The sequence below is a fragment of the Numenius arquata genome, chromosome 8 (genome assembly GCF_964106895.1).
Source record: "Numenius arquata chromosome 8, bNumArq3.hap1.1, whole genome shotgun sequence".
NCBI lineage: Eukaryota > Metazoa > Chordata > Aves > Charadriiformes > Scolopacidae > Numenius > Numenius arquata.
Genome location: NC_133583.1, coordinates 33,480,631 through 33,752,534, shown reverse-complemented (window position 1 = coordinate 33,752,534; position 271,904 = coordinate 33,480,631). Strand labels below are relative to the sequence as shown.

Below are 271,904 nucleotides of genomic sequence, written 5' to 3'. Positions count from 1 at the left end.
GGACGCTGAAGGGGGCACATCCCGGGAGCTCCTGAGAGTGTAATGCCATAAAGAGCTCGGTGAGTCCCAGCTGAAGAATCCCAGCTAATTAGGTGTAAATGAAGACGAGGAGCCGGTCCCAAATCAAGCAGGCTTCAAGGATCATCATCACGACCCCCGGGTCATTTATCATTTGTAATTAGGTAGTTAAAAGAGCAGGTGAGATGCTTGTTCCATTGCATCTAGAACTACATTTGCAAGGTGTATAGAGCACGTCTTTGGGGACCTGTATAGTAAGGCAGCTATGAGGCAGGGAGACTGCTAGGTGCTGATGTGCTTTAGTAAGTTATACTGACGCCACTGAGGAAATCAGCAAGGAAAAGTATTATTTTGCCCATACTGATGTTTCTGAAGGTGCGCTTTGACCATTGTGCACAAGGATGCACACACATTTCTATCCTTAGGTATAAACTGAAAAGACCCTGCAACATACAGTGATATTCTCTCAGCCACGAAAACAACCATTTTTTTCCCATCCAGCACAAACTCTTGTGGCCGCTTTAAGCCTGTTGGAGGTGTTGCAGATGAGTTTACCTCCCACCCGGAGAAAGCTTGCTGGAACACAAGGGCACGGGCCCCAGGCTTAGGTGAAGCAGTCCAGGATACTGGAGGCTTAAATAATACATCATTGGCAATAAAACAGGGACGTTTTCAGTGCCTAACCACATCCCTCCTCATTTCCAACCTGTAAGAGATTAGTCAAGCTCTGAAGTATTACTATCTCCCAGAGCAAACTCATAACTCGATGACCATGTATGACTTTGCAATTTAGCGCAGCAGCACTTTTAACAGCTCCTGCGTGACTAACGCATGCCATAAATACCAGCCCTGGTCAGAGGAGAAGCGGTCTTGAGCTGCCACTCGCCGGCAGGCATTAAGTGTTTCTGATTGGATTTGGCTGAGCGCCTTTGGGGAACAGAAGTGCCACCATTTTCCACCCATGGCTTAGCTGTAGGCCTTGATAGGAGTGGAGGCGTCACAGGCATGCAGCAGAGGACAAGCAGAGCATGGCTATCTGTCTCAACTCTCTTGGTGCTGACCAGGATATCCTTCCCTGGGCCTGGGGCTGAGGGACGCCAAGTGGCCCGTCAGATGGGATTATGACTTCCTCCAGGAAACCTGACCAAGCACAGAAGAGATCTGAACGAGAACCATAATCCAACCTTGACTCAAATGCTCTCAAACTCGAGGGAGTCCAGACGGCAGAACCAGGCGTCAGCTTGAATTTTACAATGAATCAGTGTTGGTCAACCCCACAACAAGGTGTAGGCACCTAATTCCTTTTCAGATGCCGGTATAGGAATTGGGAATCAATCTGCCCTAATATCTAAATCACTGTAATGGGCTGTACCAAATTCACAAATATCAACCGAATGTGCTTCATGCAGTACAAACGCCAGATCTCATTCTTGAACCTTAGCTCTTTCTTCTCTTCCAAGTTTTAATGCTACAAACAAAAATGAAGCACCATATTCACTTTATTGCCCCAGATATTCCAGGCATAAAACTCCCACGTGTTTTATAGAAAAAGTATAAAGACTTTTGAGTTGTTAACTATAACACTATAGGCAAAAGCAGCAATCCATTTTAACAGTTTCCATCAGCCAAAGGTTTAATTACCAGCCGTTGGGCCCGCTTTCTCAGGAACAATTATAACGCAGTGAAGTCATTTTGCAGGGCATTTACCAACAGCAGATTTAGAAAACGGAGGCTGGCCCTGTTCTCCGGCCGATTGAAGTCCTGTGAGCGTAACATGGCACTGAACATTTGCCACCTTGGAATAAAGTATTTTTCAAGCAAACGTTGCTGCAACACAGGCGGAACAAGGCCAGATGAAAAGAAAATAGAAACATACTTTTCCATCCCCTAGAACAACGCAAACCTTTCTTTTACATCTGGGGCTGGATTTGACTCCCATATCTTTTTGTGCTTCCAGAGCTGGAGACATCTGTGACTGCTGCATCCATTTTCTGTTGGTCTACTTGGCCTGGAGTCTGCTGGCTCTAGAAGCACCAAGCGCCAACAGATGACAAAACCCATCCTTTCTTGTGCACTTCCCAAATCAGTGTGGAAATGTCATCAATAGCTGGCAAATTGGACTCTCCAGGTCAGACCTCAGGGTCAGACCTCAGATGACATTTCAACCCAGGACAGATACAATTTGTACCAGGACATAACTTCAATTTGCATCGGTCTAGTTCATACTGAAAACTTTGGGGGTTTTTAAGAGCCAAAGAAGCTCTTCCAGCAAGGGGCTCCCTGACTTTGATGTATATTTTTAAGCTGATTCTACTCGCCACTCACCGCACTGTTGCAGTAACAAACAAAGCAACCATTTTCCCAGTAAAAGACTGAGCCCTAATGTGAGACAGGGAGAGACATGTATAGGGGAGGAGAGTTTCCTTTCTGCTTGTGTTTCAGACCCTGTCGTGAGCTCCTGAGGGAGGACTTTGACATATAATTCAAGAGGCCGGGGGAAAAAAAACCCTCCTGAAAGAAACCAAATATTCCTAAACCTGTTTATTTCTCTTTCTAATGAAAAATCTGTCGAACTGTATCCATGTCAATACTATCCCATCTTTTACCAGAGCATAATGCAGGCTGGCTGAGGAAGAATCACCGTGTCCAGCCAAGCCATGGTACTGTGTGAGCAAGGAGCAAGTCCCGTCTTTTGAGAGTAACTCATTAATTTGTCCTTTAAAGGATGCTTTTGACATCCACGCTATGAAAGTTTCTTTTGCTGATTCTCTGCTGAAGCGTCCAGGCAGCTTCCAAGCCTGAGATGAGTTATTTAATTTCTTAACATGGCACTGAAAGCATGAGGGCACTTCAGGCATTGAGGCTGCAAACACCCGTGCACGGAGCTGTAACTTCTCTGCAGCTTTTGAAGGCAATCTGGTTTTGCCCATGTTTCAGTGGGCTGTGGATTAGAGTCTGCCTCAAGCCTTGTATCAATACTGGTCTCTGTGTGCTGTGGCGTTTTACACTGGTTAAACACCCTGAGGGCTGAGAGCTCTCCATTAGCAAACACCAGACACAGGAACCACGGTGGAAATTAGCCTGGCTGAGACCGGCCCCCAGGCCCAGATCCAAAGAAGCATGTGAGCCGGTCTTTAACCTCAGCCGCGTGCTAACGTCCCGTTCTTTAATTGGGCTTTACTGGGTGGATCCAGGGAAGTGCCAGGATACTTGGCACAGCACCAGCCTGCTCCTAACCAGACGCTCGAGGCCATAGATGCATCAGGAGCCCAGAGCTCAGCCCGTGGCAGGCTGGGGCTGTGAGTGCAATGAGATAATACAACGGTGGTACAGCACCTCAGCTCTGGAGGAGGCAAAGAGGGGGTGCTGCGTGTTTTACTCTGTCTCCTGGCTGCTTTATTCTGCATATAAAACCATAGCCAGTGATTCAAACTCCTGTAACACTGCGAGAACACAGTCCTAGCGCTGGCCTGCAGTTATCCTCCATACTGCAATGGGCTGGCTTGAGGATTTATGCAAAAATGCAGGCATATCTAATGGAAATAGCGTTTCCACTGTAAAATGAATTATTCGTATTCTGGAGCGAGGTGAGAAAACAATTAAAAAATACAGCATTACTCTGTCTCTCCAGTTTCTGTTCCCTTTAACTGCCTGGTAAGTAGGATTAAGTCAGCACTGTCATTTCTTGGACTAAGGCAGTCTTTTGGTTTGTAAGAACTTCTTAGAGGGAAACAAAAATCCACTTATCAAAAGAGCTAGAGTGAAAAAAATAACATTGGAAACCTGCTTTTTAAACCATATAAACCAATGGTTTCAACATCTTTTGGTTTGTGGATGTCTTTACATTTTCTAGTGAAGAGGCAGACTCTTATGCAGCAAGTTCAAGCCTGTGACCTTGCTTCTTCTGAGTTACCTTTCAAAGAGACCTTAGAGGTCATCTCTTGACCTCTGGACAACGCCATGGTTTGAAACCAGAGCAGTTTGACTTTAAACAGTCCAAATTTTGCTTCTTGCATCCCAGTGCTGATGGGGCATGTCCCAGCAGGGCTCCTGGAAGATCTCTGTTCTCTCCTTGGAGAACGCTGCAGGGTTGTCTGCAGCACCAGTGGGGCTGGACCAAAGGAAAAAGTCCCAATACAGCTGGGGACGTGGCATATGAAGACACAGTGCAGGGCTACAGAAATCGGTATGATTTTTGCTGTGGACCACAGCAGGCTGCAAATTCCCCAGCCAGAGCTGCAGACACCACATTTTCCTTTCTGAGGGTGCCCGGGGCAATCAGCAGCCAAACCAGGGGGACAGATGGTCCCAGAAGCTCCACGCTGGGACTGAACCCGCTCCTCTGCGCATCCTGAGCGGTGCTGGTGAAAAGTGGAGCTGGGTGGGGAGAGAAGCCTGTTTTTCCAGGACACTTCTCATTACAGCGATGTGTTTGCCTTGAAACTGAACTTCAAAACTTTTAAGCCCCTCCTCCCCCATGTTTTCTTGTTTTGACTTTTGAGCTTTTTCCTTAAGTTCAGCTTCCAGAAAATAAAATCTGAACTGAAAGGAAGCTCAGCATACAATATGAATGTTTTCTTTTAAAAAAAATATTAAAATCCTTACTGACATTTTTGGGGTCTTTCTTTCCTCACTGAGACTATTGAAGCTACATTTTCCATACAGACAAAAATATTCCTTAGCAATTCCTCATCTTGAAATATTTCCATGAAAAAAACCCTAAACAGGATTAAAAACTGGCTAAATAAAAGCACATTAAGAAAAAAGCTGGTAAAATAAAATAAAATAAAATTCATCCTGATCAGAAATATCCTGAAGATTATAAATTTACCAGTTTGGATGGCAAAATCAGAGTTGAGCAGTAAAACAAGTGGAAATGAGCGATTATTGACATATATTTTCATAGAGCTTAAGAAATTCTTTTGCAGCTAAGGACTTTAAACAGATGCTTTCTAAATAATTTTAAATATCTTCAAAAGAATTCTTTTTAAAACCCCAGTTAAATATTTCATTACATTCTATAATGCTTTTAATTGCACTGCTAAATGTAAAAGTTGTAATTGAAACATTTATATAGGAAAAATTAGAAAGCAATTGCTTTAATTCTAACCATTTGTGCAAAAATTATAATCTAAGTGTCAAAACAGTTGATAAAACTAGAGATTTGAAGAGAAATTTGCTAAATGTTTGTTATCTTTGGCATAACATGAGTGATTAGAACCACTGTGCTAAACAAATTGAATTTTCATTAAACAAACCTATTGTTGTTATATGCTCAAGTGAATGAACTGCGGTTGTTGAGTCTGGGTGGGAGAGAAGCGTAAGGGAGAAGAAATGATAATAGTCTTTAAGTCTATAAAATGCGGCTGTAAACAGACAGGAGTAATCTGTTTTCAGTGTCCGTGGTGGATAGGTGAAGAAGAAAGCAAGACCCGGGCTAGAGATGAGGAGGGGCTCCCAGCAGAAAAAAAAAAAAAAACAAGGCAAAAAAAAAAAGGGGGGAAAGGGGTCAGCAAAACATGGAGAGAATTGACTTAAGACCACCAAAGAGTCTCCATCACCGGATATTTTTAACAATAAACATCTGTTGGGCAAGGCAGAAGAAAAGTCAGTGCAACCCTGGGACAACAAGATGTGATTTTCGGTGATTTTGGGTGTGTGAATCCCCACACAGGTCCTAGAGGAGATAGGGACTCACAGACACCCCATGAGTGCAGGCCACTCTGCAACATTTTTAGCCTTGCTTTGCTGAATCATTTTTGTTGGCCCATTCAAGATAACCCTTACCCCATCAGGGTGTGCTGGCTGCCTGCTGAGAACTGACCAGCTCCTGACACCTCTCCCAGCCTTGTTCCTGTGACTGCGATGCTCCCCACACCATTCCCACCTCTTCCCACTGCTGTCACAGCCCCATCACCCTTCTCATGGGCACACGCATCTGCACCACCAGCTGTACCACTTTTGGTGCCAGCCAACTTGTGTAGCTCCTGCCACCCCTGCAAAAGCCCGCATGGGAAATCATTGTCTTTTTATGGCGAGACAGAAGGACAGATGGTTGCCAAACCCAAGAGCCAGCAGTGCTTGTAATATGTATTTGCAGTAGAGTATTATATGATGTGAAAATCACTTACCATGAAGTGCCAAATATCCCCAATATGACAGCCGAGTCCAATGTGTGCTAGGGCCAGTTCATGTACCTCCTTCCAGCTACGCAAGCCACGTGGCTGGAGGATGCTGTCCTTTCCCCTCTCCCAGCTCAATGCCACTGCAACTCAGCCAAGTTGGGATGAGACAACTCCCTTCTCTAAGTGAAATGCTGGTGACCCTCGGGGAGTGACGCAGAACCCTTCTCCCTTCCTGTTGTGTCCCTACAAGGTACCCCAGAAATGCTGCCGCTCGTGTGATGAAGGCATAGTGCTGAGTCAGTTTACACTGTTTTGGCTCATTTCAGCCCAGGTGGCTGAGGGGCCACCAGGTCAGGTCATGTATTCAGTGCCAAAGGAGGATGTGTGACAACACCTATCTATTTGCAAAACAAGCCATCCCCTCACCTTTCCTGTACCGTTGCAGTTAGATATTGGATATTTCTCCATGGAGTCTTGTCCAGAGCACAACCATCTACTCCTCGTTCAGGGTCTCTGGAGGTGTCTGCAACACAAATATTAAGGAAGAACAACCAAGCATCTTCCATGGCAGAGGAACCCATTTGGGGACCAGCAAGTTGCAGCCTTTTCAGGACACACACTAGCTTGCTTCACCTCCCCATCCTGCAAACACTTAAGCTACAACAGACAGACGTGCAGGGTTAGGACCCCAGTGTCCCCTCAACTGCCTGTAGTGCCCTGAAGCCACAACGAGAGGTCAAGGAAGCCCTAGTCAGCCAGGTTATCCTCAGCACCGTAAAACCGCTCTGAGATAGCATGGCCAATTTTGTCTGCAGCACTCCAGCATCACCTTAAACGAACGCTACCTGTGGTGCAACACCTCAGGAGGACCTACACCTAGCCAGCTTACGAGCGCTTACCACGCTCCAAGGGATGGTCTTCACCTTCCACCTGCAGCCTTGGCCATTAGCCACTCCACAGATAACACGCACTACAGTTTGGAAGTCTTTAAGATGAAACGTTATGTCTTTCCTGCAATAAAGCTCACAAAATGTTGATGCCTTCTCTCTGTAGCAAGCACAGAAAAAAATGTAAAACCTCACATGTTTATGGGTGTTCTTAGCAAAGTGTTACTCGCTGAGGCTGGATCTCGGAGGGGGTTTTCAAAGGATCGGTGAGTCACAGAGTATTTGGCTCTCACAAGGCTTTAGTAGGTAACTTCCTTTCATGGCTTTGGAAAGTCATCCCCATCAGTCAGTGGCTGCCTTTCACAGTGTTTGTGTAGAAGATGTTTTTCAGCAGTTTCTTTAGGAGGAGAGTGTTTTCTTTAGTTTTAGAATCCCGTCATGACTGCACCCCCAACTGACACCCACAAGGCTTACCACAGCCACGTACTAATGAAGATTTCCAAGTGTCGGTGTCACTCGCAGCGTTTGAACTGTAGCTATAAAGAGTGTAAATAAGCAGGCTGATGGCCAAAGAGGCTTAGCAGCTCTTTGATGAGGTATCCGAGATAGTTGGAGAGTGAAGCTGTACCACACCCTGTCTACAAACACTGATACCACACAGATCCCAGCCTGCAATAAATGGATAGTTTCATAAAGCAAGCTCTGATTAAAATAGGGGCAATCAAAATTAGACTCTTTATTGCTGCAGCAGTAAGGTGAAAACAAGGATGCCTGGTTTCTTCTAGTGGTGGAAACTCTGGTTTTGGAGCTGAGCTGAAGAGGAATGAAAAAAACTTGTTTCCTTTTGGGTCAACCATAAATGTTTTGCTTGACCAATAACAAAATGTTCTGGTTTTCTTGGAGACTATTTAATCTTTTTAAAAAAAAGTCAAACTGAAAACCATAACTCTTTTCCTTTTAAATTTAGGTCCATTTGAAAATCAAAAGAAAAAAAAAGAAAGCTTCAAACTAAACGACTAAATGATCTTCAAGAAAACAAACTGTTTCAGCCTGAAAATGCTGAAGTGAAACATTTCAATGTTTAAGGAAGGAGAGAAGGACTTCTATTGTTTTGCCTTGTCATTGACTGACTTCAGCCCAGATTTGTGAGTTATTTTGGTTGCCTTCATTTTCACATGGGACTTCATTTTTATAAACTAATTTAATACTCTCTTCCAGTTGAGTTTGAGGTACAAATGGTCAGGTTCAGCAAAGGTTCATATGAACATGACTGAGCTGACAATTTGCACAAATATCAGGCAAACACTTGAGTGGTTTTTTTTTCCTTTGCATTTCAGGTTTTCTTTGAAATTGTACCTGAATTTCAGAGCAGCTGTGGGGTCCTCAGGACCAGCCACCCCCAAAACATGCACAGAGCAAAACTGTCAAATTCAGTGTGCTCTGCTGTGTAACCTGTGCACTGCAAAAATTCAGATGCCATCTTCAGCCCTGCAAAATATTAAGACAGGCATTTAAGATTTACCCGAGTGATTAAGCATGAGCAGCTTGTAATTGTTTCCAGATTCCTCTCCTAGCAGGAAAAAAGGCTCTGCAGTCCCTGTCCACGTGCTCAGTGTAGCAATGCTCTCACCAACAGAGAAACCAAAGATGAGCCGAAGAGGACACACAGATATCCTGAGTGCTGCAGCAGAGAACAAGCCGGCGCTACCCTTTAATGCAATATGGATTGTCCAGGTCAGAAAAGCAGGATTATTTAGCCAGCATATATCAGGGTATGTCTGCATCCTCCCTGTAGCAACACCTGTGCACCAGCAACCAGAAAACCCTCTTAAGTACACATGGTCGGATTCAGTCTGCAATTTTTCATCTGGCTTGGGAGTGTTAAATGAAGATCAACTGTTGAAATCGGCCTCATTTGGGGGAATCTGCCTGTGCCTCTGCTTACAGAGAGGACCTTTGTCCTCCAGGTTTTATATAAAGCTCCAAAGATTGCAGACTTTCTGCATAAGCCACAAAACAATCCAGCAAACATCTGGAGAGACTTGCCTCACATCCCAAACTGTTCCCTTCATGCAAATCTACCAATATATTTTTCCCACAGACTGCTTGGTCACGAAAAAGAGATCTTCCTCTTGCTCAGGGCTTCAAAAACCTTAGCAACCCCAGTCCAAGTTTGAAAGCAAATTCAAGGGTTCGCCATTGCCTTTGAACACAGCGGGGATCTGCTCCAACAGGTTAGATCTCGGGGCCACATTGCTCCCAGGATTTAAAACAGACCACATGTGAAATGGCAACTACCTCTTACTTTTTAATGTTATTTTATTTTTAAATAGGATAATTTAGGGAATATGTTTTTTTTTATTATTATTATTTTAATGGCAAATTCAGGGTGCTGCTTTCCCTCTTTAATGAAGGTGACCAGGGACTGGTGCTCAATTTCTCCTGCTTTCTAGAAAAAGTCCCTACAAATCCTTTGTAAAAGTATAACCACAGTCTCTCTTTCCCATTCTCTCTCCCCCCAGAGAGAGAGAGAGGCGGGGGCTTTCATCAGCTCAGATCATTTTTCTTCTGCTACCTCTTTATCTTAACCTTTTCTCCAAGGTTACATTTATTTTCCAAGGTCCACGGCTAGGACAAGGATACAGAGGTGCAGCTGACTGTCTTTTGAGGATCACTGTCACAGCTGCAAGAGGTGCAATGGGGGGGGAGGTCTCTGAAAATGTCCCCTGCCCTCATCCAGCCCAGTATGCTGGCCAGTTCACCCAGTCAGGCCTCTCCACGGCAACTGTCATTGCTGCCCATCAGAGTGTGTCTTTGTAGCCAGAGCTGGTTCCTGCACTTGGATTGTGCAAACCCATTTTCTATCCCTTCTGCGGTCCTGGCTATTGTGTGCACATCTGGCCATTTCTCTGAACCCCTCTGCAATCATTGCTTCATCTGCATTCAGCTCTGGGCTGGAAACATAGCTGTTCTCCCTCCCCTAGGACCTCATCTGACACCTCCTCCTCTCTTAGCCAAATTCACTGTGCGACGGCTCGTGCCATTCCCCCTTCTTGTGCAAAACCCTTTGAGAAGGGTCTTTTTCCAGTATGGAAATCTTGGCGCACTGCTTGAGGAGATGATCTCAGATAAGTCCACTGCTGGGGAGAGAAGTTCACCACCCTCTGTGGAAACTCTGCAAGGTCTGGTCTTCATCCAGATGGGATTTTTTTTTTTTTTTTTCAAATTTGAGCAAAAATGCTTCAGCCTTTACAATGTGAGAGAGGAGTGAAAAAATATATTGCTGCCATTATAGTAGAGGGAAAAAAAGGTGTTCAGGCTCTCTTTGAAGAGCCCTGGTGCTGAAACAAATGGGCTTCTCTTGCTTAAATTAGACAAGAATGGATCTTCTAAGGAGAAATGGCCTTTGTTTGCTTCAGCGATCCCAGGCTCGGGTGAGGGGCAACATTCGCCATCTGCCTGAGCCCGTCTCTCTGCAGTCAGGGTGGTGGGCACCACATCTGGCACAGACCGCATGGGGTTCAGTGGTGGAGCTGGAGAGGTGGGACATGTCTGCTATTTGAAACGGGAGGAGAAATGTCTGCAGCAAGGGACAGAGCTGAGCCTGCACAGGAGCCTATGTAGGTGGCAGCTCCTGCCTGCAGGGGCTTTTAACCACATTTACATGCCAGTGTGCAACGGGGAGCTCTTCTGCTGAAATACATGCATGCACAGCCTCGAGATTGTGTTCTACTCAGCAGAAGTAGATTTGTTGCTTGTATGGATGGAGGAAGGTTTTAACTCACTATGGATAGAGGAAGATGCACTCACCTACCCACACGTGGCCATGGCCAACTTGATTCCAGTTTGTTGTACTGAATCCTGGCCATGCTGTTCTTTGGCTCCCAGTCTGCCCTGGTGTGCACTGGTGACCTCCGACAGCTTGTGGTGCCGACAGTGCTCCTGGGCAGTGCAGTGGGCCCATCTGCACCATGACCCAGAGCACAGAGGTGCATGATGGCAGTGGCAATCACCTGCAGGGAAGATCTTGAGAAAGAAATGACCAAAAACTACATCCCACCCTGGCCAAAAACCAACTAGCTCTCCCACACACCTACCAAACACTGGGTTTGTGGCAAAACTAAACCTAAAAACTAAACCTAAAAAAAATGCCACTCAGCCCCCGTGGCATCTTTAACTATGCTTTTCTAGGTCATCACAAAACAGCCCTGACTGTGCTAGGAGAAAAAAGATTTACCACAAAACCCCGCAAAGCATCACCTGCATTTCTCCTGTTGGCTGGGCTGCGGGTTGCTGTCTCCAACAAAGCATCGCCCACAGGAAAACACCACCAGCTCAGCCCCAGCCTTGGAAAGCCATCAGGGAAAATACGAGGCAGGGTCTCAAGGTTAGCACAGCCCCAACGAGGCGCCGGGGATACCTGAACCGCTAATTTGCTGGACGCCCCCAGAGCCCGGCTTGGCAGCCCCCCACCAGCTGTCACGGCGTGGAAGCCATTAGTGTTTAAAAATACTTGCAGGAATGGGAGGGTGGGGGGAAAAAAATAAATGGTATTTGCGGAGGCCCATTCCTCAGCACACTTTCATGTGTGCCAAAGTTTGTTGGCATGGCTCTGAGTTTGATAGGGAACATCTGGGCTGCTGTTGCTGCCTGTATATTGGCTGAGGGCAGCGAACAAAAGGGGTTTGTGCAGGAATGTGCGGGGAGGGGTGTGGGGTATGCGCGCCTCGAGAGACGGCTCCGAGAGGCAAAATGCAGAAATACTCTCCGGAGAAGAAAGCCTAATGCACATCCCATGTCCCTGCTTTTTAAGAGGGGATAAAAGCCTACCCCCCTCACTTCTCCTCTTCCCTCCCCAAAAAGCACGCCAGGGTACTGACGGCGAGTGGGGCTCAGACACAGATCCGTGCCCCGCTACCTCTGCACATTCGATTATCACCACAGCCTGGAAAAACAATTGGGGTGGAGGGAGCAGGTTAGCCGGAGAGTGGGGAAGTCCGAACCCAACCACCCAGCACAGCACCAGCACATACTCAAGATATGCCTGGCGAGCTCTTCACAAGCAGCCCACTTCCCCACATCCCGATGCTGCTGCAGGGGAAGCACCCAGCAACAAACCCCTTTTGAGCACACCGAGACCAGTGACACGGACCTACCAAGAACAGCACTGGTTGAAGTTTCCTCCGCTTCTGTTGGGAATTTGGGGTAAGAAGCTGAGAATTAACCCCCACAGACTCTTTCCTACAGACACAGGGTCCCATTGTATCTGACACCAGACGATGGTGTGGAGGGATGAAGGAGGAATGGACTCACACTCGAGGAAGGCTGATTTTTTGAGAACTATCTGAAAATTACAGGCCAGGTGCAATCCTTGGCTCTAGAGAGCCGATCCTTGGGAGCACATACACAGGAGAGATCACACCTTGCTTGCTCCATCCCATATGCTTCATCTCCAAGGAGTTGCTGCTGCCTGAGGGCACCAGAAACCTTTTCGCACCTAATGTGACATTTCTGACATTCTTCCTTTTGCAGCTCCTCCTTTCCACCATCCCACATCTGCAGTATTTTTACCCAATACTTCTGCATTTGTCTTTTCAAAATCTCTCGCCATGGACTAAACCTCTTGCCCAGCAGGAAGAGCCCTGGCATCATTTCCTGCCTGCTGACCCCTCTTTGCTCATCCCATTTTTGTCCAACTCAATATCCATTCATGGGCATTTCCAAGATTTTCTGTCAGTGGAGCATTTTTCTCTTTCCTTCTTTGTTGGATTGCATTTAATCTGAATCCTACCTAGCAGCTTACACACCCTCTTGACTCTGGTCCTTAGGAAGGACACAGGTTGTGTCTGCCACCCAGAGGAAGATTTCCATTGCCTCTGTCTTTGGGGCTCCTTGAAGTCGCTGGAGCCACCCCAGAGAGGATATTTGGGTAGCACTTGGGGCACCTGTCTCTCTTGCTGCCCCTTGACAAGGGCAGCCCTCTGGGAAAGCCCCAGGGAGCAAAACCTAAAGACAAAGGGTCCAGGTCAGTGAAGACCCTTGGGTCTGACGGCCAAAGCAAATTTCTTCAGCCTCAATCTCCTTTCTAGGTCTCAGTGGCATGCCCGTGAGCCATTGTTTTCAGCCGACTTGTTCAACACTACCCATGCAACCCTCCTGGTGCTGCCTCGGGCAGCAGGCTTGCACTGGGGATGCTGGCTCCAGAGCTGGGCATGTTTGGAGATAAGCTTCCTTCAGCGATATTTGGATTTTAGTTACATCAGTGTCAAGACAGCTTTTTGCCAGAGCCAAGAGAGCTTCTGCTATGCCAAAGAAAGCAGCCGCGCCTGCCAGGGATTGTGCATAGCACGTCAGGGAGGGCACTGGTCCCTCTGCACCCCCAGCACAGGGACACAGTGGAGGGGAAAGCCAGCTGCAGGGTGGCACAGGCTGCAGACCCACATCTGGCTGCCGTGTAGACATTTATAACCGGTCACCTCTTCTGCAGTGGGTTAGGAAAGGAACTGCAGAAACCCAAGCTGATCTTTGGAAACTCCCTGCAGCCAACACTGGGGAACGTGAAGCCCTATACAAGCATGCGACTGAGTTTAGCAGACAATGCCCTGTTTTACAAAGGAGGAAAAGAATAATGTGTAACTGCCATGTGTTTACAGTCTAGATGTTTCCTTGATCCACTTCTAAAAACAGGGGGCTGAGAGTGCCTGATCTACTTCATCTTTATCACTTATTAGCATTTGCCATCTCTCGGGGATAAACCTCTTCTCTTGGGCATCCCCCACATCCTTCTCCAGGACACCTCTTCTTTTAGCTCTGCCTGAAAAACAGCCCAGCGCACCAGGTGACATGATGCTGCAAGGGCATCGCTCTCCAGCCATACTCCTGGCCAGCCCTGTTCCCACATGTCCTTCCTTGATGCTGCTGCTGACTGAGAAGCCTCTATGAGGGCTACAAGTATTTTTCAAAAGCATGGAAACAATTTAAGAGCCTATTGTCCGGTGTGGTTAAAGGCCCCATCAGGAGGTAGATTGTTAATCATCCTAGATGCTTTTAAGGGTTGCAGTAGATATTCATCTGTATCTTCATCTTCAGGGAACCCACGTGCCCTTGAAGTTCCTCCTGAGGGATCCCAACGGTGGTGGCTGGGAAGGAGGAAAAATCTGAGACCCATGAAGGGCTTTTGCCCTGGGACAATTAAAACCAAGAGTCCAGTGAGGTTTCAGAGTGGTTCAAGTTGCTGCTGCTGCCAATGTGGTTCCATCACATTTGCCCCATTGCTACATCTTATCCACCATCTAACATGGGCCAGCTGGGAAACTCCCAGTGTGAGGGGCTCAGAAAGGGGAGGGGGCCTGGTGGGAAAATGCCCATTTAACTTTTCGCAGGCAAGGGTGGTTCGAACAGTTGTTTCAACTTGAAAAAAAATTGACACGTGTTTCCAAATTGTCCAAATGTTTGGCTTTTACATTTCCTTCAGTGACACATCCCAGGGTTTCAGTTGAAAAGGTCTTTTCTCTTCAGAATTAGGCTGCTTGTAGAAAAAAAAAAAAACAAAACACACTATCAAAACAGGAAGCTTGAAATTATCAAAGAAAAATATTTTCATTGACCTAAAAGGATATTACCCTTTGGTTTTTTTAGTTCACAAAATTTTTCAGGACTGACTCTTCATCCCCACGAGAGATGAGAAATACTGTCAGTACCTCAAAAATGCTGCCAGAAGGAAAAAGTTATTAATTACCAACCTCTATTTTTAACCTGCAACCAAGAGCCACTTCTCATGGGTGACAACCAAATTCTCTCAGGGCTCTGCCATTGGCTTCTTCAAGACTTTTAAGTCAGAGATAGGACTTTTTTTGGATGGGACATGCCCCGGGCACTCTGCAAAGCCTACCCTATTGATTTCCATAGCAAGCATTAGGTATCACATGCTTTTTCTATCCATATATTTAGAAAAATTATGTAATTAACTTTTTTCCCCACCTATCTTCCCACTGAAAAAAAATGTTCATTCCCCACCGCTATTCCATAACTCAAAAAAGAATAGATGGATTTTTCTCAGAGTTTCAAAAAAAAAAAAAGAAAAATCCCCACTGGGTAAGGGTCAGGCATGCAAAAATTTCAACCTGAAAAGTGAATGTTTTCAAAAGTTATTAGCTTATGAAAAGAAGGGCTATAGTGGAAACTGTTTTACTGCCATAATTATAACACCACGAACAGAGCCTGCTGCAGTATATAACATTATCAAGCGCCTGTCAGCATTTAATAGAAGTCTTAATTAAGTGCTGGGGAGGAACATGGCAAAAATTTATTCTCAGGAAAACTTTTGGGAGCTGCGTAATTATGGACTTGCCTTTTTTTTTTAAAAAAAAAGGTCTGTCTTGATGGGAGCGTTAGTAGAGTTCATAGGACAGACTAAATACAAGACACAAGTGTGTATCTTGTTGGCATTACTTAATGATAGGATTTTCTTTTCTGCTAAACTACATAATCCAGAAACAACAATAATGTTTGTGTTGGGTTGGAGCCAGGCACTTCAGAGCTGGATTTTAATATTCCCCAAGTTTGGGGTTTTTCTAAATCAGGGGCTTGATTTGGCTTGTCGGGGAGGCAGGGGGCTCACGTGTAACCCGTGGGGCTGACCTGCCTCTGCCATTTACTCTCCTCCCCCCTTCCACCACCTCAAAGATGCTCAGGATTAGAGGGGATCCGCATCTTGTGGTAGTGTTTTACTGCTCAGCAGTGCCTGAGCTCCCAGGCTGGAGACCCAGGGACAGAGAGCTGTGGGGCGGGCCAAGCACAACATCTATTGGATTGTTGTAATTAATTTCTTGCTGTCAGCTTCACAGGAGATAACCAGATCAAAACCAGCCTGACCACTGCGTGTTTCCTCTCCCTTGCAAATTTGGGGAGGGGTGCACAGGGAGATTCCTCCTGCTGCAGCCCGGTCTCCACATGCATGTCCAAGAGCTTCTCCCATCTCCCCAGCATACCTTTGGGATCCAGCCCCTCCAGCCCTCAGTGATGCCCTGCCAGTGAGACCCTGTCTGGAGCCCCCAGACCAGGCTGAAGAGGTAGGAGTGGGGTTGGGAAGGAGGTCAAGCCCAGCCCTGGGATGGACAAGCACCCCGTGACTCAGTTGAGGTCAGCAGTGGGTTTTGGGGTCCTGGGGCACAGACCAAGACTTGTATGAAGCATATTAAGAGGAAGCTCTGCAAACCCACTGCCTAACTAGATGAGGAGCACAGAGGAGAGACATCAGGGCAGATGGTGAAAAGCCATGGTTAAACCTGGCTCTCGCTGAGCCAGTAAGTACGTTAAACCCAGTTCTCCCCATTCCCATGCCTGATCCACCAGTCCATGTTTGACAAACTTTCTGTCAAGCAAAGGGCTTCCTGGAAAAGCAGGACAGGTAACGTTGGGCAGGTCACACCGTAACAAACACTCCTTCAGTCCCGTCTGGCAGCCCGAACTTATTTTTATTCCCTTTCTGCCCCCTACACCCCCTGCCTGGCCCCGGCAGCAAAGCAGCCCTGTGCTGTGAGCTGGCAGGCCTCATGCATTTCCCCCGATAGCCCAACAGCTGCTCTCTGTCCCTTCGGAGATTAGTTTGTTTTCCTAACACAATTACTGCCACGTGGCCCTGCTTTCTGCCAGGATCAAGCCTGGATAGAGATAAAGCAGCGATAAGATCGCACACTGTTCCAAACCCCTTTGCAGCCTTGCCGTCTGCGGTTTGTTCTCATCGGCACGCGAACACCCTGGCTGCAAGTTACCTGCTCCCATCAGTGCCAGGCCAGGGAGCTTTAAGGCACTAAAACCCAGGGATTTGGCTCCCGGCTTTCCGTGCAATACCAAGAAGTTGTTTTAGGATATATCCACGTGGCGTGGAGATGTTGCATGGGTGCACCCACACCAGTGAGCTCGCACGATGAGATACAAAGCCGCTTATCAGATGCAGCACCCTGCTAGCTCAGCACTTTGGGCAAACACAGCTGTCCAACAGCTGGCTCCAAGCTGACCTGCCTGCATCCAGGTCAGCTGTCTCTGCCCAGTCTCCTCCTCCTCCTCGCCTGGGGTTAGCCCAAGCTCAGCTCTGCCTGCACATCACATTATCTGATGAATGAAGCGGTTCTACCCCGCTGCAACGGCTCTGCTGAGCACAAGCATCCTGGCAGGGCTCACACCAGTACCTGCAGTGCCAGCGAGGGGCTGGTGAGCTCTAGAAACATCAACAGAGGAGTCACAGGGGCAGGTCTGGCACAACCGCTCTCCATCACATCCAGCAAAGGTCCTCACTATCTCCCAGACCCGCCTGCGGGAATTCTTGTGTGGGGAACCGCTCCTGAAAGCCTCCGCTGGGGCAGACGCAGTGCACGCCGGGAGAGGACACTCGGGGAGCCTTGCTGCCTTCAGAGAGACAAGCATCCTTGCCAGATGTCTCCCATAAAGCTGCAAGTACTTTATTTTAATAATAAGCCTTAATGTATTCATTAAAGGCTCCCAGTGACCTGGGATGAATTTCCCTGCTATTGTAAAGGGCTGTGGGAATCTGGAAACCACTGCATTACAGTTAATAACTTTAATTTTACAAGGCCCAAAATAGACAACTGAAAAAATACACAAACTCACTGTTTCCAATTAAGAAGGGATTTCTTCTAATTCCTCTGCCACCGGCGCTCTTGTTTAGCAAACAACATCAACAGATATTCAACCATAGACAAGGGGAAAAGCAAACCGAGAGAGTTGCCTTCTGCATCTCAGTTACATCAGAGCCATGGAAGAAGCCAGGACCCTTCCTCCTCACCTGATATCAGTCCATGGAAAAGCCAGAGCCTGGTCAGCAGCAGCAAACCTGTACTGGAAGAGCCATGGATAAAACTTCAACGCCTGCTTCTTAAGCCTGATGGAAGCCAGAGTGCTTTGATCTAAGGGAGATGTTTTCCAACCTCTCTTCTCCCTGTTCCCTACTGGGGGTCTTCACTAGGTGCTAAAGGGAATTCCTGGGAGTCCTGGGGTGCTGGGAAAGCCGCTTGGTGGTTGGGTGAGCATCCTGGTAGTGCTTGGGGCTACCAGAACTCTGATTTTAGGGTCAGGAAGGAATATTCCCCCCAGATCAGCTTGGCAGAGATCACCATGGATTTATTTTGTCTGTCTGTCTCTCCCTGTGTCGAATGAGGGGTAGTTCATTTCCCAGGGAAAAAAAAAGGTGGGAACCGAAACCAAAACAATTCAGCCTGATTTTTTTTTTTTTTTAAATTTCTGGGAATCTAATGTTTCCCAGCCTGAATCTTTTCATTTCCAGTTTGGTTCTTTTTTGCTTTCCAGTTAAAACTGGAGTTCTTCAAAGAGAGGACTGACGTTTTACGGGGAAACATTCATTTTGCCACAAGCCAAGCCTTCTGGGGAGGAAAAAGGAATTTCAGAGGCCAAGTTTTTACCAGCATACCATTCTGGCTGTGTTGGCAACCAGCATCTGCCTCCTCACACATCTCTGGAGCCATCTCCACCAGGTTCATGCTAAAGAGCTGCCATCCTCCATCCATTCGTGGCAGGGACACACATACCCTCCTTACCATCACCATGGCATCAATCAACACTAATTAAAGTGTCCCAGGTGAGAACAGCTCCATGCCTCAAAGCAAATCTCAAAAGCTTCCTCTGCAGATTTGCTGTAACACAGGAAAACATGTTGCTTATAAAACACGGGTGATCTCAGCCTGTGTAGATCCCAAAACACTCTCCAGACCACCTGAAAAACAAAGCCAAGGTCCCAGCCAGCAGGATGGAGCACATGCACCCATCCAGCCCCAAGACCCTCATATCCCTGTTGTCCTCTTGACCGAGAGCTGCCTATGAGCAGAACTGAATTTGCATCAGCCCTTGCGTAGGAGCAGATTGAGTTTTCCAGCCAAACTGATAAAAATGAAAAATTATTTTCATATGCCCGGACTCCGTATTTCCCCATAAATAAGGCAATGATGGAAACTGGGGGAAGGGGGTTGTCAGAGTGGTAGGTCATCCGTCAAAGCCACACTGAGAACATTGATCTAGCCCTTGTCCAGCAAAGCATCTCTATTTAGGAAAGGAGGCAGGCACATCTCTAGTCTCCTTTGAAGCTATTGGGAACTGAGGGCCAGGGACTTTAAAGATCTCTCAATGCCTAAAGGAACAGATAAGACTTAGATACCAGCTGGTAAAACCCAGACCCTCAGAAGTTATTTAGGCACACAAGGTTTTTAATGGAAACTAAGAGCTTACATACTTTTGTGAATAGGGTCTTGAAGTGCACACGTGCCTTAAAAAAAACCACCCCACTTCTAGTAGCTTCCCTGAAAAGAAGAGATTTAGGCACACGTGCTGTGCATCAGGGCTTGTAAACCTTCATGTTATAATAGAAAACCACCTGCAAGGGAAAACCCAACCTGCAGCTCAGCTGTGGCACAAGCCCTGCAACATCATTTTATTAATCATGGAATCACAGAATGGTTAGAGTTGGAAGGGACCTTAAAGATCATCCAGTTCCAACCCCCCTGCCACGGGCAGGGACACCTCCCATTAGACCAGGTTGCTCAAAGCCCCATCCAGCCTGGCTTTGAACACCTCCAGGGATGGGGCATCCACAACTTCTCTGCACAATCTGTTCCAGCAGCTCACCACTCTGGCACTAAAGAATGTCTTCCTGATATCTAATCTAAATCTCCCCTCTTTCACTTTAAAACCGTTACCCCTCGTCCTATGTAATAATAATGTCTCTGCTCCGGACAACCCCAAACCCAGGGAGCCCAGTTTCCTCACAGCCACAAAGCTCTGCCATTTCAGGACAGCTGTGGACCCACATTTGTCGAGCATCACCCCCAGCCTCCCTCCTCTCCCTCCCTTCATCTTAACGCTGCCCAGAGCTATCTGACCAGACGCGCCTAAAAACACAGAGAAGCTGAACCACCGTGCTCCACCTATAACACTGGCAAAACCACAAGCAGCGCGGAGCTTCCCCGACCCTCCAAGCATACATTTCCTATTCCTGCCTGCAGCTCTACTACTGCCTCTTTCACATCAATGCCCTGACTACAGCTGCTGGAAAAATTTCCATCTAAACAGTTTTTAGCAGGTCATTTTTCAGTGAAAGGCAACTTTTTTTGGGGAAAAAAGAAAAAAAAAAATCACAGAAAAACTCTTTTCATGGAAATTTGCCTGGCTTGTCTGAAACAACAACAACAAAAAATCTAGAAAAAAGACCAAGTTTTGGCCTTGAGCTGTAAAAAATCTTGGTTTTAACCAAAAAATGCAATTTTCAAGTTTTTTACTGAAAATTAAAGAAAACTTCCAGGGAGAATAAATTCTCTTGCTTTCATTAAAAACATTCATGGTATGATGGCTACACTCATGTTTTCGAAAAAGCCCACCTCAAGAGACTATCAAGGAAATTAAATAGTCACTGTGTGAAAGGGAAGGAACTGGTCTGGATTGTAACCTGGCGAAGGAGCAAAGATAAATGCCTCATTCTCAGCCTGACATTAAGTTAACAGCCAGGCATCCCACAGCTCTGCTCCGGGGTTTAATATATTTATCAGTGATGAAAAATGAGGTGGTAATGCCCACAGATGATGCTAACCCACGGGGGCTCAAGTTCCCATCGCCCCGACGACAGGCTGTCCCATCCGATGGCTGTGGGTGCCATCGGAAGGAGACAGCTCCAGCCCTGCCGCTGACTCCTGGAAGCAGTTTGTGCATCACCCAATGGAGATGCCCAACCTGGTCTTTGCTTTGGTCCCATGGAATAGCTGTAGCTCCATCACCCCATGGCGCTGGGAAACCTTCAGCATCACGAGCTTTTAAGAGGTGGAAAGACCTCACCCCCCCCACCAGATGGGCACCACAGGTATGGGAGTGTCACGATACAACCCTGCCATGCCAAATGCAAACACCCAGTGCTGAACGCAGAGCCGGAGCCTATTTGGGAGGTTCACTGCTATCCCCCCGCGTGGGACCAGGGGAGCCGCATGCTGTGGTGGCTCCACTCAGAGCCGCCAGCACCCAGATGGGTTACAAGTGAACATGAACTCTCCTTCCCCATCTGGAGCCCATGTACAGCAAGTGGCAAGATTTATATTGTGCTGAAGCATTCCACAGTTTTGAGCACAGAAATGATTGAACTCCAGATGTTAACAAGATGCAGGACCCTTTTTTATTATTAAAAACGTGATTTCTTGTTTTGCTCATGACAAAATCCATCAGATTAACTTATTAGGAGCGGAACTGCCATCAGGCCGGTGGAAGCAAAGACTGCTTCGGCTGCCCGAGAGCTCAAGAGGATACACAGGGAGACCAGGGCTCCTTCAGAGCAGAGCCATGTCCAGTCACTCCTCGTGTAGGCCAAGGCAGGACATGGTTGACCTTGCTATGTGCCTGCTGGCAGCGCAGGGACATCAGTCAGTCCCTGTGCCTCAGTTTCCCCATCCCTTAGGGGGAAGGGGAGTCAGAGCTGGAAGGAGAAGCACTGAGCAAACACACACTCTGCAGCCTCATCCAAATCAAACCTCCTTGCTGAAGTAGCAGAGCCTTTGCTAAAAAGCCGCATGGAAATCTGTCTGCTCTCTCCTGGCTCCTCTGCCGGTTCCCTGGAAAGATAAGGGGGACCCAGGGCCCATGGCTGCCGTGCTGGGGCAACTCCACACGCAGCTCTGATGCTCTGCTTCCCTTCAGAGAGTGCCCTAAGGCATCATAAACTTCACTTCCCATCAGAAAGGAAACAAATTTCCAAATACCTCTGTGCAAGTCTGAAATGCTCTTCTCAGCACAGCTCTGCTGGGAACATCCCTCAGCAGCGCACAGAGTGGCACAGCCAACATCTGTATCCCAGAGCATGGGATGGGGTGGGGGCCTGTCTGGAGCTGTCACATCTTCACTGCTTTATCACAGGAACTTTATCACAAGCTCATAACACACACGTCTTTGCACCATGAGATCAAACAGGTACGGGATGGCATTGCAGCCTGCTGTCACAGGACAGCCTCCAGCAGCTAGCACTGCTCCATGCTGTGAAGAGGAAAACATGTTGAAGCTGCATGACAGAGAGGACCCATGTGTACTTGTCCTGATGTTGTACAGCCAGACCAACTCAGGGAACCCATCAGCACAAAGCCAGCCTCTCCTGCTAATCCCTGGGAGACATAGCATCCTTCAGGACCTACACATTTCCATTCACCCACAGCACATGTCAGCTATAAGGACAGTCACATCTGTCTGCTTAGAGGGAGAGAAACATTTCTGGGGAGTGCAAGTGTCCTGCTTGGCCAGGCTGAGCTGGGGACAAGCCAGAGCAATGCAGCTTCTCCATACCCAGCACACACAACCATCCTTGAAGAGAGGGGCCAGAGGGTAGAATAGCAGGAGCTGCTAAGTGTCAGGACTGCTTCTGCTTTGAAACTTTTTGTATTTACCCTGCAGCCCCAGGGGACTGATCTGCTGCATAAAGTGGGCACCCTCAAAGCTCTCCTTGCTCCAGCAAGCCCATGTGCTAGCCAGCAGGAGCAAAGGTGCCTCTAGTTTAAGTGTGGGTTCACTGTGTTACAGCTGCCCCAGGGCTTGAGCCTTCTTTGCTTCCCACCATCCTGGAGGTGAGTGCTTGCCTGCTCAACATGACCAAGAACAGTCACTGCCCTGTTCCTCTCCCACCCTGAGATCCCATTTCTCTCCTGACCAAGTGCAGGGGACACAGCTGCTCTTCTGCCAGCCATGCCCACCGCCAAGCCAGGCACAGGACAGCAGGCACCAAGCACACACTGCAGCATGCACCTAAGAGCAGGATGATGGTGGGTTCACAGGATAGCCCTCCCAGGACACCTGCTTTGAAGTCAGGGCCACCAAAGCTGGAGCTCTCTGCCAGCATCTCAGGCAAACCCACCAGCCCAGCACCAAGAGCCACCTTCCTCCACAGCCAAGTTTTGGAAAAAGCTTCTGCAGAGCAAAGCAGTATTTATTCTCCCAAAGGGACCCCATAAACAGAGCTGAGAGCCTTGTCACTCTGCCTGATCTTGTTTTATTCCTTCCTTGCACATTTTGGAGGAAGCTTCTTTCAACCCAAACCTCTCCCTGGCTAGCTGGGCAAACTGAGCTGTGCCATGGCACATGATGGTGCTCCCTTGGCTCTGAGCTCTGACACTTGGTGTTGGGTATCCCCCAGCCTCACAGAGCCACCCTTGTAGGAGCCAGGCAACAGGGCACTTCCCCAGTTGAAAATCTTTCTGTCCATTACCTTAGTGGTGCTGGACACTGGCAACCTGCCTCCATCACCTTTTCCTTCACTTCTTCCTCATGGCCTCCAATTTAATACCACATTCCTGGGCAGGGCCCTGGGGGTGTCCCATTCTCTCTTTAGTTTCCCCCAAATTGACTGAATATGAAAATTTTCATTCCAAGAACAAGAGCATCAGGTGGAAGGAAAAGTCATGCTTTTATGCTTTTTGGAGAAAGATCCTACAAACCTTTAATCCTCTCCCCTTCCCCCTCCTCAAAACATTTATCACTGAGTGGCAGGGGGGAAGTACAAGTGTAAACATAATCACAGTGGTGCTAGCGAGCACAGACCATTAGCACCATGCTTAGGGACTAACATCTCTGGAAAGCCCCATATTCACCATCTCACCTGGGCACAGCCAGTGGATTTGTCTGCAGAGGATGGGTCCTGCCAGACCGTCATCCCCTCTACCCCTCCCTGGCAGGGATGAGTGGCCCAGCGTGCTGGGGCTCTGCAGCATCTGGGACATGCGAGCTCCCAGCTCTGCTGACACGAATAATTTCTTCCCCTGTTCTTGGCACGGTGTGTTCTGCTCAAACACACTTCAAAGAGGCGGCTCTGCAGCAAGAATGTTTCAAAAAATATAATATTTCCATCTGTTATTCCAATAGTATATGCTATGGGACTCTCCTCATGGATCATTTGCCTTTCTTTGCTCCTATTAAATGTAAATATATTTGATTAGCAAACCCTCAGGGCTGACAGGTGATACCCTAACCCTGCAGCATCCCTCAGCCCAACCAGCAGGTCCTCTTCTCCTTCAGGTCTGCCCCATACACATTAATGCTTGTCCAGAGAGGAAGGTGCAGGCAGGGAAGCAGCTTTTCCTTAAAAGCAGTAAAGTCCCCTTGGTTCAGCAACTTTATTTTCACCTTGAGAGCAAATAGCATCTGCAGAACCCTGTGGCTTACATGGATGTCCCAGACTGCGTTTTGCTTGAGACAGAGCAGCCCAACATCACTTCCCAGCCCCAAGAGCCAGCAGCACCCAGGGCTTGAAATCACAGGGCACAAACTCCCAAGCTTTGGTGTTTGATGAACTCCCACACTAGCCTTTCCTTGGTGGGGACATCCCCAGCATCACTCCGCTCACCACCTCCCATTTCTCACAAGGCTCATAGAAACCTTAAACTTCTGCATCACCGTCAGGCAGATCAAATCTGGAAGCAAATTATAAGGTGGAAAAGGGTAAAATAGGCAGAAAGCTGTTTGCAAAAGACTCGTTTTCTTGGGAAAGCAGAAATGCAGGATAAGCAGAGCGAGCTACAAGTCTACAGCACTAGCACGCACACAACAAGCTGTGGGTCTTAACGCATCTTGGGTTGGTCAAACCTCAGAGGTAGCAGAAGCTGGATGCTGCTTCCCTGGGCTGGGGGACATCCTAAGGATGCTGCTGTGCTGGACCGTTTTCCCTTTGTGGTGCATTTGGTCCAAGAGGATTTGCTAAACCTGCAGGTGAAGCAGAGATGCCTTCCCATGACAGTAAGGGCTGCTGCTCCTCCATTACCCCCTCGCCACCCTGAGCTGCTTCTACACACAGCCCTTGCCCCCTGTGGCTGGCCAAGGACATCCAAAGCTGGTTATCACTGCCACCTAAAGAAGCCAACCTTACAGGCAAGGTCTCTACTAGACAAGCAAAACTTTAGTACTCCTTGCCTTTCAGGCAAGGTGTCCTAATGGATGGAATGCTTGGATGGATGGTGCTTGTCTCAATCATCTGCTCTATCCCACAGCCAGGAAAACCATGGGGAGAAGCAGTTTTCCCAAGCTCCCCAGCAGAGCAGCCCCGTACAGCTGCTGAAAGTGTGACCAAGTTACCTGCAATGGCTGTCCCATCACAGGTCCCTGCCAGGTGACTTCAGCACAGCATTCAGGAGACTGTTCCTCAAGACCCATTTCCCCCAAGAGAGGCAGCAAGGAAGAAAGTTTTTCAAAACAGAGATTCAAGGCTTTGCAGCCCCAGCATACAAGACCTGAGCCCCCCTTGTTTCCTGTCCTGTGACCCAAGGTTTCATACTGCTAAGACAGCAAAGGCTTCCCAGCCCCTTTGGGGAGCCAGAGAGATGATAACTTCCATTCGTGAGCCACAGCCAGAACAAAATGAGTCTTTATTTTTATATGGCCCATTATAAGTCATTATTTAGTGCTCCCAGGTGCCCTATATCATCAAAGGCACATTCCTTATAAGCAGCCATTGGAGGCTGTGCTGCTGCCATCCCGCACACGGATGGGGCAGGAGAGATCCCAAGACCAGCTCCAGCCCCCAGATCTCATCTCCCTCTAAGCCATCATGAGCCCAGGAGAAGGTCATACCCCATCCCTGCACAGACATCCCAGCACACACATCCAAATGAGGCAAACAGGATTATTTCCCCCCCGCCCCCAGCTCCACAACCCAAAGTGTAACCCAATCTACTCTGCTGGAAACAGAGCTTTTATTGCATCCTGAGTCATTTAGAGTTCCTCTTTATAAAACCAATATTCTTCCCTCCTTCCCCAATTTAACAAGCTCCCAAATGTCTGCTCTCCTGACATACCAAACCCTTCCAGCTTCCCTGACCTCCTTCCCCATCAGACCAGATGGAAGGCACCATCTTATCAGGGCTGCTCCAAGGGTATGGCTACAGAGAAGAGCCACACCACGGCAATCCCTGCTTTCACACATTTCACCTCAAGGATGATCCTAACCTTAAAACAGTCTCATGGCGATGGCAGGATGAGCTCATCATGCTCCATGGCAATATCCCCTTGTCCATGGCAGATCTCTCTCTGCCCTTGCTGTGCAGTGGAAAGCACTTCAGGCAGTGTCTGCAGACTTGGGCAAAAGAAACCCCCCCTCCCCCCCCGAAAACCGCACAATATTGGTGGGATTCCGGCACTGTGAAAGGTGTGTTAGCTATTGGGGGGGGGTGTGTGTGTGTGTGTCTCAATGCTCAAGGTAAGGAGGAAAGAGGGTACTGAGCAGAGCTGGCAGCCTGGAGAGCCCAGTTATTATTTTAAAATGAGAGCTCAGATTTTGCAACAGATGAAATTCATCATACCTTTAGCTACATAAATACATCAAGGAGTCTGGATACTTGAAGTCCCTTTGCTCAGTTCAGTAATAGAGAGAAGTATTGCACAGTGGCATATATAGGGAGTTTGCAACTTAAAATGGCCCTCATTCAATAATTATGTCATCATTTGTTGTAATAGTAATCAGTAACAGTTAATATAACTTACAGTAAATACCAGATTGCCATTTAATAGTGTTAATACGCAACCTATAAAACATATGTTTGTGTAATTATACTGATAAGTTTCCAATCAGCAATGAACAGAGATAAAATCTGTCCACAGATCCTTACACAAAATTGAAAAGATCCCAGCAGCTGAAAGCAAAATTTGCAGAGGGTCTTTGGGAGCAGACTGCAGCACAACTCAGAAGGGAAGATGGTCACTGGCTGTAGAACATGAGAGATAAAGATCTGACCTTCATCCTGCCAGACCATCCTTTGCCAGCCCTTGCCTCTGCTCGGCATGCCTTATGCAGACCTCTTGAATCCACGCTCACCCACACAAGCAAACACAGGTGCAATGCTGGGATGGGGAGAGCATCCCAACAGCCCATGGGAGCTATTCCCACCCTCACCCTGCAACCTCAATGCGCCTTTGATCTGAGAACACTTGCTCCACTGGGACATACAGGCATCCAGACGGATATCCCATAGAGCTGGGAAACTCCCCAGTGTAAGGATTGAGAAAGCCATCTTACACCAAGACACATTTCCCCCAACTTAGTATTTAAATAAAATCACTGAAGTACTGAAAATGCCCCACCGGCACTATTTGCAAGCCTAGGATGAGTTTGGTTGAATACTCAAGGCCCAAAAATGAACAAAAACATTTTCCTCAAGGATTTTTTTTTTTTTAATTGGTGTATTTTAAAGGGTAAGTGTTATTCAGAACTGCCAGCTCTCTCCCTGGCAAGAGCTGAGGTTGCCTCCTTCAATTGCAAGTTCACTAGTCTACGTTAGCTGCGCTGAGACAGTGGCAGATTCTGGACAGTCCCTTCCTGGGGCAAAGAAGGTAGTTAAGGAAGAACAAACACTGAAAGCATCCTGCAGGACCACTGCAGCTTGGCAAGGCTGGCACATCTCAGCATCTTCTCTCTTTTCCAAACAAACTTTTTAACTTTCTTCCCAACCATGGCAGACTTGCATGGAGTAGCCAGTAAACAAATGGGGCAGAAACCAGCTAGCACTTACAATCCAATACCCAGCTGCACACTGACACAATTGGAGTCATCTGTGAGTAATTAGAAAATATAAACACTCACAACAGAACTTGGGTTCCTATACTCAGCAAGACCTTAATGGGCTTTTCTTCAGCCAGAAAATCCTTATTACAGTGATAAATTATTAGCGTTTTCTCCTACACCAGCATGAAATGTTACAATGGAAAAATGACAAAAGGAGAAACATGCCCATTTTTGGCAGCACTGGCAGAGAGGACGATGGGGAAGCAAGAGCCAGCACAGCATGGCAGGGGGACAGGATGGATCCCACCCCAGCCCCACTCTTCCCCAGTGCGCCCTCACCCCTGGGTCCTCAGCCCCAGGCAGCTCACATCACCCACAGGCACAGCAGCCAGCACAGGCCAGTGCGTGTCCGAGCCTATAGCCACCCATGCCACAGCTCAAGCAGAGCCCAGCACAGCTGTGCAGCTTCTCCTTTGGCTAATATAGCTGAGCCAGGTTCAGGAGCCCCCTTGGCCTGCATGAAGGCAGCCTCCCAACACCCCAGAGACTTGCTTGCTCCCACATCTCTGCAAACTGCAACCCTCTGCTATAGTCACCTGAAATAAGCCTCTGAAAGCATACAGCAATCACACAGTCCTTAGGAAACCAGGTTAACGAAACTGAAGGCTGTTTTAGGACAAAAATGGCCCCACTTCAACATGGGACAGAGTGGAAGAGAGTGCAGGTGGGTCTTGGAGCTGCCACAGCCTGGACAAATGCAACCAGGAGGTGCTGGAAGCTGTTGATGCCTCCATGCACATCCCTACCTAGGCAAACTGGTGCCCGCCTTGGCATCACCCCACACATTTGTGTAAGTTTGCATATGCATGAGATCGATGGAAATTCAGAAGGAGCCGCTGTGGTTTGGCTCCCAGAGGCATCCAAAGAAGCGTGATCTTCCCTCACCCCAAAACAAGTCAGGGAAATTCATGAGAACAGCCTTTCTTGTGGGTTATTTTGGCAGTTGTGGAGCTGGACAGGACCAGGAGTAAGATGACACAGGGCTATAAAACATGTCAGAGCAGCAGCCGCACGATGCGAGTCTCTGCAATGGGCGCTCAAGCCTGACCACAGCCTGAGTCAGCCCATCACCACCGACCTGCCTCCAGCAGGCTCCCAGCTTCAGCCCAGGCAACCCAGCGCCATTAACCATCTCCAGCCTGAAGGATGGCTCAGCGTCTTCCAAGACCAAGTTCTTGTACTTGTGCTGTTTTGGGGGTCAACTCCCTGGTTTCAGGTGCAGGCACCAGCCCTCCTGCAGAGTCAGCCTCAGGCCAGCAGCCAACCCCAAAGCCCACCCCAGCACCCAAAGCAACAGAGATACAAGAAATCCCGTGAAGCCCAGCCAAACACCAGCCATCCCCAAAAAAGCACTCAGTGAGCCAAACCTACCCCCTGCCTCGTTCCTTTCGGCCTGAGCCCATCCTACAAACCACTCTCCCAAAGAGGCAAGTCTCACCCGGGGTCCGCAATTATCACTGGTCCCATGTGTTAAATGACAGAGCATTTAATGCCTCGTCTTATGGGCTTCACACAAATGAAGAGAACAAATGACTGCCGGGGGAGATATGGTTTGCATCATTTAATCACCATTTCCAATAAAATGGTACAGCGGCTCTGCGGAGGGTAAGACAGCAGAGTTCAGCAGATTTTATCAATAACATCGCAGGATCCCTACTGCGCGGCTAAGAGAGTTGCCATGGTTATTATGACAGATTTACTATCATTGTAACTTAATGCACCATAATAAGTATCTGCATAGTTATTATTGTTTTACAATGATAACTATAATTCAACCGCAGCTTTATGACTAAATTTGTAACATTACTACGATGTTCTGGGAAGAATTGGAAGCAGGATAATTCACATGCTTTCTCAGAATATAGAAAGAAAGAGATCCTGCTCGGTGTCTTTTTCTTTCCTTTTTGATTGCTTCTTTGAGAACAACTTTTGTGGTTTGGTTACTGTTGGTTTGGGAGAGGGTGCTCTGTCAGAGCCAATGCACAGAGGTAGATGAAAAATGGGATTTTTCCACTGCAAAATTGATCCTGGAAAAGAAATCCCCATAGCCTTTCAACATGAAGTTGCTAAAAAATTCCCAAGTGTTGCCAATCGGGAAACAGATACAAAGCTCTGGCAAGATGAACAAAAATGGTCAGGTTTTGTTCAAAAAGAATGACCAGATCATCAAAAAATGTTGCTGGAAGTGACCCTGGTAATCAGGGGAAACAAAGCTCTGCTGGAAAAAAAGTCTCCGGCACCCCTAGGACAGAGCCAGCCTCATCTCAGCCACACACCCTCTGCTCCAGCAGCGTAGAGAAGGCTCTCCACCACCTTGGAGCTGGCATGGGCAAATGACACAGAGCAAAGCCAAGCACTTTCTCACAGCTCTGTGGATGCAGTCCCATAACCTCCCCCATTGCATAGCCCAGCCCACCCCAAGCTCCTGGCAGCCCCATGCCGAGACAGTCCCTGTGCAACAACTTAGCGAGCACAATATACTGCCAAAAAACTTGAACTGCATTTGCCAGTGGATTAGCCTGCTCAGACATGGAGTGATTTGAGGAATCAAAGCTTCAGACAAGGACTTTTTGGCAGTTCCCAGGGCACAGGACCCACATCGGGGTCCCCACACCTGCATCCCCAGCTGCTCCTCCCCAGGAGCGGGGAACAAGTCCCACCTGGGCTGGAGCCACACAAGCAGCTGCTCCCCAAGGGAAAGCAAAGGAGAACCTGAGCCTGAAATACAACCAGGGTTTCCAACAGTCTCCCTTGCACCCTCCTCCTAAAGCACTCCCCTGTGCTTGGGTTTAGCTCCTTCTTGGGTTTCATAGCAAGTGCAATGCTGCCAATTACCCTACAAGTTTATAGGGAAGTCTGGGGGTTTATGTCCCTCTTTCATTCTGCCCGTGCAGCCCATTTCCCCGAGGGGCTCTGGGGATGGTTAACACTCCCTGTATACAAGGTACCTCCACTACCTAGGCTGGGCAAATTAAAGCAGAAAAGGGGCATTTTTCCAACCCCTTCTCATTATCCCCATTATTCTGCCCACTGGAGCTTTAACCTTAACACATCAAATGCGTTTTCTGGATGGCCACCCCATTCCCTCCACCCTGCTTGCAGCAATGGTGACACTGTACTCAGGGCTGTCCCCAGACACCCCGAGCCATGCCTGCCTGCTCAGCTTGTTCCAGCCTTTTCCCTCCCTAGCCTTCGGGTTGGTAACAGCATACCCCCTCCTCAGGAAGGTTCTATGAACCCTTGCTCACCCCAGCACCATCATGGCTGGTAACCCGCATTGGTCACAGGGAGAGCCTCAGCCATCTTCAAGCCTCTGGGGAAAGCTCCTGAGTTTTTCCAAGGATGGCAAACCAGGCTCCGACACCCATGTGGCTCCTGAGGGTCCCCAGCTCACACCTCCTGCAGGCACCCCAGACCCAGTTCATCATCCCAGCTTCCTCATACCTCAGTCTTCTTAAAGCAGCACTAACACAGGGTGGACAAGTCACACCACTTCGTTGGCCAGAAGCTGGCCCTGCTCAGAGTAGGCTTAGCTCAGCTATCTGTGCTCTGGGAACTTTTGGGTTCCCAACTCTATTACTTTCCTGAGTGATTTATGGTCTTTTCCCATTTCTCATCCTGATTTGACCAGGGATGGAGGTTTCCACATTCCCCCATCCTGCAGGATGGGACACCAGACTGAACAACCCTCACCCTATAGCATCAAGTGCCCCTTCCCAGACAACAAGCTGTTCTTCCTCCACAGGGACTTCAGAAGTGTCCCCCTCTTCATGGGGAGCCCTGAAGCTTCCCTGCATCAGTGGGAGAAGGTGGGAAGACTGGTGGAGGCAGGACTGATGCTCACATGAATGCTAGGCACTCATGCCCTCCCTTCCAGCAGTGATGTGTGTCAGACCAAGCTTACATCATGCTCCCCCGCTACCACCACCTCTTGCTCCCATGGCTGATATATGAGAGTAGATATAGGAAAATCTACTCATAAAATTAATGGAGGCTGCATGAACTCACAGATCATAAACTCAGAGGGGTTTGCAGCTTGCCTTTCGGGGAGGGGGAGGGCTCAGAGGCAATTTAGCAGAGGGGACTAATTCACAGCAGCTGTCCCATCACATCCTGCACCCCCTCCCAACGATCAGGAGGATTTAAGGGAACACGGCACTAAAGTCTCAGAAACACAGCACTGGAGCTGGCATCTGTCAGCTTGAGGTCAGACTCGGCATGGCTGAGATGCTCGGTCTGCTCCCAGCCAAGGGATCATGGCCAAGCTGTGCTCTCAGTGACAGGCCTCCTGCCCAGAGCATAAATCACATATACTGAAGGCCAAAGCATGAGCAGATTCATCCCATGCTCTGGGGGCTGCAGATGACATGACACATCTCTTGGGTGGCGGGGTGCAGGGAGGTAGGCAGAGGAGGACTCCCTAGGGTGGTGAAGAGGACTGTGCCATGGTCCACCGAGATAGATCCAAGTTTCCCAACACACTAAGCAGTGGGTTCCACAGTGGGGGTGAAGCTGATGATGCTCCTCTCCAGTCTAGCTTGGGAACCTCCATTCGAAACCTCTTTGATATAATCAGGGATATTTGGGACCAACCCTCCACGAAGTACTTTCCAACATATCCTTAAAGCCCATTCAGGGACCCCAGTTCTGGGAGCCATCAGCTCTTCCAGGGCAAACACCAGCCGTGGGGCTGGATTTTGCCTTCATCCCATCCACAACCCAATCTCAGCACTGAAGACTGTTGCCCACTGCTTGGTCCTGAACCACCTCTATGCAGACCTTCATACTTCTCCACAGCCCTGGCACCATCAAGACCAGTCCCTACTTTCAGGCACTGTTGCTCTCTGCTGGGTTATTCAGTACATATAGTGTCTTGTGGGGTTACCTGGGCTTCCCGTGGCACAGCAAAGAGCTTCAGGCAAAGGTGAGAAAATAACCAGTATTGCTGGAAAACCTTCCCCTACATCTCATTTCTCTCCAAAACGTTGGCTTACCCTGCCTAGGGAAGGGCCAGTCCCATGGATGAAGCAGGTCCCCGTGCATCCACCTGTCCAAGGCAGCAGCTCAATGGGGAGGAAGAGGAGGAGGAAGCTCTTTCCCACACCAACACAGCCCAGGACTGTCCAGGCACTGAGACCTCCCTCAGCCACCAGCCTTTAGGGGGAAACACAACTGTCCCCTCCCATGCCCTAAGCAGCCTTTTAGCCTAGCCCTGTTCAGGTTCTCTCTGTGCCACATGCAGTTTTTTGCTCTTTTCAGTCAAAAAGCATCTTGGCATCCAGCTGCTGCCCCAGTGGCTCCAGCAGCTGTGACTCACAGGCTTTGCCCTAACCTCAAGGCTCCTGCTTGCCTCCTCCACTGACTCAGAGGCAGAAACAACCAACAGCCCCAGCACCTTTCAAGTGGTTTGGGGATCCAGCCAAGGCACCAAAGCAAAGGGAGTCAGGCACCACGCTCACCAGAGCACCCAGTCAGCTCCTGGCATCAGGCTCACCCTGCAGGGCTCACCAGGCTCAGCTCCAGGGCACCATCTAGTCATCAGGTTCTGCCACTGCTGCCGGCATGGGGGGCAATCACCAAACAGTAGTGGGGTCCAGGTCCTCACACATCACCCTATACGCTTTCTGCCTCTAATGCAGCCAGTGGTCCCCTTCAGTGCACCCCCACTTCACATACCTGCATCCTCAAGTTACCACCCGACCACCCCTGCCACAAGGTGCCCTTTCTGCATCCTTCTTAGTTGGCAGAGAGGGCTTTCCAGTGAGAGCATCCCTAAACACTGTAGCCTCTACCATAAGAGCAAAGCCCATGAACTGACACTGGAAATAACTCACATACTCTGTAAATGGGACACTTTCCTCCCCAGGGAGGCCAGCTGCAGCCCTCCTCACCCGCTCGTCACCCAGCTCCCACCACTGCTGTACCTAAGGGAGGGCAAGTTCTGCTCCCTCGCCTTTTCTATCAACCCTCAGGTGGCTCCATCAGCCTCTCCTGGTGCCTGGCCCAGGGACTATCCTGCTGCCAACCCCCACCTGCTTTGCAGGGAGTTGATTTACTCTCCAGGTGGACTTGATTCTCCAGTGAAGCCCCTAAGGCAAGGGCCTGCTGTGCTGCCGATAGACTGCAGTCCCAAAAAAACATAGGTGAAAAGGAGCAGGACAGCAGGGCTAGCTGTGAACCAGAGCTGGTGCTTGGACAGACACACTTGCCCCCTCCTCAGACAGGATCCATAAGGCTCTGAGACACGTCTCCTGAAGCCCCACCATTTCTGCTCACAGGCAGTCCATGGGAAGGGGAGCCGTGCTGCCTCCCAGCTCCGGACAGTGGTGAAGCTGGTGGGGAGACATCTGTTCCCCATCCAGCAAGCAGTGTCTTCCTGATCTGCCTCTTAAAAATTACAAGGCAATTTGGAGTTTCTATTTTGTACTTTTGATTTGCCCAAACACCTGAAACATGAGCTCTCAATCCAGGATCAAAGACTCTCTCTGGAGCAACACAGACGGCTATATCCACTGCCGTATTTATGCATGATTAGGAACGCCTGCATTGGAGAGGGGATTTGGCACGGGTGCCTGTACTGCAAAGCCTGAAACTCCATCTCCTCCAGAGCAGGAGAAGGGAGTGAGGCGGGGGCAATGTCCTGGCAGGTCAGGGTTAGCACAAGCCCCTTCAGCATGGGGCAGTGATGGGGCGATGTCTTGCCTGTGTCACTTGTCCCCAGTCCTCCTGCCCAGGTCCCATGCCTGCTTGTAGGACTGAGACCTCTCTGCTGAGAGGGATCTTCTTTTCTTTGCCCCGTCTCCGGGGACAGCTGGGTGGACACAAAAGCTGCAGTCCTGGATGCGAAGGGACACTGCAACGTGGATGCAATCCTGGTGTAGTGGGATGAAAGGCACTGGGGATGATGCCAGGCCAAGCAAAGGCTTAATAGTAATTAACAAAAGTCATTAATGAGCTGGAGGGGAGGGTCTTCCCAGGCTCTTTCAGTCCAACTTGTCCTACTTTGAAAAATCCCAGACCCTGGACTCCCGTGGGCTAGGATTTTGCATCATCTAAACTGGAAGAGGTTCAGGCTGGTGAACTGATGTGGCCAAACCCCCACTCCTGTAATGAGTGTGGCTGTGTTCCTGTCAATAAACAATTTTAACAGCAGAGGATCTGCCCCCTCGTCCGATACCGCTGGGGTGAGTGCAAACCTGGTCCCTGGAGGGACCCTGGCTTTGGATCTGTGGCTCCGATGGGTTTCTGCTTCTCACCACCATAAACTGCTTCAGATGAGCAAGATGGGGTTCTCAGGGTAAGGGGATAGTAGGCAGGGCATGTTGTTTATGGGAAAGCAGCAGTAAAATCAGGAGGAAGTAAAGAAACCTGCCTTTACACAGGTAGCGGGCCAGAAAACATCCACACATGTCAGACAGAGGAGTGCCTTCCCCTTCTTCTGCTTTCAAATCAATTCAAAACATAGGGAAATGCAATAAAATGCCAGATGCCTGTGCCTTATGGACATATTCATTTTTAGAGAACGTGTAATGAATCAGCTTAAGTCAAAGTTACCTTAGCCTAAGGCTAAGATACCCTTAACTCTTCCCTTTCAGGTGAAAGCCTCCCTCTGGGGCACTCGCTGTTTGTAATGAGTGTACGGTCAACTTTTGTTGTGCCAAGGTATGAATCAGTGCTAACGAAGGGTACATTAGGGGGTAATGTGTGACAGGGCTGTCCTAAAGGTGTATCCCCAAAAATCAGCCACCCCGTGGGGGTTCACTCCCTGCTGCCATAGGAGAGAGCAGCAAGTCACTTTATCGCACCTAAACGTGAACCCCAGGACAAGCAGGGGCAGCTGAGACAGCAATGTCTCTATGAAGTCTTTAACTTTTAAGGAAGTCAAGCTGATGGAGATGTTGCACCTTCCCATTATACCACATCTCCATTTACAATCAATAAACTTTCATTAAGACAGTCTGAAAGTACATGTGATGCAACCACGGCGCTCCTTTTTTGGGAAATTTGTTGTTCTGGGGGTTTTTTTTGCCAGTTCCTTCACATGTTGAGGTACCTTCAGTGAAGTGCTGGGAAAAGGCACCCAAGAGCTCTGCAAATCACGCGTGCTCATGCCCTGCCAGTTCACAGGCATTTTGCACTGGGAACAAGCTGGAAAGAAATTTTGCCACAAATATTTTCAGCAAATTATAAAGTCTTGGAAAAAGCAGATTTCGGTTCTACTGAGAAGTTGCTGTTTTGACAGATGTTTTAAATATTTTTTTAAGAATTTTATTTTTTTATTGAAACTGAAGGAGGTCCTGAAACCAAAGACTGGGCCAAGAAAAAAACCCTCAGAAACATTCTGCTTTGAAAACGTCTAAGTAAAACGTTTCCCTTTTTCCCCTCTTCCCCAATTCAACAATTTGGGGAATGGAGATGAATTCACAGAATTTCACCTTCTCTGAATCTGTTCTTTTCGCCTGGAAAATGTTTTGACCAAGAAATACCTTTCGTGCCCCATTGAGTCCTAAGTCCTTTGAAGACTCTAGAGCGAGCGGGTCTTCCACCTCCAGCATCCTGGTGTGGTTTCCATGTAAATCATCTGAAACCAGAGATTTCCGGAAGGTCAGAGGTTTCATTAAACCTGCGGGTTACCAGCTTATCACATGCAGACCAGCACCCTGGACAATGGGCGCACCCATGCCCACCATCTCTGGGGCAAGGAACCAATGACACAATCCCCCATGGCCCATCTCAGCCCTGACTCTGGACAGGGCAGCTCACGGGCCGTATCCTGCACCCCCAGCTTGTTGCCACAGTTTCTCATGTACCAGTTTGGGGATTCAGGGCCCAACAAAAAATAAGAGGTGTCAGGGCAAACCCTGACAGAGCATCCCGCGGTGCTGTGGCACCTCCTGTGCTCGCCGCCTGCTCGGCAGCGCGGCACACGTGCTCAGAAAAGGAAGCCTTTACAATCTGCCACTGGAAACTCCACGGTGTTATTCAGTGGGTAGCTGCTTTCCTTCAACGGGCCATAAAAATCCCATTTGGAAATGCAATTGCCTTGCTCCCCTCCTGCATCACACTGCTATTTAAAGTGGGCGCGTCTGACACATTAAAACACACGCACACACACAAAAAGAACCAGGATCTACTGAACCTTAAAACAATTATTATTCTTTGCAACCCGTACGCTTTCCAACACTAACATTATTCTAAGATGCAGGTAACATGTGACACGTTTTCTTTTTCTCTCCAAAGTACAACACCCTTCCCTTCTTCTATCCCTCCTTCCCAAATATCAATCATCAGCAAAGACAAGGCAAACGAACTTTTAATCAATAACAGCTACTGTTTCTTGTACCAGGACTGTTTATGATTTAAAATGGGAAAAAAAAATTAAATCAATCCTGATGTGAACATTTTCCCACTTGGAAAAACAGCCCAATCCTATATCAAAAGGTTTGGGTTTTTATATGTTTTTAAAAGGTTTAAAAGCTAAATTAATTTTAAATTGTTTTTACATATCTTGCCTATAGACAGAACCACATCATATGATGAGGAAGGGTGGTCCATGGTTTATTAATGTTCCCAGTAAGTACTTTAGCACCAGTCTGTCTGCTTTACACACATTTAATACCATTGCCATCTAAAAATCAAGACTATTCTAACCACAGTGTGTCTGTCCAGGCACTCTAGCTGGCAGTCTGTCCCCTTTCCATCCAGACCAGGTAAAATAGACTGCTTCTGGTATGTCTGCAGTTAAACTTCACTGTCTTCATACCAGCGGGGAGCGTCCGGGGAATACCTGAGACTAGGCGATGTTTTGATCAAGAAAGCACAAAGAAAGGTCCCAGTCCTTCTGGCTGGATATTCACTGGTCAGGACAATGCTGAATAAATGTCCTAAACAAACAAAAGAGAAGCAGGAGCTAGTTCCAGGATCAAGGGAGTCCATAAAGGCTCCCACAGCAGATGGACTTCTAACATATCTTTTGGAGCTGGACCTTGGTACCTAAAAAAAGGCAAGACTGCAAGTAAGACTCCTAACTTCTTTTTTGTTTTGCTTTGTTTTGTTTTTTGCCATAAGCTTGCTATTCCCAGGGCCTGAACAGCCAGGAGACTGCTAGTTCATTTTCATCTTCATATGCCACAGCATTTGGAGTAGCTCAAATGGCAATATGTGCTGGCTCCAATCCAGATTTTTCTGAATGCAAGACATGAACCCAAATGGCATATGAAATGGCATCCACCAAGTTTTAGATGAACCCCCGCAGGGTTCATGTTGGCCCCTTGCAGTGATAGACTTCCCTGCCAGCCAATTCTTCTGACCTATTTGTGCATCCATCAACAGAAGCCATGTTCTCTCTGTGGCCCTATCCTCCCCGGTCCAAGCAGTTTTGGGGGTCCCATGGCTTCTTGTCTTTACGTGTTGAGATATCCTGTGGCCACGAGCAGCTTGCTGGTTCTCACTAGTCTTTTTCTGTGAGTGACACATCACTGTGACTGATCACCTCAGGCCCAGGTTTGGGACAGAAAGAGAAGTCTCATTTCAGCAGGGTGATGGAGCAGCCCAGCCATGACTTGGTCTGTGCAGGACAAGCCAGGAGCTCCAGACACAGCCAAGGGGACATCAAGCAGAGGGATGCCATGTGGGAACATGCCTGAAGCAGAGCTGCTGATGTCCACTGATGGTGGAAGGGGCAGTCTTCAGCCTCGCAAGGATGACTCGTGGGGAGAAGATGCTCCCCAGATGGCTGAGGGGAAGCGGCTCAGACACGCATTCCTGAGGGCCTCTGAGTCACTGCCCAGGGATGTCCCAGATGGAGAAAGCAGGCAGTGGCCAGGCTGGCCTGGGGCACCCGGGCGGTCCTGCTGGTGCCAGTACTGCACAACTTGCAGCCCTCCCTGCTCATCATGAGCACACAACAGAGACCCCATCAGTGAAAGTGGTTTGGTCTCTCCATCTCTCTATAAATATAAAACACATTTCCTCCACCTTTACCAAGTACATCCCCTCTGCCACCACCCTTACACAGTATTTTGCCTCTACCCTCCCTTCTTGACGTGCCAGGGCTTGGGTGCATAGTTTGCATGGGGACACTGAGGCATATGGAGTTGTGGCCACTCTTGAAGCCCTCTCTCACCCCACCTGCGCCCTGGCCCTGCAAGGCAGCCCCAGGAAGGTAGGAAGGTCCTTTTTTCAGTTCATGACCAAAGGACAGTCGTAAGGGAAGACAGAAAGGTGAATTCTGACATTTCCTGTGGTACCATGGGATCAGTCGCTGAACCAGAGCTGGGACTTTGTGTTTCTTCATTTCCCGCTTCTTCCATGAGGCCTCCAACCCCTGGGGTACATCTCATGCTCTTCTGTCCTCTAGGGGTCTTGTATCATCAGCCCCATGATGAATACAAACACTTTCCAGTTGCACACCGAGGTGAGTACTCACAATGTACCTACCCTCTCCTCTCAGCAGAGAGGAGGCACCAGGCAGCTTTTTAGGATCAGAATAGAAGAGAAGAGAATAGAAATTTCTCCACTTACAATTCTGCCAGACTTTATCCGGGCTCCAATTTTCCATGCTGGGTTTCTGCCTCAGGCTGTGTTTTGCTTTGTATTTTTCAAAAAATTCCATGACTCCATTTCCACCAGCCCTTTGAACAAGGTTTAGGGAGGTCTTTTCTTTTTTTATTTTTTCTTTTGCCCATGTTAAAACATTATTACAACCATTTTACTGAGAAGCAGCAGTGCCTCTAGGCTTGGCAAGAAGTGTCCCTTGAGTGAGAATACAGGCCTTTCTCCATCCCCGTGACAACACCCGAAGTCGGTCAGATCACGAGCCTCCGAAATAGCAGAGGCTGTTGGAGTTTGGCCGATGGATGAAGCACAAAGTCCATCTGCGCTGAGCGCTCTCCATCTTCTGACGGGCCTCAATCAACGATTTCACAACAATGCGTTGGCCAACTGCATAAACACAGGGTACAGCTTAAATATAGTCTTTGCCTTGACGAACAATCAGCGCTGAAAGAGAAGAGCATCTTATGCAAATAAACAAAGGTCCTGCAGAGCTCAAGTATTTGGACCAAGGTCAAAGGAAAGAATTTGTGATAGGGGTAATACTGAACCTAAAAGCACACACGTTTTCAGATACGGATTTTGTCTGCTGGGAAGTACTAATTCAAGTGGACTGGACCCCTCTGTGGCTTTGGGTTGAATCCAGCAGATCCTAAATCCAAACAGTCGCAACTGGAGAATGGAGGAGGAGACGGGGAAGTGAGGAAGGCCAAACCAAAACGCTTCGTTTGGGGCAGATCGATTAACCTGAAACCCTTTTTTGGGGTTCACCGGGAAGATGGATGTGTTCTGCTGACTTGGCAGGACCTTTTCTTCTTCAGGGCTTTGGCTCTGCCAGTAAAACAAAAAAACCCTGCGGTTATTCCGGCGGCTGCAGCTGAAGTGTGATCCAGGTAGCCTTTGTGCCCGCAGTAAGTGTAGGCCCCATGGGACCATCAGCCAGATCCTGTGCCCACAGGTTCATAAGCATCATATGGACCCCCAGCAAGAGCCCCCTGGAGCTGTGGAGATCAGACCCCTTGGTGCGACTCCAAGCAGATTGAGAGCCCAGTTTTGGCTGCAGGAGCCAGAGTCTGAAATTAGAATTGCCTGATGATGTGAAACAAAGAGGGAGTAAAAGGCAAAAGCAGCGACAGCAGCCAAACCAACCCCAAAACGCCAACTTGGGGCTCCAGGAAAATCAAATGGGAAGCAATGTGCCTGCTTTGAGAAAGGCTGGGTAAGGGTGAGAGGGAGGGGCTTTGATTAAGCCCAGCTCAGTTAGACCTCTTCCGAAGGCCTTAGTGGTGAATGGAGGGGCTTGGGCATACCTCCGTGATTGCCAGGCAGGAAAGCCTCAGCACTGGAGAGATGCTCCAGCTCAGCAGAGAGCAGCAAGGTCCCAAGAAGGGACAGCATCCTCTGGCAGCTCCTGTTGGCTGGGTTTTGGTCCGGATGGTCCAAGCTGAAGTCCATGTTGGTGCACACACAGGAATATTTGACCACTCCACTGTAGAGGTTGCGAGGTGGCCAGAGAATAGGAAAAGCCAATGGGTAAAACAGCTGCAGCCTTACAGCACGCAGGAACAGGGTCACATCCTGCCTTTAGAGCAGATTAAATTTAAAACCTGTCAACCTCAACAGCGTCTAGGTCAGTTTTCTTCCTCTGCCTTGATGGGGAACAAATTCGAAGCCCTGAGGTGTCATTTCTGCACTTCATGCTTTGAGTTGTTCCCTTCCTTTAGCATGATAGACCTGTTCCCTTCCTGAGGGTGATCATTTTTCAGCCAAACATGTGGTCGTTCACATTCCTGAGTTACGGAGCACACAGCTCACCAAGGGAAAGGGAATTTGGTTTTGTGTCCTGCTGACCCCACAAATGCACCGCAGAGCCACCGACCCCACAAATGACACCACTTCAGGCCAGGCCATTCCCCAGGGGAAGGGGGTCACCCCCACGGAGATGCTGTGCTGAGTTAGTTACCTTCTGTCTACCCAACTTTTCAGTTGTGTTTGCTCCTCAGCATGGGTAGATGTGCCTGAGCCATGCATGGAGTGGTGTTTCTACAACATCAAATCTCTGGAAGCTCCCAGGTTCAAAGGCAGAGTGTAAAACCTGAGCTGTTTCCTAGACTGACCTTCTCCATGCCCTGCAGGGTTCAGCAATTCCCTTTTTTAAACCAGGGTTTATGGCCCGTGCCCCACCACCAAGTTGAGATACTGCAAGCTACTCCTACAATGAATGAGGAATGAAAGTTCATATGTGCTAGGAAATTATACACAGAGAAGAAATTTCTAAAGGAGGTCTTTAAGACTCAAGAAAAAGACTTTGGACTCCAAAAAACATAGTAGGTTAAAAACAACATAGCTGGAATAATTGGGCTCTCAGCTTCCATGAGTGTTCATCCTGGCAGTTCAATATGTACTTCTGGGTGCAAGCATTTGATTGTAAATACCGCTGTTGTGGAAACTTGGCTGAAGGGAATAGACAGACTATCACACGCACTGAAATGGAGATGATCATTATCACGACTTGAAAGAATAAAGGGGCATGACTGGGAACAGCTGGTTTTGAACTGATACGCATGTGGGGCAGCTCTGGGAAAGATGCACAGCTCTTGCTATCACAGGCACCTTTGCTCTGGCTGATATATCCCATTGCTCACAAGCCCGAGATGGTTGCAGGGAGCTGCATTGCTCTGAGGATCTGAACTGACTTGCTGTGGTGCCAGGTGGTCAAACCTTCAAGCTACAGAAGACCCCGCATGCAGCTGGGTTAAGACACGTACTGTTGAGGGGAGTTCTCCTGGCCAAGGAACCCAAGCTGTGTCTAGATGAGGTTATCCCACAATGCTTCCCAAATCTTAGATCTGGAGGCATGCTTTGGCTGCGTCACAACTCCAGATTGGGTATGTACCAGCAACCCCAGAGCCTTAGTTTGCAGACAGAGGAAGCCCAGATGGAAATGCTGGCGCATTGCAATAGCTCCCTACTCTGCAGGGGCTGGAGACCAAGACACAAGGACTGGTTAGCATAGACAGAGCTCAAGTGACCCGTCTGGGCACGTAGAGCTTTACCCCTCTCCTGTCTGCCCGCCCGTTTCTCCAGCAATGATCAATCCCACTCTTATTAATCAGACCCCTGCAAGGTACCGTAAGGAACAACACCACCAGGCAACATCTCCAAATTTCCAACTGACTCAATTATAGAGCTGTGAAACCAATCTCAACTGCACTGGTTTTGTACAGGGATGATTTCTTTTCTTTTTTTACTGGGGTGCCATGCAGACAAGTCAAGTGCCATGCAAAAAATTGAGTGGATGATGCCACCTTGTCAGTTAAGGTCGTTATCTCATCACAAACAGTAAGAAGGATCTATTTTCTCCAAACTGCAGCAGATTGACAGTAATTACACAACATACTGTGAATCTGTATGGACTGTGTTCCATAAAGATTTTTCTTACGATCATTCTTTCTGGATCCACATCCTGCCAAAGATTGCTTGCTTTCATGGGCCATCTTATTTACTGCCTTATTAGTCTGGTGTTAGATTTCCCCCCCAGTCCTCTGGAACTTCCCCAGAGTTCCCAGATTTGTTTAAAAATCGACACTAATGGTTCAGAGAGCTCATGGGCCAATTTGTTTATCCTTTGATGCAAGTTATCTGATCCTGCAGAATGTCTAACTTTAATCACTGCTGTTTAACATTCAGCTTTGTCACTGGTAAAATACAAAGTGTTTCATTATCTCTGTAAAGTATGAATGTGTCATCCCATTTCTTTCCAAGGAGAAAAATAAATGTTGAACAAATAACTTTGTCTCTTCTACACACAGCCTGAATATTTTCCCATTATTGTCTGGGATGTCATTATAGGATTTGGCTTTTCTTGGTACATTTAAACCATTTCTTATTATCATTAACCCTAGTGGCCAGAGATTTTTCACTCTTGCCTTTAGCTTCTCTTCCCAGGTGTCTGCTGGGAAGACACACCACTTCAGATCACACCGCTTCAGATTCCTCCTTTTCTATTTACCATTAACATCAACCATTGACATGCATACACATTGGTGCTACATATTTATGCCCATAATGCTATTTATCCAAGTATTTATATATGCTAAACCTATAATACCACTGCTTCCACCTTCTCTCTTAGCTGGGCTTGCTTATGCAAAACAGCATTCACACTTCCAGATTAGCAGTTATCTTACAGCATCTCACAAAACAGCCTTAAATACTTCTCAATTATCATCCATTCAATTTTGTTGAAATAATTCCTTCTACTCCTTAATTTTACTCCTAATTATTTTCAGCACAGGCAAGTCATTCCTTTTCCAGAACGAGCGGCTAGAGTTGGGCATCTCTGTGCTTTTAAAAATCTGGTCCCTCATCACATATAAATAGCACTGGTCAGAGCTTTTCTGGGTTTGCACATAGTGTCATGCTCGCTGGCAAGGAGACAGCCTGGGAATAGGTTATGGAGTCCCTGCCTATCATGAGATCGGAGAGTTGCATACCTAAAAGGCAGAGGAAGCTGGTTTAGGTTTTTTTGCGGGGGATGAGGGGGGAAATATCCCTCCTCTGCTCCCAGGCTCAAGGAGAGGGGGAAAAGCCACTGGGGACCGAAGACAGCTTTCATCAATTGAGATGTTTTATTTTGTGTTGGCTTTTTTTCTTAAACATCCTTTGTTTTCTAACAATAAATCATATCCTGAGGCAAAAAGCCTTTAAAAGGACCGGGCATGGAGTCTGCTTCCCTTCCCTGGCTGGCGAGGCAGGCCACCAGCTGACAGCAGTCATCAATCTGCAACTCAGCGATCAATCCATCTTTATCTGTCAGCACTGGACCGGCACAGGAGGACCCCGGCTGTGCCAGCCTGCCATCCCCCGCTGGCTCCGGCAGTGCCCAGGGGGTTCACCAGCGCCGAACCCAATCTCCCTCTCCTCCCACTGCCCCAGAGCAGGCTTCCACCATCCCGGGCACCGTCCCCTCCTGCTCCCCAGCATGTTTTGCAGTCGGCAGGCTGAACACACACTGGCTGAGCCGAGTCGCCCTCAGAGTCCCCTCCCGTGATCCATCAGAGAGCAGCACCCCATCTCCTGCCCTTCCAAAAAGCCAGCAACACTAAAGAAAGCAATAGCATCTTTTCCAAACAGAGGATATGACCAACAGCCTACTTGTGGGTAAATCCTCCCATGACGTTTCAGAAATCCCAAGCCATTCTTTTTTTTTCCATCGGTGGCTATTTCTACCTCCTGTTGTTTACTGCCCAGGCTTCTAGGTTTGCTTTTTAACATTTGTGCTGCCAGGAGTCAGCAGTTTATGGTGGCGCCTACGTCTTCTGTTTACCCTCTTAATATTGTTCCCCAAAGATGTTCCATTAAAGCCTTCTTAACTGCTCTACCTCATTTGTTATCCAGAATATTGGTTGCTCTCCCAGGGAGATGGAGGTGGTCCAGCTCATATGCTCCCTTAAAAAGTGGATCCGATGCTCCATGAACTAAAATACCTCCATTTTACCTCCCCTTTACACCTTCTGCCCCTCAGTGGTCTCCCTTCCCTGTCTGCTTTTGCTTCCAAGATGTGAGGAGGGATCTTGCCGCCGATCGTCTGAACTTTACTCTCCTTCAATTCCCTCCTGAGATCCCTCAAGTTCTCGCTGATCTGAGAAGTATTTTATGAGGCAATTTCATTCATGCCAAATGTGTCATAACCAATGGATCCCTGCCTACAGTCATCAGAGCCCCGTTCAGCCTCTCGGTGATGTGTGTTGTGCTGGAGCCAAGGAGACCGCACACAGGCCCGTCGCCTTTATGTCCCCTCTTCTGCATCTGGCTGGGCAGAAGATTTGTGTCTGCCTGCATGCGTTTGCTTCATCAGCCATTACTCGCACTCATATTCCCCTTGAGTCTTCAGGCATCACACTCAAAATGGGCCTTCAGAGGCTGTTTGTGTCTTTCTGATGCTCCTTCAGGGTCAAGAGCTGCTGGTCAAGAGCCACGCTTCAGTACCTCATGTCTTCTCCACTAGCACAGGCAGCGTCTTGACCTCTGCCCACTGGCTTCCACGCAGCAAGGAGAATGCGGTGCTTTTTCCCTGCATTGGAGTCCCTGCCTGGCCCCCATCCTGGGGAAATGGTATCAAAGCTTTGGGGCATGTTCCCCTGTGGCCTTGCACTGCTGTCTGACAACATCTACACAGCCACAGCAACCAGACCCATCCGTTGAGATGGGTTGTCCCCCATCTTGTTGCAGTGAGACTGCAAACATGGCATTTGCATCTCGAGGTGATGTGGGAGTAGGCTGGAGAGATTTACTGGCCCAACGGGGTTGGCCAACCCAGCCATCCCTACTTCGTGGCAGGTCTCTGCCCTTATCCTTCCTTGGCCAGGAGAAGGCACAGCCTGTGGACTGCATTGGTTGTTTTGGGAACCAAACATTGTAGCTGCTGCCCTTTCCCTGGGCTTTGTGACTCTGCAGGTCCCTTACACAACCAGAAGGCTGGTGTCCTCCATCACAAGATGGGGTTGTGTCTTGTGGGATGGGCACAGACCTTCGTTCTGGAGCTGGAGGCCACCTCTGCAGAGCACTGACAGGGCAGGCATCACCCAACAAATAGATATGACATGAAACCCCACCCTGAGCATCCCCAACCAGGACTGCATGTCCTGGCATGTCATGGATGACCAAGGGCTAATGCTGCCCCCGGGCAGAGTTACAGCACAGGGCCCGCAGTGACCCTGGTGGTCAAGATCTGCCCTTGCAGTCCTCTAGCTTTTCGTCCTCATTGGTGCAGGACTGTGTCCCAGGAGAGGTCTGTCCTGCTTAGAGCAGATAGAGCAAAGAGGTCTGCCCCATCTCACAGCCCCAGGAGAGGGACGGGACCGCGACAAGGTTTCCTCCAGTGCTTGCTCCATGCAGGGGTTGAAGATGATTTCAGTGTTGTGAAAACCCAGTCAGGATGGGCATTTCAGGGCTAGGGAGGGCAGAGTGGCGCATAGGGATGGGAGAAGGTAGGGGTTCCTTGAGGAAAGGGAGAAATGTCCAGCCTATAAAACTTTTTGTTCCTCCTGGCACAGTTCAGGGCAGGCAGCAGAGCAGGGGGGAAGGTGGGGTGGGGTCTTGACATGGAGCCGCCTGGAGCTGATGTCCTGGCCTCTCTTAAAATGTCCTCGAGCACTTGGATTTGCCTCAGATTAAGTCCAGTTGCCCGGGCTGGCGCGTACCCCTACATGGGCTAAATGAGAACCACCCGTCACACCTCCCGTCCTCCCTCCTCCTCTCCCGCGCAGGTTCATTAAGGCCTTCCCCAGCGAAAACAGGCTGCATTTCGGGGGGAACGCCGAACCGTTTGATATTTTCCACTCTGCGTGTCAAGGGCATTTACAGTCGGCGTCAGGCTGTTCCGTCAGTCTGAGGGAAGCACTTTGAAGTGTTTGTGGTAGAGGCCACATGTGCAGTCAAGATGTGCCGCAGCCGCTGGGCTCCCCAGCCTCTCGATCCCTTTGCATTCCCAGCACCATGTGACAATCAACAACACGGCTTAACCCTTTCGTGCCGCCAGCTCGTCCAGATTGGAGATGGGGGACAGAGTCCCCATCTCCTGGTGCGTCTTGGTGGCCATGCCGAGGAAGACTATGGCCACCCTCCTTCATTTCAGAGAAGCGGTGGCACAGCCCAGGCAAACATGCTCGGTGAAGGTGATGGGATGGAGATAGGAGGCCTTGAAGCTTCTGGTCCAAGGGAAGGATCTGACACTAATCCCCACACATGCTGCCAGAGGTCCCGCTTTGATGATGAAAGTAGCATCGCTTGCCATGAGCAGCTGCAGAGCCAGCTCCCACCCTCACCCGTCCTGCAGCGGGACCCAAGAAGCCACATGGAAGGAGTCCCAGTGGCTGTGACACACCAGGGATGTCCACGACGACATTACTGCCTGTCCCTCCGGCTTGATGAATGGCATGTGACAAAATGGGCAGCAGCTGGGCTGCGCGGCCACTGCCCGGGGACCTCCAGGCACAGGATGAACGATTGTAGTTGCTTCACCTCAGAGGCACTGGTGCGAGCCCAGCAGTGTTTCAAGGAGCTCTCTGCAGGGGCAGTGGTCAGGGATAAATCTAATTTCTTTGTGTTAGCCTTGCACAGTAGTCATGTAGCGCTTTGCCATAGCTACAGGCTTTAAGTTATTTTCATGTGAGAGAAGGTTGCTTAAAAAGAAACACAGGGATCAGCAAGCACAGCTGCTCTTTGAGGGAAGGAGAGTAGCAGTTTCCCAGGCCATACACCTCTCCTCGGCTCCCTAAAAAGGACAGACTGGAGAAATTCAAGACATGTGGTGTCACCAAGTGATGCTTCCCCGGTGCCTGAGAAGCACCTTCTCCCCTGGCTCTCCGCAGCCCCCCCAGGCAGGAGGAGAGTGGGCTTTGGTCCTTGCAGTTGGATTTCCATCTTCTGTCAGGAGCCACTGGCTGCTTATTGGGAGCTGGGGTTGGCTCGCACCTTTGGAAGTCCTATAAGGCAGAAACTCAAACTTCACCACCCCATAAGCCGGTCTCTGCCAGGGGCTGAGCTGCAACCTCCATGGGGTGGTTTTAATTCTGAGCAGATTCCCAGTCTGATCCACACAGCCCAGACCCACTGCAGTGATAAAAAGGACATGGAAGGCAACAGGGGAGGAAAGCACAGTGAAAAAGGCAGAGGCCTTTCTATGCAAGCTCAGCGCTCAACAGCTATGAGCTAAGGGGACAGGGATGTGAGCTGCGGAGAAGCGGCTCCCACCCTTTACTGCTGCCTCCAGCACAGCAGTGGTTTTTGGGAGCCAACACAGCACTGCCCCATTCACTCGACCCTGCATCCCCAGAGCAGGGAGCAGAGCCAAGGCTGCAGGCGTGTTCCTCTACGGCACCGCCGGTCTGCCGTGGCAGCGTGGACCCAGCATGGGAATGCCTCTCCAGCAGCTGCAGTGTTAATGCGTGGCACAGAAAAAAATAATCTTCCTTTTCAATTATTGCATTACAGAGGGTGGAGGCCCGGGGGAAGGGTGTCATTGTACTGGCTCTTGCTTGGCAGGGAAAAGAAGTCTTCTGGGCTGCAGCTTCCTAGAAAAGTTGAAGCCAAGGTATTATCCAGCATAAGTGACCTCTCCTCCCTCCATGAAAGCCCCCTCCCTGCAACTAATTCAAGTCCTGGAAACCCCTGCCTTCCACCCTGATTTCCCAGCCCCCGGCAAAGCGTCTGACTCAACCCACATCCCTCTCTCCACGGCTCTTCTTTACTGAGATGATTGACTTCATCACCCAGGGAGGACTGCGCTTTCCTGTTATCAAGAGGGTCGATCAGACAGCCTTGTCCTTGCATCCGTGTGTGTGTTTTCATGTGCTTTTGTGCTTAACTGGCTCCCGGAGGAGAGGTGGCCTGAAGTTACAGTCTGTTCTCATTCATCAGACCACTTCTAAATCCAAAATCCTTGAAATCTGAAACCTCAAAATTAAACAACTGGTGCTGCCCCTGGCATACCACCTGTACAACCTGATAAAAGTAGGACCTTTCCATAAAACTTCAGCCATCAAAACATCACCTGTTTAGCCCAAGTTCATCATCGGTGCAGTGGCAAGAAGGAGATGCAGGATGGTTATATCAGGTGGGAATGGCTGCCCCAAACAGCCTTCCAAATGCTAGACAACTGGTGCAAACACAAGGCTCACTGGAGCTCACAGCCCCATGCTGGGCTGCCTTGCAGCTTGTGATGGCTGTACACGGTAGAGCTGGTCTCTGCCACTCCCGAAAGCTGTTGCTCACCAAGGAACTCCAATGCTGAGCCAAAACAAAGCCAAAATGGGGCAGGTAGAAGGGGGCTGGATGGGTTCTCAGGCCAGTTTCCTAAGGAAACAATACTGATGGGCTAACCCTCGACCTGGGTTTCCTTATCAGTTTTGAACTGGTTGGCAAGTTTTGAAACACATTTGGTCAAAGGGGCAAACATCTCAGAAGCAGTAAATTAATGACAATAAAATACCCTTACAGGGCCCAAGTGAAGGGAAGGCGAATAACATCACTTTTATTAGGCACCAGGAGGTGAAAGTAGGAAACCAGTAGGAAAGCTGATTTCATCAATTTCACAGACCCACTGGCCTTTATAGCTCTGCTTCAGTGCGAAGGGGAAGCCGAGTTTCAACACTTAACCAAATCAGTAGGTGTGGATTAGGCCTGCTGTGTCATTCTTATTCCGATCCTAAGCTTGTCAAGGCACAATCAGAGCTTCCTACAAGTCTGCCAAGAGTTACCTGAGTCACATAGACATGGGGACGGATTCCCTTCTGGGCTGTGGCTGCCCTCCTGACAGCAACCCCAGAGCAATCCGGGAGCAGATCCACAAGCCCAAGGAGCAACTCCATACTCAGGGCAGCTCTTGGGGCCAGAAGCCAGCAGTCCCCCTGATCTTACTCCTGCCCAGGGGTCTACACTGCTTTCCAAGTTGATGGAACAAGCCTGATGAACTAAACCCAAGAAAAGGGGGAGACGCCATGCAAGCAGGAGCTCCTAAGTTTTTCGGTTTGAGGGATCTTTCTGATTAGGCTTGTTTTCCATTTCCACTGGAATTGATACCTGGGGTAGAAATCAGTTTCTTGAGAGTTCTTCTCTTTCCTCCCCCATTCCCCTCCCCTGCTCTGCAGAGCACCAAAGGCGGGTGGATTTCCTTCCACCTTGCAAACCCCAGGGAGACTGGTTTCCTAAGACCTTAATGTGTCACAGACCCCAGCTGTCCATCACCCATCCTGAGATTCATCCCTGTCGGCACGCCAAGCTTCTATGCCAAGGATATGTGAGATAATTCTGGTTTGGCTCATGGTTGGGGAATGAAAACAGCTTCCCCTTTCTGTGCTCACGACACATCGTACTCGCTTGCAGCCCAAAAGGTGCATACAGCTGCAGTCTGACCTTCTGTTTGCCAGCACAAGGTGTATTAGGGGCAACATTTCACCCCTGAATAAACCCTTTACTCAGAGGATCACAAAGCGCTTTGCAAATGCTTGCTTATTAATCCTCACCACGGTCCTGGGAAAAAATAAGAGACACAGGGGAATCATCTCATTTGCTATGGAGAGGGGGCACTTTCTGGGGTGAAACAGAGGCATTTAACAGATGAGAACAGTGCTGGTCAACATAACACACCAGCCAGAAAAGAAATGAAAGGAATTAAAATCATGGTGAACGAGGGGAAGCTTAGGCAGGAATCATGTCATTAATCACACTGAAACTTGGCTAAGACAATAGCGAAAGGCGCCATGTGATTTTTATCAGGCTCTGTTAGTGCTCCGTTTGTACCCCGGCGTGACAGGTAATACAGCATCCCATGAGGACAGGCTGGGACAGCAGGATCAGTTACTCAGCTTGGGAGGGAAAGGGCTAGACAGAACTTCCACAAGCGACAGTGTGATTGGGGTTGTTGGGCACGACCCACAGCTGCCCATCAGGCCTTGGGCAGATGTTCGAGGCAGCACCTCTACTGATTCACCAGATGTGAATTTCTTGCTCCTTGTGACTGCAGGGACATGGAGCTCCCAGCCCATAACCCATGACAACGTTGTCACCTGCTGTTTGTGACACACACACACCTACCCCTTGCACTGAGGTGCTTTTTGTCATTCCTGCTGCTGGATTTGTGTTGTTTCAGGCAGACAAGGCAAAGGCATGCCTGGTCTTTACCTGCAGCTTTATTTTTCACGTAATCTCTGCTCCTTGGTCTCCCTACTTCTCTTCAAACCTACCATTCATTTAGAAGGGTCCTCAGCCCAGCCATACCCTCCAGTAAGCTGCACTTGTAGATCATTTGCACAAACTCAGAGGCAGGCACAGCTACATAATCCTCACTACTGATGAATATCAAGGTGGTTTACAAATAACCCAGAAACTATACTCTGTGAAGTGGGATTCTCTGAAAAGCCAACTCTACACAGTTGCAAGATGTACACTGCCTGGTCCCCAAAACAGAAACATCCCAGATGACAATACTGGCAAGGAAGAAAAGGTCAGTTAGAGCTAGTTTTCTCTCCAAGATTTCATGAGACATGAATTTGCCAATCCTTCCATTCTAACAACTCATTTCAGAGTAGATTGTACAAGACTGAAGGATACCAACAGGGACTGGGCATACTGTGTAAATGCTAACATTTTGTAAATGCTACCAAAACAACTCTAGATGATGAGAGAAGGTGGAGGAAGAGACTGTATAACTTGAACAAAGCAAGAGCTCCCAGTCTTTTTTTCTGGGCAGTGATAGCTCTAGTAATTATCAGTGCCAGCTCTGCGCCTTCGTCCAGGCCACGTACCACTCTGAGGTGGCTTTTGTATCCTCATTGCAATGAAGTATTTTATCCCACTAGGGTTTATTATTCTTTTATAGACTGAAGGGCCTCAGCCTAATCTTTCAACAAACAAAAAGAATCTTTCAACATTTCAATGCTGTTGTAATTGGCTCCAAAAATAGCACCCTCAAAGCCACATTTCTTAAACTTCTCAAGTCCAAGGATTAACCTTTTTTCAGAAAAAAATAATAATCCGAAGACCAACTTGTATATTTTTCATATATCAAATCAAATAAACAAAAGACTAAAATTTGGAAGTTAATCTATAGTAGCTTTTAATTTTCTCCCATTTTGTTTGCGTGCTTGCTTCTGTGGCTGTTGGAGGGGAGGAGAGAGGGTTTACTATTGTTTCATGAGCCACCACTGGATGTTTTATAGACCACCAAAGGCCCATGGATCACAGTCTGAGAAACACTGCTTTAGAGATAAATAGGCTCGTTATGGGAGGCCCTTGCTCTCTGCTCTACTTTATGGCTCATGCTGCAGCAGACTGCCACACTTTGCATTTAACTCCTTTCTGTTGCCCACCGAAGGGCACTGGTTGTCTCCCCTGGGGACCAGGTGCTCTGCACTGCTTGGTTCATGCCGTCCTGTCCTTGTAATTGCTGTGTATTCAGTTTATACCCCTGGATCCATGCCATACTCCATGTACTCCACCCAGTTCAGCTCCGTGGCAAAGTACCCTTGCCCAAGGGATGCAGAATAATGCCAGCTTGTTCTGTATCTTCAAAAAGACAGTACGTGTCCTCTTGGAGAAGATGAGTTGTCTCCACTGCTCCTCTGCTATCGTAAGTGGCTTTTCCTGCCAGGAAAACTGGCCTTGGTGGAGCCCTCTCTACGACACCCACAGCTCGCTCCAAATTTTGCAAGCAGACACCTTGGCACCTCCAGTTGCCTTCAGACACTGTTAGTGTTGGCTGGCCGGGACTGATAGCTTCCCTCTTCTTTCTCCCTGTTTCATTAACTGTCACTTTGGGGGGTTTGATCTTCCCTGGAACCAAGCCCTGCCAAAAGATTTACTCTACTGCAGTGCTCCGTTTCACATAATTGCCAGAGAAAGCTGTACAGTTGGTAATGACCAAGGTAAGGAAACACACTAGATGCACTCAGGATATAGCGTTCACATATTGTACTTTCATAAAGGTATAGCAATGGAAACATTCCCTATTTTGATTGTCCCAAAGCCACAGGAAAAAGGGAATTAAGGGAATTGATATGTCTGGGATAGATGCCAGCTCTGATTTACTCACATTTTTACCCTGATCTGAAATACCTTGGTCAGAGATGGAAAATTTTTATAGAAGACATGAACCAAATCAGGCCCTGCAACTGCTAGTATCCAGCTAAGAGCTATCTCAGCTGGCACAGTCTGAGAAACATAAAAACAAAGGAACTGGGAATCCAATGGCCAACAGAAGCTCTGTAAGAAATTTCTTCTCTTCCTGCAGAGCGTTTGGACATTCCAGCATCACCACAGCTAATACCCACATTTGCAGTCTGCCTTCTGACCACAAAGTGCCTAAGGTACCAGAACACCAGTGAGTTAGGATGTAGGGGTTGGCTTGGCTCCTGGAAAGAGGATGTGCTTTATCATCAAATCCCAGCATGATTTGGTATGGAGAGGCACAGAGCGGTCAAGCCAGAGTGGTGAGCCCAAAACAGGGTTGCCTTTGGAAGCAGTATAAAAAGAAAATATCCTTGCTAATATAACCTCGCCTTCTAGTTTAACCTCCATGTTCCCTCAGAGAGTGCAAACATGCCTGCACATATTTTAGGCACAGCAACTCACTTAGGAAGACTCAGATGTAGTGTAAGTCCAATTAAAGCAAAATGGAATGAAAGTCCCAAATTATTTCAATGTGTCAGAGTGAGGAGTTTGCAAATCCACTGGTTATTGCAAAGTTGTTCTGGGAAAAATAATTTCTGTATAGATTCCATCCCACTGTGCTGAAGTCCATGGGAGTTTTGCCATCAACTTCAATGGGAGAAGGACCAACACATATAAGCAAGCTTTAGCCACACATTAATTAATTATGCTTCAGGCCAAATGCATTTGCTCTTATGCCTCAGTTCTGCAATGAGTTTTCTACAGAAAGATCTCTGTCCCTGCAGTGGTGTGTCTGTCCATTGAACTTGCACCAGCAAGGTCTAATTCAAGATCCCATTTGACTGTCCAGAAACCCATAAGAACATACATCTGCATTAATCTTGCTGAGATTAATATGAGTTCAATCAAGAGCAGAGTCTGATGAAACAATTTCATTACATATCAACCTGGAGAGTAGATCAAAGCTTTTTTTTAGCTCACTAATAAAACAAAACAGAAATAGCACTGCAGAGGAAGTAGCTTGCTTGTTTGTGATGGCTCCTTTCTTTGGGAAGGTGAGTACAGAAACCACAAAATTATTACTGCTAAAATAACCAAACCAAAACACAAAATTAGACAAATCTTTAATGCAGGATATCATCCATAATTCCTTCTCTCATTAAAATTCCCAAACATCAGACAGTGTGGATGAAGCGTTCTGCCCACTTGACTCAGCTCCAACCTCTGTTTAGAACAACGGAAAATAATCAAGGTCTTTTCTTGATTTATGAAGCAAGGGATTTTATTTTTGCATGTATCTGAATATTAACAGGACCCCAAATTTCTCAGTGTGCCACCTCAAAGATGTGCCTATGGTTCCCCTAAGGCTGTGCTCTGGAGTTTAGCTCTCTGCTCTCTAAGGCTTTCCAACACAGAGTTACCGAAGGGCAGATGCTGGCATGTTTTTTTAAACTTGCTAGAAAGCCATTTGCTCCCTTAAATGTGATTTATGTCATTCAGCTAGAAAGTTTGTTTTCAGTACAAAATACTTTTTAATCACCTCTGTTAAGTCTTTCTACTTCATCTCATCTGGTTCCTATGGAAATCGTAAGTCTTCCAGAACTGCAAATTCTGTTTCCCAGCCAATGTTAGTAAAAACTGATTTTTTCCACTACCTTCTGAGATAGTATTTGCATATAAATACTGTTCAGATCTCAGAAAATATATTTGAAATTATTCTTATTAGTCATTATACTGGAGACCTTCCATGTTTCCACAAGCAGCCGTTTTATTTTTTCTCCCTTTCCACGTAAGCAAAAATAGACCTCCTGCTTGCTTCTTCATTAATCCTCAACTCCTTTTTACATGCAGTTCTTCTTCACTGGAATTCTTGTTATATTTAAAAAATCAAAGAGAAACTGATAAAAATTGGAATCTTTTTGGCCAAAACAGAACTTCCCACCCTTGATCCATGGGTGGCTGGCGAGGTTATAAAAGTTTGTAGTTGGTCTGGAGAACCAAATATTCTTAAAGACTCTCTATTCAAAGTTTAACAATGAAAGTGTAAGTGCTCCAAAAGACATAAAGAAGGTTGACAGGGATCCTTGCCATAGTTTGGGAAACTCTGTGCTAAGAAAGAGAGAAAGAGCATAGAGCTGTATGTCTTTTCTATGTATGACAAGCTCCAGTGAGCTGAACAAAAAGTGAGATATTTCCTTGATTTCCTTGCTGGGGTGAACATCTCACATATTAATGACAGGTAAAACAGACCTACTGCTCCAGTCAGCCAGAACCAGTAAGACTGCTCTCTGCTACCTATTACACATTTCACAAGCACACACATGATGCATTCATTGAACTTCCTGGGCTCGTTGCTGGTGCTTTTTTCCACCTCTCCCTTCTCTCTGCTGTCCTTCTCTCCTGTTCCAGGGCTCCACCTCACTGCTGTGTATGCAATTCGGATAGCAATTTCAGGTGTAAAACGAGGATGAAACACAGGAAGGGACAACACTATCCTCTAGGCAGTACAACAGCAGGGCATGACTACAGGTGGATAACAACTGTCCACAGTGATGTGCAAGCTTCTGCTTTCAAGTCTTGTGAAGAATCTTCCTTCACCTGTGCTTAGGAGGAGGACCCAGAAGGAAAGGTGCAGTTGGAGCAATCTCTTTAGCCTAGGCAGGGGGGGAAACAGGAACACGCCCGCTCTCCCCCATACAGATCACTTTTGAAATCCCACTTGCTCTGAACACTGTCCCAGGCAAGAAGCAGGCAGAACACAGCACCATATGAGAGCCACATGCTGAGATCAAGTGGTGAAAATCTTTTCTGTGTCTCTGCATCTCTCCTGCAGGGCACCTGAATACCAGAGATTCATAAGCATTTGCGAAGGATTTACTTTCTCAGCATGATCATTCTTGAGATTAGCACAGAAATTTAACAGTAACATAAATTTCAGCTGTCCCCTTGTTAGTGCCTCATGCACCTCAGGATTATTCAGGTTCTTCTCAGTTGTTGACAAATAAGTTCTTCTCCTTTAAAAGAGCAGAAAAATATGGTTTGTTCCTGTCTTCACCAGGATATAAAGAATTCTTGAGAAGATCATCCCCTCTATCCCTATAAAGCAGCTATAACACTAGCCAACATCCTGTGTCTTTTCAGCTGCTTCATTAGCCACATTTTGGAAATTTTCAGGGGTTGTGCAGCTGGGGGTGGCTAAAACAGTGCTAAGAAGGGCCATGGATTTCTGGGTTTTGCAGCTGCAGCACCCATGGAAAGAAGACCTGACATAGATGCTGGCAGTCATGGGTGAACCCTCTTTCAGAGGAAATGGAGACGCTCTGGGAACCTCCCAAGAGAGCAAAAGAATGCTTCCAGACAGTCAGGTGGAGCGGCCTGCTGGCTCCATCAACCTGACGGACTTGGCAGCCTCTCCTGCTCGAGCTGGCCAGGATCCTGGAGTCTGCAAAGCCAAAGGCAGAATTACTGAATTATTGGGAGAACATAGATAGCTGCATAAGCTTATACACAGTGATACACACACACACACGTATATAACTCTATACCTATGCACATACATTTATACACATCATAGAGTAAGCAGCATCTCCTTTAGTAAGCTTGCAGGATATATGAACTCCTCGTAGAACTTAAACCCCTATGCCTTATCCTACAATAACTAAGCTGGTTTCTGTGTTGGGCATGTTAACTCTGCAGGAGAGCTCTGACATCTCTCTGGAGGAGACTTGAAGATGTATTTTTACTAGCTTTTGCAGAAGAAACACTGCCTAAAAGCTCCTATCTGAAGCTTGCCCAACAACCTCACATTCCCTGGGTTCCTCTAAGTCTGAATCCTCAAAGTCCTTCTGTAGCAGAGGCCAAATCCCACTTCCAGATCCAGTCTGGGCGCCAGCCTTGCTTGCTAGGCTCTCGACTTCTTCAGCCCAGAGCAGAGTTCCTGCTTACGTCAGCAGTGGTTGGCCAAGAGAAAAAGAGAACAATACAGCCTTTATAGATTGACAATATTTCAATTTACTATAAATTATGCAGTATATAACATGGCTCAGAGGAGTAATTTATCATTCAAGATCCCTGCATCTTCTATCCTTTCTTTCTCTTCCTTCTCCACGTTCCCCTTTTGACTTTCCTTCCTTCCACTTCTATCCTTTTATCTCCTTTTCTCTCTTCTTTCTGCATTTCCTCCCTTCCAACAGATCCAATGGCTCACTCCAATCCCTACCTCTATCTTATCTGCTAAAATCACTGACAACAGAACATCTTAGTGGAGATGCATTCCAGTGTCCTGGAAATGGATGCATGGAGCAAAGACAGTAGGACTTGAGGGGCAGGAGGACTGGGATATGCAAGAAAAGTTACAGGCAGGAAAGGCCTGGGGTACATACGCTGATACAGGCAAAGGAGAGAGCTCACCCTTAGCAGTGGCTGAAAGAATTCTCTACAGTATTTCTGTCTGGAACTGTCACTCCAAGGATAATTATATTTCATAGTCAGAAGGAGACAAATAAATAGAAAAGTGTTTAATCTTTGGAGTGTTCGATATTTGATCTTATCTGGAATGAGTGTGTGTGTACATGTGTGCATACGTCACTGTTGTTATTTTATTACAAAGTGCTGCATAAATCTTCCTTTTCAGACATGTGGTCACTGGTTTAGAGAATATTTACTGTTAAATGCCTCACTTTTTGCAGACCCAACTTTTTTTGGTTTCATTCTCAGGACTACTTGGCATAACCAGAGCCTTTGCCACAGATGTCCCAGACGCTGCTCTTAAAAAAATTATCCTGACCAAAATTGGTGCTTTGGCCTATGTGAACTGCTAAACAACATTACAAAGCAGCAGTTAGGCTGTAAATTACTTACAATCTTTGCCTCTTCAAATCATAATATTTAGGTCACGTGAAAGAGTAGTTATGGACACAAAAACAGCACTCAGGTTTCGCCATATTTGTTCAAACTCGTCTTTGATTCTCTTCCAAAAGCCAACCTCCCAGCTGACATTTGATGTGCTGCTCACCTTACCTGGATGCCAGCTCAAGGAAGGAGAAATCCCTTCTCCACAGCAAGTACAGGCCTTGCTCAATTCACTCCAGAACTTGAGCCTCCACCATTCAGGAGTCAAATGACTCCAGTGCTGAAAAGGCGCAAGTTCCCTGTGGACTGGCTGCCTGTGACACCAAGGAGCTGCTTGTCCCAAGCCAGGACCAAGAAGATGCTGTGCAACCTAACAAAACTTGACTGACCCAGCTACACTCCTGTCTAGCTACCACAAGTAGCTCTTGTCTTAAGTTCTTGTCCTGACAAACAAAAGGTCACCTGACAAACAAAAACACTTTCAGAAAAGAAAACGCCCCTGAGCTCATCCATTCTGTTCTTGTGGTCAATGCCAGCCCATGTTCCCCTTCACTCTTTCCCAGTCACCCAGGACAATAGTTCTACACCCCTCATTATGCATAAGGACATGCTTGCAGGTCCCAGAGGAAAGCACAAACACACACAGGGTCCCTAGTACTAAAGATATTCTGCAAAGCATGGAAAACCTTCAGGATAGTCAGAAGAGATTAAGGTTCAAGCGATTAAACCCACAGACAAGATTAAACCCACAGTCTCCATGCCCAAGGCCCTGACCACACCGAAAAGCTCTGCAGTCTTTCCCCTTTCCCTGGAGTTTGGCTGCCTGCACTACAGGCCAGCTCTGATACAGTCCAACTGCAACCTGGGATCAGACTGCTGTGAAAAACAATGTGAAATAACTGTGAACAGCCTCTACAGGGCCCTTTCCCACTTCATGTGGAAGCTGCCTTTAAAATCAGGCCCTTGCCCTTGGTTTTTGCCTCAGCTACCTTGTAGGTCTGCCTGTGCTCATACACCTTATTGATCCTGATCCTGGATGTGGGGGGAGAGGTGCTTCCTATTGTCCTTGGAAGTAATCAGATCCAGGAGCTGGTGCCCAGGTCCTGGCTGCAGTGCACTTACCTTGCTTGCTGAACATCAGGATGAGCAATTTCAGCAGCCACACTGGTCCCCATCACAAGTGGGTGATGATCTTGTCCTTCAGGCTATCTTCTCAGACTGGAATTGACCCCAGGCAGAACTGTTCATGACAGAAGCCACCTTACATCTTCTCCAGGACAGGAGCAAGCTGAAGATCAGACCACTGCCTTTTGGAAGACATGAACAGGGAACCGTGTTAAAGTAAAATCACAGGGAACTTAATTTCACCCTCATTCTTCCTAGAATCACGGGCTCTTTGTGCTAACATTATATTTTGACATCATGTTTCCTTTCTTTACAATTTTCTGTTCAGCATAAAGTGATATGAGAACACAGAAACTCACTATGAGGATTGGAGATAGTGAAAGCCCTTCTGGATCATCTGTTTCAGAGCAGGTCTCTATCTATCCCCCAGTTTTCACTCGCTGGAAAGTTACCCAGCCATATGTTTGCAATTAAAGTCTCAGTTCCTCACAGGTTCATGGCAAATAGTCTGCTTCACCTGGGTCACATCTCTAAAGGGAATTCCCCCAGACTGGATTTGCAGGCCATATTCGGTGGCAGCTCTGACACAGGTATTAGCCATAATGGAATCCATGTCAATTATGAGTTCATCCATTCATTTTTCTATCCAGGCCTCCCACTCAAATTTCAGAGATCTCCTTCTAAAACGCAATTTGACCCATTTTGGAATGGAGAGAGTTCCTTAGTCACTCCATTTGAGACCAATTAGGCTGTTTGATTTGGGATCTTTTATCCCTCAGTGCTCTTAGCCTGTCTGTTCCAATAAATGCTGCAAAAAATCCCAATGTCTGAAATCCCTGCATGTTTCATGGACCCTATTGCCTACCCAGTAACTGCACTCCCTTTACTCCTCTTTCACTGACCTGAGTCAATCATAGACTCAGGGGTTACTTTGTGCATACCAGCTCCATCTCCTTGAACCGCCCTTCAACTTCGTGCCCATGGAGGCCATGAAGATGAGGAGATGTGATTGACTTGCAATGCTTTCTCCTGGCTTAAGAGCTCGAAGCAATCTCTTTTGCGGCTAAGCCACAATGCAGACATGCTCTCAGAGTTCACTTTTAATCGACCTCACTGATTTCCTTGAAATATTGATCAAATCATAACTGCTTCTTTCGCAACCATCCAATGGACAGTCCAGTCCATGAGTTTGGGGAGAATTCCAGCTTTCAAACCACGGAGCAATCACAGATTTGCAGTGATTATTTGAGCTCAAGGTTTTTGTTTTATGTGTCATTCCCAGATGTTTCCAGCCTCTCACGTCCCTGTAGAACAAGTCAGTGGTGTGGATTCAAGGCTGATAATGGAAACAAGGTCGCAGGTTGTGAGAATACATCTACCTGCTTTAATTCAACAGTCTTTAGAAGTTCTTCACATGCTCCAAACCAGAATAGCCTGCAAGGTTTGTGAAATCAGGGTGCACCCACAGTACAGAAATAATTTAAACCTAATATAATGTAAACCTTTGATTGAGGAATGAGCCTGAGCACATATTTAACTGTCATCACAAAGAAGACGGCTTTCCTCATTAGGGGCCCAGATGAATTGTTACAGTAAGTCCAAGACCTGTTAGAGGAGAAGGGCTTGAATCAGCTCTTCCCTCCTGAGCCTTTGGGAACGACCCTGAACTTTCGGTGAGGGAGGTTTGTGTCAGAATCCAAACCTGAACCTGACTCTGAAGTTGGCCGCTCGCCCCCTCTTCCACACGGCAAACCTAGCCCAGCTGAAGGCCTCCACGGCCTTGTGCTATACAGGGAGTTCAAAATCCAGATCTGGATTTTGCAGCCTGGGATCATCTCTGACTTTCCCGGCTTCAGAACCACAATTCCATTTGCTTTACGTCACTTGCCTGTTTGCTTTGGGGGAAGAAAAAAATATTAAAAAACCCCCAACCAGTAACAATCCAAAAGACAGCAATGCTGTCCCAGCAACATTCCTCCTCGCAGAGCAAGGAAGAAGACAATTAAGCCCAGCAGTACCCACATCCTTAGCCCTTTGGGCCTCACAGCATTTTCTCCTTCTTTCCTCTGTCTTTGTTTTGGGGGTTTTATTTCAATTTTTATCACTTTGGCTTGTGCTGCCTGAGAGGCAGGGGACCTCGGTGGTGTCCTTGAAGTGTTTACTCAAGATTGGAGCACACCCAAGAGGTGGTTTTCAAGGCCCCTGCAAGCCTCTGAAACCCCACACTGCGCGTGTGTTTTGCAGAGAGGGATGGCTGCAGCTGGCTCTGCAGAATTTGCCCTTGGGGACAGGTTTGCCTGCCAGTGACAGAGAGGTGCTGGGAGTAAAGCGCGTCATCTTCATCCTGCTTCTTTGTCAGCCCTGCTCTGGTATTTGGCCGTGGAGAAGTCGTCGTGTTTGAAGCTAGGCTCTGCCCCTATTCTGGAGGATCTCCAGGCTCCCAGCAGCGCACAGGAACAGTGCTCCTTAGGTTTCCTGAGCCTACAGCGCTGCCTCCTTCGGGGGGCCTCCCTGCACATCCTGAACCCAGGAGCTCTGATATCACCCCACAGAAACCAGACCTCCAGGCCTCTGTGTCTTGCTCACACTACTAATCAAAGCACACATATCCCCACCCCTGCAGCCTTGTAGGAGCTCTAAGTTAGGGATCATCTCTTCAGTGACACAACAGTCAAAACCCATGACATGCAGGCTTTGCAAATTTTTTTTAGCACTGTTACTGGTAGGTTGCATAAAACTTACAGATAGATCCAAACAAAGCAATAGAGTGTTCATCACATCCCCGTCCTCCTTGCCATCACCATTCTTGCACAACCTCTTGAACTTGGGTCAAGGCCTGTGGACTATCCAGAGCTGTCCTCCTATGCAGCACTTCTCCACACCAGGGAATCTATCCTGCAAGCAGCTTCATCCTGCTTTTGTCCGTTTTTAACCTTGGTGGCTCTTCACTGAATGCCCTTCGTTTCCTTCCTAAAGCCTTCTCCTCTGTTTCTCTTCAATGCCACCTGCCTTAGTCTTCTTTCTGGTCCCCCATCTTATGAGCTTCTTCCATTATTTTAAATTCCTTTGCTCTTCCAAAGTGAGTAAAAACACTTTATATTGATGATAAGGAATTATTTTGAAAATAAACTTCTCACAGTCAAACTACCTTGATAGATATATGAGCACGTGTTCCACTTTGATGCTGCTTTTCTGAAACATTCAAAAATATAACCAAATACATTTCATATTGGAAAATACGAAATTTCAGAATGCTCAAAAACTGTGGAAACAGAACTTTCTCGCATTATAAAAATGTTTCATTTTGGAAAAGACTAGGTTTTCTTTGCTTTGCTTTTCTGTAGAAAAAATACTCAAAACAGGTACTTTTTAATGTTTGCACAAAAAATAACATGTCTTGTTTTAAAATCTTCTAATGAAAAATGTCCAGTAGGTCCCAGAGCTGGGTTCATTCCATGGTCACAATCCCAATTGATGGTGGTGAGGTTAGTTACGCTTGGGAAGAGATACAATGAAGAACTAACAAACATCCTTGCTGTTCTGTGCTTGTCCCAGCTTTCCTCCGCTGCAGGCACCCCCCTGCGCTCTGATCTCTTGGTAGGAAGGCACGCAGTATTTGTTATTGGTTTCGCGCTGACCATGGAGCCTCATTTCTTATGCAGCCTCCCAGGACAATCCTGGGTTCTTATGTGCAAATGAAATATGGCTCTGTTGGTGCATGCTGACGGGCCCTCTCCATGGGCAGCTTGCAAGGAAACTCACCCGTGGCATTCTGGCACCATTCTGAGCCCATTACCTCTGCTCCTGCTGCTTCTGCTTCCTCTGGCATTTTCAATGTTACCGTGGAATGAGGAGTGAGCCCCAGAAGAGGCACATACCTAGAAACACAGCACTTGTTCCGCTGCTGCTAATAACTACCGACACTTGGTTTTCCACACCTCCACATAGGTGAATTAAGCTTTCTTTGTTGTGCAGAAGAGCTCAAGCCCAACCACCAGAGCAAACGGAAACTGAATTCTGGTGATACTTGGATCCGAGGCTGGAGCTGCACCTTTGATACCGCAGCTTAAACCCGTCTGCACAAACAATCTTTGGCTGTCTTCCCACTGCAGTTTTCTATGCTGCTAAACTCAGTATTGAATCAAGAGGCAGGCACGTAAAGGAAGAGAGGAAAGAAAAACAGAGAAAAGAACAAGAAATGTGACATGTTTTTATTGGTTTTCTACGTTTTGTTAGGTTTTCAGGAGCAGATGTCTCACTGTGCTAGAAATTTTTTCTGGAATCAGAAGGGCTAGGAATATAATCTTGAAAAACAGAAAACCTGAGAGGTTTGAATAATCACACACTACCAATGACTAGTGCCTCATGAGTAGCTCCAAACCTGATAATGCATCTCTAGTTAGCAACATCAGGATCTGTAAAATTTCCCCATCACATCAGTAAAAAACGTTTTGTTTGCAGAGAAAACTTGCATCCTTGAGGTAGGAAGCTCATCATAACACAAGGGTTGTGAAACATTTGTCAGCAACCTCTTTTAAAGAGAAGTCAGCATGTTGCAGCAAAGGCCACAAACATTTTGCCGAAAAATGAAGTGATTAATGACATTAATATGTAAAAATTAAAAAACACTCATTAAAGGGAATCGTGAGCTGGTTTTGACTTGGGTAGGGTGTTTCCTAGTTGGATCAAAAATCTCTGGGATATTCTTCAGGGATGCAGCAAGATACAGGGGAGCTCTGGCCTTTGAACAAGGCTCTATGACTCTATTGTAACAACGAAACACAACAGAAGCAATCACATCTCAGCAAGAGCTCCAGTCTTCTGGTCAGAAGCACTAAAAATCCTGAGCACCAAGGGTTGAATTTCCACAGTCACCTTGCATCAGCCTGATTCTGCTCTCACTGCAAGGTTAGTCACTGGCAGCAGGAAGAACAGCCTGTGCTTCTGAAAATCCCCTCTCGGATTTATTTCAGACTGTTATAAAATGCTTCTTCAACTTGCACATCAGCCTACACATCCATTTTTCAGAAATGGCTTTGTTCTTCATTCAAACTTTGCTTTCCAGCCATCAGAGACAGAGGAGCAAAGTGGTCTTTGGCCATCCAAGCCAGGAGTTTCGTTCAGAGCAGATCCCTTACTCCACCATGAGGCCCAAGCAATGTCAGCTAATGCACCATGCCTGAGTTCCTGATACCACTTGCTGGTGGCAGTCATTGGGAGTCCACTGGTCAGGATTTCAGATATTGTATTTAAGCTACCACTGAGTTCAAAGCCCATTCCTCTCAATGTCGGAACTAAGTCCTCCTAAAGAAGCCATGAGCAGCACTGAGGAAACTCAGAAACCCCAGCCTTTGCAAAACTAGTGCAGGAATTTCCCCTTAGTAACAAACCCCTTAGCATCCTTTGTTTTGGAAAATGTGAAAATGTTTCCATATAATTTTTTCCAAAATGCATCCCTCAAGACTCTCACGTTGCCCCAATGCTGAGAAATCCCTCTGCTCGGCCCAGAAAAAGAAAAAGAAAAAAAAAAAAAGGGATGGCCCATGGAGTATCTGAAAGATGGCAGCATCCTCAAGCATCCCTAGCCTTGGGGTAGAAAGCTAAGCCTTGTTATCCCTGTTTTGATCCCAGGTTCCCAGGGCTTCTTGCCAGGTTGTTGGGGGTCTGGCATCTCCGGGGGGTTTGTCTGGATTCTGGGGCAGCGCTCCGGGTGTCTGTGGGCTTCCCGTCCCACAGCAGGATTGAACGCAGCACAGGGGCCCCAAGCCCTGGAAAACAACGCAGTTGGCTGGCAGGAGAGCAAGCTGTGCTCCTGCAGACTCGTGGCTGGGGCTGGGCTCACCAAAACAGAACCACTCTTGAGAAGGTTTTCAGCAATGACGAAGGATGATTTCTTGGCCATGAGGAAAGCTTTCCATTAGAAATGTCCCAGACAGTCCCAACCCGGAGGCAGGATGTTGCTCTGGCAAGGTGGAAAAGTCCCCTGTGCAGCCCAGCAGCTACACCGTGAAAGCACAAGGCTCCGGGCTGCTGCTGGGCAGACTGGGACCCTTTCCAATCAGCTTACTGCCTACCAAAGCTCTGGGGTTAGCTATTGAGTTATTCCAGCTCCCTCCATACCTCTCTGCAGAGATGCTCCCTCCGAGGAAATGAGTCACACCTTACAGAGAGGCTGAGAAACCCTCTTGAGGTGCCTGTCTGCGTGTTGACTCAGAAGGAAGGAGATTGCATTTGTCTGCCAACAGTAAAAGTCTTAACCAGGGGCTGTGTTGGGGCAGTGGGTTCACACTGTGCCGACCCCAGGGAAGCACAGGGTGCCCAGCCCATCCAGCCCACAGCGTAACAGCTTTTTCCCCTCCAGCTTTTTCACACCTCCCCGTTTGCCTGCACCTCAGCATGTGCTCGCACATAAACAGCACGGACGGCGGGTGGGTCCCCCGATTACGAACAGGGCCAGACTCGCAGTTTGAGCTCATCACAGATGGCCTCCATGCTCTCTGAACAACAAGGAGAGCACGTGGGCAGCAGCCACCACGTAGGGAAGGGAGCTTGCTTCACAAAACCCGTAACTATCCAACAACAAAAAATGACAGGCCAGGAACCTCTCCAGGCATCTCGGGTGGGTTTTTAATGCAACATTCAGGCAAAATCTTTGTTCCAGGTTTTGCTTTGAGTTGATTTCTTAAGCACACACACATTCAAGCCTGGGCCTCCAGCCCCCCAGCTTGTGCAAAAGCTCTTTTGTATGTAAAGTCCTAATGTCCATGTTGCAGAGCTCTTCTGCACTGTACGGTGGGATCTGCACAACGCCTGGCAGAAAGAAATGGCACAAAATCCGTTGATAGATCATCTGTGGAAGGCCTGAACTCCAGCCAAGACAGATAAAAATAAAAGAAATTAAAATAGTGTTGTGTGTGTGTGTGTGCGTGTGTGTGTTTTATGAAGGGAACATTTATATTTTTAAACTAGAAGTAATTGTATTCTGTATCTGAAATGGCATCTGAAAGTGATTTAGTGGAACAATGTGGTTTCTGATTGGTGCTTGAACTAGTTCCAGAACATTTTTTATAATAAGCATCATAAAGATCCCAATTATCTGATCCTTTTTCCTAACATGGTCAGAGAGGATGTTTCCAAAGAAACGGCTTTTGGGTTGGTTTTTTTTTTCCTTTGTGGCACTGATCCTGCAAACATTTACATACACGCTTAATCTTGTGAGTAGCCCCAGAGAAGTGAACCAAGGCAGCCCTCAGCAGCAAAGCTAATCGGAGAGTAAACTACTAATGTTCAGATTTGCTAATCAGGGCAATCCTTAGACTTTCAGGGAAAGGTCTGCTTGTTATTCCGAGAGCTGTTCAGGATGCATTTACGATTCAATAAAGGAGGCCCCAGCATTACCAAAATAATTACTTACTCAAACAAGCCTGTAAAACTCAAGGACTGCCCCAAATAAAAGGAGGCTTCCCCCCCTTCAGTTTAATAACATAAATCTAGTGAAATGCATCTTGCTGCCATAAAATCAGTTCTACATGCCTTAGAAACCATTGATTTACTAAGTGGCCAAGGAGGTCAGATCCTGCTAGGGACTCAGAGGGCTAAACATATGGAGAGAAGTTTTAAATCTGAAAGTTTTGTCCACCCACAGAAATGGAAAGCAGTTCATATCTTACGCTGTAACTTCACTCTCCAAAATAAGACACATAACAGCAACAGGCAATGCTACAGATTAAAATGGAGCCATTTTGATGATCACTCAGTAAAAAGGATAAATAACGACCCTAAACCCCACTGTCTGTCCCAGGGGGGGCTTGTCCCCGCCTGCAAAACTGGCTTTACATTGGCAGCATCCCCCTTGCGCTGTGACCCTGCAGGGGGGCTGGCTGTCACATCCTGGGCAATGCCTTTCCCAAGCAGCCCTCACCAGGCTGCAGGCACAACTCCAGCACCGCGCAGCACACCAGACCTCCTGCCATGAGCAATGCAGGGCAAGGCCAGGCATGGATCAGGATGGCAGCAGTTTCATAAGGCAGCAGGCTGGTAGGAGCAGCAACAGGGCCTGCTACAGGACAGATGATTTCTTCCTGTCAGACACAAGAGTCCCTGCCATCTTAGAGATATCTCTTCCACTTTTCACCCCACAAAAAACCCCTTCTTTACTGAACTAACTGACTTTGGCTAGGTCCTTCCTGCCACACACCACAACAGGGGAATCACAGGTCATCCTGGACACCAGGTGTCTGTTCTCCTTTCAAGCACCACCTCAATTTCCCTCTGTTTTCAGCAACATGGGGTTTAATGTGCTGCAGAGGACAGTTGGTTGCCACCCCAATACCCACACATGGTAACGAAGAACCTGCAGAGGTTCTTGTGTTAAAAAGGGCTGTGTGTGATATCACCGTCAGGGTCCTTTTTCTCCACCTTGTTCTTGTCTGGAAGAAGAAAACTCTCCTCTATATAGCAAAGAAGAAATATCCAAGAAAAGAGCAAGGGAAACTTCCAGGCAGTTGTCCTCATTCAGACTAGCTAGAGTTATGGGAAGGTGTGAGGGATTAAGCAGCCTGCTTAGCCTCACACAGCAGGGCAGCCAGAGCTCCAGCAGCGGGTTTGCATTTGTAGTCAAGAGGAATAGGAAAACAGCTTTAAAAAATGCCAACTGACTGCTTGTGGGTATGAGTTGATAGAGACCATAAACCATTCCTCACAACACTGTTCCATGCTCTCCGCAAACTCACACTGAAGCCTACTGTGGTTTTGCAGTACTTCACCCCTATCCCGCATCCACCTCACCTATAAAGTGTTGTTAGACCAAACCTGGAAGGTGCTCAACCCATGCAGCCCCCAACACTATGCAAGGGAAATTAGCCTGAGTGTTTGGGTGGACCTGGAAGTGTCACCTAACTGCAGCAGCCACCTCGCTATCAGGCTGCCCCTGGTCGCTTGGATCATGTTCTGATGATGTGTGAACGCAGAGGTGGCCAAAAATAAATAATAGAAGACGCCTTACTCCCCTGAGCACAGAGGCTCTCATGCCAAGAAATATTCTCGCTTCTTGCTGCCTCTTTTTGTGGTGGTTTTCCTGAGACTGAAAACGCTCCTCCACTACAGAAGATGCAAAAAAATTCCTGCTGACCTCAGCATTGAGTTTCATCTTTTTGAAGCTTTGTTGCGCCTCTAAGATAATTTATGAGGTGTCAGGATTTTCCGACCACAAATGTCTTGGACGAAAACTGTTTTTACACTACAGATGCCATGAAAAAGAAGCAATTTCAGTCTGTTTTTTCTATGGCACTGTCTGTGTCCACAATGAAGCACGGGTTCAGAGCTCCCGGAGATTATTTGTGTAAGAGTTGTCCGGGCCAGCGCTCCACTGAGACTCAGGCTGGGTCTGATTCCCCACCTTTGCCTCATTGCCCTGATCTTCTCTGTTGGGAGGGGAACTCCCATTTCCTGGTGCTGTGCCATGAAAACATGAGCTTGCCAAGTTATTCGCTGTATGTGTGTATGTGCGCGTATGTGTTGAACAAGCCAGAAGTACCAGAAGTAAAAAAATCCATTAACAAACCACATTTTGCAACATCCACAAGGATCCCCAGATTTCTCATCTGTGGATTTCTCTTCCCCGTGCTTTAGATTTTCAAGGGGAAAAAGGAAACCAACAAAAAAACCCAAGAACCCAGCTTAGCCACCTCTAATCCAGTATGCACCTCAGTCTCCATGAAAGTGTTCTTGGGACGACAGCAGTATTTCCCTTGGCTGGAATGCCCAGCCTCCTGGCTCCTCCAGAGCTGCAGAGCTGTAGACATTCCGCTGAGTAGTTTGCAACCGTGCCTGCCAGGAAAACCCAATGTCTCCATGGAGAAATCTCAGCGGAGGAGTTTGATACTCAATCAGGGATGGAAAAGAAGGGAGTTTATGCCTCCCTGAGACCAATCCCTTCCCTAAAAAGAATTTAAAAGCAAGAGGAAAAAAAAAGAAAAGGGATCATATTCTTACAGACGTGGGCCCAGACACCCTAGTAGTATTGGTGTACGGTGTATTGCTTTGTGTCAGGATGGGAGGCTCGGTCCAAAAGTCTGTTTAGGTCAGTGGGAGTCTATCGACTTTGGATCAGGCCTAATGTTTGGATCCGGAGCTGGACTTCCAAAAGTCTGGGCATGCTTGCATCTTCTGGTGAGGGGGAGCTTGGTTTGGCCTAGCTTTGAGATAGGAACCAGCTGCAAATGTAGGCCTCCAAACATGTTCTAGGAAAGAGGTTATAAAAGAGCCCCTTCTTGCTCAACGCATTTATTCCCCGTGGGCCAGATTCTGACATCTTCATTAACACTGAGCAGAACCTCACTCCAAGAGCAGTTACATTGATTTCAATGGGGCTATTCAAGGAGTCAGCAAGTACCTAATGACAGCAAGGGCAGAACTATCTAAGGGTCACATCTGTTTGCTTCATTAACATAAATGAGTTTTTTCTTCTTCCTGCTATTAGCACACACTGCTACAGAAAAGGCACATTGGGTTCCCTTCTTCCTGGCACCTCTTCAGCAAAATGCTGGTTGCAGATTCCTCCTTACTGGTAACGTGGTAAGAAGCAACAAGGGCAGGAGCTCAGCTTATAGTTCAAACAGCTAGAAAAATCCTCCTATGCTAAAAGGAAGCTGTGATGAGAAGGTCAGAGTTCCTTCCTGAGCATTGCTCTCATCACCTTTTGTCTGCTTTCCCTCCCAGACTGAAAAATAGTGCCCGCATATAAAGGCAGAAGAAGGATGCTACTGCCTACCTACACCTTTTTGTAGCCATCCCTTCCTAGAGGTCATTCTCCTGTGAGCCCCAGTCATACTTAGTCACTTTGAATACTTTAAAGTCTGCTGTTTTGGATCACTTTGACAGAACCGGGTAAGGGACTACTCCTGTGACTGCTCATAGAGGTAACTAGCCTTCTCGCATAGTGCTTGTGATGGGCAGGATGTATCAGCCTCATGAACTGCCTGTGTTGCCACCCTCAGTTCTGAGAGATCTCTGAAAACTAGCTTTGAACTGGGCACTTAGACTGTTAGACAGCTGAATTAATCCCATATTTAGACAACTTGGTGTACCTGATTCACACGACTTGGAATTTGTGCTCCTAACTCATATTCACGCTTGGGAAATCTCACTCACAACACCCAACACTTGCACATTTGATTTTCTTCCTTCCAGGATAGTGACCAGCTCTTGGCCCTACCTGTTTGAGTGATGACTAATTGCAGAAGAGCAACACGAAGCAAAATCCACCCCCTCTGGAATCTTACAGCATTTTCTCTATAGCCACATCAGGTCACCTCCCAGTCACTTAACTAAGGTTTGTCACAGGTAGATTTTCTTTTCCTTCTCCTTTCTCCAAGGAGGTAAGAGGATTTGCACTGTGATGTTAATATGAATCATCATAACTATTTGCATTGCACTTCCTAAGAAACAAGCTGCTTAAACAGAGTGGCTGTGTCTGTAAGGACAGGCTAGCCAGTGTTAGAGTCTCTTTCCAGTTATGAAGAATGCTAAATGTGCCGCTCCAGCAGGCTAGCATTTTCAGAATAAATGCAAATGATTTTGCTAGTGTCAGCAATGATCTGGTACCTGATAGTTGTGTGCAGTGCGCTGCAGTGAGCCCAAGCAATCCCTAGTTCCTCTTACTGAAAAGGAGGGAAAAAGTCTCCACACTTATAGTAGCCAGCTTTCCTCACCACTTCCAGCAGTTTGTGTGATTTTTTAACTCATTTTGCATAAAACTTCTGTCCTGCCATTCTTCTTGGAATTATTCTACACAGCATTCCCATATATTACAAACAGGTATCCAAGAGTCTGCTGCTTTTCCAGCAGGCACTTCAGGATTTCATGTGGGCAGCAAATTCTCTGTTTCCCTGGTCTCCCTCAGAAGACTAACTTGACAGTGTAACGAGAGTAAGTGATAGACTGTTGTTTGTCAAGAAAGACCTTCTGGGAGAGGTTAAGAAGAGGATAACCAATGCTCTTTTAGGTTCTACTCTGAAAGGACAGATGAGCAGAAAACAATTGCCAGTCCATGGAAGTACAAGGTCTGAAAGGGAAGAGTTGAGTTCTGGAAAACTGCTGGCAGCAAAACTGGGATTATTGGTCATTTATAGGTTGGGAGGGAACATAGTGGCAGGACACAGAAGTTGGTGAATACTTCGTTTGCATATATTTCACATGCAGGAATGATTTTTATTTGATCCAGATCTCCTCAGGAGATGGTTCCTGCTTAAGACTTGAGATCTGTCCCAGCTTCAGGGAATGTGGAGGGATGGGATTCTAGTGTTAAGTCCTGGCTTGATGCTCCCAGAGCCCAAAGGCTTTGCACCGCAAGTTCCAAGTGACCTGGAGACTAATGTATGTAAACACAGGGACAACTGAAACACTTTTCGGAAATGGAGAGCAGGTTAAGCTGTTTTGTAAGATACAGCTAATGAAAGGCCATTGCTGCCCTGAGGAGAAAGGAAGGGAATTGTATTATTTATGTATTACAAATGCAGCCACTAAGGCATAAACAAAGCAACTTGCACAAAACCAGACAAAGGAGTTTGCCACGAGTCAGCAGTTTCAACTCAGGTTTCCTGTGTCCCAAACTAGCACTTTAATCATCTTCCTTCTCTGTGAGAGAGAAACAAGTATCAGAGAACAGAGTAAGTCTCCACATTCTTCGAGCCCAAGACAGAACTGTGTCCATTGTTGGGACTAGCCCCCTAGGAGGAATTACTTCTATTCAATTTGTGTGTGTCACAGCCAGATAATGCACTGGGTGGTATTTCCCTCTCTTCCCCCAATCTTTCTCTTTTATGACCACATGACTTCACCCCCTCGTGTGAGTGACAGTACCCATTAGACTAGACTCTGATGCAAAACAGCTGTGGGGAGAGAAGGAGAGGAAGGGAGTGGGGAACAGCAATTTAGAAAACAATTAAGAACATCAATTCCAATTCATTTGCTTGGCCAGGATAAGTAATTTCTAAGAGGTAACTTGATCTGTAGCGGACTGAGATTAAAGGCGAACTCCATTATCTCCAGTTTACAGTCTGGAGGAATTTGTTTTAACTGGTTACCAAGGAGTCTGCATGAAAAAAAAAAAAAAAAAAAGAAAAAAGGAAAAAAAAAGAACCTTTGCTGAAAAATGTCTGAAAAATCCTCCTGATTTCTTCTTTTAAAGGGCACGCATGGATTTATTAACTCTCTGAGAGTATGGTTGCATTGCGTTGCACGAGGAACAGTTCAGCTTTTGAAAACAGAATCCCTGTCTGCAGGATCTTAGAGATGCATTTTATCAAAACCAATTATGCCAGTTTCAAACTGCAGTTAAGATTTTGGTGTAAAGATAGACTAGAAACATGAGACATGGGGTTCAGAAGCAGATTCAGCATTTTGCAGAGGAAGCAGCAGGGTCTGGAGGAGAATACACTGAGCCGAACACCAGGCAGCCTCAAGTTTTCTCCTTCTAGCTTTGACACTGCCACACTCTCTGGCGGTGAAAGGTGATTCCCCGCGCTGTTTTAGCAGTTCTGTGAGCGAAACGATTGTAGAGGACTCAGATACCTCTCAGAGGTGCTGTGAGACTCCATGAGTAAATACCCCAACGTCCCCTTCAATACCGAGAGTCTGAACCCAGGCACAACATAGCAAGGGGTTGTGACCCAGCAAGCACCAAGTTTTCTCCTGTATTCATGCTAGCATGTGGGATGACACCAAAAAGCAAGTATGTGAGTGGGAGAGCCACCAATTCTTTACTGTGGAAATCCCACATCCTAGGGCTCTTCCCTTCTACCTTGTTCAGCTCTCAGCACTTTGCCATAACCCTGTGTCTCAGTCTTTGCCCTGACTCCTGCAGGCCTTGATCCCTCACCTTGTTTTGCAAAATACAGTGCTGTCAAGAATCCAAGATGCCCTGCAACTCCAGAAAATCAAAATGCTTCTCAGACCATTGGAGTTATCACTTGGAAAGCCCTAGTACTTGTCCTGGGCATTTCTCCTGGGAACCCAGAAACAGCAGCCATTGTGCTTACAGGAACATAGAAGCCACATGTGTCTCTGGATCTGATGTGAGGAGCTCGAGGGTGGGGTAAAAGCAGACATGGAAAAAACCATCCGTGAGCTGGCTCGAAGTTCAGAGTTGGCCTTGGATCTGCATTTCCCTGGCTGGGCCCAGACTTCTACCTCTCCTGTGCAATTTTGTTTGTCTTAGGGACAAACCGCATCACTGCCATCATGAAACGTCCAGCCTGCGCTTTATACAGCTGCGTCCCTGTTAGCTAGCTAAGACTCCGGGGTGATGTAATTGCCTCAGTGGAAATAGGAGCTGAAGAATGTGATGTGACGAATTTTCCCGGACCACCAAATAAATTAAAAAGTAGGCTCCCAGCCCAGAAGGGTTACCCTCCCAAATAAACATGTCCCAGCCTCCCTTCCTCACACACACTTACCTTCTTCCATACCAGGAAGCTGAGCTCCTCACAGACTCCATTACAGACCCAGAATGAACAGGTTCTTCCAGCCAGTCGGCATCTCCTGTACAGTAATTGCTTTGGTATGGGCATCTGAGAACAAGACAGAACTGTATATACTAGAAATATTCTCTTTGCATAAACTTCTCAGTAGAGTTACTTTTGTCTTGTTGCCAGGAAACGTATTTGGGGCCTCTTGCTAACTTCACATTTCTTTGATTAGAGGGACATGGGCAGTTTGTTTCGACAGTTACAGGGAAAACAGCGGTGAGAGGAACTGAGAAACTGGAAAGCCCTCTTTAAGCACATCAGCTCTTCAACAGCACATGAGACCACCCTACTCCACCATCCTTCTTGGGACAGCCACACTTCCAAGGGTTGGAAAGGAATGGGTGGGAACTCATCTTGCAAACATGCTTCTCCAGCACAGGGAACGTCACGTCACAGTAGATAACCTTACAACCTGAGCTCATTTAAGCAACACAATGCAGTGAGCTCCAGGATAAAAGAGAAGCCATTCCACAACCAAGAGCAACAAGTGACTGGGGGAATCAGCAAACAGTCAAAACTGGTTGGTTGGGTTGGGCAGGAATTTAAGAAAGCAAGAATATAGTCAACCAAATTGGAGTGCAGCCAGGAAACGTGAGTTAACACCTTTCCTCTGCCAAAGAACACCACTAGGTCTGTAGTGACAGTGAATGGCCAGGGCCTTGGCCTCACAATCTGCTCAAAAACCTGTAAGGTGGGACATGCCCAGTTCAGATTATGATTACTTTGTGGCATGAGACAAGGCACTTAGCTTCTCTCAACCCCAACTCATCTGTGTGCACAGGTCCCTGGGTTAATACTCACCTCCCTGCTGAGGCTCAGCAACAGTTTGTTAAATGCCTGGTTCTCTAAGAGGCAAGGTGATCCAGACAGTGCAAAGCACTTTATTTTTTGTCCTGGAGAAACTAGCCTCCTTCAGAGTCTCACTCATTAAGACAGCAGCCGTTGTAATCCAAGCTCCTTTGATGGAAGGGGTAAGCGGGGAGATTGCCAAAGGGAGGATTAGCTGATGGATGTCTTGAGCTGCAAGGGTGTCTCATATGGATTTGTGCAGGATTTTCACCTCAGCCGTCCTGGCTGGAACTCCTGTCCTACCATACCAAGACATGTTCCTTGTGGGCCCTGCTCTGCCTCTAGCAGCAGTGAAGCCCTGGCTGAGGGCTGGTTGCTAGCTGTCATTCTCAGCTCCCTTGTGAAGGAAAGGTACACAGCATGCCAAAGAAAACCTAGCCTCAGCCTGTGAAAAACTTACCTTCATACGGAAGTGGCAGCTTTGTCCACAGACAAGATTGATTCAGGTGGGATTCCCAACTCGGCTACTCAATGATACGATGCTCTGGGCCATTGTTTTCCCTTCTACAGTTCTACAGTAGGGATTATCATATGCTCCTCTCTGCACTGCACCCTTTGAGACCTATGAATGAAAGTGCTGTAAGCTGCCTTGTGCTTTTAGGCCTAACCTTAAGTAAAGACATTTAGAAGGCACGGTTCCAACACATATTCCTAGACTATGTGATAGGCAGCAAATTTCTCTGTATTCCTCAGTCAAAAGAAGTAGCACAATCCCTTGTTTTTTTCCTGTTCATGACTCTGCCTCCTCCTTACTTGTCACATTTGTCTTGATCTTTGATTTCTGCCACTGTGCTTTTATGGATAGATCAGGGTATTTGTTAGCACTCATTGTTTCGGGACAGGAAGGAAGGACAATCTGCAAAGGGAGGTTAAACCCACTTCTACATTCTCTAGCTACATGACAATCTTAATTTTGAAATAACAACTTTCTAACCTTCACAGTGCAGTTAAACCTTAAAGGGTGTTAACTACAAACACAAGATTATTATTTTTTAAAATGTCACTATTTGAAAGCCATTCTCACAATGGGGTGTTTGAGGATGAAAATATTCCAGCCTGTCAAGTCTTCTGCTTTCTATGTCAAGCATCCCGCTCCTTTCCCGTTACCACTTTTGCAACTCACACATGCCCAGCATGAGGCCACAACTTCTTCTTTCTGGCTCCTGATCCCAAATGCGAGATGCTGCTCTGTCCACTCTTGTCTGACAAGCCTGCCACAAAGCTGGAGTAGAGCGAGGTGCTCTATGCCGCTCTGTGTGCTGCCAGCTTCCCTGGCACTTCTTTATCACACAGGATTACAAGCCCGTCCATGGGTGGTTGTCCACTCTTCTGTCACAGGACACAGTGGAGCAGGGTATAAGACTGCTTGTAATGTTATTGTTAAGAGGTTCCCTTGGGTTGTTTTCAGCAGAAATTTGAGTTGCTTGTTTTCCGGCAGAGGATCAGTTACAAAACCAGCACCAAGCAGAAAGCCTTTTTTGAGAGCAAGGGCTCTGTTTACCATGTTAATTTCAGGGAAAGTTATTTGGGAGGAGGGAGGAAGTAGTTAAAACCTTGTTTACTATGCTGGAAACCCAAATCCCCTCAGTTTACACAAACAAGAGAGAAAATGGCTCAGTGGTATGAGCATATGGCTGTGACTAAGGAGTGCCAGGTTCTGTTCCCTGTTCTATTGCGTACAACTCTTTAAGGCCCTCTTCCCTCAAGGTGAGTTTCAACTCATTTAACATTAGGTATATCATCCCGGCTGCAGACCAAGTCACTAATCAGCAGAGAGAGACAGGATATTCCTAATGTCAGTTTGTCCACTAGCATCGGATGGACTGAAAAGGCTTGAAGAGGCCTTGCTTCCCTGATTATTAGGCAGTTGTAACAGCCAGTTGGACTGAACAGCTGAAGTAAAACAAGATGAATGTAACTTTTGCTTTCTGGGGGTTCCCATACATGCAATGAGGCTAACGAGTCCTTCCCCACCTGATAGTGGGGTAGAAAGGATCGATATGATAATCAATCAATATTATAACGTCTTCTGATAATGAAACGCTGGAGGCCATAAAAGCCTGACTATAAGTAGATGTGTCTACCTGAGAAGGCAGTGATAGAAAGTAGTCCACTGGTTCCTAAGCCCTTTCTGTTTGGTATGTGCTCGTGTCCTGGCTGTTGCATGGTTGGTTTGGATCACCGCAATGATGTGCTCAGCCATCTTTTGTGAGGTGGTATTTCTCTCCTTGCTGTAGAGAATGCAGACTGCTGGGGGAGACAGGACAAAGCCACTTGTGCTGAAAGAGCCCAGAAAAAGAGAGAATTAGTTACAGATCTCAGCTACATTAGGACAAAGGCAGGGTTTTCTCTGCCCATTGAAATCACAATTACTGCATGCTGCAAACTGAAGGCACTATCAGACATCCGTCTGGGGATCTGCAAGATCTAGAACAGAAAGGCAGAGGCTGAATCCTACCTGAACAATGAAATGACTTAGTGTAGGGTGAGAAAGTACTAACCTGTTCAGGGTCCCTTTGCCTTGACATCTAGGCAGCTAGGGATGATACATAGTCTAATCACAGGCAGGGAGCAATCAGAGAGCAGAGTGGCTCTACGGACACTATCCAAACAGGAACCTCTTCAACAGCCTATGTTTTGCCTTTGGTAAGTGGTCAGGGTTGCCTCTCTCACCAAATCAAGGCAGTCCAAATATGGTTCCTCTGGGAATGTTAATGTTTTACTGAATCACTTAGTTTCTCTTGATGATTGTTGCTTCAGAGACTCATTTGCTGGATCCCAGTGGGGATTTTGCTGATGGGGGTTTATTGACTTCTTGTTACCTTGAAGTTACTGCAGTAGTGGAAGTCACAGGTAACTCCTGAGGTCTGTTTATTTTATGGGTTGGATTTTTAAGAGTTTGCCAATGGTACCCTGATTTTAGGACAAGCAACTTGTTTATTTAGCAGTGCACACATGTACTGATCCATAAATAAAACTAGTGTGTTATTTAATAAGACCCAATAGAGGGTCAGCCCTGGCTTATTGGTAAACCGATCAATCCAGAGTGCAAAAAGTACCCCTCAGGAAACTCGTCATGTGTATCTGGGGGAGGTATAATCCAAACATCAGTATAGTTTTGTACTCCGCTGAGTTTTCAGGAGCATCTGCGCTCATACCTTCTGAAAGGAAAATGCTAAAAGGTCCAAGATGGAGTAATTTCTGACAGCCTTCACTTTGGTCTTCAGTAGAGGCTTTCAGAGTTGTAAGAGTTTTTACAGCTGGGGCTACAGATCTGTGTTCCCTGTCTGTGGGAGAAAGAACAGACTTGAATGCACTGAAAACTGGTCTCACAGCAGGGTCCGTGAATTCTCATACATTTGAGATGGAATTCATCTCACCTCACTTGAACACCTAAGAAAGACTTGTATAAACCTAAGACAGTCCTGTAGGCTCCTTCTATAGTTGAGTATACAGGATAACCATCGCAGGAGGGAAGCAGCTTTCTGGGAGGAGTTGATCTCTCCCCAGTGACAATCATGGGAAGTCTTGACAATCACCTTAACCTCAAGCAAGTGTCTCTTAGATGACCAAATTAGGTGAGATGCATCTCACACCTGGTGTGTCCTGTGATTATGTGCAGCCATAAAGAAGGGAGCCACAAGGTCATGATGTCATCTTAGCTGACCCTATGTACCACATTACAAAACCCTCACATGACTGAGAGGCTTAAGATACAAGCAACTTAATTCAAAGAGCGTAGTGCAGATCTGAGTGGGTTTTACAAGTGAGACATGCCAGTTGTCACCCAAGAGATCCTGCCATGGAGTACTGGGATAGAGCCAGGTTGAGCAGGTGACATCCAGTGCTGATCCAGCAACAGTTGGCCTGGCAAACGGTGTCTGACCATTTCTTTGTGTGGCTGGGGATTCACATTACATAGCAGCCCCTGTTCCACTGCAGCAGAAGCCTTGTGAAAAGCAGGCAAGCCACACATAAGGACCACAGGTCACCTTGGCTAATACAAACTGCATATATACTACATGTACGTGTATACATCTGTAGAACTGTTAACTGTGTGTGTATACACACAGAGAAATCTTCCAAACAACGATTTTGAAGCTAGATTTGTGATTTTTGACTTTCTGGAGTTGATGATGCTGTATGTTTGTTATTCTGTTATTGGAGGAGTGTGGGAGGGTTTCCACACTGGAGTATGGTCCCAGCAGCAGTGACAGCAGGAAACTCCCAGCAGCATCAGGCTGCACGTGCACACAGAGGGCTGCTCAGAAAGTGTTGTGTACCACTTTGTAGAGGCTTGACAGCACTTGTGGCATGTGTGCCACTGTTTGGGAATCCCTGCTACAGGTTTGGAAGAGACAGCCTCTGAATCAGGATTTTACATTCATAGGGCACTGTCAGAGGTTAGGGAGAGGGGAACAATCAGACATAATGTACCCACAAATCAGCTCAAGTCACTCTAAAGTGGTACAGTTAAACGGAGCTTTCAGAAGGACTACGCTACTGCTTCAATCTGTAATACTTCTATCCAGAATGGGATGAATGCACGGGCCTGCCATGACTGTCTCCTGTATGGGCCAGTTTTTCTCCACTGACTGCAAAGAGAGCCTAGACAATTATCTTAGATGAGATATCTATATTTAGGTGTCTCAAATCAAGTGAGATTATTAGTACCTAAGATGCCCACATCTCCCCGAGTTGTTTTCAAAGACATGGTGATGCTAAACTTTGACTGAATTGGCCAAACGCTTTCAAGATCCCTCTAGATGCCTACCTCCGCTCACAGGCACTTAAATGCATTCAGACTTGGTCTCCTAGATAATTCTGGAAATGTAGTTTTGTGTGAAGCTGAGGCTTCTACAAGCCAAATCTTCAGAGACTTACAGGCATCCAAAGACACCAAGAGGTATATGCTAAGCTACAGTGCACTTACAGGTCTTTTGCATCTTCAAATGCCTCTGAAAACTTTAGTCTCAGAGCCTGAAAATACCACAACAGTTTGAAATGCCTGCAAATTCAACATTTTTGGAAGAGAGATACAGGGAAGAGAGACTTTCCAAGAATTTTCTGTCTTTATTTTTGCTGCAGACATACACCAGGTTGTTCTTCCAATGCTTTGAGAGGAAAAGAAGTTGTTTATGTTCATGAGCACAATGTTCAGCCTGAGCCCTCTCTTTGCATGACGTATCAGTTTGGCCTAATAAGCAGGCTAACCACAACCATGCTGTTTCAATCTGCTCCAAGCATAATCAGAGTAAGTTTATGTCTGCCTGCAAAACATTCTGTAGTTCTTGTAGTGGCCTGATTTGTGGAGGTGTTGATCACTCACAGCTACCACTTAGGTAAAGCTGTAATGCGGCCCAGATCACCCTTCTGTGCCTCAGTTTCCTGAACCCAAACGCAATGATAACACATGCTTCAAGGTCTAGGGATGTATAGTGTCATAAAAATATTGTTATTTATGGTGATGATGAGAACGTGAGCTTTGTTTGGTACAAAGGTCTGGAAGTGCCTACTTGACATCAATTGAAAGAGACAGGTATTAACCTGCATGTTTGAAATACAGCGTGTTGTTATTGCTCTCAGATAAACAGAATTACCTCCTCTTAAAATCAAAGGTAATCTGTTTTACTTCAGTGAGATGTGGTGATGTCCACAGAGAACAAATCATTTTTGGCAAGTGGAGGAGGGATTTTCTTGGCAAGTTGGAAGAAGCATCAAAGGAAGAGAAGAGGGATGGGATGCAACACAACTGGTTTTAATCACACATAACAGTCCAGTTCCTCTGGACAGGCCTATGGTCTGATATGCCATTGTAAACGCTCTGGGGAGCCTGGATTAAGAGAATGGAAAAAACAACTGGATGGCATAAAGGTACTCAAGGCACTCAGTGGAATAACTGGCAAAGCTTTTGTCAGTTGGTATGACACAGTGACATATTGCTCCCATTAAGGTAGTGCCCCAGTACCCTGACTTTGATTTTTAATGGGAGTTTGGTTATCAAAGTACATGCCTTTTCCTGGTTTTGAGAGTCACAGCTCCTCAGATCACACTGCACTTCTGTTTGACATTAACAATGAAGATGCTGGACTGGTTGTAACAAGGATGCACTTTCATTCCCACTGCACAACCACCAGGGAGAGGGTAGACTCTCTGAAATACCAAGCCAGTTCAGCTCTGAGCTGGTCTGAATTGCTCTGGAGGTGCCAGCTTCTTCTTCTTGCCTGTCAAAGAGCCTAAGGTGGCTGCTGCCTAGACCAGGCCCACTGCAAGCTGCCCGAATGGATGGGATACGTCTGGAGAGCTTGGGCAAATACTTCTTGACAGGACTGTTCCTCTTGAAATGACTGTTTCCTCTGGAAATTGCTGATTTGTTTCACTAAATTTGGGGGCAGGGAATGTACTGTATTCTGTAGGAAACTAATGTTTCACTTCACTTATTACAGTATGATATAATGTATTATATTATTATCTCACATAACATGTTAGTTTAGACTAAATTATATAAACATCCAAACAAGAAAGTCAAACTAAAAATATTTTATATGGTCATTTCACTATTTCTGAAAAAAAATATTTTAGAACATCCGTTCAATGGTATGTTTCAAAATGATGGCTCTCTCTTCCAATTAGGAATAAAAGGACATTTGTCATGCGTAAGTTGCCTTCAGAACACGAATAGTTTGACCTTTGATGATTGGTGGAGCTGCACAGTTGGGATTGCTGTTCAGACTGCTGTAATAATTGCTTCCTTACATTTTGTTTGGGTTACAGTAGCTTTTTGGGGCTACTGCCAGGGCTTGAGGATCTCTTTCGCAAGGAACCACACATTCATATAATAAAGATAATACTTGGCCTCCAGTCACACAGAATAGAACCACTGGACCTGATTTGGGGAAACCAAGCATTACCAAGAGCTTTGCTGGTGACATGGCAGAAGTGGGCTTTACTGCACTTCGGCTAAGCGTTTACATGAGTAGTGGTTGCCCAGGAGAAACATCTGATTGACGGACTAATTGGGAATTTCAGTAATTACCTGCCATTGATGAATGAGGGCTTGCACTTGAAGGACCCTAAATGTTCCGTGAACCTTGCCTCAGCCAGGGTCTTGGTCTTGGATTAAATTTCTGGTAATGTCGGGTTTGGGAACAAGTCTTAAATGAGCACCAAACAAACGGGATTCAAACTCCCACTGCAATCTGATGAGCTAAAGACTTCTTTAAATGCATGGTTTAAATAACCTGAAAGTTGAGGCAGAGCATCTGAGTTGATTAACCAGTCTTTGAACACCAAAGAGCAACTGATACACAGATTTCTAAGCAAGATCTTCTGTTTTAAATTTGTGATTCATTACTATTACTACATACTATGGCAAAGTCCAGAGAGCCCTGAACTTTTAAGCCAAGGATGGCCCTTACCCAAATTCATGAACACGTAAGGGTGGCCTACACTGGTTGACCCAGAGTTCTTGAATTAAAATATACCTTGGAAAAGGAGGAAACCAAAATATTATTCAGTCTGCAGAAATCTCATGCATTTAAGCCCTTGGAGGGCTTGTGTTTCTTTACTCTTGTGGTTCATTATGTCACCAGAAAAGCTTTAATATTTTACTGTGGAAGCAACACAGCCATGAAACATTAATTTCCAGGAATGTGGGAACCATGAAATATGGGGTTTCCTATTAAATTAAGATTTTACTTGACTCTGTTCTCACATAGTTAAGGGACCAATTTTCATTATATGTTTATGTATATGTATTCTGGAGATTCGAATAGGAAAGATGTACAAAACATGGGAAGAATATTTTTACTTTGAAAAATGTATTTCACTGATAACAATACCAGTCATTTATATTCTGCCTTTCATCCTAAACTACATTATGTTCTATATCCATCTTGGAACCACATCTTTCATTACTGAACTGCACCTACTCTGGTGTGTAAGTGAACAGCTGATATATTCTGCCCTGTGAGATGTGGCAGCTGTTTAGATTTGTATTAAATTGTCTACTTCCCTATTTCTACAATGCCGTTCTCTCACCATTGTAGGGACCAACACCATTCAGATATGCCTGGCAGAGACATGATTGTACTAGGATCTCCAGTGGTCCCCAAGTATTCTGCACCATGGCAGATGTCTCTGGCTGGATGAAAAAAATGGCAAAGGACAAATTAATTTGTAATTCATATAAAGGCCTTTTAAATATTCTCCTGTTATTGCTAACCAGTGTTACTAACTATAGGGCAGATGCCTCTTTTCTGTAAAACAAGTGACTGGGTTTCCTTCAGATATCTGCAGATACTCCCATGCACGCAAAGACCACATCAGCTTTTAGCAGCCTCGGCAGAATGAAAGCATTGTAGTGGCTTAAAGGGGGGACAGTTCTGTAGGGGATTAGTTCTGGCGACAATTCCAGAATGTAAGTGTTCACCTAGGGTTTTTAATTATGTTACATACTAAATTTATTTCCATTACCAGTTGATTACAATGGAAGAATTAGCCAAAAAATTCCAGAAGCATCTGTGTCATGGGAACCATAGGTTTCTAGGTTATATGACACACCAGAATATTCACCAAATCACCAGGGTTGTTTTCCTTAATGCTACAATTAGCAATGGCATATTAAGAGAACAATTACTGAATAAGACTTGACAGCAGGAAGCCCTCTGCCATAAATTGGAAATTCTCAACATATGCAACCATATTGCTAGAGAAGTTGGGTTATGCAATTAAAATCAAAACTGGAGATTTGTTATCAAAGGATGGCACAGCGTACTAAAATCCAGCTGAGAGGTTCCCTGATCTTGTTATCTTCAGGCCTCTATGTGAGTTAATCCAACACAGATGACAGTATTTGACACAGACAATTGTGCCTACAGTCATGTGGAGGACGTTTTATAGAACCTCTTTCCATCAGAACATGGAGGTTTGTCATAATGCAACTCTTTGAAAGGTCTGACAAGTTTTGCTAGAAGTGCATTTCAGGGGAATAAAACACGATAAAAATTCTGACAGAGTCAGAACAGTCCATTCTAATGTTACCATTAATTTCTAAAATTTTGAACAAGCCATATTTATTTTTCTTTTTACTGCATTTAATAATATTTTAAATGCAAATTATTTTAAAAGTCCAATTCAAAAGAAACATTTGATTTTTTCTGAATGAAAAATTTTAATCAACTTGGAAAACTCTGTGGTTGTGTGGTTTTCCCTCATAAAGAATTTCAAAATTCTCCCTTCCTGTCCTCATTCAGAAGGAAGCAGAATTTCAAATTCTGAATTTTTTTGCAAAATGAACTTCTGTCCTCCCGCAGCACTTTCTGTGCCTATATGAAGAATACAGGAAGATTAATGTGTCATTTCTGTGAGCCTTAAGGAGATGGTATGTGTGTTAGTATTTTCAAATCCAGGCTTATACAGCTGCTGTTTGAATATAAATCATAGATGCTTTTGGGTTCCACTAACACCCTCTGCAGTTTAGTACAGTTGTTAATTAATACAATACTGTATTAGTTCTTCTTACAGTCTTACTATTAACACCCCATGAAATCCCATTAGCTCTGCATATGGTGCCAGACTTGTTCTGAATGTGGGAAAGAAAGAAATTTACAGTGGTATGAATAATAAAGAGAAGCTTTCAAGTGGTTTCCACTGTGAACATTTTGAAAAAATATTCTCCAGAATGTAATTTGTGGGGCAATCTTTTCACAAAATTTCAATGCAAACATGCATATATTTGTCATCTGAGTTTTCCCCTGGAGTGTGAAAATCCTTATGCACCACTATTGTTTGACAGAAACATCAGGAAGACAGACAGAGTAGTTCCTAAAAATATCAAATTAACCAGGTTGTCTTACTGTCCAAACTGACACAAATGGAAAAAAAAAATATAGCTGATGCCAACAGATGGCTAAAACCTTCCTTACATTTTTGGTTTAAATAGTTTAAAGTACAGATAGTGATGACACTCAAACTTTGGGTTAGGTTTTCCACAAGTTATTTGAATTCCCTGCTTCAGTGATCTGAGAGATCCTTCTTGAATTCCAAAAAGATTTAAGCGCCATAGTAAAAAACAGGCTTATTTGTTAACACCTCATACAGAACACCCTAGAATGCATTAGCCACTACAGAAACTTCAGACCTAATTATTTTCTATTAGTTGAGTTTTGTCCAGTATCGACTCCTTAATGAAAGAGAGATCTGACAAGGAGCTGGTAGAAAGACTTTTTAAAATGGAGAGAACGATGAAGCAGGCAGGATTCAGAAGCAGACTATTTCCTGGAGAAGCTGGCTCAATCATAATTCTCTCCTGATCCTTTAGGAGTTGCTGCCCTAAACTTGCAGTCATAGCAGTGCATGGTTAGGAGGATTCTAGTAGATGATTTTCTCCTTCCCAGTCCTGCGGTTCATCCATAGTCCAATCTCTGCAGGCTCACTATGCAATCAGGAATGGCCAGGGCCTTTCTGCATGGCCAACATCCAGACAGGGACACACTGCTCAGGGAATCCCTCCTGCCTCTCCTCTTGTAGGATCGTGAGTCCACTCATTTCAATGAGGCTGTGGAGGATGTTCAGGTCTCGAATCACACTACTATCCAGACAATCCAGGATACAGCCCTCCCTGGCTACATTGTCCTTGAGAATGATAACACCATTATCCTTCAAGCCATTCTGGCACCGGATGAGAAACTCCAGGAGATCTTTATCTGTCAGATATCCTACAGATGAAAAGACGGAAAATAGATCACTATTAACCATTCAAACAGACTCCCCCTGTACACATCAGAATGGTGCCTTGATCCAAGTCTCTACACCCTATTCATTGCAGGAAAAGTTCTAGTCCTAACAGATTGAATCATGAAACCTTGCGCAAATCAACGAGATCAGCAGTTACAAACTCAAATCAATATTTAGGATACATATTAGTAGTAGGAACAGATGTGGACAGAAGTCAATGGGAATAGTGGAGAAAATACTGGGTGCTGAAGGGTTCTTTAATCTGGTGGTTAAAGTCATAATAAGAATCAGTGGCAGGAAGCTGGAGCCAAACAAATTCATATTGGAAATAAGTGACAACTGTTTTAACAGTGTAAGTAATTACCCATTTGAAACTACCAACAGAAGTGGTGTTCACCACCTCTTGAAGTCCTCAAACCAAGCACGGTTGAATTTCTCAAGATACATTTTAATTGAACACAAACTACTGGCTCAGTACAAGGGTAAAGGAATGAATGTAACAGCTTGTGATCTACAGTAGGTCAAACTAGATACTTTAACAGTCCCTTCTGAATTTTAATGCTACAAATCTCTATAACTTTGTGTAACATAATGTACCCATCAAAGGAGTTCTGGATCAATGATGCAGTGAGGAATGCAAAACCTTTCAAACTGCCAAATAAACTCTTTATATTACCCCATACTGTTGTGATTTCTGCATATACCATATATATTTAAAAATACTATTTTTTCCAATATGTTACTGAGATTGTGTTTTTTATCCTTCCTTCTCAAAGATCAGTACTTCTGTTATGGTGAGATCAGTAGTGCAGGGCTCAGAGAAGAGCAAAATGAGAAGCCTCACACGTGAAACATGTAAAATGAATGAACAAGGACAGGTGGTCAGAAACTGAATGAAAAACTTGAAAAAACAATAATCATTTGCATTTTCTAGTCAAAATATTTAGTTTTCTTGATGGAAGATTTAAACTTTTATAAAGGGAAGTTGTTATTTCAAAACCCACATTTTGACATACAGTGTCAGGTTTCTTTAACCACCCCGCCCCCAAGAAGAAAAAACTCCCTAAGCCTAAAGCTGAATACCTTTCAAGTTGAAGGAAAACGGTAATTTCTACGTGAGATGTAAATTTGCTTTTTTATTTTTTCATAAAATAACAGCCTGGGCTCATATGCACACATAAGAGAAATCAAGATTGCATCGGCAAGATTCATTGAAGCTTCTGAACACCTAATTTGGAACTATATGGTCTCTTAACTCAGGTTTTAGCTTAGTTTCCTAAGAAAATGAGATCTTCATGGTGTTGCCCTCTATCAGGTAGTCCTGCCCTTGCTCCACCAGAAAAGCATTGAGCTTGTGGCATATTTCAGCCAAATTCAAGAAGTTTGATCAGTACTTAAGATTGCAACATATTTCATTGAAATTGATGGAGGAAAGAGATTCAGATCTGTGTCTATGCTAAAGAAAAGGCATATGCTCCCTTTGCTAGCAGCCACATAGCTGATCAGCACAGCCTCAGAGAAGCCTTCGCTCATTCAGTCTCATGTGGACTCGGATTTTTTCAAAAGATGAGGCAGGAGCTACATTTACCACAATGACTGATTATTCAAGAAAAGCAAAAATACAAAGGAAAATTATACTCTTCTGAAGCAATTTGCTTCTACAGCTATAAAGACCTATTCTAAGCAGCTCAGTTTCATTAGTTTTTAAGACTACGTGTAGAGGACAAATAAGTGTTCCTGAATAAAACCATCTCTACCTTTATCTTTCCTTTTGCCTAGCAAGAAACTGTTTCTGGGGTTTTGGAGAGAAGGAGTTGTTCAGGCCTCTTCTTGTGCTTTAAAATAATGACTTCTGCCAGTTGAAACTGCACCACGGACACTTAGGTTCACAGATTAGGAGAAAACCTTCTTTCTGGAAGGACAGTTAGGCACTGCAGCAGGTTTTCTAGAAAAAATTAAGAATTTTTTTTTTTTTGGTGAAGAACATAGCCCACATTATCTGATCACCAGTCTGCTGCTCTTAACGCTGCAGGGCACTCAGTGGGGTGGCTGCAGGAGAAGAAGCTGATATTTCTTATACGAGGGGGTACTGTGGGACATAGCTAAGGGAACCTGTTTGATAAGCACCAGTGCATGTGTAAGACATGATCTGCTTTATAGGTACAGGTGATTTCACTATGGCTTTTTTTCAGATTGTTTCCTGAAATACCCCCAAATCTCAGTAATCATCAGATTCAGATATCCCTGCTCACAGGTGAGGCCAACCACATGTACCTGTCTGCAGCACTGTCAACTAAGGAGGATCCCTGCTCAAGAAAACCCATATATAAGGCCTACTCCTCAGCTGCACATTAGCATGCAGGCTACTGCCCAAGAACATGTAACTTCCTCCAGTACGCGACCTGAAAAAAAACAACTTGATTTGTACCCAGTGTGCATGTGGCTGAGAAGAACTCTTAGAAGTTTCTTGTGAGATTTTAGGAAGCAGTCCCAAAGTTTTGAGAACTTTCTGAAAACCTATGTTTTTAACATAAACTTTAGCACAGGCTGTATGATTCTCTGAGATGCTGGGCTGGATGAATCATGCTGAACTAACCTGAAACCCACTGAATCCAGATGACATCATATCTTCGTGGGGCTGGAGTGAATTCCTGGAGGCTTTTGCAATAATACATCTCTACTCTGTCCTCATTGCCCTGCAGGTAGTTCGGGACCTCAGCCAGGAAATTCTCCATCATATCCACCAGTTCCACGCTCTTGAAAACTGGTAATAGGACATGCTTGCTGATCCGACCTATCCCAGAGCCACAGTCCAAGGCGCGGTTGGTGCCAGCTTTCCCCACCCCCTGTGGGATACAAGAAAATAAGTTGAAATTTGAAAAATACCACCTGAAAGATCACAGCAACTGTGTCACCCGCTATAGCCTTTAGTCCACCAAGCCTAGTGTCTTGTCTCCTTACTTGTGCAGGGCTGTTGCAAGATTAACAAGAATCTAGGACAGTATCAATACAGCTTTGGGTACCTATGTGTGAGCTGAACTGGGCTGCTGTGTTCCCAGGTTGCTCTTGATGGGACTTCCTCATTGCAGCCCTGCATTTATTCCATACAGTAAGTTTTTGCTTGATATAAGAAGAGACATTATCTTTCACAAGCTCCTAGCTTTCTCAGAAGATCCACTGGTCTTTGTAAAGTCCTTGCAACTTCACCTGTCAAATATTCATACCTTGCAGCCAACTACGTGGCTAGATAAGCCTAATTCTGAGCCCTGTAAGGGCCTAACAAAAAAGTAAGTGTATACCAATACTGCATGCAAAACGTAACTTCTGCAGCACGGAACTCCCGAGGCGACCATGGACATCTCTGCAGACACACAGCATCCTTGGGATCAGAGTGCAGTTTTCAAAACAAGCTGTGTTTCAGAAAAGATCTTGGAGTTGTGGGTAACTTACAACAACTGGAAGAGTTCGGACTGGAGTATATACAGAATTTCTTTTTTAGGCACAGAGACAAGAAAGATGATTGAGTAGATTTTGTTTAACTGGTCGTTTTTTTCTTCATAAATATCATCTCTGGACAGAGATCAGACATGAAAAAATGTGGAACAAAGGCTATGTCCATAAGAAAATAATGACTCACTGTAAAAGGAGCTTTATAATGAAAGCTGTATTTCACCCCTAAAGCTTCCATTCTAGCTATAAAAAGGCTCTTAAGAGCCTACTGCTGTTCTGTAAAACAGAAATTTTAAGTCTGTACATGCACTGACTGTGGGATTGGAGCTCGCCTGGCCAAAGTTATCTGTTAAACAAACATATTAAAAGCAAATGTAAACACCTTTTCCCTGTCCCTGGAACTGAGTGTTGAAGCGAAAGCTATGGGCCAAAGTCCCTGCTGCAACTTCACTGCTCTTAAAGGAAATAAACCCAGGAAGAGTCTTGCTCTTCCTGCTTATTGGGAGACCACCTCTGTAATGACCAAGCATAAATCACGTAACTCACCGCTTTTTTTGGCCTTGCTTCAGTGGGTAATTCAGTGGGTAATAGATTATTAAGGTCAAAGGACAGTACTGTCAATGACATGACTATGAATAGCCTGGCTGAGCATCTGGTTACACAGAGTAACTGTAGAAAGAGCACAAGGACCTCAAAGGCTCTCACCAGTCTCCAGGGCTGCTGGTCCCAGTTTGTATACCTAGGAAGATTAATCTCCTGATGTGTGCAGGAGTCCACAGGCCTTCAACCCTATTGGACTCTGGAGACTACCTGTTTGTAGTTAGCCAGAAAATGTGAGACATTTCTCATTCACAGGCTGCCACTTAGGAGCGTGTGGCTTTTACTGAGGACCAGACTAAGCTGTAACAAGGAGTTCATGAAAGGAGAAAGAACTGTGTCTTGGATCTTTACAAGTTGGATTTCCATATTGTTTGCTGGCAGATACAAACAGGCCTACCGTGATGTGATTAAGTAAAAATCTTTGAGAAAGCTGGTGAGAAAATCAGGATGATTTATCAAAGCAACTAATGGAATTCAACAGAAAGTCATATAACTTCTTTGACATTTGTGTTTCAAAGAACGTATAGTCATAGAATCACAGAATCATAGAATGGTTTGAGTTGGAAGGGACCTTAAAGATGATTGATTTCCAACCCTCCTGCCATGGGCAGGGACACCTCCCACCAGGTTGCTCAAAGCCCCATCCAGCCTGGCCTTGAACACCTCCAGGGATGGGGCATCCCCAACTTCTCTGGGCAACCTGTTCCAGTGTCTCACCACCCTCACAGTAATGAATTTCTTCCTGATATCTAATCTAAATCTCCCCTCTTCAGTTTAAAACCGTTACCCCTTGTCCTATCACTACACTCCCTGATAAAGAGTCCCTCCCCACCTCTCCTGTAGACCCCCTTTAGGTATTGGAGGGCTGCTATAAGGTTTCCCCGGAGCCTTCTCTTCTCCAGACTGAACAACCCCAACTCTCTCAGCCTTTCCTCATAGGAGAGGTGCTCCAGGCCGCTGATCATCTTTGTGGCGCTCCACGGGACTCGTTCCAACAGGTCCATGTCCTTCCTGTGCTGAGGACTCCAAAGCTGAACACAGTATTCCAGGTGGGGTCTCATGAGAGCGGAGAAGAGGGGCAGAATCACCTCCCTCGACCTGCTGGCCACACTTCTTTACAGTCACAGTACTTCACTTGAAACAGGGAGTTCATCTCCCACGATGTGTCACAGCAAGGACCTCTGATGACACATCTCCATTTGCTATCGACAAGAAGGAAAGGAAACAATCATGGGAGACAAAGCTTGATCCCACATTTCACTGAAAAGGAGCAAGAGTATCAGGCAGTCAGCTGAGAAGCCCTGTGAAGCACCACGGCTCCATTTGTAATGAAAATGTTGACATAATTCCATGTTCAGCTAATATATTTTCAGTTTGGAAGTGCTCAGAGCTTTGACAGGGTATTAACATTTTCTTTGGAAGGCAATCATTTTCCCAAAAGCCTAATTGAGTTGAAAATCAGACTCTTTAAAAAAATAGTATAAGTGAAAATTTTAAGCCAGAACAGGCTTCAGAATTTGACTGCTCCTCTGATTACCTGCTTCCCACTACTCAGAATCACTATCATTTAGGACACATACACACAGAGAAATTCTTCTGTAAAGCTGAATAGGGCACTCACAAATTTCTTTAGGGATAAAAGAACTGTGGAATATGTTCCTGATTCTACTTCAGGTCTTGGAAGGACAGGAAGGCAGTGTAGATATGTAGGATAAAAAAGAAACCAGAGTTCAAGAAATAGAAAAAAATCACAGTGGTTTTATTTCTAAATTAAAAACAAACCACAAAAATCTTTTCAGCAATGTCTCTTCCATCTCCCTGATCAAACAGGAGAAAACTCACTTTTGAGAAGCTTTTCATTCTGCAAGTAACCAATCAGGCAGGTGAACTGAGGGCAAGAAAGGGAAAAAGGGTTTAGGGCAGAAAGGGAGCTATAAAGTTAATATAATCTCTGTCTCTATTATTTCACACACCTATAGCTCACAACTGTTTCTGAATTAATGGTTTCTTTGTTTTCTTTATTTCCTTTTTTTACACATCACCTCCGGATTAGGCACTTGAAAACACAGTGTCTATGTGGACATCAAAGCTTTAACTGGCGTTAATACATTGCCATAAATATGCAGTGTTATAGCTCTGCTGATAACCCTTCAAGTACGACTGTGCCTAAGACAGACTGTAGCTTGTCTGTACAGCACTGTTGGCTCAAGTAATGTTGCTCTTGGTTTGAGTTCTGCCCACACACACATAAAACCTCTTAACTTGAGCACAGTGGCACTTTTAACTCAGTTTGACTCGCCTGGGAAGGAGACAGGCTAAAATACAAGTGAAGTTCTTAGTCCTTTCTGTAATTCCTTCCATGTGCCCAGGCAAGATAAATTCTCCAACGGTAAAGAAATCTGTAGCTCAGTTTACAGCGGTGCTAAGAATCATGCTAAGAAATGCCATACATGAAGGTATGCAACATCAGTCATGTAAGGGAAATGTCACTGTGTGGCATTTCCACACCAGCCAAACTAACTCAGGAGGGGTAATTTGAGTGGAACTGGGCAACTGTTTTTTAAGGAGCACTAGTTTTTGCCAGAAAATAAAGTTTTGGAAGAATAAAACTCTGTGAAATTGATATTTCAAATCTAGAGAATAGTTATAGCCAAAAAACATGGGAAAGAATGTTGAAAATGTCAAGATACTTCTTTTTCACAACTTTCAAGGAAAAAAAAATAACTTGTCAACTTTTCATTTCTAAACAGCATTTTTCATTCTGGAACTGACTTGAACTCTTGAAAACAAAGGGAAAAGTTTTTCAGAGGGTAAAACGATAAAGAAATTAAGTGGATATGTTCAGTTGATCTGAAACTAATTTTCCTATTTTCTGATTTTGTTAAACTTTTCTTTAAAAATGAAATTATAGTTTATATTAGGGTGAAGCAAATTGCTTTTTTCTATCTTGATCACCTTATTGGAAAAAAAAAATTACTCATAGAGCCATAAACTTGGGAAGCCATAACAATTAGCTTTACAATAAAGGCACTACTACAGAAAGCCAGTAAATATCTGTATCTGGTTGAGTAGGATTCAAATTGCAGTAGTAAGAAAGGAAAATAAACCATAAGTAACATAACAAATTGACTGTATCTCAACAGAGGACAGGCTTTAATAAACTAAATCAGAATTAGCAAAACGTGGAGATTCCTTTCTGTTCCCCTTCTCCCCCCACCCTGTTTGATCTTGGCCATTCAGAGTATCCTTTCTATCCCTGGCTAATAATAGGAGTAGGAACACTGCTCTGGAGTATTTATATCTGTCATCACACCTGATGCATTGGGTATGATTTCTCTTTGGCATGTGAAACTCTGCTACAGACTGTACTTCTTTCCTTTTCGGGTCTTGGAGACGAGAAAGTGTAACTGTGTGATATAAAAAAGTTCAGGAAACTGAATCTATGATGTCTAGGAAGCGTGAAATCTTTCCCTGAGTACACGCTTATGCACCACTTGAATTCTACAAATGTCCTTAAAACAAGATTTGAGTAAAATTTACAGAATATGCCTTGAGCTGGCTCTAGACTTGTAAGTTGCATTTAATTTTTTCTGAAAATGCCATTCTACCATCAGGTTCAGCTGCCTTGCTGAACTTTCTCTGTATTTTCTTACTTTGTGTTTGTAGAAAGCCTGATATAGAGAGGCTTTGAAATCTTGTGAAGCTTTTTTGCATTAGCATTAATACAAATGATGGTTAATAAAAAAAAAATACAGCTGTTCACTTGTGTTTTGCCGTCTCACTGCCCCAAAAGCCTCCCTCTGTCAGGTACAGCAAGCTTTGCCATCAGTTGCCCTTCACTGCTGTAAGGATTTCTGTCTGTTGTTAAGCCACACTCATTTTCCACTCCAATCCATTTAAACTGCCCTTTTTTATACACAACATCTAATTAACCTATTGAGCTTTTTTTCCACAGTAGATCATTAAGACCATAAAAAGGTCAGCTGACTATTCCAAATTTGTACATTTGAGCAGAAAATGAAAGATCTCTGGCAGCATTATATAGAACTAGTCATTTTGTGAGAAGAATAACTTAAGAAATTTGTTTTCCTCTAGTTTTGTGGGCTCTTTAGCATCTAATACTGTTGTTGAGCTAATTTAGTGGGCTTTTCCACTGGGAAAAGGGAAGGGCAGTCAGAAAAACATCAGGCCACACTTTTAAAGATCTGCAGATTCCCACAGACACATTTAGGCATCAACACGATTTTCTGAAACCTAAGTGCCAAAGTGATATTGCTACTGTAGGTGCTTTTAAAACCCCACTTGGCATCTCTTTGCCTCTCAGGTCAAAGCAGACCTTTGAAGATGTTCACAGACCTTTAGAAATCTGCCTGCAAAGGTCCTCAGTGACACTTGAATGTTCAAGAAGATATTTTCCTAATGGGTAGCTTATTCTACATACTCCTAATGTTTGGGGGAAGGAGGATGAGGGCTGGGTTTTGTTGCAGCATTCTCAGAAATATCCATAAATAAGCAAAACAGAAACTTGGCATTTAGTCTGAGCTGCTTTCCCAAATGGACTGCAGGAATTTGCACACACAAATCTCCCACTGAAGCCAGCAAGGATTTTATCATGAAAGGTCCCAGACCTGCGCTGAGAATTAATCTCCCACCCAAACACAGCTACAAGAATTCCTTGCACAATCCTCTTTGCAGCTTTGGAGTGTAATAAAAAGGATGCAAAACAGGTAAATAATGACATAAGGCCAGGCAAAATGTGTATTCGTGATGATGCATGACCTGGCAGAATACATTACTAGACCTAATGACAGTCAGTTATGACATGTGGTGGCATTTAAAATATATGTGACTGGGCACAGTGCACGTCATTTATGACACACCACCACTCTTTCTTGCAGAAGATGGGATTAAATGACTCACCCCAACAAACTTCCTGAGAAACTCCCTGGAGGATTCAATGTCTGTATTGGAGAGCTCAATGTAGTCTCCCATCATGCCCTCTTCTGTGGCTGGCACCTCCCGGTAGAAGTGTTTGGCCCTGGCGTAGAACTGCATCTCCCCATTGATAACTTGACTTGTCAAAGCGTAAAGTTTCACTGCAAGCAGATAAATCACTATTTTATTGTTAATGATAGATATTCCTGGTTTAGTTTATTGCTCTGGAGGAGTGATGGCCAAGATCTATAAACTTAAGCTGAGCCTTCAAATCACCAAACCTCTGTTTCTTAAAGCAAAGATGGAAGAAAAGGTGTTGGATTTAATCCTGCAAGACCTTAAAGTGACACAGCCCCCTTGGGCAAACTCAGTGCCTCCCAGGCTCGGACATCGTTTTTGTCATCACACTATGTTTTCACATCAGTAAAATTAATTTCAAGTTTGAAGTGAACATGCATGCCAAAGAGAACAAGGGGTTTGATTTGCTCCCAGAAAACCTATGGGAGGCATTTATTGCTATGCAGGGTCATAATTTCTGCTATCACAAACCTATCTGTTCTGCAGATTTCCATATATGCTTTCTAGCCATTGACAGCTGCATGGAGTGTGCACCAAGAAGAGAGTGGATGAATGAGGCGCTTGCTCTGGTTTATTTTTAGAGATACTGTACAGTCCGTGGCACTGCAAGTAAGCTGAACCACAGAGCAGATGGTAGTCTCAGGTCTAAATGAGTATACAGGGGAGGGAGACAATTTAGAAGAAACAGGCCTAAACTGTCATCTGTCACAGATCAAGGAGCAAGATAATCAGTGGGTGATATACTGGAAAGTTCCTGGGTGCCAGCGGCTTGGATGTTTCTTTTCCTTGCTTTGCTATTTTGCTGGTAATATACAGCAATCATAAGTTTGAAGGTGTTTTATTAATACTTGTGAGCTTTGCTGTGTAAAGGGCTATTTTCCTCTATTCTTTAAAAAACTGAGGTCTATCTTCTGCATCCTGGGTTTTTCTATACTCGATGTGCATCAGCATATCAAAAGTAGTTAGGTTTTGCAGCTCCAAAGTTTGGATTGAGGCAGGCCATAAACAGTTTGCTTGGAAACCAGAACCTCTTACTATCTCATGCACACATGCAGGTGTCCAGGCACTTTTGTGTGTGTATGACATGCAGCTATTCCCAGACAGACCTTCCAAGGAAAACACAACTACAAGCCCATCTATGATAGCTAAGCAATGAGGAGGGACGGAGTCACACTGGGAATAAATCTTTGCGAGCACCACCTTGCAGTGCGAGACCGGCTCTGCTGCAGATTCCCAGCGTGCTCAAGGAACTGGAAACGAGCAGGCAGCAAACATCTTTTGGGTTAACAACAATGGAAAGGGAGAGCTCCCTGCCAGCTGCGTACACAGAAGGACCAGGGAGCAGTGCTTTGTCTTTGCATCTTTAAACATCCACGGGAGCACTGCCGCTCGCTCTAGGAAGGGTATGAACAGGCCATGCCTTGCTTATACCGGCTGGGGAACAGGCCCTCCACACAGAGGATGAGAGCTAGGCCAGAGGCCCTGAATATAAGCCTGGAATGTATTTATTGAGGGCAAGCAAGCTCAGCAGGGAATGATAAGTGTGTGCCTGCCCATCCTCAGCAGGAGAATGACATTTTGGAGGCAAATGAGGGGGGGACAAAGGAAGTAGGATGAGGAATAATTACCACCAAGGACCACTCGGAATAGAATAGTGCTATTGGGTTACACATAAGCAGCATGCCCGGCATATCCTTCATCCAACAAAAGCAGCATTACCAGCCCCTCTTGTCATCACCTGCTTAAGTCAACTGCCGAACGGATACTATTAAAGCTTTAATCCATTACACATTTATGTTATGCCTGAGAAATTTATACCACAAGAAGCACTGAGCCCAGCAAGGGTCAAACCTGGGAGTTTTACACACTCCACTGATTATATTCACATACTCGGAAGAAAACATTTAGCTGAAGAAATTAATACAAAGGGGGCAGCAGCCAATCCCCAGCATAACTTGGCCAGGGTGGCTTCCAGAGCTTGGGAAAAAGACTCCATCAGTGGCTGTGATTCTTCCAGTAAACAATCTCCATCCTTCCCCAGGAGTGGCACCATCTTGTTTATTCTGTGTCTCTTTTTTCTCCATTTCAGATGCCAGCCTGTCTGGTGAACAGAACTGAATCCCTGCATGTTGGCTTTGCAAGATCTTCCATGTAAGAGTCCAGTGATGATTTCTAGGGCTTGTTTAATGGACCTATCAAGGGACAGTGATTTATCCCATTCTGCTAGACTGACAAGACATTTACAGGCTGTCTGCACACTAGGGCAGGGTGCTGCGGGCAGCTGGCAGCATGAACAACAAATATTCAGAGTCCTTCTACTCAAAACATGAGCCTGACCCGAGGCAACATATGGGGATGATATGCTGTTCAGGATATCAGATCTGTAGCGTGTGCTCTCAGATTTCTCACTCAGAACCAGACCAGTATCAGGCTTGCAGAATGCCTGCCGGGACTTGCATGCATACAACAGCTGACTGGTCTCCTCCTTGGCCAGCTAGGGCCCCAGAGCCCTGCCTTACGTGTTGGCATCTGAAACCAGCTCTGGTCTCAGCATCCATAGGATTTTCTCTACCCATCAAACTCTGCAAAGATCTTTTCATGCAAGTCCCCCACCTGAGGGCATGCAAGGATACGGGCTGAAGTACAGGGTGGCACTGTACCCAAAGTCTTCTCCTGCCGACCCACAGAGCCTCACTCATGCAGTGTGCGATCTATGCAGATGATTTCCAACCTCTTGCTCCCTCAGTATTAATCCTCCCTCTCATATATTTGCAGCACTGCCAACTCTCCCAGTGCACAACCCAATTTTCCTGACACAGCCAATCAGCCCCAATTCTGATCTGCCGCGCAGCTGTGCCTGGCATGCAGGCTCCAGCAGCAGGACCAGAGGGAGAGGCAGGTTTGCCAGCTTGCACGAATTTACCCCAAAAGAGAAGCGTGAGGAGGTACCTATGTCCTTGGAGGCAGTTAGTATTGCAGCTCTGCTCCAGCATGCCTCCGCCTCATCATAGGACTTGTCTAGCCAGAGGCATCTCCCTTTCCATGACCCATGTGGGACTATCATCTTGTGCATCAGGAAATGAAATACTTGTTAGAGATACACAGCCTGATTTCAATGAACTTTGTAAAGTAGGGCATAGGCAGGACAGGATGATGGAGGCTGCAAGTCTCTCAGAGACTGGGGACGGGGGGAGCAGCTGTCTTTCATAGACAAGGTTTTCAGTGTTAAGGCAGGTGACTTGTAAGGTTTAAGGTTAGAAATGTGTTTCTAGTAAAGAAGAAACTTTTTTCATGGCACACTTGGTCTCTCAGCTGAATTTGCTGGCAAGTCCCCCAAGTGGAGATGGCTAAAAAAACCCGTTGCAAAAGCAGGCTGAGGGCAGGAACTGGCTCCCTAAAGGTCACTCCACAGTCATGAGATGTTAATAATTTTCAGTCACTGCAAACACAGTCTGGATGCAGAGTGGTGATCAACAGCTGAATGCTAACCCCTGGACTAGACAGAGAGTATCTACCTAAGCCCTTTTGCCCTGCAAAGTCCAAAATATTATCTCTAATATTTTCTTATGGATCAGTTCAAAATTTTTTTCCCTAGTGCATCAGATCTAAAACTCTAGATAAATAGACCACTTAATATGTACAACAGAAAGCAATCCCAACCTGCAGTAGACTGTCTTACAGTTCTTGGTTGCAGGGTTTACTCAGCTAAATTTCCCTGGCAGAAGTAAATGTTGCAAATAATTTTTTTGAAGTTTTTATTTGTGAACATTATTTTGTGGCTGCAACTGCTTTCTGCAAGATATTGAACTAATTCCAGTTTGGCCGAGTATTCCCTTTTAAATGCAACATCTGCTTTGTGCATCAGTTGAAAAATAGTTATCTGGGTGCAGGGTAGAATTCACCTCTCCACTGTGGTCCAAGAACCATTTAAATTCTGTTTTATAGAAGATGAACATCAGCCCACCCCCATAGCAAATTTTACTTACAGACACATGCCTCACACATGGGAATATTTGTCTCTATGGACCGATCATCTTAAGTTTTCCACTGCAGATCTCACTCCACTGGCACCAAGTCCCACAGCCCATGTAAACACACGCATAATTTCCAGCATGTGAGTAGCTCCATTAAAGTCCACTGGGCTTAAGGGCATTCACACACATTTAAGTACATTGTTGGATCAGGGCCTAAAGTTACTCATGTCTTTTATTTATAAATGTTACCCTGGTCTGTAAAAGTGACATGTTTCTCTTAACAGGCTGTGATACCAGATATGCTCAGCTCCTAAGTAAACATGCCTAAAAGTGTTCCACCACTGAACCTAGCAATGGAGTGGGGAGAGCATGGAGTTAGCATAGCTTGAAGCAAGCTTTCTACCTTGCTGACCTTGCTGACCCTGGGCAGCACTCCAAGTTTCAATGTGAGGCTTGACTTCAGTGTTATTATTCATGTATAGGGTTAAGCACATGCTTAACTACCCTGCTAGGTCACAGTCTTAGTGTTGCTTTAGTCGTTTAATACTGCTTACACAGAGATATCTGAATCTAGTCTCGAAGCTTGAGAAGTTCAGTTCATTTCTGTTCAGTTGCACTCTGAACTGAACTGGAAAATGTCACTCTGCAGAGATGTTCAGACACGCCACATTCTGTGCTCTCCATCACAGAAAGCACTGGATCACAGGATGATCCAGGTTGGAAGGGACCTAAGGAGGTCTCTAGTCCAAACTTCTGCTCAAAGCAGGAATAGACATGAGGTCAGATGAGGTTCATCAGGACTTTATTCAGCTCAGTTTTGAAAGCCTCTAGTGATGGAGAATTGTAGACCTCCCCGGGTAACCTGTTGCAATGCTTGACTGTCCTCAAGGGGAAAGAGTTTTTCATTATAGTCAGTCTGAACTTTTGTTTCCATTTACAGCCACTGTCTCCTGTCCTCCTGCCTCACATCACTGTGCAGAGCTCAGCTCCATCTTCTTGTAGGTACTGGCAGGCTGATACTTGGTCTCCCTGAAGCTGTCTCTTCTGGATGAACATGTCCCATTCCCTTAGTCTATAGGGTATGTGCTGCAGTTCCCTCACCACCTTGGAGGTCATCCAACTCATTCCATGTCATTTCCTGCACCGGGAGTTCAAGACTCCATGCATATGGTCTAATGACTGTTGCATAAAAGGTGATAATCACTCCCCTCGATCAACTAGCTATGCTTTTGTTAATACAGCCCGGGATACTGCTGGCCTTTGCTGACAGGACACACTGCTGGTTCATGTTCAGTTGCTGTGTATCAAAGCCCTATCAGCAGGGCTGCTCCCGAGCCAGCTACTGCCCAGCCCATGTTGCTGTTGCCAAAGGTTCTTCTTTTCTAGGTGCAGGACTTGGCATTTGCCTTTGAATTTCAGTGAATTTGAATTTCACTAGGTTCCCACTGTCTCTTTCCTCCGGCCTATTTAGGTGCCTCTGGATGGCAGTCCTGACCTAGAAATTGTGGACAAGTCCTGCCAGCTGGCTGCAATTTGCAAATGTGATGAGCAAGTAGTCCTTCACCTCCTCCAGGTTATTGATAAAGCTGTTAAACAGGACAGATCCCAGGACAGACCCTTGTGGTACCTCTACTGACCTCAAGATTTGACCACGACTTTATGAGCCCAATCACTTTTAACCCATCTGATTGCCCTCCAGTGCAGACCATGACATCCTAGCACGCTGTGAAGTTTCTTGGACATGTATTCACAGCTCATGAGCTACCCCACAGTACCTGTCCTTATGTACACTTTTACTGCATGACAATAACCATGGAGTAACAGCCATACTGCATGTTCACATGAAAGCTGGACTCACAGTACCTTTTCCACGGAGTCAAATTAATTTGGATACGCTGGCAATTAGCTGTAAAATTCTTTAGTGACGTTTTAATGATTCAGGGCATGAAAAACCTAGCAGAGGGGTTCTATAGTCTGATAGGAACAATTTATGAAGCTTGTTGGCTGGGAATGAAAATTCAAATAAAATTCAGACAAAAAATATAGTTTTACAAGAGTGAACCAATTAGGCCTGGAAACAGCTTAATGATGGACTGATGGATTCTAAGTCATTTGCAGACCTTAAACCAAGATATTTTTGTCTTCATAAATATATACTGTGACCCAGTCATGTTACAAGCATGATGCAGAAACTTTGATGTGAAATTCTAAGTTAGATGTTCATCATGGTACCCTCTAGCCTTAAAATAATCTATTAGCACTTACACTAATAGTTACGTTGTAGGAAATCCTGCTCAGTTTCTAATATGTTTATTTTCAAAACAAATGAAAGAATAACATTTTCATAGACTTCTTCAGATTACAGGGACCCATAATTGACTTTCCTTCCTTTCCATCTTTCCTTCCTTTCCATCGTTCACAGCTAGGGATAGGGATATTCACTAGGGATAGTAATATTTATCTTTCATGTTTCATTTTAAATAGCTGCAGATATTGCTGTATGTTAAAAGCCACTAAGATAACATGGAAATGCTTTTTCTCTTTTCAGGACTCATGAATTCTACTATCTTGAGCAGAGTTCTCACTGGGGTCTGTATAGTTTCACACAATCAGGTAAAATAATCTACTCCTCTAAATGGATCTTTCAATTAGGAAGAAGCTCTCAAGAATTCACTATGGAGAGCACATCCTTTCCATCTTACAGTCCTATAATTCTAACATTGAGTGGAGGCTGAATAATTCTCCTTAAAAACTGACATGCTAATGTAATACAAACTCAAGTCAAATCTACCTTTTAGCTAGAGCGGCCTGGGGAAATTTTCATTCTTATTCAGAGTCAAATTTCCATAAGAAATGAATATTCATTTTCTGTATCTTAAAAAAAGTGCCTTGGCTTCCTCTACCAGAGGCTTTTGCTGAAATTTACCTATAAACAAACATTTTAGATGCATTTTCCTCCCAGTTAACAAACAGTAGGCTAGACAGCCTGCTGCAGAGATCTGGATTACAGGGCCTCTTTAAAAAAAAAATTTATAAATCATTACCTTTCAAGCACTTGTCCAAAACAATACATATGACAAGGCTAAGGACACACCGAATGACAACAAAACAGGTATCAGGCAACAGAAAGTAAGGCCTGTCAGCTCTACTAGTTTTGCATTTGTCCTTCCAAGTTCCCACCAGGTCAATTCATGTTTTACTTAAACTGTGACAAAAAAAGGTACCATCAGTTCCAAACCAAAATTCTTTCACTCTTGTGGTGTCTCCCTTGACCCCCTCTAACAATCTGTGAAGTATCTAGGTAAAACAACAGGGTACTGAGTTAGAGGGAGCTGAGTGAGAGAGTACGAAAAGGTTTAGCTAGCACTATATTCTCTATAGCCGGGCTTCTCAAAACTACTACTTCTTGTCATTAATGTGTCTGCATTCTACCATCTAACATGATACATCTCTCCAGAGCACAGTCACACATGCACACAAACGCTCCTCCCCACCAGTTACTCACCCAGGGGAAGCTTTTCCAGCAGATAAAGGTAACTCTGAAAGAAGTCATTTCGGATTGCCCTATGCAAGATGAAGGACATACTGTGCCGGCAGAGTTCCTCGTCTGTCTTGTGCCAGCGCGACTTAAAAGCCAAATGTGCTGCTTTATACGCCATGATAAAGAAGTATTTTGCAAGGGCGGACAGTTTCCGTGGCTGATGCTCTCTGGAGGATCTGTCCTTCCGAAGAGGCAGCGACAGCGTCATTTAAATTGTGGCAACGTGCTGTCATTCTATATTGGGGTGTGTGTCTAGAGCAGTGCAGGGGGTGGAGGCGGGCAAGAGGGGAGTGAGAAATGCTGGCTGTTGGCACTGGCTCAGAGTAATCTCTGGAGTGTTGCCCTCTGAAACGAGCAGGTGCTGGAAAGTGATAAAAAACTCAACCAAGAAATTGCTTAGCCAGGATAAAAGTGTATCTACTCAAAAAAACAGTGGCTTTAATTCAATTACACATTTCCTAATCTATTTAGCCTTCACTTCAAAGGAAGTCAGATATAATCCAGGATCTCCCATCTCCCTCTTTTATATCTCACAAGGCAATTTTGTTTCTCTGTCTCCCTTGCTTTTTCAGTCCAGGGCACCCAAGAGGAAAGCCAGAAGGCAGAACATGGCCATGCCTCTACACAAACTGTGTGTCCTAATAAACTCCATGCCTTGCCACTGTGTATGGCAGAGCAGGGCACTCTCTGTGCGCTACATTCTGCCTGGGCTTATTTAATCTGTTTTAATGGTACAGACCATCTCATCAGCAGAGGCTAGCTGTCTGGGAACACAGGAATGGTAAAGCCAGGGAAGAGGAAGAGCTTTTTTGCGTTAGCTAACAAAATACACAGAAGATCAAAAGGAGATACCCTGCCCATTAACAAACAGATACATTAGCTGGAGAAGAGAAGGAGGTTCAGGCCACTACAGCGGGCAAAATTCTATAAGGGGAGTAGGGTGAGAAGCTGAAGTGTTTCTAGGATGGAAAATGCCAAGCTGCTGAAGGGGGCTGTACATCATAAGTATGTCCCATCCCAGAGAAGGACCAGGCCCTCAAGGGACAAGGAGACACAGGTACTGCTTCAAAATCTTGTTTGCCCCTTGGTATTTCAGGCACCCGACAGTACAGCTTCAAGCCTCCTGAGTTGCAAAGATTCCTGGCAAAGGGATGGGGGCTCTGTACTGACTGCATGGACCTCCACACATTGTGCTCATGAGGCTTTCCTATTTTGAAGCTGTTTATTCCAGCTGTCTGCAGTGTAGGCACACTATAACACAGCAACAAGCGATCAGAAAGTTGGATGCTTTCAACACAAAAGGGCTGCCATATGTCCTGAGCAGTACTGCAATTCCCAACAAATATCTGATCAAGCTTCTGAGAACAGAACAAAGATGACCTATTCTCCACCAAGGAAAATAACGAGTAATTTGACTGCACCAGTGCATTCTTTAAAGGGAATCTCTGTCTACATTGCATGATGCTAAATAGAATTAGCAATGCATCAATTAAAACATATTTTCCAACAGGACTTGCTTCCTTGGAACAATCTCTGTATCTCTGCTTTGATATTACTTATTAAAATTATTTGGGTATTATCCCTGGTATTACCACCTTTTTTGTTTCCCCAGCTACCATCCTGTACTATTCATTCTCACCTAACTTCATTGGCATGCTGCTCCCCGAGTTGTTCCACTTTACATGATCATGCAAACGTTTTGGTGAACAGGTCAGTGAATAAGATAATTCAGAAAAATATACTTATTTTTCTTTCAAGTTGGATCAGTTCTCCAATCCAGCCCACAGCTGACACAAAGGAATTTGTGATGTGCTACAACATGGGGGCTGGAACAGCCACCTGGGATTGCAGTGTGGAGGAGGTAGCTATACAGCCACAATACACAACAGCCTTACCTCTTCCCTGTACCCTGTCAGAGAGGTGTGCTGCAGGTGGTTCAATGACAGCCAAAGGTAATCTAAGTACTAGAAGATACATCTCTACACTCACACCTCTCCTTGCTCACACATTCTTCTATTGGGGTCTCTGCTGAGCCATTTCAGCTTGCTACATCGATTGGCTTTTTCTGTCAGGTCAGCACTGTGAACCAGCTCACTGCAGAGCTTACAATTGCCATAAAAGTGCAGGAAGGGAGGCAGAAACACGCCTTTCAGTATGGGGTGGGGAAAGCGGGATCATGGCAGTGGTTATATCAGCTCTGGAGCCACTGCACCAAAGTCTGAGCCCTTCCTTGAACAGAGGGAAGGGCCAGCTTTAGAAACTTCAGCTATCCCTTTAATTATTCAGTCTCAAATTTCTTCCTGGTTATATATCTATCAGACAAGCATAAGGCTCTCTCCAACTAATTTTGAAATATCTGGGCCCAGACACAATCCTGGTGTATCTTTTGGTTTTCTCACAAATCTGGCCCTTTCACTTTGCTTATCTATTTTCAGCCACTCGCCAGTTAGTGTGCCAGGAACGGATGCGTCAAGACAGCATGTTAATGCTTTGGAAAGACATTGCACAAGCTCACTTTATCACTGACAAAAGACACCCGGAGGAACTCAGAGCCCACCTGTTCCACATTTGACACCACGTTTCACATTTGTCATGGCTGTAGTTTTGGCAATGCCCATTGTGTAACAAAGTGACCCTGTGCTTGGAGATAGCAGTGACTCCAAGCATGAAACCTAAGCCCTGACGTGTCCTAGTGGAGTCAAACGCTGGGACAGCACTGTGGAGGGTGCTGGGACCACAGCCCCAGGGCTCCCCATAGCTTTGACGCTTATGAGGTCCACAGGCGCCCAGGCCTTTGCATTCACGAGGAAGGCACGAAGTGCAAAAGCAGAAAAGGGTACAGTTTCTCCTGCCTTCTGTGCTTGTGCACAAGTGGGGCTTAACTCTCTCTTTGGGTTCCCTGGTGCCTACCAAGTGCCCCAGCTCTCGATTTACACCCTCTAAGAACCTGGCCAATTATGACAGTGAATACATGCACATGGGAAACAGGGCGTATTTCAGGGTCGCTCCCTATCTTTTTAATGCCCTGCTAGTGATCTTCTCATAACATTCTGCTAGCCCACTTTCCTTAGGAAAAAAGATATGTGCAATCATGTGTAGGTTTCTGTATGACTTTTATTACCCCATCACCAAACAACATTTAAATCGATCTAACTCAAACAAATCCCAGAACTACTACAAAGCTTCCATCAAAACAGTACATGGGGTAGAGAGATAGGTCTCATCCTGGTGTCAGAAGAGCAAAGTGAGTTTTGCTCTTCTGAAATACCATAAAACCCATAAGGAGGGATGGGCAGGAGTACATCTGCATCTCTCTTTCCAAGGTACAATTCTCAGCCATCCAACACAAATGTGTCAGAAAATAGAGTTCACAGGATTAGTTTTTCAGGCTGAGTATCGTTATAACTATTTTTGAGAAATTAGTGCTGAGTCTGACTCACAGTAGTCCCACCCCACACAAAAAGAGTGAAGATCTACAGATGGATGCATAAACACTAATTCTGTTTTTTCTGTTCGCATGTGATCAAGACTAAACCCCTGTTCCAAACAGTTCTATAATCTAAGAGTTACTGTGAACATGCACTCAGTCCTCAGATACTAGTGGAGCTAAGTAGGTGAATCACAACAGCATCAAGCCTTTTAAAGCACTTCCAAAGCACTTCCTATTGCTGTCAAAGGTTAGGCAGAAACATAGATTTGTGCCCCTAAGTGCCTGAAAAACACCACAGAAATAGCAGGGGTTTTTTTTCAAAAAGTGGATGCTATATTCTCTTACTTTTCAACAGCAGCATCTTAATGTCTTCTGCTAAGAACAACTCACAACTGCTTCATGTTGTCTCCGAACCCCATATTCTGAACAGAAGCTGCAAACAATTCAAGCACTATTATATACCTTACATATCCATTAACAAGAAGTGTGGGGCTTTAGTATGGGCATAATGGTACCCATACTGCTTGTAGGATCGCTGCTAAAATGTGAGTAAACCCACTTCTTAACTTTAGTTTCCTTTTCCAAAAGGCCATTTGACTCTTTCTGAAATTGAAGCCAGCTAGCCAGCTTTTTTGTTGGTAGTAGGGATGCTGGAGAATCTGGACCTCTGGATAAACTGAAGCTCTACACTAAAATAATAGTACACACAGCCATAACGCATGACAGTCATTGCCTGGAACAGCTTCTGGTTTAAAATAAGAATGTGTGTGTATTTATGTGTGCAAACAAGTAGTTCCTCCATGTGTCTTCTTCCTCCCCATGAGATCAGGCAGTTCTAGTTTTATCACAGATTAAAATGAAGGATCAGCTAGAGCAGCTTCTTGTTAAAATACTTGCAGCTGATCTCTGCCTTAGGGTAGCAGGTTTAAAATAAGGTATCAGATGGCTTATGATGAATCACTGCAAGATCCAAGGCAGATCTGTTTGTTGGAGCATCAGGGTATTGAAAGAGAAGTTGCACTTACTTTTATATTAGTAGGTAACTACCTGTCTCTGCAGATCTGAGATAAATACGCTACTTCTGAAACACATCAGCTGCACAGAAGAGAAAAACGTGCACTAGTTCCACATATCATGTGGGTCACAAAGGGTCAATTTTGCCTTTAAATTACTGTGTTCTGCTTACAAAACACCTGGTATGCAATCTGATTTCCACACGGACAAGCCATCAGGACTGCTGTAAGACGTCTCTTTATCTTAAAAAGGCCTCTATATTAATTCTTCTCCCACACGCTCATGCCTGGCATATGCTGTCAGGAATAATGTGGTTAAAGCAAGTAATTTTTGTTTTATCTTTGACAACAGGTTTTTAGAAGTTCCTGAAAACCACAGGATCATGTTGATAGAAGCGGCACAGGCAGAGAGCACACATGCAGTTATGAGGGCAGTGAAGAACAGCTGCAGGTTGGATGGCAGGTGGTAACCTTTACAACCAACTTTGCTGCAGCCAGAAAAGCAACTGCCTGTATTGTTCTGACTGCAGCTTCAGTGGCTTATTCAGAGCAACAGTGCACGCCAGTGCCTGGGTGTCAAGCTGGGAAATAGTAATATGACAATGGACACACTAATTGTCTGACTTGCTGAAGTCCAGAACTCTTAGTCACAGTCCTCACCCACCTAAACTCCACTCATGGGTCCAATTAGACTCAGCAGTCTTCAGAAGCATTACTGTGAAAATAATTTGGTTTTGAGTTGAGTGTGGAATTAAGAAAAAATAGTGTTTTGGGTTGACGAGAAACTGAAATATTTCTCTCTTCTCACCCAAAAAAAAAATTCTGTGTCAGGCCAAACAAAATGTTTTGTTTTGTTTGCAGGGTTATTTCCCTTCTTCCACTTCTTTATTTGTTCATTTGTAATTAAATTTAGGTAAATTTGGTTTCAGTGTATCATTTACAAGTGCAAACAACAATAATGTTGTTGTCACCAGCAGACTTGTCAGTCTTGCAAATTCACTCTGTGGCAAAAGGACCCAAGGAAATGCAGAGCAAAACAGGTCCTTAGGCAAAGACCCAACCTTGGGATAGGGCTTCTGATCTCTCATGAGAAACCCTTGCTTTGAACCACTTTTCCAAAACTGAGTTCACTGCCTGTAGGTCAGGATGACTCACGCCCTTCAGGGCATATCCTGCACAATTCCTGTGTGCTTTCACGGGTGCAGTCACAGCAGCAATCTGCTATCATTTATACAATTGGAATTTAGCAATCTGGAATTCCATCTAAAGCAACAAAACACAGCATGTGAGCCCTATGGGTAAATACATTATAATTCATGTAAATGAAATTGGCCAGAGCTTTATCCCTACGGAGGGAATACATGGTTCTTTCCCTCTAATCCTCCTAGCTCTGGAGCCAACATTAAATTACATTTTTAAGGGACTGAGTGAAGGCACTCTTAGGTAGGAGTGGGAGCCTGTCTCATCATGTCTCAAGCACGGCGACAGTCACAGCGGGACCCTGATTTGGAGATCCATAAACAGTATGCTAACGTAAATAGCGATATTTGGGGAGGACTCCTGCATGCTTTGGCTGTGAGGATTTTATTTGGTTCTGGTTAGGGACTCTCTGTAGTGCTGGGGCTGAAGGGAAGGAAGGGCAGGGTTCCTGATGAAACTGCAGCAGGGGCTGCTCTGTTGTTCTTGATAAGAAGCATGACAGCTGTGCCCACAACATCTGGTTTTCATTGAACCCTAGTGAGAGTTCCTTGCTGAGTCTCTTCCACCCCATATGTGGTGGTTTAATTGATGGAGCCTGAGAAGGTTTTAGGTCCAGCGTGGAATGCCGCCTTTCACTGTGATATGTGACTCCAGATACAGTAAGGGCTGGGCTGCTTAGAGTCATCTTTTAAAAGCATTTCTTCTCAATATTGAATTTTGCGTATATTGCCCTCTGTTGGCTCAAGCACATGATAAAGCTCCTTTTCTAGGTGAAAGCTAACAAAAATCTCCTTCTGGCTGAATGGCAGGGTTTGTGGGTTTTGGGAAATGCAGGATCAAGTTAGCTGTAGCCTTCTGCATGCTTTATGCATAGTTCATATGCCCCCATAGCTCTGTGTTTAAGAACGCAGGCACAGCTCCCTAACGAAGGAGGAAGGGGGCCTGGAGACTGGCTGTCTCAGCCGTTGTGGACTGCACATAGGAAGAGAGTTTTAAGGAGTGACCAGAGGGGATAGTGGTTTGGTGAGCCAGCATAAAGAGGACGTTGCACGCTCAGGAAACAGCATAAGAAGCTCAGAAATGCCTGTGGGATAACTGGGCAAACGGGAGTTAAGTTCAAGTCTTTCAGCTCTGGCACGCAACTGCCAGAAATGCTTTGTTAAAAAGTCTCTCAAGGCTTTATTTTCAATTCCAAAGCAAAAGAAAGATGGCAACCAACACCATCAAAGCTCCTTCTACACACAACACTGACAGAAAAACATACCTTTCCACTTGCTCTCAGCTGGATCCTTACAACCTAAGGCTGGGACTGACCCATCTGCTCAGACTGAAAAGCATCCTGCCCAGCTATCTTGTCTCTGACAGCAAACGGCAGCAATGCCTAGGGAAACAGTTTAAACCCATTAGCTAGGAAATGTGCTTTGGCTGGTTCTTAGTACTTACATGCTGCTCCTGCACAGAGACAGACTAGGTATTTTCCTGAACTCTTAGAAGGCCCAGGCATGAAAGCCCCCATCCTGGGCATACCAGGGCACATGGTAGTGATGTGACATGAGAGTGGTGATGCCAGGAGGGTATGGCCTTTCTCTGGAGTGTAAACATCATTGACAAAACAGAAACTCCAACCTGAGGTAGAAAGTGCAAGGGATAACAACAAATGTATAGAAAGAAGTGATGTGGGCAGACCATGGGTTAGAGAGGTCATTTAACCATGTGCAACTCTTATTACAGAGTCTGAGATGTAATGATCCAGGCCTTCAGATCTGGAGCTCTGCGGACCCCTCCCTGCTGTTGGCTAGGATGGCAAACATCAGACTGGCAGTTCCCTGATCCGGTACAGCAACATATTTCATAGCAGTGATGGAGAACATCCTTTTTGTTAGGACAGTTAAAACTAGACTGGAAAATGTGTTGTTCTGTAAGCCATAGAGCAACATGACACTTCATTTCTTTCAGATTTGTGTCTTACTACTTCTACCTGAAATAAGTCACATACCTCCTCTCACTTGCCATCTATCGTGAAAGATCCACCCCGGACAAGAAACTGCCTGTGCTGCAGCCAGTCTGGAGCTGCTCCAGAACACCTTGGCCAGCCTGTTCATCTGTGCTGTCTGTCTGGCTAGCATGCACAGAGTAACTGACTCCTTGCAGCTGCCAAAGAGCTGAACTCCGCTTAACTCTCCCTCAGCGCAGTCCCTATTGTGGATCTCTCTCATTTACCTGGCAGCCAGAGCACACAAACCTCTAGGAACTTAATTAACTTTCAAACTCTGTGCACATCTTTCAATGGTGATTGCACTTGGCCAACATGTCATGAATTTATGAGAGGGAGGAAGAAGAGATGTGATGAATGCATGGATAGGTAAGGCAAAATAAAACTAATTTCCTGAGGAAGGCAAAGGAAAATAAGCTGAAAGGAAAAAAGAAAAGTTGGCTGTAGGGAACAAATCTGACAAGTGACCTTGTAAGGTCTCTTCCACCTTTAGCTCCTGAGAAGGAATGGTCTGGCAGAAGCCACGTGTGTGTGTCTGGGCACACCAGGGAAATTAAAGGAGGTCAGCAGCTCTCAGCAGCATTTTTAGCGTATGGGTAAAAGTATCACAGTATACTACTCCCTGCATTTCAGATACAGTGTATCTGTGACATTGCTGTCTTGGACAGCCTTCATCCCCAACTTGTCTCTGCATTGTGTGGAGTTTCACAATACCAGGAACTATGCAGTTAAATCCTGTGCATGCCTTGGAACATTAAACTCAATTTCTGGAAAACTAAGTGATAAGTATCAAGGGACAACAAAACTAGATTAAGCCCAACTCCTGGACAGCATAAACACACAGGAACATGGATTGCACAGACTATAAACACACCTCTTCTTGTGAAATATTGCTCTTACACAAAGGAATGGCTCAAGATTTGCAAAAAACACCTTTGTTCAGAACTGAAAGTAGAAACCTAAATGATCAAGACTGGAAACTATTTGCTTTGCAAGAACACTTTCTATCTGAGCTCTCAGACTGGAACTGTTCAAAAGCCAAATATATGTATGTTGTCCTTTGGAACAAAAAATAATCAAGACATGAAAAGTTCGAGATGGTTAAATGTTTCCTCCAGAGGCTGGGGATTAGAAGTCTGGGCAAGTAGCAGAGGAGGGAAAAAAAAAAGAGTAAAATAAAAGAAGAAACTCTTAAGTGACCTGACAAGGGAAACTTAAATCTTATTTTTAAGGGGTTAGGTTGTACTAAAGCTTGAAAAATTAAATCCACAGCTGTCTCCAGAGGACTATATCTCACTAAGAAAGCTTCAAGTAAGTTTATCATGTATCCAACACCTAGACATTGGACCTTAGGGACCACTAGGATAATATTTCCTCTGGATTAGCAAGAAAGCTAGCAAGTGACATTTGTATGAAACTAACTTTAAGTTTAAGGGGTTTTCTTATTATAAAATGATAAATGAAGAATGACCATACTGGGGAGGAAAGTTCTTGCAGTTTGTAAATCTAACACATCCCCACTATTTCTTTAAAAATGCACTGTTATCTCCTAAATTAGTTTTATTTGGTGACATCAGTAATTTGATGTTTTTACATCTATGATCCTCCCAGTGAGGATCAACGTGTTCTTTATGAGCAATATTTTTAATCTCATAATCCCCTTTATGAGGAATGCTTTTAATTTTAGGGACCATGAGCATTGGCATTGAGACAATATAATATATATGGAAAAAATTCAAGAATGAAACTTTAGGAAACACAGGATGGATCTGGCACAATTACAGTGCTTTCCTTCTTCTGGGATTCTTCACTATTAGCCAATAAAGCCCAGGATATGTTGGAATGCTATTAATTAGCTCACCTCACTGTGCCTTGCTATGACAACTGATATGCCCCTGGGTTCCAGGGAAATCTTACGAATCACATGAGATGCAATACTTAGCTGGAGCTGGGTGAACTAAGGACAACTTTAAAATGTTGACTTTGAAATCCAAAAACCAACAGCAAATTGAGTTTTGTACAGAAGACACAAAATAAAACTCAGATATCTACATAAAAGCCAATGTTGGAGCTTTGTAGGATAAAGCACTTTTTATTTATGTATTTTGCACTTTCCGTGTCTGTCTAAAATGCACTGGTGTGAGGAACAGACCACAGGTCCCCACAGAAAAATGCCTACTATCTGTGGATGGGCTATAGTAATCTATTATTATCCAGTTCTGCCCACAAAGCACATCAGTGACAATTGTGTTTTCCAGTTCTATAGAAAATCCTGAGTTACACACCTATGTGCTACTCTGTGCCTGTACAGATGCATATGTAGGAGGTGTAATGAAGAAAAGGCATACATAGCAAAATTAAATGGGGAAAGTGAAATGAGGGGAATTACCTAAACAGCTTACAGATGGTAACTAAATTAGTTGAAAGCTGAAGGATTGTTTTTTCAACACACAGTTCAACAGCATTGTAAAACTTCCATTATTGTAACCCAGAAGCTCATGAGAAATAGTAATTACCAGAGCTGAACTCCTGGGCTCTCATATTTTCTTACCCACGGGCCTGCCAGACCAGCCTCCGGATCCTTCCTTCCCACAGTACTTTCCAGACTCATGGAAAGAACAGCTGGCAGGGTGAAGAAATATTCTTCAACCCATGTTCCCTTCCACCTCTCAAGTCTCCTGTTGTCCCCCATACACCTTGTTTTGAACACCATCACCTTCCTCTTCTGACACAGCCTCTTCCGGGCACCCCATACACTTTCCTGCTGTTACTTCACTGTGTTTCACAGCCAGCAATCCCTCTGGCCGTCTCTGTGCTGAGCCAGCTCGGACAGCACCCAGAACGTAAGCTGCTCCAGAGCTCGGGCTGCCTGCAAGTCACATCCACTCTAGTCAGAGGCAGTTTGGAAAACTCCTCAGGTAGAGGTTTCCTGCCCGTTATCATTCCACCCAGAACTGATGGCCTAGGTGAAGTACGAGGTGAGGTCTAAGCAGCAAGCAAGGGTAGCCTTAAGGCTGTCCTAACTGTGAGGCAAATGCAGCTACAGCCCCCAACGATGAGCCTTCGCTCTCTGCATCCTGCTTGTCATCAGCTCCCAGCTGCCACATAAGTTAACATTTTTTCTTACAACTGTTTCTGTTGTATACATTCTTCCAGTTTCCACCCCATCCATGTTGCCACAGATAGCTCTGGGAAGACCAAGTGAGGTGAAGGGGCAAGTGCACTAAATCAAACAGAAGTACAGCATATGCTTGGGCTCCTGATGAGTCTAGAACTGACTCATCATTCCCCCACTCAGTGGACTACTTCCTCCATTAATATCAACCATGATGTAGATAAAACAAATCAGTATAAGAACAGAACCCATGAAAGAATTTACTGTACACTCATCATCCACATTCTCTTTCTTTGACTTAAACGAGGAGGGACTTCCATGAGCATCTAGCTGGCTCTTCAGTATCATCACACCAAAGACCCCTACCCATTGATCCCTGCATCAAGACCAGCGTTTTCACTACCGAGCTGAGAAGCTTTGATAGAAAAAGGGAATGGTTTTCTTGCAATAACAGTAATTCAGTCCTGGAATAGATTCTCCAGGAGGACTATAATGCACATTACTGGAGATGATATCAGTGATAGGAACAATAGGGGTTCAAATGATTTGGCTTGGGGCAGGGGGATAGACTGGAAGAGGTTGCTTCAGCACAATTTGCTATGAACCTACGAGGCTGTTGAAGCTGGAGCATCTGTTTCACAAAGGCATCTTCTGACGTAAAGACTGGCAATAATGGGGAAGCATCCAGTCATAAATCCTAAGGTAAGTTATTCCACTGGTTAAGTGCTATCCCACTAACATTTTATGCTTGATTTCAGATCTGAATTCATCTAGCCCAAATGCCTCTCCTTGTGCTTCCACTCTGCTATGCTTCCCATGTGCTTTGGTTAAAATTAATGGAAACAAATATAGAATGCTGCTATTTGCAAAAGGAGCTGGATTTGCCCTGATACTAAGAACAAGGCTAGAGTTGTCCAGGATAGTGGAAAAACTTAATGAAAAAGATTTTGGCTGTAAAGTGTTGTGCAAAATCTTCACTTTTTCTGAGGAAATATCCACTGAGATATTTATAATAAATTGTAGGAAATTAAAATTTCCCTTTTGATTCTGTTTGAAATTAGTAACTTGCTTTAAGTCAAATGTCACCTGAGCAACACCACTTCAGCTGAGGAACTTATTCCTTACTCTCTCTCTGCTTTTTTTGACAAAAACTGAAAAAAAAAGGCAATTATTTTTCAGCAAAGTAGAAAGAATTTGATGATCACATTCAGAATCCTTTTCTTCTGGAGGGGAGGGATGAGGAAGAGGGGGAATTCCTGATTTATGATCAAATATAGACTTGTTCAAGTGTAAAGGAGACCCCTTCTTGAAAACACTTAAGCTGGCGCTTAACTTTATTACTGTGGCAAAATTAAGCATGTGCTTGAGTGGTTGCAGAGTCAGAACCATAAAATGTCATAGCCTTTATAGCTATGAGTCTGCTTTCTGCCTGCTGCATCTAATAAACATTAAGAGGTGAAATTCTGTCCCCATTGGGGTCAATGGTAAAACCCTCATTGACTTCAGCAGAACCAGGATTTTGCACAAGAAATTTCCGTCATTGTCACTGGGGCCCACAAGATGATATCGGCAGAGAGAAGCCATCTGCTCACTCTTGTATGGACACTTTTCTATTTAATCTCTCTATTTCTTCATTAGTTCAATTAAAATTAACCCGAAGTGAAAGCACATGATTGGCTCTTTGGATAGGGATATCGCACTTCAGGTTGTTTGTTAGAAAATAGGCAGAAATGAAATACACAAATTCTAGTGCACCATACATACTAAACATACACATAGAGAACATGACATGTAGATGTGGCACTTAGGGACATGGTTTAGTGGTGGACTTTGCAGTGGTAGGTTTATGGTTGAACTCTATGATCTTAAAGGTCTTTTCCAACCTAAATGATTCTATGATTCTATAGAATATAGACAACATGCCGTTCCGTGTTCCTCACAGCAAAATTCCCTCTTAAAGGATTGATCCCTTAAGGGAAAAAAAAGTGATGTAGCACCATTACGGTACATTTTATATCTTCCAACACTTCTTAGATCAGCCTTGCTTAGGACATGAGTAAACTGGTATTTTTCCCAAAAGTAGCAACCCTCAAGCCTTAAGACAGGCACTGAAAGTCTATGTTAGATGGTTGCTTTGCCACATCAGCACCTGCAGCTGAGCTTGGGTACTGTATTGCTGCCTCGCGGGCTTGTGCGGGTCTGCACACGCAAAGTTTATACCACTCCAGCTGCTGAGAAGCACTGAGGCACAAGATAGCAGAGGTCAGTTTACCACCAGCTGGATATACTCACTCAGCCAAGTGAACGAGCGTACAAGGCCATCAAACAAGATCACTTTCATGGAAGTGAGTAATTCTGATTTGAATAAGCCAAGGGAGAAAACAGCATACCCTTTGCTCTATTATGCCTAGTTAAAAGAAAGCTCTGCTTCTCTACAAAGAGGTCTGCTTCTTTTCACATCTTTAAATTTTTCTTTCTACATCTGAAACAATGAAAACCTACAGCTAATTTTCTTCACTGGTTTAAATGAGCCACAAATTGATGCATTTACTTAGGTCAGTGTTGAATTAGATATATTATAAAATACAAATCAAGTTCTCCATAGAGACTCCTGTTTTCATTTTTGTGAAAAATTTCATTTTTGTTCAAGGATAACAAGAGCACCCAGTATTTACCAGCACGATCGTGTGTCATATTGAAAACACCCTTCTCTTGCCCAGATGTCCCTGTCACTGCTGATCTAAAAGGCATTCAAGAATCACCTTGATCTGTGTCCCAAGATTAATTTACTCCAGAAGAGTTAAGCCAGACTTTCACTTTGCATATCAGATTTTGCTTTGCTTCGTCTCACTTCTTCCTTCCAATATAAACTTCTAAGCCCAGGGTTTATTACCTCCATACCTCAATCACTTATTATGTGACAGCACATCAGAACAACATCACCTCCATCCCCCACCGAGTGGCATAGTCTAATCACCTAAAATGTTTCTCTGAAAGTCATCCTTTCAGATTGCTGTACTTTGTTTTAGCTAATAAAAGGCCTTAAAGAGTTTTATACATAGTTCATTATTACAAGGTCTAGGAAAACATCCTGTATTCAATATTTTTCCCCTGAAATCCACCCATATTCTTTTTTTTTTTAAAGCAAGATGCAATCTTTGATGGAGAGATTACAATTCTCAGGGTTACTTTGGTTTCTTAATTCCACGAGACAGAAATTAATCTATTACATTTTAACAATTCCATTTGCTATAGAAAAGCAATGTTGGTTGTTTTGTTGGAGGTTTTTTTTCACAATGATGAAAAAAATTGTGTAGAATTCAATGAAACTTTGAAGAAATCAGACCCCAAGGCATTTTCAACACACAGTCTCATGGTTATATACCAAAGGCCCATTGAAAGCTCACTGAAGACAATGGAAGCATCTTTTTTGACTTCAACATCAGGCTCAGCATGGTACTTTGCAGTCATAATGTATTTGTTTTATACTAAGACAACAAATAGGAAAAAATAGAACTAAGTTACCATGAGATACGGTGGGTGTTGCTCTGATGTCAAAGTGTGTGTATCTGGTTAAGAACATCTGGCCACAGCTTGAGAAAAAAAAAAGACATCTCAATTTATTTTCATAAAAGTGTACCTTCTCAATGACATTAAAAAGTTTTCGCTTTTTTAATGCAAACAAAGAAAAAAACGTTCATTTCTTCATCTGTACTTACTCTACAAAAACGTTGCTGTCCATTTCTTCTACGCTTATTCTACAATACATTTAACTTGAGAAGACTCCACAGTTCTTTCCTCTTGTTCTAACTACCTACTCACTCCTCTCTCACACAGCTTCTCTTCATGCAACTTCCTCTACCATTCTCACCCTTATTTGTATTCCTTCACTAAAAAAAATCTTTTCTTCTACGTGACTCCAGAATAGTATTTCTTACAACTGCTCTAAGAAAAAAAACAAAACCCAAACCCACCCAAACAAAAGAAAAAAGGAGAGAAACACAGAAATACTGCACCTTCCAGCTTCTCTTTGCAATTTGATGACCCTTCTGCCTCAAATACCGCTCTTTCTTTCTCCTTGTGTATGCTTCTAACGTGGAGGTGAGGGGAATCTCCAGAGTCCCATGGTAATGCCATAAACCTCATCACACTATAACAAAAAGAATATAAGAAATTGTGCAAAGCAACATCAACAGCTCAGGAAAAGGCTGGAGAATCAGACCTTGGGCAGCATTTGTTTTACAATTTAATTTTCACTACAAAGAATCTACCATGCAAGACAAGGTTTTTAGTGATCATGCCATGTGGTTTTATAAACCCAGCATCAAGTGGTTATCACAGATAGACAAAATTATCTGATCTTGGTGCTGCTTGTGGCTCAATCACTATAATGCTGAAGTATTTTCATTTGGACTCTGTCAGGCTCAGACAAGCTCTGCTGTCCTTTCAGGCCCTGACAAGCAGCCAATTTTAACCCAAACATCGTGGCACACTTAACTGCACTAAATGCTCCTTTTGTCATATTTTTCACATCTCTCAATCTTTTGTATCATTCTCATCTTGTAATCTTTGACCTACTTTTTCATAGGTGTCTAAAACTATTCTCCATTTGTAGGCATATGTGACCAGATTTAAAAAAAAATCTTAGTGAAATAGATGCAGATTGTTAGGTACTTAGTACTCCGAAAATATCAGACTATTTATTTATATGACTTCAGAGTTTAATGTTTGGATCATGCTTATCTGAAGAGCTGCTGAAATCACTGAAGAATTGTTGCTCTGATCAGGTAGTCATAGATACATTTTTCCTTATGACTGTCATTAATAGAAAATATTACTGTGATAAAACGTAGAATAAGGATAGTAACAAAAGTGTTGTGTTCTAGCAAGGTTTTGTAAATTCATTGCTCTACGGTAGCACTTTATATTTCACAGGGTACTTTCTTTTTCCATTTTCTGTTAAAAGAAAGGCAGGGCACAGTATGGACACCACAAAATATTTTTTGCTGCTCTGTTACAATATAAAAATATTGAGTGTTCAATAGGATCAGTAAACATTAAGTATTTATTCTTAATGTTTGGCCACAACAAAACCAAAAGCTTAGTTACCTATTATTTATTTCTGTATCACTCCTATGACTCTGGGTAGACAGCCATTTCAGTTGTATGTCATGGAGCTGTAGTACAGTAAAGAGCACAGGCATGGACCTACCCTGCATCTTATATTTAACTGCTGTTAGTTGCTACAGAGTGGTATTGTCCTTTTATTCTAAAACCCAAACAACTATTCCTGCTCCTCGAACAACTCTTGAAGTAATGATTTCTGCCAATCCCACACACTTTTATAAATATAAGCAGAAATTAAATCTATTTTGAAAAAGTACAGAGTTCAAAAAGCCAACAAGACACTGCTGCCTCTAGTTCTCTATGTTAGTTTCTATCCAATGGACAGCAGGATCCTTGGGCAGCTGGGGATTGGCCTGCTTTACTGCTATCAGGGATATTAGAACAAATAGCCTAGAGGAAACTCCATTTGGGACTGGATGCTGCTCTGATACAAACTTTAGTTGACCTACAGCCCATTAAGATCACTTCTGATACCTCTTGGTTAAGATGCTGTTTGGTTGTTCTTTAGTGTGACTGGGAAACAAGATAAAAACAAAGAAGATGCAGGTGCTGGCCATACAGTGTAAATTTTCCAACATGATTTTGAATTTCCAGCCACTTGTCTGAGGCTGGAGCTACAGCAGTATCATCCCCATGCCTCCTGTGTGTCAGTGGCTGAGCAACAACGCTGTTGACTCAAGAGAAGATTATGTTTCAAAACACCTTCCTGACCAAGGCTGCCTTAAGGTTGGGCTTAGCTAAGAGGTGGTGCTGAGGAAAAGTGACAGCTCAGATGGCCATAATGGGGCAGGAGACCACAACAGCCCTTCTTCAATCATCCCCTAAATACTGTAACCAGGAACATGAAGTCCCCCTACTCCTGCTGCTCACAACTTCCTGAAGTACCAGGTATGAAAGAGGTGGGATCTTTCTGTAACAGCAGAACTGTTTCTTGATGCCCTCAGGGCTCAAGAACCTTGGCCATGCCCCACCAGGACCCTCGCTCTCCTCAGCCCCATTAACTTTGCTAGGGGACCAGCCTCAAACGGCCTGCCCTGCATGGGGCCTGCAGGCCGCCATGTCCCACTGTGAAGGCACCGAAAAACCCTGAGGCAGCGGCTGCGGCTGTCAACGGCCCCACCAGGGTGCAGAAGCCTGCGGGGCAGCCCTCAGGGGGGTCGGCTACACCCCCTGATGTGCGAGGGCCCTAGGCCTGGGGAACTTACCTACCACGGCGGGTGAAGGCCATTGCCCGGCCATTGCACCCTGAGGGGACACCGGGGGGGCCTGGCGCAGCACGGCACGGCACCTCCACGGGTGCCAGCGGGCCGGGGGGAGGCCGCCTCACACCTCACGCCCCGGAACGAGGACCGGGACCGGGACCCGGCGGGACAGCGCCTCCCCCACGCCTGCAGGGGGCGCCCCTCCGGCCCCGCCCTGCCCTGCCGCGCGCGGCCGGCACTCGGCGCAGGCTGGGCGGTGGCGGCGCAGTACGCATGCACGCTGGGCGCCGCGGGCGGCGGCGGCAGCGCGTGCGCGCTGGCAGCCGGAGGGGCGGGGCTGGGCTCGCGTTCACCCTGGTAACAGCACAGCTGCGGGGCCGCGCCCTGCTGAGGCCTCCACCGCCCCCCCTCTCCCCCCCCCCCCTCGCTCCTCGCCGCCATGCAGGGCGAGGACGCCCGGTACCTCAAGAGGTAACCGGGGAGGCTGGCCAGGGTGCGGGGGTGGCTGTTGTGGGGCCGAGGCGCGGCAGGTTGTGGTGGAGGGTGGAAGGTGGAAGGTGGAAGGGGGCCGTGGGGTTGAGGCGCCGCAGGTTGTGGTGGGGCCTGGGCGTGGGGCTGTGAGGTGCGGCAGGTTGTCCTGAGGGGGTGGCGTGGCGTCGGGTGGGGTATGCGAGCTTGTGGGGCGGGAGACTGAGGTGTTGCAGGCTTTTAGGGGGGTGGGTGGGAGGTTACGGGGGTTGGGAAGTGCAAGAGCTGTGGGGCTGAGGCGTTTCAGCCTGCGTTGTGGGCTGAGTGGGAGGTTATGGGGTAAGGAGGTAAGAAGGGGTTGTGGGGAGGTGATGGGCTGCGGGGCTGAAGTGTTGCAGGTTGTGGTGGGGGCTTGCTTGGGGATGGATGGATGGATGGATGGATGGGTGCGGAGATGAGAATGGAGAGTGTTTTGAGAAGGGAGATCATGAGGTAAGCGGAAGGATTGGGATTGAGGAGTGACTGGTTTGGGAAGGAGGATGATAGGTGGGAAGCTTTTGGATGCGTGGTTTGGGAATAGATTTGTTTGGGGCAGGTAGCTGATGCGTGGCTGCCTAGTCTGGTGGACAGGATGCTTGGATGGAGACTGGGAGGCTTTGTTAAGCATGAGTGAAGGTTATAAGGTGGGTTTGGAATAGGCTGAGATAGGATGGATGGTATGCTGGTGGTAGCTGGTTGGGGAAGGGTGGTAGTTTGGAAGAATGCACTGGTTTGGGGATTGCTGTGGTGGCACTTTATGGTGTATGTTTGGGAAAAGGCACTGAGGTGACAGCAAGTGGAGAAAATGCATGTCCTTAGGAGATGAGTGGGGAGGGCCATGTGGGTATTAGGGGTTGGAATGGGACAGGTGGTTGCTTTGGGGAATAGGTAGGCTGGGGAGGGGGTGTTAGGCAGTAAGGGCAGGTTCTGGGTGCAGCTGGCAGAGATGAGCTGATTTGGAGGAGATGTTAGAACATAGCAGATTGGGGGGTATCAGGTAATGCAGTGGGACAAATGGAATGGTTTGGGAGTTGGGATAGTAAACTGGGGATGAGAGGATTAGTATTGTGATATGAGTCCATGTAAAAGTAGATGGGATGAGAAGGTGAGGGGAGAAAAAAAGTAGGATGAGGATTGCTGGAGAGGGTATGAGCAGTTTGTGTTGAGCAGTGGGAGGGTAGTCGTGCTTGGAGGAAAGGGAGTAGAGTTTGATTTGAGGCTTAAAGATGATAAGGTGACAGAATGGGTAGCGGAAGTAAAGAATAGCCAGGGATGGTTGTGGAGGGGGAGCATGGCTAGATGTTAGCAACACGGATAAGAAAGGATAGCAGGTGGAGAGATGATCCTGAGAGGTAACCATGGTGTATAAAGTGGATGATCTTGGTTTGATATTAAGGATGTGATGATGAATGGTGCCTATATCTGTCTGTTTGGCAGTGAGACCAGTCAACTTAAAAGAACAGTGAGCAGGCAACTATTGGATCTCTCTCAGTTGTTTCACAGCAAATGTGCTAGCAGTCCCAAAAGATGTCAGGCCATTTAGGGGTATCTGTTAAGATGTGATGTGTGAAGAGTGTCCTACCATGCAGGGGACTCTATCTGTCACGTCTTGAATCCTGTGGAGTTCCTGGTCTTCCCCTCACTTCCCCCAACTTCCTTTCCATCTTATTAGGATTTGCAGAACTTGCTGTTTAGAATGTCTGGGTTATGCTTCCCTCTCATATCCTCCAAGCCACATATTAAGACACATAATCAGAAACAGTGGGGGAAAAAAAAACCTCTTGATAATCTTTGAACGTTAGTTCTCTCACATAAATGTGATAACAGGTAAAAATCAAATGGGTGCCTGCAATTAAATGAATAGCTGTAACTTTAGAGCAGTGCCTATTTTTATCCTTGCACGTTCTGTTTGTGCCATCTTATGTGATCTTGGAGGAGTCTTTTTTATTTTGTAGTCATCCCTACAACAAGTGTCATTTTCTCTCTTTTAGGGAGCACAAACCAAAAAACGTCTGTGCTGTTTAACTTGACTAGGCTTGTGTGCAAGTCTGGTACTCCTCTGATCCCTTCTTCCCTTTGTCATCCTCCATGAGCAGTCGCCCTCCCACCAAGTCTGACTTGCTAGGATTTGTTGTTGGATTTTCAGCCTTATCCACGTGCGCAATTTGTGCCACTTGTGATTAGGATAGTTTTGTTTTGCTTTTTCCCCCTGAAGGAATTAGTTAATAAAGTATATTCACACACCAGCTTTGGTCTTTTGTCTGTAGAAAAGGCCTTCCTCTTGTAAACCTTTAATAGAGCTGGATTCTTGTTGACAAAGCAGGCAGTGAAGTGAATGTATGGGCTGATCTGTCTGAGAGCTCCTCTGCATTGCTGTTTATACCAGCTACAAGAATGTCTGTATTTTTAAATGTTTTATGAAATTACTACATGCTTACAAACTCAAGATGGATAGAAAATCAATGAAGTAGATGTTTGTTGATTTGGGAGGGGATTATTTTTTTTTAATAAAGACTTTTTTTTTTTTTGTGATGCTGGCAATCTGAATGCAGTGGTTTACAAATGGAAAACATCTTCAGTGGCTGGGTAGTGTGTTTTAGTGTAGATCTTCAAGCAGTTCACAAAGTGAAATGTTTTCAGAGAGGGAACTTGAATGTGAATCGACTTGTGACTTTGTTAGCTAGGAAATAGCTCAGGTAGGGAGGGTGGTTATCAGTGTGAGAGGGCAGAAAATCTCTGCAGCTGCAAGTTCTTCAATTTATTCATCTGTCCCTCTTAAGGAAAAAATTAAATATGGAAAATGCTAAAACTGTTTAAGCAGTCTTAGGCTGAGGATTTGCCGGTCACTAAGCTCATCAGTAGTTTACTGCTGCCACAAGGAGGAGGTCTCACTCCTTCCTCTTTATCCCCGCTCATAGATAGGAAGTGTTATTCCCTTTCTATAGAGCACTTTAATTCTGTAACACATTGAAAAACTCCCTCTGGCCAAACCATGAAGAGTTTTCTGTTGGATTGCTGGAAGTGGCTGTGAAAGGGTTTGACAAGATCTCACGCTGAACCAAGGTGACTTCCAGGAGCAGGGAAAACAGGGGAAGATCTAATCCTTTAGCAATGACGAGCTGTTAGTTCAGCTTAGTTCTCATGAAACGATAACAAACTCCTTCAGGCTCACTTGTTCTCTACCCATCCTTTTCTTTGTACTTGTAAATATTACCAAGCTGTCGCTTATAAGAGCTTTGGCTGTCACTAGGAGCTTTTGCTGTTGGGATTTCCTGGTAGGTCTAAATATGGGGGAATATATTTGGGGTTCAGGAGTGAGAGCTGACTTCTTTTGAAATAAATTGCCATAAGCTTTCTGCCCTGCAAGGCTGGATCTTGTGAGAACAAAGAACAGACTGTATATTGAATCATCTACTTCAAAGTACTGTAAAGGAAAAAACCCACAAGTCTCTTAAAAAAAAAAAAAATCTTAAGCGATAAATTGAGTTCTGCTACAGTCTCATCAAGGAAGATGTTGTTCTTTAGCAGTGAGCTATATTTGTTTGCCCTGTAGTTTTTTGTTCTTGTAAAGGTGGTTGAAGTAGACTCTGTTTCCCAGAGCAGACCTTTCTATGGGGTTTTTTGGGCAAGTGTATCTCAAGAAAAAGGCTTTTTTTTTTTTTTTTTCAGTTGTATTCTGCAGAAGGGAAAGTAGCCACTGTAGCATGAGTAGATGAGGGCACACATTTCAAATGCTTTCTGAAGAGACTGGTTACATTGAAGGCTGCATCGGGATTTGCTAATGTTTCCAGCTCTGTGAGGCTGAAGTAATTTTCCTTGGTCTAATTGACCCAATGCCATAGCTAGCTGCTATCTCATTTATGCTGATACAACTACTGGTGAAGCCACCTGTAAGTCTGTTTATTGATGTGACGTATAAAAAACCCCAAAACCCAAGCAAACAAAAAACAAAACAAAAAATCAAACAAAAAACCCCACCTCCCAAGCAGACAAACAAAAAACCCATGCATGTGCCAAAAATCAAACCCACATTAGGGAGTTGTTTTTAATCTGCAGTGTTTTAGCAGCCTGGTTTATGGCATGACTCTATGTACTCTATTGGCAGTACCAAGGGGAAACGGGGCAAGTGTCAGCTTTACCACCAAAGACAGAAATGTGTAACTGTATTCTCTGGATGTGGTTCTGCCATCACTTGAAAACAGGAATGAGGTGTACCTTCGTGGTCCCTTATTTTAATCCATGGCCTATCCACACGGCCCTTGTATCTCTCTGTGGACATGGAGTTGCTGGCACAAAGGAAAAGAGAGCAGGACAGGCCCTTTTGGAAGTGGCATACCCAGAGTTTTTTCCTGGAGAATGCTTTCCAAAATATCTGTAGCAAAGCAGGTAGACATGCTTGATTTATACCTGTTGATGGCAGCTGTTGATCTCCTATCTCCCGAGTTTGGCAACATACATGAGGTGAAGAACAGTAGCAAAGAGGTTTGTGCTTCAGGAGAGAATAGTTAATTTGAAATTCAAATTATTTGTAATACATTCTTGGTAGACTTTCAACTGAAAAGATTCAACCAAGGGAGTCTTTGATGAAAAATTTCCATTTGTGAATGACCTTACTAGATCAATGCCATTAGCAGAAGATTTCTCAATACTGACAATGTAACAGAGAATCAACTGGGAAATTCACCTTCTCTGTGAAACGTATCTTTTTCCTGATTGTAGTTCCTTAAGAGAGCTGAGAGACTTAAAAATCAAAACTTTATCCTGTTTCTTCCTTGCCTGAATTCTTTGCCTAAGGCTTGACCAAGGACTTGGTTGTTTCTGTATGTACTAGAGGTAATGGTCAAGAATATGCCACTAGCCCTAAGCTTTGGTACAGTTGTGTGAAATGAAATATGGTGTGGAAGGAGGACAGTGCTTGGGTTTAGGGTCTGTAACAGAACAGGAAACAGGTTGTGGTTGGTGATCTATGTACTGGTATGTTTTCTGATCTTATAATTTGATCTGTTATTAATTTTATTTTTCTTCATGGCAGGAAGGTAAAAGGAGGCAACATAGATGTGCATCCATCTGAGAAAGCCCTCATTGTCCACTATGAAGTGGAAGCAACGATTCTGGGAGAGCTGGGAGACCCCATGCTGGGGGAGCGCAAGGAATGTCAGAAAATGTAAGGTCATAGCAAGTTCTGATAGCTTTGTCTGTTCTTCATAGAGTCATAATTTAAGCATCAGCAGCCTGTTAAGAATTAATATGTTCTAATCTTTAGAAAACTTAGTGCTAGATTAGCAGAGGGTTTAGAAGCCAGGAAATAACATGTGCCTAGGAAAGTTAACATCTAAACCACATGTTGTAAACTGCTTTTCATCCATATACTTTAAGGTGTTTTGTAAAGAAAAGTGATTATTCCCATTTTACATGATGGGAGCTTGAGGTAGAGAAAAGTAAAGCGATTGGTTCCTTCTCACATGATGGTTAATGTTGGAGTGAGTAATTCTGTTAAACCCCCTGACAGCCTTATGGTCTAGCTGTTGGCTTGCCTGTTGTTTTGATCTGTCACCCCTGCTAGTGATTTCACTATGGTATCTGCGTTTTAGTTTTGCCTGGTTTTTTTTACTTTTAAGCGCATTAAAACATTCCCTGTTGGAAAAGCCCAGAGAACTATCATTACTTTAGTTTCCAAGCTGCAAATTTGGACCTTTCCTAGATTTGTGTTATGTCTATACTGAATTATTTTTGAAATAATATCAGAAATGTTCATCTGTTTTTAGATGAATCAGCATAACTTTACTGTGCAGTGTGGTGGAATTGCTTTTTGATCCATCCTATTGCTAATGCCCACAGAGGTTTCTTACTGCTTATTGCTTGGGGACCTGGCTGCAGGTCTGCCAGAGCAGAAGGAGATTCCTGAAAAGAGACTCCTGACACTGCGTCTGCAGGCACTACAAAAGAGCCTTCCTGTGTAGTCAACACCCATAGCTGTTTTCTCATTTTGGATTTTTTGTGTATGCGGAAGTCCTTTGCAGTCCTCTGCTCTTTTTTGGAGTGTATTGAAAATAAATCACTGGCTGCTGTGTCTAAGATGATTATAAGGGATCTGTTCGTACCGCTGCATTTAGTGTTGCTGCTTGTCAACTGATGAACAGTTACACTCTGTCAAATCAAATGAGAGTTACTTCCAGTTTGGAGTTCTAGAGAGCCACTGCTTTGACATTACCTTTGTATGCCATGGCACAGGCATTGGGGGTATCAGGATCATTTCTGCTTCAAGAAATTCATGACGAAATTCATTCATAAATCAAAGGACTGAAGATACAAAAATTTAAAAACTGAAGAGAGACCTATCTGTGTTGCAGCATTCGGCTAAAGAGTCTTAATGCAAATACAGACATTGCTTCCTTGGCTCGAAAGGTGGTTGAAGAATGCAAGCTCATTCACCCCTCCAAACTTGCAGAAGTAGAACAGCTGTTGTACTATCTGCAGAATCGCAGAGATGCCTCAGCGGGAAAAGGTAAACAATGCAGGAACAAAGTAGGTTGGGACTGGGGTTCTTCAGCATTCAACAACTACTGTGTGAGGTTTTTCTAGCTGATGTCCTAACTTGCTCGATGTACAAGTTCTCTGGAGATAATGAGAGTGGGGAAGATGCGCAGTTAAATCACATTTGGAAAAAGTTAGAATCTTGGAGCAAGATTGGGGGCAATTATCTTTTAACAACCAAAGTTTGGTTTAAGTTAGTTAAACTTGGTATTGATGCTTCTTACTGGCTGTGAAAGGACAAGAGGAAGTGGCTTTAAGTTATGCCAGGGGAGGTTTAGATTGGATATTGGGAAAAATTTCTTCGCCGAAAGGTTTATCAAGCATTGGAACAGGTTGCCCAGGGAAGTGGTGGAATCGCCATTCCTGGATGTATTTAAAAGATGGGTAGACATGGTGTTTAGGGACATGGTTTAGTGGTGGTTTTGGCAGTGTTATGTTGATGGTTGGACTCGATGACCTTAAAGGTCCCTTCCAACGTAGATGATTCTATGATTAATGTTGTTTATATGCTTTGCTTGTAACTGCTTTGGGTGTTTTACCCTTTTTTATTCAGTCTATATGTGTCTTGGCGTATCCAGGGAAGCTTTGCCACAGTGTACAAGCAGAATCAAAGCTGCTAAAGTATCTCACTGTGGAAGTAAGATTTGTCAGTCTGGGCTTGCACTAAGGTTTATTACCCTCTGTCCTCTCAGCTGCCTGGACTGTAACCTATCACTTAGACTAAGGAGTCAAAAGGCATCTGAGGGTTTACTTTGCTCCTTGTGGGTTGATCAGCTTTGGAAACTTGGAGTACCTTAGCTGTGTTAGTGTAACAGGTCTTCTGGACACAAAAGGACTTTGACCTTGATTTAATCAGAATGTTTCATATGAGAAGACTAGATATGTTTTTTTGTCTGTGAATATGCATAACTTAACTGCAGCCATGTCTTTTTCTTTATAGAAAAGAAAGAGAAATCTAGTAAGCCAAAAGATCCACCACCATTTGAAGGAATGGAGGTAAATATTGGTGTTAGAAGAGAAATGCAAAACCCGTTTGCTTCCTAAGTAAGCAGTTATATAAGGAGGGGGGGAGAGGAAGTGCTGAATTCTGGGGTTTTTTTTTCTTCTTGCTTTTTAAACAAAGAACTTTGTTTGGAAATATTGCACAATGGAATAAAAATCATCTCCATAAAGGGTAAAATATTTGACTTGCATACTTCCCCCTCCAACTATAGCACGCAGCAGGACAGCAAGTGAGGTCTGGAACATCGGACAGGACACAGGGAGTCATGTCTGAGCATCCTTTGTTTTTTGTAATTAAATCTCAGATTTCCTGGTGTTCGTTGGCAGTGACTCTGAATGTGTTGATTTTTTTTTTTTCCCTTGCATTTTATTTTTTCCTAAGGTCTTAATCAAAGCTGTGTGCTCTTTTGTCTTGCAATTGAGTAATGTTTTGATTGATTGTCTTGAATTGACATCTCTCTCTGTGAAACCCCTGCTTATGACTGCTTTCAGATTGATGAAGTTGCCAATATCAATGACATGGATGAGTACATTGAGTTACTGTATGAGGACATTCCTGACAAGGTGCGTGGCTCTGCCCTCATCCTGCAGCTGGCTAGGAATCCTGATAATTTGGAAGAACTGCTTATCAATGGTAATTTTAAAACCCAAGGGTAACTTCTCTAATGTTGTGCTGTTTATTTGTGGTGCTTTCTTCTCAAAGGGAAAGTACTTCACCTTTAATTTGGGATTTTCTCTAGTTTACTAGGCTTTGCTTCTCAATACATAATAAGCTGGTATCAAAGCCCAGTTGGATCTCTCTACAAATGGGTGCTTCTTAGATTGTTTTTAGGTGGGCCTAACACAGAAATCTTCCTGGCCTCGATAAGCTTCAACTGTTTTTCTTAATGATTGTAGTTATTTTGATGCTAAATTAACTTTGTTTGGCATTGCTGCTGGAGAGAAGAGAATGCAGAGTTGTATCCTGAAGATCAGGAAACTTGCTTTGAAAGTGGGATTTGCAGGAGTATAGGTGTCCAGCTTCCAAGAGGATTAATAAATTGAATGTGGATGCATCACCAAAGTATTTCACTTAGCACACCATATTCTTTTTGCTTATGGATCTATTTTGAAATCTTATCAGAATGCGCAATAGGACACATTCACATTGCTGTCACTTTGTGTCTGCATACGTATGTGCTGTGCCATGTGCATTTTGAGAGCTACATCAGTGTGGAATAGTGTGTTTTTGTAAATACATCCGTGTACGTGTATATACGTTCTCATTTACCATTGCTCCCCCTCTTCCGGGGGGGGGGGAAAGGACCTTATACTCTGTAAAGGTGGCAGGCAAACAAAAGGTAAGGGCAATCCAGACCAGACCTCAAAAGTAATGGTAGGTTCATGTCTTGTTAATTTAGTAATTTTTTTTCTGTGCCCTCTTTGTATCTTTTACTGAGCCCTTACACCCTCACATTCCTCGAGTAATTGATGACTTCAATGTGTACTCTGCCCATCCTGCAAGGTCAGCAAACAAGATTGTTACAGGAATCAGAATGGGAGGGGAATGGTAAGCCATCAAGTAACGGCTTGTCCCCATGAGTTGTTGCAAATATTTTAGTGCTTGGAATTACCAGTTGCTGCTTTTCTCATTCTGATCACATAACATGCTGTACGTGAAGAAGGACTAGATAGGGGAAAGTGAATGGAAAAGATACGTGATTTGGAGAGGAAAAGTAAACTGACGTATGACAAGAAGAAATATAAACCAAGTTATTAAATAATACAACGTTGCTACAGGGGGAGAAATAAATAGAAAGTGGTGGATGAAAAATGATAGTTGTCAAGGTAGAATTTAAAGGGGATTTGGAAGTGAACATGGTGATGTTCTATGTAGGGGTCACACTGTAATACGGAACATACAGCTGGTAGAGGCCAGAAGATATTAAAGTTGGTGGTAGTTTTAAGATGACCTTAGTGTTTGGTTGCAGTTTCCTTGCATGTTGCCTCTTCTTAAAGTCTGTGATTGGATGACTGCTTCCGAACAGAACTTGTGAGCAGTGTTACATGTTAAAGTGAGATACCTCTGAAAATCTTCCATTAGAAAACTGGTAGACATAGAATAAGGTGTATTCAAATTCTGAGTCTCACAAGACAAGAGGAAGGAGGTGAAATGCTGATGCATATCTAAATCTTGTTTCACTTCAGAAACTGCCCTGGGTGCATTGGCTAGAGTGCTGAGGGAAGACTGGAAACAAAGTGTGGAACTTGCTACCAATATAATTTATGTTTTCTTCTGCTTTTCTAGGTAAGTGCAGAGTCCCTGTCTATAGGGACATAAGGAACTTCTCTATGCTTAGTGGCTTTTCATTTGTTTTCTGCACTGCACTGCAAAACCTCACTGAAACCGGAAAAAAAAATGCAGAGATGGAAACACACTTGTTATAAATGACAAAGTTGAGGCACAGAAAGAACCCCCACAGTGAGGTAGTGTGTAGTAGAGCTGGGAATAAACTAGGAAGGATTCTGACCTATAGCTTATAGGCTGAGCTGCCAGCTTCTATTTCCCTCAGCAGTCCTACAGGAAAGAAACAGTATTCAAAACTGAAGTGAGTGCTTGATCTTATTTAGAAATGCCAGTGTTTCAGCACACCCTGCGTAGAAATAATTCTAACAGAATTTGCATTGCAACTTGGTTTTAGACCTCTATTATATTTCTCATGAGTAGAGGGTCCCTTGAAGCACTTAGAATATGAAAAGCGGGGTGATTAGACAACATTTTCCTTTACACATGAAAAATGGAATGTGTTTTTATTTTGACTTGGAACAACACACTGTCCTTTTACAATTTTGAAAAATATATTCATGTTTTCAGGAATTGGTTTTGATTTGAAATAATTTTCCAATAGAGAAGTGTTATAAATGGGCACAGAATAAATACCTTTTTTTAATACCTCATGTGGTGTGGTGTTGGGACATGACTACCATAGAAGTCAAAACAGATTTGGGGTTGTTTGCAGTTATTATTTTCCTCAAAGGTGTGTTGTTTTTTTCTTCAATGTAGTTTTTCTCAATTTCATGGAATAATCACACACTACAAAATTGGAGCTCTGTGTATGAATATCATAGACCATGAACTGAAGAGACATGAGCTTTGGCAGGAAGAACTTGCTAAAAAGAAGAAAGCTGATATCCTTTTGATGTGCTGGGGCATCTTCATGACTTCTGACTTGTCTTGATACCTGTTGTTGAGTTATACAAGATGAGCATACAGTAACTTCTGTGTAAGCAGTAGAATTTACTAGAAAGTGCTAAATAATAATTGTACATACGAAAAAGACCAAGAATGAGAGGTTTGGGCTGCTGAAGAGATTAAGCTTAAGTTACTAAAACAATACAAGTGAAAAAAGTTTTATCAGCAGTATGTCTTGGGAACATTTTTGCTGTCTATTAGGATGTAATATATCCAAGACTAGGAGAATTTAAAAAATCATGCTGAAGATTACACATGTAGCAAGCTGTTGCTGAGGCAGTGTCTTTCCACTGGCTACTCCGTATATTTCTTGCTTTTTACCAGTGATTGAGGAACACCTTTGAGGACAATGGTCATGTAGACTGTATAACTTTTATCTGAACTCCTTAACTTCTGAATTTACTTGATGAAGATCCTGAAAACCAAACACTGAAAAAGGATTATGACAAGACTTATAAGAAATACCAAGGTCTGGTTGTCAAGCAGGAGCAGCTACTCAGAGGTACTAAATCTAAATAGCAAATTATTTCCATGTTGGTGAACATGAGTAGAGGATTCTATTGGATACTTATAACCAGGATGTCTTAAACATATTGAATGTGTGGATGAATATGGAAGAGCATTGCCAAAGAGTAGGGAGAAGATGAGTACCTTAAAAATTGTTAGCATGCTATCAAACAATCTGGTTAAGTCCTCTGTCAGTCTTGGAGGAAAAATAACAAAAGTGATCCACTCTAGCTTTTCTTTTCTTATGATGTTTGGGGCGACTTGGGTTTCTTGTTTTTTTTTGAACTTAGGCTAACTTAGCCTGTATCTGACTCAAGTTGTATAGTTTTCACTCCGTCTCAGTTTTTATACTAAAATACACTTAATGTTAGATTGAACTGATCTAAGTGACAAAGCTTTCCTGGGGAAGGCTTTTTAATGGTTCCCACCGGAACAGAAAGAAAAAAAAAAAAAAATGCTTCTAGTGATCATAACTTATTTTTTTTCCAGAGCCACTATTAGAATTAACCTTAATGCTTTTTAAACACTAATAAAAAGCATTTGTGGTCAGTTTCCTTCAAAATGCATTGGGAAAGGGGTGGAATGCTTCTGAAAGCTTTGTGTTAAGCACTTAATGTGTATATAGAGGCTTGTTTAGTTCTATTGTCTTTGATCTGTTGGTATGATTTGTATTGGACTTTGTTAGTTGCGCTTTACCTGCTCCTGAATCTTGCTGAGGATACTCGCACTGAGCTGAAGATGAGAAACAAGAACATTGTCCATATGTTAGTGAAGGCACTTGACCGTGACAATTTTGAGCTGCTTATCCTCGTTGTATCTTTCTTGAAGAAACTCAGCATTTTTATGGAGAACAAAAACGATATGGTAAGGCTTATAGCACTCTACTGCAATATGGGAAAGGTATGGACTTTGCAAACTTTGTGTGGTTGGAGGGAAGAGGGAGACTTCTCTGTCCCCATCCTAAATATCTGTAGTACTGATTATCCTATTTTGTTACTAGTAAAATGAGTAAAAGAAAAGAAGTACCACATCCAGCCATAACATACTGAAAAAAAAATTTTAAGCTATCTCAAAATATGATACATGAAATTATGAATTTTGAAGTCAGCACCTCAAAGTCTTGCCATACCCCGACTTCTGGAGATGCCCATGACCCTTCCCCCAAACTAGGCTCTTCTGACAGCGTATTATTGTCTCTGCCATGTATTGTCTTGGAAAGCGAGGTAGTTATCCTTTTGCAGTTTGTTAGACTAGTTTACTTATTTCCTAGGTCAGCTTGGTCTTCAAAGGCACCTCACAACTTTTCCTTCATGCTGCCAGTAGCTCCTAAGAACTGGAGGCAGTGTTACTCTTCTTTATAAACTTTTTTTAGGGAAGTCTCAACCTTCTGAAATTGTAACAGGGTTGGTTTGTGGGGGTTTTTTGTGACTTTAGTCTCTAGCAAGTATCTTTGTCAATTTCCCGATGGCTTTTAGTAGATACATCTCTTTACTTCTTGGCTTTTAGTAGATACATCTCTTTACTTCTGTGCCTTTATGCCAGTTTGTTAAATGAAGATGATAAATTTCCTTATCCAAGAGGTAATCTGAGATTAATGTTACATTTGAATTGTGAGATGGAAAGATCTGTTTGAATGCAATAGAAAATTAATTGCATCTTTGTTACTGGAACTGCCATTCACAAGCAAATGCACTGAACACTGCATACGAGAGTTATCTCCCTTATTTATATATGGGTATCCTATTTCTTAACAAAAGTCAGACACCAAAGCATGCATTTTTGGGGGAATGTAGACTGTTTATCAGGTGATTGGTCATTGATTTAGTTTATACTTGCATAGTGCCCTGAAGGACTTTATTAGGAAAATGAGGATTAGCTCTTCAGCCCGCTAATTTGCTGGCATACTTTCTACATTCCATTTGATTTAGTGGAAAGACAAATGAAACAAAATTGTTGAATTTATTTTATTGTAGAGTGTTTGAACAGTTTCGAAATGACTTTTTGAAAAGCTTGGTATGTTTCAGGCCAGCTGTCTGTTTGAGCATTCCTTACTGATAATAAAGATGATACTTTTTTCTCCACAGTATTATTAAAGAAAGCTACCAATGAAGGAGAAGGTGTTCTAATATTTATATCAGGCAATAACACAAAAATGTCAAAGGCAGAATGAACCAAGATTAGTTGTGCAATGCCTGATTCTAAGTAAATCTGAATAATCCACGTATATTTATAGCACATTCTTTCCTTTGCTATTCAAGTGCCATATTAAATTCAAAGCAGTGAAGTAGGAGTTCTTGCAATCTGATTGTTTTTAATCAAAGGTGTCCTGTCAGTTCTTTGATTATTCCACTATGCCATGCGGGGAGAGCTGTAGTTTCTTTTCTTCGTAATCATTCTGTGTGTATTTATAACTGGAAGGCTAGTTACCTATGTGCAAAAGTTTGAAGAATGTGAAGTAATTTTACGTGCCTCCTTCTGGCCAAAGGAGGTTCTGGGAAACAAAAAATGAATGCATTTAAAAGATTATGTCAAGTAAAAGCAGAGTAATGTTGCTTAAAAGATGATAAAAACTTTCTGAAGTCTTGCCAGTCAATGCTCAGATGTCTTTTCTGGCTGGTAAAGTGAATATGATCTCAGGAACTGATACCACTTCTCAGTTCCTGGATTCCACTTCTTAATTTGAAAGTGATACATGTTTCAAGATTACTTTCATGCTTTTATTAAATTAACGTACAGGACAGCATGCCTCTTCTGAGAGCACATGCAAAGTTCTGTCTAGGGGTTCATTTGAAATTCATAATGAAAGGTCTCAAATTCGTTTTGGATGCCAATTTTCTGTCTTTTTTAGGTTGGGTGTCTCTTTGACTCTAATGTCAGTTGCTCCAGGGTTGCTTGTGTTTAAGTTTAAATAAGTTCCCCACCCCCCAATCTAGTCTTGCAAGTGATGTCTTGACCACATTCTTGCAGTATTCCAACTGTGAGGAATATTTCCAAGACATCTGAACTGTTCAGTTCAAAAACTTTTTTTAATCAACATTACTCAGTAACCCAATCTAGAAGACTTCAACCACAAAGACATAAGCAAAGCTGCTTCAGATGAAAATTCATTGACAGGCTCTGTTATGCAAATACATACCCAATTTGTACCCATACATGTGCATGTGAATATGTAACACATTGAGAGGGCCTTTATATTGAAGACAAAGCTAAGTTTGGATGGATTATGGATTTTCTTTTTCTTGATATACAGGTTGAAATGGATATTGTTGAAAAACTTGTGAAAATGGTACCCTGTGAACACGAAGACCTGCTGAACATCACCCTTCGACTCTTACTAAATCTTTCCTTTGACACAGGCCTGAGAAATAAAATGGTACAAGTTGGTCTGCTTCCCAAACTCACTGCACTTCTAGGTATGTTTTCTTTTGTTCTAACATAAACACTTCAGCAGGGACAGTGAAGCTCTTTGTATCATGACCTAGTATGCCTAAAAGTTGGTACGTCAATTTTCTCTTTGTCAAAGAACTTCATCACTACTCCCAACTTTTTGTCATTCAAATCATCTTTTCAGATGCAGGTTTAAAATAACGGGGTTCACAGCAGATTTATTCCTATGTTCTCTTAAACCGTTGAATGAGTCTTCTAGTCTTTAAAAATAACTTTGCTACCTGAAAACCATATGAGCTGACACATGGCTGATGCTTGTAATTTTGGGGGAGCACCTAGGAAAAATAGCTAGCAATTTCATGGAGCTTAGCTGATGGAGATACCAATTAACTTTTTTTTTTTTTTTTAGTGAAGCTTGATATACTTGCTGCCTCTTGTCACCTTAATGGTGCAGATCGAGAGATCGGAAATTTCCCAGTTTTGTCAGCTTCGATTGTAGGCAGTACTGATTTTTAGATTTTCAGCGACAGTCTGTAACTTGTGTTAAGATCATGTGAGTACTTCAGGTAGAAGTAAAACTTTTTGGTGTCTGTAGGTGGAAGTCATGGAGACAATAAGGAGTTTGAAAGAAGCAGAGGATTGTCTGATTTGATGACTGTACACTGGAGTTCTCAGGAGGGGGTTTTTATTGCTCCTTGTGTGTTCTTTTGTTGATACTATCTAGAGGCTGCTCTGGTAGATAGATTGAATGTTTACCAGGATTTGGCCATAAGAATTGCCGAGTGCTCATTTTTAAGTGAGGGTTGATGTACTGTGGAGCCCTAAATGTGTGAAACACTGAGGCAAGGCATTGTTAAAGCTTTCTGAGATATGTTGGGTTTGGGATGTACTAAATCTGGTGCAGCTGGTGTATCCAAATGTGATTGGAACAAGTGGAATGCAACAGTGAATCTATGAGCTTTCTCCCCTAGCTTTTTATAGTGTCTCAGGATTGTTTGCTTTCTCAGCTTTGCATTCAACCTCAACACAGCCTTATTGCTGTTTAGTATACAAGTTAATAACATGAAAACTTACACTGCTTTGGAAACCTTAATCCTGTTGGTGATTAATATGACAGCTACCTGTTATATCCTGAAATGCCTCAGATCTTTTTATGCTTTCTGCCCCACAATCATGTTTGCACTTGATAATCTACTCTGGGCTGATCTAGGAGGAAGAAGAAAAATGGCTTTTGGAATCCCTCTTCATACTTTTTTTCCTCAAGACAATGTTATTTGGCAGTAAAGCAAACTGGGAAGTGGAAGCTGGTCAGGAAATACATTTTCTCTCATTTGAGAGAGGATCCGGTTAGGTAGTCTGTTCAGCTTTGATTGTAAGCGTTTTGGAGCAGGAACTTGTCTCTTTCTTTGCACAGCAGCTAGTGCTGTGGTCTAAGGCTAGGGTTTCTGGGTGCTTGACACACCAAACAGTGGTATGACACAAATCGCTGAGAAATCCCTGCTCCCAGAAATTCCCAATTTAATGTTAGAGTAAGACTAAACTCATCAGTTAAATACCTGCTTTCTAGAGTCTGATTCTCACGAGAGGAGAATTTCTTTGCAAATTACATTCTTTTGGACTTGTAAGTAGGCCTGAGCTGTTTGGCTCAGAAGTACTGGCTGCTAAAATTGCAGTCTGTTCCTGAAGTGGCTGTTAGGGTAATCTACAGCAAGTTCTACTAGTACTTCCAGAAGCTTCACTGTCTGTTTGGCTCCACAGGCAGTTCCTCTTTCCTTGACTTGGAAGTGTTCAACTCCCCCACTTCTCCCCTTTTTTGTTTTTAATAGAGGCATGTGCTGTTTATCCCAGCTCCTCCCTGTAGAATTGCTTGATACTTATTTTCCAGTGCCATGGTTAGAAAATGTAGGTAAAAATATTGTTTGTTACTTGTTTCTTAAGCCAGCTCTGTGGTTCGTGAGACTCTTCTTGATACGGTGGTTCCAATAATTCTCAAATACCTCACTTTGTATGCTGTCTCAGGGAAGCCTGCAACCTTAATAATAAAATTATCATGTGCTAGATGCCCCTTTTATACAGGTTACTTGGGTATTAAACACACATTATTCAAGTCAGTACCCTTCAGCTTACATTTGCAGGTCACCTTAAAGTGCTAACACACCTCAACAGCTGTTGACAAGTTACCATACAGCTCCGAATGCCAAGAGGTCAAGTTTGTTGACTCAGCCTACTGAAATTTAACATTTGTGTGTGCCGTGCCTTTGAGTCTTTAGCGCTGTGTTTGAGATGAGTATAAATTAAATGTAGTAGGTGTTTAAGGGGAGAGTTGAGGTTGCAAAGAATTAAAGGACAGGATTTTTCAGGCAGCAGTTTAGAGCTGAACACTGAGGTGGCTGCAGTCTGCAGTTCTGTAAGGTGTGCTGCTTTCCCAAGGGACACTTAGTGGCTTGGTAGCGGGAAGGCTCTAAATGAAGGTGGAGGCTGGAAGCAGAGGGGATGGACTGGCTTCAGATGAGCTATCAGGAATGGACTAAGTATGGCATGGATATATTGGAGAAGGACCATCTTCTTTCTTTCCCTCTCACTCCAGGGTGTTGAGGCTGCTGTTGAAAGCACAGACAAGAGAAGTTCTGCTTAGTCTTGGTTTCCATTTTAATAAGCCTTTTCTTTTTAATAGTGCCAATGCCTGCTTCCCCATGTAGCTTTGCCAGTCAACACCACTTGCTAGTTTTCGCGGCTTCTCTTCACAAGTCTGAAGTATTGTATATGACAAGACTCCTCTTGCTCCCTCCAGGCACCCAAGTTAATCAACTACAGCTGATCTTTGTTATGCTCTGAATCTCAAAGAACTGGGTGCAGTTGAGGGAAGTTTGGCTTCAGACTTGAGATCAGAAGCTGGAGCAGAGCTGTGAAGGCCTATGAGATACAGCCTGCTGTGTTCAGGTTTTTCCATACACAAGCTGCTTGAAGAGGTATGAAAAGAGGTTTTTGTTGATTTGTGTGACTTTGAGTTCTCTAAGAAAACTTTGTAATTGTTGAGTCACCAAGGCCTTGTGGAAAATGTTTTTTGTACTAGTGGCTTTGATATATTTACAGACTGATCTAAGTATTAAAATTCCTTTCTTTTTTGCCTACGTTTTCTATGTGAATGATTGATGTGCCAGTATATGTGTAGTATGGCTTCAGTGGATTAAGGTGAGAATCCCTGTGAATTCACCAAGTGGTTTAAACTAGACATTTGCCTGAAATGTGGAAAACAGATTCAGTGCCCTCTGATTATCACCTTGGAAGGAGAGATGAAAGCAGCGTGCTATAGACTATTCTGTGGAGGTTTGCTTCACTCTTCTAGTGCTCTCATTTTGCTTTGCATGGCATAACTCAAGTGAAGTGGAGGACTGACTTGCTCCAAATACAGTAGAGCTTGGTGGTTAGCATATTCACTTGTGGAAAGTATTCTCATTGAAAGGGGGAAACGTAGAGCTGAACTTTAAGAAAACAGATTCACATCCTTCCTTTATCCCTGGGAATGCTCTTCCACTGTTGGACAGAAGGAAGATGTTACCCTTTTTCATAATTCTTGCCCTGGATGTGTGATTGGTTTCTAAAGTAAATGCCCTGGCAGCAAACAGAAGAAAACATTGTCTGCAAGGAAGAATAAAAAAACCTCACTTCTTGTTTGGACCAAATCCACTTTGTTTTTCAGTTAACTGGCCAAACCAAATAGAAAATTTTTAGTACAGCTCTCTTAAATATACTCACAGTTTGTGATTCACATTCTTCTAATAAGGGTGCTATTTTGTGCTGTGTCTGAGTGGTTTCTTAGCCTTTGTGAAGTGAGACAAATAGTTCTCCATTCTCCATGAGAACAGCAGGCAGTTTGTACAGCAGAACCAGCTGAGTGCTGCTGTGTGTGTTATGGCAGGCTGCAAACTCTTCTTGGTGAACCCCTGTTCAGAAAGAGCTTCTGGCAGTATGCGGCTGTGGCAGGCAGTACTGAGGATTCTGTGTCCACCCAGGAGTTAGTTATTCCTCTCAAAAGGGTAAAAATGATAGGGAATGGTGCAAAAGCTCATACAGTAGGAACTGTGTTGCTACTCAAAGGGTAAAAGGAGTAGGTCTGTCTACATGCAGAGAGCAAATGTTTTTTCTATGGTGAGTGCCCTCGTCCCTTTGAGCTGCTGGAGAGTTCTTAGGTGTACTGAATGCACATTGTCTTGAAATGCCATTATTTTTTCATTCACTTCCCAGTGCAAGCCATGCTTAAAGAATGAAAACCTATTATGCTTGGAATTCAGACTAAAGTGTCTCTCCTCACTTGCTCAAAATTACTAGCTGCTTTTAAAAATCAAGGGCTGATTGAACACAGCTATTGGTGAGCTGAGAAGTGGACAGGTCACAAAACTGTACCAGTTGCAAATTGCGCTCAAATGGGACATGGAGTGCAGAAGGGTTGTGCATATGGCTGTGAAAGTGTTACACAGTGCCAAGGTGTTCAATCTCAAAAAGATTTTAGGTGGTGACGAATATCTTGGGTTATGTTTTCCAGTACGGATGACGGTTATTGAAAGAAAATTGGCTTTGTGGATTTGCATGCAGCCAAGTAGATGAGCATTTTTTTTATGCAACGCTCTTGAAATACTGTGTAATCAGTCCCAAGTAGTGGTGGTATAGTTTTGCCAGTTACAGTATGTATTGAGCCTATGTGCCTTATTAATGTGAGTGTCCTGGTCTGATGCTCTTAATTTCTCAGTGTTCCAAGACTGAGTATCAGCACACTGAGAAGTAGTATCCACTTGATCTTACATAGAAGCCTAAGGGCTGTGCAATAGTTTGCAAACTCCAAAGTAGGTCAAACTTCTCTATTATAAGCTCTTTATTTAAGCTGGAGATAGCCAGAGCAGAGGGTAACTTTGACAGTCTGATTTAGCCCTCACTGAAGAGTGTCTTCTCTAGCTTTATTGATAGAAATATTTTTCTGGAAACTGCTGAAATTCCTCTGATGTTTTTCCATTCTTTACAAGTTCGGTTTAATGAGCAATCAAAGGATTGCCAAACAGTTGTATGTTGAGTTTCTTAACAATCAAGTCTTGATATGGTGTGCAGCCAAGCTGGATTATATGTTGACTGCTGTTTAAAAACCCAAGAAGTACTTTGCTCTCTAATTAACGGAGTGCTGTGGGTTTTTAATGTTCTATTCCTTTTATGAAAGTTTCTTTTAAGAAGGCTTAAAGTAGATGTGTTCTCTTTATGAGTTCACTTGGCCTTTTTGTAATGAACTTATTATGGAGCTTCACACATCTGTTGAAAAATGGAGCTTCTTATAGGCTACTGCACTGTTTTTTCTGACTTTAATAGGCCTCGTTTATCCTATAAAGAAACATACATTTTCTTACCTGATCAAGTGAGCAAACAATAGGGGTCAGATGTGGCAAAGACCCTAACAAAAAGCACATGTCCAGCCATCAGGGTGAGGTAAAGTCATATCGAGATTGCTTGAAGTTATTAATGGCAGTAAAATTTATGCTTCCTCCTGTTTTCCCAATTAAATTGAGAAAACTTTTTTTCCTAAGGTGGCTCTGCAGCAGCTGGTTCCAATACTTGTTGTGTGAATATTGCCTGGGGTGTCTCCATTCCTTTATAGTAGAGGCTGGCTGAAGCACATTAAGTAACAGTTCAACTACAGGGACCAGTCTGTTGGAAAGCAGTAATTATTGAGGGATTTATTTTAATGGTAGGGTGTTTTTTTATCATTTGTGGTGAGTATGGCCAAGACTTAAAAAAAATCCAACCCACAACAACAACCAAACAAAAAAACCCACCAAAAGAAACACAAAAAACCCCCATCTCTAAACATTCAACTTCTAAATCCTTATTAGAAGTGCAAATAAACCTGGCATGTCTAACTGACTTAAGGAGAGAGTTGGGTGCAAAATGTGTCTTAGAACCCAGGTTAACTATGGATTAGCCAGCAAACTTTAGTATTACTGAAGAAAAATTGACCTCTGATGTTGAGAAACATAGAACTCAAAAGTAGAGAGTCATTAGTATCGCTAATGTTGTGTTTAAAGCAGAAATAGAATCCTAACTAACTTTAAGGTAAAAGCCTTCACCATACTCCCTCCTTCATGCTACTGGTAAATTGTAGTGAAATTTCAGGAAAGAATAACTGAATTTCATAACACAGTGTATTTACATCTTACAAGTTTGTGAAGCCTGGAGAAGAGAATGCTTCAGGGAGACCTTATAGTGACCTTCCATTACTTAAAGGGAACCTACAGGAAAGATGGGGAGGGACTCTTTATCAGGGAGTGTAGCGATAGGACGACAGGTAATGGTTTTAAACTGAAAGAGGGGAGATTAAGATTAGATATTGGGAAGACATTATTTCCTTTGGGGCACTGGTACAGGTTGCCCAGAGAAGTTGTGGCTGCCCCAACCCTGGAGGTGTTCAAGGCCAGGTTGAATGGGGTTTTGAGCAACCGGGTCTAATGGGAGGTGTCCCTTCCCATGGCAGGGGTTTGGAACTTGATGATCTTTAAGGTCCCTTCCAAATCTAACCGTTCTGTGATTCTGTTCTCTAAGATTTTTCTGACTCCTTTAACACTGTCCAGAGTTGGGAACAGTGTTTTTCCATTTTGTAGCTATTACAGGTGGATCCTTTCTAATCTGAACACTGTTAAGGTGAGTAAAAGTGTGCTGCTCACAAGTGCACATGTGTATTTAGCTGTGTTATTAGGTTTTTTTAATGAAGAGGATAACTTCAGTGTAACACAAGAAACTAACTTCACAAGTGTTGACTGAAAATAGAAATGCTTATGTCAGTGGCAAAAACAGCAGTGGAAAGATGGCAGCAATCTAAGGGAGCCGAGTTGTTGGAAATCCACTAAACTGATAAATGGAAAGGATTCCCTGAATCAGTACTTCTACTGTGGAGCTTACGTTATGTGACTGTGTAATTAACTGAATTCTTTTAATTGTTTCTTTACATATTAATTTGCCAGAGCAAATTAATACTTAAAGAGTGTATCTAGTCTTCTACGTGAACTGTCAACATCTGAAAGCTTTACAGGGCGTAACTTGGATGCCTAAAGCGTGACAGAACAGAAACAACCAGCTTTAGTTTCTTGGAAAATCTCCATAAAGGAGGAGTGGGGCATTTCTGCTAGTCTTCCTAATCTATGGTAAAATCTTCATAAAGCCTGTTTGAGGCCCAAGGTAGAAAAAAAGAGGAGCACCTTTTCCAGAGCTGTTGTGAAGCCTGCAGGCAGAGGGATGGTCTCAAAAGGTCACGTGGAAAAATTTGGAGATGTAGTAGTCCCATAGATCCTCAAGCTTTTACAAGTTCAGATGGAAGGGGTAAGGTTACAATCCGCTTTCCCTCTTGGAAATTCTAACTCATAAGTTTGTGCTGTTTATCTAAGAGTTTCTCAGGTGATCTTCTCCAGTGCAGGAGACCAACTGCAGTTTCCCAATGTCTGCAGTTGCTAAGGTGAGAAATCCTTTGTCAGTTGATAGTGCTATCTTCAGACCTTTTTAGCTGATGATCTGGGAACAGATATGCTAACAAAAAAATTTTAAAAATTATTGCACTGTAGTGAGTTTAGTGCTGGTATATCCCAATACATTCAACTTCTGTTCCTTTGGTCTCTGACATACCAGGGTGTTTTGCAGGATGGGTTATAATTTTACATATTCGAATAGTTTCATGGCGTAAAGCAAAACTTTCACTGTGAGACTAGGGCCTGAAATGTCATCTTATTCATTTTGGAAAAGCTATCAGATCTGTGAGAAACTTGTAGATCATCAGTGAATGACCTTTTAAATAAGAAAACTGTAATATTTTCACAATAAGAATAATACAATTGAGTTGCTTAACTTTCTTCCAAGACTTTGCCATTAAGAGTATGCTGGAGCTTGCATAGGAACGGTATCTCTTGAATAATACAGAGCTTAATTCTTGTTATCTGGAAGACTCAAAAGCTCAACCAATATTTAACTCCACTTCTCTGGTTTAGTAGATTTGAACCTCAGCTTTGTACTTCAGCACCTTCAAAACAGGAAGAATTCTGAATATTTTCTAGTAATTGTAATTGGAGCAGTTGATGTCGATTAATAAAATATAGTGCAGGCATGGCAAAAATTATTATTCCTATAAACTTCCATTTAATTGTATTGCATTGTGTGGAATTTTTTCCACCTACTCTGGAAGTAGGTGCTTCTTAGTTTGATTCAAACTAAGAACCGCCTCTTCTAATTTCCAGTTTCTTGTAATAACAGTTGTTAATTCTTTTTCGATCTCTTGCTTTCTTCCTTGGTCATAGCCTGACCCAAAACATGTTTCTTCATGGAGAAAAGAGAGGTAGCTTTATCTTCCTCCTTCAGGGATAATCCTGTTGCCTTCGTTTTTCTCTCTAATCTGAACTTCTAATTGATTTATCTCTGGCTTATGTGGTATATGGGGTATTATAACCAATCAGCTTGCAATTTCTTTGTATAGGTTCAAATATGATGGGTTGTAGGACATCCTAAATGACAAAAACGTTTTTTTTTTTCTTGTAGGAAGATCAAGCCTCAAAAAAGGACTAAATTTAGCAGTATGTTGTCTACCCAGTGGCTATGCTTTGTTGTCTTTTATGAGTAGCAGTACTGCAGTGAGGTGTTTACTGTATGTTTTTCAGTCTCTCAGAGTTCCAGGCAAAGAAATTGAGCCTGGGCTTCCAGATGTGCAGCTTCATTTATGTCTATAGGTGTAACATTAAATAACCAAAAGTAGTTATTTATTAGTCCTTTAGCTTAGGATTCATCATCATAATTACTTCTTTGTTTCCTAGAAAAAAAACCTGTAGCCATGTTTCAGATGTAGCATGTACTTAGTTCTTTGGGGGAAGAAAACAAAACAAAACCCAACTATGGCAAAATCAGGTTTTTAAGTTAGGGTTATAGTTTGAAGCCAGTTTCGTATAAAGGTGGCACAAGAGGGCTTATTAGTATGTAATTAATATCATAATGTATTATTTACAGTGCTTGGTCTCCTTGAGTATGAGCAGATTTGAAAATTCTTTCAGGTTCTTGATAAAATAAACTGATATATCCAATATGATTTATATTTACGTATGTAAATCAAACCAGTATGTGTCTAAACTACACATGGAGTAAATTAGTCCAACTGTTTCCAAGCTGGTTGCAAGGAATAATATGGGATAGAAGCAGAGATACCTTTCTATCACTTTTCTCCTAAGATCACTGCTAGTTATGATAAATGTGAATAAACTCTTGATTTCAGTGTTTTCTGACAGCAGTGTGAGAGGGTGTATAAATCTGATACTCAGTTTGTGACATTCTTATCCATCTAGATTTCTTATTTGCCTAATTCTGCAGCAGATTTGACTTGAGAGTATCAGAGTTTGAAACTGCACTGAGGATTCACTCTGCCATTTTAATAGGTATTTACCTTCATTTGTGTTCTGGTTTTGATTTAGTGAAGTTAATGTTTTGCACATGAGTTGGATAGGGTGTACTTCATATCTAATGTGGAGACATTGATGATTCCATTAGAAATGATGGCTACTTGAATTCCTGGTCGTGTTACATTTGAATAATTTAGTCCATAATTTTTATTCTCATTTTTCCTTTAGCATTTGAAAGCTGAATGCTGCTGCTGCAACTCAGATTAGCATTTCAGTTTTACAGCTTTAGGATTTCTCTTTTGTTATCATGGAGCTAAAGGAGGAATTTTTTCATTTTAAGCTCCCAAACTCAACCAAAATGTAGGACCTGATTTCATGTTTTCTTCTTTAGCTTCTGCTAGTAGTACCATTTAGATCTTTAACCTTAGTAAGAATGAGACATGGAATTCAGGCGTTGGTCCACACAACTGGCACATGGCTTTTTATTAATGTTCAAAGGCTAAAAATCTGAAGCCATTTTGAACTCGGAACCCATCATGTATTTATTTCCCTCTCTAATTTGCAGAAAACTAGTTGTGAAAACAGCCCGAGGGACCCGATATTTTTCCATCCCAGCTGCTCCAGCTGAACTACAGCTGCAAAAAAAATCTAAGTATTGTTTCTATAAACTGTTGAGTGTATTTTATAACACAATAATTCCCACAAAATCAGTAACTGCAGTTAATGACCGGTTTGTTAAAGCATTAACTGCACTCAGCTGGGAATGACCAATTTCTCTGGAATGGCTGTATAAGAACTAAGGATAATTCGGTAACACTTTCAAATAATTATTTGGTTAATTAATGGTAAATTCTTGTGGAAATCCTATCAAAGTACTCATGACCCCCACATTTAATATCCAATGAGTTCATTATGATTCATGTTTTATTGCCATAAATACCAGAAGAATCATAATGACTAGGCCATTATTTTCCAGGGCTGCCCTTACTGCTTTAGGCTATTTGGCTATTCCACCTTCAGTTATAAAAAGCTTGATGCTCAGAACTACCAGCGTTTGTAGGCCACAATTTTCTGGCACCCCACCAAAACTTTGGTGATTTTTATGAACATTTTTGGCAGAGATCTGATGGTTCTGTGTGTGTTTTTTTTTTTTTTTTTTCTTCTTTCCCTTGCTTTTTCTAGTTAGGGGAATAATTGATGCCTACTGTACCAAGTCATAAGGAAGTCTTTCTTGCAGTGTCTGCTTTTTCACGTATGGCCTTCAGTAGTGGTCAAAAATAGCAGAAAAGGTATTGCTTCCATGCTTTGGAAGGCTGTTCTCCAGCCAGGTATTGGGCAGGGTTTGAAATTTTTACAGCCAAGTCTCTAAACAATAGTTGACTTAGGGCTTTATTCATTAGCATTCAGATGAGTATAAAATAATAAAAAAGTAAGCTTGGTTCTGATATATTCAAGTAATAGTCAAAAGCTGCCAGTTTATATTTTTGGGAGTGAAGTCCCTATGTAAAAGGATGGCAGTTGACTTGGTGGATTTTTCAACCAGTCTGTCACTTCTTACCCTTTTATACAATCTTCAGCCTCCAAGATGATGCTTAGTGTTTAAAACTCTGTAGCTGTTGAATCTTCTCTCTTCCTAATCTTTGACAAACTATGCACAGTTTCCAGTCAGCTTTCCAACAGGCTGTATGCTTTCTAATTGAGCACAAGATTAACAAATGTATTAAATTGTGCTGACTATGGTTAGAAACAACCTCCTCCTCTTGATTTTCGTGAAGTGTTTTGTTCTTTGGATCATGCATTGCCACTGTTTTGCATGAGGGCTGAAAACAGCCAGGAGGTTCTGCTCTTTTCTCTCCACCAAAGTGCTTCCGTAGGGAAAATGGGACAGTGAAACATCCAGAGATCTGCCTGAAATTCATTCCTTTCTGGGAAGCTAAAATGAAATTAAACTTAAAATGCGTACATCATTGCATACTTGAAAGCTGGTTTAGTTGCACACTGTTTTCTTTCAGCTTTAGTTCTGTAGTTTATTTTCATCTTTAAGTTAGTAGAATTCAGGGTTTTCTTTTCCTGTTTACTCGCAGTTGAAAAATACTTCCTTGCTGAGCCTTTGCAGTAAGTACCTATGACTTAAATGCTCCAAACTCTTCTTGGTTCCCTGTGTTAACAGCAGGATAGGGGAATTCAGGGAAGATGGGTCAGTACAGCACTGTACAGCAAGAAGGAATTTAAATATAACTCTTTTTGAAACTATAGCTGTCTTTGCCTTTTGTGTGTCATGAAATCTGCCTTATGGAAAATGCTTTGGGAGAATGATTGTGTGCCAGTCATTAGAAACCAACTCTCGAAGAGTTAATCCAGATAAAATAAATTTATTTGAATTCTAGATATTCTTCACACTTTAGGTAGTATCTAGGTCTTTTTTATTATTTTGGTAGTATAGAAAGTGAGGCAGTGCTGTCACTCAGCACTGATACCCAGAGTATTGTTCAGGCATCAGAAAGGTTATTGTGACAGCCTGGACCATTAAAAAAAGGGGAGAGAAATTTATGCAAAGCGTTTCTTCTCAAAAAACAGAAGGCCTTTGCTGCTATAGTAGACTATTTTATCTGAAAATAAGCAACCAGGATTGCCAAATACCAGCAAACTGCTATTGGTACCAAATGTAAGATTATATCTAAGCTGATGCTTTCTCTTAGCACAAGTGAAACTTGCTAAAATAAAGAGGAAAAAAACGGAGGTTAAACAGATACAAAGTAGCATCATTGTTGTTGACTGACTACCGGTTCATACCTACTGAAGGTCTGGTCCAACTTCAATCTAGTTTCTTTTTGCTGTTCTGGGGAGCCAACTTTCCTCCCTTTTATACTGGCTTACCTTTTACTTCACATAATGTTTCGTGCATTATCCAGCAAAGTGTAATTGTAATTTGAGTCCTAAATTTGAGTCTTGATGTTTGAGTTTTCAATAGAGGCATGGAAAGAAAGTGTTAAGAGCAGTGTAAACAGCTCTTTTTTCCTAGCCCAATGAAATTTGAAGGCATAATTTACTCTTTATATTTGCTTAGGAGAAGCCTTTAGCAGTATGTATAGGAAGTTTTTTTCATGTAATTGTTGGATTTGCAATGTCACTTCAAGTGAATAGGTAGGTAAGATGACCAGTCACAAGAGAAGCCTGAAAGATGATAAAGGCTTCATTTGGCTTTAAACAGACTGTGTATGCTTTAGCAACTATAGTATTGTCTGTGCTTTTATTTTAATAATAGCCAGGGTAGCTTTCAAATTTGGGCATTATCCTTTCTCCAACTGTTAAATGTGTGGAAAGTTGAGATACAAGTGGTGTTTTTTCAAACAGGTAAGAATTCAGAAGGATTGGAAAGGTCAGCTATGTTTTTAGGTTTGGCATGGGAAAGAATATTTCACTGTTGTATGGCAACTGCCAGAAGGGTTTCATGGGTCTTTTTTGGTAATTCAATTTTGATAAAAGGCACGAATGTGCGTTCTCAGGATAAAGGCATCATATCCTTGCTGCTTAAAGGAAATTCCAGCTCCTAATGATGTATGCAGAAGAAAAATGTAACTGTGTTTGTTGCTGTTTGAGGTCTTGATGTTTTGCCAGAGCGTTAAACAGATATGTTCTAACTTAGCTTAAATAGAAGTGGGAGGTAGGATATTTCTGATTAGTTGTACAAGAACTGCGAATAAATTCTGAGTTGGTGACCTTATTACATTCTAGTCTAACTAATATACATGTTCAGATGAATATTTTATCCCATATATAGCCAGTGTCCTGCTAGTGCAGGTCTAGAGGAGAGATCAAGAGAATGTTCACTCCAGATTTTACCAGTGAGTCAGGATCGAATTAATCTGTGTTGTTCTTAAACATTTGTATGTTTGTCTAAGTTGGTTTTATAGAACCTTTCAGTTAAATATTTCACAGCCTACTCACATTAACTGCCCCAAATTTTCTTGAGAATCTTTTTCTCTTTGGTAAGTATTAATGTGAAAATATACTAACATTGTTTTTGAGCTGTATGAAACACAAAAGGCACCTACAGGATAATATTACCATTTAGAATAATAAAACAATCAGTATGTGACTTACTTGAAAGGCACTGGATTCTTTCTACGGCACTTCAGTGGTAGTTCTTATTTTTCTCTCTGGCATTGGTACATTGTTTATCGTTTCACTTTGAGACAAGCTTGTTATTTCAACAGGAATATCCACAGCTAAATCAGCATTACATTTGATATTTAATTTCCTAACTGGAAACTGATGAAAGCTTTCTCTGGATGGCCTGTCATTATGAAATGTTCTTTCACAAAATATATTCCTTGCAAAGTGGGGTTAAGGAAGCGTTTTGAGGTTCTGGGGAGAGGGGGAGTAGTTAGCATGCCCTTTGCACATTGCTCATTTGGGTATGCCAGGCAAGACACTTCCATTAATGTTGCATTTCTCATTTAATTTTTCCCTCTATTAGCTAGGGTTTTCATGCTTTTCGTTTTCACCTTTAAGTGTTTACAACACTTAAGACACTTGGCTTCTATTAATATGGGCTTTTTTTCTCCTTCTAGCAAATGAAAACTACAAACAAGTTGCAATGTGTATTCTCTATCACATAAGCATGGATGATCGCTTTAAATCGATGTTTGCATACACGGACTGTATCCCACAGGTACGTGCTTTTGTATATGATGCGGTTGTTAAAGACGCTTCTGTGCCTCTGCGTGGCTTTTCCTCACTCATAGCAGAGCTCGCACTGACACCCACAGGTGAAAGTGGGAACAACCACGATGCTGCACAGTCGGTAGTGAATCACCTACTCTTAGGACAGTCTGACGGTTCTTGATGTCTTTTAATAGTGCCCAGAAAAAGGAGGGGTGACATAATCTCTGTCAGTGATGCTAACGCTTGAGCTGCATCAATAATCAGTAAAAATACAGGTGACCTGATGCATTTCTACAGAAGATCAGGAACGCTTGAAAGATATTAAAGCTTGTGCACAGCAGGTCCTTAGGGACCCTTGTGGAAAGTATTTCCTTTACAGTTTTTGAAGTCATTCTTTTCTGATCCCATTGGGTATCAAAATTTCAACGTCTCCAGTATTACAGGATATGAACTGGAAACCAGCCAAGCAGTGTTATGTTGCTACATGACAATTCCTTTTCCAACTTCAAGCATGTACAACAGGGGAGGCTTGAAGACTATGGAAGGCTCTGACCTGATCTTTCAGGCTACAGTTTGTTGCATAACGTTTTGTCTCCACTCATAATCTTTGATCCAAGCACAGACACAATATGGTGGGCTTTTGGGTTTTCTGTGTATGTTTTTTGTGTGTTTTGTTGTTTGGGATTTTTTTTTTAACGAGTACCAAATATATTTTATTGATCTTTTTTCTCAGTCCTGATGAGGCTGGAGTTGCGGAAGCCTGTGTTGCATAAGTGCAAAAGCTCTCTGGTAGCTTTTTCAGAATTGCACCATGATATCTTCTTTCCTGCCAAACATGTTTTTAACATAAAATATATCCAGAATGGGAAGTTGATGTGGAAGGTTTTCAGAATGTTTCTGGTCATTATCTCATGACAAAAATGGTGATGTTTTCCCAAATGCAGGAGGATTTTGGAAAATAGAGAGGGGAGAACTGGTGGGAATAACTAGTATATGTTACAAGATGGTCTTATAAACATCCTGCCGATTGCCTTTTCTGCCACAAGAAGCAACTACATGTTAAGGCATTTGTGTGATATAAGGGACCTGCTTTGCTCTGAGTGGTTACTGGCCAAACCAGAATTCATGCACTCTGTTTCAGGGCTCATTTGTGACATGCTTTCAGGGAATCTTGGCATGGCTCTTAGACCCCCAGTGCCAAATGTAAAGAGCTGGGGAAACTTCAGTGGTGCCATACTCTGAGCTTTGGTGAATGTTGTTGTTCTGATAGACAGTGATGCTTGAACTAGTGCTTACAGAGCTGTATCCAAAGACCAGGGGAGCAGGAAACAAGTATTTTGCCTTCATTGAACTTCAGCTAAAACTACAAAATTCAAAGGATACCTATAGCTATTAATGCTTTATAGTGGTCAATGTAACTATTCACACACCACATCTGCCAGTTGTTCAAAAGGGCCAAGCTGGACAACTGGTGCTTAAATTTTATTAATGAATTGTCAAAATTTTGACAGTTATTAAGGAAGACAGAAATAGCAGAAAACACGGGAAAGCGGATAAGGCATCAGGAGAAGAAAATGACCATTTTAAAAGGACTCCCTGCCATCAGATTCTACCCTGGAAAATGAAATTCTCTTTTCAATAGTAGTATGTGCCCTTCTGTGGGCTTTTTTTTTCCTTTTGAGGAAAGGTGTACATCTAAACTGGCAAATACTCAATAATGAATGTTTGGCTGTTGTAGGGAGCGATTGGAAAATCCATTCCCTGTTGTCATTTTGAACAGGCAAAGTGCTTGACAAGGGCTTGCGCGTGCTGTCCCAGGTAAACATCCTTGTGGATTGCAGGAGTTAGTGGGTGCTATTCTAGTAACAGTTAAAAGTGAGTATTAACAGTTCATTCCTGTTTAGACCTCAGCAATGCGTGTTTTGTTTAAATAGGTGCAAATGCCATCCAGATGCTTATAAAAGCCTTTATTGGTAATAACCTGGCCAATCAAAGGGCATGGTTAGGCAGTGATGTCATGGTGATATTTAATATTTTACCACAGAGCAGTGTGCAAGGTTCTCTGCAGCTACCCACATGTTTTCCACCACGGTTGTCCTGTTTGGCCCCTCTTTGATCTATAAGCTTCTTTTCAGCTTAATGCTGGTAAACGTCCTCTCTTGACAGCACCCTTTGCTCCTGTCCGCCATTATCTGCTGAAGTTCAGAAACCAGAGCATCACTTCAAACAGCAGAGTTAGGGAGTAGCCGGTCAGGAGAGATTCCTGAGGCATGCAGTTCTGGCATAATCATTCAAAGATGTTTGAGCTGGGCTTGGGGAGGGGGTTGGACAGAGGTGTATGTGAACAGAGAGCTGTGGGGGTTGGCCTCTGGTCACTGGTAAATAAGTGAAGGCAGGTGCCAGAGAGTCTAGACACAGTGATTTCAGTCCTGGTCTGTGGTATCTGATACTCAATATGGGACTTGTCTGATTGAACACTACTGCCTCTTCACTGCACATGCTGCAGTCTTTTTACTGCCTTCCTGTTAAATCAGTAAAAGATGACAATGGACATAGTAAAAGCAGAACAAATTTAATTTTAATATTTCCTATTTGGCAGCAATTACTCTTCCTTTTGAAGTGGCACAAGAAGCAATCAAATTAAATGAAGACATAATGGGAAACATGGAGCTCGTACGAAACTATTATTTTAAAATTTGAACGGCTTTAATTGAAACTGGATATATTTTTTCTTTTTATAGAGAAGTAGTTCAGTAATTAACAGTGTAATCCCATCTTGTTAAACATCTAATTTCCACAGATTTTGTATTGTGTAAGTAATGAGAATGTTTCCCTTCAAATAATTTGAAGGGTTTTAAAAATCTGTTTTTAAAGGTTTTGTAACAGAAGAATTGCAGGGGGTGATTTTTGAATGCTCATGTTATACTTGTTAAGTGGCAACTTTCTTCTCTGGTTAATTCGCTCTTATGTGACGGATTTAATTAACTAGGGATTTTATAAGTTCTTAAAACAACTTAGGGAAATCTGATTCTACCTTTTTAAGAAAGGGAGGAAGAAATCAATGATAGCTTTTAAATCAGAACATGAAAGTCCTAGACAAAAAGATTAATAACTTATGTTGTAACATAGTTTATTCTGTTTTCTTTTATTTGGGTCCATTTGGAATGACAGCCTGCTGTCTGATAATAGATAAACATACAGAATTGCTGTAGTAAAGTACTTTGGAGTGAAATTCCTGCAATCCTATTGTTTCTTTTTTCCTCTAAGTGGGTTGTTGACCCGCTTTCTCTACTTTTTAATGCATTACAAACTGTCTTTCCACCAGGGGGCAAGCACACAAACACTTAATGATTAGTTGTTACTTTCCTTTCCCCACACCCTCTCTTGACACAAACCGAGCTACATTTTTTGTACTTTATGTCCCGCTTATCTCTAGGTTCAGTTGTTTCTGCTTCCAGTAATCTGTCTTGTCATCACGCTGCTTTGCTTTATAATCTTGACGTGTCTTATGAACTGAATGGGTTTTAGGAGCAAATAGGGCGATGTCCTGCAGGCCCTCAATGACTAAGCCATGCAACTTGTCTGCCATAGTTGGAAACAGGGAAAAAGAAACGGATGTATTTGAGTCATGTTTGATTATTCAATATGCCATTTCAAAAAATGTTCATATTGAACAAAACGAGGCTAGATAGCCTGTGATGTAATGGACAATACAGGTGCCACATGTATAAAATGATGGCAATCCATAGATCATTTGCCTAAGGAATCACCTGGGAATTCACTGACACGTACTGAACAGTTGGAACAGAGTTACAGGCAGTTGCCTACTTGGGTTAACTCAGGTTGTTCTGTCCCGTTACCAAAAGAATAGGACTGGTACTGAAAAGTCTTTGGTATGTGGCAGTGTTTAGCTCTAGAAATGGAAACTGCAAAGGTAAAGCATGTTGCTGCAGATACAACTAATTTATGTGTGGAGGAGTAATCTCAAAGCAAAATACTACTAGAATTAATCTGCAGTTAAGTATCTGTTTAGAGCCATAATTTTATTAAACAACCAGGTATTACTCTGGCTTTCTGTGGAATGAAGTTGTGGGGTTTTATTTCCTATATTAAGTCTACCTAAACTTTCAGACCAAAGTTATCCATTCACAACTTTAAAAAAACACTAAACATTTCAGTGATAGCAATAAAACGTAACTAACCCAAGTTAATTTAAGGTGATGAGTGACTGCCTTTTTTGGCACTTTATAAGCATTGTTATCCCCAAACAATGGAACTATACATCTTGTACCCTCGACCTTTATAACTTTACTGTTCCTGTAGAAATGCTGAATATTAACTTATTTTTTTTTAAAGAAGCTACTGTAGTTGACGTCATAACATTGCTTTTCTAATGCATTGGAAAGATTAATGACTTAACTGTGCTTGTGTTTCTTGGCAGTTAATGAAGATGCTTTTTGAATGCCCTGATGAGCGAGTTGACCTGGAACTTATTTCTTTCTGTATTAACCTCGCTGCTAACAAAAGAAATGTACAACTTATCTGTGAAGGTAAACATACTGAGATTTTACTGTTTTCTTGGAGATGACAACATTTTATATATATTTACATATAAAAATCATATATTTGAGTTATTTATAAATGTATATATGTATTTTTAAAAAACAAAATGCACCTGTTTGGGTAATGATTGCAAGCAAATGGCCATATCCTCCCCAAAATTGGTCTTGGTTGCAGGAGTGATGTTGAATAGCCACACATGCCCACATCTCTCATGTGCATGTAGTTCTGTAAAACACACTGATGACATTACTGTGGGAAACTATGGCTGTATGGAGAGATAAAGATTTTGTTCTTCCTGATGCCTAAAATCCATTTTCAGCTTGTCAGTGTTTCACCTGCCAGTACCAAATTAATAGCACAGGGATGTAATTTAGTTGCATTTTTACATTCTTTTTTTTTTTTTTTTTTAAAATTTAGCATCTTTTGGGTTCTAATATTTTGTTACATGGTATAGATGGGTTCTGCATTTTGTTCAGTAGCTCTCTAGATTGCTTTTAAAGCTTCATTATTTTTATACTGGCAGTTTTAAGTGGAACAGTACTATTCCATAGCTCTAATTCTCACTTGTGCTCAAAATTTTCACTATGAACCTATTGCAATAAAATACTAGACTTTAAAAGGGACAGCTGAAATCAATGGATTCTATGGCCAGCAATTCCACTTTAAAATTCTGTCCATAGCTCTGTAGAAGGGGCAGCGGGGAGATCCAATTTCATATTAAAGGTACAATTGAAATTCAAGCTAGTAGCATATATTAGATAGGCAAGGTGGTATTTTTGAAACATAATGATAATAGTGGGACTTGCCCAGTGTGATCGAGTACTTCAGATTTGTGTATGTCTGTTAGGTGTATTCCCACATAATATTCTACATGACATGGTTTTAAAAAATTATTTACCAAAGGATGTATTTATTCCGTGGAGTGAGGAGAGAAGTCTGAGCTAGTACCAACAGCTGTGCTGCATCTCCACTAGCTGCACTTGATGACAGGATAATGATTTGGATCTAGAACCTTTCTTGGTCTGAATAAATGACTAAGCACACCTGAAGCATTTTGCTATTTATCTGACTTTTTAAGTGTCCCACCAGTACATACGGTCATAGTAGTTGTTTTAAAGAAGCTACAGAATTTATACAGAGCAGGTCTTTGCTTTTCAACTTTAAACTTGGAAGACGAAATAGTTCCTTGTCTAGATTCTTCACTTTTCCCTTTTAGACTTTTAAAACTTAAAGCTGCTTTTTTGTGTGTGTGTGTGGTGATGTTTTTTTGATGGGCCAGTACTTTCCTCTTTTTTTTCTTTTTTATTTTCATTTGGAGAATTTCCTAAGTGTTTGTTTCCTTTCAGGAAATGGTTTGAAAATGCTAATGAAGCGGGCTTTGAAATTTAAGGACCCATTGTTAATGAAGATGATCAGGAATATTTCACAACATGATGGGCCAACTAAAAGCCTGTTTATTGTAAGTACTAATTCGATCTCTGATTCTTCCTACTGGAAAAGACTGGCTTTGGAGAGCTGCTGTGTTTTGTCTTTACAGGGTGTCCAGTTTAAATTTTCTTGGCTGTCATGTCCTGATTTATGTTTTGTTTTATAACGCTATCTCAGTTGGCAGATCAGGGTTTGGATTCCTCACTACAGGGAAAACAGATCTTACGCTGTATCCAGTAAGTCCCTGTTCCAAAACAAACACACTAAAACAAGCAAACAACAACAACAAAAAAAAGCAACCCAGCTGCTGGGTTGCACATTGTAATAACTAACGGTTATCCTAAATCTCTGCCTTTAGAGCTAGAGGGCAAAATAAAGTGGTTGGGTTTGTTTTTTTTTTCACTGTGCCAAGTGTTTTGTATAAGTGGATATTTTAAGATTTCAAATACTTAATATTTAGTTAACCGTGTAAAGCCGCCCTTTCAAAAGAATGGGGAAATGCAACATCCTAGTTGTGGAAATTTTAAATGTACTGTTAAAATGAGGATTGAATATCAAATTGTCTTAAAGCAGTATAGAACTAGTAAGTAGAATCCATGATTCCCCTGTTCATGTCCCCAGAGAATTTTGTAGTTATTTCTTAAAATCTTTAGGAAGGGGACTCCGTTACTGTCACTAATGCAGTACGGTGTTTGCTATCTTTTCCCTTATTTTCTAACAGCTTTCTCAAACTGTCTGTGTAGTAGCTACTTTTGGAACATCTGAACCAAATGATCTACATCTCTTGAAAGTGAAAGGTTGGAGAGGAAGAATACTGAAATATTTTTTTGGATTAATCTTCATCTGAAATTGAAACTGCCTTATTAGTCCTCATTTCAAGAGAAAAGTCTCCTTCGTGTTCTTTTGAGAGCTAGTTTTGATTTCACGAAGTTGTGAGTTCTTCAGAACTCCACATTATTCACTTGTAATGTTTGTTGTTGTATTTTCTTTAGGATTATGTTGGTGATTTAGCAGCTCAAATATCAAATGATGAAGAAGAGGAATTTGTGATTGAATGCCTGGGAACACTTGCAAATTTGACATTACCAGATCTGGACTGGGAACTTGTGCTGAAAGAGTACAAACTGGTTCCATACCTCAAGGATAAACTAAAACCAGGTCTGTACAGAGTTTGGTTAGTCTTTCAAAGTAGAGTCACTCAATCCTTAGAGTGCTCTTTCAGACTACAGTCTGTTTACCCTTATAATTTGTGATTGTTTGGGGAAACGTAACACTGAAGGACAGAATCGTATCTACAGGTAAATCTACAACTGCCACAAGATTAAGAATTTCTGAGATGTAATACTTTCTGCCGTCTGACTTTCCAGGTTCTGCAGAAGATGACCTCGTTTTAGAAGTGGTGATAATGATTGGAACAGTTTCTATGGATGACTCTTGCGCTGCTCTGCTGGCCAAATCTGGAATCATCCCTGCACTCATTGAGCTTCTAAATGGTATATTGCCATGTTTGATTTTTAGGTCTTGTTTTTCAGAGAATTTTAGTTGATGTAGCTGTGCTGTAACTGAATTGCACCATTCATTTTCCCTTGCAGGACAGCGGTAGGTGTTTTGTGTGTGAAAGGAGAAGCAATTACTACATTATTGATAGAGAGATACTGATTAGTGGTCTAATAGATTTGATTTTTCCCACACCTCCACAACTCTTGCTGCAATCTGTGGTCTTTCTGCTTGACTGGAGCAGGGAAGAAAACGCTCAGTTTTGTGTTGTCAGGAGCTGAAATCTCACGCATACCAATGAACTGTCAGGCTGACATGAAAGAGCTGGACTTTCTCTAAGCATCAAGAGCTTCTAGTGTGAAATTGTGGGTTGTTTCTTCTTCTTTTTTTTTTTTTTCCTTGCAGCTCAACAGGAAGATGATGAGTTTGTCTGCCAGATCATCTATGTATTTTATCAGATGGTCTTCCACCAAGCCACCAGAGATGTCATTATCAAGGAAACCCGTATCTTTTTAAAGATTAAACATCTAGAATTACAGCACTTAATTTGCCATCACTGATGTTTAGCCTATATTTCTTCTGCATAAACCTCCTGATCTCAAAAGGTTTCTTTGTAAATGGTTTATTTCAGCTGAAGAAAAAGTCCAAGCAGCCTAGGCATGTAGAGGGACTGCAAGATTAATAGTGAAGATTAAAAGTTAGTTTGCTTTGAAACAGGGAGAGGGGTAGTAGGGAGGATCACTGGAACAGATGACTGTTAGTTCCTATCCACTCTGAATTACTGTATGATTTTTTTTTTTTTTTTTTTTGCAAATCACAGTCAAAATCATAGTCCATAGAAAAACTTACATAGAGCATAGACAAACTTCTTGCACTGCACCATTATACATATATGTTGCATAGTCTGAAGTTAGAAGCATTAAAATACTTTAATAGCATTTTTTCTTATATCAGTGTAGACAACGTAAATAATGCCTGCTCTGTATTTTTCTTCCACTTAAGTGTTATTTGAATTTTATGTTTGGCATAAGTCTCCCATCATCTTCCCACTGTGGAGACTTTGATTTCTGTTCCTGGCTTTCCTCTTTTTTTCCTTTTTTTTGCCTGTCTGTTGAAGCCTGAATCTGTTCTTCAGTTTCCTCGTGTCATGGATCTGTTCAATGTTTTTGTATGGTTGTATGATACTTATAACTCGTATTCATTCTTTACTACTTATTCTTTCAATCTGCTGATGCTAAGCTTATTCAGATGATTCAAAAACTGTGAAAATAGACACTAGTTGTCTTTAAGGGCTTTAACTGAATGTTAAATTTTATTTAAACATAAATAATAGCTTAAATCGTGCTTTTGTAGGGATAGTGGCTTAGTGATTACTTTGCTAACAGTACAAGGACTACTTCTTAATGTCCTTTTTACTTTAAGCTCTGTGGAAAAACTGTACATTTGGGATGTTGTTCTTTGTCTCCTGTTTGGACTCCTAGGTGGCTAGCTTTAAAAAAATAAATAAATAATAGCATTTCTTCTTATATCTGTAATGATAAAGCACCAATGTTTGAACAATGTTTTTCTCGCTCAAAGACTAGTACTAATGCTATCATTTGCACAATAGATTATCTTCGATGTTTTTGAGAAAAATGCATTGGAAACCTGTTTTTAAAACAAGAAAACTCCCTAAAGATTACAAAAATAACAGCCTCAAACGATTAAACCATTCCACAGAATCTATACCTTTTGGACTAGCTCAAACCAGAGCACATGTTAGGTCCATGAATTTCCTGTAACAGATCAGAATGTATTTTCTTTGTAAGGGGCATGTAGCTTTTCTTCAGCAATTTTGAAGAGTATTTGGGTATCTTAAAATGTGATTTTAAAAAAAAAGTGGTTGGAGGGAGGCTCTGCACTTCACACGTGATGGAAAATTCCTGACTGTGGTTCTTAATGAAGTTTACAGTTGGAAGAACCGAGGCCAAAACCAGCAAAATAGCTTTTATTCTTAACAGTTTCCTTCCAGAGGCTCCAGCATATCTTATAGACCTGATGCATGATAAAAATGCTGAGATTCGCAAAGTTTGTGACAACACACTGGATATTATAGCGGTAGGTCTGATTTTTTTTTTTTTTTTTTCAATCATCCGTCCTCCAAGAACCTCTTTATGTGAGATGGTACTAAAAACTAATCAGTAACTTGCCAATTGAGGATATTTTTCATGTGCGGCTTCCTAATCATGTAGGTAAAAGATAGTTTTCATGGGACAATGACAATTGTTAATCTAGGCTGTGTACCAAGCTTCCAAAAAGTGCATTTATACTTAGAAAATTCATGCCAGTTAGCTTTATACTACAGACGCTTTTAAATAGTGCTTTTATACTTAAACAAATTAATCGCATTACATAAGTATGTCAAGCTTTCGTTATTTCTTAGTTCTCCAAACAAATGGCTCTTGTTACCCAGCAGCTTTTATTCAGCTTTTCTCCATTGCCTGATGCCAATATTTGTTTCCAAAAGAAAATGTGGGCTGTGATTCTGAAGCTGGTTGTTTTCTGCTTGAGGAACAGTTAGTATAATATTGAACTTTTAAATAATTGTCTTCAACTCTTGGATAGGTTTCCTTTAGCTGCATGACTTAGTTTGTCCAACTATCCATTGATCGCAATAAACTTTTGGGACAATTGTCTTGTATTAAACTGCTAACTTGGAAAAAAGAAAGCATACTAAATTGTGAAGCATTATTGCTTTATCAGCTCTTATAGTGTGTATAATCTGCCTCTGGGCATCCTTGACTCTAGAAGCATTACTGTTTTCTAGGATATTCTTCATTGAAGTAAAGACACTGAAACTGATTCCACTTAAAAGTTGCATTTCATCGTTAAAATTCCTCCTGGCCTGTTTATTGAATTGATTTCTACCAACAAAAAGAAATTTCAGTATTTTGTAGTGTCTTAGGATTGTACACACTGTACATTATTTTGGATGTAGAGTAGTAAGCATGAAATTAAATTTTATTGCCAGAGAATTTAACTATGAGTCAAGTGGTCTTTGACTACCTTAATGCTTTTCCTGTCATCTAGTTAGGTTCTTCTTTAGTTGAATTACATGTACTGCAACTTGTTCTCTGAAGGGTTTAATATAGTGTAAGACGTAATTTACGCTGCACAACACTGTAGTCTATTCTGTCTATTTCTGTTATACTCATTAGTAATGCCTTCTAATTTAATATTCATCTTTAAGAAAGAAGTAAAATGACATAATATTTTCTGTGTTGGAATTCTTGCATCTGGCTCTGGTTCATGGAGGTGTGGAATGAAAATCATGCTCCACTAGTTTGTGGCAGAGTTGCCACTGACATTCATTAAGGGCAAGGTTTCAACTAAGATGAATTTACACTTAGTACTTATTTATGATGGGCATTATGTTCAGTTTACCAAGATCAGTTATTTCCAGGGACATCTCCAGTGGAAACAGTAGAAAGATTTTTATCTTCTGGGTGAGGCCAGACAATCTTGAGTGCTTCCAATGCTTGTCTGTGGGCCACTGCAATATCCAAGTGTCTTAGGCATTGGTTTGTTCATATGGGGGAGCTTTACAACATGGTACACAGTAGTATCTAGTTACTGAAAAATTATGTTAGTAATATTATTAAGCAACATAAATTTATAGAAGCTAGAAGAATAAATACATTAAGACATAGCTTCATATTTAATATTAACATCCAAGTAAAATGTATTTTTATTTCCTTCCTAAGAAGAAGTAATCTTTATGCTAGCCATGAGTAAATGAGGAGTGCTAGGATAATGGATGGCAAAGGCTTCTCAACTTGCAAGAAGGACTGGATAGGAATTCTAGGGTCTTGAGGAAGAATAAAGGAAGGAAATTATGTGTTACTGCTGTTGTTGAAGGTAGGGGAGAAGTTACCAAGCACATACTGAGAGTAGTTTGTATGGTGATAAACTATTTTTTTTTTCTTTGGTTGTGGAGCAGTGCCACACTTAGAATGGTGTTCACTGGAAAGTTAGGAGAGTTCCCTTTCTGGGAAGGTCTTTTTAGCTTTATTATAATCCAACAGCTAAATAAGTTGCATAAACTAACTAACACCACGCCCCTGTGGGGAACGGGAAGGACAATATGCCCTCTTTTCTGGAAGAGAGAGAGAACCACTAATTGAGTTGCGTTCTCGGCAATGTTGTAAGCTGGTTGTACTTTGTCTCCCAGGACCGAAAATCCTCAGATCTTAATAGGTGTTTTACCGTTCAGCTCGGAGATTACGGTAAAGCAGCCTGTAAACACTGAGGTGTTTGGTTGTGTGGCAGTTTTACACAACCAGTGCTTTCTGAGGTGTCTGAATAGACATAGTCTCTAAGATTTGTGAAACTCCTTATCTGTGATAAATCCACAACAAGAAAAACTTAAGTTTTCAGTCTTCTTGTTCCATACATGCTGACAGGATTAGTTCCTCTGATGATGAAAATGAGAAACTAAATGTTGGAGAATAGAGATTTTAGAGTAATTTCTTCTCAGGGAGACAAATGCTTCTTTCACTCATCAATAAGCTCTATATAGTGTGATTGAAATAACACTGAAGAAAATCAGATGCCTTATAAGCCTTAGGGGAGATATGCTTTCTGTAGTAAAGTAATTGTCACAGAAATTATGGAAATGTTACACTAGTGATGATTTGTTTAATATAGCTTGGCTGGACTCTGCCATTGATGAACTGAAACAGATGTGCTGCTTTAGCATAGTATGTACTGGGGAGCCTCAGCTTTGCAGTGGTAGATGCAAGATATCCCTTTTGTCAAAAAGAAAGCCTGGGTTGATGATTTAGGAGTGCTTCAGTCTTGTGTTACGGGCTGAGTCTTGACACCAAGCAGCTAGTTCAGCGCACTTGTATACCTGTAGTGGGACAGGTCTTGTGGCTCGGCTGAAAGCCGGCTATAAACAGCTGGTGTAGGAGTCTTGAGCAAATGAAGTTCCGTTTTCCTCTGCCCCAGAAGCCTGGATACCTGCAACTCAAAGCTTGTGGAAAGAAATACTTGAGATGGTTTTACGCTGTTCTCCTTAAACAGTATTATCAAGAGCTGAGGTGGTTGTTATTCTCAGGTTTCTCATTCTTTTTCTGCTACTAGCTCAGTCTTATTTCATTTAACTGATTTTCCTCGTTTATTGAAAGGATATTTAATCAACCATATCCAGATCCTTGGGCTGTGTAGTCCGAGGCTTCCCCCTCCCTATTTCCCCCCCATTTTCCTATTTGGTGTTTTTACAGCTTTGAATCCAAGCCTGCTTTACCGTCTTGATTCTCTTATGATCAAGAGTGGATCATTGTGCTTCCTGTAGAGGCAAAACATCTTCTAGATAGCTACAGCATTGTCCATGTGATTTAGGAAGGGCCTTATGCCTAAGGTGTTTTTCCAGCTTTCATTCTTTGCCCCAAGTATTTGTACTGAATGCTAAATAGCGTTTGCCTCATGGAAAGCTGTGTTAATGAACGGCTTGTATCTTTCAATGTTAAGTGCCCTGACACAAACCTTCCATATTGGGAATGCTGGTATTTCACATAAAAAGCAGGAATGTGCTGTGAACCCTCGGTGCTCTGGGATTTGGGGCCAGCTGTGCAAGATGTTGGCCAGTGCTCTTAGAATCAAGGAAGAGCAGACCACAGGGATTTGGTGTGGGCTTTATTTGAATAGGCAGCATACTCTGAAAATAGATAACCTTTGACTCCAGCTTGGTGTCCTCTTTCCATGAAGAGTGCTGTAGTCACTTCAGGAAAAAAGGTTCTCCCTTCACTTAGTAAGACTCCCCCTTCCTGTGGTGCCTCTTGTTCCCCTGTTACCCTCTAACAGTCATGAATACAGAGAAGCGGGCAGAAGAGCAGTGAGGGTGTGGGGCTGCAGGCTGGACTGTTGATGTATGTTTTCACTGATCAACATCTGCATCGTTAGATTTGCAATCAGTCTACTTTGGTGCTGGTAGCTTTTTGTGGCAAAGAGCACGCACCAGCAGGAAAAGCTCTACCTGCACTAGAGGAATAACCACACTGCAGGCAGCATTAGATAAAGGCGGGTGTGTCCTGATTTGGTTTTGTCTTCACATAAACCTCAGACAGATTTCCTTCTCGCATTGGTGCTTGCTCTTTGGAGTTGTAAGACTAGGAAGGTGAGCCAAACCACTGATCTCTGTTACTTTTATAACAGCTTGCCAATGAGATAAAAAGGAAAAAAATCTCTCTTCAGCTATAGACAATGTAGGAACCCTGTGGACAGTGTGCATTTTAGGTATGCACCTAAATTTAGGGGACATAAATGTTTTTTCTCTGCCTTGCCATTAGTTTCATATCACAGGTTTCTGTTAGCTTCCCATCAGAATATATTTAGTGATGAACCTGATGGCAAAGAGTTCACTCTGGGTTGCACAGGTGTAAGTGGCAGAAGGATTTTTTTGGCCTGTGAATGAATTGCCCTCCGGTGGTACTTGCCCTAAAGGTAGGTGTTGTAGACACCTGCAGAAGGTGATCCATAACATCTGTTTCTCTCTTTAGTTTATAGAGGCACGTAGTTCAAATGACATGACTAACTTTTGGATGGCTAGACAAGATAAATCTTTTCTTTCTTAATAAATGGTTAATTTAACCTTTCGTGTAAACTGTGTGATTTAGGGATGGCAAAATAATGAAGAATGTAACATATCACCAAGTACAGCCTTGAAAATAATGAGCATTCTACTTACTGTATAGCAGTTTTAGTTTAGTATGAGGAATCACATCAAATGAACCCTATTACAGACCCAATTAAAGGGCAACCACATTAAAGTGAAAAGGAAAAATCTGTTTTTCATCAGCTGTGAGAGAACACAAAGCAGATCTGTGTAGCTTTATGTTATCCTATAGTGTGTTAATCAGATACAAGGTGTGACGGAAGCCAGTGACAAAGGGGACCCCTGATAGGGAACAGACACGCTCTGATAATAGGCCAGTTAACGCTTCATAATATTTCAATGGTTCAGTAGTAAACAAAGTTGGAAGTAGAACTTCAAAAAGGATGGCACATTCCTCTCAGAGTTGAACCATACATCTTCTATGACACTTTTGGATTTATGGAAACCGAATGTTAAAAACAGTGATGTCAGGGAGCTCCGAAGAGAATAAAATCAACCTTCAGGATTCCTCCTTTTATGTTTCTGAACATGCAATATTTGAGGGGGGGGTGGAGAAGGTTGGAGAATAGGCACATTCTGTGCACCACCCTCTCATTCCCCCACCCGCTGCTTTTCTAGTAGCCTAACATTTAAAGGATTGGAAGGCACAAAGCTGCGTTTGTATCTCCATGATGTTTAGTTTTCTGGTTTCAGTTTTGCAGGAATTCCTTAGTAAGGAAGGTGTGCTTCATGTGTTTTAAAAAAAAAAATAAAATCCCACCACACAAAACTAAAAAAAAAAAATAAATATTTTAAATAGCTCAAAATATAATTACTGGAAGACTTGCCATGTTTTAGGGAATTGTTTTACTCTAAACTTCTTTAATTTGGTTTCTTTGTGCCTTTTGGCTATAGTCCTGCATTTACAGCTTTTCTTCCATTCTGATGTTATTCCATTAATCATTTACCCTGTGGTGTTTCTGCACATTTCTGTGGAAAATCTACAGATGTATTCCTGATCTAGCAGTACTTAAATGAACTTTTTTGTGCAGAGGTTATGTAAATCATTCTAGATTGTTGCAAATGATCATTCTCTAGGATTGCTGCCAGGATGAAACTCTTGACAAAACTGATAATAGATCCGATTCTGGCGCGGTCACTTCATTCTTGTTGCTCACTCATAGTGACATGCAGGGTACAAATGTAATGAAGTAGCTAAACTGCTTGAACGGATAACTTGTGATTTTTAAGTGATATGCAGAGATGCTCAATTTTATAGCTGCTAATCTGCCATTCAATTGCTAATCCTGTTTTCCAAAATTTAGATGAATGATTGAACTTGGGAGTTTTAAGCCTCTTACTGTAGGATGCGAAATGTGGAATACATAGGAATATTCTGCCATGTTGTCAGTGTCTAAAGAAAAAAATCGGTTAGGATCTGAGAAAGGGTAATTTATTCTTTTCTTAGAAGGATATAAGAAGTACATGTCTACTTGTGACAGATGTTCTGCATGTTCAGACAGCGGTGTGGAAAGGAACAGTGATGTCACCAAGTGGGATTCATTTGGGGTTGTAATGTTTTCAAAGTGCATTTATGATAAATGTGAATTAGGTAATTTAGCTGCTGGCCTTTCTGCTTTTGAGAACTTTTAAAGGTAAGCAAGGTAATGTAAAAGGGATTCAGCTTTCCCACAGATTAGTCTTAATTTGCTGTTTGTTAAACTTGTTTATTTTCCCCCCACTTCTTTGCAATCATGATTTCTGGGAATAGTTTTCTTAAGACTGCAGTATGATTTCTGGCAGTTACAAGGTGTTTCTCTAAAGTTTGCAAGTAATTCACAACTGCTGGAGGCTGATATAATAGATAGCCCACAGTTTAGCTCTGGCAGATGCGGCAAAGGAGATGTTTCCAAGATGCTGGTCAGATGTCATCATTGAAAGTTGTGCCCTTTCAATTTTTTATGGGTCATTTTATAAATCTTGGTGATGAGCTTGCTTTTTCCAGGGAAACTCTTGCTTTGCACCATTATTTCTAGGCTTTCCTTTTGAGCAAGAGTGGAAGTGGGGGAAAAGATCAAGAGGCAGAAATAGCATGTGATGCTCTTTTTCCAAAGAGTATGAGGTGTAAGATGTGTGTGGTTTTTTTTTTTGGTGGCTTGGGTGTTTTGTTTTTTCTTTCTCCCTCCCTAAGGTTGTTGCATTACTGTATGGCTGACAAACCTGGAATTTTGCTTGAGGCCACTAGGCATGAAGAATATCTACAGATCCCTACAGCTGATACCTACTCTATGTATGGAAATCACACATGAAGCCAGGTTTTGAACAGGACCACTTGTGTGCTAGGATGGTGTGGAGGGGAATTAGAAGGGTCTAGTAATTAGTGTTGTTCACAGGTGGAATTGGAGAAATTTAGAATAATGTAACAGACTGATCAGAGCCCGAAAACCTGCAGGTACTTGCATGGATGTCCCATCAGAAGGGAGTTTACATTCTGCTTTAATCCAAGAGAAACAGACTTGCCATTTCTCCAAGTAAAACAAAGTTTAAAAACCACTGCCATAGAATAAGGGTTTGTGGTTGCACTATGGGACATGATTCCCCATGAAATCTTGGAATCTCTAGATACTTGTTAGCAGTCTCAGAGAAGCCTCTGCCAGAATGGCGAGGCTGGCTGGTTTTTGTGTTATCGACCAGTCAGAAGCGGGGGGAAAGGCACAGAGAGAGAGAGTGTTTCCTATGTCTTGTTATAATTAGTGAAGACAAGGTAGGTTGACTATTAAGTCAGTTTAAAAGCTCAAGTTCAGTCTACAGGGGTTTCAGAAGTTTAATCTGAGCTACTAAGCCAACTTATTCTGTCTTCACTGCTATTTTTTGACGTCTGGCTGTAGATAAATCTACTTGTGCATGTCTAGCTGCAGAAGCAGTTTAAGAAATCACCAGTTCTGCAGCCAAGGCATTGTCACTAGTTGTGTGAACGCTTTTAATCTCCTTCAGGGCTAAGTAAAATGAATTTTAAAAACCTTAAAGTAGTCCAGCTAGGTCTCCAAGGAAAGTCTGTCTAGATCATGCGTTAACCAACATGAGAGTTAAGAAATTATTTTCAATGTTTCTCTCCTTTTTAGTTAAGTTAGAAGACAGTGAAGTGGGACCTGTTTCATGAGGCTATTCCTTCACACAAGTAGAGACGCTTTGTTTATGGATGTTACTCTTGCTCACAATCCTTTGTTTGAAAAAGTACCAACCATGGTGCATTATTTGTGAATTTTCCCAAATTGATAACATCTGCAGATTTCATATGTTGATGAGTTTCCTATAGTTAGCTGTGTCCTGTTGTTCCAGTAATATTGAGAAACCGAGTATTATCCACAAGTCTGTGTTCCCTCAGTCATAATCAACAGCCCACGTAGTCTGGTCTGTTTAGAAGAGCCTTCGAAGCAGCTGATTGCAGTGACCATAGGCTGTGTCACTTCCTTCTGATGCTCCTTTATATTGAATATCACATCACTTGAGTGCAATTAGGCTGTGATCCAGATTGAAATTTCATGCCTACATTGTGTTTCCATAATGGTTGGAACCTATATCCTGTTTTCCTCAGCTTTCTGGAGAAGTTCCCCTCAGACTTCAGTTTTGTATCTTGGCTTCCCATATCCTCTGTATTACAAATGTTGTCTACCATCTTTGTGGGTATTCAATATCAAACATAGGAAGCCATTCTAGAATTTGAGAAGAAGGTGAAAACGACATCCTGTCTTATTGGAGCTTGTGAAACAAAATAAAGATTTATTGATTTTTATCACAACCTTTTTTGTTGTATTTTCTAGTAACTAGTTGTCCTTGTGAATGCTCATCTAATGAGGACGTACAGGGTATTTAGCCAGTGTTGGTAGTTAATTACTGAAATCCCTCTGAAAATTGGCAGTAATTGGCTGGTTTTGATAAACCAAATGAGGAGACCGTGATGATGGAACTTCTCCCCTCAAAGCAGGAATTTTTTTAATGCATAGTGTAAAGTTAGAAACCATGAAGGGAAGATTGTACTGCTGCATGTACAAAACCAGAATAATGACAAGTGCTTGCAAAATCATTCCCTTGTTTGCTCAAAGTACGCTGCAAACCGAATAGAGGATTGAAGTCACTGAGCCCTGAAACTTACATCTTTCACTGATATGAAATTCCTCTGCCATTTCCTGTTAAATCAAACAGCTTTGTCTGTACTTCATCCTAAAACATTCATTGGTGATATATATTTTATTTTAACAGGAATATGATGAGGAATGGGCTAAAAAAATCCAGAGCGAGAAATTTCGATGGCACAACTCTCAGTGGCTGGAGATGGTGGAGAGTCGGCAGATGGATGACAGTGAGCAGTATCTGTATGGTGATGATCGTATTGAGCCCTACATCCATGAAGGGGATATTCTGGAAAGACCTGACCTCTACTACAATGCAGGTAAGGCAGCATATATTGATATTCAGGACTGGCATTACTACCTCTGTGTTTGGAATGGGAGCTTAACCTGGGGGGGCTGTAGAGAGAATCCGCTGACTCAAACCAGTGGGACAGCTACCCTTTTGTGTTACCGGGAGCAGCACTGATGCATGCTAGCCAGGGATGGGCTGGTGCTTGTTAGGATATTAATGATGGATTGAGTACTGTGTATCCGTGATCTTATGAGGCATTACAGGTCTTCGGAAATACGAGTAGGCCTGTCTCAGAGAGCTAACGGACCATGACAACCAGTTTGAGTAAAGGTGCCCCAGCCTTGTTCTTCACACCTCTTTCTTGTGTCCATAGCTTGTTTGCTTTGCAAACACTAAGGTTTTTTTCATCCTTGTTAAATTCACAGCTATGGGATTTGATGCTGAATTTTGTTCTGCCTCATGTATTCTGTAATGGAATTTTTATTGGAGATCTTGATGAAAGGCTTCAGTTGGGCCACATCAAACTTGTAGGTTCCTTAGCAGAGGCAATCATTCTGTGACTTTCAGCTAATCTGTTTGTATGATTTTTGCTGTCATATATCTAGGAAAGTGTGTGAATCTCTTCTGTAAATACTTTTTTTTTTTTTTAGTTTCTCATATGAAGAAGTTTTATTACTTGACAATCTGAAGAAGTTAGCTCAAAAAACCCCCTAGAATTACTCCTAAGAAGAGTCATGTTCTTACTTGAGATTAACCTTAATATATTTTCTGAAGAAAAAAGACATTTCTCATCATTTTGTTTAATCTTCTTAGTAGTGCATAATAGCACAGTTCTGGGGGATCTCAAGTGGAATCTGCTCTGTCTCTCTCCTTCTGTAAAAATTTTGTAGTTATTAAGAAAATAAATGCTGCCATACTGGATTAAGACACTGATGTATCTTGTCCAATATTGCCAGCTGTTTCAGAGGAAGGTTCAAAAAACTTTGCAGGAGACAGTCATGAAGTAATTTGCCCACCGCATAAATGTCTTCATAACTTTTCATAACTAGGATTTGGCTTATGCTCTCAAACTTGTGGTTTTATATCCTCTTCCAACTCCTGGATGACTGTGTGTGCATGGATTATTTTTTTTTTTAATTGCTGGGTTGGAGTCTGTGGGTTTTTTATTTTCCACATAAGTGTCCAGTTCTTTGCTATGAAGCATGAGTCACAAAACTCTATGACTCTGGATGAATTTGCAGGAATAGTAATAGGAAAACCAAAATGACTAAAACCCATAAGCTTTACTTGTAGTTGCTGTGAGAAAATCATTGTGCAAGATCTTAGTAGCACTTCAAAAATTATTCTCAAAGGATGATAGAACTCAAGAATTTTTTTCTTCTACTTTTGATTACATATGTCAGCCATAACAACTTGCCTTTTTAGTGGTATGTTTGTCCCTTTTGAATCCTGTAGCTTTTTCTTGCTCTACTAGACCTACAAGGTTAGCAGTGAGCCAGGTGTTGTATGGTACCAGGGTCTTTTTTTACATGAAGTCTCCTTCAGACTTCTAAAGTTAAAGATGTGCCAGCATACCTATTGTACTATCCTCTTTACAGGTCTCAATAGTAAGCTTTTGCTTATTTCATAGGGCCGTTTCTTTTCCCAGTAGTGTGAGCTAGAGATGGAGTGGCACCAGTAACACTGAATTTCCTGGCTTTTAATAATTTAAGTTATGGGCTTAATGTTACTTGAACAAAGATTTTTGTGTTGGAATTGATATTTGAGCGGGAAGGAGAGGCAGATTTCCGATGATCTGTTCTGCAGATGTTTGAAAAGTGCTTTTGTTTTTAAACGTATAACAGTAGGTGATTATATTCAAAATACAGATTCACTTCTCGGGTTCTTTCCAACTAGTGCCAGTAATGGTGTCCTCCTGGAGTCTGCCAGATTTATACTTTTGAGGTGTGGCCAGAGAGGACACAATATTCCTTTGAAAAGGCTACGTATTATTGTACCAATTGGAATAGGCGTTTGGGTTTCTGAAGGGCAGAGCATTACTTAGTCAAAAAATAACACAAATACAAATCTTTGCACAGTCAGAAATTAAATGCTTGTGCTTCCATTTGATAATTTTAGAAATGACCTGCACTGATGACTGAAGTTCAGTACAAGTGCCCCCTCAGCCATAATAGTTCTTGAGTTCACTGATAGCAAGACGAGTTCCTTATTACAATGATATACCAGCATCTCTCTTGCATAGTAATTTAAACCTACATGAAAACCCTGATAGAATCTCGGAAATTACCTTCATGAGCTTGATGTCTCTCTTGCTCTGAAAGTACATGACCCTAATTTATGTTGAAATGTACGTAACAACAGATGTCCTTTAACTGTGTAATCATATTATATACAGCTGATGCTATCCATGTGCTTTCATTTTGCTATAAATTCATGTGAGCCATAACTCTGAGTGTTATGGTTTGAATGTTAGCACTCTTGATTGAAGACACTTTAAGTAGTGGTAGATCTAGCCTCAGAGTTAAAATATAGTGCTTGCTTTATTAACATAAAGGTAGACATTGTTTTTAAGTCTCTCTGCTTTCAAATAAGTTTTAACCAAACCTGACTGTTTAAAATACGTAGTCACTTAAATTGATTGATTTTGATCTGACATGCTGCAGGTAAAAAAGTGCTGATGTTCCCCCTCATTTCTTTTTTGTGAAAAATACAGGATAGGTGCTGAGAGAGGGAAACTGGGCACAAGTGTTAATAATAGCCACTTCAACTTTCCTTACTCTTCTTTGGTCCTTTTACATCCATATGATATCACAAAGCACTCATGTCTCACTGAACATGCTGAAAGACAGTAATATCGATGTGTGCCAGATTACTTGCTTGTCAAGTAATACTCTTTCACATACTGTATACACATGTATACAATTAGAATATGGCCGTGTACATCTATCGTGTGCTGCTAAAATGTAGTCTGATCATGGCTAGCATTTTTCATTTACAATCTGTTGTGTTGTATTCAGTCACTTTCCCATGAGGTATTATCTTCTAAATGAATCTCTATAGCACCTCATCAAATGTCTGTTCAAAATCTAGCTGTGTCAATTCTATTCCTTTTATCATTTGTCACTGTATTATCTTCAAAAAACGTCAGGTAAATTCATAAAGCACAGGGAGATTTGTTTGAATGCCTGAGTCGTCATCTCTAAGCCTTTGTGTCTGTAAGTAACTTTCCACTGCTTCCTGCACAGGCAGTTTTAGTAGTTTTGAAACCACAGAGGTTAAGCTAAGTGGCCTGTGACTCCCTGGATCTTATCTCTCTTTCTTTAAAGTGGAATGGCATTTGTTACTTCCTAGTCATTAGGAGTCTCTCTCTCTCCTCTGTTAAACTATTAAAGTATCGGTCTGAATGTACCTGTTTCTGCCCTGTTTTTATTGGGATACTTTCTGCAGTGCAAGTCTGGGATCGTTTTCATACAGTGATGGAGACAAACTGAAGTAGGGTCTGTTTTAATGAAATGGCTTGTTTTATCTGATTAGAGCTGAATACTAATTACCAAGTAAGAAATATGCCCTTAATATTAACAAGATATGTGTTTGGTGAATGGGAACAGGAAAGAGTTAAGCTGGGCTCTCATCCAGCTGGGGTCAGTTCACTGAATTTTCTTTAAAGACACTCTGGGTTTACACTGATGTAACAGAGGGGAAATGTTAGCCCCTGATTTTCTTCCCTTCCTTGTAAAGCAAGGAGAGACTGTGAAGCCTCTAAGGAATACTACTGGGTTTACAAATGTCTGCATCTTCATATGCCAGTGTTTTAATGTACAGGAAGCAAGAGAAAATTGTAACCCATGTTCTTGAGAGGCTATCATGTGAGAAAACGACCCTTTTAGGAAATAGTTGGAACGCATTAAAATATGGGGGAGATGAAGGAAATAGGTTTGAAGTTGCTTTCCTTGAACAGTTGTAAGAGATACAGTGGTGAAGGATAGAGTCTGAAAAATTAAGATCTTTGCTTTTCTGCTTTTATGCTGATGGCCCGGATTAATGTTTGACCCTTCTTGTTACTTTTTCTCTGGGCTCATTTTCATGATGGGGCAGACAAGATGGGTCGTGATACAACCTTTACGGGCCTCAGGAAGAGGGGTAAGAGAATGTTTCTTAGGTACAGCATTTTTGCAGGGCAGTAGGCTGAGCTACTTGGAGTCCTAGTAAGGTTTTTTTGTAATTGAAGTTGCTGGTTTTCAGTATTATTGTTGCTTGTTATTCCTCCCAGGAATATTGCAAGCTGCTAATGAATTCCTAAGACAAACCAGCACAGGTCGTGTTGCCCACTTGCCCTGAAGTCATGCTGCTTCATACAGTCACTGTATCTTTCTTGTTTTCATAGATGGCCTAATAGCCCCCGATGGAGCGGTGAGTCCAGATTTCTTCAGTGATTACCATCTTCAGAATGGAGACATTGTTGGGCAGCACCCCTTCTCTAGCAGGTAAATTGCTGATGATAAAGAACACATATAATCCAGCAATGGCTATTCAAGTTTCTGTACAGGGCTTCGTTTGTGGTGTTCAACAGTTTTTTCCTTCGTAGCAGTGGGAATGGTTTACACTGGAAAAGCAGTTCTAGTTTGCCTTCTGAATTACATGTTTCTTATATTAGCATACATATTGTAACACATCGCAGCTTTCCAAAAGCTGTCAAATAGAAAAGTAAAACTAGAACATACAACTAATTGCATGTTGTGACAATTGCTCAAATACTATTCAGGCGTTGTTGGGAAATATCTAAAGAAAGGCTTGAGATGCTGATTACCTAGAAGACTTTTGTTTCCAATATTCTTAAATTGTTATAAATAGGTCTCTCAGCTGCCAAAAGTATATCTGTGGGTTTGTTCTTTATTGTTTGGGATTATTTTCCCTTCACCTAAATCTTCCCAAGGTATTCTCAGTGAAATTACTTATGGCACTTTGAAAATTTGCTAGATGAGCAAAAGATGTCGGCTTGACTTATGGGAGTTGTTTCTCTGAATTTCCCCTCTGGTCAATGACCTCTCCTTCTCTGAATGTTAGCAAGCTGTTCCAGTCTGAATTTCTGAGTAGACTTCTCCCATGAGTTCAAAATAGAAAAGACTCATTTCAAAGAACGAAATCTTCACAGATCCTGTGGCATTTAGGAAATGCCTTTTATAGAGCATGAATTATGTGTACTTATTAGCTGGAAATATTTCAAACACTTTACAGTGAAGGTACAGAATTCACTCTAATAGAGTGCTATCTGGACATGCCCAGCCCTGAAGCTGAAGTTGTTTCTTTCCAAAGGAAGAATGTTATTTTCACCACTTGCAACTTAGTTACCATTTGTAAAATATAAGTAATTCACAGTATGTACTGCTGAAGCAAAAAAAGACTTTTCTCTCTTACTTTGGCTTCTTGTAATTGTTACAGGGCGGTGGATGATTACACTTGTTTTTTTATTCTGCCTGTGAGGCACCAGAAAGCTGAACATTGAGCAAGGGTGGAACAGTGGTAGAATTTTTAAGAACAAATTAAAATAACTAAAATGCTTAGATCAGGAAAAAAAGCAAGACTTAAGAGATGGATCCCCTTAAAAAAAGGAAGTGTTTATACTTGGTAAGGATCAAGTTCAGACTAGTGTGTAACCCTTTCTGTGGAGCCTGTGTTTGGGAAGGGGATACTGGTGCTGATGGTTTCCAAATGCACAACCTTCATTTCAGAGCATGTAGGTGATAGAGAAACTGAGGGAAGGGTAGCATTCTGGAGATTTACTATGGGACTTACCGTTTTCAATTTTAACATAGATGCACAACCCAGGAGATGGCAGACTTCTGTATTAACTAGAACATTCTATGGGTATGTGGTCCCAACAGTCTTCATGCCCCCCTGATGGTGAGGGGGAAAGGTGTGTAGGATGAAGCTTGCAGACTCCTTTGTTTCCAATAAACTTAGCTATAGCCCCTGTCAAGATGCTTTTGTTTTGCCAGAAAGCTTTCAGCTTGGGGAAAAAAAAAAAAGATATCTTGAGCATCCTTGGGTAGAAATTAAAGTAGCTTATTCAACCTCAATTTTCAATCCCTTATCAGGGAGCTATGTTAGTTAACTGCTTTTATATCTGATTGTATTCCAACTAAAACGAGTAGCAAAATACATCTGGTGTCTACCTAGTTAAATTAAGTATTCATAGAATTTTCTTGTAATGTCTCAAGGCACTTTGGGGGCTCACCTCAAGAAAGAAAACAGAGAAAAACTGCAGTTTGGCTAATGACAAACTTGGTAATTGCCTGTTGATGATAGCCTCTGTAAATATTCCGATTTCTCATTAGAATTCTGTTTTCTAGGAAGACTTTTTTCAATATGATTGCTCCATGGATTTATCTGCAGTCCAGACACACAGTCTAATTGGAAACAGCGTGGACTGCTGCAAATGTTCTCTCCTATTTGTAACAGAGCAGGACTGAATTGTTTGATAGAATAGATACTGGCAGTCGAATGGCGAATCCGAGTTTTCAGATGTGTGTCATTATCGTTTTGAACTTCTTGGCGCCAGAAGCCAGGATTTCCTGATGCTTAGAGCTAATGTAAAATGTATTAGTGCTCCAAGGCATGAGCCATGGAATTGCCAGTCCCATGAGTTTGGAGAGTCAGACTCTCCCTTTTCCCAAACTTGAATTGGTGTTGGAAGGTAAAACCATACGTGCTAGAGAGCCTAATTAAAAATAATAGCAGCGAGTCAAGGCTCTTTTTATGTGTTATATAGTGTACATTTCATCCATACCAAAACATAATTCTAGGGTATTTTTATGCTTACAGTTTAAAGCTAACAAGAACCTTATGTCAAGGATTTATTTTTAACCAGTTCCAGCTTTTAATATATCAAGATTTTTGTTATAAAAGTGGTTCATTTTTCTATTATTAATATTTAAATATGTTTTCAGAAACTTTTTTTAAACAAAGCTGAATTATGATTTGCATAGATAACTAGCAAGTCAGTTAACAGTAACATTTGTTGTGAGTCCAAAGATGGATGGCCCAATAATGAGTAGATGCATATTTTTAGTCTCTTCATTTGTTATACTTTTTTTATTTGTTAAACATTTATTTGTTATGCCTATGTCTTCTGTCTTGGCCTTTTATATTAGGCTTTTTAATTCTGTAATAGAAACGGTTGCTTGCTAAGCAGTGGGGTACGTTGTGAAGGTGGTCTTTTCCATCATTTAAGACCACCCTATGAAACTTGAGGTAGGTAACAACCATGGGCTGTCTTCTTACTACTCAACTTTGAATAATCTAATCCTTTCTTCTCCTTTCTGCATACCTACGAGGAAGACTAAGGATATGTTATCTCTTTAATTTCTCTGGGGCTATTTCCGATCCTTGCAACGTGCTCAGGCTGGATCAGGACTTCCCCTTGTCTCCAGGAGAGCCTAACAAGTCAGACAGAAAGACTCACCTTTTTAGTGCCTGCATGTCACTGAGAAGCTGAGCTAGTGTTGAACTAGTAGTGGTGCCCCCAGTGCATTACCAGGGCTTAAGTGTGTTCTGATCACCAATCTCATTATTTGGAGCCAAAGAAATGGGTCTGTGAGGAGAGGTTTTCAAGGACTGCAACCAAACTCAAGTCCCATTGAAGATTTTCACTCTAACCAATAATTAATAATACCTGTGCAAGAGAGCCCAGCCCATACCAGCTGCTGTATATTGGATTATTATACTGGTTATACTGCATAAGCAGATAGTGAAAACCATGTGCTTTCTTGGCTGTAGGATGCTAGTTCTAGCAGAGGTCCGGGCCAGCCTCTGCCATTGCAGTTCCACCGTGTTACTTTCAGGATAATTCACGGCAAGTGGAGCAGCGGCCATATCCAGATGTGCAATCGATAAAGTGGTTGACTTTCCTGTAACCCAGCAGGGATATCACAGCCATCTCCTGTGGAGTCCCCGTCCCAGGAGATGGTGGACCTATGTACCTAGATCTGCTGCACAGTCTTAGGTGGGTAGGATAAGTCCTTCTTTGAAGTCAAGTAAAACAGGAGTTTAAAAAAGTTAAGGTACTTACAGGCACCTGTGTTCACTGAGCACACAGGGGTTTTTTTTTCCCCCCATAATTTTTTAAGATTGAAACATAAACTAATAGTATTAGCAATAAGAACATCTACAGATGGCGAATTAGGTGGAGTTTCTTAGGGGCTGCACTTTTTCAAAGATATTGCCTTGCCTTCACAGGATTTCTTGGACTTTCCATTGAAACCCAGAGTACTGACTACTGTCAAGAGTTTAGAATGGTACCTTGTGTGATCAATTCCTGCATCATGAAGCACAGAACAACTTTGACAACCCTCACTTTAGGGACCCAAGGCATTGTTAGAAATAGAAATGCTTTGTGGCTGGTAATCTAGCTTGTGTGTTTTGCATCTTTAGTTTACAGCTCTTATTTCTGAACTATATTTTTAGTGGAGTTGTATTCTTCTGTATGATGTCTATAAATAGAATTATTTCAGAATATAATGTACACAGAAGCGGTGATAAAATACATAAGCAGCATCTCTTGTTTTCCTCAAAGGTTTGGAGCAGAATGCAAACAGACTGTAAGGTATGTTTTCTATTCAGCAGAAAATACATGGCTGAGGAGGATGTTTTGACAGCTTGTATCCAGGTTTTTTTCATTGGCTAGGAAAAGACTTTTGTGATTAGATTACCAGCTTTGAATCGTCTCACTGTCTTTCAGAAGCAGATGGGCATTAGGCATAGATTTGAAATTTTCATCTGTTATTAAAATCTGTATTCAAGGCTGCTGGTTCTGATAGCTCTTAAATATAGAGTGAAAGTTTTATGATTGTAGCAAACAAAAAAATCCCTCACCTTTGGCTAATGTGATGACAGCTTAGTGTCTGAGCTGCAAGGGATAAAGACCAGCTGAAAGACATCTTCAAGAATCTGTGGTCGTTTATCAAATTTTAATCACTTTCTAGAGACTAATTATTTTCTTAAGATGTGAACATAATAGTGATGGATAAATATCTTAGAATAGAGATATCCACAGTATTTTTCTTACCCTTTGGGGAAAAGACCACTTTTTAACCTTTCCCAGTTATAACTAGATAATGGTACGAACTTTAAGTGTGAAAGCCAATTTTTTGTTAGTATCTTCATCATAGTTCCCAAATCCTCTCTGTACCTTTACAATGATTAATAGTTAGGAATGCTAGAGCTAGCCAAAACGGTTTTGTTTTTTTTTTTTTTTCCTTCCCAAGGAAGTTTTCTGCAGCACAGAATCCTTTAACCTTGTTATAAAACGTAGCAGAGCTGCCATTGTACAATCTTAGTTTTCACTGAGAACAAGGCTTTTCTGTGTGAGCGCTGTTCCCAGCGTGTGCCCTCGCATCTCTTCTCGACAGAGATCTGATTGAAGCCCCTTCCCAGGAAGCAGTGAGGTTTGGCATGTCAAACAAACCCAGTTTTATGGGGTGACTGTCTCTCTCTGTCCTTGGTGGAACGTCTTCCCTCTTGCCTGGATTTACAGCCTAAAACTGTAGCTGCGTTTCTTCTTTTTGCCATGGCAGGTCATTGTGATGTGTTGTGAGCTCAGTGTATGGTGCTAGGACCTTGCCGGCTGCTCTGCACTGACTTCAGTTACGCTGTGTCTGTTGTTGGCAAGGGTATGTGCGTGTAACTGAGCTGTTGGGTCTTGAGTTGATGGAAACCGTGGTGATGGGGGGCTTCAGTAGCTTAATACGTGGCTGTAGGTCCTGGTGGAAGCACAGGGAAGACTGTTATTGTGACTTAGCTTATCTCTAAGCTACTCACGTGTAATGTCTGCATGTGCTAGAAGTCCACATTAAATGGCAAGAGTAGTCATATCCACAGGCTTGTTTGCTTGGGTACCCTGATGAAAATCAGATGTGAATTTTCATGGGGGAAATTCCCGTTGACTCTTGCACTGAGGTGCGAACTCCCAGTTGTGTGTCAGAGCTGAATAGCCCTTGCTCAGGTCAGGTGCAGGAACTGCATCAGGTGCTGGCAAATACGCACTTTGGGATTGTTTATTAAAAATGTTTTTAAATGGTTGTACCTGTAACACATCCTACATTGATAACGTGCATGATTTATTTAGAAGTTTGAAGTTTCCCTTCCCAGCCTTTCAGCAGCTAAGTTCTATCTCTGAAGGTGAAAAACTAATACATCAGTAGACAGTAAAAGTGAGCTGCCTCAGGCAACGCTTTACAGCCATCCGTGGCAGAAGAAACTTTGTTTCATGGTTCTTGGAAAGATTAGCTTAGATAAAAAAAACACATGCTCTGATGTGGGGTCTGCGCTAGAATAGAACTGAAAGTATCCACATCTCACTTTCTTCATCATTTCATGTCTTACAGGTGAGTACAGTGAGTATAAAATATTTTAATTAATGGAAAGAGAAGCTAATAGAATGTAAGTTATTATTATAGCATGATTCTACTTTCAAACATTTTACCATAGCAATATTTCTTAGTTCTGCACATTACTTTCTTTTCCATATTTAAACTTTATTTTAAAAACAAAAAACCCACTTTTTTTATCTTTGCAATATGTTCAGCAGAGTTGTACTCAGCTTCTACCATTTGGACACTATTTAATTTGCATTTCCCAAGAGAATTGAATTAGGTTTTATTAGTAAATTGGGCCTGTAACTTTGTAGGCAGGTTTTATTAGTTTATCACACATCAGTATTAGCAAATTGTAAATCCCACTGAAACGAATTTGAAAAGGCCTTAAAGAGAAGCCCAGAACCAGTGAATTTTCTGGAGACGAATAAGGGCGTTTTTTGTTTTTATTTTTGAATCCCACAAAAATGTTGTTAGTAGTAGCAGAGTCATATCTCTTTTTATCATATTCTGTTGTCCGAACTGCCTATATGTTTGTTGTAAGGAAGTTAAACTGAATATGGTCAGGAGGATTTCACTAAATTTCTGATGCATGTGGCTTGGCATAAGAGAGGCAAAGCACACTTCTCATTTGGACAATACAGCATTTACTGACTATTCATGTGAAACAGGTACATTTCTTCTTGTTCATCCGTGCCTGTTCGTGTGGTACATAGGCTTGGAAAGAAGGTTTTGCATCTAAAAGATAGTAATAAGGAAGCAGGAACGGCTGCCTTCTGGAAGTTTTTGATCACAATCTGGGACAAGCTTATTGACAGATTTCACTTGATTTCTTCAGATCCTGGATCGTGGTCTAAATCAAAATTCATTGTGTAGTTGTTTTCCTTCAGTACTTAAATGTGGGAGTGGTGCTTCCAGAACACGAGTGCTTCATCGCTAAGAGCTTTTGAATGCAAGCTTGAATTTCTTCATGTCTAGTCTATAATAATTTGTTTCTAGAAATGCAATACTGCAACCTGATCATATTATAATCCAGTTTAGATGTCACTAATGTGTATTTGACCAAATCATGCTGTTATGGTGTGGACAGATATTGTAGCATTTTTGAAGACTAAAAGTCCGATTATTCAAGGGGAAGAAGATTTTTCTCTGTGACCCATATTCATCCGTGAGATTTTCCCAGGGTTTGGAGATCCGTGTGTACTGCACCACTAAAGGATTAGGGCCCAGCACTGCCTGTAATTTGGGAATATCCAGATGAGGACAATATTCTTCATATACAGTATTTTTTATATAGCAACTTCTTTTTATGTGTTTGGGTGCTTATTTAATGCTATTCAGTTCTTAGACTGTATCAGGAAAAGCTTCCAAGTAGCTCTTCTTGTATCCTCCAACACGTGGCAGATGTCCACAGTGCAATGCACAGTCCTTGCCCCAGAGAGCCCATAGTCAAGACGGGCAGGGAACCAAAGACAAGAGGAGAACTTACTCATCCAGAGTTGGGTGCCAGGCCCTGGAGTAGGTCAGGGCTCTCCTGCCTGCTCTCCAGTGCCAGTGACCAGACCACACCACCTCTCCAAGGTGTGTGGTCCGTAATCATGAAGGATCATGTTGCACTTGTTTCATTTACTGTAAGAGCTGTTTAATTGCTCTGAACAATCACACTAGTATGCTAAGAGATGAAATAGCTTGCTTGGGAATATTTTAAAGGTGCAATTTTTTCAGCAAGTTGCAGATGCCATGTGGGAAGAGAGTTAGCGTTGAGGTTTTAATGTGCTTCAGCTCTCTTGGAATATAGGATACTTGGGCCTCTTTCACTCGCAGTCACTTCTTTTTACATTTTTTTTTGTTGCTTTTTATTTTACTATATTCCACCTGCAGTTGGCCTCATTTAACCGACATGGTTTAGGTGGCCATTAAGAATTTTAAAAGAATACCAAAATGCTGTAGCAGTTAGCTCAAGTCCTTTGGAATGTCTTACCAAAAAGTCCCCTGAACCTGGCTCTGTCTCTTCTGAAATGTAACATTAATTAATTCCCACGTTCTGTCTGCTGCTCTCAGTCCCTCCAGATGTGCTACTAGGAATAGACTGGCTCCCTGGTTACAAGCCATCTGGGCTCTGTAAACTGATTTGCACTTATATTAAACAATAAGTGAACAGAATGCGGAAGAGTTATTAAAGCAAATGTACATTGCTTATAAATCTCAAAGTAAAATATTAAAATGTAGTAAACGGGAATGGAATGTGCAAATGAAGACCTGCTTGTTTTTAATGAGTTTAGCTGTGACCTTCTCGATTTCAACCAAAAGAAAAGAATTTTATTTTTCTCTTTAAAAAAAAAAAAGAAAAGAAAGAAACTATAAAACTGCTTACAGAAGTATCTGAGACAAAAACAAGGAAATATAATGTTCTAAACTTGACTGGTCCAAACCACTCAAGCTGCTGTGACAGCTCATAAAACTGAGAGTAGTTTTTAACTGGACTCTGGTTTACATTGCCAGAGTGAATTTTCCTTGCAGGAAGTAGCCAGAAGGTTTATTTAGTTTCCAGACTGCTGCTTTGATCTTTCCATTCTGTCACTTCTCAGGTTACATAGCCCTTTTTCACTGCAGTAAATCTGCAACAGTTAATGAGAATAAAATTTCCTCCTTCTCACTGATCGCATGCTGTTAAATGCCAAACCACAGCCAGCAGCATATTTGCAGAATTCAGCTGCACTGTACAAAAACAGCACAATCAGTTTAATCTTGTTGGTTTTGTAATTCATTTTATTGAGCTTTCCTTTTTCAAGTGACCTATTTTATCAAGACAAGTGGTTGCAAGGCCAGACCTGGAAGAAAGATTTAAAACTGTAATAAAGCGAAGGGTGTTTTGTATGCTGTGTATAAGCATGCTCACCGGATTCAAAATTAAACCTACAATGAGTAGTTTTTAAAAGTCCTGTATATCAGTGGGATATTTCTTATGGTTATTTTCTGAACTGAGCATGTGCTGCAAGCAAGTTTCTACTATAAAAATTAACGTAATATATAAAATTAAATTATTTGTCAATTAGTTAAAATTGTTTTGATTCTAAAATTTGACTCTCCAAATCTGTGTTTATCAGCTTCAGCCGTTCGAGTATGACTGAGCCACCCTTTTCTCTTGCCTCTGGAAAACTAGATGATATCTTTTTAACAATGAGATTTAAAAAAATAATTAAGTTTGGAGAGTTTATTTGCCTTCTGGGTTTTGAGCTTTTTAAGCTGGGGGTTTTTGTTTTGTTTTGTTTTTTTCAAGACCCTCTGCCCAGCCTTTGGCCTGGAAACATTTTATTTTTAGTTCATTTAATTGAAGTTGAAATTTTTTTTTTGCAAAATAATGCTACTCCAAGGTATAGATCTCCAAGAAAACGTTCCACATTTGTATTTGCATTTGGCTTGTTCCCTGATATATCCAGTGGTAGCCCTAAGAAAGCAAGCAGTAAGAGACATTAAGATTTATTTCCTTCTTGGTTTACACTAAAATCATCACTGATTTGGGATAGGTTTTGACAAGATTTCACTAGGGCCCTGTGTTGATATTTAAAAGTGGTTGAAATCTGGACAATCATCTATGGTGGTAAAAAATATTTAAAGTTTATTCATCAGTAATAATGCTCCAACTGCATTTGCTGTGTGCTCTAGTGAACACTGCAAATCCCCTAGTAATGTTAACTTTCAGAAAAGACTTTGAAAGCTTTTATTGGCTGCAGCTGTAAGTCAAAGCAGAACAGATTTTTTGACTCTCCCTCCCTCCTTCCCTCCAGCATCTGGATTATCGTCCACATTGAGTTGCCCAGTTCTTGGTGCTGAGCCCTGGAGACAGCACGATTGTCAGCCAGTAACCTGTTGGCATGGCTCTTCTGGGGATTTGTGCACAAGAGGGAACTTTTTTTTTCCCCTGTATTTATTGAAGCAGAGAGCTGAGTGACAGTGCTTGGACTGGAGGAGCTTGTATAAATATTTAAAGGAATAATTCTTCATCTACAAGCGCTTCAGTGCAAGGCACTGAAAACTTGCATTTCCACCTCAGCCGTTTATCTCAGAGTACATTTTCACAGTAACCCTGCTCTGTAACCTAGCATAGGAAACAAGAAACACTTCCCTTCTGGAAATGGGAAGGCTTCACCCTTCTGAAATGGTCAGAAGCCTGTGGAAGAAGCAGACCAGATCCCGAGTTGATCTCGTCAGTGACACCAGTCACCTCTATGAATTTGCCACTTCAAGATCTTATTCTGCTCAAGCTGTTTGCTGAAGCTTTGTACCCAACATAACACTGACGTTGCTGGAGCTCAGTAAAAGAGATGCTTGAAACCTTCCCAAGCCAGGCGTAGTATTAGTTTAAGATTAAGGCAATGTACTCTTTAATTTTATGGAGTTGACACAAATACTTTGGACTGTGGAAGGAGAGAGGGGGAGGGAAGGACATATTTGCTTTTTATTGCCTGCTCCTCGGGGCTTTTTTGTTTGTTTTAGTTCTTAATTAATTCTTAAGAAATGGATGTATCTAATCAGTGGGTTTGGCCAGTTGTTGAGCCAACAGCACAGGGGATGTTTCTGTCAGGCTTAGAGTGGAAAGTCAGAACTCCTGGTTTCTGTTCCAGCTCTGACTGTGCACTTGACCTTTTAACAAATCCTGTACAGAATAGCTGAGAAACTCCCCGTCCGCGTGGCGGAGCGGCGAGCCTGGGTGAGGGAATGCTACTGAAGTTATCCTGATGCCCTTCGAAGAAACAAGACAGCTACAGGAAGCAACTTGAGTTCTTGAGTTGCTGTTTTGCCCCTGGCTGATTCTGGATTTGTCACCTTTCTAACAGATCAGAAATACATTTTTTTTTTTTTCCGATCTGGGGGATGTTGCAGAATAAGGAAAAGTCTTTTCTATCTGCATCAGTCTAATTTGAGTCTTCTCATTGCTGTACTTTGTCGCTTGCTGTCTTTAATATCTGGGGTGTTTTTTCTTTCAATACTCCAACGGGAACCCAAGGTCATGGAGAAAAGGAGCAACTTGCCCAGGATCACACAGCAGGTAACTGACAGAGCAAGAAACCGAGCCTGAGTCCCAGGCTGCTTTCGCAGAGCCAGGATGGCAAGCTCTGCAGCTTTCAAGCAAGGCCCTTACTGAATTTGGCTAAGCGAGGTCATTTGGTTTTAGTTCAGTGCTTTCTTACTATTCAGTTGGGAAATTGCTTTTCTTTTTTTTTTCTTTTTTTTTTTTCTTTTTTTTTTTTTTTTTAAATGCTGCCTCCCCACCAGTGAATTTTGGCACGCTTATTTCTTGGTGCATAGCTGGAGCCTGAGACGCAGTGCTCATTTCTCCATAATTGTCAGATTGGCATTTGTTTATAATTAAATGGCAGAAACAGCAGTATTGTGCTGAGACACAACTGGGCACGAAGTCCAGAAGCAACTGGAAACTTTAAGTCATTAAGTGCACTGAAGAAAGCTGGATCATGTGGAAGGAGAGACATGATCATATCCATAAAAGCTGTATCGTGGTGCACAAGGGAGCTAAAGTATTTTTGCACAGGTTCATTCTGACATTTTCTATCTTATGAACAGATATAGTATTACGATTTGAGGAACATTAATATTCAATGTTAATGTAGAGATGGACTTAGTATTTGATGCGGTGTGCACAGTCGCAGCCCCTGCCACAAAGCTGCCCTCCCACTCGTGCTTGAGGGATAGGAAGCATGGGAAAACAGCTTCACAGATAGGGGAGGAAAAAGTTGGGACCGTGAGAGGCAGAATTTAAGAGACTTGTGGTTTATGGTTTAACGTCATTACCAGTAGTGGGAGAATCTACAGTTACAGGACATTATATAAAGAAACATTGTTTTTTCTAAGGCTTCTCAGATGAATGCTGTTTCTCCGTAGCCCATGGTCTGTGCTCTTACTCTGAAGGACAGAAAATTTATGGTCAGTGAAGCAAAACCAGAGGTAGCTGGCACTTAGAAGTAAATAGGATCATCTTCTCAATCACTGGAGACGAAGCAAGGGAAAAAACAACCAGCCTTATGCCACTTTCTGACACCCTCCACTCTTTCATGAGTAGTGCTGTGATAAATGGTATCCCGTCCAGTGTTTATGGACAGTGAGTACCAGCAGAAAGGCCAAAGAGTCCATGGGTTTCACAGGCTTTGAGCCTTGGTTAAAGTGTGGTGGTTAGCTGGTACGTGCAAAGGATTAGCTAAATACTTCTTACTTGAAGATAGTTCTAGAAACTGGAGGTCTCTTTGTGTTACGTGGAATTGAAAAACATTTCCCACCTCCTGTGCTTGGATGCATGCTCTGCCTGAATCCTCACTGTACCACGGGTCAAGGCCTGGATGTCCCCCATTCCCCCCGCCTTTCTGCACCCTGGTCTCTGCGCAGAGGAAACCCGGGGAGGGAGGGAACTGCAGCATTCGCTAACTGGTCTCCTCACTGGGCTTGCAGGGCTGCAGTCTCTGCTGCGTCCCACACGTCACGTGATTATTCTGCCCTGCAATTGTTGTCTCAGACCTACAGACTAGCACCTTCACCAACACTTAAAAACAATCCACTGAGAGGAGAGAAAAAACCACAAATTTTGCTGCCGGCAAACTCCCCTGTCTCTTGTTGGCAAGTATTCTAAACAACGGGCTGCATCTCACTTGGACAGGTTATAACGCTGTGCTTGTCTTGGGGTTAGAGACTGGTTGTGCCATTTCTGTGGCTTAGATACTGAGGGCTGTATTTTTCCCCTCAGGAGGTATTCATCTGAATATAACTTGCTTTGTCTGTTAGACGCAGGAATTTGATACAGCGTTATAGTTTACAGGGGTTTATGGCACGAGAGTTTATAAGGCAATATAGGATGGTAACTGTACCATGTGTTATCAACAGTGCTGTCACACACGAGTAGATTTCACAAATATTAGGACTTCAAGGATGTGCTGCATGAAATTCTGAATGCCTGCCTGGGGTGAGGTGGGGAATGTTTTGAGAGTGAAGATGGTATTTTTTAGAAACAATAATATTAAGTCCATAAAAGGAGAAGGTAGAGAGGAAACAGGGGTTGCTATGAAATTATTGAGATTTAACCCCAGCCGGCAGCTAGAACCACGCAGCTGCTCACTTACTCCCCCCAGTTTGGATGGGGGAGAGAATCGGAAGAGTAGAAGTGAGGAAAAACTCATGGGTTGAGATAAAGACGGTGAAATAGGTGGCGCAAAAGCTGTACACACAAGCAAAGCAAAACAAGGAATTCATTCACCACTTCCCATCAGCAGGCAGGTGTTCAGCCATCTCCAGGAGGGCTGGGTTCCATCACACATAATGGTTACTTGGGAAGACAAATGCCATACCTCTGAATGTCCTCCCTTCCTTGTTTCCCCAGCTTTATATACTGAGCATGACATAACGTGGTATGGAACATCCCTTTGGTCCGTTGGGGTCAGCTCTCCTGGCTGTGTCTCCTCCCAACTTTTTGTGGCCCCCCCAGCCTGCTCACTGGCGGGGCAGTGTGAGGAGCAGAAAAGGCCTTGAGATCTTAGCGACACCTAAAGCCACCAGTGCCCTATGAAAATTATTTCTCATCCCAAATCCAAAACAGCATTATACCAGCTGCTAGTAAAAAAGCTAACTCTATCCCAGCTGAAACCACGGCAGAACTGTGCCGATCTCAGGCTTCTGAAGGATGCTCAGAAACCTTCTGGTTTAAACCCCTTTCTCTGATACTCAGGAGCGGTTTTGCAAAGCTGCAGGTGCAATCACCTGCCTAGTGAATTATACATGTACAGATATTTTTTTTTTTAAATAAAATAGATTTTATATTTAATAAAATTACAAAATGGCTGGCCGACACTCCAGAGGGCTGTGCTGCCATCCAGTGTGACCTGAACAGGCTGGAGAGCTGCGCAGAGAAAAACCTAATGAGGTTCAACAAGGGCAAATGTAGGGTCCTGCACCTGGGGAGGAAGAACCCCAGGCACCAATACAGGTTAAGGGTGGATCTTCTGGAAAGCACTACTGAGGAGAAGGATCTGGGAGTCCTGGTGGACAGCAAACTTTCCATGAGCCAGCAATGTGCCCTTGTTGCCAAGAGGGCCAATGGAATCCTGGGCTGCATAGGGAAGAGCGTGCCCAGTAGGTCGAGGGAAGTCATTCTCCCCCTCTACTCGGCACTGATGAGGCCACAACCGGAATACTGTGTCCAGTTCTGGGCTCCCCAGTTCAAGAGAGACAGGGAACTACTGGAGAGAGTCCAACGTAGGGCAACTAAGCTGATTAAGGGATTGGAGCATCTCCCTTACGAGGAAAGGCTCAAAGAGCTGGGGCTCTTTAGCCTGGAGAAGAGAAGGCTGAGGGGAGACCTTATCTATGTTTACCAGTACCTAAAGGGTGGGTTGAAGGATGATGGAGCCGGACTCTTTTCAGTGGTTCCCAGCGATAGGATGAGGGGCAACAGGCACAAGCCGGAACATAGGAAGTTCCATTCAAATATGAGGAGAAACTTCTTTATGGTGAGGGTGACGGAGCACTGGAACGGGCTGCCCAGGGAGGTCGTGGAGTCCCCTTCTCTGGAGATTTTCAAGACCCGCCTGGATGCAGTCCTGAGTAATGTGCTCTGGGCAATCCTGCTTCAGCAGGGGAGTTGGACTAGATGATCTCTAGAGGTCCCTTCCAACTCTGACAATTCCGTGAAAACATGCATCCCCAGTAAGTAGCTGAGAGCCTCTCAGTCATGAGGCTGGGATAAGCCTTGTTGATGCAGAGTAAGGAGGGAGGATTGACAGGGTTTTAGAACAAGTTTAGGATAAAAAGAAATGTGGCTGAAATCGTGGCTCTGGTGGCAGCACCGTGTGTGTTTAGCTTGGATTTTATTTTCAGTGGGCAGTGATTTCAGGGTGCTTTAAGTTTGGGATACCAAACTGAAACCAAACCATGAAACTGATAGGTAGAAAAGGATGAAATTTTGGCCCTAAAGTGTAAACTCCTCAACTGATATTTCACACCCTAAGGTGAAGACTTTTCCTGGGCCACCTTTGCCTGCACGGGCAGTCACAGTCTTTCACAGTACAGTCCGGTACGATTCTTGCCATACTGCTTCATGCCTCTTTTGTGACTGTGCAGGCTTGTTTCCCAAGCAGTGTTTCTTACTGGGATTGCTCCGAGATCCATGCATCCTACTGGGAGATTTCCAGTTGGACTTCAAGGGTTTAGTTTTGACCAAGAATTTCCCTGGTGACCTGAGACTTGCCTTTCTGAGGCCCTGCTTGTGCCGGAGGAATTAGTACCCGTTTTTAGAGCAACTTGTCAGCACCAGCACTAGTGAGGGTGTGAACGCTAGCGTGGACAGGCTCAGGTGTCTCTCGCATCAGGAAAACTTAAAGAAAGCAGCCTTGCTCCGTGGTCAGTCTGCACTCGGGTGCTAATTACCCGAGCTCAGACTAAGCTCAAGAGCCTCCCTTCCTGTCCCGTGCACTCACGAGCAGCGAAGATACCTGCAGGGGAAGCCCAGCGGAGGGTTGCTGGCAGAGCGCTCCCTGTCTCAGGCTGCCAAGTCTTCCAGACATACCGCAAAGCCTATCTAGTCTCTGAGGCTCTGGACGCGGGAGGGAGTTAAGGAAAGTAAGTATTCCGTGGGACACAGTGGGACGCGGGCTGGCGTTTCCTGCTGTGAGGAGGGACACGATTGGTCTTTACGTTTTAAAGAACGTCAGGGCACCTAGGATCCTAGATGGGCATATTAATTTGGATGTCATGAATCAGAGTAAGTACCAATAAGCAGAGCTGTTAAGAAATCTCTCCTCACTCATGCACATCAGGAACGTTTTCCTCTCCAGCATGTGTTCTTCAGTTCTCTAGCAGTACAAGCAAATTGGAAAGTTCAGCTGTCATTTGGGGAAGGTCATAGATCACACTAGCAGCCTGAGTAATCCAAGAGGTTTTAAGTATCATAGCATTTAGTTTAAAGTGAAATTTGCTCTGACAGGGGCTGGCAGACCAATAGGAAAAAGAAATATTTGTGCTTGGAGAAGTGCATGTGTAGCGACCGCGAGTATAACTGATGGCTGGAAGTGATTTCAGTCTAAAAAAAACAAATCATTAAGAGAGTGCATAGGGGTAAAATACACAGTTCATATTTTAAAGGGTCTCAAAATGAACCAGTAACTGAGGTTAGCGGTACATAGTAATTAGCTGTGCTGTTCACTGTTTAACTCCATCAGCTCCAGGCGCGGTGGTGAACTTTGCACAAGGAAGCAGTTGTGCTTTGACGACGTGGTTAGCAAGCACCCATCCCTCTGTGTGCACGTGTGCAAATTTTTGAGATAAAACTGCCTTAACTTGCAGAGTAAAGCGATGGCCCAAGTCATTCATCCGAGGAGTTCGTCGTGGAGTTGTGTGATCTGTATCCGCTATACAGCTACCGGGATTGCACTTCTGCTGGGTACCTACTTGAACAGGGCTGACTAACGGGAGGAAAAAATACTAATTGGGGGATGAGCATTGTTGCCTCAATGGCATAATTATGTGTTCCTAACTTTTTGGGAAGACGGGCTGATGCTTGCTCTGCCGAGCACCGAGTTTCCCTGTGGATGCTGGGTTTCCCTGTGGATCAGGCCAACAACATGTTTTTTTTGAAGTTGATTGCTGGTATAAATCTAAGAACACATGGCACAAATCACCATCTCGGGCCAATCGTTACCCAACGAAGTGTTTACAGCCAAAAAGCTACCATCTTTCCTGGCTCTTCCCTTCTGCTGTTCTTGGCAGAAGTGGCAAGGATTCATCAGAACTTGGGTTTTAAACCCCTGTCTCCACCTCGGTAGGTGATGCTTGCAGAGTCATTGCCCTTGGCCTGCCAGCCTCATGAGTAAGCCAGGCTCCGCTCTCCAGACGTGTGTTTGCTGTTTTGTTGCCCTACCCCTCGGTTACCTCCTGGGCTCCATCCCCTTTCCTTCAACCGTGAGGACAAGTTTCTTGCTAGGGTCTGCCAGCGCAAACAATCAAATAGGCAAAGCTGGTATGTTTCAAGAGCACCAACGTGTAAAAATGAAGCCAACTTTTTTCTGAAGCATGGACAAGCTTTCATTTACTTACGAGAAATATTTAGATAGAGTGGTGATTTGACCAAGGCGTTCTAATGTGATTTTCTGTTCCTTTCTTTTTATTTTTTTTCAACTGTCCAAAGCAGTTATCAGCCGATCCATCTCTTCCAGTTTTCTACAGGACACTAACATATGTCTAAACCATTTGGAAATAACTGATACTCCTCAAAGTTTAAACTCTAGGGATCTTTACCTAATTACTTACACATTTATTAAAAAAAAATATAAAAAAAATGATTTGCTGAGAATGTGATTGAAACCATATTTTCCCTGCTCTCGTTATCAATTTAAATACCTTTAAAAGTTCTTTGAATAAGGATTACTAAACTGGAAGTAGCTGGGAAAGCTCTGCCTGCAGTGATAGAGACCCATTGCCACCTCGTGGCTCAGTGTCGTTATTACACCTCGTTTCTTTAGTTAGGTGGTATATCAGGGAGTGACCGAAAGAGGATCTCGAAACTCTGCAACATCAAGAGAAGCCACATGTACATTTAAGAAGAAAGTTCTGCTTCAGGACGTGTCTCAGGCTGCTGTGTTTGTTGTGTCCCTCTCTGCCACAGTCAGCCTGAGGATGGCTACTGTTTTCTGCCCTGTAAGCCAAGGCCTGGCCCCGACGAGCTTGACTCGCAGTCGGTGGCCTCCCTGCCTGCAGGACTGGCAGCCTCCAGCACTCACAGCCCACTCGCTCACCTACAGCATCTTTGCAGGTTGAAATTTTCAGTAGTTAGCCATACCATACTAGTAATAAAACCAACTTCTCCGCAACTGATGATGTTATAGAAAAAAAACATTGAAAGATAAACCCAGAAAAGCATTTTCTGTTAAAATATCTTTTCATTATAAATCAATCATAGATGCTTTAAGGAACTTTGGAAGAAAGCAATGGAATTCCTGAGTTTAAAGGTAGCCTTAAAGGATCCTGCTTCTCTGCAGTGTTACATACGTGTGGCATCACTGGGAACTTGTAGTAGCACAAGAAAACTGGACTCTGCGCTTCCAAATCCCACTACGCCTTCTTTAAGTATGTTATTAACTCCTAGTACTGAAAGAACTCTTTTTAAAGACTCAGCATTGTTTTATAGTAGTTACTCAACTTGTTGGTTTTCTGAACTACCAAAGAAACTGGTCAGCTTCATGCTAGGTCAACGTGTTCAGTAGAGCTTTGTGGCCTGTGTTTGGAAAGCTAAACCTGACAGCAGCCCACATGAGGTCTGTCTGTCCAATCCCTTTGCATACTGCAAACCAGTAACAGTGGTAGAAGTGTGGACCATCCTCTGACTAAGGTGAGTACAGGGTTTAGGTGTTTCTGGAGAGAAGAGCTGGATACAGACAAAGTAACAGGATTGCTCTTAATCCCTTCTTTCAGGCGTCTTTTAAAGCTTCGAGCCTGCTAATGAGAAAGCTGTTGTCGGGTACAAAGGAGGGACCTGGAGAAGGTGCCTCAGAGGTCACCAGCTTATTTCATAACAGGCTCGGAAAAGAGTAATGGGACTTTGGAGGGGATACAGGAAGGAATGGGTGGCCAGAGGAAGGTGTGGAGCCAGAGGCACGTGTTCACGTAGCTTTGCACCTCTACAGGGTACTACTCTGCTTCTCTCTGCCGTGCTGAAGGGACTCATCAGCCTTTAAGGTCAGACTGGTGGCTCTGGGTAGGAGTTATGACACAGGGCATTCCCAGTTCACATACAGACAGGCAGATGTGGAAATAGCAAAGGACTTTCAGGGTGCTGCATTTCTCAAGGTACATTCAGATGAAACAGAATTATTTTCTCTACAGTTTGGCTTGTTGACCATATCCCCTCCCTTTCAGAGGACAAATCTCAGCCTCAGACCTTCCACCTTCATGTGATTATTGGAATATCCCATGAGTGAACTAGTTTCCTGAGAAACGAGGTACCAAGGATTCTTTTCTAGGACTTCACGGAGGCACAATCTGAGGAGAGGATCTTTGCAAGGACAGTGATGGACGTGGTCTCCCACCACTTCAGTGGAGCCCTTTCAGTCCAACCGATTCACAGTGCCAGCTTTTTGCTGAGCCAGGGCCTGGGGCCCACCCATTGTACATCTTCTGGATGGGTCATTCTTTCCCAGCCCTGACGGTTGCATAACCCATGTTCCATATGTATAATTGGCAGTAATGAGGTTCAGCTTTTCCCCACTCCAAAAGCACTTTGGTTCTTTGTGTTTTGACAGTCTTCAGAGGGGAAGTTCAACTCCTTTCAATGCATCCTTATTCAGACAATAAATCAGAATCCTTTTCCATTTGTCCTTCTACTGAAGTGGAAGCTAAAAAGTGACATAACTATGAATAGGCAGTAATCCAGTGTCTTAGGCAATGTTCATTTTCCCTCTACCTCCTGCATGAGAGTTATTCTTGAGCATGAAATATGTGCCACTTTTCCCTACACAGTTCTTGTGCTTTAGGATCTAATTCATTGCTGTGGGATTTCTTAGGTGTAAAAGATGCTGTTCTGTATGAAAAATGAATCATTCTGTCTCATTAGTATATAGCCTTTCAATACATGATGAATTCTTTCTGCCACTTGGCTGTCAATCTTGTATCCCACCAGAAACACCGTCCTTTGCTGAACTATGTTGCTGTGCCAGATATTCTCACATTCTCATTTCTAGCTGGTATTTTCCCAGGGGCTTCAGAAACGTACTGAAGGAAGGAGGTTGGATTATTCAGATGTGCTGTGTAGGGCAGGGTTACCAGTGGGCTTTGCACGAAGCATGCTTGAAGCCTCTCCTGAAAGACATGTTAACTTTAACGTATAGATAGAGAAATTGAGTCACAGAAGTAACATGCTCTGCCAGTGAATCCATAAAAGAATAGAAGACGTCTGTCTCTTCTGGGATTTCTATTTGACCTGAAAGCTCTTCCTTGATAGGAACTGTGTTGACTTCTCTGCAGCACTTGCTTTTCCCACCAAGAGAAGAGGAGAGAGAGCAGTGCTGGCTAGAAGGGGAAGATGGCTTGCAAAGTTGCCTCACAAAATTATCTCCGTGGCAGGAAGAGTTGGAGACACCAGCACTAGTGCACCTTCCCTACTATACGAAAACCTACAGTTTCTCTCTTCTCTTTTTTTTTCTAGCATCGGAGTTGATGGATTTGGTCAATCACCGGGGGTTCCTGGCCGCCCGGCGACTGCGTATGGATACCGCCCGGATGAATCTTACTACTACAGCTACGGAGCACGATAAAACAGCCCGGTCTGCTGTCTGGGATGCTGCCACCTGCCCTGGAGGAATCAGCATAGCCGTGGCCAGCAGTAAATCTATCCCTTGGTAATGCATGATTGTACCACGATGGGTCCATCATTGTGTATCCTTTGGCGTGTGTAGCTCCAGATAAAGCTAGCCTTTCTGGGTCCAGTGTTTTAGTGACAGTGTTTACTCTTTGGTTGCTCTTTGTTATCATTTTTGTACAGTATTTGCTCTGTGACTTGAAAGCAAGAATTGGAAAGTTACTGGACTGGAACGCGTCACATTATGTATATTAAGCTACTAATTTAATTTCTATTAAATATAAAACCCTGTGTGGTCAGCGGTGGAGAATGTGTTCCTAAGCAACGTTTCATTTGTTTTACAAGGCATTTAAGAAGAATGCTTCGTGTGAAGTGTGTTCCACATGGACTGTTGCCCTCTAACACTTAAGTAACAGGAACACTGTTAAACCCCGGTATCTGCTGGCACTGCCCTGACACGTAGTTCCCAAAGTCCAGTCCTGGGTCTGAAGACTTTAATAATGGAAAGATGGCACGGATTCACTCCCCTGGAGCTTCAAACATTTACAGTCTAGTTTAATTGCTTGAAAACACTTAAAGTTAGAAACTACACTACAACCTTTACCATAGTGTTTAAATGGAGTTCTGTGGGCTGAGAGATGACAGCCACATCCTGAGGACTAGCAAGAGAAAAAAACCCACTGTAGCTTGGTTCAGAATCCAGAGGCAGAGCCTTCCCCCCGACTTCCCCATCCTAAAATACAAAGGCGTCCTGTCCTGCGTGGTCACGGGGCTTAGGTTGGATCTAAGCACAGATCATTGACTGAGCAGCAGAGACAGGCCAAGGCACCTTCACGTTGGACTTGCAGCGCGGCGATTGCATTAAGCCGAGTTTTGCAACGTGCAAAGGCTACAGCTGTTGTTAAGCCGTGAACCCCTACCCATAAAAAAAAGAGGTATGGAAATGTCCTCTCTGCCACAGACACGAAGGCAGAAGTTCAAATTTTCACTTTTTAAAAGAAAAGCTACCCCACCTCATTTTTTTTTTTTTTTTAATAGCATATTGATTTGCCATTGAATTGTTCCTCGCCTCTTTTCTCCCTCATTTCTGGCTTAACAGAAAATAGACTTGCGCTGGGGGCTAATGCTACTAACCCAGGAGCCAGTAATCCCGTAAGACTGGTGTACGTGCTAGGGAGGTGATCTTCAAAGCCATGGCGTTGCTTAGGAAGTTGACAGACTTATTAGTCTTACATTTAAAAAATATTTTTGCAATCAAGATTGTTTTTAAAGCTTGCTTTATCTGTAAAAAGCGTGGAGGTACTTTCATATGCACCGTTACTCACTGTGTTTCATACTGCGTGACTGGAAGCGATTCTAAAATTAGCCATGGTATTTCTTACCAGTTTTCAGCCTCCTCCCTGCGCTGGCTTCATGTTCATGGCTTCACTTACTTGGAGGTAGGTGGAAGAACAGCATTGCCAAGATTAACTAATCTTTTTAAAAATCATTTTCTATACAGTTTTTAACTAATTCTTATGCAGTTTCATAGAAAATGTAAGATCTTACTAGAAACACTGCAGAAAAACTTGAATTAAAGTAACGGGTTTCCAGTGTCGTACCTTTCTAGATTCTTTCCACTGGTCTGAGCCCACACTTTATCTGCCCAGCAGTTGTGCCACATTTAGTCAAAAGCTTTCAGCTATTTTTATAGTTATAGCTGTGAGAGAAATTACCCAAACTGCATATTAAGACACAGGCTTTTCTTTTCAGACTGGCACTCGCTCGTCAGGCTTTTCCAGAAAATTAGTGTGAAGTTATTTAAAGCAGTTGCCCTTCTCATGGAATGTGTTTTGGGGGGGGGGGGAAAAAATGAAGTGGGTCCTTGGAGTCTATGCAAACTATCAATGAAACTGAAGGAGCCTTTAATTGGAAGCTTCAGGTTAACGAGGAACTAGAGTTGAGCTTCAGCAAACGGGTGGGTGTCTGTAATTGTAATACAGTTGTGACCATGCTGAGAATAAATGGCAGTGGAAAAATCTCTGGCTGCATTTTTAGTATTCAGTTTTAGGAGTTTATGAGAAAAGAATAAAAGATCAAGTATTTGTAGCTTTGCCTGGCAGCAGCTAAGAGAAGAACATCATTTATCTGCAAGCAGAGCTTGGTAAAAATTACTCAGCACTTAGTAGCCTGAGGACAGAGCCTGCTAGCCAAGATGAAAACCAGCTGTGCCACTATACTCTCTAAGGCAGGAGAGAGGCTGATTTTCCCTTTAATTACAGTTCCTGAGCCAGAAAGGGGAAAAAAGATATGAGCACATAGACTTTTCAATCTATATCACATTTCCTGTGGGTGTCAGAGGGAGACTGACCTGTAGGGTAACTTTTTAATTATCTGTATTTATGGATTCAGTCCCTGAGTACTGTATCCTGCGTAAAATGGGGCGAGGAGGGATCTGCTTTCTTTTAGCAACTTCTACAACTTTTGTCCTTTCCTCCTTTTCCTGGTTTCTCCCCCTGACTTTGTATAGCTCCTCTTCTCTTTCCCTACAGCAGCAATCCCTAACCATCCCACGAGTATCCTCTTTCCCAGTCTGCTGCTAATTAATTAATGAGTTTGGTTAGGCAGGTGTTTTAGATGTAATTAGGCTGTAAAGTTAATAGCACAATGAAATAGGCATAGGCCGAGAAGTTCATACGTCTGTTAGCTATTATGGAGGCTTTCTGCAGACGTACAGTATAATTTTGGTGAGTAATCTACAACGTAAGATCTTGTTTTAAATCATTATTTGCACCACACTAGCACTTAGGAGCTTGCCAGGGCAACAGAGGGTGAGGAAAAGCAAAAGTAAACAAATATCCTTGGCCTATAGAGCTTATGAAGGACCTGATTGAAATCTTTTAAATACCTGTGTGTGCGTGGAGCTGTCTGGTAACAGCTTAACATGTGCATTTCATTCTGAAATAAGGATGCCATGACTCTGTTTAATCACTCTGGATTAAATGAAACAGGAACAAGGTGTATCTTCTTCTGGAATGAGCAGGACAAGCTCTGTTTAGATGCAAGAGATTTCAAGCCCCTCTGGCAGGGTCTTTAGTAGAATTCCTGTAATACACCACTGGTAAGCTCAGCTGTCCACTCCTCACGGGAGAAGGCTGAGAATAGCTACAACCTTCATTCCTTCCATCACCATCCTCAAGAAACATACAACACAATGAAGCTGGCTTACTGCTGTTGCAGCTGTCAGCCCTTAAACTCGTTGTGAGCTGCTCATTTTTCCTTTATGAGGTTAAGGAGAGAGCCCTGAGGCAGTAAGAGAGGTACGGGAGCGGGCGGTGGGGGACAGCACAGCACTGCACGAGGGTCACAGGTGGGACGTGACATTTGCAACCAGTCAGTCTAGAAACCCACTTGAGTGAGAACACGTACTTTGCTGGAGTTGGGGTCCCTGCCCCCTTCCACTTCAGTTTATTAAGAAATTGAGTACTTGAGAAATACTTAGCAGCAAACAGCTACTGTAATGAAGTTGTAACCAACACATCTCTGTGGCAGGAGGACATCACTGGAAAAGACATGGGCTGAGGAGCACCGCCCCAGCCCTGTTTCTTCCCTCTGCCTTCTCCAAAGGCCCCGTGGACTGGAGGAGGAAGAGCCGGGGAACATTTCTACAGTGCCGACAGCGACTGCACCAGAGCCTGCCGGACCAGACAGTGCTCCCCAGCTCTCCTTTTACACCTTATGGACTCTATTCCACAGATGTGCTTTTCGCTCCATCCTCTTTTACAGTTGCTAGCTGTCTGTCTCTCCACTATGCCAATCTCTTCTTGCCCAATGGATTTAACAACCAGTTACAAACCCACCGAGGCACTTGCTGAGAGCTCAGTAATCCTGCTTGTTCCCTGTCTGCTCCTTCTGCCCTCGAAAGAGCAGGAAGGGGGTTCACTCCTACCTCATTAGGTTCTGAGTTATTCTCTGGAGGAGCTTCCAATGGTTGTTCTTAGGAAAGGCAAATTGCAAAGTCTGAAGGGCCGAAGCCCAGCTGGTGTGTTTCTACAGCAGCAGCACAGCAGGGCCCCAAGCAGGGCGCGCGCCTCCGTACCTCTTCAGCTTGTCCGGAAAAATGGACTCGCGCAGGAGAGGCAGATAGCGGGAAGGAGTGCTTCTCCACAGAGGCACGCCAGCCAAGTAAATACACTGTAAAAGAGGCACAGCAGTCAAAGGGTGCTTTTTTTTTTTTTTTTCTGAGAGTTACATGAATTACACCACAGCCTGAAGCTGGGGCAAAGTGCTGTGAATAGAAATCAGTTGTTGCTTATTAAGAATTTTTTGTTGTTACCTGCAGTTGTTCAGGTTTTCCAGTCTTCTTCCTTTCTCCTGCCACAAACACACAGAGGACATAAAAATCCACACTGAGGCCCTTGAATAAACTGTGGTGAGGAATATCCACAGTTCCCCTTATTTTGCACTTTGGGGCCAGGGTCTTTTGGCATGACTGTCCCATTCAGGCCAAAGACTTTGGATCTTTCCTGCCTTTTAAAGAGGGAGGTGGCCTATCTGAACTTCATTTTAGTTTCTGTTCCTGTATACATCCCTGTACGTCCCCATCACATGGCACACTTTGTCTCACACACCATGTTATCTATGACCCGTTCTACTTTCCTGCACCTTCTTCCTCCCATCATCTTTCTGTTATTTAAAAAGACCCACATCACTGAGGTGCCAATATATCCCTCTGCCAGAGGAGCGGATTCCTCCTGGCACTCTGCCCCTTTGCTAACCCCGACATGCCAGCTTATGGACCTCCCAGTGCACGGTTGTAGAAGAAAGCCTTTCTCTGCTTGCTGAAACAGATCATGAAGTTCAACTGAGTGGAGTTTGGGTGTGGATCTGAGGGGATTCCTTTTTTCTGTCCAGATACCTCTGACTTTGTTGTGCTGAAAGGACTCTAGCGTGAACGAGCCACTGGCCAGCAGACCTGTGTCTCTGGGGGTATTTGCACTGTCCGTGCTCTGGGCATAAACTGGTAGGCTTCATTAAAAAGGTGGGGGAAGTGTATTGGTAAAGAATGCACTCTACAAAGTTCATGCCAGATTTGACAGCACAAAATTTAATGCAGGCTAAACTGGTGGAGTTTGGTTACTAAAGAAAGCCAAGGAGTTAGCACAGCTTAGACCACCTTTGTTAAACAGGCTGCCATTGCCATTAAACCTTTGTCTAGACAAGGCCGCGGGTGTGGGGTGTGCTGCTGGGCCCTGCTCGCTCCAAGCGTTAGGTTCAAAATGATTGAGCAAACCACATCCTAATGCCCTGGCGCTGCATGAAACTGGAATAACATTGGCGATATGAAAATAGTGTGTGAGAAGCCCGGACCTCCCACTGCACTATAGTAATTCCTTTCAACGTTCATTCTGCTGTCCAAAATACTCACGTGAAATCTCTCCCCGGGGTCACTTTACTCTGCAGCACAGAGAGCAATTAGTTTTAACGGCATTAAATACATCTCCTTATGATGCACGGGTTACACCACCAAAGCAAACGTGCGGGTCTCGGGGCGGCGGCGCGGGGCGATGTGTTAGACAGACCACCTGCCTCGCAGACGCCGTTTTCACCCTTGATGTCGGCTGGCCGGGACACCATTGCTCAATGCCCCATAGCAGGAACATGCGGGCTGTGGGGGGAAACCGTGGGAGGAAATTAGCCCACTAAATGCAGCCAGGGGACAGGAGGCCGCTGTACGTTCGAAGGAGGGAGACACCTATTCCCCAAGCGCCGAAGACCCATAAACCACTGGCACCACAGCTCGTTTCCACACAGCAAAGGAGGCTGAGGCGCAAGGCCGCCCGGCCCACCGTGCCGGAGGCGCCGAGCAGCAGGAGCAGGGCTGGTGGGGGATGCAGCCCGGCCGCCGCTGTGGGGTCGTGGGGCTGACAGACTGCGGTTGAGTCGCTGCCACGATTCCCGAGGGACTGGGTCGAAGGGCTTGGGAGCCCTGGCGGACTCGGGCAGGGAGCGGCGGCCTCTCTGCCGGTACCGAACCGCCGCCGGAAAGGGCAAGGGCGGCCTCAGGGGAGACTCGCCCGCAACCAAAATGGCCGCCGCCGCGTCGCGGGGCCTCGCCTTCGTGCGAGATGGCCGCCCCCCCGCCCCGCCCCGCCCCGCCCCGCCGGGGCCCGCCCGCCGCTAGGGGGCGCGCAAGGCAGAGTGGCGGCGCTCCGCCCGCCCGACTCGACGGTGCCGCTGCTGCCGGAAGCGCCAGTCGGCGGCCGCGCTGCGAGGGAGCGAGCAGCCGGTGGGGCCGAGGCGGCGGCACCCCCCAACCGGGGCGGCGGGGAGCAGGTGGGGAGGGGGCGGCCGGGGCGGGCGGTGACAGGGGCCGGTGGCAGGGGCTGATGGCGGAGGCGGGTAGTGAAAGGTGGCAGGGGCTAATGGCGGAGGCCGTTAATGGGGGGCTGGCAGGGGAGGGGGGAGACAGTGAATGGGGGTTACCAGGGCTCCGCTCCCCAGCCCGCCGGTCGTCCCCGGTGTCGGTGTCCCGCCCGTCCTCGGCGGAGCCCGGCCTGGCCTGCCCTGCCCTGGCCCACGGGCACTCGGCCCCCGCCTGGGCCGGTGGGCGGCTGGGGCTGGAGCCGGTGCCTCAGGCCTCGCTCCGAGCAGGTGCCGCCAGCCCCAGCCCGGCTCGGGGAATGATGACGGTGCCCTCCCTCCCTGCGGGGGTCGGTAACTCGCAGGTTGGGCATGCGGTGAGGGCAAAAAGCTGGCTTTCCGGGGAAAAAAAAAAACAAACAAACAAACAACAACAAAAAAACCCAACCAAACAAACCAAAAAAACCCAAATACCTGTAGTTGTTTTGAGTGCGCTGTGGGCCAGCAGCGTTGTTCCTGGCAGCCGGTGTCACGCTGGGGTTTCTCGGGAAGCCCTCCGTGTTGAAATGCATGCACTTTTCCCCACGCCCGGTGTCCAGGGTTGAACTGTCCTTCGGGAGGTGCAACAACATCCCCTTTCCTTTCCCAGGGAGGCTGTTGCCTGTTGACCGCCCACCTGTCCGCCTCCGTGGCGCTGCTTGCGCAAGGTGCCCGCTGGACGCTTGTAGATGCCCTGTTGGGAAACCTCAGCCAGTTCAAAGCCTCCAACAAGCGGCGTCCAGGAGGCTCTGCTGGCACAGGAGGTGGTGGGCAGGGTGAGCAGAAAGCTGGGAACTGCCTCGCTCTCGGCTGTGGAGTGACAGGGCTTAGCGTACGTGTTTCGGGTAGATGCCTCGTACACAGTGTTATCATTCCATAAAGAAGCTAAATTGAAATTCCAACCCTAACACAGTTTATGGTTTGGTTAAGAATCAAACCCAAATTGTTCTTAACGACCAGTCCCTCTGTCTTTCCCTGGGAAGCTCCGCTCCATCTCAAGGTGCACTATGTGTTACATCTAACGTTCATGTTTACAGTTAATTGAAAATAAGATATTAAAGGGTTATAGTGCGGGTAATGCTCTTAACCCACATTAAGAGTGGTGGTGTGTGGTCCTTGCACAGTGTAGTGCGACTGTCAGTTTATTTTAGCATCGGAAGAATTCCTCCATGGGCTTTAGCCACACCTGGGCGTACGCCTGTGCGAATGCTTTTGCCTGCTGGAGTTTCAGTGGCTGTGAAAAAGAAAAGAAACCAAGCGATAGCTTTGCCAAGCTTCTGTGTTCCTGAAAAGTGTGGCTCCTGTTTCCACAGGCTGCTGCCGCCGCTTGGTTGTTCGAGACTGCTTGCTTGAAGGCGCTCGGCGTTTGCCACCGAGAGTTGCTGGGCTCCTCCTGAAAGGCGGTTACCTGGAGCGGGGGATGCTCGTTTGGAGCTGGTTGTCGTACAGCAGCACTCGAGTTAGATGGCAGTTATGCGAATGATGTTACGATGCTTCTGAACTGTGGGCATCCCTGAAGCCAAATTTGTAACCGACGAATACGTCCGTATGGATTTGGAGGAAACGTGAGCCACTAGGTCAGTTTAGGTACTTTCAGCTGTCCTGTGCAAAATCTGACTGAAAAATATTTACAGTAGAGCTAGCAAACAAAGCAAAGCCGGAAAGAGCAGAGAATGCAGATAAATGCCCAGCCTTAAAGCGGTTCTCCAGATGCAAAAAATGTATGGGGGTGGGCAATGTGTTTCCCTCACTTTTCCTGAAAACGGAGGTTTTGCTCTCTCCTTTTCTCAGTACTGAAGATGGTTTGCTAACCTCTGTATACAGCCTGGTATTCAGAGCCTCACCCGTAGCCTGTGATCACAAGCCTGATTACAGAGCATATGCTCGGTCAGTGTTTTCTGAAAGAGCCCCTGCAATCAGCGTGTTTGTTTTACCAGTTTTGTGTGTGAGGAAGCAGCACAAAAATCTGTGTCAGCCTCTTCCTGGCAGAGGCTGTGGGAGGGAGGAAGGAAGGAAGGAAGGAAGGGTTGGCAGGCAGATGGAATGCTTGTGAGATGGAGAGAAGGTAATGGGGAGGGAAAGCATGCTGCTGGAGGAGGTTACCTGGCTGTAGCTTCACTGAATTCCTCTGTGGCTTGGAGAATTGAGGAATGGCTGCTTTTAAGATGGCTGGGGGGCTTCTCGTGCCCTAAAGTGGTGGCAGTCACAGTTCCTAACTGCTGACTGGGCTTAGTCTGAATTAAACCTCTGGAGTAGGTGTCTGCATGGCTGGGGATATTGGTGGATCGTGGTTTTGGTGGATTCTAGGTTTGGTAGCCAGGTCAAGGACTAGTTGTGGATGCCGTACTGTCTATTCATCTGTGGCTGAGCTGGTGATGTCTGGTGGCGATGCTGGCACAGGTGCCAGTGCAGCCCTTGCTCCACAGCTAGAGAGCTGCTCTCCTGTTGATCTGAAGGCTTTTGTGGACTCTCGGTTTCCCTTATAATGGATGGGTATTTTATTCTTGTCCTTAAATTGAAGGAGAGGATGCTGGTGGGAGGAGGTTCATCATGGCTGTCTCATGCTTTTCAGAAAATGCTCTGAAGGCGAACTGGACAGTGCCCACGGGACTGAATCGGTCTGAAAAAATCTTCCTTCACCCGGAGGCCTGTTTGTCATCAAGAGGGAACCTCTACAACAGCCAAACTCTGCAAGTGATGGGCTCGGAGAACAGCGCTTTAAAGAGCTACGCACTAGAAGAGCCACCGTTCACGCTGCCAACTGGACACACAATTTATCCGGCCGTGCTACAAGATGGCAAACTTGCTTCGGTCTTTGTGTACAAGCGAGAGAATGAAGATAAGGTTAATAAAGCTGCCAAGGTACTGTAGAGAGCATGCCTGGGACAGACTTGTGAGGGCTATCCCTCTTTTTTTCTTGGAGGGATGGGAATCCATGAATGAGGTGGGGAGTAAGGACAGGAGAAAAGGTCGAAGTTGACTCTGGCCGCAAACAGCTGCCGTGCAGGGGGGAAGAAGGGGGTCAGCAGCTGTGAAGCTCATGGTGTGCTCCACAATGTGAGCGGTGGTGGGAAGTGGTGTTTGGATAGCAGTACCTGCATTACTTTGCAGAGTACTGGTCTTGCCCTGCAGATCTAAGTCAGAGAGTCTTTTTTTAGGTGGACCCTAGCCTGAATACTGTGTGTATTCTGTGTAAGACTTTATGTAGATGTGTTATAAAAGGTTCTGCAATGAGTGAGTGAGTGTGCTGAGTGCGTGGTGAGAAGCAGGGCTGGGCTATCTAAATGCAAGCAAAAAATGTGGCTGGAAGGACAAAGCTAAGCTCTGCAGCCAAAGAGATGCCTTGGATGAGACTTAACAAATGTCTCTGTTTCTGGAAGCACCTGAAAACCTTGCGCCACCCATGCCTTCTGCGCTTCCTCTCTTGTACTGTGGAAGCAAATGGGATCCACCTGGTTACAGAACGTGTGAAGCCTTTGGAGATGGTCCTGGAGATGCTCTCTTCTGCAGAAATCTGCGCAGGGATCTACGATGTATTGCTGGCACTCATCTTCCTCCATGACAGGGTAGGTACCACCGGCAGCAGATCTCAGGCTTTGAGGGGAGCCAGATGAAACATGACAGGAGAGCCTTGTACCTGGGCTTGCCTGGATAACTGTCTCATTCCTGGTTTTTCACAAAAAGACAGAAAACTGCTAAAATCATTGGGTGCTTTGTAAGAGGAAGGGTAATTGAAAATGCTGTGGGTTTTGGAAGTAAGGGAGCAGTTCCCAGTTTATGAATTGACAACTCCTTGCAGTGCTTCTTACTTTAGGGAAATGGATTGCTCGGACTTGGCATTTATTTACAGCTGTTGCCACGTGTCAGAGATTGGTGTCACCGTTCCCCTGTTTTGGCACTGTATGTTTGCCCAGGACTGCAGTTTAATCCCAGCTCAGAGTGTAGCTTTCGGGCTTTGTGTTCATAGTTGGATGTCTTCTCTGGATTTACAGTTGCATTGCAAGGGCTGTGACAATTAGAGCTTTGTTCTAAAACCCCAGCCCTTCTGCCAAATACCTGCCAGTCACCTTCAAAATCCTGAAGGACCTGTAGAATTGTGTGCTTTTTGGCTGCTTTTCGGCTGCTTTTCCTCAGTACGTCGCAGCACCTAATTAGCACTGATTAAGATTTTCCTTCCTCATCTATCCCCAAGCCTATTATCCTATTTTTTTTTATGTTTTAGGGAAACCTAACGCATAACAATGTCTGTTTATCATCTGTGTTTGTAAGTGAGGATGGGCACTGGAAGCTGGGAGGAATGGAAACAGTCTGTAACTTCAATGAAGCCACCCCAGAGGTAAGAGCCAAGCAAAGCGCGACTTCTGACGCCCAGGCCAGGGCTCCTGGCCTGCTGAAGGTGGCCACCTATGGATGTGAGGGCCCAAGTCCTTCCAGTTACTTGTATTTAATACTGTGTTGGCTCGCTTCCAGCTCTGACCTGAATCTTTGCTCTAAGGACACTGTAACTATAAAACTATAAGACAAACTGTGTTTGTCTACACAAGCAGAAACTAATTCCCCATTAGCCAAAAAGCAGCTACTTTTCTAAGGGAGACTGCTGGCTGGAGGGTAGGTTAAGACTGAAGAGAGTGAGAAATCTGCTCCTCTCGACTGTTAAAAACGAACTAAAAAGAAAAAAAGCTTTAGCTTGAAGCAGGAAGATCCAGGTTGAAATGAAACAATAAGAAAAATAATTTAAATGACTGTAGCTTTTGCTGCTGGCATCTTCATTGCTCGTTACTGATCCTAGCAGAAAAATTCCTGGTTTGATTTGTGCTGCATGCTGTGCAGAGTCATTGCTGCAGCCCGGCACTGTGCTGTAAATGTGTATTGCCTTTTCTCCCAGAGGATCTACAAATCCTTCACGACTGAGTGTCCCTGGTGTGTATCACCTTTCAGAAGGGATCAGGCAGACACACAACTAGTGCACAACAATGCAAAGAGCACGGCAGTAAAAACTGACTGCTAAAGCTCATTAAGTCCTTTCCCCGTCCAGTTGGATCATGTGGGACGATAGGACTGAAGACTTAAAGGGATGAGTTGGCTGTGATGCCCTGAAGTTGCTTTCTGTCAGCTTGGTGCTTCACACCTGGTCCATTTGCGCTTCCCCTCCGGGCAGAGCAAAGCACAGCCTGCCCTGCATGGCAGGGGCAGACCTCCTGCTGCTTGGCACACATAAGCGATGGAGGCAACTCATGTCTCCCCTCTTCTTCCAGTTCCTCTGTCATGTCAAGTCGGTACGAGACCAGTCGTGCATCCCTTGCGAGGAGATGGTGAGTAACATCGCTTGGTGGAGGAACTTCTTGCTGGCAACAAATAAAAAAAGTGCAACGTTTGGGAAATAGTTTTCATTCACATGTTTTATTTCCTTATGCCCAAATGGGAGGAAGTGGCTGTTAGATAATACCTGAGGTTTACCCTCTTCCTTTTTCCCCCGCTTCCCTCCCGTCTCTGGTTTGGGTACGGCGTTGGGCAAAGGGAAGTGAAATTCTGAATAAGGAGTGGTGGGACAGCAGGTTGTCGTAATATTTTTTTCAAACATTTTGTGTTGCAGCTTTAATGGTTCTAAATCACCAAAGCTTTGCAAAAATTACAGAGCAGTTGCTGAGATTGCCCAGATCACTGTGGTCACACAGTTGTGTAACTTTCACATACAACAGCCTTCCTTTTTCCTCACTCGTTAGTAACCTCCCAGCTATTAATCCTATGAGTTGCTTATCTTAAAGGAGCGCTTGCTTTCTCTCTAATTAACACCTGTTTCCATAGAAATGCCGAAGGTTGTTGACTTGCAATTGCTGGGTGCATTCATGGGGGAGTTGTTTCATCGTGGTGTAGTTGCTCTGTGGGCTATAAATTCCCCAGTGGAGATTTTTTTAGCATAATATTCTACTTGTAGAATACTTAGTGGAGCTTCGGTGCTATAAAAAGAATCTGAGAGCGTATCTGGTGGGGGAGGAATAGAGATTCATGGAAACTATCAAGTATTTCATAAACTCCTGCTTTGCTGATCTTTTTGGGTTTTTTGGCTTTTTCAGTCTGCAGATTTCAAAATTCTGCCCAGCAGCTATGGGCACGCGAGGGATGCCTACGCGTTTGGAACAATGGTCGAAAACCTCCTGTCAGTCCTAAATGATCAGGGTGAGGAATGACACGTTTATTTTGCTGTTGACTGGCCTCTGTAGCTTCTTTCTTGCCTGTGTCAACTGAGCCATTTGCCTTCTGTTGCAGCTGACATGTGCTGCAGGTTCCATGGCCATTGTCATTCTTCATGTTGGCTAGGTTAAAATACAAGCTTCAGCTGCTCCTGCATCTCCCTCTTGCTGCATTTAAACATGGTCAGATATGGCTGGAGGTCACCAGCCTGTGAAACATGAGCACTCCCAAATCTGCTCTGTGGCAGTCAGAGCTTCACTTGGTCTCTGTCCTACCAGGCGATTCATCAAGGGTTATGGAGGTGGGTGCATGGATGTTGTGTATCACAGCAGAGCGAGAGCTGCTGCCTTCTAGCAGAGATGGGGCAGGAAGTTTCTTGGAGGACAGTAGCAGTCCTTGGTGCCCCAATAGCCAAGAAGTTAGGGAGAGAAATGGAAATGTTACCTTCCCTTTTGGATGTATATGAGCAGTTTTGCTATCAAATAGAGCTTCTAAAACTAAGGTTTTTTGGGAGGGTGGAGGGCTCCTAAACATAGCTTGTTCAGTGTTGAGTGAAAAATCTAACTGTAGGTGCTCTGGCTTTCAGTTTCAGCAGACATTCTCTCCAGCTTTCAGCAAACCTTGCACTGTACGCTGCTGAATCCAGATCCAAAGTGTCGTCCACCACTGTCCAGCTTATTGTCTCATGAGTTCTTCAGGTAAGGAAAGGAATATCCTGCCCCTCTCAGGATGTCTTGATCCTGCTTGTTTCTGTTGCAAACGTTAATTTGTTGAAGGTGTTACTTATCAGATGGGAAGTGCAGACTTAATCCCTACCTCTTTGACAAAGAGACTCCTTAAATTAAGAAATCATTATCAGCCTTCCAAATGAGGTGCAGAACTAGCAGTGGTGACAGAAGTGCGTCCCTTAGTCACACACAGTCAGTTGGATCTCCCCAAGCTCACGGGAGGTGGTGGGAAATGCTCTAGAAAACAAAAACATCAGCGATATTGCTGGAGCAAAGCAGGCTCCGAGATAATCCAGAAAGACCTGCATCTGCTGTCACCTGGGTGCTTCTCTGGGTGGCACTTCCTTCTGTTCATTGCCCCAGGAAGGTGGTCAGAGGTGGCTGATGCCGCGTTGCGCAGGTCTCCCTGTAGATTGCTAACCAAGTGCAGCCCTGCGCAGGTGCAGCCGTTGGGCAACAGGTCAGACCCCCAAGCCGGCATTCTCCATCCACTGGCATTTGTCTCGCGTCCCTCCGTCCAGTTCTGTCTGCTAAATGAAGGATGGGGATTTGCAGTCTCTTACTTGTGGGTGGTTTAAGCATCAATGAGGATCACGCTTGACAGCCTATGTTTTTGTGCTTAGGAATGATTTTCTGGAAGTTGTGAACTTTCTGAAAACCTTAACACTGAAGTCTGAGGAGGAAAAAACTGAATTTTTCAAGTAAGTGAAGAACTGTAATCTGGAAGCTTCTTATTTCAGAAATACCTCTGCCAAAAGGGACTGAGGGGAGGGAGACCTGGGAAGGCCAGAACGGTAGTCCCTCAGGTGCCAGATTTTGATTGCTTTGGCAGAACATTGTTTGCTCTGCAATATTTTGGATACTCCAGCCAAAGTAATGATCACATCAAACAGGAAACTATTCACTTCCTCCTTTCCCAGTTTGTTGTGAATGGTTTGATGTTTGGGAGGAGCGGAACCTGCTGGGCTCTGCATCATTCTGATACTCACCAGCCTCCGGAGTGACGCAGTGCACAGCCGTACAGAGAGCAGTGGTTTTACCTGCTGCAGACCAATTGCTGTCACTGGAGAATCAGTCAGAAACTGGACTGTAGTGACACGCATGACTTCAGGTGTGCTTTTCTGAATCCCATTTGCTTGCTGGCAGCTGGGTTGAACTCCTGCAGGGCCAAGAACAGAAGCTTTTCCAGGAGTACAGGGATATGAAAAGGAAATAATTTTTCCATTGTCCGTGTTCTAATGGAGTTAATGCACTTTGTGGGGCATAATGCCGGTGTTATTAGCAGGAGTTAAATTATTCAGGTTCTCTTCCACCCACTTTAGCAGCGCTGTCCTGTCTCCCGCTGCACCATGGTTAAGCAGGAATCACTTGAAAAGCCCATTCGTGTGCTGTATCGTTGCCGTAGAGGAGGGAGTGCTGCCTTAAAGCTCATCTGCTCAGGCTCTGGTGAGCAGTTCCTCACCGGAGCTGTCACGGGGCCCTGTTGCTTTACACAAAGGCTGTCTGCTTGTCCACTTTCCAAGTACTCTAAAATATCAGAGAGCTTCTCTTAATGTGCTGGAAAAAAAGGATCTTCCTCTTGCCTTACTCTGCGAAGTAGCTTTATTTTAGATGTGACTTTGCAAAAAAGGGGAATTCTAGCACCAGGCACCTCTTGAGGCTGAAATTTTTTTCCATTTAGGCAGATCTTAAAAACTGCTAACGAGGGAGTTTTCAGTAAGACATGTTGGGTGAGTTAATCTTGTGGTGCCAGCCCAGTCTGGGTGAAGTTGTTGTCTGTAATGGATGTCTCGGCTGCAGTAGTGCAGCATCTGCAGGAAATTGTATTGTTGTGGTCCCCAAGAAGTTTTCTGTAAGGGAAGCTTCTGTGTAGTGATGGTATTATCTGGGCCTGAAAAAGGGAGAAGCTGAATTTTTCTTTCTTTTTTCCATGTAAAAGAGCCTGGGTGTTCTTACAGAGCTATTTTCCTGCCTGTTTTATACTTCTGTGGTCACCATCAGTTGCAATGCTATTTTGATTTCACTAGTTTGAGACTAAGTGGAGGAACTATGAGGAGAAAGGGGATCTTAGGAGCATTCAGAGTGGTTCCCACTATCTCTGTGAGAACAGTGTTTACTGAGGGAGGGAATGAATACTTTGCTTAAAGATAAGGGAGTGTTGCCCCTTTATCAGGCAGAGGGGCTTTCACGGCATATGCAGTATTGCTCTTAGTCTCCTCCAAGCCTAAAAAAAAAGCAGTAACTCCTACTGATGTTTTAAAAATGAAAATCCTACAAAGAGAAGCAGTTGCACAAAATCAAACTCTGTGAATTAAATAAACCCAAGCCATACTTTGTTAGCCACCTCTGAAATACATTTGGATGGAAGTGGTTTCAAAATGGGATTCCCTTTTTGCAAGGGAAACTTGCCTTGTGTGGTGGGTAGAACAGTCTTTTCTCAAGCAGTAGGAAAAATCTTGCGAGGCACCAGGTTGTGGGGCGAGAAGACAGTCGTCTTCTGCGGTTTAATGCTGTAGCACTTCATGGGAGATACCAGCTCTGAGGCAGTTTGATGCCACAGCAGTGGGCAGCTGCTCAGAGAGGGAAGCCTTAATGAGCCAGCTGCAGGTGCAGCAGTGCTGCTGGATGTGCTCGTGACAGGCTGTGATCTGGCTGTGGGTTTTACAGGACATGTCTCTGGCTCCTGCTTTGTGTTATCTTTGCCTCAGGCAGGAGCAAAGCCTTGTCCTTCTAGGTTAGTGTGCACACAGAGCGAGAGGCTGCGATTGGACTTTGTCTCTAGGAGATGAGGCAGACACAAAAAGAGGGGAAAATGATATTAAGGGAAACGGTTGTAAATGCACGGGAGGCTGCCTTGATACTAATTGTTCTCTCCTGGAATGCAGATTCCTGCTGGACAGGGTGGCTGGCTTGTCAGAGGAGCTGATAGCGTCACGGCTGGTGCCACTTCTACTCAATCAGCTTGTATTTGCAGAACCTGTAGCTGTCAAGAGTTTTCTTCCTCATCTGCTGGGTCCAAAGAAAGGTGACCTTTAAATACTTTCTCTCTTCAGAATTATTACTGACAAGTTTGAAATGAATACAGAGTGGTTTTTCCATTAAATCAAGGGAATAGTGGTGTTTATTTAACCAGAACAAATACTGTAACGTACAGAACTGGAAAGGACAGCTGTGTGCTTCCCCATTTACAGTACTTTCCACTGCTCTGCTGATGCTGGGAAGAGAATTGGGAATTGCCTGGGCTCTTCCCCCAGGTTTATCACCCCAACTGCCCACCACAGGTTTTCTTCATGGATCACAGCATATCCCTCTTCTCCCCTTTCCCCTACCCTCCCTGACCTTTTTTATTCTGCCACTGCACTCATTCTCCTGGAAGGTTGCTCAGTCTCTTCTCCTTTCCTCTGTAAGGGCTGTTCAGCTCGTCTTGCTGGATCCCTGGCTATCTTTGGCCCTGCTCTTTGCCTCCTCTCTCTTACAGTTTTTCCTAAACAGCTACTGGTGTTTCAGCCAAGCCACACCTGTGACTGTTTGACCTTCTGTGTTCAGAGCCACTGCCATCGAGCAATGGACACTGGCACTGCTGCCTCTCCTCCCTCCCCTCCTGACATCCCAAGGAAGCTGTGTTGGCAGCTGACAAAGAATCAGACCTGGCAGTGGGGTGACACTGTAGATCTCAGCTGTGATGTTTTCACAGTGAGTAGCTTTTGGGTGAGCTGTCTCTCGTTATTGAAGCGGCCTTTTCCCATCTTCACCTCTCCTCCCTAGAGCAAATTGGAGAAAGCCAGACCAGCTGCCTCCTGTCACCAGCCTTGTTCCAGACACACGTCATTCCTGTGCTGCTGAAGCTATTTGAGGTTCACGAGGAGCACGTTCGAATGGTGTTGCTGTCTCACATTCATGCCTACGCAGAACTGTTCTCTCGGGAGGAGTTGAAAAACATCATATTGCCACAGGTTAAGGACAGCAAAACAATACGTGGTATATCCTAGAATGTGGGTTTTCTACTGGTTGTGTTGGTTCTTAAAGTTAGGGTCTTGCAGTGCTGGCCACAAATGGTTTGCAACCTCCTTTCCATGCAAGCCCTAACCTTTACACCCCATCCTGATCTGGAGTACTGGTTTTGTTAAACCCAATGCCCTCTGTCACACGCTCCACTTCTGCTGGTACCCATTGGCCTTGACTGGCAGCCTCACAACAAGAGACTGTTTGTTTCACACCGCAGCTGTCAGGAATGGAGGGATGATTGGTCTGAGCTCAGGGTGCCTTGGTGTTAAGGTCCAGTGCTCACCAGGCACTGGGATCCTTTAGCTTGTAACACGAAGTGGAAGGCCAATTTTATGCTACACAATAATGTCTGGTATCTTCTGAGAGTTGTGGGAGATCGTATAAGTGAAATGTGCTGCAAATATTTAAAGGGGAGAGAAGTGAAAATGCAGATTTTATCTGTTCTTGGTAACACGATCATGTCTTTGGTGTAGGTATTGCTGGGCCTTCGAGATACCAGTGACTCTATCGTTGCGATAACGCTGCACAGCTTGGCAGTTCTCGTCTCCCTGCTTGGACCTGAAGTAGTTGTAGGTGGAGAAAGAACGAAGATTTTCAAAAGCTCTGCACCAAGTTTCATGAAAACTGCTGATCTCTCCCCAGAAGGTAAATGACAGGGTGCTCGTGGGATTCTTGCCCGTTCTGTCCAAGCGACAGACAGAATTTCTTCGATGATTAATCTTTTGCTGATGACAAGTTAATTGAAAAAAGCTAATCTGCAGTTAAACATTAATTCTAAATTTGGTGCTGGTTGTTTACAGATACAGAATTGATGTCATAAGAGCAGTTACATAAAAGCATTCTAAATATAGGAAATATGTGGGGAGAAAAAATTTAAATATCTTCATTTGAAGAATCTCTGTAAGCAAAGGAGATTAAATGTGTGTGCATTTGGCAGAAAAACTATACTGCCCTTCTAAAGGACTTCTGTATTTATCCAGATAGTTGTTTAATATTCCCTCTATCCTTCATGGTTTTAAAAATAGTAAATCTCATCCTCTTCCCCCAATTTCTGTTCATAGATTGGAAAAGGAATACGAACTTCCCTATTTTCTCAGCTCTCAGGAGGCTTTTCAGCTAATACAAATGAAGAAAGTAGTCCCTGCACCTGCTAGATAACTTGGAACCAACTGTACTAAGGGGAAGCTTTTCTGGATATTCAAATTAAGACTGTGTATAACTGGAGGGCAGAATCGGCATTTGTTCTGCTTTAGACACATAGATATCAAATGAAACGCGTGATAGAGATTAGTTTAAGTATAAATGTTTTTTTCCTGATTATGTGTGTACTGACAGCTACCACCCTTTATTAAAATCTGTGGATGGCTCATTGCATTATTTTGCTTTACATTATTTTAGTAGGCTATAGTAAATAAAAACCTTTGGATTGCATGCTAAAACCAGGTTTATTTTTCAGAATATATTTAAAATTAGACCCAATTAAACTATTGACAAACAGCAAAACAAACCACCTTTGTCCTCAAATGTAAGTGATGACCTGCAAAAAAAAAGTACTAGAGGCTGAATACGTGAGGCTTAATAAGCTCTTTGCTTAAGCCCCTAAAAGGATGTACCTTTTATCAAGGGCACTTCGGGGAAGGGGTGAGTTTTGTATGTTAATTGCAGTCCTTGTGCTGGGCCCACAGGTGAGCCATGTGGAAGCAGATGCAGCACTGGCCCAAGCCATGCTGTTCTGGGATGGTGGCTACAGGGCCTCACACAGCCAAGTCTGGTGCTGGTGAATCACCACCACAGCTCACAAAAATGAACTGGAACCAGGTGCTTGCCAAGGTTTTATCACTGGCCCAGTGAACCAAACCTGCCTTGTGCTGCTTCAAAGTGTGGCCTTTACTGTCTGCCACCTCACCTCAGGTGTGATACGAGGGAGGCCGTTGGCACAGCCTTCAGGGTGGAGACTCTTGTTCCTGTAGCTGCTTCGCTCATGCCCAAGCTTAAAAGAGGGTTTGTGTAGTCGTGTGAGTTTGCTTATGCTTGGAATTGTTGTGACTATCAGTGCTATGCTTTTGTACGAGGCAGATAACAGGGGATTTGTGATGGCATGCAGTACAGAAGCTGGGATCTTGGATCCAGCCAGGTGGCAGACAGCATTTTTTAAGCATCTGATCATAATCAGTTTGTTCATTGTGTATTTCTTGAAAGAACGTATCAGCAAAACCTGACCATTTACAGTGGCCTAAACTTTGTACTGGCAAGAGCTACAGGTGGCAGAACAGAGGAGTATTGTGTTATCTACAGCTGAAGAGGTGCAGCTGTTGCATTGCTGCGCCAATCTTCAGTCAAGTATTGCTTGTCAGCATTGGAAATAAGAACATTCCAATGCTGTGGGCAGTTTCAGCTAAGACTGACAACACTTGTGAACTTGGTGCCCTTTCTTTTCTTTTATCCCTGCAGACTCCCCCAGCCATGTCGGAAGCAATCAGAGAAATCAAACCTCTTGGCCCTCGAAGAACAATTCTAGTGTGTTCCCCATCTCTGGAAATGTACCTGTCAAGAAGTTTTCTGTGCAACAAGACAATCCTCTGGCTTTAAAGACAGGTAAATCTCAGCCCTAGCTCTTCCTTTTTAGAAATCAAATGTTCTACAAATGAAGTGTTGCTTGAAAAGATGTTAATTTCCCCGATGTGCTGATCTAAAAGTTTCAGTTAACCCAGGAACGTAACAGTGAAGGAACAAGAGTGTGACCCTTGAATTCCTAGGGAATAATTATTTGGGAATCTGATACACAGACTGGTGGCTCGGTGGCCAGCCTTGAATTTCCATTTCCTTATGGCAGGTTCTCTGCTGTGCTTTTTCACCCTTCCCGTAGCTTGGCAGATACAGTAGGTTTATAGGTCAGCTCATTCTCTGGCCTCAGGAACTGGCTCAGTTTACTTCTGTGGCCTTTTTTCAGTCGCCTACTGCTTATCAGCAGTCAGCTTTTATTGCCCCATGGCTTTGAGATGAATAACCCTCCTTTGCAAGCAGGAAGGCGGCCGTGCTTTCCGATACAAGACGAGCTTAGCACTGAAGCATCTTTCCAGTCAGTGTTACTGGCTTATTTCCATGGCAGGCGCTACCTGTAATGCCAAGGAGTTTTAGGCACAACTCTGTCTCTGCAGTTGCTCTCTTGAAAGGAGTATCCAACACCTTTGTCTTCCACAGGTGAGCAAGACACTCCATGCCCCCTGAATGGAATTCCTGGGAGTATTAATACACTAGGGAGCAGCAGGAGCTCTTTGACTACTTCCGAAAAGCCAGCAGAGGAGTGGCCAGACTGGAGTGAGCCAGAGGAGACAGACACTGAGAAAACAGTAAACATTCAAATTCGGCCCCGAGAGCCGCGGGGCAGCGTGGAACCTTATTTTGCTGAACGTGCTGTAGATGAGAAGCCTTGGGATGACTTTGAGCCCAGCAGCCCTAGTCCTGAACGGTCTTCAGGGAACTGCCTCACTGTGACACAAACTGATGTGGTTGAAACACCAAGGCCTCTGCCAGGTACCCATCAACTCAGCAAAGAATTCAAAAGCCTCAGACTGAGTCCCCCCACAAAGTCGTGCCCTGGGAACAGCTGGAGCAATGACGAGTGGGACCACCAGGAAGAACCAGGAGGAACTGTGCTGCCAAAAACAACCTTTCAGGAAAGGTTGAAGTCTTCATCAGAGTCTGGCCTAGGAGAAGAATTCACGATCAAAGTGAAGAGGAAACCCGTACAAGACCCTGAGCTGGACTGGTTTGCTGACATGATCCCAGACATTAAACCTTCTTCAGCTATCTTGATTTTACCTGAAGCGAGGACAGAAGCAGTTGTTCCCAGCCACTCTGGTGTGGCATCCAGCAGAGAAGGTGCCTCCCAGAATGTGCTGTTTTCATCCAAATTTGCAGCGGCTGATGTTATTGAGGTAAGAGGCTATATGGGCAGTGGGGTTTAAATGACTGCACACTTGAGAGGGAAGGTCTTAAAGCTTGTACGTAGCACAATGCGCTGTTGTAGCACCAGCTGGCTCCTTAATCAGGTGGTGGGTAACCTGAGGAGTGTCAGCAGCGTATGACCGTACAGTTGAGTCTTCACCTGTGAATACAAGGTGCTCTGCTCTGAATGATGCATCTTACCAGGTAATTCAGTGGGCCGTTACTACAGCAGCAAGAGAGCTGTGTTAAAAAACAGAGAGGGAATGGTCTTAACTTGTAAACACTACTAAAGGCACTGACTAAGGAGTTTTAACTCCAGTTTTTAATTTGAGCTGTTGTATCCCAGATGCAAAGATAGGGAGATTAGGAAGAGTCTTGATTTATCGGACAGGTAAAACAAGGCTGGATCCTGTCTGCTGAATGGCCCCATGCACAAACAGAAGGGGCTTTCAAGCACAGAGGATGCTCAGGAGTCTGCCAGGATGCTCCTGGCTCTTCTAGGAAAACCTAATAGCGTTGTAAATACAGGACCAGGAAACCAGAACCTCTGGATTACAGAATAAAGCTTTTTGGGTGCTTGTTTTTGTGAAAGAATAGCTGAGACATTTCTCTATTTCAGAGAAAAAGGAGGATTATGAAACTGCCTTTTTAAGTAAGCAAGTAAATCCCTCTAGCCTCATCACAGAGACTGCCTCTGTTTCCTAGGAGGGGAAGTAGCACTCCCAACCCTGCCACCTCAACGTGTAACTCCATTAGGGAATAGGTGTTGATTTCAAGTTGTTTTGCTAATTCAGCCTCAAGAGAGCTACCACAGGAGCAGCAGGTAGCATGGGGAGAAGAGCCTTGGATGTAAACTGAAGTTGTTTACGACATTTAAAAATGGCACACTTGATTTTTAAGAAGCGCTGTTGTGGTGGTATCAGCCCCATTTTTTGAGGAGTCAGTGAGTGCTGTGGAGTAGAAGAGCTGTGTCAGTGGATGGGTGAAATCAGAGTCATAGTATTAGAACAGAGCAAGACAGCGGCTGTTTGCTAAGGGGAAAGAAATGATCCAGTTCATAGCATCCTGTTCTTAATGGAAAGTGAGTTTGGTACAAACAGTTCTTGCTTTAATATAAGACTCTCCCTGTTAGTTTGCTGTTGTCTTTAAGGTGTTGCCTTTTGTAGTTAGAAGTTCTTTAAGACAGAACACCGCAAAAACTGGCACTTCATTTTTGGTCTTATGCCGGGCTTTTGGCATTCTAGCTGAATGTCCTGCTGTGCCATTGTAAGCCACACAGACTACTGCCTGGCCCCTGTGGCTGTGCTAAGTACAGAAATACAGTACATGTGCCTTACTGTTGATAATTTTACATCATTCTAGGCTGAAGCTGCAGGCTGGGGTGAAGAAGAGGAGTTGAACTGGGAAGATGATGCTAACTGGTAATGGGACTGAAAGAGACAGAGGCAATCTGCTCCCTCAGTACAATGGATAAGTACCTCAGCACTGCTTTTGCCAGAAGGCAGGCGCTTGCTGCAGCAGCCAGCAAGATCCCATGGGGCCTGATCTCTTGCAGTGGATGCTCCTTTCCAGTCTGTGCCAAAAACTGCAGGGGTGAGGCCTGCACTCAAGCAATACGCCCAGCTGCGGTGCATGCCACTGCTACCGGAAAGAGGAACAGCGTGAAGGGTGTGTTGGTGCTGACATGCTACTGGAGGCCAAGAGTGGTGTAAGCAATTGTTCCAGAACTCATCCCTGCTCTGAAAAACTGATGACAATAAATGAAAGTCACACTGAGTTCCTTGGTTAATGTGCCCTTTTTTTTTTTTTTCCCCAGAAAAGTAAAGCCCTTAGAAATGGCTCCTCTTAACTTTTTAGCTAAGAGATGATTTTAAGATGAACATACAGTTTTTACTCAACTTATTTATTTCTTTTTATATAGTTCTGTCAGTCAATGGCACAAGAGGTACTAGGAACCGTGCAGTGAAGGACCACTGAACATGAACTGCTTAAGCACTGCATTCTTTCTGCTCTTAACAGTGACTAATAAAGATTATTTTTAAAAGATGACCCTAGCGTGGAGTGGAACCAACAGCAGAGGTATGTTCAGAGAACAGTATAGAGCCTTAAGTTGTTATTCTTGAATATATTTTAAAATTAAGATAAAAACACCTACTGCCTGGTCACCTGTACGTGACAGGAACAAAGGTAACTGTTACTTTTACAACAGATTCAAACATCTTAGTATTCAAAATACAAGATAATGAAATATTTATCACCATACAGCAGCTTAGAAGAGCGAGCTATACACTGGCAATATACAAAATGGCAGTTCAGATGCACAGTAGTGTCCATTAAAATATATCAGTCCTTCCAGTCCGTTATTATGAAAGACAGGCCAACATCTCAGTTCATTTTGGCACATTAACCGAGACCCAGCAGTACAGCAGAGCATTGCCCTGTGTCACAGTTTTTTCTTCTCCAGCAATCATGGTACAAAGGTATCTCTTCCCTCAGAGCAGGGAGCTGAGCGAGCTGTTTTATTGTCTCTAAAACTGTTGAGAGCCTTACCGTACACTGTCTCTGAGGATGGCTATAGCTGTATGTAGAGCCTCCAGTTTCACTGCAAGCCAAGCAGGGGGTGACCCTTTCTGGAGCAGCAGCTTCATGGCCTCCACTGCCCCCTCCATGGTGCCTACTGCTGACTTATACTGCTCCTCAGAGGGTGGGTGACACGCTCTTTTTGCCAGAGGCTGCAGATTTAAGTAAACATGAGACATCATTTATAATGCTCTACAGAAGTGATCAGTCTTCATCCAAATGCAAGAAAACCCTTAGATGGAGGAGAGCTGCAAGAGACTTCCTTGCCCTGTGAGAGTTCTTGCCGGCTGGCAGGCAATACAGAGCATTCAGATACAATATTATGGGCCAGGAGTGCACGTGAGCTTTTTTCTTACAACACGAAGGGCAGGAAGAACCTCTTTAGATACTTCTGACAGAAATCAACAACAGAGCCCAGATAGTTTAAAGAAGTCACATACCTCTCCTGTTGACTCCAGTTCTCCATCCTTTTTCATGAACTGTGTGCTGCAGGTAATCCTTTCTTGTTTCATGCGTTCTATTCGTGCTTCTGTTGTCTCTTCTACTTGCCTTGTCTAGGGAGAAAGCCACGGGAGAAGTAACTAGACCAAGGCAGCATTACCAGCCTCCAGAGGCTCAATTTATACACCAGAACAAAGGGGAGGGAGGGAGAGATCTTAACATGCAGTTCAAAGTGAATCTAATTTCCTCATGCGCTCTTCTGAGCAGGAGATTGAAGTTATCTACAGCTTTGATGTAGCAGCACTGGCAGCTATCAGTTCTTTTCCTAATTATGTGCATGTCAAAAACCGTGCATCCAGATAGCCCTGCCTCCTATAGGTTACAGCATGATAACCACCCCCTCTTTCCCATTGGCTCTGTTCTGCATGAATAGCTGTCTGCTCTTAAAAGAATTTTCTTACATGCAAAAAGGACTAAGATATTTCATACACATTCATGTAGCTTTCAGAAACTGATCCAAGAGAAATAGGAAAAGAAATCACACAAAACAAACAAGGAAATCCCTGTCTTTTTAATAGGTAACTTCTCTGCTTACAATAACTGTGCAACTTAATCTTTTTCTTTTTTTATTTGTTCAAGGAGGGAAAAGCAAAGCATTTAAATCAAAATTGGGAAGTACTGAAAGAGCAGCGTGCATAGGAATGGTAGCTGTTAATTCTGCAGATTAAAGCAAGTAGAAAAGTTCAACCAGATCCCAGTTAACAGAATTGTAAGTTTTAAACTTAATCACCATGCAATTGTAGACATAGGCTGTGTAGCGCTTACAACAGACGTGTACAACGTCAACTAAGAAAGCAGTAAAATGGTTCAACAACACACATACCTTAGCCAGAAAACTAACAACTTTGTTCTTAGTTTCTTCAGAATTAAGGCACTGAGGAACAACATCTTCATGGCTTGTTTCCTGACAAAAATGTTGAGTAATAGTTATTTTGTACAGTCATATTAACAAACAAATAGACAATGTAAAAAACGTTTCTATGACAGTCCCTTCCCTGCTGCAACCAGTCTAAGCAACCATCTTCCTTCACTTCCAGCACCCAACATCACTTACAACTCCATTAGCCATCATTACTTTTGCTGTGCAGTAGCATCTGTAATACTAAGATCCAAATTGGTCAGCGAAGAGCAGCAAACATTTAAGACAGAAAAATATCTGTACAATAAAAGTTAACAGAGCCAAATACAAGCATCCAGAGTTCTGCTGCGCTTACTTCTGCAAAATGCGTGAATGCCTCCAGTGCGTGTTGATGAATCAGCCAGGTGTGGTCGGCCAGCAGAGAAGCAAACAAACACGACAACCGGGGTACAACTTGCCTCTGAAAGAGGAGCAAACATCCATCAGTTCCAAAGAGCGAGTTGTGCATATCTTACCATCACGATTCATTGCTAAAGAATTGCTCTAAGGTCAAGGGACAGGTTTGTAAAATACTACTGTCCTGGATGGCAGAAACACACCGTAAGGGAGGTGACATTCTGTTCTTTTTCCTTGGAGGTTCAAATGTCAGTCCTTTCTAACTGGTGAGAAGCAACAAGCAGATGAACAAGCCAAACATCTTACATGCACTCAGCATGTCTCAGTGAAAAATGAAACTGCCGTAGACCATTAGTAAGTTCAAGATGATTGTGTCATGGCAATCCTGTATGTATATGATGAACTTGATCCTTTATATTTAAATAAATAGCATATATTTTCATCAGAAGACTGAAGATTATTTAAATAAGCCCAGAATTATATTTACCTGTGCTTCTTGTGGTATAAACATCTTTCCCATAGAAGAGAGAAAATCTACCATTGCTAGACGAACGTGATCAGGGGGATCCAACTGGAAAAGAGAAGACTGCAGTGCAAATACCTGCAGAAAACAAACCCCAGTGAAGCTCCATCAAACAGATGGCAGGTGAAAACTCTTCTCTCTCATCTTCAAATCTGGGAACATTGATTTTCAAAAACTGGACTGGAAACAAGGAGGTTTGCTACAGCTTGAACGAAACTGGCTAGGACAAAGCTGCAGTGTGCACTTCAGAAAGAAATAAGTGTGCTCTGTAAGCACATCCATACGTCTCCATTATCTGTACAAAGTAATGAGATTCTCAAAAGCAATGATAACCAAAGTGCCATATATTTGGCTTAAATACCAGGAAAGTAATCAAGGAAGAGATAAAATTAGGAACCTCCATGTGTTAAGAGAAGGCCAGACCATAAAATAACTCATTTGAGATTTCAGTAAATCCCAAAGAACTTGGTTTTCACAAAGTAAATTGTTCATAACAAGGTTTTGGGTTGGGTTTTTTTTTGTTGTTTTTTTTGTTTGCTTGCTTGTTTTTTGGTTTTGGGTTGTTTTTTTGTTGTTGCTGTTGGTTTGGGCATTGGTTGGTTTGTTTGGTTTTGGTTTTTCGTCTTTTTTTTTTTTTTTTTTACCTGAGTAATCAGTTCAGCATCTAATCCTTGGATGAAAAATTCCAAAAGGTGAAGTAATAAACACAGTGTCTGCTGGAGAATTGGCTGTTCTGAAACCTTCAACAGATCAAAAGATATTAGTAACACTGTATTTTAGCTTATGGAAAAGCTACTTAAGAAAGAAACTAATTCCAAAATTCTTAGCCTAACTTCACAGACATAAAACCCACACCATAAGCAACAGGATAAAGTATTAGAATAGTCATATCAGAATTTCTAGGTAGTCATGGTTTACAAGACCTTTTTCTTTGATTTTTATTAAGAATATTTCTTATCCCTCATCTCCTTTCCGCCACTCACTAATATAAGCAGCTAAGGGTTATCTGAACTATTTCTTTTCACTTCAGTTGTCAAATGTGGTTACAGAATAGCTGAGGTTGGAAAAGACCTCTGAAGGGGCACATCCTTGGCTTTTCCCCACCCCCACTCTGAAACTTTTCATCTGGAGTATGACCCATGAAAATCCTTTTTTCTTTACTGCAGCTGCAGACATGAAGCAGCATACAGCCACAAGGGAACCGCCTTACCCCCTTGTTCTCAGATACAGGAGGAAGTTTACTAGCTCTACTGGTTTTCACGTACTGAGCTATATAATACTTAAATCACCATGGGTTTCGTTCATATTCTAATGAACATTCAAAATAGGCCAAATTTGTAATTGGTATTAATCAGAATGAGGTATTTCTGACTTCTCCTTAAGCAAGTCTGAATGCGACACTGAGTAACAGATGGAGTAATAGGGAGCCATATACAGAATCATAGAATTGTCTCAATTGGAAGGGACCTTTAAGATCATCTAGTCCAACTATCAACCTAACTCTGATACAAACCATCACCAAACCATGTCACTAACACTATGTCAACCCGTCTTTTGAATACTTCCAGGGATGGTGCCTCAACCACTTCCTTAATAACGCTTTCAGTGTAAAAATTTTTCCTAATATCCAACCTAAACTACCCCTGGTGCAACTTGAGGCCACTTCCTCTTGTCCTGTCGCCTGTGACTTGGGAGAAGAGACCAACCCCCACTTCTCTACAACCTCCTTTCAGGCAGTTGTAGAGAGCGATAAGGTCTCCCCTCAGCCTCCTTTTCTCTAGGCTGAACAATGCCAGCTCCCTCAGCCTCTCCTCATAAGACTTATTCTCCAGACCCCTCACCAGCTTTGTTGCCCTTCTCTGGACCCACTCCAGAGAGTAAGGGGCCCAAAACTGGACACAGCACTCGAGGTGGGGGCCTCACCAGTGCCAAGTCCAGGGGAATGATCACCTCCTGAGTCCTACTCACCACGCTGTTCCTGATACAGGCCAGGATGCTGTTGGCCTTCTTAGCCACCTGGGCACAGGAAAATTCAAACTCTGCTTCCCAGAGCATGCGCCTGCCCAATACATCAACCAGCTGACAGCAGATGGGCAGCACAGTTAACACTCTGCTTCACAGCAATTGCCCCATCCAAGTAAAACAACTTAGTAACAAACACATGATGAAAGAGCACCAGCTTCTCAAAGACATTGTGCTTTCACCATTGGAGCAGCAAATTCTCTTACCTGCTTGGCCTGGAGAAAAGTCCAGAACTGACCAAGCACTCCCAAGACGGATGCCTGAAGTTCTGCCTCCAGAATGTCACCAGCAAAATTGAAGGCAGCCAGCAGGACAGACAGAGCAGTGTTCTAGTAGGAAAAAATGTATAAGTAGGACACACCAAAAAAAAACCCTACACATAAAACGAACCAAAACTACAGGCTATATGTCTAAAATGACTCAAGATGGCAAGAAGCCCAATGTGCTGTGTCAGCTGTACAGGACAGCTAATCCACCAGGCCACTGGCCAATACAGCTCCAAAGCGAGGAAACCATCAGTAACTTCTGTGAGTTTCACACAGTGCTGCAGTCATTAGCTCCACTGGCAGGTGACACTTCACATGGAAGTCTCTGGTTTCTCACACTCCTCTCCTTCACCAAGGAGACGAGCGAGCATGCTTCAGTTTTGATGCCACATAAAACCAGCCAAAACTTTAAAGTTTAAAAGTAACTGTATGACATGGTATAAATCAGAAATTCAAAAGAAAGACACATCTGCTCACCCACAGAGCAAACAACAACTAGAATAACTAGTAATCCACAAGATCTCCACTATCCTGACCCTCAGAGTAGAGGGTCCTATGGTGCTGTGTACTAGAAGAAAATATTAAAATGAGATTTCTTGCTCATGTATTTGCCAGTTAGGCATGGAAAACAGCTGCGCAACACACAGAAAAATAGAATTGAAGTGACAGCAACAGTGTTTTTATGTTTGGAAATCCAGAGTTCACAAATGTTTTACAAAGAGAACCAAGTTTCCTTTACCACTGGTGGGAGCTCTCCCAAAGCACGCCTGCTATTCAGCCACCGCCTGCACTGCATGAGCCCTGCCACGCAGAGCTGACACGCCACCCGCTTCCTGAGATCAGGATTCAGGGCCTTGAGGGATACGTGCTGCCACACAGGCAAATTCTCCACCTCTTCTGGAAGGAACTTATGAGCAAATTCTACCTGCAAACAAAAGTTAACATGAACTAAATACACCAGAAGACAATTTGATAATCTGTAAGAAGGCTGAGAAACCAAAATGCGCTACTAGTTTGTTTGACAAATATTACACAAAAAAAAAATTGTGTAAAACCTTTTGTTTAAATAAAAGCCAACTTCTTCATATAAAAACCTTCTAAGAACTTCCACCTCCCTTGTCGCCTATCAGAATGATTAAGCACCTTATTCTCTCAACTGCTCAAAGCAATGGCCCTGGCAAGTAGAAGAAAAAGCTTTAGCCTTTCCGAGGTATATAGAGAAGCACTAACAGGAGAGGATACTGCTCTTTGTATCTTATGACATGAGAACACTCATGAACACCAGTCACAGGTATAATGACAGGACATGAAGTTTCAGCAGATCTGGGGGATGTGCTGTTTTCATACTTAGTCAGAAAAAGGACATTGTTGTTGCTCAATAAGACCACTCTTAGAAAGGTGTATGTGCCTTTCTTGCTTTAAAGAGCATACCTGCACAAATTAGGATCCACTATGACAAAGTAAAAACAAGTACAATATCAAGTACAGCAAGCAAGAACCCAGATTCTTGTCATTTCTGAAGAATCGAAAGGGGATATTTTAACACAGGCCACCGATTCTATTAAAGACAGACGATACTGGCGCTACACTTGCCTGATGATCTGGAGCCATCAAGAACAGCATACGCCTCAGCAGAACACCCAAGGCAGAGACCTGGTAACAGTCACTGGGCCAAGACTTTATCTGAATTAAGATAAAAGGGGGAATGCATGTAATTAAATTAGGGAAAAAAATCACCACTCAGCAAATGAATTCTATATAGAACGTTCCGAAAGTTGCTATGTGGGACCACACCAGTAACACTCTAAATAAAACAATACAGGACATGTTGGAAATACTGGGCATATTGTTTTATGTTTTCATAGTACTGCTTTTGCTAATTATTAACCCACTTTGAAGAATTGAAACAATCTCCATTTATATTTGAAAAAAAAAAAAAAAAAGAAATTCCCGTTTTTGGTCACTTAAAAAGTTTGCCAGTAGAACCAGGGTTAAAACCGGTGCCAAATTATGAACATCACTGTGGTTCTTACCAAGTGGGCGATCACAGCAACGTGATGAGCGCACAGTTCAGCTGTCCCATACCTGCAACGTGAGAGACAGAAGCTTGTGAGTCCGTACTTCCTACTCTTTGGCAGACTAAATATTATACATTATATATTATAAAAGTAAGCCATTTCCTCTAACATTTAAACTTGATAGGCACAGACACAATTTACTTGAGAGAACCATTCCAAAAAACAATTACTAAATAATGTTCCCCTTACTTGCATGAATGTAAAAATGGCTAAGCCATTTAATTTTCAAAATATGCTCTATATCTGAAAAGAATCCAGTTCTGGGACAATTTTGTCTTACAAAAGTCTCTCTCAAGGAATTATGTACAACAACAGAACTAACTGAATCTGTGGAAATCCTGCTTGACCTGTAATAAAGTCATCTTACCGGGCAAGGAAGCACCACGAGTCCATTGCTAGCAGAGACGTGATCATACTAGAACCCAGCACAGCATCCAGCAGAGCATGCTCCTGAGGAGAAAAACATATATATGTAAATTCCCACAGAAACAGATTGCAGACCTACTATTAATTTTACTCCACTAATTAGGATAAAACCTAATAAGATTTTCAGCTTATCCAAATTAAAATGCTTTAAGAACTCATTTTCATACTCTGTATTCAGCTACACCATTAGTTTTGCATACTTTGAATGTACATTCATTTCAACGGGCTGAGGATCCTTCACTTCTCAAAACATTTCATCATGCGCATCCCTTCTTCACAAGGCAACTTTTATGAAAAATGCTGTATTTTTTTCAAACCAATGTATTGCCAATTTTCTTGCCAGCTTTCTTGGCAGCTTACTGAAAAACAAATAAAACCTTTTCTGCTCTTAAGAACACAAACTTTATCTGAAAGCAGAACGTAGCATTCAGAAAAAAAAAAAACCACCTAAATTTGGGCTATAATTTTTGTGACAGACCTTAACTTTATAAAGATTTACATTATCTAGAGGTTCTTTTGTCTGTGCAATAAAGAGTGAAAAACTTTTAAGACATTATATAACGTTAATCAAAGCCCAGACTACTCCTCTGAAGTAGAGAAATTACCATTATTGTTGCTTATTACCATTTTTATGGTATGTTCTTAGCTGGAATCACAACAATATAATCTACTCTAAATATTAAATGCCACTTTATTACTTCACAGTATAGACTAACAAACTCATGTAAATTTAATACAAATTGAAAGCTGCATAAAAGAAAGCACCCAACTTTTATAAGAACTTGCTTCCCCCCTCCCCCCCCCCCCAAAAGAATTCCACCACCATCGAGGTTCTCAAGAACTTGTATGAAGCTTTATTTTGCCCTTTCCCATAAGCGACATTTGCTGTAGAACTGAACTCCAGTCACATAACTGTATCACAACTGCTTTCTACAGAACGACATCATGCCTAAGCATCTCTTTAGAGCTAGACCATTAGAAAGAACCCATTCTTTTTTGAATAGTACCAGTGCATCACAACAGCTGAAGAGATGATAAGCAAAAAACCAGTCTTACCAGCTGAGGGAAGTGCGATGGGAGCGTGGAAGCAATGAAGGAGCACAGGTGGACACAAACATAGTGATAGAGAGTGACAGGAACTGCTGGTTGTCCTGTACTGATCACCTCTGGCAAGCAAACAGGGAGAGAAAGCTCACCAGAACATTGCTGGAAACTGAAGAAGAGAGCTGAAAACAAAGACCGGCTGCAAGGGTAAAAGGAAAAAAAAAAAGAGAAAAAAAAAAACACCAGTTGGGTTACAGATATGCAAATCCCAAACTCTGCAGTTAACATCTGTACTTGAGAATCTTTGTCTTTGACCGGAAACGATGGCAGTAACTTCAGTTCTTTTACACTAAATTTATGTTCCTGACTACCCTCCTCTTTTACAAATTCAGATGATTATTAGAGGGTTCAGGCATAAAAATGCAAGATTTTAACTTAGTGAAGTATCAACAAATTACATACATATCTCTCTCCTTATCCTGGAAGAACTCTAAATACTATTCCTTCCCTGAAAAAACAGATATCTCTGGCTCTGTATCCTTCACTCCTGAAGCACTGGACATCAGATCCTCTTTTTCTCCACATAAGGAGGCTGATAAATTTTACTATTCGGTTGCAAGGGAAACCCCAGCAGCTGAGCTCCTCTGCCCATATATACTGATTGCTGTGAAGAATTATAACCAAAACCTTTTCTTAGTACCTTTTTCCTGTGTTCCAGAGAGTTTGCACTTCTTCAGGCTGAGAGGACAGCTTGTCCATTATGGTAATCAGGATGAGACACTGGGGCAGCTGCTGCTCAGGAGGGAGATCTGCAGAAGTTTGGGGTTTTTTAAAGGTTGCCCTGGTAAATATATCATGTGTAAACTGGCTTTTAAGCAAGTGACAAACGATGAACAACTGGTGAAACACAAAAGTTCCCAGTAAAACAAGGAAAAATCACTTATAGACACAGTTGGGAAAAAAAGGAATGTTTCATCATGAACACTGTGTTTGAAGTGAAAAATAAATGCAATACACTATATCAGGTAAAATCTAAAATATTCCAGTTCTGAACTGCCACTGCAAGATGCTGCAAAGGAGTTACAATCTGGATGCCTCATTCTTCCAGTCGCCTTGAAAGCACTGGATGCCTCAGACACTGAAAACACAGTTTTCTTCTCAGTGTGTCAGGATAATCACAAGGCCAGAGTGCGCATGTGGGAGAGAAGTCAGTCAGCTCTCTCAAAATTATGACATGTTGGGCAGGGCAGAAGAGGAGGGGGTGTGTTATAACAAAAAGCTGATCATTTTCCAGTTTGAAGGCATTCTACTTTTCACAGAAAATACTTAAATTAGGAAAAAATAGCTGTGCTCCCCCAGCAACAGAACGGCAGAAAAATTTCAGCCTACTTCGAAAGTTTGTGACAAGTGCGGGTTGAAATTATGCAAAACAGTGGAAGTGATAGGATTTCTGTTAACCGGATTAATGTTGAAGTTACTGTGAGTACTTTGGAAATGATGCATTCAACAGCAACGTGAACTATCTGTTATAAAATTCATCTGAATTAGCATGCAACTGGCTATATCATAGTAACTACAAATGAACTAGAGACAAGCAAACCAGTACAGAATATTGCCTGTGGTTCAGAAAGTTCAACTATCTATCCTGATCCCTTAAAGATGGTTACATAGTACTACAGCAGCAGTAGTGGGATTTTAAACCCACCTAACTTTTCACTGAACACTTGCTCCATAAAAGGGCTAAAGGGAAGAAGCTGGTTGATGAGAGGATCCAGAGCCACAAGAAAAACCCGGGATATTTCATCTCGATGCACTTCCAAGATCTCTGGAGCATAGAGACTGGGAGGAAATTTGCTGAGGAGGGAGCAGAAAAAAAAAGTTAAATATTCTCATTTCATTTAGAGTAACGTTGCTTTTCAAAAGAATGACAAAAGGCAAATTAATTATTTCCTTGTTATTGTGAAATAAAAGTCAGAAAAGGCTGCCCATTTTAGAGTATCTATTATCGCTGAGAGTTATAACTCTACATTCAGCCTTTAAACTACGTATTGCAATCCAGTATTTTACTAAACACTGAAAGAAAACCTTACAAGGTCATAGAAAATGCGTGTAGAATACATAACAGATAGAAGAAAAAATTTACCGAATCACAAAAAAAGTCAAGCAATGAAAAGCCTGGAAAACACCTATATATGCAATTTGACAGTCATAAATGTGACAGCACAAATTTAACACATGACACTAATAAAAGGGTACCACAATTTCATTGAAGAGAAAAAAACCCTGGGCAATAAAAGAAAAAAAGAAGTGACATGAGAATAAACCAAGAGAGATCATGAAATGAAAACCTTCTACTCTTGTGGCTTATAAAGTGACTAAAAACGGTACCTCCCTACTGAAAAATCCTGCTCAGTTTTGCTGTCTGAATAAAAGTTTACAACCTTCCACTACAAAAAGATCTACAAGGTAAGTAAAGTTAGAAGAGGAAACTCGTAAAAAAAATAACTACCCGACCTTGCAGTGAAACATGCAGTGAACTCATGTGCGCATCTCACCACAGAATCTGGTTTCAATTCCAAAAGAACGACTATTACAAAGCTCACTTTCCCCTCTTCTTCCCCGCTATTGCAGCAAATAGAACAGAACTTTTGAAAGAAAAACGATAAGCCGCTTGCACACTGTTATGCTTTATGATAATAACACTAAAAAAAGCTTTTGCTTCTGGGAGAACTATAGAGTCCTTTTGTCAGATTCCAAAAGATTAAACACACAACAGTAAAGCCATGAAAAATGGCAGGATACTCTGTTTCTGATGCTCTCTCCCTTCAGGACAAAAGTATGGACTTTGCCTTAAAGTAGAAGCAATCTATCAAATGTTGCTGCTGACACCTGCATTTAGTCTTGGATTTTTTTCTTTCACTAGGATTTAAGATTAAAAAAAAAAAAAGAGCACATGGCTGTGTAATTACACATGAAACAGAAAAGAATTAAGATTGCTAGAGAATGGTAATTCTGAATTGCCTTGACTTTGCACAATTTGACTAACATCACGCTACTGTTTGTTTCTAAGTAGAAGGTACACTGCTTGGTCTCTGTGTTTTAGTTCCACATAACTGCTTCATTGCAAATCCTACCTTCAGGAATTTGGACTTTAGGAACAAGAATTTTCAAAAGAACTTGCATAAATAGAGCCAGTGTCCAAGACAATCAATCTGTGTATTCTAAACATAACGTATTAAGAAATCTTGACATAAGCAATTGCAACAAAGTCAGTGGTTTGTCAATATCGGACACTCACAGCACTGATCAAGAATGGGGTTAAGATAACTAGTATCACAAAAAATGCCAAATTTATTAAAAAAAATTTTATATTTCTGTATATGAAAGAAAGAAGGCAACAGCTCTGGAGCAAGAACTGTATTTTTACATCTCAAAATACTTGTAACTTTAAGAATGCAATATGGAGATATTAAGATACTATCAATAATTTGTACTTCACTTACCTGTATATCTGAAGAAAGAGCTGATGTAACTGAGAGCACGAATCAGAGAAGAAAGAAAGAAATTCCTGCAAAAGCCATTCATTTTGAATGATACTTTTAATATAAAATACATGATTAAATATGTTTTCTTTCTGTTCTGCTATATTGGTGTGTAAAGTACTACACTGCAAAAATTGGTTAAGTTCTAACAATCCACATCACAAAGCAAGTGCAAAGCAAACAATAAACAAAGCATTCCTAAGATAAATTACGCTACGTGTATATATATTGCAGGTAAAACAAATGTATAGGCTTATTTAAAAAAAAAATAAATAAAAAAAAAATCAGTAAGTACAGTTGTAATAGCCATAGAGAGCCGCAAAAATCTAAGTGGTCTCACACATGCTGTAAGGCTGTTTTATCCTGTCACAATACTATTCATTTTATGCCAAAAAACCCCCAACCCAACCCCAAACCAACAACAACAAAAAACGCCCCCTGCTTTTACCCCATGGGACAGAACAGATGCAGAATGCACTGTCACTGCTGTTTCTAAAAAGCAAAATTTTTTCACATACATTCTTTAAATGGGTTCATTTACAGCATGTCTTCTAATAATGAGAAAAACAAAACACAGCAACGAAAAGAAAGGGCCAGGAGAAGAGCAGGAAGTTACTGTCAGAGCTAACAACAGTATGCAGGCACTTCTTATTAATGCCACATCATTTTCCATTGCTGAAACGAGCAATAATTCTGAATACTTGGCGACACATTTCACCTGCTTAATTCTTCCAGATAAAGTTACTATTGCATTGACTCAAGGCTGCCTGTAAAGACTGGACATCTCCTCCCAACTCCTCAGTGACATTGCTTGTAACTGCTTATTATTCTTGTTTGTCTGTAAAATCATAGAACGGTTTGGGTTGGAAGGGACCTTAAAGATCATCGAGTTCCAGCCCCCCTGCCATGGGCAGGGACACCTCCCACTAGAGCAGGTTGCTCAAAGCCCCATCCAGCCTGGCCTTGAACACCTCCAGGGATGGGGCATCCCCAACTTCTCTGGGCAACCTGTTGCAGTGCCTCACCACCCTCCCAGTAAAGAATTTCTTCCTAATATCTAATCTAAATCTCCCCTCTTTCAGTTTACAACCATTACCCCTCGTCCTGTTGCTACACTCCCTCACAGAGTCCCTCCCCATCTTTCCTGTAGCCCCCTTCAGGTACTGGAATCACAGCAGTAACCCCGCTTAGGCTTGTGAGTACATACAGGTGGAAGAACTAAGGCAGGTTATGCATGGATGTTAATTATACCACCCAGGTATAGTCATAAATTGTTAAGATATTATGCGGTACAAAATTAGTCCATTCGCAGACCAGAGGCTTAAATTTAATACTAACATAGAATTTCAGTATTAAAACCTACCTTGGTGTAGTGTACAAGGGAATTAGCAAAAAACCTGCACAGTTTGACTGTCTTCTGGAACAGCCTGAGGTCAGTGCCCTCCTGTCCAAAAAACCCAAACAGTTCTAAAACTTAATATACAGACCAATACACTAAAAAAGAAAGTTAGATTGCTAGTAATGTTCAAAACCTATTTCAAGCTTGATTCTCTACAGGCTGTGCAGCCACAGAGGAGGGAAATTTAAAAATCTTCAGTATGCCTCAACATTTTTATAACAATATTCAGAATTGAAATGTTACCTTTTGGTTGACCTTAGGATATTGTCAGTTTAGGAAATAAAAAAAAAAAAATTCCCAGAGTATGGTGAAAACTTATTTTCAGTGTCTCACTAAAACATACCCAATCTAGACAAAGCTATGGGCCTCATTTTCACATGGTTTCAAAAGAACATGGTATTCTGCCTACCACATAAAGTTATAAAAAAAAACCAAACACACAAAAAAACAAATAAAAAAACCCAAACAAAAAAAACCCAACCCCAAACCACTCCAACACAATATAGCACAAAATTTATCTCCTCAAGTTCAATGGCAGCTTTGGGAGCTTTTTAATTCACCTGTATCTCTGACATCTTCATTTGTTCAGCCAGTTGCAAACAGGATTGAAAAGAAAGAAGAGTGTCTTTGCAGAGTCCACTGAGGATGTCACTGTGCTTCAGATGGCACTGCAGCAGAGAATGATGCTTCAGGCTTTGCCTAAAAAATAGGAATATAATCAGATATATAATCGTCAGAAGTGATCAATGCAAAGACCTAGCACAAACCCAAATAACTAATTCTTCTATTTAGGCTTTTACACAACACTAATTGGTGCAATAACCGTGTACACCAAAACCAGCAATTTAGAGAGAACAAGCCAGGACTGAAACAGAGAGGAGTGGCAGGATGAAAGCACTGAGGCAGCATAACTCAAGCCAAAAATGCCTACAAAACTGCAGGTCAAACCTCTTAAGATTATTTATTCAGACAACGGTGTTTCAAATTTTGTTCTGCTTTGTAATACAGAATATCAAGCTTCCATTACTTCTCACGCACGATTCCTAACTACCTTCTCTGACAGTACTTACAAGCCAAATTTCTAAATTTACTTACTAGCTAAATAGCTAAAATGAATTCTCCAATTTCAATTTTAGTTGAAACTCTGAACTTAAAGCTATTGAAACACTGGTTATTTAAAATTACTGTCTGTTTATATTACAATGAAATCCAAAGAGTTCAATGACATACTTGATTATAAACTTCCACGTATTGGCATGAAGAGCGTGGTCCATGTTGGAAATGACAGAGCATATCTCCAGCACAGTGTGTATTACTAAGGAAGAAATAATAACAGCACCAACCGAGTTAAATGAGATTCATAAGTTCACAGCCACTCCACCCTCCTAGGAAAACAGCAACAATCACCAGCGCTAGAGAATACCACTGCACTGACACTGAATCAGGAAAACAGCTCAGTGCTGCTGCCCCTTTCCTACAAACCCACACAACATGCCCCATCCCACAGAGAAAGTTTGAAGAGAAAAGTGGAAATATTTCAAGCTGCAGGACACTGCCTTCTGAAAAGCCAGTCAGCAGGAACAGAGCATGCTCAGAATCCTGTTTCAAAAATTCAGGCATACTCTCCACAGCAAAAAAAAGACAGAGCAAGACTTGAAAAAAAAACAAAAATCCACATATACCTAACACCATATCTGTGATGTTATCTTCAGTAGAAGCAGAGCCCATGGAAATCATATCAAGTAGTTCCATCAGCTGCTTCTGAAGAGAGTAAGTTTCCTTGAACATAGCTTGTAGGAGGTCAGAAATCAAGTGCAGATGCCCACAGTACACTGTTTCACTGTCCTGCAGGAAATGAGGAAGATGAGGTTTTAAAGAAAGTTCAGGAATCACAGCCTGATTTTTCACACGCTGAAAACACCGAGACCTTTACCATAAGCTTCACTGGAAAAAAGAACAGGGCATAGACATACCTACTTTAACTCAATACACAGCCAGATCTGTAGCTTCTGCTACCAACCCCTGTTTGCTAAATATAAAATGCTATTCACCTGCAGCCTCATCAATAACTAATGAGCTCCACCTGCCTCTAATGAGTTTAGTGGGCTTTGGATTACGCCTCCATGTATGACCCTAAGATCGTATTTCTGAACAAAACAGTACAATGTTAGCAACAAAAGAAGTAGCATTCCAAACATTTCCCAATACCTTCAAATTAGAACTGTTAGATAACAGTATGGCACCGAGTTCAAGTCCTGACGTGGAAAACTGATGTAAATGTTCCCATAAGAAAGACAAATTGAAAAGTGAAAATGAAGGCCAACCAAGAGCTATTATGCCTTACCATAACCTTGTTTTATTTTCACTGCTCTAGAGGGAATTACTGTTGCATCTGAAAATCCAGGTCTGAAACTGATATATATTACCCATGGGAACCAACACAAAGATCCTAATCGCAACTTTGAAGCCACTTTGGAACTTTAACACAAATTAGGTAAGTAGCACCACCTTGTTAACCATTTGTAGCTCTGAAAATACTGCAGCTCTCAGAAGTGCACAGATGTCACAGAAAGCCTACATTCATAAACAAAATGCTCAGCTCACACTGATGCAAAATATAGAAATAGCACAGTCTGTGCCTCTCACTACCAGGTCAGATTTGCTGGGCAGACAGCTGAAAAATCATCTTTGTACTTGTACACCAATTACATTCTGTAAATTATTTAACAACTAAATTGAAAGTAAAAAAAAATAAAGATTTGACAACAATATTATTTCAAAATAGGATCTTCTTACAAAGTGTTTCATAAAAGCCAACCAGTACAAGACTTTTTCTCCTCCTAAGACACAGACCTACCTTGCAATGTATAAATGTGTTCTTTATGACATAAAGAACAGAGGATGGAAGGGTGCGGATGCTCTCCAGAGGCACACACTCTTGCAGAGTGCAGACGTATCTTACACAACCAGTCAGAGTTTCCAACAGTTGCACCATAGTCTTAAAGGAAGAATAAACAACAACAATCAATGTTTTTCTCTCCTGCAATAATTTCAAAAGCATCTCTTCTTAGCTGAATTGCACCTAGACTTTTATGCCACTTAAAAGTTCATTTCTATTTGCATAAATAAGTAGTTTACTAAAGATGAAGGAAGCTCCATAAAATAGTATCAAGCAATTCCAGAGTTTTTCTCCAATACCATGTACTCTTTGAAAGCTTCATATTCCTTTTGACTACTGTTCTCAATTTACAAAAATTTTATAACTCAGAATTAAGTGACTGTATAAATAGATGCCAGATTCACTCTTTAAATATGGAGAATCACGTTCCATTTGCGTTAGGAACTTAAGCAGAATTTGAAATTTATTTTTTTTTAAATTATGATTAACATCACACACTACATGTAATCAAATCATTCACATAATGTTAATTGAACTTCAACCACAAAGAAAGATCAAATTACATTTTAACCACCTGGTTAGTAGCTGGCAAAAATGCTCTAAAAACATCTTAACTGTTTAGGTAAAATCAAAGAATAATGTAAACATTCCTTTGACAGCTCATTTCAGAGGACTTGCCTGTAGCAGATTCCTTACGGTGCTGCATAATTCTGTATTCTGGCTGGTTAATCCTTTGGCCTCAGTGGATAATTCACACATCAAGTTATCAAATAACTGCAGAGTCTGTCAGAACAAAACAAAACTTAAACATTTTATTTATAAATGTGCAGATGAAAATAGTAACACTATTCTCTATCTGCTTGCTTCCTTGGCATGGAGTCATGTGCTACCGAGATGATAACTCACAGGAGAAAATAACACTTTTCTAGTATTTGAATCATAAAGCATGATATACCAAGAAGCAAAAACAGTCTCACGGTTTTCCAAAATTACAGACAGAAGCTATAGTAGCTGTTACTTTCTCTAAAATCTTAGCAAAATAAACTTCCTAGCTAATTCACTTGAAATTCACTTCCCGCCTGGATGCAGTCCTGAGTAGCATTCTCTAAGCAATCCTGCTTCAGCAGGGGAGTTGGACTAGATGATCTATACGGTCCCTTCCAACTCTAAAAAAATTCAGTGAAATTCAGTGAAATATACACCTCATTCTACCAAAGATTTTTTACTTAGTTAAAACAATGTCATTTTAAAAGGATTTCTGTTTTGTCTCAGAAAAAAATTGGTTTGGTTTGTTGTTAAGAATGATCATTAACATTTTGAATACATAAAAAAAATAAAGCTATGACCTACAAACAACATTAATTTCTGCTTTGGTTGAGGTCCTTGGATATTTGATGCGTGTTAGTGCTGAGACTGCAAAGGCAGTGAGGTGCTTCCAGGCACGTGCCAGATACTACATAAACTGGTAAGGTACAGTAACCCTTGGTCAGGATATGCCTGTTATGAGCCATTTTTCTTATAACGTCCAAAATTTGCTACAGGACATAAAATGAGAGAAATGGAAATGAAGTGGCCATTTTTACTGTCTTCTTAAAAATGTACAAGCTGAGGCCTGAAACTTAAATCATTAATTTGGCACTGCTTTACTTCAGTTAAATGTAAGCACTGAAGAATTTTAATACAACTACAGCACAAAATTCTCCATTGCCTTATCAAAAAAGAACACGTTAGGCCGCTTTGTCTAAAAGTTTATTCACTGTATTATTCACAAATTTCACAACATTTATCCATGATGTATGAGTGTCAGACTCTTCAGTTTATTTGTCCTGAGAGGCCACCTCATGTAAAAATTCACCTTGGTGATTTTATAAGAAGCCAAATCTTCTCAAAAACAAATAAAAAGCAATTCTATTGCTGAATATAGAAAGTAGAACATCATATGTTCAATCTCCACTGTAAAGAATGGTAACAATCACAGAAACTGCCACACAAAATTGCTGAAACTTCTTTTAAAAGGTTAAATTTTAATTTCATTTTAAATATTAATTTTTTATATCCAAAACAATAATTATATCGTGTCATCTCAAGAAAAAGTAACTGCATTCTGAGCAGGTTTTAGCAGTGGGCTGACTGAAAATTTCACATTTAATTGAAGCTGTCATACCTTAGGTAATACTTTTGAGAAAAACATTTGTTCCAAATCTGCGAGGCTGATATGGGGCAAAAACATTTCAGTCAGGATCCTCAAAACACCTGCAAAGCAAAACATTACAAAAAATGTGTGATTATCACAAATATGTAGCAACCTACCAGATGAAACAAAGAACTGCCTCAAGCAGAAACAGACCAGGTGTTTGATTTTGAGAAAGGCAACATAACATTTGTACATATGCATTATGTGACAAATCAAGTAACAGTAATGGCTCCAACATGCATAAACCCATCATTAATAGCATCACACCTAACTACATTTAGTTGAAGGCTGAGCAAAATTTTTGGCCCGTGGAGCTTTTCCATATTCCAAACTGAAAATAGTTGCACGTTTAACATGCTGCTTGGCACTAATATGCAACTTAATAGGGAACATTAGGAAGACACCCAAGCAGTTACATATCAGCCTCATTTTCTTATCACGATCAGATGTTACCAGAGTTTTGCCACCCATAACAGCCAAAAAGACAGTAAAATACGAGATAAAAAGCACCCTTCTTTCAAGTATCTAATAATCAGCAGTGGGAAAGAAAAAGCAGCCTTACATGCATAGCTTCTTTATGGGCTTTTATAAAGCTTACTCAACATGCAATTCGTGTAATATGTGAGGTCCAGAAGAATTGCTGAAGACCATGAAATATACTTAGGCTATAACCAGTGATTGAAGTAGTGCAGAATTTATAAAGCGATTGCAATGCAACGATCTGTAGGAAGAAGAGGCACTTCTTGGTCTCTACTTACGAATATGCTCATTCCAGTCTTCAGACTCTTGGTACAGAGAGTAAAAACGTTAAAGAAACTCAAACTCTTTTCTGCCAGAAAGGTTGTTCTTGTAGCACCTGCAGAAGCCACAGGGGCTTCTGTCACGCTGCCCTGCAGACGCTTCATCCATCATGTTAAATTGGCGGGGATGCTCCATAACCAAAGTGGGCAGATACAAAGAAATACCTGTGCGGGGGCTGAGATGTATTGGGAGAGTAAGTCTTGGGGACGTTTTCTTTTGGTTGGGGGGTGTATTTTTTTTTTTGGGGGGGGGGGGGGGGGGGGGGGAAGAGGGGAAGTGGTATCTACAGCGCTAAATGAACCACACGCTATTTTCTACCGTGAATCTTTTATTTCAGCGAAGGGCTGCAGCCATTTCTAGTCAGCGAGCTTTCCAGTCCCGTCTAACACAAGTTACATCGCTTTCCCTCCCACAGGTTTATTCGCCCTGCGATGCTGAAGGACGAACCACCCCCTCCGCACACAAACCCCCACCGTTTCAGGGGTGGCTCCCCACAGCCACCCCCCCAACGGCCGAACCGAAGGATATAAGGAGCCGGGGCAGGACCGCGGGCAACTCCCGGCGGCAGAGTTCCCAGTCCCAACTTCCCAACTCCTGCAGGAGCAGCTCGGGATCCGTTTGGGACATGGCGCCGCCTCACCTCACAGCCGGCCAGCGGCGGGAAAAACTGTCCTCCGATATCCCAGCAGCCTCTGCGCTCGGGGCGGAAAAGGGGGCGGGGCGGCTGCGTCCGCAGCCGCCCCGCCCCCTTTTCCGCCCCGAGCCCGCATGCGCAGTACGCAGGCGGAAGAAGCCGCCGCTCCACGTGGGGGAAACGATCGCCTCCGGTAACCGGGGGGGTCGGTACGGACACAACGGGAAGGGAGAGGTGGGGATTGTGTTTTAAACCGGGACGGGATCCCCTTACCCGGTCCGCATGCTTCGGGGGGAGAGGAGGGGTGCAGGGAAGGGAAGTTGGGCCTTACGGGCCTCCGCCCGCGTTGTTTGAAACGATTAAGCCTGAAAAGCGGCGTTTTAGCGTAATTAGCATAGAATCATAGAATGTTAGAGTTGGAAGGGACCTTAAAGATCATCGAGTTCCAACCCCCCTGCCATGGGCAGGGACACCTCCCACTAGAGCAGGTTGCTCAAAGCCCCATCCAGCCTGGCCTTGAACACCTCCAGGGATGGGGCATTCACAGCTTCCCTGGGCAACCTGTTGCGGTGCCTCACCACCCTCACAGTAAAGAATTTCTTCCTAATATCTAATCTAAATCTCCCCTCTTCCAGTTTAAAACTGTTACCCCTTGTCCTGTCACTACATCTCCTGACAAAGAGTCCCTCTCCGGCTCTCCTGTAGGCTCCCTTCAGATATTGGAAGGCCGCTATAAGGTCTCCCCGGAGCCTTCTCTTCTCCAGGCTGAACAGCCCCAGCTCTCTCAGCCTGTCTTCATAGGAGAGGTGCTCCATCCCTCTGATCATCTTCGTGGCCCTCCGCTGGACCCGTTCCAACAGGTCCATGTCCTTCCTGTGTTGAAGACTCCAAAGCTGGTCACAGTATTCCAGGTGGGGTCTCACAAGCTCAGAGTAGGGGGGTAAGCATCTACCTTAATTATCCCGTCTGTTACCCAGATGAGGTGAGAGACGTGGTGACTTCTGACAGCTTTCAGAAATTTACAATGTTTATAAAATTTACTTTTTAAATGAAAATCAGGGTGCTGCCGGCCGGTTGGTTTGCGCTAATATTTGGCAGTTTAATGGCACGTAAAACTGTTCACTTTATTTCCAGAAGTAATTCACCTGACTCATTGGCAAGACGTCTGATCTTCTACCTGCAAAGTGCTCGTCCCCATAGCCATCGCTACAAAAAAAAAACAAACCAAAAAAAAAACCAGAAAGGAAAAAAAAAAAAAAAAATCCTTGCATCAGTGTTGCTCTTAAATGAGTGTTTCTGGATGTAATAAATTAAGCTTTTTTTTTTTTTTTTTTTTTAACATTTACTCCTGAAAATGGCCTTTCGATTTAATTTTTTTATTGATGAAAATGAGAACAATGAAGCAGACGCTCGTGATGCGATGGACTTAAAGCTGCACTCCCCAAAATGCACGCAGGAATCCGTGGAAAAGAACAAGCAAACTTCCAGTCCCATAGCAGCCTCCAGCCTGGGGCCAGACACGGATAAGCAAGGAGCTGAGACACCATCCAAGAAAAAGTTGTGCTTTAAAGCTGCCAAGGAGCACGATATTCCTGAAGATCTCGACAAAGTACTGGAAAATAAAGTCGTGGAAAGAAGATGGGACCTGTATTACATAAACATGTCTGTAGTGGAGATGACACACTTGGATGACACTGACAGGGAAGGCATCTTGTCTAAAAGCGTTTCTTCTCACTCTGATCTCATCCCAGGGGTCTACGAGGGAGGACTGAAAATCTGGGAATGCACCTTTGATCTCATAGACTACTTTTCCGAGGCTGAAATACAGTTTACCAACAAGACTGTATTGGATCTTGGCTGCGGGGCCGGACTGCTGGGAATAGTTGCATTAAAGGGAAAAGCTGGTAAAGTCCATTTTCAGGACTACAACAGCACAGTGATTGATGAAATAACCTTGCCGAATGCGGTGGCTAACTGCATAGGTGACAGCAGTCAGATGGGCAGTGGAGGCAGCGGAAAAACTCACGAGCCTCCTTCGAAGAGGTCCAAGAAAGCGGAGTGCTCGCCCGATGCGCTCACCAAATGCAGATTTTTTTCCGGAGAGTGGTCTGAAGTCAGCCAGCTCCTGGTCAGCAGCAAGAAACCCTTCTCCAAGTACGACATCATTCTCACCTCTGAGACCATCTATAACCCTGACTACTACGCTGCTTTGCACGACACCCTGGCTCAGCTCCTGGATAAAAATGGCCGTGTGTATTTGGCAAGCAAAGCACATTATTTTGGGGTCGGGGGTGGTATCTACCTCTTTGAGAAATTCGTTGAAGAGAGAAACGTCTTTAGGACCAGCATAGTTAAAATAATTGATAAAGGACTGCAGCGATGTATTATGGAAATGGCCTTTAAAGATTCCAGTTAAAATTTAACCACCGGTCCTTCAAAAGTATCTTAAAGATTAAATGTTTTAATCCTTACATCTCTTTGCTTTTCCCTCTGTTGCATTATTCTGCTCTGACAAATTAAGGATGCTGGTAATGTAAACGTTTGACAAATTCTGATGTCTGACTAGAATTGAAGGACTTTTCCGACTTTGCGTAGAAAAGCGGAGTTCTGTTTAAACCAGCATCTGTTTAGACCAATTAATTGTCATTTATACATATTTTAAAATGAAGCAAGTCACTGTCCCCAGTCCCCCTCTCACATTCTCTGGCAGTGCCAGAGCTGTATGTCACAGGAGCAGCTGCTGAGCACAACCTGAACCGAGATCATTTATCATCCTAATACAGCGCAGGAAGCTGCTCCTTCCCAAGGGTCAGGCTCCCAGCTCACACACGGTTCAACAACAGGTTTCAGGATCCACAGCGTACCTGGGTGCTCTGCCGCCAGAGGGGGCTGCGACTGTATTTATCACTTGTGTTCCATCCTGCTGGCAATCTTGCAGATCTCTGTAACGTTTCTGTATGTAATGCAACCATGACTTTTATTTAAGCCTTTGAAAACGTACCATGGAATATTTACTACTGCAGTCTGTGAATTTTCACCTTCATATTTTGACATATCAGTCTAAGAAAAAGTTTAAGCAAGTAGTTGGAAAAAGCCGTGCTGTTTTTAGAAATAATAAACCTGATTTCTGTTTTAGAAGCCGAGCTGAAAGAAGGTTCTACATGAGGATTTCTTAAGAACAACCAACCAATAAACCTACAAACGCAGTGCAGGAAACCAGAGAATGACAGAACTGAGCTTTAGGTGACAAGTCAGAAAGGAGATAAAATGCACTATTATAGCAGGTTACTAACAAGAGTGCTGTACTGGTTTGGGGGGCTTTTTTTTTTTATTTTAGATTTTTTAAAGAAATTAAACTGCTCATAACACTATGACCATTTTCAAAACTTGCTGGGGGTACCACTGAACGCTCACACCTCTTGAGTCTTTTCAGCAGTTTGGCAGGGCAGCAACTGTTCAGAAAAGCCTGTGTACAAGTCACTCCCATGCCCTACGCTGAAGAAATTACCTTACCAAAAAATGCAGGCAGACCCAAAAAACTAAAACACCTGGTCCTGAGTGCTTGGTATCACCAACAATTCACACACACAAAAAAAAATCCATTGCACTTTTTGCCTTAACTAAAACTAGACAAAAAGCTATTACACAACTTTACCAGGTACATCGAAGCTACTGCTTATCATTATGCAGTGCTTTATTGGGTGCCCTTGCAGAAATATAAACCTAGAGACAGTCAACCACTTCAGTAAACTGGATACAAGTGCACTCAATGTAGGGGAGAAAGGACAATAGTCTGAGGGGATGGAAAGAAACTTATTACAGCAGTAACCTAAATCACTTTAATTATTGCATAAAGTTCCCGTCATTGAAGGCTTTGAAAGTCTACTGCAAGATTCCTGTTTTGACCATGTTGCTGTTATGATAGAGTCATAGAGGATTTCCTGTACTTTACAAGAGTCTTAACAACTACTGTTGTTTCAAAAACAGTTGTAAGTAGACTACTTTAAAGAGATGCTTCGGAAACTACTGAAGTTGCTCTTTTATAGGAGGGGGGAAAAAAGCAGTCAGTTGTGCCATGGCTGTGATTGCACTTTGGAATTTTTGTGCGTCAACTCCAAGACTTGCTGATGATAGATAACTGCTGACTACAGACTGAGGAACAAAAGGAAGTTTCAGCTTTGGCAGATCAAGAAAGTACTGTTAACAGTTCTTTTTTGCCACAACTGGGAGGCTGGAAACAAAGTGACTACCACTTGCCATTTTTCAAACCGCAGTCCTAAGATAAATTGTGGCTTGTGCATAGTGACTGAATAGCTTGTTCTACATCTGCTACAGGTCTGTGCTGTTTCAGAGTGATACCTGAAGTAATAAAGAACCACTGACCACTATGACAATGAATATGGTTAAGAACAAGGATCTCCTGTATTTTTTGATTAATAAAGGCAGCACTACCAATCTCCTACTATAATGCTTCCTCTTGAAAATATTTCATGATCAAACTCACTGTCTTGGGTTTAATATTACTCCTTTGTTCAGCATCCTCATTTTATTCTTGGATTGCTCAAACGTAGCTCTGTTCTCGTGCAAATACAGAATTAGATTTTTTAGGACTTTCAAATGAAGACTGCTAAAGCAACAATCTCAGCGATTACAAACCTGCAAAACAGGAAAACCCACACAGTATAATTAAAGTTCCCATTTAAGAATTACAGATGTGAATTAATATAGGACATTTTTCCTCAGATGAAATCAGCAAAATTAGAATTGGGATGTCCATAATTCCAGATGAGTTCTAAAAAGTCAGCAGATATATGCTGAGAAGCAGCAGAACTCCACACTTAGTTTTGTAGGCTGGTGGTTCTGTTGGTGTTTCAACATCAAATACTGGTTTCCCTAATCTACATCTCTACCTGCCAAATCGCCACCATCCTAGTGACCAGCTTCCTGCTTCTTTTCTTGATCTGGAATAAAAGTCACTTAACTTGTAATTGGCATTTCCCCAAATGACATTGCACTAGAAAAATAACAGAATTGAGAGGTCCCTCAAAGCATATTTTTTTTTTTTTGGATGACACAATAAGCCCTTACATTGAGTCCAATTTCTTGTATGAAGAAACAAAGGTAGAAATCAGCTGGTAACTCAATTTATTAGCTCATTCCAAATCATCACCCCTTTTTTCCCCCTACCCTATCCCCTCGCTTTTTGAAAGTCATCACAATCAGAAATCCAGTCTAAATTATGTCTTTCCCATAAGTATTGTGGAGAGAAACATTAAAATCAGTCATAAAATGTCTCCGGAAACTAACTTAAAAAGCTTGTTTGTTTTAAGAGGCGATATCCTTAACTGATGACTTCCCTTTGAAGACTATTTGCTAGTTTTGGGAAATGAGGCTATTAAAAAAATCAGTTTGTATACTGGCATGAATTAAATGGCATCCGTTACAGTTACTTTACTAAAGCTTAGGGGAAAAAAACCCATGAGGAAATTGAAGTGGGATGTGCCCAATTTACAAATTATTGACCTGTGTGCTATTCTTAGCTACTAGGTACATTTAATTATGTTCTGAAATCAAAAAATCTTGTTAAGAAAAATCATGGCATTTGTGGAGATGCAACCAGACGACCATAGCACAAGAGCATAAAGAGAAGCACAAATAGCACATGCAAAAGCTCACAGAGGCACTGGGGGGGAAAGTCCAGGTTGCATGTAGGAGGAAGCAGGTGCCAACCAAGAGACCTACAGCACCAGGTTCAAGAGATCCTACTCCCAGGAGATTATTGGGATGGAGATACCTGGAACTCTTCTAATGAGGAATGGACTGGAAGGTCTGAGGATGAGAAGAGGAAATTCCACTCTGTCCAACCAACCAAAACAAAGATACAGAAAGGTGACATGAGATGGATAATTAGTGTAATAAGGCAGTAACAGCAGGATTTTTTTTGTGATAGAAACTGGACTAAAGACTCTCAAATTTCATAGTTTGTACTTTAAGAGTCACATGCACATTGAAGAGAAAAAGCCACTCTGTACCACCAGCTACTGGGAGATAAGTGCAGTAGGAACCACAGCAAAGGGAAGAACCAGGATTTATATACAAATACCTCAAGTATAACCACAAGTTAACAATGTAAGCATAAGAACAAAAGGTACTTCCTTGAAATTCACAACAACATTCAAGAGAAGACTGGCAGGAAAGAAAAAAGTGAAAACTGTAGCAAGTAACTTCACAACAAATGAAGGGCAACATCCTGCCACAACAGGAGGAAGCAGGTGCTGTAAGTTAACTCAGACACTACCTAGGTATACTGGGAAGAAAGCTATAAGATAATTATTGCTATAAAAAGAATTTGAAAAAGCATCATTATACTCATGGGGAATAAAAGCAGTACAGGGGACTCAGAATTAAACAAGTATTGTCAGAATTTGACGTTGTCATCAGTCTGCTATAGGGAAGGATCTTACAAGAACACAAAAGATCTTGATCATTACTTGTGTGGCACACAAATACTGAATTTTCAGAACCACTGAGTAAATCAAAGACTTAGAACATTAGTAAAGAACTGTAACAGTCAACCCTCTCCCACGATTTTTGTAAATGTGGGTGAAAAAGTTGAAAAGCCTAGAGAGCAATAGAAAATAAAGGAAACAAAATACTGTGGTCAAAAGACCAGGGAACAGGTTTGGTCCTGTCGTGTTTAAACTGATGGCAAAATCCTACAATATATCAGTGAGACAGGACTGGATGAAAACAAACTGGAGGTAAAATGATGTGGGAACATTTGATTAGATGGCACGCCAAGAGAGCAGGAAAAAGGCAAGGAACTGCAGATTCTGCACAAAGGAATGATCTGAAAAATAAAGATATATCTGGGGATTACTAACAGTATTATAAATTACAGCAGAGTCCAGTTACTCCAGATTTATGGTAACATAATAGAGACACATTCAATTTTATTTACCAAAGTACAGCTTAGTTACCAGTTTTGAACTGCTTGTTGTGTTCATAAGTAGTCAATTTATTTCTTGTCGTCTGACCACATAATTTCATAATCTGTATACACTTTTTTCAGTATCTCTACGGTTACTGAATGATCTGCTTTTCCGTAGCCCTGCAAGAAAGAACAAGTGCTTATTAGACACATACAGAAAGCAAGTCCACAGAACATTGAGTTATTGCCAACGCAAATTAGGCAGTTATGATTTGATACTTCTAGTAGCTCACATACAAATCTAGGTTCTAAGGAGTTATTCTTGCAGTATCAGGTTTTATTTCTCTATTGCCCTCTCCAATTTCCCCCACCTGATTTGTAGAAAATAAATGAGATAAAACCAAGCAATCGCAAGTAATAGAGGATGCACTTTTCACATCATAGTTTCTCCATCAGAAAACTTGTTTTAAAACGTTCCCAGCTACCATATTTATTGAATGTTCTTTTAAACCACAGAGATCACATTGACCCACTTGAATGTAGGAGCATATATACAACTGATTTGACTCAGCTGAAGGAAAAGGGAATAAAAAGCCACACATGTGAACATCTGAGTAGTATTGTAGCCACTAAAGAAATCAGTCTTCATTTTTTATTTATTTGCAAGCTTGTTTTAGGTGGTAGTGGCATAATTTTAAATATCTGTTCTTCAGCCATTGCAACTCTGGACTAAGTCAAGGTCAGATGATCCATCTGATCTTTGACCCTCATTTAAATCACTGATGACTGCTATTCTTTCACTGAAATTTAAAAGAGTTGTGGTAGAAGGTGCCTTTCCATTATTGTCTTAATGACTTAAGTTATCTTGATTTCTAATTTCAGAACTACAAGTTTTTTTCCTGTTAAAGAGCCTTTACTGCACAACAGTGCAGTCTTCTGATAAAAGCCTGTGATTTACAGGTTATTTTCTTTTTCTGGTAATATTTCATGTGAAACATTTCACTTGGAAGGCTGAAAAGTGCTCAAGATTGCATTACCAAAACATGTACTCTTATTCATCACTGACTCTGTCCCAAGACGAACAGCTTAAGTAGACCAGCATTTAAACTACACAGGTTAAAATTATTGATGCATTATGAAATGCAAACTTTTCAAAAATACCAGATAATATAGTTATGTCAGAAACACAGCAGGTTTATACTGTAGGTCAGTTGTAAAGCAACAGCCCTACAGACCACTCTTGCACTTTGAAGACTGCACATGGCTTTGCAAATAATAGCACAGCATCTACTTCAAAAGAAGTCAATGACTATTTCTCTGGTTTTCGCAAAAGACTTGGTCTGTCCTGGATAGTGCTGTTTTGGAGTCTGACAACAAATCTCCTACTAAAGAGAAGCACTAAACCAAAGTAATTCATATACTAACTTCTGATCTGCTACTGAGGACTTCTGAACCTCCAGGTCTCTGCCTGACAGAAGCCCTCATGGTAATGAGACTCTGCTTTTACATGGTGCCCAGCTGAAAGCATCAAGGTACCAAAAGCAGAGAAACAAGGTATATTCCATAGACACAGCGTTACAAGAGCAGGAGCTGATCTAACACTAACACTAAATTGGCAGTTGAATTAATAATACAGGTGTCAAGTCTCATCTAAAAATGCAGTTGTGATGGGCACAAGCCTTTAGAATAAGCATTACACACTGTCTTCCCATCCCATATAAAACCTAAAGTTTTGTTTTCTTTTTTTCATATGACTCCAGGTGCCAAGAGCCATTTTAGAACAAAAGCAGAACTAGTCATTTAAAAATGCTTAACACATTCAAGGCCCAACCTTCACTGCTCATTCAGTCAAAGTAAACGGATTTGAAGTAACCATCACTTTCTATAAAAAAAAAAAATCAATAAAGTTAATAGAACTTTGTTCTTGTCCACATTAGAAACCTAGAATGTTTACTCACAGTATTACTACAGAAGTAGCAACACTTCACCACAGAGCAACACCAGAAACAGACTGCAGCACGTTCCCTAAATGCAGTAAGTCATTACCTCTTACTGAGTCTTTCATAAGGAAATTAAACTTACACAGAACAGTAACACGTGGCAAAATGCTCCAGTTTCCAAACCCTTGGAAGTTACTTCTATTCCCACAAAATGCAATGTGAAACTATGATCTTCACCTACTAAAAATTCACCACAGCTAAACTGGGTCTACTCTTCTCACCCAACACATACACAGAACAGTCACAATTTAGATGGGCAACTACCAACCAATGTTTTTATTGGCAATTAAGATCATGTAATAGCTGGATTAAGACCCCAGGGCTATAAATGGGCTTTTCCTACTCTTGCAGTAAAACTAATAGATTCTCAGTCAAGAAATGCCAACATCCAATTTTAGTCTTGATTATAACATAACACTGATATTACTCAGCATTGTTAACTATTATTTTTGCTTTGGTCTCCTGCCCTTAACATCAGTGTTTTTCTAATCTATCTCACAAGTGAGCCAGGCAAGTTTTCCAGTTAATGTTTACACTGTGATTCAAATTGCTAAAAGCCACCATACTGTAACACAAAAATCCCAAAACATCAGAGACAAAGGAATCTGAAGGAATACACGAGATGCACTTACTGTAGACAGCCCGAATACCCTAATCTTCTTGTCTTTGCTATTATGGTCAATTTTCCCTCCTCCAAGGCACTTGCACTCATATCCCAGCTTTTCCATCTCAGGATTTACTTTTTCAAATATGTGATCTGCACAAGAATGGTTAGAGCCATTAGAGTATGCACAAGGCATCAAATACTCTAGAAGTCTTTTTTTCAGCTATTTTCCACTCACTTTCCTCCAGTTCCCTTCCTTCACCTGCAAGAGAGGGGGGGTTTCTCTTGACAGACATAGGAAAGCTGTAATTAAGCTTCTCTATTTCCGTTTTTTTATCTTAGTTAATGCATCTCATTCTCCTAAATGAGGTTTATCGAGTTTGGAAATAACATCTGACAGAGATATTGACCCACTTTTTACGTTCACACGAGGCACCTATAAAGGGGTAAGAAGGGGCTTCTGAGCTACGCCCGCTGACACCAGCCACCGCAGGCCGGGGGCTCCCCCCCACCTCAGCTTCGCTTGGAAATCGGCGGCCATGTCCCGCACCTGAGGGACGCTGCCGGGTGGAGGCCCTGCTATCGGTCCCTGCCGCCCCACCCCCCAGCCTGTCACCCACTGTGGAACTCGGCCGCCTTGGTGCCGCGGACGATGTCCCGCTGCTCCCCGCCGCCGGGGCGCTGCAGCCGCACCAGGATGTACTTGAACGTGCCCTCGGGGTCGATCTCCACGTCCCTCACTGCCGCCATGGCGGCGCCGCCGGCCTGTGAGGTAACCGCGCCGCGCGCAGGCGGAGCCCGGCGGCGGCGGGAAGGCGCCGCGCGCGCCCGAGGGCGGGGCAACCGCCGTCACCGTTGCTCGTGATGAGAGCTGGCGGCCGGCTCAGGCCGGCTTCTCCTCACAGGCCGTGAGGGCACGGCACGGTGAAGGCATGGGTGACTCCTGTAGGTTACCCGTCCAGGCGTTGAGCATGTCCGTGCCCCTCTTCCCGGGCCGCCTCTCCCCCGGCTGACAGAGCTGGGGCCTTGCGGCAGGTACCCGCCGTCACCGGTCCGTGGCAGCGCAAGGCTTTTATACTGTGTGGGGGGTGAAGGTCGTGGAGAAGCAGGTAGCTTGATGCCCCAATATTCTGTAGGTTACATTTTACGGTTATTAAATAAGAAATACAAATTTACCTCCTGTTTGCCTTATTTTATGGGTTCCACTTGACGAGCAAGGCAGGCTCCACAGGGATTCATCAGGAAGTCAGAGATGTCTTGAATGAATGGGAGACACCAATTTACTGATGATTGAATCTATGGGACTTACTGGAGGAAAAAGAGTTGTTGCCTTACAGTGTTGAGGTAAGAGCAAAGACATGCTCACTCCAAAAAGAGGTAACATCCACATTTTTAAAGATCTGAAGGTTTTAAAAAAAGTTGCAGAATATTTCCACAAACAAGTTTCAACATAGCCGCATCCTTTAAATGCTATATTGTAGGTCACTTTCAACTGACCTATTCTATTAATACATACAAATAGTAAAACATTCTTGGCATGAATTTCTCCAACTCTAATATAAAACCAGTGCCTGAATACAAACATTATGCTGTATAAGATGTAATATATGGAAAACATCAGTAAAATAGAAGAGTACATCATCTAAATACAGTACAGATGGTTAACAATATATATGTAATTATTAGATTTTATCTTGTGAATTATTACTTCATAATTAAAGGTGTTTACTAAACTACTTTATTAGCTGTTCTATGTCTTAATAAAAATTTCATTATTTTAGATACTATTGCTAGTTACTTTTTTGAGTATAGAGTAATACCGTCACTGTGAAGAAAATAACCAGAGCCCTAGTAATATGAGCCAGATCCTTCTTACCAGTATTTTAGGAGATGAAGAGGTGAGAAGGGCTTTAAGTAGAAACCAAGCCTACCATCTCAGCTGTTCTGGATTTGCCAAGGCAGGGAGGGAAAGTGATAAAAATCTGTGTCTGGGTGCAGTGCCCTTTAGGATCATAAAGCTGAGAGACTTCTGTAGAGCTGAGGTGGTTGCTTTGTTCAGTTCAGTAGTAAAGGCCTATAGGATTATTAGCTTTTTAAGTTTATTTCAAGTAATCTAGAAAGTCTATTTTTGTTTTGATAGCTTTTGTCTATACAGCTTATTCTTTGATTGTTTTGTCTACTAATTTAGCTGAGTATCTGATGCTCTTATTTATCTTTTCTTGAATCTTTGCTATTAAGAAGCTTTTACAGAGTTTGCGTGTTTGAATGAACTTTGCCTCGTTATTTCTTACTGAAATAGGGTACTTTATTCCTTTGAGCATAAAAGCTTGTTGCGTGCCCATGGCTATAGAAAGCTTTATTGCCCTATTTTAGTTACGATGCACGGAAGGAACTTCCAACAAACAATGGTAGCACTGATGAGCAAGAGCAAGGATGGCAAAGGAAATACTTATGGCACACCTCAGATAGGAGCTAAACTTTAAAGGAATTTGTCTTCCCCAAGGAGAGCAGGATCTGGCTTGACCTAACATGAGTTTGAGCAAATAAGTTCATAACTTAGTAACAGGCAAAACAGAACTTATCCCATTGTCCTTAATGCTTTTGTCTTCCCAAGCACCCACCTTATCCAAAAGTAGTTTCCTATGCCGTGTTGAGGTATATTGGAGCTTTCTGTTGGCATCTAGGCTGATGACAGAAATCCCCTGCTGTTGACAGTAATCGTTAGTGTGTCACTTTGTGGGCCTCAGGAGTCTGAAGAGGATGGCATAGGGCAACAGGGGTCTCAAACCAGAGGCAGCCTGCCTGCAATAAAACTGCATAGAGGGACTTTCCTTTTATAATGGGATTACTCATATCTAACTGTGGCAGTGAGTTTGGCACTATTTTCTGAAAAAATAAGGGTTTTTTTTTAAATTTATTTGGCTGAGGGACATCTTGTCTCTTCAGTGTTGTCCTAAAAAACATTGCTCTGAGGAAAAGTACTGTAAATATCTCAAATTAGATAACCGTACACCAATGTGATGATAATTAACACAGGACAGCAGGTATTTTTCTTGAGTAGTTGTAGCCAGACCGTCAGGGTTAGTGTTGCCACCATCCTCTTCTATTGCACGTAATGGGGCTTGTTTTTCATTATGGTTTGCAGGCTTTGGACTGGACCTAAATGACTATAAAGTTGCACTGTTGTTGTTTATGCCTTTCCTATCATCAGATTGTTTTAATCCATATGCCCTTGTAAAATTCACCAATCCTTACATTAGGTTGGGTTGTGCCAATATTGCAGTGTATGTTGCAGTGGATTAAATTGTTGGTGTAACAGAATGTGGTGTTAGGCGGTTGTTAGGCTGAAGCTGGGGTACCTCAACCAAGTTACTGGTGGAGCTAGTGCATCTGAACTTGATCAAATTTCTCCATATATTCCAGCAATTGGAAAGATTAAAAAGAAGCAACAAAAACTGTGGTTCATGTGACGTGGTGTGATAGCTGGGTGTAATTAGTGTAGCTACCCCTGTTCATTTTCATAGAGATATGAGATGTCTTGGTATCTGTCATACTTTTACCTTCTAAAAATACTTTCTGAGTGTCTTGAGAGGGATAAAGCAGATAATAGCCTTGTGTCCTCTATTGCATCCCTTATGAAAGGGTCTTGTGACTATGCTTTTTCTGTTTAATAATTCTTGAAAGTGTTAATGGTGTCGATTCAATTTGAGCTCATGATAGAGTTACAGTGTTACTATATTCCTGCAGGTTCTATGAAAATAGGTGGAGAACAGAGACACTGTGAGTGTTTTAGGTGAGGGAATGGGTTCCTGTGTATGGACTGAAATATTTGGGTGATGGAAACTGCTGATAGAGGATAAATACATTCTTCTTGCCACACTTCACTGCATTTCTCCTGGGCTTTGTGGTGGCATGAAGGTTGTGATATTTGTGTCTTGCTATAGTAAATTTCTAGAAATATTTTTCTTCTCTATTATGTGTGCCCCACCTCCCAAGAAAAATTTCTCTGTTCAGGAAGTCCATATGGGTATTGAGCATTCATTTTGAATCTTTTTCGCAGAATTTCATCTTTTTTTTTCCCCACAATTTCATGTTTTTTTGGCTACTGAGGTGGACAAATGGTCTTCAAGTAATCTTGGAGGAGTTTTCCACTTGAGTGCAGTGCTCTTGTAAACACTCCAGAGCTAATTTTTTTAGATGTAAGCAGTAGCTTGACACATCAAAATACAACTACTTTACCTTAAGTCTTTTTTATCCTCTAGCCTTATACCACGTAGTAGCTCAAACTACAATTCAGATCAGGGTTTTCTTCTGTGCCTTTAAGTACCTGGATTGTTACGTGACTATGCTAGTTTTTCAACAATCCAGTTATGTGTCAGTATCAAACCTAACAGCAGAAGAATGTGCTGAAGGCATGCTAAAAAAATTTTAAAATATTTGAATCGATAGCTTAAATGTGTTATGAGCAAAGCACAGGTGGGTAATATAAATGCAGCTGCATTTTATTTCTATGTATTAGCAGTCCAGCTAGAGCACCATAGAATACCTGCAATAAAACAGATACAATACTGTTGTTAGATCAAGTGGTAGGTCCCTAGGAATGCCTGAGGCATAGGTGCTAGCAGAGCAAGGCAGGTGGTGTGTCTTATTAAGGATTTCCAGAGCAGTTCTGTCCGGTTATCCATTTCTTAAGTTTGACCTCTTTCCCTTCTCTTCTAGCTGTGAATATACCTGAGGCCACTGTAGGACTTGCATCTGCTAATTAGATTCCTAAAATCTTTGCCATAAAAGCAGAAAGGTTGAGTGTCTTACTAGCCTTCCCTTTAAGTATCACTGAAAAAGCTGTGCATGTAAAAAGCAGGGAAAATCACTGGAGTTTCTCAAGATGTAATTGGACAGGATGCTAGATAATATCATCTAGGCTCCCTTTCCCATGAAAGGTTGGACCAGTGATCTTTTGAGATCCCTACAACGTGGGCTGTTCTATGAAATTCAAGTGCTACGGTTACTGAAAAAGCAGTGAAAAGGTTTATGGTATTGTGGTTGTTTTTTTTTTTTAACTTCAGGTGTGTGAGCTTATGAATGTGTAAATGGACTTCCCACTTAAATGTTTTCATGCGTGCAAAGATTAGATTTTCACCAAAGAGAATCCTTGCAGGCAGAAGGTTCATAGTTTCTCCCTCCGTTTCTCCAGGTCAATTCCATGTAGTCAGTAACAGTATTTTTCAATCAGATTTGAGTCATGAATCTGCTTTTAAAATTCAAGCAAAGCACTATGTACAGCATTTCAACTCCTCTTATGGGCTGAATGTCAGGAGTCCAGCTGAGACTAAATTACATTTTGACTCACTGCAACATTCAGATAGGTTGAGAATCTGAAATTACTCCTTTCCTCTGCATTATGTTCTGTGTTTTACAGCCTTCATCTAAAGTCACTAAGTGACACAGTTTAGTACGCAGTAACTGTCAGTTACAGAAGAAAACACCCTGGCTTCCCTTTCTGAGTAATTCAGTAACAGAAAGGATCCCTGAAAAAGCCAGGGTTGAAAGCCCAAATGGGTTAACCCTTGGGCATGATGTCTTATGAGACTTTCTGATTTTTAGTTAAAAGCTAATTTGACCTTGAGTGGCATTTTTGAGAACTTGTTATCGTCTATTGACAACTGTTGCTTTTTTTGTCAATTTGGCTTGAAATGAGGCATGAGGCAGAGAAGATGAGGTTGTACTACACCTGTATGTGCAGATATCAAAGCCAGTTGTAATTGAACAAGTTCAGGTAGCAGAAGTCATCTGATGCAGAAACACAGAGTTCAGATCTGACTGGCTTATGCCAAAACCCAGGATCAATTTACTGTGCAGGTCTCGAACCTGCTATTTCTAGCTTGCTTTCAGTACCCGGACTATACTAATTAACTTGCATGAAAACTTAAAAGGAAGAAACTGGATTGCTGTTGAAGATCAAATATAACATTTCATTTGAGAACAGGCAAAAACTCTGTGAGCCAGGAGTATCTTAATGTCAAAACATCCTCATATTTATTTTGCTATTTAGTTTCTGAACAGCAAGTGACTAGAAAAGGAATTACAGTATTATGCAAATATGTTAAATATATATTGTGCTGCAGTGAAGCTTACCATGGGATTCTCTCAAGCCATTATGCCTATCTAGGTTACCAGAGTCAGGAAAAGGGAAACAATCAGTTTGAACTCCGGCTTTATAAATTTTTCCTTTTATTGAGCTCTTTGACAGGAGGGCACAAGGTGTAAGGATATGTTTGGCCCATTGTTGTATTACAGGAACATATTAAGACAAGAATTTTGAAGTAGGTGATTTCCATTTCATGCAACTCTCGCACAAGAGAGAAAATAAAATGAGGGATAACTTTCAGCTTTACTTGCAGGTTTTTTTTTTATCCTGGAGTGAGAGTACCCCCTTGAGTTGAGCAGAAGAATGCCTAAAATACTGATGGAAATGAAATGCACTGTTGTAAATTATAATTATTGTGGACATCAAAGATCATAGGTCTGCTCTGCTGCTTGGCCCAGTCATTGTAATAGGCTTTGAATGAAGATTTTTCTTCAACAACTGTAGGTTAGCACCTTCTCAGATTAGCAATGAACACGGAACGAATGCAGGATAACATTATCTGTCTTGGTATTTACATCTTTTGGATCTGTGTATGTATAGTCAGTTCAGAAGCCAGAGGCTTGGTTTGTGCACTGAAGGTTAAGAATCTAAGCCATTTTTCAGCATGCGGGAGACTAAAGGACCTCTGCTGGGTCCTTTATACCTTGCTTTCATCAACAATGCTCTCATATGGTGTCTTTCAGAAATTGAACAATTTGCATGTTCAATTGTTTCATGCAATTGAACAATTTGCATGAAAACCAAGTTTTTTGTTCTGCTATTCATAGACGACTGTTTGATAACCTCATTGCTGTGCTGGCTAGAAACTCCCTCCTAAATTCCAGTCTACATTTACTCACAGATGGTTTGTATGCATTTGGTTTTTTGTACCAACTTTATCCCTTTATATACAGAAAACTTCTGATCACCTTCTTTACTTTCCTGATACTTAAAAAAGAGCCCATGGTATCCTTTATGAGCCTTCCTAGCTACTTCCTCTTCTCCAGGCTTAAACACAAATTTCTAATAGGCACCTGGGAAGGTATATCTTTAGAGGGGACTTCATGTAACGTTTCTTCTATTTGGACAGCCTAGAGTTTCCTACTAGGAAGATTCATTCTCCTAGCTCTCCTTCTTAATGACCATAAAATATCACCTGCCTGTCACAGGATTGCTGGTCTAACCCAATTTGAAGTACTGAATACATGCTTCGCACTGTAGAATCCCCTTGGCCAGTGAAACCAGTCTGCTGGGTTTGTTTTTCAGGGTGCTGCTGTCCTTCGGTCGTCCTTCCTTGCCCTTAGCGTCCTTCTTTACAGCAGATGTTGGGGGCACGACAAAAGCATTGTGTGCAGGTGATGATTCCAGAGTCCCAGCTGTTACTTTGTAGTCTGTAGAGATGAACAGTGTGAATGAGTTGTTTAATTGATCAGAGTTAATTTCTGTGGGATCTATGACATCTTGACTGTAAGGGCCTTTCAGCTGCAGCTGCTTTTCTTCAAGATGCATTTGCATTCATGGAGCAGAGATAAGACGAAACTGTATGTTACTCCTTAGAGTGTTGGGAGTGGAGTTCCCTAGGTAAAAATCAGAACGAAGAAGAAAAGATGGATGGGGAAAGTAATTATATGAAGTCTTACTTGAAGAATTCTGGATATAGATAGAAGGAAAAAAGTAGATTATTTCTTGTAGTGATCTACTAACATTCATGTCTCCGGACTGGTTTAGCTACAGCAATAATTCTGCTCTGAGAGAAGGGACATCACATGCAGAGCAAAAGAATGAAGAGCTGCTTTCCCAAATGCAAGTTCAGTGAGTGCCAAGGTCAGGGAGCAGTGTTTGGTATACAGAGGAATGTATTCTTGTTACTCCATGTTACTAAATTACATACCCTAGTAAGTGAGGGAAATGCCTTTAAAAGGACATCTACACTGTTTGTTTCGGGGAAAGAAAATGGAATCCTGCCTTAGAGGATAGAAGCAAACCCACAGAATTGGGGGTTTAACTCCTATTTTGTTTATGTACTAGCTAATGGCATAACCTGAATAAGAGATGAAAAATTACAATACTGTCGATTTTGTTCTGAATTTTTTCCTCATTGCTTTAAGCAAATGTATTTGCTCTCGTTGCTAAATAGAGGGAGAATGGATCTCCTTTGACTTAACCTTTAGATAAGCCTTTGTCTGCCTTTGACTCTAGAGGGTATAGAGCAACTGCACTCCTAATTTACTTCAGGTAGGCATAAATCTGGATCTTTTATTCTGTTTTGAAAGTAGGGTAGCTTCTGCTTTGTGCTTTCTATACCCAGTCTAAGTTCTCAGGGATTTCGTTGCTTAAAAGAAGTACAAGTAATCTGAACTCTTAACTGCTTGAAATAAGAGTGATGCATGCAGGCCCAGTATTATTTTGTAGATTATAAATGACAATCCCTTCACTCACTGCTGATCCAATACCTATTACAAAAGCAATCTTTGCTGATTATGGCTTCTGTGGTCTAAATAAACAGACTCTGCTACTGATTGCAATCATGTGTGACTACAAAAGATGAGTAAATGCCTACTGATAAATGAGAGGGAAAAACCCAACTAATATGCACCAGAAAGGATAAATACAGAATCACAGAGTCAATCCTTTAGGTTGCAAAAGACCCTTAAGATCATTGAGTCCAACTGTTAATCAAACACTATCAAGTCTACCACTAAACCATGTCCCTAAGTGCCATGTCTACATTTCTTTTAAATACCTTTAGGGATGGTGACTCGAGTGCTTCCGTGGGCAGCCTGTTCCCCAGAACCCAACCTTTTGGTGAAGGGTTCTCAAGGAGGTGGGGGGCACATGCTTTGCATTTGAGAAAAATTACTTTGTGGATTGCTTTTTAGGCTCAAATATGAAAGTGCTGTAACTTCAGAGTAGGTGACAGATTCACCCTTCCTGATGAGTCAAGAAATCTAGAAGTGGCGGAAGAACGAAATCTTTACTGGAAAGTTAAAGTATTGTTTTCAGGCCCAGGAAATAATGAAAGTCTTAGTGATTTTGACAGCAGTTATCTGGAACTTTAGAAAGCTTTGTGATGCTGTTTTTTGTCTGGGAAATGGTAAAATTGAGCAATTTAACACCATTGCTTTCAATGTTAGGGATGAATTTCTTTGTTCTTGAAACAACTACTATATGTATCAATTGAAGTACCCTCCACTAATGATCTTGGGTTAAACATGCCTGTCCTAAAAAGCAATTACTTATCCAGCTGAAAGAAATAAACGTATTTCTTGGTATAATTAATGGACGCTATGGTTGTGGCAAACTTTAGTGGAGTGGCTAGAATGCTCTTTAAAGAGTACTTAAGTCAAGAACTTCTATTCTCTCATGGTCTACTGACTGAGAAAAAGTGATGAGTAGCATGAATGATCTGTGTTTGCCAGCTGTGCGTGGGTCAGGTTTTACTTCTCAGTGCTGTGCAGTTGTTCCTTGTACTTTGTTCTTCTGCTTTGAAGATTTTGGATACTGAGTGATAAGATCTCATTCTACAGAATGCCAGTAGTTTTGGTGATGGACCTTTCTGCTTCTTGGTTTTATAAACGTTATCAGACAGTGATGACAGTCTCTGGGGCTTGGCTTTAAATACAGAGGTCGGTAACACCCAAAGCGCCTTTTAGGTACATGATCCAAAACTTCTAGATCCTTCAAAAATGTGGCTCTCTGTTTTATAATCTGCTGTAGCAAACACTTGGAGAGTTTATTTACTGCTTGTTTCCCCTTAAAAAAAAAAAAAAAGGACTAAAATGTCTGTACTGGCCTTTTCTGGAGCTTGCTTAGCACACATTTCTCCCTAGAGTAGTACAGCTCTTGGGGTGGGCAGTTTGGGCTGAAAACTTATGGAGAAATCTGAGAAATGACAATATTGAAGTTATAAGGTGCTATATTCAATGATTAAAAAATTGTTGTTGAACACCGCTTTAGCTATGGACTCAAACACATTAAATACTGTGTCCATTGATGTATTAAAATTATTTACCTGAAAAGTTCATAAAGTAATGGTGAGATGTATTAGTAAGGAAGCAAAGCTACTGCCGCCTTCATCCTTTTTGTAGTCTGTCCTTTATAATACTGCAAATGGAGAATGGAAGGTCATGGCAGTACCCCATTGCTAGTGTTAGTTCACATGCTTTCCAATAAGTCAAAACTGTATTTTCTGGAAACAGGGCTAGGCAGAAGCTATGCAAAGAATATGCAAAACAAAAAACATTTCTCATGATGACCACTTTCAGAGAACCAACCACTTGCTTAATCTCTTAATCCTGAAACTTCGTCTCACTCCTCTCATTTGCCAAAAGCTGTAACTGTTCTCTCCCTCAGAGCCAGCATCCCCGTCAGTGTGACGTCTGGGACATCTCACCTGCTGAGAATATGGGACTATAGAACAGACCCAGGCAGTGAAATCAACAGTGCTGGGCCTATGCATGGGCTATCTAGTTCTTCTTTCTTATGTTGTACGTGAAGGGTGGCAGGGCTCGAAGAGCTGCTCTGCCATAATTTCCAACAGTAGAATTAGAAATTATCAGCTTCTGCATGGGATCAGTTCCTCCTGCAGCTGCAGACAACCAAGTATGCACAATGTTAAGACCAGCCCTGCTTTTATTTTAGCTCAAGGTGTGAGTTGTTTCCTCTGCTTCTTTGTTCTGTTTCATGTTTCAATGCACTGAATCACACCTTGCCAGTGCAAGTGGTCCCTGGCCTCAGGTTAGATTCTTGAATGTGTATTTTTGTCTGTTTGGAGGAAATTGAGCAGTATGAGTCACATCAGAGAGTTCCCGAAATGAGAAGCGGAGATAAGATTTTCTGGCTCCTGGGGTTTCACTCCAGACAAAGTGGAGACTGTCTTAGGCAGCCTGAGAAATTCCAGCTTCTGTATTGCCTACCTTATTCGCACTTAATGAGACACAGGGGCCAAGAGATGAGTATGTTTTGGGAAATTATCTTTTCTTCCCATCTAGACCTTGGGGAAAAATTGTGCCTTAGACCTTTTGTCTCTGAATTTCTAAAGAATTAGTGTTTCGAGCTCTTCTCCAAACAGGAAACACCTTCACTACTGGCACCAGAACTCCTTTTCCCCTCAAGGCTGGCTAAAGCTCTTACTCTTCCTCTTCTACTTAGTGTTACTGTGGGTAAAGCTGGAGTTTTTTCCACGACTTCAAAATTTCAAGTAGTTTTACAGCTCTCTGCCATGGGATAAGTGTCTGTTATACAAACTATTTTGACATAAATACTTATGAAGTGTTTTAATTTAGGAATGACAAATATAGCCACTAGAAGAGAGATGGAACTGAGTTATTCAGAGTTACTTAATTGTCTGGTTTTGTCTGTTGACATAAAAGCATCATTTACATATTTCTAAGTCTTCCTTTTTAAATATATTAATGGAGATATAATCTTATAATGTAGGTAAAGAACCATTCTTTAAAAGACATGGAAAATTAATCTCTGTCTCTTTCTATATGTACATGGGTACATGTATATATTCTGGTTACCTGAGATCTCACCATATCCTGTATTTGTCTTATTTTTGTGATTTCAGCAAGTTCAGCAGAGGGCTTCAGATAATATAAAATCATTTCCCACTGAATGTCATTTTCATAAGCTACTGATAAAGACATTGAAAATGTTTCTCAAAGTGAGACTTAAAAATCTGCAACTGACAGCTAGACTCTACAAAACTCTTGTTCTCGCAGTTCATGGCCTCCTTACTTAGAACAAAATTCCTTTAAAACTTTGTCACTACAAATCAATCCAACTACTACTTGTCATGCACCAAGTGAACATAAAGAATTGTTGGTTTACATGCCTCCTGAGTGCTCTAAAATACCTTTTAGGTTTTAGAAGATTGTATAGATTTCTTTCCTCTATCATCCATTTCTCCAGTGGGGTGGGAATAAAACTGTTAAATGCCTTGGGTGTTTGTATATAAGCTGTATTTTCTGAGCATGTGTTGCTTGAACTGTGATTTGTGCAGAGTGGATACTTGGGAAGGTTAGATCACTTAGAAATCAGACAAGCATTCATGCATGTTTTCAGGGAAGCGAACAAAATTAGGGTGTTCATAAGAAATAAAATAAGTAAATCTTAAAATCTTTTTGGGTTTGTTATGAAAATAGCGCAGGGTGTTGAGATTGTGTACAATGGTCCTAGTTTCTTTTCAAAAAGATAATAAAACTTTCATCTCATTCTAAATAATGTATTGACTGTGTTGCTCACAGTTGATTGTATTTTGTTTGCCTGTAGCTTTCTAAAATTGCGGTACTTAAGATTAGGTGCAGTACACCAGAGGAGATTTGGCAATGGCAGATTGGATGGAATAATTGCAAATTTTGTCTTAAATAAATCATTCTTGTTTTCCTATTCCTGCATATGGGAACAGCATTTCCTATTTTCAAAAATGACAACAAATCATTAACTGGTATTGAATTTGTGATCTGCTAAAACTCCTAGTTCCTTTTCTACAATTCTCCTGCCTAGCCAGCAGTTTCCCAGTTTGTTTCTATGTGCTTTGGTTTTTGGGTTTGGGGTTTTTTTGGTTGGTTGCGTTGGTTTTGTGTGTGGTTTTTTTTTTTCTAGATTAAGACCATTGTGCCCGTTTCTGTTGATTTGTTCTCATTTCTTTTGGATCCCATCTCTAATTTATCCAAATCTTTTGAGTCCTACATTCATCCTTTGGAACTCTTGCAATTCATCAAAGCCTGGTGTCATCTGCACATTTCTAAGCATTTTAGATCATAATTTGCCATCCAACTTAAATTAGCTCAAGTTAGTCAAGGATGAGCCCTTGCAGAACTCATTTGTATAGTCCTCTCAGACTGATAGTGATCTTTGATAAACTGCCCTTTGAGTACTGGTTACATCTCTTGCGTGTTCACTTTATGGTGATTTCAGCTAAGTACTATTTCACTTGTTTGCTTATTAGAATGTCTCATGGGACAGTATTAAAAGTCTTAATTATAGCAAATTATAGCACACTGTTGTTTCTTTGTTACTCCCTCAGCCTTGAAGTACAAACTAGATTGATCTGCCAATAAAAAATCAGTCATATCATTGTCAGCTGTTCTTGACAGCATAGTAGCCTTCTGCTGATTTTTCAATCATTTTCTTTAAAAAAATTTCAGTATGGTTCTGGTATCTTTTGTAGGTGATTACATGGAAGACCTGACTTCTAATTACCTTGATCTTCCTTTCCTAGATACAGAGAGGCAATATTTGCTTTTCGTCAGCCCTCTGACACCTTTCCCCATTCTCTCAAAGGTAAATACTGAGGGTTTAGATCCTTAAACAGTAACTTGATTGGCTGTAACTAACCTAAATAGTCCTCACTCCAGTCTTCTCATACTGCAACCTGTTCTATTTTCACAATGCATAACACTATTGCAGTGAGTATTTGTTAACTTTTCTCTCGATAGAAAGAAACTACATTTGATATGTCCTCTGTCAATTGCTACCTTTCTTTAAATAGCAGACCTGACTGTTTTTTGTTATTCTTACTCCTAATGTGTTTATACAGCCTTTTCTTACCTTTTATGTCTCATAGTGTCCTATCAAGTAAACCTTCCAGCTTAGTTGCTGGTAGATAATCCTTGGTAGGTGCCTCTGTGTGTAAGGGAAAAGAGATGATCTGGAGTAGTCCCGTTCATTTGTAAAAAGCTGGTCTTTCACTTGTGGAAATGAAGGTCTGGAGTGTATAGGAACAAGAAGTGTTCAGCATTTCTAAAAACATGACTTGATTTAGATTTAGAGTATCCCGTTTTTCTGGCAGGGAGGAACTGGATTAATTTTAAGAAACTATATCTGTGTTCATGTAGCACAAGATAAGAGTAGAGAACTGCACCCAGCTCAGTACAGCACAAGAAATGAGGCTCTTGTATTCTCAAATCAATTGGCAAAGGAAGAAAAAAAAGCACAAATGTGAAATAGCAATGAGAAGAGAATAAATCAGTAACACGGAAACCAGCTAAGAGGCAGGCTGGATGGCATTTCTAGCTTGAATATCTGCAGTTCAACCTCTATGAGAGGTACTTTTCCTGAAATACCTATGTAACTTAGGGATCCAGTGTGAGCTTTAGCTCACAGGAATCCCAGTCTTCCTGAACAACGGGGTTGAAATTTTTAAGTGCCTTTGACTTTTAATAAAGATATTTTGACCTCTGCTGTGTGCTTTTGAAAATGCTTTTCAGGTTTGTTTTTTTTTTTTTAAATTTTGCATTTGTATTCATCTTCCATTATATTAAAACAGGATGAAAATATAATCTGTGGATAGCAGAATTCCCTGGGAAAAACCAAAAAGAGCCCCACATCAGTGATATGTAAGGGAACACTGCCAACAAAAAGAGGCGGTGTTTTTTTAGGCTGGAGTTTTTACAGGCATATTGCTTTTAGGCTTTGGTGGTTTGTTTTTTTTTCCTGTGTGCTGTTTTTTTTTTTTTTTTTTTTTTATCTGCTGCAGACAAGAGGTCTTATACAGCGCCTGTGAAGGAAGGCTATTGTAAACTGTGACATGCTGTCTTCCTTCCTCTGGAGATTCCACTGGCAAAGCGAGTCTGATAATTTCCCCCACTCAACTTCAGAGCTTCTGCCATGACAAGAATGAGCACTTACGAGTAGGAAGCTCATAAAATGACTTGAAAAAGTGAATCTCCAGGAAAAGCTGTAGGATCTTCTGCCTCCTGGCTCCAGAGAGGTTAAGCTGTTCAAGAGTTGTCTAATTTTTGTGTGTATACAATTCTAACGGTTGATCAGTGTTTTATAAAAAAAATAAGACTGCCCTATCAAAACTTATTAGTTTGTATTAGGAGAACATGTACAGAACTGCTGTGAAATTAGGCCCTGCTCCATGAAATGCTACAGGTGCATTTAAAATACCAGCCTCTATTAGGAGCATTTACAAGCTGAAGAACTTAAACAGAGAAAGGTTGGCAGACAGGAAATGTTTTCACCCCCAATTTACTGATGAGCAGCTGAGGCTAAAGAAGTAGCAGTCCTGATCTGATGCTGCCTGGAAGTCTCTGGAAGTCTGAGCAAGGCTAAACCAGGCCTGGGTTAGCAGAATGAGTCTGTGGCATAGCCAAGAGTTAACCTCGATTTCCCAGTTTCTTGATGGTTTGTTTGTGTTTCTAACTTTGCTAGTTCACACCTGCTGGAAAGTGCTCCTCTCCCTACAAATACTCAGTATGTTGTTTTTTAATTCTCACTCTATTCAGTAATTGACTTTGACATGCTCTCTAGGACTTAGTTGCAATTTCTAATGAACTCTCATTTTTGATAGTAACCGAGGCTGTTTTAGAATATACTCTTTATCCTATTTTCTGTGATGGATTCCTTTGAGGGCAGATCGATTAAGGTATAGCTACTTGACAAATATTTTTTGTGAAAAAATTGGGAATTGATACCTGCTGAGACCTTGGCTTCAAATCCAGGAGCCACTGATTTTATTCTATAAAAGGCTCTATTCTAAAGACTCTGAAATAAGAGCTCCAACATGCACTGTATGAGCTATAACTATGCTCTGCAGATATGAATTGGATTCCACTCTATGTTTTCCTATTGCAGAAATGATACTACTTTGTGTCGACCAGGGTTGAGAACGCTGGGGAAGTTGCTGAGTACAAACCTGAAGATTAAGTTAAGAAGCTTCTAGTGTTGTGCCTTTGCACAGGACTGACAACCGAGCTAGTGTTTCTGTTACTCATGAGGCATGTTTCCAATTGTAGCCTTCAACACTACTTGTGAGACCTCCTGTAACAGAGGCGAGAAGGATACTTAGGTGAAAAATCCAAAACTACTGTTGCACGTAGAGTGGTAATTCCATCACTGAAGTGGTAATTTCATCACTGAAGTGCCATACATGTGAAGGTGTGCATGAGAATCAAGGAGTGTAGTGGTGCAGCGGAAGACTATGGTGCAAGGAGCCAGTGATCCTCATGGTTACAGCCTTCTCATGTACGCAGGTGTACTCTGAATAGCCTGTGACCCTTTACCAACCCACTATAGCAAAGTGTTCATTATTTCTCAAGCGTGTGTCTCCATACCATGGACACCATGTGACTGCTCTCTGCAGTAGTGTAATTCATCAGTGTAGACACAATAAATGTGTTTGATTTCAGTGTGAGACTAGTGTATTGTCTTGTCCACCTGAAATATTATATGCACCTGTTCAGGAATTGCAATTCTATTGAGGTAAGGAGCATATTGTCCAAGGAACTTTTCAAAGTTAAGTCCACATTTCAAGCTTGACTGCTACCAGTTACTGATGAATCTGCATCACGAGAAAGACTCTAGAAGAGTACTAGCAATACTGGGGCTAGTAAACCTTACCACAAACGAGAAAACTCTGCACAGCATGCTGTGATCCACAAGGAAGGGCTTGCTTGTCCAATACTGTAGTTTCTGTCTTTTACTCAAACTTTATTAACCGGCTTGAGTGTTGGTGCCTTTCTTACTGAGATCCCAAAAGAACTGGCACCTCCTTGGTGTAAAACATTATGCTAGGTAAAACTTGTAATCTGCTTATTCATGCAACTAATTCAAACTAACTGTCTTGCTCCTTCCTGATATCCTGGAATTGTGTGTTTCTGTCAGTAAAACTAGGTAACACAGCACTTGGCAGTTGGTCAGCACTGTGCGTCTTTGTAAGAGGGTTGTTTTGGCAAGGGGAAGCATCAGGCTTAATGTGTGGGAGGGTCAGATCCGGGATTTTCCAAGATATTTTTTTCCACACGGAATTTCCCGTCTCGTGGAGGATAGGCCAGTTGAGAGAATAAAAGGCTGTAGTAAAGGCAGGGATTACACAGTCCAGACACTTGGAGCTGAACTTAATCTTCAGGTCCATATTCAGCAACTTAGCAACGGAAAGCAGTCACTGAGAAATATCACAGAAGACTTTTGCCACCCAGCCACCACAACTACAGCCCATGAGTATAAATTGAGTGTGTTACTCTGTTTCATTGCTCAGCTAAAGGAAAACTGGACAGATGGAATTCTGTGTTGGTGTTCTTTAAAAGCTGTTTACATTTAAAAGCTACCTTGATATCAAGAACTGTTTTAAAAAGAATAATTTCTTAAAAATTGAAATCTTGTTTCAGTCTCTTGAATAATGGTTTAAAAGTATGTAGAAAAGATTGCATTGATGGTATTTTATATTGAATTGTGAAAGTCATTATTTGTTCTTTACAAATGTGCTCCTTTGATCTTTCATAGCTGTCTGCTTAGGAGATAGAGAAGAGAAAACTCTCAGAAACATGAATTGCCTGTGGTTCCTGTCTCTTGCTTATGGTAAGTGTGTGTCTCTGTGTAGAAAGCTAGCTGGATGCTAATATTAGTGTGCCTGTTCTGTTTGAGCTGAGAATTAAACAGAATTTTTGAACCTGACCAAATTACCTTGAGGCTAGGTTCACAGAGAACAACCTCTAGCTGCAATGGCATGTTTCCCTGCTTGCCTGTCAAATACATAATTGGCTCCTATAGTTTGCTATGAAATCTGCAAAGCTTTGTGTAATTGGACGTAGTTTCACAGGCTGAAGTCCCTGTACTGGATGCTGACATGCCTGTTTTGAAGCTTGCCAGTTAATTATTTATAAAATAATTGCTGCTACTTTTTATGCAGTTTCAGATATTGACACGTTTGCAATATTTATAGAGCTTTAGATATCCTCTTCTAGAGGGAGAGGAGGGAAAAAGACAGACACCAACTTTTTGACATCTTTTCATTCTAGGACTTACAGTACTGCAGGGGGTGAATTGTTGGACCTACCATTATTCAGACAGAAACATGACCTACAGGGAAGCAGAGGTGTGGTGCAAAGAGAGGTATACTAACATGGTTGCCATTCAGAATAAGGAGGAAATCAACTATCTCAATAACTTCTTACCCTTCAATCCGGGTTACTACTGGATTGGAATCAGAAAAGTTAATGATGTATGGACCTGGATTGGAACTAACAAAGAACTGACAGAAGAGGCAAAAAACTGGGCTTCAGGTGAGCCAAATGGCAAAGGGAACAACGAGGACTGTGTTGAAATCTACATCAAAAGAGGGAAGGATGATGGCAAATGGAATGATGAGCAGTGTGAGAAAAAGAAAGTCGCCTTGTGCTACACAGGTATGGTATGATAACGACCATTCTAATGTGTGCCCCATGGAGATGAGATGGTGGGTGGGATGAGTTGTTTGTTTAACCTAGTCTTATATATTAACTACCTGACCCTGTATGCACTTGTACAGTTATCCTTAATTACAGGGCTGTGGTTGCTCTTGTTCTAAAAGGTGGACTGGTCTCACTTACCTTTTAGCTCCCAGAATATTATACATCTTTTATGAGCAAATCACCAGACCTTCTCTATAATCAGTGGAGAGAAACAGGCTCTTCCAGATGGTGACTTTCATCCCACTCTCAAGTGGTTATCTGAGCTAGATAAGAATGGCCCTTTTGGAGGCATCTGTCTGCTGACTATAGACCACTGGATTCAATTAAACACTTTGTGTAGAGGTGGCTAAGGCTAGGTCAAAAAAAAAAAAAAATCTAAGACAAATATCAGCCAAATTAGAGCTGTGGTGAGTTAATGAAGAATGTACCTGTTGAGGATTTCTACCTATCCTATAGCATATTGTTCCTTTTGCATTTCAAATATTGCTAATATCTGTCTGAGAACAGGTGGTAATGGAGTTTCCCACCAGTAGCATCCTTTCACTGTGAGCTAGTCTGTCAAAGGTGTTGATTTCTGAAATGCTTCTGTGAAATGAAAGGGTAATCTTATGTACCAAACATTCTGCTTTTCTTTTGCTATACAAAGTGCTTGTTTAGTGCCAGAAAGATAAACAAAGCAGTAGCCATGTTTCATTACTGGCCATTACTGATTCTTTTATAATTTGCTGTATTTTTTTCTTCTTTTTTCCAGCTTCTTGCAACCCATCTCTCTGCAGTGGCCGTGGGGAATGCATAGAGACTATTAACAATCACACCTGCCTCTGTAACCCTGGATTCTATGGGCCTGAATGCGAGTTTGGTAAGATTCCTCCATCCTGCTTTTCAACCAGGGTGATATTCATGCTAGCTAGTGTTCAGTTTGTCTGGCTTGTTGATTTACCTGCTCAGCCAATGAGACTGTGTACCTTCTTCTGTTTCTTTGAAGTTAAGAGTTGTGATCCACTAGAGAAGCCTGATCATGGGAGCCTCGAGTGTAACCATCCATTGGAGAACTTCAGCTACAACTCATCCTGCACAGTTCAGTGTGAGGAAGGCTATGAACTGACTGCATTTGAATCTGTACACTGTACCTCTTCTGGGGTCTGGTCTGCCTCCCTTGCAGCGTGCAAAGGTGAGCTTCTCAAGCAGTGATAGATGAGCTTTCTACATACCTCTTCAAACTTCAGTGTTGCTTTGTTAGTAGGTACAAATTGAAGTTCTGGCCCATTCTTTTGTAATTAATTACATGTTGAAGGTCCTATTTTATTGCAGCACACAGGTGTCTGCTCCTGAAGAGAGGAAATAAGCAGGATGAACGTTCTGGCCCTGGTTTAGATTTCCTTGTATGGAAAGACTTTTTTGCCTCTTAGTGGGGAACAGGGAATGCAGCTAATGTAGCTGTGAGACTGCTCGCAATAGGCCAGTTACTCCTGACTGTAGGAATTATTTTTTGAGGTGTACAGCCTAGAATTAAGCTACTGTTTGAAGCAAATAAAAGCATTAAGCATCACCAAGCTGCAGTCAAATTTTGGATTGTAATTAGTTGCTCTCATGAGCTGCGGATGAATTTATAGCCTTGCCTTAAGTGAGTCTTCCATTTTGAGATCTTTACACTCCTATCTGCTTTCTAAAATGGCAGCACAGTAGGTCTCCTTTCTAAAGCTGCTTCCATTTAGTGGGTATGTTGCTAAGTTTCAGGAAAGAAAAAAAATACTATGGTTTGTTCCAGGCTAAGCTCTGTGCTATCTCTTATGCTTTTCAGCTGTGACTTGTCCTGCCTTAGAAATGCCTGCTCATGGTGCTGTGAACTGCTCCCATCCCTCTGTGGAGCTCACCTGGGGTACTACTTGCGAGTTCACCTGTGAGGAAGGATTTGCCCTGACAGGACCAGCCACACTGCAGTGTGGGTCTTCTGGGGCCTGGGACAGGCAGAAACCATCCTGTGCAGGTACTTTTCCTTATCCCTGCTCCCCTGAGCACTTGGGGTTGTCAGCATTGGCATGTTGAATTCCTGAGACATCTGTGCTGATTGCTGTTGTGATCTGTGTGTTGCAGCTGTGAGGTGTGAGGCTGTAATGTGGCCAGAAGAAGGCTTTGTGACCTGTGACCGTGCTCCTGCAGATCTCACCTATGGCTCACATTGTGATTTCCGCTGCAGCGAAGGCTACGTTCTGGATGGTCCATCCAGCATTGAGTGCACGGCGCAGGGACAGTGGTCAGAGTCAGTGCCAAAATGCAAAGGTAAGACTTACTGGGTTGGAAATCATCAATTTAAGCTTAGAGTAGCTCAAATAGTCTGAAGAGACTTCCTCATTTGAGTGTAGTCAAGGAGTAACAGTTATCCCCAGTGTGTTTATAGCACTTTTCATAAGCAGATCTCAACATGGGGATCATTTAGCCTGTTGTATTAAAGAGGAAACAGCAGTGCAGGGTGACAAAGCTCCACTCAGGAACTGTGTCACCAACACATATGATAACAGGCTTTTGAAATGGAGTGTTCTGACAGGAAGTCTTTATTCCCTACACTCCAAATGGGAGCCAGTGTTGGTTTCTGCAGTCCACTTGTGGAATATAATGTGGAGCCAGTCTCAGGATAGCTTGCATGTTTTAGATGCATGTTTAAGGGTTCTGGCTGCCCTGTAGAACATGATGAAATCCCTGTTTCCTGAAATACTGCTAGGTCTGAAGGGAAGTACTATGGGTCTGTAAGGAAAAGCTCCAGGCAGGGCATGTCCTCTGGTCATCTCAAAGAAGGGTGTTCATCTTGACCTAATCCAAAGCTAAGCTCGGTGCTATCTCTTATGCTTTTCAGCTGTGACTTGTCCTGCCTTAGAAATGCCTGCTCATGGTGCTGTGAACTGCTCCCATCCCTCTGTGGAGCTCACCTGGGGTACTACTTGCGAGTTCACCTGTGAGGAAGGATTTGCCCTGACAGGACCAGCCACACTGCAGTGTGGGTCTTCTGGGGCCTGGGACAGGCAGAAACCATCCTGTGCAGGTACTTTTCCTTATCCCTGCTCCCCTGAGCACTTGGGGTTGTCAGCATTGGCATGTTGAATTCCTGAGACATCTGTGCTGATTGCTGTTGTGATCTGTGTGTTGCAGCTGTGAGGTGTGAGGCTGTAATGTGGCCAGAAGAAGGCTTTGTGACCTGTGACCGTGCTCCTGCAGATCTCACCTATGGCTCACATTGTGATTTCCGCTGCAGCGAAGGCTACGTTCTGGATGGTCCATCCAGCATTGAGTGCACGGCGCAGGGACAGTGGTCAGAGTCAGTGCCAAAATGCAAAGGTAAGACTTACTGTGTTGGAAAATACAGTTTTCTTGCCACTGGACAGCACAATGAAAGTCATATTCCTATGGGTTCTGGCTCCAAACTAAATTCTGTGCTGCCTCTCACATTTTCAGCTGTGACTTGCCCTGCCTTAGAAATGCCTGCTCATGGCTCTGAACTGCTCCCATCCTAAAGTCAAATGAATTTGAAAATAGAATGTATATCTACTAGTAGGAAAAATAGGGCCAAAGACAGGAAAGTCCTTAATGACTCTTAACTATGTCTTTCTGTATTTCAGTTGTACAGTGTGAACCACTGAGCTCTCCTGAGAAAGGCTCTATGGACTGCTCCCATGGTGCTGGGAACTTCACGTACAACACAGCCTGTCACTTCAGCTGTCTAGAAGGATGGAGGCTCAACGGTTCTCATGTTCTTGAGTGCGGTCATTCAGGAAACTGGAGTGCTAGTCTGCCCACATGTGAAGGTATTTGACCTGTAACTATCCACAGAGAGGTGGCACTGGGTTTCTAGTCAAATGAACTATGGAAGCATGGAGGAGGTAACATCAACCAGTGAGCTAGAACTTGTAGTGAAGTCCACGAATTAAAAAGCCCAACAAAATCTCTCAGTGTGATTTTTGAAAACAGACGAAAAATTACTAAAAGGTCTTGGTGAAAAATGTTGATTTCTTATACAAAAACAAAGGCTACAACCTGATTTTGTGTTGGATTGTTTGGTTTGTAATTAAAATATTTCTCATGTTGAGCTTTTTCCATATGAATAAAGAAAAAAGCTTTTCTAGAAAAACAGAACCTTGTGGAGAAATCTGCTCTCATAAGTCTGTTTCTCAGTGGGAAAATTTATAGATTTGTTAATTTGGTGTGATAGTTTCTTGGGAGAACTCGTCAGTGAAAAGATGTCACAGTTTTTCTGTCAGAGGCTGTAATTTTACAGGACAGAAGTCTCAGCCTTGCCTTCCCATTCAAGGCAGTAAGAGCTCTCTTCCTGTTCTCAGTAGGAACACACCTGGTCTCACTGAAATGCTCTTGCTTGAGTTCCTAAAAGCTCAACTCCACTTTATTTTCTTGAGTAGAGTTTAGATCCTTGGATAATTTTATTGATCTTAATAGGATTGCTGAAAGAGGAAGATGGCACAGTGAGAATTAAAATATGAACTGAAACATGAAAAATAAGATGAGCATAAATTGTCATGCAAGGCAGAGGTTTAAACAGGTACAGCTAGCTTGTTGCCTTGCCATTGCTTTGGCAATGGGTGGGATAATTATTAGTATGCAGCGTTTTACCTTGTGTACAGGACGTGTCCTGTGTCAGCAAGAGAAAACTTAAGTGTTACAAGCTGCAATTCTTGTTCCTCTGGAAGAGCACAAGGAAAAAGAAGTAGAGCACAAGGAAAAAGAAGTAGTAGAGACGGCTTCAAAGACCTTTTCTGCCTCTTGATCTCACTGAAATTTTTTCATCCTTTCAGCTTCTGAACTAGTCAGCTACGTCTCTGTGGGCATAGCAGCCACAAGTGCCTCTCTGTTGTCCACGGCATCGTTCCTCCTCTGGCTTGCAAGACATTTCCGAAGAAAAGGTCAGTGATTTGACTGGGTCCGCTGGTTTTATTTACCTTCCTGAAAAATTTTCAGTGGAGGAAAAAAACCAACCACCTCTAAACCCCAATACCATGCTTTTTGAAAAGTGAAAATTCCTATACTTTAACAAATTCCAAAATTCTTTTCAATAAACCTGCATGCATGCCATGTTTGGCTTTTGGATGAATATTTGAAAATTAAAATTAGGAAAAGCCAAATGTTTAGAAAACAAGAATTAGAGGAGAACCCCAACATTCTATTTATCAGTAATTACTGCCAGGGAAAGTGAATGGGAATTTGAGATGGGGCTAAAGATAACACAGTATTACCGGCCTCTGAGATTTGTTGCTAGATAATGGCTTTTTATCACATATTCAGAAATGAGAGGTTTTTTAGTAGAAGAAAATGTTTGCATGAGGGGCTTGCATCTTGAAATGCTAATACCTTTTCTTATTCTTTTTGCAGCAAAGAAATTTACTCCTTCCAGGTAAGTTGTGTCTCAAAAAGCAGCATGAAAAACACTGCAATCACTTTGCTAAAATCCAATTGATATAAACCAGTTGTCATTAAAGTACTTTTCATTTCTATTTTTTATAGTAGTTGCCAGAGCCTAACCACTGAAGGTAGCTTCCAAAGTGCTGGCCAGAATGTCTAACTCTGTGTTTCAGGTAAGCACATGAGACAGTTGCACTCACAAATTCTCTTCCTTTTAATCACACAAACAATCAGAGCTGTTAATTGCTATACAATTGCTGAAATAGCAATAAGAGCTTTGGGATACTTAATATGCATCTTGGCATTGCATGAAAGTTCCTAACAAGACTGATGGATTTATTGCTTTAGAAATGGTTATTCAGCTCCTTAAGGATGACTGTGCTTAGCATTCTGTCCAGCTGCATATAGTATTAGGAACACTTTTGTGCATTTTTGCTACCTCCTCCTGCATACAAATTCCTCTGAAATGAGAGCAAAGACAAATCTATGCCAATTTTCCAATTTATAGAGGAATTTTGTCCTCTCTACAGGAATTGAAGCCATCTTTACTTATGTCTCAGAGACTTCCGGAGAATGAAACTGCATGCAAATCAGCAGCTGTCCAGATGTTTTTACCTCTTGCTGACAAGATGATTGACCTTGTGTATTGCTCAGAAATTTTGAACTCAAGCTGTCTGGTATTTCCATTGAAGACAAGCAGAGAGTAAAACTCTGGCCTTCTGGCAAAATGCTGTCTACATTCAGTCATGTAGTTATCATAACTGGGAGCTTGCCATCTCTTGTCCAGATGGTGAGCAAATAGTAAGCTGCTGCCTAAAGAGGAGGCTGGTTTCTCCTCTGGTCTATTCAAAGGTACCTAGGTGAGGTGAAGACATGTATTATTTCACATCACTTACTACACTGCTGGAGATGTCTTCTCTGGAGACATATGGGTTACACTTGCAGAAACAGGATAATCAGAATGAAAAATATTCAAATAGCCTTGAAACCATTGATCTGGTTTATTGTTTGAAATCAGCTTATTTTAAGAGGATGACCCAGTCAATAAATATGCCTGTAGTGTTATGGGCAACTATTTGGGTTTCTGCTGCATGTCCCAGAAAGCTTAGGAACTTTAAATTCTTTTCTTTTTTTCTTTTTTTCTTTTCTTTTCTCTGATAGCACTAGGAATCATAGTGCTTATAGTAGGTACTCTGGTTTCTGAATGCAGCAAGTAGATCTGAAATGGATCTCATCCCTGTGGGATTATGCACTGTAATACAGGTGTATACATAAATATTTAATTGTGCAATTTTTACTGTGGATATTTCTGTGTTGTTAACTGTAAATGTATTGTAAAATACCTGTTCCTGAGTAGGTCTGTAGCCATTGATCTGGGCCCAGGTAACTAAAATAATTCAGAGGTGTTTGTAAGGATTTCATGCCTGCATAGTATTTACAGATAAAATGAAAACCCAAGATTTGTGTGTGTGTGTGTGTGTATATATATATATTGCAAGTATGATTTATTAAGCTGTTAAAGGACTATAAATGAGAGTCTTTCTTAATAAGTTATGTTTAAGTTATAATCATAAATTAAGAATCTCTGACTTAGTATCTGATATGTATTGTCCTATTTGTAACAGTATTTAATAAAATGTTTGAAATGTAATGCTCCCTCTTTGGAAATGTGTGTCATTTAAATGATTTGGGTCAGCCCTGTGGATATGGCTTCAGTAGCAGAATGTGAGGGGTTGAGGGAAGACTGGCTCAATAGCAAGGCTGTCCCTTATTTAGCTTTCCATGTTTTCATAGCAGTCGAGGAAAGAGTAGCCAGCAGATGGCACTGATTGCCTAGGAGCTAGCACAGCCAGAGCTGGATCCCAAAACAGCATCCCCAGTCCTGAGAGGAAGGAGGAAGTCTCAGCGATGTGTCCTGTACAGCAGGTGCCTGGACCAGCAGTGAGCTTTTCAGAGGCATGCTCAGGAGGGAGAGGAGAGCAGAAAGAGAAGCAAGTAGGTGATCTTGGTGAGTGGTTAAGAACACAAACCCTTCAGCCAGCTCAGGTCTTTTGTAGCCCTTTTTGCTGGGAATTTAGCCAAGTGTGGGAGACCGTGGGCTAATAGGTGAAAGCACAGCTCTGGGGATTAGCGGTGACTGCTGCCTAGGGACCTCCCCTCCCACCCTGGCTTGGCCTGTAGCCAAAGATTCTGCCATGGGCTAGTGCTGGCTAGGTACCAATGATCACCAGACACTCCAATTGGCCACCCTTCCCCAACCCCTGACATAACCAAGAAAGCTGCACTGTGGCTCTCTGTAGCTGCTGGCAGGAGCCAGCCCTTGATGATAAACCATGAGATGCATTCCTGCCCTAGGCAAGGCTCAAGAGAATCCCTCAGGCCTATGAGCAAGGGAGTCAATTAAGAGATGCTGTGCCATAGTGGAGAGGGCCCATTGCTGTTTATCCCAAACCGATTAACGAACTGAGAGCGGCTGTCAGCGCTTCCCCCGCCTTGACAAGGTGGGGCCCAACCCTGTGAGCAGATGTAGCGCAGTAATCCTTCAGGTTCCCTGAGGGGATGTAGAGATTAGCCCGAAACGCCCTGCTCTGAATCCCTGCAGGAGCTGTTTTGAGAGCTAAACCACCACATGAGTCCCCCAGCCTGTCCTTGTTGCTGTCCTCTATATGCATGGCCCTGTAGCATCCTCTGGAGAGAGCTGCCAGCGTGGCTCCCACCCTGCTGCAGTCAGGGCAGCCCAGCTGTTCCTTTCCTGAGCAGAGCTGGTGCTTCAGTCAGCTTTCCCTGGGATCTTACAGGGGCTTTATTGTCAGAAAAGAGACTATAAAACTATCCCCTCTCTTTCTCAAAGCCTTCATCCCTTGTGGGGATGCAGAGGCAGCAGGAGTGAGACCCCATTTGGGTGGGATTAGTTCTCTGACTCTCCCGTATATCCCCTAGGCCAGAGAAAGACCCGCTGAAGGGGATCTCCTTCCTTGCAGTGACTTACAGGCTACATCTGTCCTCATAATTAATGTTAGTCCAGGGCACAGGCAAAACCCTAGCCTGTGCTTGTCCAGGTCACTTGATTCTCGGTCCTCTCCTGGCACTGCTTCACTTTTTTTCCTGCTTCAGAGTTTGAATTACCAGTTACGATGGCATAGTGTGTCTAGGCCTTTAGGATCTCCAGGAAGTACTTTTATTTGCAGTAGATGTGTCTCTGTTGCAGTGCCTGTGAACACAGCTCTTGTGTTGTTTGTGATCTCTATAGTTCCTGTGCTGGCACGAATGCCCATGGGAATACTTGCTGCCAGGCGGTCACTTAGTAACTCCATTGTATCACTCCTCTATATGGTACAGTGCTGTGCGACCACCGAAGGGCTACAGGGTTTTTGCTGGAGGGACTTTCCTTATTTCCTGTTGTTCCATTTCCCTTAAATTCCTCAGCTCTTCCTGGGCCTGTGGCATCATTCAGAATGGGATCTGTGTTTTGCCTGGCATCTTATTTTGGAGTGGGTGTCTGCTTGCGCCGTGACCTGTGGAAACTGTGAAGGTGACATTAACTGGGAGGCACGCATGTTCTTTCACAGCTCTGCGTGTTTGCTGCTTGGCAAGGGGATGGTTTTTGTGGCATAACTTAACACATTCCTGATGAACCGAGCTACCCGGGTGGCTTTAGCTTTTTACATCTGCAGTCCAACAGAAGGGGACTTAGAAACAAAATTTCACTTAAAGTCTCAAACAGACAGGTAGTGTTTGATTTGGGGTGGGTATTTCTGTGGCCCTTGGTGATATGGACAGTGTTAAGGCTTGCCCAGATAGGGTTTGTGCCTTCTGTTTTCATAAGCAATTAGCCATTAAACAAGCAGTCATTTACCAGGGCCTGGCTGAAGCTGCCTTCCAGAGCTCCAGTTTTCAAGGGTTGGACTGGACCCAGCATTTGGCCAGCAGTTCTTCACTCATGAAGATAAGTCACTGCTACAGGCTCTGGAGACTGCACATCTTTGCAGCTCCTTGCATGCTTTGCAGATGACTGGCAGCAGGGACTTTGAAGCAGCAGCTCCCGCAGGAGTTGGTGTCGTGATCAAATCACTAACCTGCTCAGCTCCTGCTCTGGGAGCTGTCAGAGGGTATTAGGGCCAGGAGGCCAGACTGCAACA

At 43.1% G+C, this 271,904-nt stretch overlaps 7 protein-coding genes across 10 annotated transcripts; 4 read left to right on the top strand and 3 right to left on the bottom strand.

The window, feature by feature from the left end:
• Positions 1–79,265: 79,265 nt before the first annotated feature.
• NTMT2 (N-terminal Xaa-Pro-Lys N-methyltransferase 2) lies at positions 79,266–101,726 on the bottom strand. Its single transcript, XM_074151861.1, has 4 exons — positions 101,483–101,726; positions 93,911–94,086; positions 87,537–87,786; positions 79,266–84,921 (listed from the first exon to the last, which is right to left on the bottom strand). The coding sequence occupies exons 1-4, from the start codon at positions 101,724–101,726 to the stop codon at positions 84,647–84,649; spliced, it is 945 nt and encodes a 314-aa protein (XP_074007962.1). The 3' UTR covers positions 79,266–84,646.
• A 17,205-nt stretch (positions 101,727–118,931) lies between these two features.
• On the top strand, positions 118,932–191,408 carry KIFAP3 (kinesin associated protein 3). Of its 2 annotated transcripts, XM_074151553.1 has the most exons (20): positions 118,932–119,069; positions 124,138–124,269; positions 125,456–125,610; positions 126,580–126,635; positions 127,134–127,275; positions 128,829–128,928; positions 129,685–129,809; positions 130,277–130,375; positions 131,066–131,244; positions 133,631–133,793; positions 147,746–147,846; positions 152,281–152,389; positions 153,749–153,861; positions 154,823–154,988; positions 155,198–155,323; positions 155,733–155,831; positions 157,339–157,424; positions 166,222–166,411; positions 170,768–170,867; positions 190,948–191,408. In XM_074151553.1, the coding sequence occupies exons 1-20, from the start codon at positions 119,038–119,040 to the stop codon at positions 191,054–191,056; spliced, it is 2,382 nt and encodes a 793-aa protein (XP_074007654.1). In that variant the 5' UTR covers positions 118,932–119,037; the 3' UTR covers positions 191,057–191,408. The 2 variants fall into 2 exon arrangements, with proteins under 2 accessions (XP_074007654.1, XP_074007655.1); XM_074151554.1 differs by lacking the exon at positions 124,138–124,269 and having other exon boundaries at positions 119,038–119,069; positions 190,948–191,406.
• A 5,931-nt stretch (positions 191,409–197,339) lies between these two features.
• Positions 197,340–214,393, top strand: SCYL3 (SCY1 like pseudokinase 3). The gene is made up of 14 exons (XM_074151533.1): positions 197,340–197,415; positions 200,054–200,343; positions 200,862–201,047; positions 201,704–201,817; positions 202,737–202,793; positions 203,556–203,658; positions 204,260–204,371; positions 205,025–205,102; positions 207,287–207,426; positions 208,167–208,354; positions 208,880–209,051; positions 210,858–211,001; positions 211,608–212,344; positions 213,717–214,393. Exons 2-14 carry the CDS (start codon positions 200,179–200,181, stop codon positions 213,777–213,779), a joined length of 2,259 nt encoding a protein of 752 aa, XP_074007634.1. The 5' UTR covers positions 197,340–197,415; positions 200,054–200,178; the 3' UTR covers positions 213,780–214,393.
• Positions 214,238–234,568, bottom strand: FIRRM (FIGNL1 interacting regulator of recombination and mitosis). 2 transcript variants are annotated; one of them, XM_074151531.1, is made up of 24 exons: positions 234,413–234,568; positions 233,842–233,881; positions 233,054–233,142; positions 231,568–231,672; positions 230,848–230,988; positions 229,673–229,835; positions 229,221–229,305; positions 228,551–228,689; positions 227,955–228,035; positions 226,553–226,617; positions 224,755–224,903; positions 223,750–223,858; positions 223,062–223,248; positions 221,947–222,029; positions 221,535–221,586; positions 221,095–221,184; positions 220,241–220,426; positions 219,442–219,564; positions 217,858–217,953; positions 217,178–217,291; positions 216,650–216,754; positions 216,259–216,339; positions 215,375–215,488; positions 214,238–215,086 (listed from the first exon to the last, which is right to left on the bottom strand). In XM_074151531.1, exons 1-24 carry the CDS (start codon positions 234,509–234,511, stop codon positions 214,901–214,903), a joined length of 2,682 nt encoding a protein of 893 aa, XP_074007632.1. In that variant the 5' UTR covers positions 234,512–234,568; the 3' UTR covers positions 214,238–214,900. The 2 variants fall into 2 exon arrangements, with proteins under 2 accessions (XP_074007632.1, XP_074007633.1); XM_074151532.1 differs by having other exon boundaries at positions 214,247–215,086; positions 220,241–220,422; positions 221,091–221,184; positions 234,413–234,511.
• Positions 234,569–234,658: 90 nt separating this feature from the next.
• Positions 234,659–237,648, top strand: METTL18 (methyltransferase 18, RPL3 N3(tau)-histidine). Its single transcript, XM_074152453.1, has 2 exons — positions 234,659–234,752; positions 235,653–237,648. The coding sequence occupies exon 2, from the start codon at positions 235,873–235,875 to the stop codon at positions 236,932–236,934; it is 1,062 nt and encodes a 353-aa protein (XP_074008554.1). The 5' UTR covers positions 234,659–234,752; positions 235,653–235,872; the 3' UTR covers positions 236,935–237,648.
• A 1,936-nt stretch (positions 237,649–239,584) lies between these two features.
• Positions 239,585–244,840, bottom strand: LOC141467678 (14 kDa phosphohistidine phosphatase-like). Of its 2 annotated transcripts, XM_074152319.1 has the most exons (4): positions 244,674–244,816; positions 244,082–244,206; positions 241,499–241,629; positions 239,585–240,374 (listed from the first exon to the last, which is right to left on the bottom strand). In XM_074152319.1, exons 1-3 carry the CDS (start codon positions 244,801–244,803, stop codon positions 241,537–241,539), a joined length of 348 nt encoding a protein of 115 aa, XP_074008420.1. In that variant the 5' UTR covers positions 244,804–244,816; the 3' UTR covers positions 239,585–240,374; positions 241,499–241,536. The 2 variants fall into 2 exon arrangements, with proteins under 2 accessions (XP_074008420.1, XP_074008419.1); XM_074152318.1 differs by lacking the exon at positions 239,585–240,374 and having other exon boundaries at positions 240,590–241,629; positions 244,674–244,840.
• A 16,616-nt stretch (positions 244,841–261,456) lies between these two features.
• Positions 261,457–267,938, top strand: LOC141467559 (E-selectin-like). The gene is made up of 12 exons (XM_074152162.1): positions 261,457–261,490; positions 261,931–262,317; positions 263,114–263,221; positions 263,348–263,533; positions 264,164–264,349; positions 264,457–264,642; positions 265,214–265,399; positions 265,507–265,692; positions 265,974–266,159; positions 267,162–267,269; positions 267,736–267,757; positions 267,868–267,938. Exons 1-12 carry the CDS (start codon positions 261,457–261,459, stop codon positions 267,923–267,925), a joined length of 1,833 nt encoding a protein of 610 aa, XP_074008263.1. The 3' UTR covers positions 267,926–267,938.
• Positions 267,939–271,904: the final 3,966 nt, after the last annotated feature.

Excerpts from the sequence above, each read along its gene's own strand:
- LOC141467559 (XM_074152162.1), top strand. The coding sequence starts at position 261,457 with ATGAATTGCCTGTGGTTCCTGTCTCTTGCTTATG. Across the intron at positions 265,400-265,506 it reads GCAGAAACCATCCTGTGCAG|CTGTGAGGTGTGAGGCTGTA; the intron begins GTACTTTTCCTT and ends TGTGTGTTGCAG. Across the intron at positions 265,693-265,973 it reads GTCAGTGCCAAAATGCAAAG|TTGTACAGTGTGAACCACTG; the intron begins GTAAGACTTACT and ends TCTGTATTTCAG.
- FIRRM (XM_074151531.1), bottom strand. The coding sequence starts at position 234,511 with ATGTCCCAAACGGATCCCGAGCTGCTCCTGCAGGAGTTGGGAAGTTGG. Across the intron at positions 223,249-223,749 it reads CTCTGGAACACAGGAAAAAG|CCGGTCTTTGTTTTCAGCTC; the intron begins GTACTAAGAAAA and ends TTACCCTTGCAG. Across the intron at positions 220,427-221,094 it reads TGATGGCTCCAGATCATCAG|GTAGAATTTGCTCATAAGTT; the intron begins GCAAGTGTAGCG and ends TTTTGTTTGCAG.
- METTL18 (XM_074152453.1), top strand. The coding sequence starts at position 235,873 with ATGGCCTTTCGATTTAATTTTTTTATTGATGAAAATGAGAACAATGAA.
- LOC141467678 (XM_074152318.1), bottom strand. The coding sequence starts at position 244,803 with ATGGCGGCAGTGAGGGACGTGGAGATCGACCCCGAGGGCACGTTCAAG. Across the intron at positions 244,207-244,673 it reads CAAGGCGGCCGAGTTCCACA|ATCACATATTTGAAAAAGTA; the intron begins GTGGGTGACAGG and ends ATTCTTGTGCAG. Across the intron at positions 241,630-244,081 it reads GGGTATTCGGGCTGTCTACA|GGCTACGGAAAAGCAGATCA; the intron begins GTAAGTGCATCT and ends TCTTTCTTGCAG.
- KIFAP3 (XM_074151553.1), top strand. The coding sequence starts at position 119,038 with ATGCAGGGCGAGGACGCCCGGTACCTCAAGAG. Across the intron at positions 119,070-124,137 it reads GACGCCCGGTACCTCAAGAG|GAAGGTAAAAGGAGGCAACA; the intron begins GTAACCGGGGAG and ends TCTTCATGGCAG. Across the intron at positions 170,868-190,947 it reads CAGCACCCCTTCTCTAGCAG|CATCGGAGTTGATGGATTTG; the intron begins GTAAATTGCTGA and ends TTTTTTTTCTAG.
- SCYL3 (XM_074151533.1), top strand. The coding sequence starts at position 200,179 with ATGGGCTCGGAGAACAGCGCTTTAAAGAGCTACGCACTAGAAGAGCCA. Across the intron at positions 200,344-200,861 it reads AGGTTAATAAAGCTGCCAAG|CACCTGAAAACCTTGCGCCA; the intron begins GTACTGTAGAGA and ends TGTTTCTGGAAG. Across the intron at positions 201,048-201,703 it reads TCATCTTCCTCCATGACAGG|GGAAACCTAACGCATAACAA; the intron begins GTAGGTACCACC and ends TTTATGTTTTAG.
- NTMT2 (XM_074151861.1), bottom strand. The coding sequence starts at position 101,726 with ATGACGCTGTCGCTGCCTCTTCGGAAGGACAGATCCTCCAGAGAGCAT. Across the intron at positions 94,087-101,482 it reads GCTGGAAAAGCTTCCCCTGG|TGAAACTTTACGCTTTGACA; the intron begins GTGAGTAACTGG and ends ATCTGCTTGCAG. Across the intron at positions 87,787-93,910 it reads TTCTCAGGAAGTTTGTTGGG|GGGGTGGGGAAAGCTGGCAC; the intron begins GTGAGTCATTTA and ends TGTATCCCACAG.